Source organism: Dermacentor silvarum, chromosome 3 (genome assembly GCF_013339745.2).
Source record: "Dermacentor silvarum isolate Dsil-2018 chromosome 3, BIME_Dsil_1.4, whole genome shotgun sequence".
NCBI lineage: Eukaryota > Metazoa > Arthropoda > Arachnida > Ixodida > Ixodidae > Dermacentor > Dermacentor silvarum.
Genome location: NC_051156.1, coordinates 200,884,211 through 201,172,568, shown reverse-complemented (window position 1 = coordinate 201,172,568; position 288,358 = coordinate 200,884,211). Strand labels below are relative to the sequence as shown.

General features: G+C 46.5%; 11 protein-coding genes and 4 non-coding genes across 19 annotated transcripts in view; 8 read left to right on the top strand and 7 right to left on the bottom strand.

The window, feature by feature from the left end:
• LOC119444170 (high-affinity choline transporter 1-like) overlaps positions 1 to 8,615 on the bottom strand; it is a 78,390-nt gene extending 69,775 nt beyond the window's left edge. The window contains exons 1-3 of the mRNA XM_049664183.1: positions 8,402 to 8,615; positions 7,226 to 7,355; positions 4,840 to 5,051 (exon numbers count right to left, since the gene is read on the bottom strand). Coding sequence (XP_049520140.1) covers positions 4,840 to 5,051; positions 7,226 to 7,355; positions 8,402 to 8,560 — 501 coding nt within the window. The 5' untranslated portion in view covers positions 8,561 to 8,615. The remainder of the gene's footprint in view (positions 1 to 4,839; positions 5,052 to 7,225; positions 7,356 to 8,401) is intronic.
• Positions 8,616 to 8,794: 179 nt separating this feature from the next.
• On the bottom strand, positions 8,795 to 17,475 carry LOC119445151 (high-affinity choline transporter 1). The gene is made up of 4 exons (XM_037709475.2): positions 17,253 to 17,475; positions 14,786 to 14,893; positions 9,945 to 10,100; positions 8,795 to 8,991 (listed from the first exon to the last, which is right to left on the bottom strand). Exons 1-4 carry the CDS (start codon positions 17,473 to 17,475, stop codon positions 8,795 to 8,797), a joined length of 684 nt encoding a protein of 227 aa, XP_037565403.2.
• On the top strand, positions 10,708 to 10,779 carry Trnae-uuc (transfer RNA glutamic acid (anticodon UUC)). The gene has a single exon. It is a non-coding gene; the product is annotated as a tRNA-Glu (tRNA).
• Trnaq-uug (transfer RNA glutamine (anticodon UUG)) lies at positions 10,789 to 10,860 on the top strand. Its single transcript has one exon. It is a non-coding gene; the product is annotated as a tRNA-Gln (tRNA).
• On the top strand, positions 13,690 to 13,761 carry Trnae-uuc (transfer RNA glutamic acid (anticodon UUC)). Its single transcript has one exon. It is a non-coding gene; the product is annotated as a tRNA-Glu (tRNA).
• Positions 13,770 to 13,842, top strand: Trnaq-uug (transfer RNA glutamine (anticodon UUG)). Its single transcript has one exon. It is a non-coding gene; the product is annotated as a tRNA-Gln (tRNA).
• An 8,475-nt stretch (positions 17,476 to 25,950) lies between the features above and the next one.
• On the bottom strand, positions 25,951 to 28,644 carry LOC119446503 (uncharacterized). The gene is made up of 2 exons (XM_037710941.2): positions 28,309 to 28,644; positions 25,951 to 26,204 (listed from the first exon to the last, which is right to left on the bottom strand). The coding sequence occupies exons 1-2, from the start codon at positions 28,517 to 28,519 to the stop codon at positions 25,996 to 25,998; spliced, it is 420 nt and encodes a 139-aa protein (XP_037566869.1). The 5' UTR covers positions 28,520 to 28,644; the 3' UTR covers positions 25,951 to 25,995.
• Positions 28,645 to 36,493: 7,849 nt separating this feature from the next.
• On the bottom strand, positions 36,494 to 50,028 carry LOC119446499 (BTB/POZ domain-containing adapter for CUL3-mediated RhoA degradation protein 3-like). The gene is made up of 5 exons (XM_037710935.2): positions 49,644 to 50,028; positions 49,074 to 49,333; positions 48,804 to 48,856; positions 45,479 to 45,677; positions 36,494 to 41,355 (listed from the first exon to the last, which is right to left on the bottom strand). Exons 1-5 carry the CDS (start codon positions 49,807 to 49,809, stop codon positions 41,098 to 41,100), a joined length of 936 nt encoding a protein of 311 aa, XP_037566863.1. The 5' UTR covers positions 49,810 to 50,028; the 3' UTR covers positions 36,494 to 41,097.
• A 2,937-nt stretch (positions 50,029 to 52,965) lies between these two features.
• Positions 52,966 to 73,869, bottom strand: LOC119446500 (uncharacterized). 2 transcript variants are annotated; one of them, XM_037710936.2, is made up of 9 exons: positions 73,399 to 73,868; positions 70,697 to 70,831; positions 69,088 to 69,138; positions 67,194 to 67,233; positions 67,077 to 67,105; positions 66,500 to 66,524; positions 65,185 to 65,222; positions 60,606 to 60,656; positions 52,966 to 58,910 (listed from the first exon to the last, which is right to left on the bottom strand). In XM_037710936.2, exons 1-9 carry the CDS (start codon positions 73,676 to 73,678, stop codon positions 58,693 to 58,695), a joined length of 867 nt encoding a protein of 288 aa, XP_037566864.1. In that variant the 5' UTR covers positions 73,679 to 73,868; the 3' UTR covers positions 52,966 to 58,692. The 2 variants fall into 2 exon arrangements, with proteins under 2 accessions (XP_037566864.1, XP_037566867.1); XM_037710939.2 differs by lacking the exon at positions 70,697 to 70,831 and having other exon boundaries at positions 73,399 to 73,869.
• Positions 73,870 to 74,089: 220 nt separating this feature from the next.
• Positions 74,090 to 75,244, top strand: LOC119446504 (intraflagellar transport protein 20 homolog). The gene is made up of 4 exons (XM_037710943.2): positions 74,090 to 74,229; positions 74,301 to 74,386; positions 74,445 to 74,548; positions 75,103 to 75,244. The coding sequence occupies exons 1-4, from the start codon at positions 74,103 to 74,105 to the stop codon at positions 75,182 to 75,184; spliced, it is 399 nt and encodes a 132-aa protein (XP_037566871.1). The 5' UTR covers positions 74,090 to 74,102; the 3' UTR covers positions 75,185 to 75,244.
• Positions 75,245 to 76,256: 1,012 nt separating this feature from the next.
• On the bottom strand, positions 76,257 to 96,554 carry LOC119446498 (bleomycin hydrolase-like). Its single transcript, XM_037710934.2, has 11 exons — positions 96,243 to 96,554; positions 91,242 to 91,390; positions 89,704 to 89,856; positions 88,715 to 88,945; positions 88,085 to 88,177; positions 86,912 to 87,067; positions 85,828 to 85,986; positions 82,463 to 82,530; positions 80,321 to 80,441; positions 79,345 to 79,408; positions 76,257 to 76,449 (listed from the first exon to the last, which is right to left on the bottom strand). The coding sequence occupies exons 1-11, from the start codon at positions 96,253 to 96,255 to the stop codon at positions 76,298 to 76,300; spliced, it is 1,359 nt and encodes a 452-aa protein (XP_037566862.1). The 5' UTR covers positions 96,256 to 96,554; the 3' UTR covers positions 76,257 to 76,297.
• A 5,581-nt stretch (positions 96,555 to 102,135) lies between these two features.
• LOC119445150 (uncharacterized) lies at positions 102,136 to 109,720 on the top strand. The gene is made up of 3 exons (XM_037709474.2): positions 102,136 to 102,265; positions 103,640 to 107,898; positions 109,348 to 109,720. Exons 2-3 carry the CDS (start codon positions 103,652 to 103,654, stop codon positions 109,475 to 109,477), a joined length of 4,377 nt encoding a protein of 1,458 aa, XP_037565402.1. The 5' UTR covers positions 102,136 to 102,265; positions 103,640 to 103,651; the 3' UTR covers positions 109,478 to 109,720.
• A 4,291-nt stretch (positions 109,721 to 114,011) lies between these two features.
• On the top strand, positions 114,012 to 158,115 carry LOC119446497 (ubiquitin recognition factor in ER-associated degradation protein 1). Of its 2 annotated transcripts, XM_037710933.2 has the most exons (12): positions 114,012 to 114,109; positions 115,033 to 115,150; positions 115,371 to 115,403; positions 115,806 to 115,927; positions 116,761 to 116,891; positions 118,848 to 118,920; positions 118,993 to 119,061; positions 121,035 to 121,115; positions 122,355 to 122,396; positions 123,314 to 123,402; positions 124,677 to 124,755; positions 126,512 to 126,672. In XM_037710933.2, exons 1-12 carry the CDS (start codon positions 114,107 to 114,109, stop codon positions 126,584 to 126,586), a joined length of 915 nt encoding a protein of 304 aa, XP_037566861.1. In that variant the 5' UTR covers positions 114,012 to 114,106; the 3' UTR covers positions 126,587 to 126,672. The 2 variants fall into 2 exon arrangements, with proteins under 2 accessions (XP_037566861.1, XP_049520142.1); XM_049664185.1 differs by lacking the exons at positions 124,677 to 124,755; positions 126,512 to 126,672 and adding an exon at positions 158,077 to 158,115 and having other exon boundaries at positions 123,314 to 123,403.
• LOC119446496 (sodium- and chloride-dependent GABA transporter ine) lies at positions 128,488 to 226,631 on the bottom strand. Its single transcript, XM_037710932.2, has 13 exons — positions 225,514 to 226,631; positions 158,449 to 158,583; positions 153,078 to 153,247; positions 148,606 to 148,856; positions 143,933 to 144,200; positions 143,295 to 143,398; positions 141,522 to 141,649; positions 139,211 to 139,323; positions 134,595 to 134,735; positions 133,700 to 133,799; positions 132,361 to 132,461; positions 129,746 to 129,919; positions 128,488 to 129,325 (listed from the first exon to the last, which is right to left on the bottom strand). The coding sequence occupies exons 1-13, from the start codon at positions 226,292 to 226,294 to the stop codon at positions 129,140 to 129,142; spliced, it is 2,652 nt and encodes an 883-aa protein (XP_037566860.1). The 5' UTR covers positions 226,295 to 226,631; the 3' UTR covers positions 128,488 to 129,139.
• Positions 226,632 to 236,019: 9,388 nt separating this feature from the next.
• Positions 236,020 to 285,715, top strand: LOC119446494 (EH domain-containing protein 3-like). Of its 3 annotated transcripts, none has more exons than XM_049664180.1 (13): positions 236,020 to 236,152; positions 236,752 to 236,867; positions 260,592 to 260,703; positions 268,269 to 268,362; positions 271,207 to 271,261; positions 273,806 to 273,946; positions 275,973 to 276,133; positions 277,301 to 277,399; positions 279,525 to 279,670; positions 282,150 to 282,321; positions 283,362 to 283,474; positions 284,949 to 285,033; positions 285,529 to 285,715. In XM_049664180.1, the coding sequence occupies exons 2-13, from the start codon at positions 236,753 to 236,755 to the stop codon at positions 285,580 to 285,582; spliced, it is 1,347 nt and encodes a 448-aa protein (XP_049520137.1). In that variant the 5' UTR covers positions 236,020 to 236,152; position 236,752; the 3' UTR covers positions 285,583 to 285,715. The 3 variants fall into 3 exon arrangements, with proteins under 3 accessions (XP_049520137.1, XP_037566857.1, XP_049520136.1); XM_037710929.2 differs by having other exon boundaries at positions 279,522 to 279,670; XM_049664179.1 differs by having other exon boundaries at positions 236,049 to 236,067; positions 279,522 to 279,670.
• Positions 285,716 to 288,358: the final 2,643 nt, after the last annotated feature.

Sequence of the window (288,358 nt, the reverse complement as noted above, 5' to 3'; positions counted from 1 at the left end):
CTTTACTTCACCTCGATCCTATATTAGGGGCGAAGCACCTTAGGGCCGATCCTTGTCCCTCCTTCGTCGTCTTCCGTAGCTCTGGTTTGCATGAAGTCCGCTAGGGGCGCTGCGGTGCACAAAGGCGTTCGTTCCCGACGCGCGCTCTCTTTCTCTCTGCAGCTACGGTGTACTGCAGCCATGGATGATAACGGTCGCTTCTGATAACGGCGCGCCCGCTATGCATGAAAAGGCGAGAGTGGCGGCTCAACTGCAAGCGGAGTCGAGGGCTCGCAAAGCTGCTGCAGCACGGCGACGCAGACAACAAGCGGGCCCGGAGTCTAGGGTGCGGGAAGGTGCAGCAAAACAGAAACGCCGGCAAGCGGACCCGGAGCTGAGGGCTCGCGAACTCGCGCTTGAACCGAGCATCGGCGCCACCAACCTCAGTTAGAGAACGTTTCCGGCGTTTTGCCGCCGCTTCCCGCACTCTCGTCGCCTCTGGGTCCGCTTGCCGACGTGGGGGAATTCACGGTTAACCGAATGATCCCCCGGTGCTTCGCCCACTCATCATCATTCACTTCGAGGATATGCGGTGATTTTTTTTTTCTAAAGCCATTACTAAAATCGGAGCCACGACGACATCTGCAGCGTAAACGCCTTCTTGCTCGGCCGTCTGAAGTGTATATGACGTCGATCGCGGTGAAATACGGCAGACTCATAAGTGCAGACACGGGCCTCTGAGATCTCCGATGTGCAGCAACGCACCGCGCCGAATGTTTCGGAGGTGATGTCGCAGCTATAGCTACATCAATTTGTGTGGTGCTTTATGAAACGTTGTATTAGTTTCACTGAAGACCGAGGCAGAACCATGTTCGAGTACACATTCAATAGGGACGTACTTTAGGATCGACAACTTGCGACTAATAGAATTCACAGCCATGTTCGAAAGAAATACAGATTGCACCAGCTATTACGCGCCATAAAGAGCTAGCCGTTATCTGTAAAACGTGATTGCTTGTTACTTGCTATACGTACTGGTCTGGTCCAAAGCTTGCCGTCGCGTCGGCTTGAGCACTCTCCGGGTTGGGGCGTGCGGAAGCAGCCGAATACGTCGTAGTGCGGTGGCAGCCACTGCTTCTCGAACACCATGGCGGATACCAGTGAGCCGATGACGAGCGCGGCCATGCCTAGCACCATGCAGGCCAGCCGGAAAGGAAACTGCTGGCCTCGCTGGGGATCGTTCAGTGGCACACGTATCGACGTCGTCAGGCTCACCGACGGCTCGCCGCACAACCAACGCGAGATGGCACCCAGCACGAACGCTGCGAGAGGCCGACCCAAACGACCCTTGACGTCGAACCATGCCCTCTGAGAGTGGGACGGTGAGCGAGCGCCTTCGGATCTCGGAGGCATTGCCTTCCTTAATTTTTTTTTTTTTTTTTCGCGCTGAGGCAAGCAGTGGAGTAGATGACCGAGTGCTGCCAATCGGTGAACTGAGCAGCGATGCGGCGAGGCGATAGGAACGCTGCTTTCTCGAGTCACTGTTCCGGTACTGTCGTACTACTCCTGTCTTTGTGCCCCATGGCATCTTGTCCGCACCGCTCTCATATATATGCTGATGAAACTGTCTCGCTAAATCGTAAATCGTTCGGAGAAGATCATCATCATGATCATCATCATCATCAGCCTATATTTTATGTCCACTGCAGGACGAAGGCCTCTCCCTGCGATCTCCAATTACCCCTGTCTTGCGCTAGCGTATTCCAACTTGCGCCTGCAAATTTCCTAACTTCATCATCCCATCTGGTTTTCTGCCGACCTCGACTGCGCTTCCCTTCTCTTGGTATCCATTCTGTAACCCTAATGGTCCACCGGTTATCCATCTTACGCATTACATGGCCTGCCCAGCTCCATTTCTTCCGCTTAATGTCAACTACTACTAGTAGTTGATACTACTATGATACTACTAGTCATAGAAGATACTAGTAATTAAAGAACACGTTTGAGAACCACCAACCACAGTACAATTTTGGGACCTTCGTCCACTCCGCGTTCTACGTTTATTCTAAGATAGCTCAGTGGCAAATAGGTGTCATTTGGGCGAGTTGGTACAGATGCACGGCGTAAGACAGCACTACTTCCACATGGACGCTGAAAGAAAAGACATTCACCGGCGTTTAGCTAGCAAGTGTTAGCCACCTCATGATGATGATTTCTGTAGGCATTCCGTATCTACGGGCGGCGACAAATAGTCACCTAGCCTGCCTAAGCTCATCAGGTTTTACTGCATCTATTAAGGTCTAGTATTTTGCTTATCTATAGTTCATATTCTCTCTCTTGATTAAAACAGCTATCTCTAAAGTACAGTTACCTATGCCTGGCCCCAGCTTCATCACTTCCCAGCTTTTTTTTTTTTTTTTACGGCTACATTAAATGTCTCTTGCTTATCTCGACCGCTGGTCAGCAGTTGAGATAAGCATCAGCTTTAAATCGCAGCGCTTCTATACGGTGCTGGCTGGGTGAATATTTTGGCATTCCATGCCAATTTGCTGAGTTGTCTCGAGAGTTTTGTTGCAGCAGGCATGTGTTTCGTCCTGTTGCAGAAATGAGTGTTAGCCAGCGCCACTCACGGTCATGGCGGCATATGCGGTAAATGCAGCATGGCTTCTGAGATTTGCGCGCAATCTCGGAGGCCATGCATGCAGTTTCACAGAGGCCTCTATATAAAATTTGTTTCATAGTCTCTTACCAATGATGGAGCCGTAGGTGTTGGTGCCCTTGAGGTAGAAGATGCACACGAACTGCGGGAATAGCAACACGTACACCACGTCCGAGCAGAGTGTCCACAGCCCGAACACCGACTCCACCGACAGCGCCAGGTAGGTGGCCGAGGCAGCCCATCAAGCAGACCGCGATGCGCAGAATCACGGCCACCTCCGTCTCGGACGCCTGCGGAAAGAAGGAACGCCACATAGTTCAGAAGGCGACTTGCATGAACGCTGTGCAGTGGCCATGTGGCGCCGAGGCTGTTTCAGCTTCCTACGAATGCTGCCGACGCCAGCTGCTTGGACTTCGATGGAAATGAGACGACACTAAACAGCAACTGATGCGTGCCCGTTTCATGGCATTCTTGATCTCGGTAAGCGAAGCGTTGCCCGACCCACGGCAGCGTTAGAACGCATCTGACATGCTCCAGATACCTTATGGCATGAACGTTTCTACTAGAGTCCTTCTAGGCGAAAAGTGTTGTGGTACCCTGGGTGTACTATGTATGTGCACAACGTGGAAACTCTTGGTTCGAGATCAACGTTGGCTAGAAGGTATCATGACGCGGTAACGTCTACGTCGTCCACACGACGTAGACGCAGACAGGGCCCTGTCTGCGGCGTGAGCCTCGTCATGCTCGACCGCAGAATTCTGTCTGTCGGGTGAATCCAGCTCATTCGCAACACTCACTTAAAATTGGTTGCGTAAAATTGGCTGTGTATTAGTTGTCGCTGCGTTGATTGCTTAGCGTTATCACGCCGATTTAGTGGCGGCTGTAAGAACCTAGTTTCATCATCATCATCAGCGTATCTTTAATTACACTGCGGGACGTAGAGCGATTCCCCGACCACGATTCCCGCGGTCGGGGAATCGAACCCGCAACCTTGTGCTGCAGAACGCCATAGCTACTGAGTCACTGCGGTCAGGTAATCCAACGTATAGAATCCCTACATTATTCTGGCTCTGCTATGATTTTTTAAAGACGATAGTCTTTCTTGGGCTACCTAAACGCGAAAAATGTTGCCTGTCTGTCTGCCTGCCTATCTGTCACTCGATTTAACCCCCCGGCCAAAACCGACTCAGCCACCCGGCCAAAACCAACCAAGCTACTAGCTCTGGTGGCACGGGGTCATACACGTCAACATTATACAGCGCAAAGAAAACCTCAGGCCTATTTGAGGCAAAACATATGTACATAAGTGTCATCCGCAGCGTTCATTTAATTAAGAATACACACTGGACTGGTTTTTACGTTAGTAAATGAGAAATCAACGCGTTACAAATGGTGTCGAAGAGATGCTACGCTTTAAACACAAGCCGACTGAAGCCGCGGATCTGTAACCGGCTTTAAGCCAGCAGTAATAAAAGCTCCCAACAGATGGCGCGAGAGCAGGGCGAACGCGCCATCTGTGAAGAAATCTATCCAGCTGCCAGTCTAGGCTCCTCTGACCTCCTTGAAGCCCTTGGGTTCAGGGATAGCGGGGGGGGGAAAGTAAACATGTCCGCTATAGAGATTAGTAAGAGGCGGTTGGAGGTTTGGTGGTAGAAAAGCAGGGAGACCTCGAACAACAGAAACATACAGAAACAGAGTTCCCAGTAATGGTTCAAAAAGTTTGATGCTTTGAATTCTTTGTAGTTGTGTGTTTTCTCAAAAATAAATGTAGTACGTTAGGCAAACTAATAAAAAGAGATTTGCAGCGAAGCAAGCAGATATGCGGCCAATTTTTTCTGCTTCTTTAGATTTGCTTTATGGGGTTTGCATTTCGGCATAGCTTTGGTACGGTGCAGTGCATAACCATTGCATTACACGTTGAATAGGATGAAAATAATCACAACTGTGCGAATCGCGTTTCGGTGTGTACCATTTAATTAACCTCTTCACCTGTATTCTAACATGTGCGCTGGATCTGCAGAATATTTGTTCCGATTGTACACGTACACGCAGTTCTGTATTGAACTGGCGTCTTGCTTTCGGTTGGACAGTATCTTTTTCTATTAAATGGATTTATTTATCGATTGATCGATTGACTGATTGAAAGAAAGAAAGACACGAGCGGGTACGTGGCGCAGTGGTGTAGAATTGTAGCAACGCACGTCCGGCCGTATGAGCACGTGGTAGACGTTCTTGGTGACCATGGCTGAGGCGCTGAACATGGACGAGTCGGCGGACGACATGACGGCCGCCGTGATGCCCAGCATGCCCATGACGGAGACCACGGCCGGAGTCAGGTAGCGGATCGACTGCGGCAGCACACTGGACTTGTCGCGCAGCTGCCAAGGGCCCAGGTAGCCCGCCGCCGTGAAGTCTGCGCCATACAGTACATACATGCATGCACGCGTATAGTATACCTAACTGTGGAACTCCTCAAGCTCAATGCTGTTGAGTGGCCCCTGGGAAGCTTTCTTAATTCACCGTGTGCACGGCGGTAAAGATGATTTCTTTATTAGATTTTCTTTAAAAATAAAGAAAAAATTGCAGGACGCTTAAGCTTCGCCTTTAAGAGTAGAACGCGATAGCGTTATCGGGACCAGTTCGCATCGCATCGTTCGCATCCGGCAAGTAGGCTTCATTCACTGCAACACAGAACGTGGGAAAGCCAGCTTACAAAGACCAAACTTACACCAATCCCCTTAAAGTCGGCTTCACTTTTAAACAGAAATGCATTGCTGGGAAGATGTTTTTCCATGGGCACTATAAGTCGTCTATATTAAAATGTGAAGGCCCGAGGACCTGTTTTATTATTTTTAATTGTTTGCTATTGCCCCAACGCGCGCGCGTGTCCGAAACGCATTTGGCAGCCCAAGTCCCAATTTGACCTGCCGAGGATGCTAGCGCCATCTGTATAAGATTTTGGCAAGTAGGCTACCCGAGTGAGCCGGTGTCATAGTAGAAATGCTGTCAAAAGAGGTTTGTGTTTGAGTTTTCTCGTAACACAATGTTTTCTCGTACATTCAAATAACAGTCCGACGCCACCATGTCTGTAGGTTGTGCTTAAGTTGTACTTAACTATTTTTCTGACGCATTTCCTGTGAGAAATTACATTTTTGTTCACTAACACCTCGCACCACGACGAAGGGCCTGCGCGGTCGGGGTGGTTCGGAATGATTTTCTCCTGCTCTAACACCTTGCGCCACGCGGAGGGCCTGCGCGGTCGGCCCCGTCGGGGTGATTGCGGGATGACTTTCTCCGCCGACTGACGCCGACATCCACACCGACGCCGATGCCGGATTGTCTGCGACACGGGGCCCTTAACGCTATCGCGTTGAAACAAGAATTAAGCTCGGTAGGTGGGGAACGACGGCTCATTCCTGAGAGACTAAAGTGCCACGTCACAGACAAAGCAGTGTGAGCTAGGGAGCTTCCGTGATGGAGAAACCAATCACCCGCATTCCATAACTTTGCATGTTTCCCTCACACATTCTCTCTCAGTCGCAGCAATACCACCAAGTCAAATTGTTGATTTACAGTCTGTCCAGGAGAAACGATATTCCCGCGGCATCATTCCCCAAACGCCGCAGAAGGAATGAAAGAAACGATGGCCATCGTCTTATGCGAATGCACTTGCCGTTTTGTCTTCTTTCTTTTTGTCTTGGTGAAGAATGCGTCTTCAGTTGGACTCAAAGCTTATTTCGTTTCGGGGTCATACACATAGCAATAGCTTTCGTTGCCCTTTGACTGTTCTTCTAAAGAAGGTATGGGTCAGTCCGGATGTGATTTTTCAAACTGTGGCACAAAATCAAGCAAGTGCCCTTTATTTTATTCTTTTAGAATACCGTAGCTTGGCCAGAACGCTAAGCCGATCGGACGAACAATCGGAGCACCTCCCAATCAAACGGAACCGATCGCACAGATGCACCCAGCCGAACACATTGCGAGCGCTCTTTTTCAACCACGTCGAACATGAGGCGGCATTTCATTGAGCCCTGGACTGCTTGAAAACTACCAGCCGAAGATGTGCCTTGCAACAATTGAGCTTTCTGTATTTACGGCGATCGCTACCAAATTTATCCTTCCAACTCTAGAAATGCTTACTTAATGCGCGTGCCATATGTTTCGCTGATATTCTACAGAGCACAATCACAGCGAATTCTGGACGCCCTTTGGGTGGAATACCTATGCATGCGATAAAAATGCAGCAACCGGGCCTCATGGCAACCAAAGCCAACGCGGCCGCATGCAGACACCATGCGCGCTATAGTTATTCCCACTTCCTCGATTCAGCGTCGTGCGCAGTATCAGCGCCGCTGCATGATCACACCTCTTAGCGTAACGGACTCGCTGAATCACGGAAATGGCGACCCGTTTTCCTGTCTCGAGTCATAAACTATACGTGGCAGATCAATAAATTGCAACACTGGTTACTAACGTATACTTGCGCTATTAACTGCGCTAAATGTGGGACAAAGAACACGAAGTGTGCACGAAATAGCCACTGTGGTAACCAGCCCTCCCTCTCTGCTCCCAGGAATGACTACGTACTTGTGCTCTTAGCTGCTGCTCCGATGATCATCGGCGGGACCGCCATGACGATGCATCCTAGGGCGGCCACATACGAAAGCACCTCGGCGGCGAAGTCGCTCTTGCAGCCCAGTATGCATTGAAAATAGACCTGCACGGGCAAGACCATTATGCCGAAATTGTGCAGTTTGAAGGCGTGCCGAAGCCCTCTTCGGCACGCCTTCAAACTTCACAATAATTTCCTCCGAAGAGCGTAAAAATTATTTTTTTTTCTGTTTCAATATTGCGCAGTGAACTTCCTCGTAAAGTCGTTAGCAAATATAGGTCAGAGAAAACTAGAGAAACGGTTCGTTTTAAAAGCCGCAGTTTAGCCCGAAAGGCCAAGCATCGATTGTTATAGCAGTCTATAGCAATCGATGTTTTGCCTTTCGGCAATCACGTGGTCCTTAATGCTAACTTATTTTCTTGGAACGGGTAAAAAAATCCAAAAAATCCAAAACAAGTCAAAAAATCCTACAGAAATTCTGACTACTAATGCGTAAGCATTCTTTGGCTCGGCTGTTCACTTTTGCTTACTTGCTTTTGCTTACTTGCTTTTCCTAGCTTATGCATGTCTACCCATCGCTTTTCCAGTGCCAAAGAAACGAAATCCGTGTACTGAACAGTCTGGAGATGAGGATATTAGTTAAGGGCATACACGTAGCGTTGACTTTCAACAGATCTTTTATTAACGTATACCTCGCTACATATTGTATATAGAATATACGATCTTTTATTAACGTATACCTCGCTACATATTGTATATAGAATATACGTTCGCCGCGCATGCTCACCGCCTTCCCATCAATGCCAAAAATTCAAGTTGTTCCTGCGTCCCCGTCCCTCTATTCTTTGTTCTTGTTTATCGGCGTAGTACTCTTTGTTCATGTCGTGAAGGAAGGTAAGGCATGCAGAAATCGACACAAGAGAAGAGAACCAGAACAACAAGGAAAGAATTTACTCATTGTTCCTCGATAACCGGGACATCCCCCCCCATTCATGCCTTTTGGATCTGTAAAGTGGACTATCCATTTCTTCAGGTGAGGAGGGATGGCGGTCCAGACACATCACGCTTCTTTTTAGAGACGCCTATCCGACATTCCTGACTTGCCGCTGACTTTTTCGCAGTCACATTTCGTACTTCCCCTTTATACCCACCTGCCACGGGATGCCTCCGAGGGCGGTCATGAGAAAGCCGTCGAAGAGCTGGACGGCGTTCGCTTGCGGAGCCAGTCCGAGCCAGTCGGTCTCGGGACCCGTCACAGTTCCCACTGCGGGGCCGTTCAGAACGTACGGCACGCACACCCACTGCGGCATCAGTGGAAATAATGGCACGCATGTCAAATCGTGTCAGCGGTCATTGGAGCATTTCTTCTTTTTACATATTTACCTTAGTATAGTTTCCGTATCCTATGAGCATTAAAAATCTTCCATAACTATACACACACGATTCTAATGGCGTATTATCTGCCTTGCAATGACTTTCGCAGTACTCTTTCAAAGTTATCCCATTGATTGATTACCGCGAACGACTCGACCTCATATGGTCTACTATGCCTTTATCGTATGAACGCTCCAAGAAAAAGACAGGCTCTTTACCAGGAATACCACCGTGGTGCATAACTGGAAGACGTCGGTGTAGGCGACCGAGTATTGCCCTCCCAGCGCGGTGTAAAAGAATATGATCATCGCGGCAATGACGATGAAGAGGTCCGAGTCTACTTCCAGCATGGCGCCCGCCGTGTCACCTGCAGTGCCGCACACGTGCGGTAGCGTATACCATTAAGCAATGTCACACAGGCCATAGAATAGCGCGCACACCTCACAATAGTCAGCCACGAATTGAAGACCAAGCCTTTGATATTTGCTTTTTTGTTTTTTTCAGTTTCGCGAATACTTTCGGCGTAATCCAAGGACCGCACGCGCATGCGCTGTAGTACACTGAGTGCTGCATAAGATAGGAGCGCCAGGTCAGGTATGCATGACACTTCCAGATAAATTCATAGCTCATTGCCGCTCCCATTTGTGTTGTGCTCGTCGTCTGCGGTGACGCGCACTTAAAAAAATCGTTAGGTACATTTTTGCATTGCGGAATTGCTCTCACAGAAGGGTGCAAAAATTAAATAAAATTTATTATTGGCTAGCAATTGTTCCTGTCAACGCCTTCGTGCCCGAATATAGGTATAACATAACATGGTCGTTGCAATTGTAGACTAGTTCTGTGTTTGGCCTCCGAGATCGCAACGGCGCAACTCGGGAGAATGCGGTACTGTGCATGGCCCCCGAGCCCGGCGTCGCGCGTTCTAGTCTGGCCTATATGTCTCCAGTATCCCGGTGAGCCGTAACACGAGGTTCTTATATCGATAGCAAACCTCACTAATAATTGCCACACTTTTACTACATATATATTTTACGCACTTTACAGTGACTAACTTTTAGGCCTATTTACAGCCATAATAAGTCTACCATTAGGAACATATTTAATCATTGAAAGCTCATAACTACTTGCATGGCGCTCTTTGGTCATCCCTGGCCCATGCGCAAATAAAAACCGCACATCACCAGCGTCGTGGGTTACGTGGTGTGTGATACGCATACGGACAAGCTACAACTCTGAAATGTTGATTCGAACTGTGTTCATCATGAGTGCGTGCAGAGTCTATAGACCCTCGATAAACACGGGCTCCTAATTGCTGCTCACCCAGCGCGGCCAACATGGCGGCCGTCCAGAATATCTCGCCGCACACGGCCGGCAGGCACAGCAGCAGCCCCATCCAGCGGCCGTACAGCTCCTGAAACGGGTCCAGCATGGTGACCGCGTTCGTCATCCGCATCTTTTGCGCGAAGAAGAAGCCGCCTGCGATTCAAACCGGATAAGGCGTGCATGGCACATTGTAGATGAAAACTTGGCATCCATCTGCAATTTACACGAAGCTCACTTTCATGTACAAATAGATAAATAAATAAATAACCGCGACGCTTTGTCTCTTCGTTATTCTTTCATTTTCCTTTCTATTGTCTCGTTTTTCTTCCGCCCTTATTTTCCGAGAATCTTCTTCCAGTCCTTCAGTTCTCTCCTTTTTTTTCCCCCTTCCATTATAGCTGTTCCCTCCTTTTTTCTCTCTTTCAATATTTCTTTCTTTCTTTTATTAGGCTTGAGTACCAGGCCTTCTGATATATACAATGAACCAATTCCTTACATGTCTGTATTATTTTATGTTCTTTTTGCCTCTCGGCTGTCAACGAGAAATGCCATCAGACGGTGACACGCGAAACCTTCGCACAGCCAGCGAGCAGCGCGATGACGTCATCGCTTCGCTCCCGACTGACGCAGTCCCAACAGCTGGAAAAGACACGTCGAGTGCGTGCCTCGGCTAGTGTGACGTAGGCCTACGTCGTCGTACACGTATATGCGTGCGTAAATCTGTCGTTAGCGTGCGCTGTATGCCTTCCCCGTTCGTCGTTCCGGCGTGGTCTAGTGGCTAGGATATCTGGCTTTCACCCAGAAGGCCCGGGTTCGATTCCCGGCGTCGGAAGAAGTTTGCGGTCTCATGGTGTAATGGTCAGCACTCTGGACTTTGAATCCAGCGATCCGAGTTCGAGTCTCGGTGAGACCTGCATGTCGTTTCATTTTCTTTCTTTTTATTTTCTATTATTTTTTATTGATCTCGCGCGCGCTTTAATTGCTCGGCCGGACCAAAGCGTGTGTTTTCAATATTCACGTCTAATTAGGTTTCTTTTTCTCGTTTCCCACCCCTCGACCTACGTCAGGTTCGTTCTGTTCCTGTTTCTGCTTCTGCTTCTGTTCCTGCTTCTGTTCCTGCTTCTGTTCCTGCTTCTGTTCCTGCTTCTGTTCCTGCTTTTGTTCCTGTGCTTCTGTTCCGTGTTCCTGCTTCCGTTCTCTGTTCTGTTTCCATTTTCTGTTTTCCGTTTCTGTTCTGTCCTGTTCTGTCCTGTTCTGTCGTGTCGTGTTGTGTTGTGTTGCGGTAGCGCTACCGACACGAAGACGAAAGGTAAGATGAAATCGGACATGCGCTGGCTCGCTTAATTGCATCGGAATAGAAAACCGCACGAATCTGGCGAACGTTCGTTGCATTGCGACTGCGCTACTGAAACGAAGACGGCAGCAGGACATTCGCTGACATTCTTTATGATGTTCATATTAACATTACTATTGAGCGGATTCAGACGTAGCAAACCCTAAAAACCGTGGACCTCGCGAAGGGGGAAAAAAAAAGACGTTTCTTTTTTTTTTTTTCCTTCTTTGTTTCTAATGATGTGAGTGATGTATTCATGGATGCTATTATGCAAGCAGTCGAATTTTGCCATACTGTTGAATTCGGCCGCGTTTGCGTTCTGAGCCAAACAGAAGGCGTATCCGTCTTGTCAACCAATCGGAGCTAACAGGATGGCGAATTCGACAATATGGTGGAATTTCAAGTCCAGAATAGCATCCCCGTGAACTAATGTGTAGTTATCGGATTCGTCTATGTGGGCTTTGTTAAAGAAAAAAAAACAAACGCACCGCACGGCTCCTTTCCCTGTTCCTTAATTTCCAGCACATAAATACAAGCGTGTAAATATAAACCCAAAGAATCTCGAGAACAAGTTAAGGACCGCAGAAATTGCGATGGAACGAAAAATGTTCGGCTTAAAGTTAAGAGACAGGAAGATAGCGGTGGGGATCAGAGAGCAAACGGGGATAGCCGATATTCTCGTTGACATTAAGAGGAAAAAATGGAGCTGGACAGGCCATGTAATGCGTAGGATGGATAACCGCTGGACCATTAGAGTTACAGAACGGATACCAAGTGAAGGAAAGCCCAGTCGAGGACGGCAGAAAACTAGGTGGGGTGATGAAGTTAGGAAATTTGCAGGCGCAAGTTGGAATCAGCTAGCGCAAGACAGGGGTAATTGGAGATCGCAGGGAGAGGCCTTCGTCCTGCAGTGAACATAAATATAGGCTGGTGATGATGATGATGATGATGATGATGATGATGATGATGATGATGAAATATAAGCCTCTACACTTTTCATAAGCGTGTCGCTATATCTAGATGAGCGAAAAGAATAAGATGATATGAGGGGCTTGGTTTTAATGCGAATCGCATTCTTGGCATTGACAGGCCTGTTTTCAAAAAAAAAAAAAAGAAAGGCTGGTGAGCTAGTTGGTACAGCATAACGTGAGGTAAAGCGCTGTGTTTTCGTCTCCTTCTGTCATCGTGAGTGCTCCTTTGCGCTTTACCTCAGGACCAGTTTTCTTTCAGACTATCTATCTATCTATCTATCTATCTATCTATCTATCTATCTATCTATCTATCTATCTATCTACCTATCTATCTATCTATCTGACCAAATATATGAGCCGATCAAGAAGATAGTGCAGTCTAAAAATGTGGGCCCATCCCGTGGGTATGCAGCACTAGGTATGTGCCTCACTTCAATTGACCTCTTTGACCCCCAACTTGGGTCACTAGGTGTGCCCAGACTTCGCGGCGGCGCCGCAAGATGGCGCAGCGTGTCTTGCTGAGGGAAGCGAGAGAGAGAGAGGACACCCGGCTGCAGTACACGCCTCATTCACGACGCGTTTGGTCGTTTCACATGCGTTTGAATAAAGCAGCGAAAGTGTCCGCACGTTTTAAGCTGCTTCCGGAAATAAAGCATTCGGTTGTAGCACTGTATTCTTGCCGTTTTATTCTGTTTCCAGTGTCGTGCTGTTAAACTTCATCTGGACCAAAAACACTTTGACTGCGTGGCCACGACGAGCGGAAAAGCAACCGTGCCGTATTTTCTAACGTTCCGTTTTGCTCATTTGCTCGGACGTTTGCTTAAACGTCGCCGCGTCACCTGTACCGCTGGGATCAGCGGCTCGACACCACGCTTGATAAGATTGGTAAATCAAACCGATCTTATGCGATTTCGGACCCTGATCCGAAAAGAACCGAAAGGACAATGGTACGTAAGAAAATACAGGCCCCGATAAAAAAAGACCAATAAAAATGTAACAGGACGGCGCAAGCATGGTGTTTTGAGACCTTCCATATCATGTTATCGTTCTTATCATGCATAGCACCGAGCGGCTGATACGAACGATAACGGCGGCACGGCTGCGTTCGTTCCACGCCCGAACTCATGGACGAAGGACGAAAAGAATATAAAATGGAATGGATCATTACGAGATATGGTCCCCAAAGTTAACTACTGCTAAGTGCTCAAGGTTTTGTGACAAGCGTCGCGATCGCCTGCAGGCGCTGTATTATAACGTCACGCCGGTGGCGTCTTGTCTCGCCCACCCGGCAGCGCTTTGCGTATATGCAGTCGCAACAGCTGGAAATCCATTCACGAGCGGCATCCGCTGAAGTGACGCATAAAACAGCCTGCGCGTGTGATCCTATAGCGGCGATCGTGAGCTATATCATGTTTCTTTCGCAGCGTGCGGACCGTGTTCCGGCGTGGTCTAGTGGCTAGGATATCTGGCTTTCACCCAGAAGGCCCGGGTTCGATTCCCGGCGTCGGAAGAGTTTGCGGTCTCATGGTGTAATGGTCAGCACTCTGGACTTTGAATCCAGCGATTCCGAGTTCGAGTCTCGGTGAGACCTCTTTTTTTTTTTTTTTCAATTATTAATGCGAAAGCATTATGGCTCATGAGGCGGAAAATCCGGTGCTGCCGTGACCACGACGGTCCGAAAATCCCAAGTGAGCCCCAAATGACTTAGATGGCCCAAGTGGACCAATCGATGCTGTTGATGACTTCAAGTAAGGCAAAGTTAATTACGGCAGAGTGAATTAAGACAGGTTTAATTAAGATACGAGTTTATTACGGCACTCGAACCCACGACCATTGGTGGGAGTCGAACACACGACATTCGGTGTTAAGGCAAAGTTAACTATGGTATAGATAATTAAGATAGAGTTAATTAAGGCATTCGAATCCTCGACCTTTGGTAGTCGCAATGCTTTCACATTCATCCGCGTAAAGATAACCAAGTGCCCCTTTAATTTTTTTTATTTCTTGTATAATGGCAAACTTAAGGGACGTCACTTCAGATTAATGGATGGCGCTTCTCGAATTACCAACAGGCCAGTCTTACCTACCGTGAGGGCATGCTAATTGGAAGGCACGAAACCCGGGCGGCGACGACGCCATTTTGAGTTCCCTCACCAAAGCCGGTATTTGGTAGAGTAGTACGACGTAGCGATTCCTTCCACTTGTTTCTACGCCACTGTTATCGTTCACCGTCAACGGCCGGTTGATTCCGTCGATAAGGCGGGCGGAGCGCCACTCACGTCGCTGACAAAGCGCGAAATGTAATGGCATTGGAATAGAATCACACTATTCCATTCCATTTATCCGCGATGTCACGAATTTCGACAGCGTTCGGCTCTATATAGTTATTGTTTGTAATTCACGGTTACGGTTGCCATGGAAAGCTGACGATGCAACCAGGGAGCTTTTTTCCGCACAGGAACAGACCAGATGCACAAACGTATCATGTGATCGAATCCGAGTTTCAGAAGCCTAATGCCGTGGTTTTCACTCACCGAGTATGAGGCTGATGGCGTAACCGATCGGAGCGTGGCAGTACAGGACGCCGTATGTGTAGACAGCCTCGGCAGTACCGTTGAGGTAGCCGCCTCCGACCCACGTGGCTGTTGACAAAACCGGCATCATCAGATAAGAGCCACGCTATTAACTCTTTCGTAAGCAGGACTCGTATTCATAAAAGGAAACGTTCTTACGCGCTGCAGCTCTACGAGCGAGGAGGGAGGTGACTGGCTGGCAGCGCCTGTCTCCTCGCTCGTGCAGCTGCAGCCACTCAGCGGCGGCCGAAAGGGACAGTCGGCAGTATTTTGTATTTTGCAGCGCAATTTAAGGATGGATATCGTGTGGGGTCTCACACATGCTCTTGAGACAAAGGAACGACAACAAAGTAGTGCAAACAATCAAAAGGGCATTTATTGCACCTTTGATACTAATGCACACTAGCCGAATTACAACCAATAGAACATTCACATGGGCGCGCGACAAATCAAGTAAGTCCGACTCACCGCGACCCGATAGCGAGCGAATACGTTCGCCCCATGCAATGACACCATCGCCTAGTCGTTCACGTGTACGGTCACCCGAACGGTGGCGCGTTCGAACGATCCGTGTTCGTCCATACCGGTGCCCCGCTCCGAGCCACGCGAGACGTCTCGCGAAGCGTGGATCGGCGCACGCGCGGGACGTCCGCGTCGCTCACCGATCCCAACCCAAAGAGGAAGCGCCGTTGACCCCTTTCTCCCAAGTCACCCCGCCGCCCGGCGGCGCCAGCATCGCGACACTCGCGCCATCTCTCGCAATGCGCCGCAACCACCACGACCGCCGTCGGCACTTAGCTACGCGGTGAAGCCGGATTACAGGAGACGCGTGAGAGTCGCGCATCCCCACAATCGCAAGTGGTGCTATATAGTGTCAGGATTTATGATAAGTAGACATGACCTCACTAAAGCTTCACTTCCATTTCGCCGTTTCAACATGCGTTCTAAAGTAAATAATTCCTTAAAAGTTAGAATATACAGTTTTAATTAGCTACCTGGACATTGTTATTTGCCGTGCAAGTAATACCCGCCTCTTCAGGTAATCCACCTGAACAGGCCGAACTGCACCGTATGCTCCACGTTTTTTAACAGCGGAGCAGTTGAAGCCGGCCGTTAAGTGTACCGCCTGCCACTGCGTTGATTAGCAACCACCTCGCGGAGCGTCGCGCGCTATGCTCGGGAGAGAGAAAGAGAAAATGAGAGCGAGAGAGCGACGCGCGCACTCTCTCTCTCGCTCGCGCGCACAGGAGTGAAGGCATGTGGTAGGGGACACGTAGAGCTGCTGCCGACGCCGATCGCCTTTCCCCGCGTTCGCGCCGCGAATTACGATGCGCGCAATCTTCCTTATTGTGACGAGGATGCAAAACCGGGCGAGTTGGTATTGATTCAGGGCAAATAATTAAGCAACGCTTGTGTTGTGTCTACATCTTTCTTCGTTTTCGTTTCTATAGTGCGCTGTTGTTGCTTATTTGCCACGAATGTCCTTATTGTCATCCTATACAATGTGTAATGTCATGCAGTGTCTGTGTTGGTGCCCAGTACAGGTCACTACTTTAATGTCACGCGATATTTATGCTTATACAATACACCGTTCACAAACTATGCCGAAATGCAAAGCGCAGTTCATGCGAATGCACATTGTATAAGACGTCGACGGAGAAATATGTCGCGGTGACGAAAACGATGATTGACGTTTGTCTAGAGATTAATTGTGAAGAGAGGCGTGTGCAGGGAGAAGTACAATGCGGAAGACGGGGGTAAGCTTGTTTGTTATTCACGCGCTTCATTCCTGCGCCTTGCGGTCTCAAGGAAACTGGCACGTTCCTCACGTGTTCTCACGCGCACGTGACGCGCGCGGATATTCGGCAAGGCAGTAATCAGCAGCCACGGTCAGCCAAATTCCAGGAGGCCGGGTTCGCTAAGAAATAATTCGCATGCGAGAAACTAAGGCAATAATGTGAAGGTGCAAAATTTATCAGATACTTTGTCAAGGCATGTAAACGCTGCTACTTGTCCAATGAAATGTCATAACTCTCCTTTAGTCAAGTTAATTATGCTTGCTCACTTAAACAATTTTCTCCCTCGTTGAGCAAACATGTGCATGGTTGCAGTGGCATAGACCGGGCACGCCCCTCCCCCCCCCCCCCCTTCCCGTCCCCGGTCAGATGGGTGCCCTCCTCACCCGTCCCCCTCCCTCCGGAAAGTATTTCTGGCTATACGCCACTGCACGGTTGGTCTACATAACTATTTTCTGTATTAAACGAGGTACTATAGCCACATAGACTAGTGGACCAAGTATACTTTGTACGCGTTTCTTGAATTGTGTAACTAAACTTCATTTCTGATTGATTGATCGATCGCTCGATCGATCGTTCAACCAATGGTCTCAAATATGTCCCTGCTTTGTAGAAGAGTAGACCCGGCTCACCTGTCATGGAGCTGATGCCGAGCGCCAGCGACAGGTTCCTGTCGGCCAAGAACAGCCTGTGGAGGAAGCGGTTCTGCTGCGGCCGCCGGCGGCGCTGGTCCATCGTCGAGCCCTGGCCGTCCTCCTTGAAGACGTGCAGCTTGCGGCCCGACCACACGCCCACGCACACGACGGCGATGAAGTAGAACAGCATTGCTAGCACCGCGGTGATGTGCACCGCCATGGTGCCTCTTCTTCTTCATCTCACTTATACCACGTGTGCTCGCGGCCTCGAACTCGCTCGAGTAGACGCTTTACTCACGTGGAGCTATGGCAGCGCCATGCTCGCCGGTGATCGGAGGCTTCGCCGCCGTTAATTAACACACCCCACCTTACGGCAAATGGGATGCAGCGCTGTCCAGTTCCGACTCGATTGACCATCTCGAACTGGTTCAACTGAGCGAGAAGGGCAGCTAAGGCCGCTGGACTGCTGGTCCGAGGGGACCACCTATACTGCAAAGCAGAGGAGCGCTTACCGAAGCTCGCTTCGCTTGCGTGCTGTTCGGGATAAAGTTTATTATCTCTCTTTCTCTCTCTGACCACCAGCGGTGAAGATCTCGGTGCTTGGTTAAATTTACTGATCCAGAATTGGGGCACTCTCTAAACTGGTTGCTTTATCCTATATATAGCTGTGTATAGGCATCAAAGTTACGATTACGACACCGTACTCCGTCCTCGTCTGAATGGTGGAATGTTCTGCCTCCGTTTCTGTCCGGTTGTGGAGTGACTAACAAACACGTGCACTCCAAGAAAAATTTACACCCTTTTGAAACTTATCCTGACCCTCCATGGTTGCTTAGTGGATTTCGACGTTACACTGCTATGCACGATGTCGCGGGATTAAATCCCGGCCGCGGCAGGCTCATTTCGATGGGGGCGAAAAGCAAGAACGCCCGTGTGCACTGCAATTCATCATCATCATCAGCCTATATTTATGTCCACTGCAGGACGAAGGCCTCTCCCTGCGATCTTATGCGATCATAATCTCCCTGCGAGATTATGAAAAGGCATTTGATTCAGTAGCGATACCAGAAGTCATAGAGACATTACGTAACCAAGGAGTACAGGATGCATATATACGTGAATATATTGGCAAATATCTACAAGGATTGCACAGCAACATTGGTTCTCCACAAGAAAAGTAGAAAGTTACCTAACAAGAAAGGGGTCCAGGCAAGGAGACACAATCTCTCCAATGATATTCACTGCATGCTTAGAAGTATTCAAGCTCTTAGATTGGGAAGGCTTAGGAGTGAGGATCAACGGCACTGCAATTGGTGCACTTTAAAGAACCCCAGGTGGTCAAAATCATTCCGCAGTCTGCCACTATACGGCGCGCCTCATAACCATGTTGTGGTTTTAGCTAATAAAGCCCCATAATTTAATTTAGCTTATCTAGTGCCCAAATAATAGCCATCTGTCATGCTTGCGATAATTCCTTTCTTGAACGCTGCATTCCCTGTACTTTCAGGTCAGGAACTACGTGCCCGTATTAGCGTATACACAGCGTTCCCGACAAGAAGGCAGCGCGCGCAGAGTGAAATGCGCGATAGATAACCATCATTCTTCGGGGACAAGACAATGAATCTTAATAGGCACACCCACAGGCTATTTCTCCACGTCACGAATACTGCAGAATCAGCCCAGCTACACCCGTGTTTGGCGATGCGCGTGGTTTCGGTTTCTCAGCTCTTCTCAGTCCAACCATGACACACTCCATAATCGTCTCATCGAACTGGTTGTCGTGCCCGTCTAGCGCTTTATTCTGAACCTTTCTGAACATTTCTATTACACGGACAACAGCGTCTCCTCACTCGGTTCTGCCATAGTAGTTCTTTCGGGCAGCTATGCTATTCTCCACACAGAAGTCCTCTCGGTTGCAGATCCCACACTTGCTGCCATAGTACTGCTTGCCGCTATCTTCCCCCCGTCATCCCGCACCTGCCTATCATTTTCACAGACTCCATGGCCGCTTGTCGCTTCTTATAACGCGGGGAAGTTCCTACCCCTTTGGCACACATTCTCCAAAGTAGTCTTAGTACACCAGTCGAGATCGTGTCGGTACCTGGCCACGCGGAACTGTCAGGGGAACGAACGGGCTAATCCGCTCGCCTGTGACACTCTTCGCCAGGCTCCCGACTTCCTCGGGCCAAGCTCCCATGATTCCCGGCATCCTCGCATTTCTCTCCAGCCCTATCGACTTGCCCGCCGCGCCTTTACAGCTCGGTCTATCTCACGCACACGGCGTCCTTATCCGACAAGTCCAGACGGGCTCTCTTCTTTCCCCCACACATCTACATCTCCTTCGCGCAATCGCGGAAGAACCACCTCCGCGATGTCACAGGTGCGGTGGTCATTCCAATGGCTCTCACGTACTGTGGTCCTGCCCTCCTCTTCACCCTTCTCCCCCAACATCCACCGACCTATCCCCTACCACTACGGCTGCTTGGTTGATTCGCGCAGCATCTTTGCTGGCTCAGCGGTACCTGGCAACCTTCATCGCCGAAGCGATGAAAGACGTGCCCGGCGGGACCCTGGACTGAGGGACCCTCTCCACAACTGCTACTCTTACTTTTTATTTAATAAAGTGCATCATCATCATCCCGCGACGAATGGCCGCTCTCGTTGTTGGTGGAACGAAAGCGTGCGAAAAAAGTTGGCCGCATATCTGCTTGCTTCGCTGCAAATGACATCGAAAGACGATAGTCTTCTGCCACCCCTGATAAGTAACACCATCTCTTGTCCACCCTCCCACCCCTCACGCTCTTCCCCTCCCCTCTCACTCCTCCCATGATGGATGCAATGGAGATTTTGCTGAATTCAATTCAAATTTACCGCGTTCGCCCTGCTCTCGCGCCATCTGTTGGGACCTTTTATTACCGTTGACTTAAAGCCGGCGGCAGAGCCGCGGCTCCAGTCGGCTTCTTTTAACGCGTAGCGTTTCCTACACCATTTCTAACGCATTCGACGCCATTTCTAACGCATTGATTTTTCATTTACTAACGCAAAAACCAGTACAATATGTATTCCTAATTAAATGAACGCTACGGAAGTTATAGAGGAGGCTATGGCCAGGTGCAACGCTGTAAAAGCTGCGCAAGAAGTACGACCATTAAAATGTATTACTTCGTGCGTTCCGTCTATGCAGCGGTCTATGCTTCGCTGCGCGCCAGCGGCGTTTGCTCGCGCGTGCTTGCACGTGAGGCTGCAGCGACGGGCTGCAAATAAAACGCGCATAGCATGGCGTTTTCAGCGCAGCTTAAGAAACTAGGGTCTTTAGAGTTACGTATCTATGTATTTTCTATTAAAGGAACACACCTCCTAATACCTAGTGATGTTGCGCCTCAGATATGCGTAATATTTACTTTGTGATCGATAACGTTCACAAGTATGAACAGCCGTACCAGTTTAAGTAGTGTGGGCGGTAAGCAAGTGGTCCAATTTTGGCCGGGTGGCTGAATCGGGTGACAGACAGACAGACAGACAGACAGACAGACAGACAGACAGACAGACAGACAGACAGACAGACAGACAGACAGACAGACAGACAGACAGACAGACAGACAGACAGACAGACAGACAGACAGACAGACAGACAGACAGACAGACAGACAGACAGACAGACAGACAGACAGACAGACAGACAGACAGACAGACAGACAGACAGACAGACAGACAGACAGACAGACAGACAGACAGACAGACAGACAGACAGACAGACAGACAGACAGACAGACAGACAGACAGACAGACAGACAGACAGACAGACAGACAGACAGACAGACAGACAGACAGACAGACAGACAGACAGACAGACAGACAGACAGACAGACAGACAGACAGACAGACAGACAGACAGACAGACAGACAGACAGACAGACAGACAGACAGACAGACAGACAGACAGACAGACAGACAGACAGACAGACAGACAGACAGACAGACAGACAGACAGACAGACAGACAGACAGACAGACAGACAGACAGACAGACAGACAGACAGACAGACAGACAGACAGACAGACAGACAGACAGACAGACAGACAGACAGACAGACAGACAGACAGACAGACAGACAGACAGACAGACAGACAGACAGACAGACAGACAGACAGACAGACAGACAGACAGACAGACAGACAGACAGACAGACAGACAGACAGACAGACAGACAGACAGACAGACAGACAGACAGACAGACAGACAGACAGACAGACAGACAGACAGACAGACAGACAGACAGACAGACAGACAGACAGACAGACAGACAGACAGACAGACAGACAGACAGACAGACAGACAGACAGACAGACAGACAGACAGACAGACAGACAGACAGACAGACAGACAGACAGACAGACAGACAGACAGACAGACAGACAGACAGACAGACAGACAGACAGACAGACAGACAGACAGACAGACAGACAGACAGACAGACAGACAGACAGACAGACAGACAGACAGACAGACAGACAGACAGACAGACAGACAGACAGACAGACAGACAGACAGACAGACAGACAGACAGACAGACAGACAGACAGACAGACAGACAGACAGACAGACAGACAGACAGACAGACAGACAGACAGACAGACAGACAGACAGACAGACAGACAGACAGACAGACAGACAGACAGACAGACAGACAGACAGACAGACAGACAGACAGACAGACAGACAGACAGACAGACAGACAGACAGACAGACAGACAGACAGACAGACAGACAGACAGACAGACAGACAGACAGACAGACAGACAGACAGACAGACAGACAGACAGACAGACAGACAGACAGACAGACAGACAGACAGACAGACAGACAGACAGACAGACAGACAGACAGACAGACAGACAGACAGACAGACAGACAGACAGACAGACAGACAGACAGACAGACAGACAGACAGACAGACAGACAGACAGACAGACAGACAGACAGACAGACAGACAGACAGACAGACAGACAGACAGACAGACAGACAGACAGACAGACAGACAGACAGACAGACAGACAGACAGACAGACAGACAGACAGACAGACAGACAGACAGACAGACAGACAGACAGACAGACAGACAGACAGACAGACAGACAGACAGACAGACAGACAGACAGACAGACAGACAGACAGACAGACAGACAGACAGACAGACAGACAGACAGACAGACAGACAGACAGACAGACAGACAGACAGACAGACAGACAGACAGACAGACAGACAGACAGACAGACAGACAGACAGACAGACAGACAGACAGACAGACAGACAGACAGACAGACAGACAGACAGACAGACAGACAGACAGACAGACAGACAGACAGACAGACAGACAGACAGACAGACAGACAGACAGACAGACAGACAGACAGACAGACAGACAGACAGACAGACAGACAGACAGACAGACAGACAGACAGACAGACAGACAGACAGACAGACAGACAGACAGACAGACAGACAGACAGACAGACAGACAGACAGACAGACAGACAGACCAAATTTTCAGCGTTTAAGTTCCCCAAGAAAGACTATCGTCTTTAAAAAAAGCGTAGTGCCGCCCAAGACGGACTGTGCGGCGACGATGGTTACGATATGGCGCCAGAGTAGCGCGCGTCGACTGTATGGAAACGGAGCGCTGCATGAGCTGCACGGCGGCTGCTGTGAATCGCGCCCCCGCGGCACCCACGCGCTGCCTCTCCCGATTAGCGAGGCGGTCGCGCCACAGATCGCTCCGTTTGCAATGTGCCGCTTGAGAAAGATTGTCCTCGCCAGCTACGCTACTCACAGCGTTCTCTTCCTAATAAAAAAAAACGTGTACCTATATAATCATAATACAAAAAAAATGTCGCAGTTTCACCCGAAAGGCGAAGCATCAATTGCGATAGCAAATTAGTAGAGAGCTATACGGAGTAAGGATAGTAGTTTTATCAGCTATATAAACTTGGGCATGTAGCAGCACCAGCAACGCGCAGAACTGTTGTCGACGCCGTCGGCATTTTGCCGGCGTTCGCACCGAACGCGCGCGGCGTTGGTGACTGTTGCCGGTGCCTTTGGCGGCAGCTCGGAGGTTTTCGACGAGATCAGAACGGGACACTCGTCGAGCAGCATCGGAAGTCTTTACCACCTTCTCGACTCGCAACGTTTTTATATAACTACGCATTTGGTGCCGCAGCTAAATGTCGGCGCCCCTCCCTCCCTCTCGTCCCACCACGCGGCCTTTGGCGCAACGCAAGAAGTCGCGTTTGCTCTGAGCTGTGCGCTTGCTCCCCGTGAAAGCGCGCGTCCCTCGCGCGCTTTCACTTGCACATAAGCATACGGCGCGCGGCGACGATTTCATCGCCGTTGGACTTCATACGGAACCTCACTGCGACGTCGACGTCGACGGCAGAAATCCGCTTAGAGTGTCCATATAATTGCTATCGCAATAATATTGACACGCGAAATGAAAACACGTATAGAGCTGCGCTCAAATTTGGCATTAGGGAGCATTGCAATCGTCGGTGAATTATTTTTATTTTGTATTGTTGAGAGACGGTACATGTTTCTTTCAAGCATAAGTTAGATAAAAGGTTTATGGTATATCCACAACTGCATTGCGTCACATAAGAGGTTTTTGCAAAATGCTAAGTGAAAAAAAAATATTAGATAACAATGACCGTAAGTAGCCTGAGAATGTATGTAGGCTACACAAAACGGTATCTCGTGGCCCTGTCCTTAACTGTTCGTTCGAAGTACACCGTCCAGTAGCTGTCACCTGTCCTTAGCCGTTCGTTCCAAGTACACCGTCGAGCTGCCATAACCTCGGCGTCCCCGTGAGGATGCGTATGTATTCAGGAACATGCATGCTATATGACATGCGGTATATGCAGATTATGTAGCCATACCGTTCTATCACTAATGTTGCTTATACCAGGTCTTACATTCTTGACAAAGTTATTCCCCAGAATTTTGAGAATGACAGCGTATACAACCAAATGTCATGGAACAAAACACTGACAGAGCATGCCTTTTATGTTAAATCTTCTCGGACTGAAATATTAAAAGTGCGAAACAATAACAGAGCTCAAACCTGAAATTGATGCAAGTTTATTGGCGCGGTTGTGCACTACCTCCGAGATCGGCCCAGAAAAGAGGTTCGGAACATACCCGATACCGAAAAAGTGGTGGTAAAGTCGCTAAGAAAGAATTTGGCTTTAATTAATATACATAAATTAAATTGTCCTAAGACAGGATTAAAAGAAAAGGAGCCCTAGCACAACAGCTCGTTTTACCTATAGCTTACATTTACTTCAATTCATACCACCACTACAGCTACGAGCCTTACACTCCATATAATATTTTAACATGTGGCTATTGCATTCATTGCTTCGTCCTTATGGCGAAACTTCGATACTTCTTTCATTTTTCCTTTATTTGATCATCAGACAAGGTCTAAGAGGAGACTATGGCTAATGGCAATGATTTCATTTTATTTTCATTTCATTTCATTTATTGCCTCACTTGGTCATATGTGTATACATTCCGCCCCCATCGGGATGCAGCAGCCATTGCGGCCGGTGTCGAACCCACGATGTCAAGCTCAGCAGCGCAACGCCATAAATATATCCATTGAGCTACCGCGGCAGATTCTATTCTATTATATTCTATTCGTACTCTATTGAGGCTTATCTTGTTCCACAACAATAACTGTCATCTGCGCCCCTTGCGTTTCGTTTCTCAAACTCTGTGCTCGCTACTTTCCTGTCGAGATTGCTGTCACGCTGATGACGCGTATCTTCCGTCGTGACCTGGAAGTAGAGGACGCGCAGCGTTAGAGAAAGGAAATGTGAGCAAGGTATAGGACGATAATTGCTGTGGGACAAGATAAGCCCCAATGGGTGCAAACATTTTAAATGCGTAAGCATTTCTATGCTTACCCAACGAGAAAACCGTCCGTCCGTCATGCAAGACGATCGCTTTCAAGACAGCGCCCGCAGCAGCGAGCGACTTTCCCTTCGAGCTGCCTGTCGCTTGAATGCGAACGAAGCGGCGAGAACACAGCGCGCCAAGCTATCAGCAGTCGGCACTCTGTCGGCATCGCTTTCGTGATACGATCCGCGCGGCCGCGACATACGCAGCCGCCGGCGTAGTACGCTTGGTCGGGGCTCATAATGGTTGGACGCGGATGGACAAGGCGCTAAAGAGCGATAACGGCTTATAATGATCGGAACGTCATTAGCGCATCTGACACCGCCACCTGCAGCAGTTTTCTTGCGTTATCAATTCACCTTGCGCCGCCGTACGTATCAGTTCGTGTCGACGCAGCGCTGTCGTTTGTACTGACCAGGTCAAGTTTCAGAACGCTGATAATGACGCTGGGCTGCGTGGAGATGAGCAAGTGGCACAATGCTTACGCATACTCCAGGAGGAGTTTCTGTGTGAACTTTTGCTGCGGCAGAATTCTGAAAGGCAAAGCAGACTCAGTGATAAAGACGGCATCGTGCACTTTCGCAACGCCTTTTGGCTGGCCCCCTAAATGCCTTACCGCAAGCGAAGTAAAGACCACTTTAATGGATGCGGAGCGCGATGTCTAATGAAGGTCGTGTATCGCTACTCGTACTGCGTCTATATATAGAGAGAGGTGACAAATTCATCACGTGGCTCATTTACGCGCTTGGGCGACGATATGCGCCCGCGGCGGGCGTTTTATTATTCTCAGACGACGCGCGGGTGGTAGGCCATGACAGCGTTCGCGAGGAACATCAGGCTGTTGAGGATGCCCAGCGCGCCGGCGATGGAGCCCTGCACGTAGACGCCCATGCGCGTCTCGATGCACAAGTACGCGATGCTGGTCGGCACGTGGATGAAGGTGGCCATGAAGTAGTTCATCCGGTACACCGTCGAACCGGGAATCTCCAGGGCGCCTGCAGACAGGCGCGACGCAGCAGTTCACAGCCAGTTCAAGGTGACAAAGCATGCCCGAGCCCGCGCATGTACTCATGAAAGATGCTCAGGGAGCCCAAACTGAAGCACAACATTCTAAAAGGCTATGTCTGATTATGGATAACGGACAAAAAATGCACAAACACACTGCTTCAATAGCTCTTGCGGGGGGAAAAAAGAAAAAAAAAAAGCTTATAGCTCCTTCGCACAAGGTCGTGAGTGCTAACATAGGCTGCGGCTGCAGGATTCTGCATAGGAGGTGGAAGCAGAAGCCCGTGAATTGCGATTTCAGGCCACAATAAAATTTGGGGTTTTACGTGCCAAAACCACTATTATGAGGCACGCCGTAGTGGGGGGACTCCGGATTAACTTGGACCACCTGGAGGGTTCTATAACGTGCACCTAAATCTAATTGCACGAGTGTTTTCTGCATTTCGCCCCCAGATTTCAGGCCACATTGTAGAAGCCCAGGAAGTGAAAAATTAATCCGGAGCCTTTCACTGTGTGGTGTGCCTTAAATAGCTCAATATAAAGAACCCCACGACTTTTTCTGCCAGTCGCATACTCGTACAAACCCTGTAGAAAACACCAAAGGGCCCCATACGCCCTAGCTGTATCAATAATCCCATATATATGTTATATATATAATCCCGTATCAACCCATATGACCACATAGAATTATGGTATGGGCCATGAGTCTTTTAGTAGGGCAGGCTTTGGAAGGAAAACTGAAAGGACTTATTTTCCCTCTCCATATACTCTCTCAAGGCGACAAGGCCCAGTTCTGTAGCATTCATTCGCCACTCTCTTTTTATCCGCCGGTGCATAGAGTGCGTGACGGAGAAGACGTATATGATGTTAATAGAAAGAAAACCTCGGTTATTTTTAAGGCGGCAGGCAGCACAAGTCGTATCGGCAGAGCCGGGGGAGATGTTGGAGTCGATGTGTATATGAACATTAGAGCAACGCGCAGCATGATAACGAACGAACCGCCAATCAAATCCACCGGTAATTGCGTGTGTCGAAGTGAACTTTCCCACGCACATATATCTAACACTAGAGGGACGCGTACCCAGCAAGAAACACAAAGTGCGCAGGCCGTTACTTCCGAGTCTCTTATTCTGCACACGGACACGTGTCCAGAATAAGTGTTCCATGGATACGTGCACAAAAGAGGCGACATGCGAGTGCAACGTTTGAAATAACATGCAAATATATTTCCGCTACAGTCTATGGCTATTCGACGACCTCTGGATCGTACAGCTGGGTGGATGTTTCACAGATACAGTTCGTAAATTTCTCTTCTTAAAAAATACGGCAGACTCCATTAGCTCGCGCGCGCAGTTCTGCCTTTAATCTTCTCCGCAACCTTGACATCCTGGAATGGCAACTCACACGGCAGTCGTTTACGAATGAAGGCGTTCCTCTCGAATTAATCGAAGTAATCTTATTTTCCTTCGTTATAAAGGAACGCTAAATACGGCAAATCAGTTCGGCGGAAGCCCGCAAGGTGGCGGAAGGTTCATGAACGAAAAAAAAAAAAAAAAGAGTCATCCAGCCGACTGCAGCATGAAACTATACAAAGGAAACACGCGTACAGGTATCTCGGAAAGCTTGGTAGTTGAAGAAAAATTTTGTTCTGGTCCGGGGATCGAACCAAGGACTAACACCTTTCCGGGACAGTCGCGTCTGATCTACCACCTGTCTGAGCATGGTAGAGCGACCGCCCTGGAAAGGCGTTGGTCCCGGCTTCGATCCCTGGACCAAGGCGAATTTTGCTTCAACTATATACGATGCTTTATTACTGATAAAACCATATTGGTTCCCTTTGTAGCTTCGTGATACAGTCACGTGGAGGACAACTTATCCCCTTTATTAACGGTAAACACGCCCTGCGACACTCCGACGTTGCACGCGCGCTGTATATCTCGGAGGCTATATACACCGACTAAACCCAGAACAAGTGCTTTTCCCACTTAACCTTCGAGCGCGTGTGATGGATAGGTGAATGAGGCGTTGGTTTTAGGACCTCCGCGGACGCGTACTCTGCGAAAGTCGTTTCCGCGGACGAGGGGAGCGACTTACCGACCAGCACGCAGACGAGTATGAGTAGCGCGTTGAAGAAGAAGACGATGGACGCGATGAAGAGGATGAGTGCGTCCAGGCGCATGGTCAGGTAGCAGTTGGCGTCCAGGCGGCCTTCGCTCAGCAGGAACACGATGCCGGCGCCAACGACCATCTGGAACAGCTTCAGGATCCCGCTGGCCGTAAGTACGTACTCGCAGTAGCAACTCATGGCGACCGCTTCCCCAGAGACCAAGTGTGCCGCTTCCAAGACGACCGAAAATACCGCCCCAATGCGACCACTCGCCGGCTATGTTCTTCACAGCGCGTGGCAGCCGATTCAAGAGGCCGTCGTTGCGTGGAAGCACGGGCCGCGTGCGATGCGAGCAACGATGATGATGATGTTGTCCTCAAAACATGGCACGAACCCACTCTTGGGAATTGGCAAAGAATTGGGCACCTGAACTTTTAGATACTGTTTCTAGACATTACAGTTACTGTACGTGCAATTTAGTAATCAAAACAGACAGATTAATTTTCCTAAACAGTACAATTTATAATGTTAATGCTATGATTGAACACTCAAATATAACTAAGAGAATTGTAAAAGTAAGATTTAAAATTTTATTCGTTTTGTTGACTGCATGAAACCACGAACGACATCAAATACGTCTATGTGGCGAAAGCCCTGTACTGAGGCACCGAAAGTGATTACTGTTTCTGATGTTAAATTTACCCCTAATTTAGCCAGCGGAATTTCAAGAAGTCTTTTTCTTTGTCATTTATACCGGCGACATATTAAAAAATACTGTTCTATGGTTTCAATTTCTAGGGGCAGAATTGACACAGGGGCGATATCGCCAGACAAGCCCCGAGTAAAAAAGCCGGCAGATCCCACGCCCTGTGGGAATCGATGTTATGCGAAGCAGTGTGCGGGGAGCCTACGAAGTTAACGAAACGACCAGGAGAGCACCAAGACGTAGGCGGCTCTTTCATGACCTACATAACACGCATGTCATGACATTCATGTTATGAGTCCTCAGGAGTCCCTTTAGCTACACATAAGAGACCTTAAGGCGAAAGCCTTAGTCATGCTCATGAGTCATAACTATGAATTCGACCATCAACCTTTAGTGTTTCCTTCACTTAGTACTCACGTCGGAACCCATTTCATTGTTTTTTGAGTGTTCATCTTTTTCGCTGAGTCATTGTCAAATGCTTTCTTCTAAAAAAGCTTTCTTTGTAAGGCTTTCTTTGTCTTTCAAGTATTTCTTGGTCTTTGACTGAATAAGTGTAGTGGTTGATCTTTAGAGAGGATGTAGATCGTTTTAGCGTACGGGGATCCATGTCCATTTCATCTGAGCTTTGTGCATCATCATTGATGCCTTCACTATGACTCTGGTTGACATCAGTGGAAGGACCAGCAATTTGATCATCTTGGGACGTGAGTTTAGGAGCTACCTCTTCATTTGATGGCCGTGGAAACCTCACTAGCTTGTGAAGTTATGCTGATAGCTGTTGTTGTGCCGAATATCTGTGCCATCTGGTTAGTTAGGATTTGGGACAAGGACTCGCAAAGGTTTCCAGCTAGGCGCTCCATGGCCCTCTCTTTCGGCAGCATCAGCAATAGAAATGGAAAGAGACGCATTCGTTGCCACTGTATGACGGGCTGTGACAGCTGCATATCCTTGTGATCTAGCCTGCATTTCAGCCGTGGCTTCCCTGCTAGAACAACGTCTTCGTTCAACTATTTCTAGAATTTGTATTTCCCGTGTATTTGCCGTGGGCAGTTCGAATAATCAGCAGAGTGGCCTTCATTCAAGAGGTAGCAGTTCTCTTCCTTACTTTTGCACTCGCTAGTATGTGGTCCTAACCACAAACTCGGCACCTGGGAGTAGACCTACATCTTTTCATTGTGTGTCCGTAACGCCAACACTTGACACATTGGAGAAGACGAGGGGATAGAGGTTCCACTCGATATATTAGGGGCCATGCCTTAATTTCTGTTGGTCTATTTGTCCCAGCAAATGTTACAATGACCGATTCAGTAGCAATTCTGTTCTTGTCGACCACACGTCCACACCAATAAAGTTAAATTGCACCTGCCGGTGAAAACATCTCTAATCTCTAATATGTTCACATCGACGCCACGGACAAGCCCTTTCACACACGCCAAGTGAGGTGGGAAAAATGCGCTTACCGGATTGGAAGCGAGCACGGAACACTTACGAAGGTCTTGTACACAGGGCTGGTCTGGGGCAAAGCAGAGAATACCTCCTATGCCAAGCTGGCGGACCTCTGTGATATTCTTGAAATGGGCTGTCACCGATCATAGTTCCGCCTGAATCGCTTTTGGATTCTTCATCCGAATGATGCCATCATTGGCTGGGACAAGAGCCACGTGAACCGATGTGACGCCGTTGCGCAGAAACATATCCACAGGTAAATCCTGCGAGGGAATAGAGGCGGACCAGAGGAAAGCCCCTGGCCCTGGTGACGAAAGGGGCATCTGTCTCGTCTGATTATCAAAAAATGCACTAGCTAAATAACACAGACACTAGCAAAGCAGTTAATAATAAAAAATGAGACAACTATTCAATCCTTGGCCACAACCCTAAGAGCCAATCGAACGATGGTCGACAGCTGCTACCGCGTGTCTTCTGCGACACGATGCTCAGACCAGTGATGTCGAGAGAGCCAGGTGCGAGCGCGTTATTTGAACTATGAACTTTATCTATCTATCTATCTATCTATCTATCTATCTATCTATCTATCTATCTATCTATCTATCTATCTATCTATCTATCTATCTATCTATCTATCTATCTATCCGTCCGTCCGTCCGTCCGTCCGTCCGTCCGGTAGGATTGCGAAGGGCCGGCGTCTTCGGTCATTGTGGCCGCAGATGGCAACGTACGGCTGCGGAGCTCCAGGTCGGGGAAGACGGGAACCCAGCACCTCCACCAAATGTCACGGGATGTTCTTGTAAGTCCACAGGGCGTCTGACCGAAGTATAAGAAGACGGAGCAGCCTCAGCTGGACACCGATCGAGCGTGCACTACTAGTTCGTCGACTTCCTCTTTCACACTTCACCGTGCCGGCACCAATAATCTTCAGTACAATATATATATATATATATATATATATATATATATATATATATATATATATATATATATATATAATTGGGCTGTACCACGTTTATTCAGCCATTGCTCTGTTGTGGTTAAATTTTCTCAGATCGAATTTTCGGGTCTGCGTCGTTCAGTGCAACACTTGCTAGCATAAACGTGTGTTGTTGCCTGCCGGCAGCCTCGGAACACAGCCATTCAGGGAGGGCTGCCGCGTGTTCCAGTGGAGCGTGCAACACGCGACAAGCCTCCCTGAACGGCTGCTTTCTGCGTGAAGCATCCCAAGAATACTAGTCACAGTAATAATAATAAAGTAAGTTGATTATATCTAACAAAGAATTAGACGCTAGACTCGCACTCACGGCGACAGACACCGTGACATGGGTTCTGGAATTATGTTTTAAAGTACACCTTGCCAAGCCTCTCGAACTGTACGGCAAGCTCCCGGATTCTGTGTCGTGATTATAAAAAGAGGTGGGTAGCGATCTCTCGGGCAGGCTGCCCTAACTAATCATTTCTCCTGAGCACTCTTAGATTAGATTATTGGGTTTTACGTGCCAAAACCACAATCTGATTATGAGACACTCCGTACTGGGGGACGCCGGAATAATTTCTACCACCTGGGGTTCTTTAAAGTGCACCTAAATCTAAGTACACGGGTGTTTTCGCATTTCGCCACCATCGAAATGCGGCCACCGTGGCCGGGATTCGATCCCGCGACCTCGTGCTTAGCAGCCCAACACCTGAGCACTCTCTCGGCAGAGCATCATCTTGATACTCTTGGTTGGCTGTACTACGTACAAGTCCATGTATGGGTGATGTTATGAACACTGTCGAGATTATACCAAGCTGCCAAAACCCGCTACCTTGCTTTCTTCGGTAGGGTTCAATGGGCTACATGCTCTCCGATTGAATCAAAGGAGCGTAGGGTGTATTTCGTCTGTGTCAATTTGATTCAGTGATCGAATAGCACGTACACCTAGGCGCGGCGCAATTCATGCAGACTCTCGTGGGCACACTTCAGTGTCTAGTATAGCCTCTCGCTCTTTCGCGAAAGAACTGTTCATTTCTGTTGCTCAGCGATCATTCATTGCCGTCGCTCACATCCGCATGAACTATCATCTGATTTTTCAGGAGCTCGTGAAGTGCAAAATGGCAAAGAAGGTTGTGAAGCATAAACGAGTAAAAGTGTCGTTGGAGTTGCCGTTCAACATTCTCCCTCCGTTGGTCTCCTTCCGTATTTCGGCAGAGTTGTCAAAAAAGTTCAGGGGACAGCATTTCAGAAAGTGAGGTAATTCTGCATGGTTTTTGCAGGAGTCATTGCGAAAATGTGCACATGCATTATTCAAAGTAAGTTGCGTATATTTCACAACCTCACAGCATTCAGCATTTCCCAGTGCGCGACATATATTTAACTTTTTGTGATGCGGCCGCCCGGTATGCCTCTCCACCCTAAGGGCGATCCGTTCTGCGCATTCCTTCATTTCAAAACACCCGCGCCTTCAAATGTCACGTGGGCGTTGAATATCGTGACTATTGGTTAGTTATTCGCGTATTTTGTTTTCCTGTTTTTGTCTGGTTTCTCCTCCTTTCTTTCGAACTCGTGCGTGCGCCGAAAATACGGTATTCTAATACACTCTAGCCGACAACATTCTGTACGGAGCAGCGCACGAGAAGGACACAAGGAGGTTTCAACCCTCCTTGCAAGGACATTATGGAGGAAGGATAGTTTCCTTCCTCCATAAAGGACACCAAAGGCTCTATTCTGGACACGCATGGCGGCTGCACGGCCGCCATTGTCCGCCATCTTGGCTGTCTCATTGGCTGTCCAGAGGTCACGTGTTTCGAAATTTGTGCCGGGAAACGGAAGTTTTCCAAAATGCAATTTTGCGTTTTCGTCAGAATGACGAAACGTGACGTGGAGCTGCAAGTTTTATCGACTAATACTTTTTTGTGGTCCTTGGCACCTATATTGCGACTTTAGCGCTTTAAAAATAAAGTGGACGGTAGCGTGCAGAAGCTCGTGCAATGCATCTGCAATTTCGCGAATATGTGGTGGCGTTCCAAGATAGCCGGCATGTCAGCTTGTTCATTGGCTGAAGGAATATCCCGTGAGGAGCGTCACAGGAAGGACCGTTTCGTCAACGTCAATTTGACGTTGCGTGACGTTGAGCTGGGCCGCCATTGCAGAGATTTTCCGCCATAATTTGTGGTGCGACGAGCCGCGCGAATTATGGTAATGAGCGGCCATATGCAACGGCAGTGGAGAGGCATGCGTATCGCCGCATTTTCCCTGTCATTTCGGGCCATAAAAATATTTTGCGCATAACGCGTGTTCATAGCATTTGCATCGCTCTCGGGTGGTGTTGGCATTTGTGTTTTGCACCATCATTTTTATTAAAAACACGTTTATTTGAAATAATATTGGTTAAAACTAGCAAACTTTCTGCGACACTTCGCACTTTTCACTATTGCGTTTGTATTGTAATCAATATTAATGACTTTTCGCGTCATAAAAGGCTATGACAACGGTGACTTTTTAATTTACAAAAAGAAATGTACGCAAGACGGCGCCTTGAAGTTTCCTCTTATATTAATAGTAATGGCTAGGTGGCGTATGCCACCGCCTGGTTTAAAGGGTTCAGCCTCATCCATCCATCCATCCATCCATTCAGCGCGGTGTGAGTAAGCAGCGAAGTGCACAAGAGATGGCAGTGCCGGCGTTTGCGTCGCTCAAGCGGATACCTGTGGCGCGCGCAACGCTATCGATGATATTCGGCCGCTTCTCAGCCAGACGAGTCGGGCTGAGTCACTTGCGAATCACGAGATAGCGATAACGCGGCCTAGAGCGTGCGCTGATCATAACTGGCAGGTCGCGTATGTGTCTCAAGAGTAGAAATCAAGAGCGTGGCGCCCACTATACGTGACTCATTCGTTTCCCTAGGGACACGCATCCTATGAGGACGACAGCATGCGCGCATGCGACGACGGAAGCGAGAAACGATTTTGATGGAATAATCGTACGCTTTGAGCTAAGCTGCATTTTTACTGGAGAGGATAAACTGTTTTGCTTATCAACCACGCTAGTTTCAATGCCACATTACAGTTTCTTCGCGCGAAACGTCAAAAATTTGCGTAACGTACGAAAGCAAATCGGGGCTATCGGCGCCCATTTTGTAAGCGTCGCGCTACGTCAGCCCGAGAAAATGGCGGAAGTCCAGAATAGCGGCTCAGTCCAGGAATAGCGGCTCAAGGCACCCTAATGGGTGGATGCTATGAGCGTCGCCTTTGAAATGGGGTAGTAGGTTGCGCTATCAAGCCCTATTTTTTTTTTTTTCTAATATCTTACCAATATATCTTTTTTTTTCCAACTTTTAAGCGTCAAGCCTCCGTTTTTTATAGTCTCCATGCTTTTCTGCCACCAAACCTATAGACGTCGGGTTTTAGAAACCACTTATCATGAGTTACTATATAGAAAGTAGCGCTACCTAGGAGCGGCGCCTCCAGCGCTGAAGCGGCTTCAGTAGCCGGTCTAGTTGATGAACCGAGTGCGTTGATTTCAAATATCAATCGCGGCCGACGCGGCGTTGCCCGGCCTTTCGAAGACGTGAATTTAGTGCCTTTTACATGGCCTAGTCGCGCTACTTATATCGTTATCCTGTAACATAACGACGCGTTACGTGGCGCAAAGGGAAGCACTTCTTTTACCATTTGTGTACGTGGGTACCTCCCACCAATGGCGACAGGACCGACGTTTTCTACGAGTCGGCGGCGGAGCAGTCGGGGCATTTCCTTGCTCCCGTCGCAGGACCACTTCGTCAAAGATTTGCCAGTGGGCATTCCCAGAAGAGGACCGCCTACGCATTCTCTTTCGGCTCTGCTTCAAGCAGTCACTGTCCGTGCTATCCGAGGACTTGGATGGCTTCGAAGACCTTCATCGGAAGCTTTTAGTTCAAGGTCTATCGCTGTTCGACCGTAGCGATGACGACAGTGACCGCTTAGATATGCTCTTGAAACTGACGACTTCGAAGACCGATACCACCGATGTTGTGCCAGCAGCTGTTGGCGCCATTCATCACGAGCAGTTGAAATCACTGGTCGCAGAGTGCAAACGGTGGAACGAGCTGCTGGCGGAGGACGTCCAGTGCGAACCGGATACGCCATTGGTGGACGACGACGAGGCTAAAATGCCTGCTGCTCGACAGCGTCATTACGACATGCTTCTCGAAGGTGCCGAACGCTCAAGGCGCCGAGCTTTCGCATTATTTTCTGAACTGCAGGCTGTGGCCGATGAAGCTGACCCTTCCGTAGCCGACCAAAAACCCGGTGACAGCACCGCAAGTGAAGCTGAGCCTTCCAAAGCGGAACGAACGGTCGGTGACAGCACCGCAAGTTTGTTCGAAGTGTAAACTGCCTTTTTTTTTTTTTTTTGCGGAGTTTTTAAACTAGTTTGCGTTTCGTTGTGTACTGGCGACTATTCGTACTCGTTGGTGGCAAACTACATTAAAACATTTGGTAAAGCAGGCCTTTCGAAGGTCTTGTATATTTAACTTAACTGCTGCGTCTATTTCTATGCCACACTGCACACAACTATTGCGGGCAGTGCACAGGACGGCTGCACAGCGACATCCCATAAGCACCGACACTATGCTACGGGCAAAATTCGAGTATCTACTAGAGAATTCTGCTCGTATGTACCAGGCATGTACCAAACGGTTCATAGCCCAGCACCTGAACCCAACTGTTAAATATTTCTTTTCTGTGTGCACCCAGAATCACATGTGCCTAGAAAGGTCATTTGGACTATTTGGCTGCAGTCTCAAAAAAAAAAAAAAAAAAAAAAAAAACAGGCTGACACCGTTTTAAGGCCACGCATGGTCCTGCTGCATGATGGGTTCATGCGCTATAAGACAAACATACGTGTAACCTAACAGCCACTGTGAGGTAGCAGCTGCGGATGCTGGCGCAGTCTGCAGCCGACCACTCCAGACAAGCGATTCCGACTGCACCCAATGTCTGATGGCAAACAAGCTGAACTGTCTGTTGCAATGTGAAAGGAAAAAATAGTACAATGCTGCAAGATCAACACCATGAGGCTTTTATTTCACCAAGCTAAACTCGGCAGATACGCGTGATATACATGGCAAGTGTGATGTACAGGTGCACTTAACACCGAACACTCAAGTTGCAAGCAAGAGACATGTGATGTGAGCAACTTTACTGACGTGTTGGGAAGGCCTTTAATACTGTCTCCATGCCTTGGATTTGTGGATGCTGCAGTCCGGAGGAATTGAAACGGAAAATTAACACAAAAAATGCAGCAACAGAGCTGATACAAATAGGTGAACAGATTTTAACTAGTTGAATGCCTGTCATACACTGTTCACAGCCATTTCAAACTCTGACACTGAGTGAAGTTTCTTTTAGAAAGTAAACAATGTCAAATCACTTAAGTTTCAGTATCGAGACAGAGAAAAACATAGTTAAAATATCTACCGGTGGGCCAAACTGATGCCATATAGCCACAGGCCCAAAAAGACAGCTTCAGGGCCAGTTCAACAGCACCATTTACTTGAAGACGAGTACCGGTGGTTAACAGCAGTTAGTGGCAGTTGCAAGATAACTTCCAACTTAAAAAATGCATGCTCCTCGCCTGCTCCTGGCTGTAAATACTGAGAATGCCAGTTTCATCACATTATAGAGTATGCACGTGAACTTACAACATTCAGACAGTGCAGCAAGCCCGCACAGCTACCTTTGGCAGGAAACCTTCCTGCTTTACTGCCAGAAACGACATACCGTGGTGGCACCTGCAAGCCCTTACAGATTCAACTTTTTTTTTTATTATTATATATATAGACAGTTGACAAATAGCCATACATTGATAGGACTAGATGTTCCTTACAGCCATCAGCATAATAGTTATGCTTAAAACACATACGCATAACAGGTTACAATTTGGCTTCACACGATACACCAGGAAAATACTGTCTGTAAACTGCAAAACGTTGTGCTGTCCCTTAGGTCTGCATACAGGTAGGGCAAGCATACCTGCCAACTCTCCCAAATTCTTTGCAATGTTTTATATTTAGCTTCATTCTACGATTTCACAAATGCTGCGTCCTGTCTTGCAAAAAGTAAATTTTGTTCACAAGAAAGTTTTTTTTAAAGGTGTTCGAAGATGGAGTGGCACGAAACAGTACTTGCTTCAAGCAAGTTTATTCAGTATAGTATAGTTTGCTGTTCCAAGTTTTTCACTGATTGTGTGCTGCTTCTAAAGTTCGAACATAGTTAATAAAGTCCATATGTATGCCACAAAAGTGTGTGCTAAGGATCGAAGATTACGAAATAGCATGCCCATTCCCCATTTGCGAATGTTAAGTTCTAAGGTTGGCAGGTATGGACCAAGCACATAGCCATACGAGACTATAGTGTGCTTACCTACTTTCAGAGACTTTAAGAGCACGGCAACCTTCATTCTGTAGATCATGCATTTATCCAAGCTTATGAATTTGCATAAGAATAAAAACAAATGCACCCAAACAGATCTTAAATGAGAACCACACTTCGACAACTTTCAACCAGCCCACACAACTGCATGACAAGACAACCACCCCAACCTCCATTTTCCTTTTAACCCAGGTTGCCATTGCACATCTAGGATACAGCGTGCAAGTGGTGGAAGAATCTTTAAAATAAATGGCAACCAGACAAATAGAGCCACGCAAAAGGATGACCTCTGCGGAGCAGAGTCAACATTTCACTATACTGAAACACAGTCCATGCTTACCACACTAGTACAGCAGGCGGGGAAGGACACAAATAGTTTTAACTAGTACAACAATGTACAAGAAGAATTGCACTTCCAGAAGCAATTATGAGCATTACATTTCATTTCACGCAGCCAACAGCGCGCGTTGATCAGCCAGTTACTTCAACACACACTACACAAATCACATCACAAAACTTCTATACATCTTCTGAACAAGAGCTCCACTAGTGCCTCTGGTAGTGCCTCTGGTACAAGCATGCAAACACTTGCTCAAGAAACTCTTACAAGAGGCACAGCTTTTGCTGTAACTCTTAAACAGGTATTCGAACAGCAATGTAAACAGTAGAAAGGGTACGGTTGTGTGAAACCAAAGCCTTGATTTGAGATTACATTACCATTCAGCATACCACACACAGAAAAAAAAGTGAAGTAAAACCTTAACAGATGACCTTGAGAGCCTTCCTTGCTGCCAGTCATTGGAGAGAACAAATTGTTTAGGCTTAAATGTTGCAAGCTCAATGTGCCTGCTTCTTCGATTGAAACTTTATTAACTCAGCTGCCACACATGACAATTGCAAAGAGGCATGCATAAATTAATGGAACCATGGGCCCAATACAAGCATCTCCTATCATAGAGGAGTTACTCAAACTGCGCAAACCACAATGGTTGATTACGGTACAGGGTCATCCGCTTATGGGGGGGGGGGGGGGGGGAGAGAAAAGTGCCCCATTGGTGTTTAAGTGCTCACAGCAGCTCAATGTTTGCTTGAAGTTCTGCAGATAAATTTTTTCTTAGTATTAGATGACTGTGTTTTATGTCATATTGGGCACCTTTGCCTCAAAAAATAAGGAATAAACTTGTATCTGATCGAAGCACGATTCAAGCGGACACAATTAGGACACCTGCCTAGACAATGTGACTGGAGCACTCTGGGAGTTAGATGGACACATTTACCAGCGCTTTCTGAACTCTGCAAAGTAAGAAGTGAAACATTTTTCCAATGGCACTGTGTGCTCGTTGAAATCTTGTTTGGTGCTCAGAATCATTGCTGAGCACCAGCAATGCATGCATATACTGTTCATGTGCTCTAGACAAGTATGACGGGGCATGTACCTACATTTTGAGCACTTGTGCTTTAACAAGGAAAATCCAGCAAGAAGTGCAACCTTTCAGCAACTGTGCCATGTACATGGAATAAAGTGTCAAATTTCTCTGATGACAGGTGCATCAGTAGGGTCTTCTTATGAGGATTTGTTGCTTGAGTACAATGAATTTAGGTAATGCAAGAAGAAATAAATAGTAAATTTAAATAAAAAATCACTCTAACTTCATAAAGTAGGCTGCACGTGCCAGTTGTGCCAACACAACCAATTTGTGCACCAATCCACAAAGTGGTTTAAATAGAAACAGGAGTCAAAACAGCCTTTTCGTGTGTAACTGGTGGCTAAGATATCAAGAGACACAGCTTCAATGGTTCTTCTGATGATACCTAACATGTAAAGTGACACAGTATGACTCAACCAACACACACAGTCCTTTCTTGCAGTTGCAACTTTGTTGTCATACATCTCAGTTTATGAACAGCTATATGTTGACAACAGTATTCATTCCGACCACCTACAGGTAAACATACACACACCTGACCACATCTTTTATCGCATTACAGCTTCACCAAACCGTTGCAAATGCTCACTTAGTGAATCACGAAACATTTACAGCGCAGGCCACTGCTAAAGGGAACACGGGAATGTGAGGAATGAGCAAATTTCCCTCTTTGGCAAGTCTGAAAGTGGCCAGCTTTGGCACAGATGACTCGCAATAAGTGCCGCTGGTTCTTGTCCAAAGACCTGTGCGGCGGTTTGACAGTGCTTTTGCTGGGCACTGTTGGAAGCACTCCGGAAACTTTGACAGTGCTTCCGAAAGTGTGAGCCATGCACATCCCTTCAACAGCGGCTCACGCTGTAGATGACACATCTGCCCTCTTGTTCCTGACCACAGTTTTGTGCAGCACGAAATCCAGGTTGACGTCGAGGCATACCACCTCGCAACTCTTTCTAATCTCACTCGATTCTTGCCCACATGTTGCAAACAGATTCTAAGACCCGAAAAGAAAAGAAAAAAACATGCCAGCTCCAGAAGACAAAACTATGGCGAGAGGAATGGCAAACACCAATCTGCTCCCTAAAACCGAGATTCAACTTGTCTCCAGTCTTTAGTACGCCATAAGGTAACATATGTGGTGGTGTAGCAATTTTCACAGTGAATGTCTGGTACAAATGTTGATGGAAACTGAGCAGGTGAGCACTCAGCTCTAGGTATATAATATTGTTTCTGAACAACCTGGCTTTGGTGGTAGCTGAATAGAGGTGCAGGGTAGGAAGGGGTGTTGTTCAAGAAACTTCGAAACTTATGCAGTCCATTTACATGTACTCACTTCGTAACTCGCACAATCTTCCAACAAGAGCGCAAACCAAACAAGTGCACCCGGCACACAATACAGCTTCCACTGAGCACATGCTCGCATGGCACAAGAACTACTAGCCACTTGCATCCTTCGCTAAAGGTGGCCACAAACAACTCTTGGGGGGCAGACCTCACTCTGTAGAAACAGAGCTGACAGCACTAACCACTCAATATTGAAGGCCAGACAAAACAGGACACAGGAACGAGTGGAGATGGATGCAGGGTCACCAGTGCTCTGTTCCTACTGGCTTACAAAGGTGGGTGGTCACCCACAAACAAACACCATGTGACGCATCACATCTCTTTCTGTGCTAAGCAAGGTCCATGTAGGGACAGCAGAAAGAAGCCAAGCTCGGCTTGCAGCGACCGAATGACAGCTGCCGGTACCTTGCCCCCGCCGGCGAGATTCCGCGAAGGAGTAAGGCAGCGACATAGAGGCTACCTCAGCTACTCTGCTTGGTGCTTCGTATACGGCCCAGGTGGCACGACTCCCGGGAATCGCGTGCACTGGCGCAACCACTGCATGAGCCAACAGGCGCGCGCCGCTCGTCCTCGTCATCGCTCGTGTAGCAGGTGGTGGCGCGGGCGACGGCACCTCGAGTGCTTGTTGCCTGCATCAGTTCTGGGTCTGGGCCATTGCGGTTTTCGTAGAGAAGGATATTGAGGGTCTCCTCATATATGCGAGCTTCAGGGAACTCAACCTGGTGAGAGAAGTGCAGAAATGAATTAAATCACATTGCCAAGTTTTACGTCACGAAACTGCACAGTGGGTTATGAGGGACGCCGTAGTGGAGGGCTCTAAAATAATTTTGACCGCCTGGGGGTTCTTTAACATACGCCCAAGGCACGGTACATGAGCATTTTTTCACTCCACCTCCATCAGAATGCAGTTGCCATGGTTGGTATCGAACCCGAAACCTTGCGTCAGCAACGCAACGACATAGCCACTGAGGCAGGTAAAAAGTGCAGAAGACAATGAACCATCATACAACATGGACAGGGTGCTTCATTTGTGATTAAGTGGCACCAAGGAAGTGCCATTTGGTCTAGCTATATTCCGTTCACTGTAATAACAAGAGTTTGAAATGTAGGACACAAAGACGGGAACGACAACACAATTTTTGCACAATAAAAGTAAGCTACAAGTGAGTGCTTATGCTGTTCTCACTAGCCATGTTGCGTGCTACAGTTTGTACTATTATTATTATTATTATTCATAAAAACAGTGCAGTAGCAATCAATTGTGTTGACAGACACTAGGGATTGTGCAATGATGACTGATAAGCTCTTACTACGATTGGATCACAAACTTGTAATTACTTCAAAAAGTGTGTAACAACTGCAGAATCGAGCCAGCCAGAGCTTAATGCATGACCGCTTAGTTGCTAGTACGTGATATGTCCACATTCTTGCAGCAAGATGCATTCGTTACTTGTTAACATTTTCCAAGAAGACCTTTCTTACACATTCTATTGCGTAAAAAAATCTCACAATTTGAACTTCCTTATGTCGGCAGCATATTACAGTTGCTATAAAGAATGTGTAGCGTGCAATATCTTCTGTGTACAGCATAGAAATGACAACAAGAACACAATGTGTACACGAATCTTTGTCCACTTTCTCATGCGACACAATATGATCAACTCACAGTAAACCATTATGTTTCATATTTAATCTTAGTTGTAATCAGCAGCAATATGCCAGTTTTGTATTTCTTAATGTGCGGCACATAAGGTATTTAAAAAGCAATGAGTATTTCGCCTTATGTCCGATTAACTCACCCCTAATGATACTACCTGCCTAGTGTTAGTGAGTAAAGCAAAATAAAAAATTTGGAACTAACCTGTATAAAAAAAATGCTAGGCAGCATAGCCAGCACGAATGAGCATGCAAGCCCCCTCAAGGCTTTACTGTATAGTGCGGAATATAGGTCGAGGTTTTTTCAAAAAAATATTACTAAAAAGTCACCCCTCGACTTATATTCCGGTCCTTGGCACAATCTCAATTGTCGTCTGGCAACATGTGGGGGCCGCGGACTTTTTGGCATCCGCATCGTTATCGCCTCCATCTTGACCGAAGCCCGACGCTGTTCGACTGACGCCATCTTCTCTTTTTGGTCAGAAAGCTGCCCCCATTCATAATCTTCAAGAGGAAGACGTTGCCGAAAGAGGCATTCCCGCGGGCTGTTGCCGTTCGTGTGAACGAAAAGGAATATATGGACGAGGCCCTCATGGTCAACTGGATACAGACGGTGTGGAATCGGCGGCCCGGTGCACTCCTGCGATGTCGGAGCATGCACGTTTTGGATGCGTTTCGCGGGCACTTGACCGCAGGTGTGAAGCAGGCACTCCACGACGGGAGGACGGAGCTCGCCGTCATTCCGGGAGGCATGACCTCAACGCTTCAGCCGCTCGACGTCGTGCTCAATAAGCCCTTTAAAGACCGGGTTCGTGAATTCTATAACCAGTGGATGGCCGGCGACAACCCAATGACCCCAACCGGCCGGCTGCGCAGGCCGCCCCTTGCAACTGTGGCCACATGGGTGTCGCAGGCTTGGCGCTCGCTGCCCGACGATATGGTGGTGAGGGCATTCAAAAAATGCTGCATCAGCAACTCTTTGGACGGCACTGAGGACGACATATTGTGGGACGCAGCTAGTGACAAGCAGTCGTCTTCAGACGAGAGTGCTGACAGCTCCAACGAATGAGCAGTGACAGTACACGCTGACAGTACCACGAATAAAACGGAAGTTTTGTGCCTAATAATTTGTATGTCGACTTTTTTGCTTCAAGGTAAGGGGGTCGAACTACAGTCGACGTCCGATTTCCCGGACGCCCGAAATTCCGGACATGCCTGATTTCCCGGACTCATCTGTGGCACCGTCAAGTTCCCCATAGAGTCAATGTATTAAAAAGTCCGAAATTCCGGACGCTTATAGCCTTCGCCATCCGATTTCCCGGACTTTTTACTGTTAACCGGCGACCCAAAGTCACCACCGACGCCGCCATTTTGGTTGTTTTCATATCCTCGAACCCACCATACTCGCTTCGCAGGTGTGGCCAGCAGCACCGCCGCACCGCGCCGCGGCTGCCGTAACCTCGAAACCGCACGTGTCAATCCGTTGCCAGCCGTAGCTTAGCCAAGCCAAACCTCACTGTGTTCGTTCACGTGTTGTTTTGTCAGCTCTGCCAGCTCTGCGGTCGTGTCTGCGGTTGATCGTTTGCTGCTGCGCGCTATCTTCAGTGATCATGTTTCCCGACCTTCAGCATCCACCGAGTTCCTAGCTGTTTCGTGCTGCGCTTTTCGTCGAGCGGATTCGCCGTTTACAGCGATGACACTGACTGCTCCTTCGTCTTCGTCCGCGCCTTTGAACGAACTGCCATCTGCGAACTGCCCTCCGTGGATGAACTGACGAAGTGACGAACTGCCATCCGCGGACGTTGCCTTCGACGATCTGCGCGCTGCCGGCGTGTCGATTCCAGCCGGGATAACCTTTGAGGGCTTCGCCGACGCTGACAAAGACCTCGAGCTATGTGCGGAGTTGACCGATGACGAAATCATTCGTCAAGTTACGGAGACACCGACACCGAGAACGAAGAGCCAGCTCCTACACAGCCAACGAGCTCGGAGTTGACGCGAGCACTGATGACACTGTCATCGGTGTACAGCGGCAACATGACGTTGACTGCAATTGAGGCAGACATGATCGCGGGCAAGCGGACCGTGCAAAAGAAAATAAGCGACTTCTTTGCGCCCAAGTGCTGACCTATGAGGTAGCGCCGGCCACGTCGTATTTTTTTTTTTTATAAACGGCTCTTTTCAGAGCCACCTAAACGATGCATTGGCTGAATAGCAATGAGAATCTTGTACTCCGGCCGTGACCCTCTCCGTCAGCGAAAAATACCTACCAAAAAGGTGCGTTTTCACGTGCATTCGTTTTTCCGGACTGCCCGATTTTCCGGACGTTTTCGCGGTCCCTTGAGGGTCCGGGAAATCGGACGTCGACTGTATATTCCGCATTATACGGTAGTTAAAATTACAAAAACTGCTGCATTCTGTCAAGTCACAATAAATCAAAACTCAAGTATTTCCAAATTATGGTTAAGTCAAACCAATCTCAAGACATTTGTAGGCCTGATATGCTTCGTATGCATAGAAGCTGCTTAATTCAAAGGAGGGATTTAATTTGTTCAAATAAATCTTTTTGGTTTCGCATGGCAGAGGAAAACAGCCAACAACAGCTGATATAAAAAGACATTTGTAAAGTAGGAGTCAATGTTTGATTTTTCAGACCGCAGTGTAAGTTGATGAACACTACTAAAAGATAGCGATGCTTACCCAACCGCACATCTCTGATACTCCAGGTGTGCCCCCCCCCCCCCCACCTAGGGTCTATTCTCTCCACTGAGAGTGCCAACCAGAATTGGCCACTTGATCAATCATGTGCTTTGATATGTTTGCACATTAACTATTGTGCCCCATATTTTATTCAGCTTCACATTCTTTAAGTGAAGATCTGCAGCCTTCAGGAGATTGAATTGATGCAAGTCAAGAATGGGCACCAACAGAAAATTTTACAGGGGAAGGCAGCGGTTTTAACGTATTGAACATGGGTAGTGATTACTACTAGCAGTTAAATAGTGCTTTGCAACATGATCGCAATGTTTCACCATGTTTGTCTTCCCACCGTTCCTGATTAGAAACTTTTTGAGAATCAGTGACTGGGGCAGACAAACACCCCAAACCCCTGCGGACACCTGTGACATCAACCATATTTGAAATCGAAACAAGGTAAGGGTAAAGAAACACGGGAACAAAGCTTACTTTGGTGTGCTTCTTGTCGGTTGCGTAGACTATGGATGTACAGCAGACCTCAGCAACTTTTTTGCCGTGGCCATAGAACGTCCAGCAGCAGATCTCGTTGCTGCCTATCACATCCTTTATAAACAGGACACGGCTGCAGAACCGCAGTGAAAGCCGGTCAAACATTTCCACATTCTTGAGGAGATTGTCGTCCGACGTGCTGCAAAGACCGAGGGAAGTGCACAGCAGAAGAGCTCAGATCACGTTCGAAGCAGTGGTCATGTCAACCCATCATAGGTAAGGACACATTTGTGCATAGTTCCATAGCTGACACACTATTCAAAGCAGCTAGATTGAATCTGCCTACACTGTCTGAGCAAGAACATTTACACGTGTATTTTCAGTACAAGTTTTGGACAGTGCCCCACATTGGCACGCCAAATACTATTCACCGTGCCAACTTTGTTACGCAAACGCAACACAGGCAAAACTGTCTTATCCCGCTGTCACATGCCCACTTATGATCACAATCCAGGCCAATGAATTTCTCTATTCTGATTGGCTCCCTTCCGCAGCTTGCGCAAAGACGCCAAATACAAGTGAGAACTTTGATCCCAATTGGGCTCGATCATAATCAAAGGCGCACTGTGCGACGCCCATACTTTACAGCAGGAAAGCTTTGCAGCTGAACTGACTTAGACAAAAGCAATAACCAATGATTTTACAGAACCTTGAAATGGTAATGAGAAGTGTGAATTCTTGATACTTCTTGCTTAAAGGTCAATGAAATAAAATATTGGACTGCGTAGAAAGATCGTACAGACATAGAGCAGGGGCGCCTGTAAAATTGCTTGCTTTGAAATGCCAAAAACTCAAAACACAGCATCATTACCACTTGCCGGAAATGCCGCAGAACTCGAATAGTTGGGAAAAAGCCTAGCACCTGGGCATGACCTTCAAGATTAGGCAGTGCCTATAGTGTGCTGAAAAATGTTTGGAGGCCAAGTGTTAGGAATTGTGTCATATTTGCTGGCCACCAAGGGCTTGTATCATCTGTTTAAGTGCTATTTAAAGGCTGTTAATAAGAAAATGAAACAATCACCAGCCCTGAAGCTTCGCCAAGACTGCTCATGCATTAAAATTCACTTATCTAATAACTGATTCAACGAAAATGAACTTTTCTTGTAGTTGGCCTTTAAAATAGAGTAGCATTGGTGTTCAAGGCAGTCACTGAAACATTACTTTTCTTCATTTATCATCAATGATTAATGCCCTTTGCTAAGAGTCATGCCAGCCATAAAAGAGTCACCACTTAAAAAAGTGTATTACATATATAAATAGGGTCCTTCGTTTTGGGGTAAAACTGGATCATTCCAGATTTCTGCACCTCGGACTAAACTTTTGAAAATTGGTTAAACCCAATTTCTCTTCGAACTCCGCCCTTTCGAAAAAGGTTAATAATAAATGGGGATATTGCAAAACTAATCACTGCCCGTCTTTTGTAAGCAGGTGGCGAAGATATATCATATTATTGTTATTATTATTATCATTACCGTATTATATGAATAACGTATATGGCTTGTTCTCGCTTAACACTAAAGTGAAAACTGGCATATATAAAGGTACCGTCGACCAAAAAAGTTTACGGACCACGGGATCTCAGAAAACGTCCAATTTCCGAGCAGCCAGCAATAGTAGTCAGTAAAACCGAACATAACAATGTTATTCACATATACTAGTAGAAGCTGTAAAGGCAAATACTTGGCTGCGCTGTGAGGCTGCTGGGAAATTGGACATTTTCTGAGATCCTGTGATCCGTAAACTTGTTTGGTTGACTGTACACTATATTCAGTGCGTGCCGGTCTTCAGTGAACAAAAGCTTCTTGCCTTTTTAATAACTGCGTTTATATGAATACAACAATGGCACGCTACATTGCATTTCCCACACATTGCGTAATGTAAACAGAGGTAATGTGCTAGGAAGCAAATTAATGCAGCACTCGCATTGCTGTGCATTGCAAACGGTAGCCATGACATTGAGACAATGTTTACGCTATAGTCAAAGAAATGTGACTAACTTGTCTAGTTCATATTCCATTAATCCTGTTTGTTGTCATCCTGTTTTAGCGTACCCACTAAAACAGGATGACAGACAAGGACAAAAACTCCAAAAGGTCTAGGATGGACACAGAAATGCTCTCAATGTATATGAGATACATTTAAGTCAACAAGAGCTTGTAATATAACAAAAAACATGAGACCTCCTGCGAAGCCCACCCTTGAGCAGTATACTTTTTTTTTTCTGTGTTAATCAAAAAAGTGCAGAGAACAATGGAAAGAACAGATTACCAAACCCATGTTTATTTGTTGTTTTTGTTAATCTGGCTTCCTTAAAATGTATTAATAATTGCCTGACAACAAGGATTTATACAGATGAGCGATGAGCTCCGTCACATAATTTGCGAGCAGCTCTTTGCTATTACATGTTTGTGTGAGTGGTTTTGCTTGTTTAAATAGCATGTTTGTGTCCAAAAGAAGACCATTCCTTAGGTAAATTGTCTTTAAAACTTAACCAGAAAATACCTGAACATTGGACTGATGGGCAACAAAGGCCCAACTTCTCCCCGGTTTTCGTGCCAGACAAGAAAATCCCCAATTTCTACACTCCAAATTTCAAGAAATATATTATAAACACAAAAAATGAAGGTCCCTATATGTAATCCCGAGTGCCACTTTGTTTTACAAGTTTGGAAAACCTAATTTGACGGAACAGCTAGAAATGGATCCAATGTAGTTACATGAATTCACACGCATAATATACTGGTCCAGATTAAAGCAAAAACACACTGATCTCTCTCGATGTAAGACTACCAATGGGTACTGTTGAAGTGTGTGTCATGCTCCAAAACATCAAATGTAATAGCTTTCAGCCAACAGAAAGTCTTTAGCCACTTGCTTATTGAAACAACAAGTCATAGAACCTTAACTAGCCATCACATACTCACCAGACAAGTAAAATAAAAGATAATAATTACACAATTGCACTTTCAGTGCCAATAAATTAACATTCTAAGAATGCAAGTTTTTTACAAGGTCACCTAAACCCTGACACCATGTTAACACTGAATTACCTGTAGCAGTTGCAAAAAGCACCAAAGCTTGTACAAAGACATGTACACTTATTGCAACAGGCAATCCACTCATGAGGAGGAGTTGTTTACATGGAATACCTGACTGAGCTCACTAAACACAGGAAGTTGCGAAAGAATCCTTCATGCTGTGTTGTGTACACACAATTTTATCTTATCACTATCATTATACTGCTGACAGAAAGATAAAGCCGTACCTGGTATAGGAATACTTGTTGTTATGTCTGTTGATAAGCAGCTTGACCAAAGGCTGAAAAAGCATGTAAACAATATGTAATTCCCAACACATTTCACATCCATTTTTGAAGACTCGAGTGAAGCTTTCTAAACGTTCTCAAACGTAAACAAAGCCCCATGCTGTTAAAATGAAAGCAAGCAAGCGTGCTAACAGTAAATAATATGCATTCATACGCGATGCGCTGTAAATCATACACGTCTGGCATCTTAGTGCAAAGTTCAATGCTCACCTTAGTCGAAGTGCTTATTAGTAGGTTTCCTTCTTTTTCGTTTGTGATAAGTGGGACTCTGCAAATCGGTTCTTGCGGGCTCTCTTTCTTCTGCAGGGCGGCTTCGCAACTTTCGACGAGCGCCTGGATGAGGTAGTATTTGGCTTCGGCCAATAGCTCCGCAATCTCCCTCGTCGACTCGGGCAGCGGCACCGAACCGTCCCTCAGAAAGTTCAGGATTGTACCGAAGTGTTTCCCGCATCTGTCTATGAGGATCCAACCTACGAAAAATGACCAAGGAAAAAAATAATAAGTGCAAAGTCCATGCAGTCAGCATCGCACGGTTACATGGTAGACCACGCAATGTGGGCGTCCGTGCTGCAATTACAAGGCAGACGCGGAACAAAAGTCACAACATTCAGTGCCCCACTCACGTTTACAGTGACAAACCCTAGACTGTTTCGATCTAAAACGAAACCGGGCGCAGCAACATGACGAGCCCTCGTCGGCAATGACTCGTGATGGGAGTGGCATAAGCAACACGGCCTGACGGATCAACGAAACCGGCAGAGGCCCGCAATGATCACTAACCTTCCGAATCGGTGAGAACCTCCATCCGGCCGCTGAACATGGCCCTGAGCATGCTGTCATGTTTGGTGAGAGTCCCAATGGTTGTGTAATGGAGGGACCCGCCTACGTTTAGCTTCACATACTGGCTCGGGCTCCCGTTGATGACAGTCCGGTGATCGCCAGACATGGTCTTGGCCTCCTCGGCTGTCGGCCCTGGCGGCGGCGGCAGCGTCGAAGCGCACAGGGCGTCTATGATTGCCGCCTGTTAGCCCCTAAGAAGAATGCGTCAGTGCGACAGCCCAAGATGGGAGCCAGCGGCGCGAGGAAAATTATGCTCACGATCGCACTACCCGCAGCTCCGATTTCTGACAACGCGCGCTACATTCAGCCACAACCACTCGCGCGGAGCTCACGTGACCCAGAAATTGAGTGCCTTCTTGCTCACGACGGCCGTAGCTTCCGCTACGTAAGGTAGTGCGACAAAAGCCGAAACCGAAACTGGTTGTACATCGTGCGTCGCCGCCGTTTACACCGGTGAAGAGTGGTGGTGTGGTTAGTGAAATATATCATTAGCGTATTTTAAAAATAGCGCACTAAAACGTATTTGCTTACCCAAAGCCTTTTGTGTCTGCGAAAGTAGCTAAAGCTTCCGAGTGGTTTCACTAATTGTTTCGTTTAGCGCACAATGTAAGTGGGACGGCTGGAGTATTTCCGTGTATGGCACATTAATAATTTTTTGTTACGCAGCTTACTGAAAAGCCAGTCGAGGGATCGAGGTTGTACGCGCAGTACGTAGCGCGTACAACGCATGCTAATCTTTCGTTTTACAACAATTAAGCCACATCTTTTTATGAAAACACGCAGACAGGTAGCTCCTAAAATGGCTTGGTTACAGCGTACTAGAATTCTAGTACACTGTAGCTTGGTTCATGGAACTAGATATCTATTAATTGTACGAGGCACGCTCGGTAATGAGTTTTTAAATTGAACGGCAATTAATTATTATATGTGGCTACATATAATGGTACATTGAACATATCGCATGTTGTGATTTTTTTTTTTCAAGCGAAGAACATTAAGTTGCGATGACATTGTCACGCAAAAACTCACGTACGTGTAGCGCATACCCGCATTGCATATGCGGCTATGAGCCAGGGACAAGAAATGGGGCCATATTCTGAAACGTTCCACTTCGGCAAAATTTCTTTTTCGCTTTCAGGCGCGCGATGATTGGCTGTTTTAGCAAAATTGGATGAGCTGATTGGCTGGTTGAGCCCGACGTCACTCAATTTTGCTCAACCAGCCAATCAGCGCGCGCCTGAAAGCGAAAAAAGAAATTTCGCCGAAGTGGAACGTTTCAGAATACGGCTTATGGATGGACGGATGTAAAACTTTAATGAAAGTCCTGAGGTACGCGACTCGGCGCGCAGCGGGCCGCTCCCACGTTGGGACAGTCAGGAAAGAAAGGAAAGGAAAGAAAAAAAAAGGAAAGAAAGGAAGGAACGAAGAGCAGGTGCGGAGAAAACTGCGCCGGATCGCGTGACGCGCGCGACCAATCAGGGTCGTTTGGTGTGTGGCGGGGAGGGAAAGGAAAGGGGGTTGGCGTGCGCTCCACCTGGCTTCCCTCGCCTCAGATCAGTTTCGGCGTCCGGATGGGAAGGCTGCGCGTGGTGCATTTCGCCGAGGAGCAGGCTTCGTTGGAGCAACGGCGCCGCGAAAGCGCTCGGGAAAGGGCTCGTCGCCGACGTGCCGATTCTAACGTGAGGGCTAAACCCAAGCGAAACGTCAGCGAAGAGCCGCCGACCCCGAGTTGCGGGAGCACGATGTTGAGGCCAAACCTCAGCGTCGTCTTGCCCTACAGGAACACGACAACAATGGTGCACGCCTCGGCAACGCTAGCGCCAACTTCCCCGATGCGACGGCCAGGTTTCAACGTAAGTTTCTCAACCGGAACTTCGGAGCCAGCTGCAGTGCGCGTGACCAATTGTGGTTCGAGCACAACGTGATACTCGTCAGTGCAAATTCGTTCCGAGGAACACCGAAGAAACACATGACAAGCTCAGCGTCCCTGTCGAGGAAATTGACAGGGATGGGGCTACTGATTTTTCCTCTGACAGGGCTCATTTCACTGCTCCCGTGAAGCTATATATGTTAGTACACTACTATACCGGAGTGTATGAAAGCAACCTAAATTTTTTTTCCAGCATCACTCATATTCTGCATTAAGACCAAGACAAATACCCAGACAAGGCATTTCTGCCTTAATGAAGACAATTTCTTGCTGAAATGACTTCAGAAACATTCCTTGCTATACCACTCTTTATCACTTCAAGCATTCATGCACCTTCCTTCACTCATATTCTGCATTAAGACCAAGACAAATACCCAGACAAGGCATTTCTGCCTTAATGAAGACAATTTCTTGCTGAAATGACTTCAGAAACATTCCTTGCTATACCACTCTTTATCACTTCAAGCATTCATGCACCTTCCTATGAAGCTCTCTTTTATTGGATATTCGCATTAGTGTTTCAAGCGACATGTTGGTTAAGAGGCACTAGGTGGACCAAATAAATCAGTCTCACCTGGTGCTGTGTGCATGGTGCAAAATACGCTCGCTAACTTTACCCTGGTGTACGGCTGACCCACGAAGAAATGCTATGCATTGTTGAGTACACACGCCCACATAGTTAATTACTTTTGTGAGATGTGCTGTAGCAGAATTTATTTTTTTACAAAATACTGCATGCACACCTTTCACTCAGGCTCAAGAAGAAATACGACACATGCATATTGAGCAACACATGGTTCATTAAACATTTTGTCTATCTCCTGTACACATATTCCACGTATTTAATAAACAATTAAGCTTTAGTAAGCGCTTGTCATCTCTCAGCCTGGGTGCGAGTCTGTTTGTGCTTCAGCAGTATAAAAATCTACCAACTAGCCCAGCTGTCTATTCTTCTGCAGTTCAGTAAATGCATTACTGGAGCGCAGAGGAGGGCAGTGTGATATGCGTGGACCTGTTGTAAATGTGCTCAATGAAGATGCGATTCTCAATGGTACTACTTGTCAAATGTTACCACATTGTCTGCACAGCACCATCACACCTCAGCTACTGCCAGTTTTCACTTTCCCCAATAGAGCAAAGACCTACGGAATTTTCTGAGCTGAACTTTTGCACCGAAGCAACTTATTTAATGCTGTAACATCTAAAGACTACAATCTAACTGTTGTGCCTTGTTTGGTATGTAGAGATGGTAATTGTAAAATTGAACTTCTACAGTGGCATATACGTAACGCATGCATGCCAAATGGTTTTCTTGGAAGATCAAGGTAAATGAAAAGAGGAGAAACATTCTTTTATTTCTACATTTAAATGTGCATACATGATCTATGGACGCAACATGCATGGACGTTAAAAATGCTGCATAAATAGGTTATAATGGGATGAAAGCAAAGAATGTGCACGCAAACTATGTGCACAGCTTACATGAGGACGTCAAAGGAAAAAAAAGAAAAGATGTCTGGTACACACACACCTCTACTAACAATAAAAGTATCACAAATGCCACTGAACAAGTCAACACTGGACTAGCGAAGTTATGCAGTCACAGCCCATGCCATGGCTGCAGAAATAAAACATACATTACGAAGGTAAAATCTGGGAAAAGCAGGCACGGTTTTCAAGTTCTCGCACAAAGCTCTTTCCACAAATCTTATCACTTGTGCACATGGCGCAATAATTTGTCACATCTCATCCAACATGTCAATCACAAAGTGCATTTTGAGCATGACAGTGACAACACTTACGGTGCTTTAGCAGCTTACTAGGGGTCAACACATTTTTTAACAGCGGAGCTGTTTATGCCGAGCGTAATCTATCTGTCGTCAACAGAATATGTTGGCCGATCCTGGCGGCAGTGCAGAAAGGGTCCACGTGCAATGGCACATACCCCTGTGAACTAGCGAGGCTGAGCCTGGCTAAGTCTAGCTAAGCATGGTTGAGACTACTTAAGCTTAGTCAGTCATTGATAGCCAATCAATACCTAATCGACCATCGATCAATACTCAATAAATTCCGAAAATGCTGGGGATGACTTGGTAGTGCTTAGCCTAGCCCAAATATGTGGCCAATACCTTGCGATAGCCAATCAATAGCTAATCGATCAATAACCAATAAATTTCGGAAAATGCTGGGGATGGCTTGGTAGTGCTTAGCGTAGCCCAAAAGCCAGGACTAGCTAGGTGCCCATCAGCTCCGCTATCTCTTTAGCATTGCGCCTCCAGTGCAAGCTACGGAAATTGTTTTGTTGCTGTTGTTCATGCCGTGCATTGTGTACCACAGTATGCATGCCTTGCTTTCAAGTTTCTTAGCTGTGCTCCAAATTTCAGCCCCTTAAGTTAATGCTGGCAAAAAGCATTTATTACATAATTCTTAATACATCCTGTGAAACACTTATGTGCAAATATTGCAATGAGTAACAGTTAAGTTTCAGAGGCCTTTCAGTAAGGAATTCATACCACTAGAATGTGAAAACCTGGTGGAAGAAGTAATGATACATACTGCACCATCTTCGAACAGGTGCGGGGAAAGGCCGCGCGCAACAAATATGTGCTGCAACTTCACTGGGTTTACTTACTGGGCCCTTGAAGGGTGAAATCTCATTGGCCATGTGCTATTATGCCAATTGCAAGCTGAAATGGGTTGCTTGGAGCACCGCAAGCTGCTCCATCTCTGCCACACTGTTCCAGTATTTTTTTTTTTTTCATACTGTTTGATGTGGCTTTGTTTCGGACACACATGTGCCACTTCTGTCCTTCTAAACCTGTACATTTTAGACATTATACCATGCACTTTCTCCTAAAGGACGGGCTCTCAATTCAGAAAGTCAAGTCACACTCAAACAGCTCTGTCCAAATGTCACATTAAACCAGTGCCCACTGCCTCATTGCATTAGTGTTGCAATCTAAGCCACCATATGACTTGTCCACAGGGGATGTCTCGAATGAAAGAGGCAAGAGTTTCAAAATTGCAGCTCAGTGGTAAATGTGGTTCATAATGCAATGAGACAACAGTCATTTATCGACATACAGGGGATTGGGATCTGAATGTCTACAACTTGTGCACTGCTGAATGATACAAGAGACAAATGGAAATGTCATGCAGGTATCCTCAAGATATTGGTGGGTACACTTTGACGTTGGGTGGAATCTGCTCTGCTAATTGGACAGGTGACTTCGTATCTCTATGTGGATCTGTGGCTGCACTTTGTGACCTTGTGTTAACTAAAGTTAAGGAATTTATTTACGAGATGTAATGACTTCAGGTCACAGTGTGGGATGCTGTAGTCAGGGGCTCTTGATTAATTATGACCTCTTGGGATTTCTTAGTGCGCACCAAAACGTATGTGTTTTTGCATTTCGCCTAAACTGAATTGCAATCACCGCAGACAGGTGTCAAACCCACGACCTCATGCTTAGCAGCAGAATTCCATAGGCACTGAGTCACCATAAGTCCTGTGTGACCTGTGTATGCTCCAGAACAATACAATAATCATGCTGGCTTCCATTCCATGGTGTGTGAAATTGCCGTTGTTGCCAACCCAGATGAGAGCCAGCTAGACAGACAACAAAATTGGCAGGGGCAGGATTGAACTCGTGGGCAAAGTTGTGCTGAGTTTAGGCGCACGATTACTGAGACAAAGGCATGCTGCTTTCAACTCAAACACAAGGCATTAAAGCAGGGGTTCTCAAGCATGTTCGTTCCGGGGAACCCTGCTAAGCTCCATGAAACACCAAGAAACCTCCCCCCCCCCTCCCCGAATTAACCGAATTAAAATGTCCTAATTAAACTATAGTTGAATTATCCAGAGTATCAAGAAAACAATAAATGAATGATTACTACGTCAACACGCTTTTATTTACTGAATGTATCAGCAAATCTTGTTTCTATTTTGCACAAAAGCAGTGAGGAAGCTGAAATTCTTGTCATCTCATGACTGATTAAGGGGGCTAGCAGTGGCGAAGGCCTCGCAACATCCTTCGCAGCGCGGCCGCGGCACACGTCTTCATCTGCAGACACGCTTTTCACTACCGCGCGCACATCTGGTTATTTTTTCGCTAGGCAGCTGGTCGCCAACAAATCGTTCGTCCATCGCGATGTAGCCGGTGCTCTTAATCTTTGACAATTTTGCACTCAGTCAAAGCGCAACTACTGCTGGCCACAACCGCTGCTGACGAAACCGCAGCCGTTATCGACGCGATCATGGACGGTGACCTTGCGGTTCAGAAGGCAGGCAGCTGACGCACGCACCAAGTCAAAACGAAACTACCATTTGCTGCAACAAGTATGGACGAATCCGCAGTCGCTATCGACGCGATCAAGGATGGCGACTACGCAGTTATGAAGGCACGCAGCCGATGCGCGCACCGAGTCAAAACGAAACTACTGTTTGCCGCAACCGCTGCGGACAAAACTGGTGGCTATCGACGCAATCACAGATGGCGACTACGTACTTATGGAAGCACGCGGCTAGCCGCCAACGCGGTGTTACGCGCGGCGATTAACGCAACAATAAGGGCTTTGAGGGCACAGATAAGCACAAAGCATTCCGGCGTTGCTGTCAGTAACGTATCGCGTACGATTGCCGCTGAGGATCCCTATAGCGATGCGGATTGCGCCCATTCGTTTTTGGACGCTAGCGCCGTTTTTGCTCTTTCGTGGCGCGCATTTGTGGTGCTCCGCGCATTTATTTTTTTATTCCTTCGACGTATACGTCAGTGCGCATGCTATCGGCACCTACCCTATCTACAAACGGGAGAAATGCGCATGTTGGTATGTTACAGCCTCCGAGATTCAAGTGCGAAAGCTTAGGCACGCTGCCCGTTTTCGAAGGTTGGGTGGCTGCAAGCTGCTTGCGGATTTATTGCGCAGTTCACGCACTGCCGTTACGCGCTGTGATGTGCTTTTTGACACTCGGGCATGGGTAATGGAAGTTCTCCGGATCGAGCACACCTCTTGTTCGCCGATTTAGCCACTTAATTGGCGAGCGCGGGACCATGGAAAATTTATCAGTGACTCACGGAAATCCGAGCAGGGGCCTGCGGAACCCCACGGTTCCGCGGAACCCACTTTGAGAACCCATGCATTAAAGAAAAGAACAAAACACTTTTGAGAGGCAAGAGTACAACCAACATAGTTTGTAACCAAGCGGCACAAAATCCAACACTGATACAACACTGCAAGTCTACGGACCGGCTATGTACTCGGCGATGATCCAGACCAAAGCTGTAAGATTTGCATACTAGTTACAAGCCCACTGGTAGTGATACTGCAACAGGATATACTTCACATAATGATTAGCCTATTTAGGATAAGTAACCTTTATATTTGCTTTGCACATAAATAAACCACGCAGGCCCAAACCATGCAGCCCCCGAAAATTTGATCTTCTGCGCACATGTCCTACGGCGCTGAGTAACGCTGTTTTATTTTTATTAATGAAATCTATTGAGACGAATCGTCCGTATAAAACAATGATACTATAGGAAGATTCATCTCAAAACTAAAAATATAAAACTATTAATAAAATGGTATTTAAAAAGTCACATAATTTACTTACTGTGATTTTTACCGAACATAATTACTGAAAAATAGGTGCTTTCCTAAAATAGTCAAGGCCTTCTGCAAGAAAAAAATTCCTGGCTACAGGCCTGAAACAACGCATAATGAGGATATATTCATCTGGCACATATCACATGCAATAATCAGATGTTGGATCTTTAAATGGAAGCAGATAAGTGTGAAATCAGCCTATTTCGGTAGATTACCTTCCCAGAACTCTATCTGCATTTCTTGGCTACACTGATTGACTAATGGTATTTAATATCCAAGGCAACACACAGTATGACAGACAGAATAGTGCAAAAAGCTAGATACATGAGCATTCCTGCATTTTGACTCCATTAGAATGCACCTGGTAATCGAGCTTGCGACCTCATACTCACAGCAGATCGATTTTTCATCCAGGAAAATGACACTTATTAGCACAGAGAGCGATAGCAAAACATCTCTTTTTGAATAATACAGACGGCACCTTAACAAATTTCAATATATTTTTGGTCAGACCCACAATTATACGTTCCATTGCGAAGTTTTAAAGGCTGCACAGATGTCACACTGCATGCAGGCAGCTGTTTATGCAAGAAACTGAACTCGTATACATGAGCGTTCACTTTCAGGAAGACCTTTTAACAGCGGAGCTGTTTAAGTCGGGCGTAATGTGTCTGCTGAATCCAAGAATGTGGGCCAATCCTGGCGGTAGTGCAGAAAGGGTCCAAGCGCAATGGCACATACTTCGCTGTGAACTAGCGAAGCTGAGCATGGCTAAGTCTAGCTAAGCATGGTTGGGACTACTTAAGATTAATCAGTCATCGATAATCAATCGATAGCCAATCAATAGCTAATCCGGAAAATGCTGGGGATGACTTGGTAGTGCTTAGTCTAGACTCTAGACCAAATATGCGGCCAATACCCTGCGATAGTCAATCAATTGCTAACTGATAATCAATCAATAATCAACATATTCCGGGAAATGCTTGGGATGACTTCGTAGTGCTTAGCCAAGCCCAAATACGTGAAGAATACCTTGCGATAGCCAATCAATAGCTAATCAATACTCGATCAATAATGAATAAATTCCAGAAAATGCTGGGGCTGACTTGGTAGTGCTTAGCCTAGCCCGAAAGCCAGGACTAGCTAGGTCCCCATCAGCTCCGCTGTCTCTTTAGCATTGTGCCTCCAGTGCAAGCTAAGGCTAATTTTTTTTTCCTGACAGAGCATCCAGAGCAACACCTAACTGGAGCGACAGGCCCACTGCCCACTTGTTTAGCCGATCAGCATTTGTTAAAGGCGAAACCACTAAAATAGGCGACTATAACCCTTGCACATCGACTCTACGTGCCACAATACAACAGATGAGATCACATTACGCTATGAAGCACAGTCGAACTTTGTACCATGGGAGCCAAAAGTAAAGAAATGTTAGAATAAAACCAAGAAGGGCGGTCACAATGTTGAAGGTGGCGTTGCCCCTTGGAGACAATTTTTCCTGCTGCGTTCTGCACTCTGGTGTTCATCAGAAATACCGTCTTCAGTCAGTTTTACACCATACTTCCAGGCTTTCAGTTGAACGAGCCTTTCTTGCGCTTTAGCAAGGCGCTTGAGCATCTGAAGTATCTCCTTCTGCGTTTTCAGCAACTCACTTGTTTCTTCTTCTTCGCTACCTGTAAGGCAGACAGGCACAGACTAAAGTCAAAGTGCCACTCTGTCTAGGCATATATTAAACTACTATTACGTAACTTACAGAGCATATATGAACAGACAAATGTTAAAAAGAACACAGATCAAATCCTGTCCTACAAATGTATACATAAGCAATCATGTCAAATCAACTAGACAGCAAGCAGATCCTTGTTAAAGGGACACTAAAGGCAAATACTAAGTCGAAGTGGACTGTTTAAATACTTTTCCAGAAACCTCAAAATGCTTGTCTCGTGCAAAGAAAAGACTTAGTTTACGCAAAAATTGGATCTGAAGGGTCCAAATACCTTTATTGCAATTCAAATCACCCGCCACGCCAACTGAGGAGTGGTGACGTTGCATACGCCATTTTCTGCCGTTGGTGAGTGTAACGGCGCCCGACAGATGGCGGTACGGTGCGCCGCTGCAGCTGATTTTGGTAAAGTGGCGTAGACTGTTCGGGCATTCCGCAAAGTCCGTCGCATGGAAGTGGAATTCTCTGCTACTTGCAGTTAGTGCGAGGTTCGCGAGCCAGAAAAACAAGCGCAACACTACACGTTAACAGAAAAACTGAAACGCGAAAGTGCGGGCGGCGCAGAGTCGAGCGAACACGAAACCTTTTGACCGCCCGCGTTGTTGTCAACGGTGTAATGTCAGTTAGTTCTTTTTTGTAAAAGTGTAATAGAACTGGTGAAGTAGTATTTTCTTTCTTCTTATAATACAGTACAATGATGTTTTTATAACGAGTGGTTCAGTACTAGTGACAGAATTTAAATGAGGAGTGCCTTCGTCATCGGACGAGTACCTGAATGTCCCGGGGGAGTCGCTAATCATGTACTGCATTTACCTTAATTTCTCTATTACTAAGGCTCTGCTCGCGATAATATTGACGCTTTAGAGATACTCGTGCACTAATGCATCACTTTAGCTTGACTTAGTATTTGCCTTTAGTGTCCCTTTAAGTAGTACATCGATCGCAACAGCTGTTAAACACAGTGTCTAGCAAACTGCTGTTCACGTCTTTCCTAGGTTTCTCCAAGCTACATCTGAAAAATTTGGGTGTGACTGAAAACTAGCAAATACCAAGAAGCACCAGTTGTTGGGATACAATACCAAATTACAACATTAGCATTCGGGAAAACAAAAGGTATGATGGAATGCAATTTTGACTGAAGTTACCAGCCCAATTGCTCAGAACATCGGCATAATTCTGTATGATTCTGTTCTGTTTCATTGCTCATCTTTTTATTGTTAAGTGCAAACCTGGGTAATTAGCTTAAGCTGCTGTTTCAATGTTAGCAGATGTCAAAGATGCCAGAGCACCACTTCTTACGCACACAAATAATTTCACCCTTGAATAATTTGACATTTTACATCTCCATTCATAAGGCTGATGACATAATAGATACGTATCAAGTTCACTTTGAAGAATTAAAATGTTGTGTGTCGGCATGATTGATTTTAATTTACTAATGTCACATGCAAAAATATTTGAATAAACAAAGTTTTACAACTTCAGATCAGGATACAGTTGTGCTTCATTGCCTGTGCATTGTCTTTACATCTTGTGTGTGTTATAAATAACACATTTATCAAAAAAAAAAAGCTATCAATAACAATTATAGTTTGTAAAGAAAGAAGTTGCACAGCTAAATTCGACATCAAATTTAGATACAGACCCACTCCCATCTTCTTCACATCGGGACTTCCAGATACTTCAAATGGTTGTCCTTAAAAGAAACAACATAAGGAGGCACATCAAAACATCAGTACCGGCCCCAAAACAGAAAGGAATGTGCTAACGTTTACATATCGTGAGACGGTGCTCACAATACACAGATGACACAAGTATACTAGGCTTATGGCGTGAATGCAGCCTGAAGTGCTGGAAGACGCAGTTAGCGGAAAGATGTACAAACACAACTATACTAATCTTGTTATCACTCTGTTTTATGGCCACTTAAGTCGGCAGAGCCTGTGCAACACTGAACAAAACTTATTCCCAGTGGCACACATTCACTAACCATTCATTACGCTTCACTGACCAGGTCAAAACCATTTTGTCTATATGTCTAACACAGATTTATAAATTAGCTCCAATATTAACAGAGCTCGTCGTGTAGGCAGCTCTGCTGTGCTTTGTCATGGCTTCTTTCTCACAATGCAAAGTGAAAAAGAACAAGCTAAAGAAAGATCATAATATGGGATTTATTCTTTTAGTTACCCTTATTAAATTGTTTTTATGAATAATCAGGCGTAAACATTTTTTGCTGAGTCACCTATCTGTATTTCTAGGAGAAATCATTTTCTATTGCGGCACCTGAATTGAGTGGTTGCATGCACACATGAAGGCAGTTAAAGGGCAACTCCGGCGATTTTTTGACCATGTGGAGCTAATAAAATATTTAGCTTCCCGAGACCCTTCTGTGACACACCTGATAGGAGAATTGTTCCGCAAATTCGAAAATAATTTTTAATAAGCAGAAAAGCGCAAAAACGAAACCGAAACCTGAGCAAGCAGCCGAGCGAACCTCTGCGTGTGACGTCACGAATGTATCCCCGGCGGGGAAGGCGCGCAACGCATGCCGGTCTCGCCCGCGGGGCGAACGAAACCGGCGAAGAGCAGACGCTCAGCTTATTCGTGACCGCGCCGGACTTTCGGGGACCTTCGGGTTACATTGCAAGCTGCACCACCTATTCGGATCTGTCAAACAGTGACAGTTATGATTCAGACGAATTCAATAGCCACGAATCGCCGTCCTCCACCACTAGAGCCAGCACCCATGCGCAACATATCGCGCTGCGACATGAAGACCAAGGGATAGCCCTAACCACTGATATACGCGCTGCTTGCTATTTTAGGTGTCTTACCCCTCTCAGGGAACCGCTTCGCATGCTCACTGTAAAATGTGGAGCACGACTTTCCGCATTTGTATCCCACAACAACGCCGCTGACAGTCCAAAGCACCGACCGGTGCATTTGTTTACATCTGCAGATACAGCGACCACTCGTACGTCGTTCGCTTGAGATAGCCGCTCATCGGTGACATCAATTAATGTCAGAACATCTCAAAACACGTAGATTTCGTGCATGTAAGCACCGTTACATCACTCTGGGTCGCGCTGATACGTGCGACCACACACCTTCGGAAACAGCGAGCGGGAGACCGTAGTAGGCAAGCGTTGTGCAGCCTGCTTATCATTCTTCGTATTCTCTTCATGCACACAATTAGTGCTCCCCAAAGTAGACATAGATTAGGACATTGCACGTATGATCGTTCATTTAGAGAATGTATAGTTTTCTCGCAGAAACGCCGATGTCGTGAAGTATGACATCGTTGGCAGCTGAACGAGACGGTTGTTTACGCATGCTGTATCGAAGGGGCCTCCGCTTGCTGCCCATTTGGGATACGAGGCAAACAGTGCACCTCGTAAGCTAAATAATTAGTCAGCATAACAATAGGCAATAATACACCCATGGATTTGCGTAGTCACAATTCATTTAGGGAAGCGCCGGCGAGTGCATGCGACTGGCCGCATTCGAGAACGGCAACGTATACGGATGTTGATTGCGCGTCGTGTTGTCGCTTCTAGCTTTTTGTGTGTGCACTGTACGAAATGAGGAATGGTTTATTTCAAATCCGTATGGTCAAAACTGTGCAGAAGCAGCTTTCCTCATCCTAATAGCTTAATTAGCTTCATATCAGTGGGTCTGGTCCGCCAGCAGCAGACGCACGAACTCGGCCACTGTGATAGGCTTAACCTCGGCTGAACGCGATCGGCATCGGCTCAAACTGTGTTTGCGGATGGCGAGGGCTGAAGTTCGTGCAGCCAACAACGCAACACCGCTTGCCACCCCGCATCACTTGCCCATCCACAGGGAATGCAACTTCTCGCGACAGCAACATCTCACGCCAAGCACTAGCTCACGATCGTCGACTCCTGCACGCTCTCGTCGCTGTCGTCTGCATGATCCCGGCATGCTCTGCGTGGACTATTCCTGACGTCATACACAATGTGGCCTATAACTGAGGAGGAGGTAATGTAGGGTGCTCGAGGCAATAAATTAAATTCATTTGTAAAAAATCTGTGCAACTCACAAGCCTGCTTTTTTTAGGACATGGCGGAGGTATTCAGAGGAACAGACCCAGCGAATTTCATCGACATCCGTTGACATCGAAAAATCGCCGGAGTTGCCCTTTAACCTCAATCCAGTATAAAGGCACTAAAGAAGAACACTATCAGTTTAGTCTGGTAAAGCACTGTTTCAGCACTATGTATTCATTCACTTGGCAGCAAAAGGTATGACAGAAAAAGGATGCCAAAGATTTTTTTTTATTTACTTGACATACAGCTGGGCTTGAAAAATGGTGAAAATAAACAAATAACACTTCTTCAAAGAATAAATAACTGTAACAAATCTGAAAGCAGTATGTACGGTTAGGCACAAAAGCTTACGGCAGGAAACTGGACTTGTGAGAAAACTAAATTCCCCCTAAATTCAAAATTGCAGTCAGTAGTAGATTATGTGACCGACTTGGCAATCCATTAAATTAAAAGTGCCATGCCTTAACAAGGCAGAAATTCACATTTATCGTGGAACCTGTGTCTCGTAAACTTTTGTATACAACCGTACATCTTCTTAGTGCTAACACCTTGAAACGAGTTACAGCTTTACAGAAAAGACGGCAGATCTCACACCCTGTGGAAATCCATGTTATGCGAAGCAGTGTGCGGGGAGCCTACCAAGTTAACGAAACGACCATGGCCGGTATTTTGTAGCGATGCCTTTCCAATTCTAACGCCTTTTCGTCCTTTCGCGCTTGGTCAAGTGGTCAGAGCGATGGTCCGCTCACATTATCAACGGGATCAGCCGGCCGTGAGCAGTGGATGATAAGACTAGTACAGAATAAAGCATAACGTATCGCTACAGAATACCGGCCCAAGAGAGCACCAAGATGTAGATGGCTCTTTCATGACCTACATGACGCTCATGTCATGACATTCACGTCACGAGTCCTCAGGAGTCCCTTTAGCTACACCTAAGAAACCTTAAGGTGAAAGTCTTAATGATGCTCATGATTATGATTTCTACCATCATCCTTTAGTGTTTCCTTCACTTAGTGCCCACGTGTGTACCCATTCCAGTGGTTTCTGAGTGTTAATCTTTTTTCACCGAGTCATTGTCATTTTTGCCGAGTCATGGTCATGACTATGACTTCTACCATCATCCTTTAGTGTTTCCTTAACTTAGTACATATGCCAGAACCCATTTCAGTGGTTTTTGAGTGTTATTCCTTTTTTTGATGAGTCATTGTCATTTTTGCTTAGTCATGGTCATGACTATGACTTCTGCCATTATCCTTTAGTGTTTCCTTCACTTAGTACCCACGTCCGAACCCATTTCAGTGGTTTTTGGGTGTTAATCTTTTTCGCTGGGTCATTGTCATGACCTACATGGCATGCATGTCGATGTCATGACCTATCACTTATGTTAGTCATACACTCCTGTCATACTATGCCAATTTTGGTACCTACGAAGTTAACGAAATGGCCACGAGAGCACCAAGACGTAGGCGGCTGTTTCATGACCTACATGACACGCATGTCATGACATATCATTTATGTTCGTCAGATACTCTTGTCATAGTAGGCCAATTGCAGTACATACCGAGTTAACAAAACGACCATGAGGGCATAAAGGCGTAGGCGGCTAGATAGATAGATCATCATCATCATCATCAGCCGATATTTTATGTCCACTGCAGGACGAAGGCCTCTCCCTGCGATCTCCAATTACCCCTGTCTTGGGCTAGCGTATTCCAACTTGTGCCTGCAAATTTTCTAACTTCGTCATCCGATAGATAGATAGATACTGTCAAAGTAGCAAATGTTCGCCAAGAAATACTTCGTATTTAAAAACACACAAGCTCCCTTTGCTCCTGAGCAACTGTAATGCGCTTCACTAAGCACTACCACATCATCCCTATCATTTGATGACTGTCTGTTGTTTCACTGGACCGTCATTGCACCTCCTCCTTTTATACCCATTAATCTGCTCCACCCACTCCCGTCTTCAGCACTGACTCCACTCCCTCGCATGGCCCCTGAAGTCATTTTCTTCCTCCTCCCTAAAACTGTGGGCCCAACTCCTCATTCACTCCTCAAAACATGTTTTCATCCTGGTCACCTATTGGATGATCTGATAAATGCTAATGCGTAAAAGAAGAAAGGCATACATAAAGACTCTTGACTTACTTTCACTTGGTGAGCCCGGCTCACTTGTCTGGGTTGACCTGAAACAACAATGCAGTGCGACCGCATGAACAGCAGCGAATGTAAAGAATATTAATCCATCCTCATCAAGCATAGTGCAGACGAAGGTGAAACGTTCAACAGGATGTCAAGTTGGGTTAGTTGATCTTGAATGACAGGCACGTTTGGCACAAACTGGAGGGACGCAGCAGATGTAAAGAGTAAGGAGCTGTGTTCTTGTGTTTTTTTCCTTGGGCTCTTTCTGTCCAAAGTGTAACATGCCTGCCATTCTGTAAGCGCAAGTCACTACAGTTGCTTAAGTTACCACTTGAACCATCTCAGGATGGACTCGAGTCACTCAAGCAAGCTAATGTTTGAAGGTGAGCATGTAAACTAGGAAAAGTGGAAGCGAAACAGTGCCTGTCTGAGAGGTGGGACATATATAGCTTAGCTTGTTTCGTCAGAACAGTGAAGGGCCATGAAGGGTCATCAATTAGATCAAAATAAATAAGCCCTTTCTATGGACACGTGTGTCTGTCACAGAGCACGGGCTAGCCACAACATCAATTATGACTTCTTGATGTCTGTCATGCTCTTGTTCCGACACAACACGATATCAGCAGTGTTGTACGTGCATCTCTTCAACATGCGAAGTGGCTTTGGCGATTGACTTGTCACTGGCCTAGTTATGCAGAGCAGCAACCAGATTTTTTCAAGTTGTATTCATTATTATCTCTGACATCTAGCCTTTCACATCATCTGCCACTCTGTGTATACTGTGTCCACTTCAGCCTTGACCCTGCAGTGGACATAAATAAGCTGATGACAGTGATAATAATATGCTTCATGCCCCTCAGTAGTGCGCTACAGCTTCATACCTCGGTTAAACTTGTGTTTGTTCTCTCCAGAATAACACTGTGTTCAGCATGTACACCTCGTGTTTATGACTGAATCTGTGCAGAAAATCTGTGAGGATGCCTGATAGCAATCAATCAGTGAGACATCAATGCAAGAACATCTAATTTCACATTTTCTGCAAAGTGCAAAACCACTTACAAACACAGCTTGTTGCCCTGCTCAGCAAGCAACAAGAAATCCGAACTGTTAATCAGGTTCTAAAGTATCTGTAGCACAAAACCAAAAATTTTGCATGAAATTGACCAAGCTTTGCTGCAGCAGCTGATGCAGGAAATGTTGCTATCTTATTCTGAGAGCATGAAACTGCAAGCCACCTGTTCATGTCAAGAAACAAAAGCTGGAGGTGCTTGTTTGCATCATCAAAAGAAGAAGAAAAAAAAGTGACAGCGAGGGAGCTTACCTGCTATAGCATGGAACTTCCTCATCTGTAAGAATAAAAGTTTCAAGACTGCTCAGTATAAAAATTCAATAGAGGTCATACTAGTAATATGAAATGTTACTAATACATCCCACAAGCTTTAGACACATGTTAATAGGCAAAATAAGGAATTGATGCAAAAATAGGCACTTACTACAGCTAAAACAAACATTTAAATCAAGGTATGGAGGGGAAGGAATTTAGTAGCCAGACCGCTAACAATTTTTGTGTGGTGTCCGGAAAGCACCAACTAGCAGCAAAAGAAAATGCCAGCAGATGTGGTATTCATTCTAACATTCTCCACAGTGTACAGTGATCATGACAAAAGTTATGCTGCACTGCATCAATGGAAAGCTGCAACTTGCTTAGGAATGAAGTTGTGGATCACGGTAAAATATTTAAATTCTTCCAGCACATTAACAATCGCCCACCCCCGCTGCTACAACAGTATAAATTCTCGGCACATAGTACACAAGTAGCCATGAAATGATTCGGAGGGAAACCATCAGTCCAGTAAAAGTTTGAACAGTGGCAAAATAAAATGTAAGGAAAGCATTACCTTCGTGTTCTGGCTCTGGATCACTTGATCTGAAAAATTTCAACACTAGCTTCGACCACAAGATTGACAAAAAACCCTTTGCTTTCCAAGTGTACAATGTGCAAAATGCATGCCTACTTGTTATCACAGGACACCTCTCCTGGGGAGCTGGGAGGTTCTGGAGAAAGAAGCACAGAAAGAAAGAAGAAGCAGACAGAACTGCAGTTACCACAAAAATTTTTTTAGTCACTGAAGGACACCAAATGCATTGACTTTTTGAGTCTATGGGGAACATGTTCTTCATCAATGATCTTGAAACAACAAACTAGCACATTTGATTCATCATACCAAGATAAGGCGCCTTTATGTTAAAGGGGCCCTGAAACACTTTTCTAATTATTCATACAATGACCTCACTATTAAAGGGCACACTGGAAGCTGCACAGGCAAGGCCCCACCCGAAAGTTGGGCATCTTTCTTTTTCTTTACGATGCTACTTTCAGTTCAGGCATGAGGTCGGTGCTCAGGCACCTGTAGCTACACCACTTGCAGAGACCAATCAGAGCATGTGGTTGTCACAGCATCTCGCAAACAAGAGGACTCATCACGGCATCCCATGGCTGCCGCTGTATCTACACTATGCAGCACGCTGGTGCGATCTTGGAGACCACGCACAGCCGACGCAGCTAAGCGCAACTGGCCTGTGTAGATCCCCGGGAGCACAAAGATGAAATACTTTTTTTTATCTTTTTGTTTGTGAAACCACAGACATATGTACTTTTCATATACTTAACACAAGATTATCAATCACATATATCATTACTGAGAACGATCTCGTGATCACACAATCCGCCAATATCTGTTGGATGGCTTGGTAGCTCGCAACGTAGCTACTGATGATATTGCGAAGGGGAGAGCAAGTGATTTTTCCCTGTTTTTGACATGAGAGTGAATTCCCTGCTTCATGCAGTGCAATATTTGGCTCACATTCTCACAAGAGCTTCATCTACAGATTGGCAACATTTTATTATAATGTTCAAAAAGCGTCTCAGGACCCCTATGACAGGTGCCACTTTTCACTGATGTAAAATCACAAACACTACAACTGGGAAACAAATGCAATAGGGGATACGTAAAATTTGGCCAACATGCATTTATTTCACCCAGTAAGATTGTGTGCAGGCTATTACACTGCTCTATTAATAACAGTATCATTCTTCTCTACTCATAATAACAGATGTAATGACATATTACCATAACAATCAGCCACTTTAGCTTACACTGTGCGGGTAGAACCATGTCTAGTGATGGTATACTAGTTTCATAACATACAACACAATCAAATATGCCTTTGCAAAAGCTGTTTTATATAAAAAAAAGAGGAAAAAGACAAAGTGGGTTATAATAAACCCTGAAATAGCAAAGTTCCCAAAAGAAAACAATGCCTGTATGTGCCAGCCGCTGAGGTCAGATCGGTTCAAGTACACATTGAACTGTGACATGATTACATACAGAAGGAATTTATAGTGCTCTCAGTATTCGTGAAGCGACTGGATGTGGTTCACAACATAATCATCAAGCTCTATCTGGAGAAGAACCAAGCACAAATATGAGACTTCTTTAGTGTGCTAGTTTCCAGGACACCATTTGACTTATTTTTTACTTAAAAGCTAAAATCAAGCCTTTACTGTTCTTCCATTATGTGGTTTATTCAGTGCTAGCGAGCAGGTTCATCTATATAATGCTTGAAATAAGCCTCATTATAAGATACACTCTTATTCACAAAGTGCCCCTTGTGACATATATCAGAGAAAAAAACTACCCTTACTCAAGTGTATACACATTCATGTAGAGCAGTCATTATGACAGTTCAGATGTAACATTGCCCATGAAGGCCTGCAACTCTTGCAAGTAATGTTATAAGTGCACTGTACTGATATATGCACTATTGTTCTACATCATTTATCTGTTTACTGTAACAGTACAAGAAACAGCCATGTCTTTCGTGTAATGGTAACTTAAAAGTGCATACCTGTCTTGACATCTACATTAGTATTCAAATTATCACTCGGCTCTTCAGTTCCTGCAGGAAAACAAGAAAGAAAAAAGTGCAGCAGAATACATTAGGCAAATATAACAAAAATTAATAACTACAAACTATCAGCACAGTGCTGGCAACGACAAAAGGGCCAGTCTGAGCAACTTCGTCAGCAGCATTCATGCGTGCCACTTGAAACCAAGGTAATAATAAAGAGGCTGTCAAACCACTAATGTAAGGAGGAAAAGCTTCAACCAGCACAACTATATTGAACAAACTGTGGCAAAAGACGCACGTCTTCTCTCGCAATGCAGGCAGTTGTCCGGGGACAAAAATTAGCCCAACAAACAAAGACTGGACTTGACACATTTCACTGTACGGTGCTGCTACTCGTGAACATGTAGAGGGCAAGAGTGCGAGGCCTTTCCCATTATGCAGTGAAGGGGAGACTGACAGCTGTTCCTACGGCATGTACTTAAAATGCTGTTGTTACCACCATGTGATGATATGCTGTATGTGACTGCACACATGAGCCTTTTGGGTCCTGGTGTAATCAACTACCTTTGTCGGTACTTCCCCTCTTCCACCCCCACAAAGCTAAAAAAAATTTTCCGCTCCAGTCATCAGTGCTTGTGCTAATCCTTTCCCAGAACATTCATAAAAATGGCCTGAACATTAACAGTACCATAGCAACAGTGCCTGTGCCTTGCATGCATGAACGGGCTCTGATGATGGCTATTACGCGGCCAGGATTAGCCAGCGATCTCCATGCCGCACTAGCAGCACATTTGTTCACTTAGTTCCACGTTTTGCAGCAAAGTGTCAGTGTTTTAGTGCTTGGCAAGCTTCACTTTTGCTAGCATGACATGACAGAGAGATAGAAGCATGACCAGTCCGTGTGCATACAGGGGAGGGTGTGAGAGAAGTCGTAAGCTGAGAAAGGTGGGCAAAGTTGTCCACCAAGTTAGCACTTTTGGCTTCAGAAAAGTGACGTTACAGCTAGGCTACCCTAAGTTGCTTCCCTCAGGCTACATGCTGTCAAAACACAAAAGCAGGGGCTGCGGAAGTCTATTTTGAGTGTGGGGGCAGGAAGTTGGACTCATTTCACCTACAGAAACTTGTTGGGTTATTGTGAAGCCAAGGATTACCTTACTATATTAGAGGGGTGGTCGGCCCTCAGAGCTGGGGGGGGGGGGGGGGGGGCAGTGCCCCCCTGCAATAGAACCTGCGGGAGTGCTTGCCCCTCCCCCCTCCCCCCCCTCTGGATGCCATGAATGAAAAATTTAAAGAAAAGTGTTTGGTAAACAGACACCGAAGAGAAGTTAAGCATAGGTCATATTGGTAGGTTACATTACTGGAATTGTAAACATGCCAATCTTGACACGAGTGGGAAACCAGAACGACCACAAAAATGAAAGATGGAAATCCACCTTGAAATTCTCAAATGAGTCCGGGAGTCATGACAGTATTTCCGCAGGGCTAGTTAATTGTTCATAAGTACAAAGTCAGTGAAAATCAGCAGCAATATTGGCCACTATGTAAAAGGACAACTCTACATGTTTTTTCGAGTTAGACTAGCAACGAGATGACCAAGAAAGAGCACCTGTGCTACTTGGGGCTTCTGTGCTGCTGCCAAGCAAGCACTCTTCGATGGGCACCCCTATTACAAACTCGTTGAGATTATTGAATAATGAAGCCTCAGCAAGAAGGTTCCCAGCGGTAGCACCACAGTTGGCACCTGAAAATTCAGTAAAAGGACACCCACTTTAAATATCGAATAAAAATTTTCCACATTCGTTGAAGCTGCACATTGGGCTATGAGGATCGTTGTAATGGAAGGCTATGGATAAATACTGAAAACCTATTCTTTAAAGTGCATCAAAATCTAAATGAACTTAAATCTACATGCATTAACATCAAAATGAATTTGGAGCCTTACACTACAGCATCTCTCACAGCCCCTTTGCTGCTTTGCGACATTAAAGTCAATCAATCAATCAATCAAAAGAACTGAAAATTGGCAGCACAGGGGATGGTTCGATGCATACAGCTTTTGGCTACTTGCTGCAGCTCGGTGCTATTACACATTGATGGTGCATTAATGATTTGTGATAAAACAATCACCACATGACATACCCATATCATTTAAAAGCTGCACATGGAGTACACAATAAACTGCTCGCATAAAAGATATGCCGGTCACACACAAAGGCATGCGAGGATTCACACGGCATTCACGGGGTTGAGTTTCCTATTAAGGCAAAAAGGCACAGAGAAACACAGGGACCAGCTGAGTATGAAAAATGAACGCCTTAGACATTTTATGCCTCACACATTAAAAAAAAAAAGTTAAGAAATTGCAATTACAACTGCGAGACTTTGTATACACGCTTTCCCCAATTACCCTTGAGTGCACTGCACTTGAGATAAAAACTAATCTGTAAATGATTGCTCTTGCTCAAGACAAGAAATAATCCATCCTATAAAATTTCAACTAGCACGCAAATCAATATATGTAATCATGACTGTTCTTCTCCCTCTTCGTGCTTGAGCCTTGGCAGTGCCTGCGGAATAAACGGGTCTGCCAGCGCTGCTTGTCCTGGTTGTCTTCCAATATATGTATGTATGTATATATATATATATATGATAATCTTTCAAGTGTGGATCAGAGAACAAACGGGGATAGCCGATATTTTAGTGGACAATAAGCGGAAAAAGTGGAGCTGGGTAGGCCATGTAATGCGTAGGATGGATAACCGGTGAACCATTAGAGTTACAGAATGGATACCAAGAGAAGGGAAGCGCAGTCGAGGACGGCAGAAAACTAGGTGGAGTGATGAAGTTGGGAAATTCGGAGGCGCAAGTTGGAATCAGCTAGCGCAAGACAGGGGTAATTGGAGATCGCAGGGAGAGGCCTTCGTCCTGCAGTGGACATAAATATAGGCTGATGATGATGATATATATATATATATATATATATATATATATATATATATATATATATATATTGTAAGCACACTTAACATACTTCATCGTTCTCATTTGTATATAGCCATCATCATCCCTGTTCTTCTCCTTCGTGCTTGAGCCTCGGCAGTGCCTGCGGAATAAACGGGTCTGCTAGTGCTGCCTGTCCTGGTCTTCTTCCAATATGTGTGTATGTATATATATATATATATATATATATATATATATATATATATATATATATATATATATATAACAATCGTTTAAGTGTGACCCAGCTTAAACTCGATCATTCCCTTCGAACATTGACCATTCGCCATCGAATGTCTCTCCTATGCCCCCCCCCCCCGTTCCATAAATACGTCCACAACAATAAAATAGCCTCGTTACACCTTGAACACCACATACAACACGTCACGCAGGCTACATAATCACCTCAGCTTCATGTGCATCTTTGGCAACACGAACGCTTTTAACACGTCTGCACTTCCAGAAACCATCCGCATGTGGAATGATCTTCCCGGTGATATCGCCTCTGATAACAACCTGAATACATTTTGCCACAAACTTGACGTACATTTTCTTGAATTAGCGCTGTAACATGGTCTGGTCGTTTAAGTTCTTGCTTTGTTTATTTTCCAATGTGGTGCGTTTTTTTTTTTTTTTTTTTTTTTACTTGCACTCAAAGGCGCTTTTAGTGCTTATTTTGCAAACAAACGTATTCCATTGTGCTGTATTTTCTTTCTTTTTTTTTATTCGGTTCACCTGCGTTGGAACCTTGTTTTGTATTTTGCAATTTACTCTGTTGCCTTGTGTTTTGATGTTCACTTGCTTTGAAACCCTGTTCCATACTAGTTTGCTTGTGTTTTCATTGTAATAACTAAACCCCTCAATGCCCTTTGGGTATTTTTAAATAAATAAATAAATAAATAAATAAATAAATAAATAAATAAATAAATAAATAAATAAGCAAATAAATATAAGAGCACGTGTAAGCTGACATTGTTTGACAAATTGTTGTGCTTATTTTGTGGCAACCTTTTTTTTTTTTTTTTTTTGGTCGTGTACAAATCTTGCGTTTTGACAACCTACACATGAATGCACCTTTTAGTACGTTGCTAGTTTATATTTCTTTAGCTTAACTGAAACTATAAGTGACTGAACAACTGACGTTGTTCCTACAAAGTAGGATGAATAATTGTTTTTTTTTTTATTATTATTATGTTCGCCGACAGACAACGCGCGCGCGCGGTTTGATCATGGATCGATATGAAATGGCGCAAGCGTACTGTACCTCCCGCGCGCACGCCTCTTTGCCGAAGATCAGAAATATCTTACCTTTTTTGCTTAATGACTTCAAGTCCGCCCATTTCTTTCTGACTTCTGCCGCTGTCCGGCGAACACCAGAAACTGCAAACAGGGACTTGGTTATGAACTCCCAAGCCTGATTTCTGTCTTTGGAGCCGCCTGTACATCGTCGCTCAATCAGAGGTCTGTACGTCTTGTATCCTGTGACCAACGCGTCGATTTCGGCGCGGCTGAAGTTCGCCTTTCGCCTCCCTCGCGGATCGGTGACAACTAACAACTGCGTAACACCCAGCTGTCCTAACGCAGCCATTAACGTCTGGCCGACGGTTGTGTACTCTTCATTGATCCTATTTACAAGCACATACTAGCGCGGACAGTTGATGACCACGAGCCAGCTCGCAGAGTTTCTGGCGAACGAGGGGACTTCATCGCGAATGATCGTAAGACAAAAGTTACGAAGTTGCGAGCAACCGCCATATTTAGAAAGATCGCAAGTCCATGGCCTATTCGAAACGTCCCAAAAGTTCGCAAATCAGTTTTGTGACGTCACCACAAATAATTAGCGCAAAATTTTGAGCAAAAAAGTAAAAGATTCAGCAATTAAAAAACACGTTTTTATTGTTTGTAAGTGCTAGTATGACTACAGACACAATTTTAACAGACAACTTGCAACTAACCATGCCTAAAACCAGCGAACACACCTGTTGTTACCACGGTAACAGTACTGTTTACAAATGGCTAACGAGGTGTTCTCGCGAGCTGGTCTTTATGTTGACGAACTGAACAAAATTCGCATCGCGGATCCAGATGCTATCAGAGAAACGCAGGAGCTTAAGGATGACTGCCACAAGTTCATTGAGAGTGAGCCGTTTATCTGGTTTCGATTCTAATGGACTCGTACGTTCACACATAATCGATCTCTCTTTCTTCAGGAATGACCGAATTTCAGTCCGTTGTGGATAAGTACATTACAATATCGGATAAATTGGCAGCGGAAGTCGAACAAGAAAAACTGAAGGTGAGAGCTTGCGCTGTCGGAAAGAGTGAAGTATTATTTTGTGCCTTCCGCATTGCAGGCCATTGGGTCCCGAAACCTGCTGAAGTCTGTCGTGAAAGACCGCGAAACGCAACAGCAGCAGCTTCAAGCGCTCGTGCTGGAGAAGAAGATAGAGCTAGAAAGGTTTGAGTGTAAACTGATGTATACAATGAAGACGACGATTTAAACACGACAGAAGCCCTCTTTTATTGTGTGAAGCGGGTGCACTATACGGTCGTCTGTCGCGCGCGCTCAATCCACCTGTCGCTTGGATTCGTTGTTTGGGCTATATTATTCGCAATAGGCGGTCGTCTTAGATATGATAGAGCAAATAAATTTTGCATCCATACGAATACGCCAGCTGAAATCACGTTACCTGAATGTGCGCGCCAGTAGACGATGCCGACCACGACAGAGGTCGGGGGATCGATTCCAGGCTGTGTCCCGCTGAAGAGAACCCGGACCCTTCCATTATGGCAACTTCCATCGCCAGTCAGTCAAAATATGAGCGGAAAGTGTCAACTACAGTATCAGTACTGCGCAGTTTAATCGGCCGCGTTATGCAAACAGTGACGCGCAGCTTCGAAACACATTTAGCGTTTAAAGTCGTGCCGACTAGCTCAGGTATATTCTCGTGTTGTAACATGCCGCACATTTCTACATTTTTTTTTAAATTTTCCTTCCTTGTTTGCTTTCAGATTGAGAATACAGCTGAATGCAATGAAAAGAGAAGAAGCCGAACAGAACGAACTGATTGAGCAGTTCTCTATGCAGTCATGAAGCTACTCTAAGCCAGAGCGGGACATGGAAAACGATAATAAATCAGTGTTTACAGCTGCACTGCAGTCCATCATGAGACATCGGCTCATTCACAAATTGGCTAGATTGCATGCCCTGCTGTCCCCCTTAACACTACAGCTACACATATGTGCGACAGAAGGTCTAACATATGCAAGTGAAACGAGACTCTTGCAGTGCATCTTCACATTTTTCTTCTCTGCCTTGCGGTGCCATTCACTTAGTTTGCTCAAGTCATTCGTGGACGTCTGGTGATGCACGAGAGCGCTGGGAAACATGCAAATGCACATGAGTTGCACACAGAGCACGGGAAAGCATGCAGACAAATTAAAAGTTGTCCACGAACAGTTTGTATCTTTTGTGTAAGGCAATGAGGCAATTTAGTTGTTCTTTTTCCCAGTTCTGCTAAAAGTGAAAAAAGGTCTGTTTCGAGTTCAGAAAACTTGAGGAATGTAGCAGGAATAGAGAGAGAAAACATTAAAATCGGAGAATAGGGTGCAGTGGCTGTCCACTTGGCTCTAGCATCTGGAGGCAGAAGGCATTGGATGAGGCAATGGCTGGAAAAGAAGTCTTGCCATGTCAGGTAATCAGGGAATGGAACATGGTGCAAGTCTATAGGGAAGGAAGAGCTTCAAAGCAAAGGTCGTGAAACAAAACTTTTTTTTGGATATGTGGACTGCTAGTTTACTAGGACGTAAATTAATGTTCAATAATGTTGCAGGCAAGAGAGAAAGAGGTTGCCAGAGCACGGGATGGTTTTATGGGATTATTCAAGCCACAGGGAAGCGTCTCAGCGAGCTTAAAGAACTTGTCTTCAGTGTATTTCACAGGCGTTAATATATTCATGGTGTGACGAGGAGTCAAAAACGCAACTCGATAGTATTCAATGTAAGAGCTGAAACTTCCTCTTATTTGTGCTCTGCCTGCATTTCGTGTGAAGGCTTTAACGATTGCCACTAATGCGAATACTACTGCAAGCATACAGAGAGAAAGGTGACCAATTTCTGGAAGAAACACAGCACGTTTAAAGCATCAAATATAAACACATCAGTTTCCTTCATTTATTACGTTTCTGAACACAAAGTGGTGAAGACATTAGTGAGCAAGAGCACCCATGGGATCCCAAGCGGGCAGCACCTTGGGCTCCTTCGAGTTTGCAGCTATCACATCTGCAGGCAGGTACTTCTTGTCCACAACCACCTCGAACAAAAACTCCTTGAACCAGTCCCGGGTCATCGTGAAGAAACCTGTTAAAAAGAAAGTCCTTCACCTTAAGCAAAAAGAAATAAAGAGGGCATTGTGGAAGTCGGGGCAAAGGGGAAGTGTTTGCTGTTCACACCAAACACCTTTCCTAGTTCGCAACTAACTTCTTATACCGGTGTCACATGGCATTTTTGATTACGATCGGTACCAAATTTCTCGATCGTGATTAGCTTCTTTGCATAAGTTATGGAAAGGAGCAAATAAATAAATTCGATCCTGATCAGACTCAACTGCAATTGACAGTGCCCTCTGTGATCGGGGTGCTAAATTAAAGTGGTTCAAAGTGTGTAGTGCATGGTTAGGTTAGGTTATCAAGCCGCTAAGGTTGTGTGAAACCACTCCTACCATTTATAAATTATAAATTCAGAACTGTAAAACCTGAAGCAATGTACAAACAAAATTATGGCACACACTGTTGATTCTAACAGTTATGCCAAATTTAAGTCATTGCAATACTGTTCGACGAATGCCACCCTGGAGGCCTGTAACACATTCTAATTAAATGAATACTGTATTTTCCGGTGTACAAGTCTCTGTACTTTTCTGAATTTTTCATCGGTGCGTCTTACAGTAGCGCACCCAGGATCTCTGCCAGGGGGGGGGTTGACAATTTGCCAATACCATCTAAACAGCACTAATTTCGATTTCTTCACGGGAAATTGTCAAAAAATGCGCTTTTTGCGAGTGTGCAGACGATTGCGCATCTTACATCTTAATTGCAGTACTCAAATGCGTAAGGAAAGAAAAGGGGTTAAACAAAAGGGGGGTTAAGTCGGCCTCAGGGGGGGGGTTCCAACCCCTGAATCCCCCCCCCCCCTTGTCGGTGAGCCACTGGCGTCTTATAGAACAGTGCGATTTATATACTTTTTTTTTTGGGGGGGGGGGGGTAAACTGCCGTCAAAATTGGATTAGATGCTATGGCCATGTGAAGTGCACTGGGTTGACCTCCTCTAGCAGTTGCTACGGGTTGTGTGCACGTTATGGAGGTACCGGGTTCTTCTCGTGATCGAGTTGCCGAGCGCCGTACAAGAAAGACGGAGCAGCAATGCAAGCAGCGCAGGCCGACTGCAAGTCGATCGATCCTGAAGACGTCGCATCTGCAGATCGCTTTCAAGATACGGCTCCGAAGTCGTCGCATCTGCGTATCGCTTTCAAAATATGGTGCGCGCCGATGCGCAAACTATGCAGTTGCAACCAGAGTACAAGCTACCCTCCCGCGCTGCCTTCCCGCTTTCCTCTCCCTTGTGTGCGATTCAGCTCACCGTTGCAGGCTTTCACTCGTACATACAGCATACGGCGAGCAGGGACAATGTTATTGCCCTTGGACTTTATTTATATGGAACATCGCGGCAACCACAATGACAGAAATGCACCTGGAGTGTCTATATCATTGCTATCACAATTATATAGGAATGGCAACCATACAGTTGTGTGTGACCCACGTTCGCGAAGTGAAACGTCACTATTTTTTAAATCACTTACCAAATGGACAGGTGCATCGTATACATTGGTGTGACTTATATACATTATTTTTTCGGAAAAAGTGACATTTTGAGGGGGGGGGGGGGGGGGTGCGATTTATACAAAGGTGTGACTTATAGACCAGAAAATACGGTAAGTGTAGAACTGGTTGAAAACAAAGAAACAGTGTGAATCGATGTTCACAAGCTAAAACCAGATGCAGAAAGCCTAGGACATGAAAGTACTATATGTCGCAGATGGATTTCACAATGGTTAGCACAAAGCATGATGCTGTAATTTTGTACTTAGCAACACTTGCATCTAATAACACATGCTTTCAATTGCAACTCTTTGAAGAAAGAGTTGCAAACAATAAAGAAAATCTGCGCAATCACTGCACGCAACATCTAACTTTTCTTCAACATATAGGTAACTCTTCTGGAGAAGCAATCTTGCTTTGCGTCTTCAGTAGGTGTGTTTCAATGTTGAGGTTTCAAATTGAATACAAGTATTCGAGACACGAGCTTCAAATGTCTAATTGAAAACTGAATTTCCTTTTTTTTTTAACGTAGCATACTGCTGATCACTAATTTTCTTGTGAAGCTGGTTTGTTTAGATGGATAGAAAATGGTGGCAGACAAAAAAAAAGTTCGATTTTTTTTTTAAAGACATGCCGTGCTATTTGGAAGTCTCCCTAAAATGGACATGTTCTTAATAAGCAAAAAAGTGAAGGACCACCACATTTTTCAGTGTGCTTACACAGACCACTCGAAATATGTCCCACAGAGCTTAAGTAATTCTTTCTCTTTTGTGCAAAGGCAGGCTTGAATAACTGAATTACATCCAAATATGCTCACACTTGTCCATCCTCAAATATTTAGGAAACATCGAATATCAATTTATTCTCGAATACTTCCATTCGGAAAAGCAGTATTCAATTCATATTCAGAATCTGCCATATTTACATGCCTTTAAATCGGTACACTTCATCCCCGCTTTCACGGTTGGGCTCTGTTGAAGCACAGTGTGGCTTCACGACAATCATGGGCATGTTGTTGTGAAGACGAGCTTGAAGGGAAAAGTTCGTACATCGCTAGTCTGACTTAGTAATTTTTTTTTTTTTTTTTGCATTAGATGAATATCCAAATGGTATAAACATTAGGAACAGTACTGAAAATGTACCAGACTGCCTTAAATAATCTACTATAAACCCAACCTTCTCATGCTAAGTGTGATCCCTTCATTCGTGAGAAGAGTGTTGCGAGTTTCTACAACTTGGGAAATGTGTATCAATACTACTCTTTAAAAGGTCAAATTTTCCTTACGTGAGTTATACCCGCAAATGTGAAATAAATCTGCATGAACATGTCAACTGATGACAATGTTTGAAGGGAGAGCACGAAAATGAAATAATATACCTTTCTCTCCCGTGTCATCACCCCAGGAGTTTTCCACACGGAACTTCACTGGCTTGCCATCAGACTGAGAGAATGGGGTATAACAAAAAAAAAAATGATGACCATCAGCTGACAGTGAACACCACAGCACCACGCTACCTAATATTATTTGCATTTTAATCCGCATCATTTGTATGCTGAGGCCAACACCAATAAATCAACACACTAATGGGTGTTGAGCTGTTAGCAGGCACCAAGACATGAATGGATGGGCTATTTCATCATTAATTTATTTATGCATTCATTCATTCACAAATGGCTGGAGCAGCAAAGTTTGCACAACAGTATGTACTGAGATGACTGAACTTGGCGAGACATGCTGTGTGAACAAATATATAGTGTCAAACGTCATTGTAGCCTCATTGTAACACATGAAAAAAAAGCCTGAATTCTTCAGGAAAACAAGCCGAGGTTCACAGCCTCACTGTAACGCAAAGCTACAACCCTATCCAAAGATTTATAGCCAACAACAGCACGTGAAGTGGAGTCAATCACGCATAAAAATAGAGACATAGCTATACGTGAAGGGAAATGTAGGTGCTTAAAGACCATCGTGATATACAAACAGGTGAAAACAACCTAAGGCACAGTGTAGAAGCAGGTGCTGTGTAAAGAAAGTGACATGTACGGCGACTGCTGAAATGTGCATACTCAAAACAATCCAGTTCCCTGTGATTCAGCTTTGCAACAGTGCGACAAAGTCTACAAATGTTTGTGCTGCGAGTGCCAAGTATGGACTCGATTGCAAATTTTCAAAGTAAAGCATTCGATCAGCCTCGATCGTTTACGTTATATCTGCACCCTGATGCACTAGAATCTGAAAGTGCACTCTTTAATACAACAATGTCACAATTTGTGACCAAAGAAGATAAACCAAACACTGCAGTCAAGTGTCAGTGGCTAAACGCCGTCTGTAAAGCTCAGCTTGTTCACTCACATCGAGGGACACTCCAGTAAAGAGCATGGCATGGCCCATGCAGGATTCGCCGTAGATGAGGCGGTCTGCTTTCGACATCCCTAATGTGAAGGTGGTCCCAAAAAGTGCTTCATAGTCAAAACTGGAAGGAAAAAAAAAAAAGTGCATTTGTTGACAAGAAACGAAGGCGAACAGCTGCTGCTTACACAGGAAATTTTTTAACATCCCTGCAGAGGTGACACTTATAATTCTGTATCGACTTATGTAAGGCCCGCACTGACTTTTTACAGATTATTGGCAGGGTGCAGCTCTTAGACGAGTCGGGTGTATGACTGCCTACTAGACCAGCGACACTGCGAATGATGTGCAGAATAATTGAGACACTGGCTACACATATGCTTTTCTGCACCACTGCTCAAGTTACGCTTAATTCAGCATTGATGTAATAGTTCAGCGGAAACCCGCTAGGTGGAGAAGTAATTAAAGGGACAATGAGACATCCACCCAAATGCAGCAATTGCTACAAAGGAAACCCATACGGGTTCCTTGAAAGAAAGCCTCGCAGTTGAAGAAAAATTCGTCCTGGTGCGGGACTCGAACCCAGGACCACCGCCTTTCCGGGGCAGCCACTCTACCGTCTGAGCTAACCAGGCGGCTGGCAGATGGCAGGGCGAAGTCGAATTTGTCAACAACTCGAAGCAAAGGCAAGTGTTTGACGTAATAGTTCAGCGGAAACCCGCTAGGTGGAGAGAAGTAATTAAAGGGAATATGAGACATCCACCCAAACGCAGCATCTTGCTGCATTTGGATGGATGTGTGGCTTCAAGGCAGCGCAAATTTCGTCTTATAGTGTGGCTTCACGGCACCACGGCGTGCACTGCTGTAAAGCCACACTGTAAGGTGAAATTTGCATATAAGGCGGGGGGGGGGGGCGACTTCGAGACTAGAAATTCTGGTGAAAAGCCTCGACTTATATTCAAATACATACGGTATTTTGCAATAACAACATGGCACAATGATACTGAGAAAGCAAGTGTTCTTATTGTTGTTTACGTACAAGCCGATACGATACGATAGAAGTGCTTTATGAAAGAAGCGAGTTTTGAACCGATGGGGCTAGTAAATTAACTTCCTGTCTGTGTTTTCTTGTTCTAACTGGCCACTAGCACGTTTGGGAGCTCTGCATGCAATTGATGAACTTATTGTTGGATGACATTCTTCTTTTTGTTTACTTGTCACAAAGGCTCCAAAGTACATGCATGTGGACTTCGTTGATTGAAACTGAAAAACAAACAAAAATTGGCAGACACACTTAAGAGTGCTTATGTGTGGGAATCATTATAGTCCCTTTGGTGAAATGTTTTTTTTCCGTGCATTCCTTGTCTGCGCAAGCTCTCGCCTGCTTTATATCTGCGCCTTGGTAAGGCCAAATCAAAACGTGCCAAGCGTCTCGATGCACGCGCTTGCTCGCGAGAAGTTCGTAACTTGAAGGACCACTCAGCGGCGTTCAATTGAACATTATGTTTTTTATTTTATACACTCATGACGTGGCGCCACCTTCTCCCCATCGGCTCCCCATCGGCCCGACAACACATGCTTAGGCCACAACTTTAGTCAGCCAGATGGCTGCGACGTGATGTGCTGAATGATGCACACAGTAGGCACACCTTTAGTCAATCAGAATCGTGGAGGCGCCGTGGCGTTGGGGAATCGTGCTCGTCTCGCACACCAGAGACCCGGGTTCGATTCCTACCCAGACCGAAATTTACCAAATTTTCTTTTCAAAGGCATTAGTTTACTTTGTTTACAGGAACGTCCCTCAGAAATTTGGTGTCAATCCGAGCATTTTTTTAAACGTGTTTTTACTGTTTGAGCCGTCGGCCATTTTCGATAACAAATTTCGGTCACATTGGCTACGACGGATTTTCGCATAATGGGACATATAAATGTTTTCGCATTAAAAATTATTGGAGGAGAAAGACACACGCTGCTAGGTGAAACTAAGGTTGGAGAATAAAAAAAAAAGAAACCTTTGTTGTCTCACAGCTATTGAATATTTTCCCAGATGTGCACTTTGCATGGGTGCCTGTTGCCTTGTGTGGGTGTAAGCAGAGTCAGTGAATAGCACAACTTGTCTGTTGTTAGCACTCCGTGCATACTTACAAGTCTGTGTCGAAGATTCCTCGCTTCAACTCGCACCTCTTGACAACTTCACAGCCAAACCACACGGGCTAGAAGGCGAATGCACACAGAGAAAAAGAACTTTAGCAAAGTTGGCACTACATACAGCACTCAATAAAGCAAGCCCCTCTAAGAATGACCACATTGCTTGTTCTTATACAGCACTGAAATGCCTCTACAGCAGTGGTCTTGCATCAGGCATGGAGTCGCGTACATGATATGTGGCTCTCCCCCCGCAAGCTCTGCACTACAACCCTACTTAGCAGAGGGTGAGAGGTGCCAAAGGCTTATAGCTTTAGAGGGAAATTTACAGTTTCTAGAATGCCCACATGGGCTATGTAAGAGAGCTCTACAAGGTCTGTGTTTGAGATCACTGCTCCAACGCACATTAAAGCAGCAACCACAGAAAACCTATTTCAGTCACATTTTTGCCACAACATCAGCCAGCATCACCGAGTCCATTTCACTCTGCATGATAACCATGTTCTTAGCACATAATAATGTGCACCATGAATTAGTATGCCTGCTTTGCTTCAGTGGCTTCATGGAACACATTTTGCAGGGATCGGAGGTTATTTGTCACACAGCATAAAACAGGCAGCATAAATAGCCCAGCAACGTTGCACTGTAAATAGTAGGTGACCAATACGTTTCATGCAGCTGTTGCTTTGGAATTGATGTGGAACCATACGCAATGCGTGCTAAGAAACCATGCACTCCTTGGCAAGTAGTTGTAATTTCGCGGCTATTGAGTTCTGATGATGCGAACAGTACCAGATGGTAACAACATCACTATTCGTCGCAGTCAACTAATAGTTAGTGGTGCTGTATTTGCACATCCTGAAAAGTACATATGGTTTTATATGGCATAACTAACAGGAAAAAGAAAAGCTTGTTATTTTTAACCTAAGAATGTCGGAACACATTAACCCCATAACCGTTTTATTATTTTGACAATTTCTATGCCCGAACTGCTTAATTAAAAAAATTTTGATATTGAATATTTTCCTTCTAAAAAGCAAGTTTTCGATGTTGAAAAAAAAAGAATACAATCACATAGCAAGTCAAATTAGCATATTAAAGTTTATTATTGCTCATTATAAAGGAAGCCAGCTAGCAGCTGGTAATCAACAATAAAAAATAGAGCAAGAGCGCAGTTTGGGAAGTTTTATCAGTCATCAGGCAATGTTATATTAAACGCCTTACTGGCGACGCCCAAAAATGGAAGCCGAGGAGGCTTCGTGGGGATGTCATTCATGTCGATGCGCCGCCAATGACACGCACTCGCAATAGTATCTTCTGAGCAGTCTTATTCATCTGATGAACTGCTAATTTCGAAGTGATCGCCATTGCTCTCGCTTTCAGAAACGAAATAAACTTTGGTGTCTGAATCATTATTGTCCAAAGAGCTGGACGACGGCGAAAGACTTTTTCCGCGATGACGGACCAGCAACACATGCGTCGCCTCCACCAGACGCCATTTTTTTAAACACAAGGTTTCCCCCCAACGAAATGTGAAATGGCGGTTGAAAAAAAATTACCTGCCCAGCACTGCCATCTGCGAAGCACACACCAACTAGCCCGCGAACGAGAGTGCGTCATTCAAAACGCTCAAGAAGAGATATCTTAAGCAGACAAGTGTTCTAAAAGGTCGTTATAGTAAAAGCCTCAAAAATTAAACATTTCACCCATCAGACCATCAGTTTATCAGTTGTCACCGTGCCAGCTATCCACGAAAACGCTGCTGTTAGATCTCAGGTTGCACTGTCCCTTTTTTTTCCCCATAGATTCGGCCGCCAGGCACCACTGCAGCACCGTGTATAGAGTGGTTCGCACAAAAGAGATGCTGACACCGAGAAAACCACCGACAAAGAAGAAGGTGCATGTCGCTTATAAAGTGCAATGTTTCTTTTTGCTTATTTTTTACATACCTTGCCATGGACACCGCAACTGTCTCACTTGAGACAAACACTAACTATTCCAACGTGCAAGCGTGTGTAGATGACAACATCCGGAAAGTGCGACAGTGTGGCATTCCTGTGAGCATGGAGGTTATATTTCTCCGCGGGCATAGCTGGTACAGCCACAGAAAGAAGTGCGAAAAGAGAGAGAAAGATGGAGCAGACGTGCCTCCGTTGCTAGGCGACACAGTCACACTTGTCTGGGCATAGCATGCGCTTTCAAAACCTGATGCGTCATCGCCTCCGAAAAAAAAGAAAGAAAATTAAAAAAATTAAAAAACACTTAAAAAACACTCTCCGCGTTTTCATTTTACTCTGGCGCTGTCTCGGGTTTGGCAAACCTATGCGCAACAGCGTCCGCTTTTTGAGCCTTGTCTGCTAGCCTACTGTTCCGGCTGCCGTAAAGGATACACGGAAATCCAAGAATCCCCCAGATTTCGGAATACTATTCGTAGTACTAAGGCGTTATTTACATGACACGAAAACCGAGTAACGATTGTTATTCTGAAAATTTCAGTATTCTGAAGTTCGTAGCACTGAAATATTTTTACATTGAAGCTATAAGCAGTCAGGGTGGAATTTCTGAAAAGTTCGATAATCTTAAAGGTTCCTTGATGTGGTGTTCGTAGCAACGAGGTTTCACTGTATAAGAGTGTTCAACTGTCCTTCTTAGATGTCAGTCCCCTGTGCTTTTTTTTCTTGCAACCAAGTTACAACAATTATCAGCTATAACAATGAAATTTTCACGGCACTTGAATATTGTTATAAGTGGTTTCGACTGTATGCTCGAATACTGTGGAAACACTGTCAAACCATAAACTCTTGAACTGTTTCGAAAAAGGCAGTTTTACGTCAACATATTATATGCAACTCAACATGAAAGGACTGTCACTCGTGCTAATATAAGCTTTCTCTCACAGGTATAAAGACTGCCTACATGATTTATTTCTTTTTCGCATGAGGAACAACGGTGACTATGTGTCAAGTACAAACACATTAAAATATGCTGTACACACACACTCAAGCTCATTAAAACCAGTGTGCTGCAAAGTCTTGTTAGTTTCTGGTATCCAACCCACTTCAACCTTGACATCCTGAGTGCAAAAGAAAGTGGTTTGTTCACACAGTGTGCCATTGCAAGAAATTTATGCAGCACAACTTTCTTCCAACACTACTGTGAGGACGCCAGTTTATGAAAAATGCTTGAAAACACTTCTGGGAAAAGTTTTTATGGCTTCGAAGAATGCTGACACAAAGCTAGTCAAATGGGCTTTTGTGTCAGCCAGATCTTGGCTATTGGCTTGATGGGTTTTTGATGGCACTGTTAGATATTTGTCCTTGAGGGGATGAGCACAGCATTTTTTTGAAGCAAGATCAAGAACACACCTCATTGGCCTTGACCGAGTCAACGACTGACTGCATAAGAACTTCAATGGGCTGGTTGTTGTAGACTGTCGGAATGCCGCCAACGACATTGCCGAGGCAGTCCACTGTGTAGGTCTCTCCGAAGGGATTAGAGGGCCGGCTGTCACTCACCAGGCACACCTGCAAGGTGAAAACAAAGCAAAACAAAGAAAACCTAAAGAAAAAAAAAAGCACTAGCACCGAAAGTATTACTGTCTATTTTTCTCAAAGAAAAAGTTTCACAATTCCAGTTCCCCTTTATGCATCTACTCGCACCATCATTGCACTGTTGTCGACATAGTGCCCTTCTAGACACAGAGTGCTTGTCTCCAAGAACTCTGAATGGGCCAGGCAAATGTGTGTTCCAAGAACACAATTTTGACTAGTCGGCAGTAATACATGCTGCCAGAGCATCTGAATGCAACCAGTTGAATGTACCATTATCCATCTGTAAAGAAGGCAAGGGCCTCTCACCTCACTAGGCATTGCAGAAAAAGGGGAAGGAGAAAGTTAGACACACTGGTGGAAAGCAGAGGGGACCCTGTGTCGAGTGTAGCAAAGGCAGCTGTTCACTGCAACAGCTTGCAAGGTGATGCCACTGCTGCTAAATGGCTGTTAGTATCAAAGCTACAGCAGTCAGCCATATCATGCTCAATGAGTGTGCTGGGTCTCGTTAAGATCAGATCTCGTAAGACACTGAGCTCAATCAGTCATGTGAAAGTGGAGATTTTTTGGGGACACGAAGTGTTAAAGTACTCTTCCACCACGCAGCAGTAGTTTCAGGCATCTGTGTGCTGAATTCTGGACACCTGCAATGCCTGTGAAAGGTTATCCCCCCTTGGGAACCCACCATCCATTTGCCATTACACAGAACAGTTAGGACTAATGGCCAATCTGGTTGCTGCTGCTGCTGTTCTTCCTCCATCGTCAATCTCACAATCCATTTACGCGAACCCTAAACAGCAAAATATCACTTTCATGCAAGAGAGTGAGGTGAGATTAACATAATCACGCGTAGTTAAGCCACGGTGTTCTACCCTGCAAGAGGCAAGTGACGTCACCGCACCTTGTCGTCGAAGTTGAAGAGTGGCTTCACATGCTTCTCGTAAAACTCTAGCGGAGTGATGGGGCCCAGCCGGTTGTAGGCCTTGTTTTTGTCGTAGTACTCCCAGGTGAAAGTGGCCGGGGGCGTTCCGAGACAGATCGACGCAATCTGGTACACCTTCACAAGACATAAGTGTGAAAAAAAGAAATGAGCTGCAAGTGCCCCTGCCATGGCAGAGTAAAAGATTTCGTGCGTCACTCAGTACAACTTTCCAGTACTGGTAAAATTTATTTTTTTCGTTAACAGGAAGGTAAAGCTCTCTAGTGTAATGTTTAAGAAGGCAGTTCTTTCTGATAACAAACAAAGTATTTTAGAAATGTCCCACTTTTTATTGTTGGAAGTACTATCATTTTGAAATTTTAGAAGCACCTGCTCTTTTTATAACTCTTCAAATATTGGCATCAGCTGTTGTTTATTATCATTTGGCCTTCTTCCTAACGTCTATTTTATGCAGTTTAATTCTTAGCATTCTGCAAGTTATAAGTGCATTATATTCTGAAGTTCATGTCCTGTGTAGTGCATCAGCTCCGCACTAGTAGTAGGTTGACTACCCAGCCACGCTCATAACTAGGGGCGCGCGAATATCGAATTTCCAATTTCGAAGCAAATTCGAATATTGAAAACCAAGAGTGAATCAAATATTTTTCGAATACGAATACTATTGGTTTTGCAAAAGGTTTCCACCTGACGGCTGGGGTTGTCCAGATGCGTGAAGAGGCAGCACAGCATGGGTACTTGAGCTGATAGTGTTCGATAGACATAAGCACCTGTGACCCAGTGCTCACTTCTTACTTTCAACATGCTTCATTGCACGCGCAAATATGATTCACCGCAGTACCGTCTGTATGCTTCGCCGCATAACACGGCTATACCGCAGAGAAGCTGACCTCAAGATCCGACAACAGCAATTTTTATAGGTTCGAATATTTCCAATAGTAAAAGTGTCTTTCAAACTGAATTGCACACTAACCGATTTGAATCAAATATTCCTACACCACTAATCATAAACACCTATGTTTAAGCAGGCTGGTATTGTATTAATCAATTGTGCAAACACACAAAAAATGTTTATTGCATAAAATTGTGTTAGGAGATCCCTGAAATAAGGGATGGTGTAGTAAACACATCACTCACAGTTTCCATCATCTGCTCTATGGTGGACTGGACGTCGGCATCAGAGCAGCCTTTCGCCAACAGGGTGTACAAGTCCCGGGCAAATTCTCGCAGCTGGGAAGAAACAAAAAGATATTCATACACATATATTACATAGGCACCTTAATAACGGCCATATGAAAAAAAATGTCCGAAAATTATGATGCGAAATTTAAGCGCAGCTGTACACGTGCTTTCATTTAACTTATTTCCACATTTCAGTTAAACATACCAAATAATCTCTCCCATACTTTCTCACTTCATTGCCCGTTTCTTCGTATGCTTGTGACTATTGAAAAATCGACCCCCTCAGATTTCCTTACTCTGCTCGCTCATAGGCACAATGCACACAACACAACCTAAAAAAAAAAAAAAAGTTGGATACATGGGATGATTGACGTCTGCACAGTAAAATTTTAATTTCATGCATTGCTCATCTTTTGCACCATTCGATTACCACGAACCCATACCAACGAAGTCAACTGGCTTCCTTGAAGCACAGAGGGCCCAGACAAAAGAGTTTGTAACAAATGAGAGATACTATAGGGGAGTGTGTTTCCTGGGACCACCAAGCACTGGAGTAGATATAATGGTCAAGTAGGAGAGAATAACCTTGCTGGTGAGGATCTGGTTGAAGCGGCGTGATGACTCAGAGGTGACCGACTCCGGATAGCACTGTTTGGGCACGAGTCCGTGCTTGGCCACAAGGTTGTGCACCATGTGCCACTGGCCGCCGTCTTCTAGGGGTTCGTGGAGGAGGAAACTGAACAGACGGCCCTCGACGGTCTCTCCCCGTCGCCACATTTCGACCACGTTGTTGAGGAAGTAATTGCTGCGCTCCACCTGCGGTTGCACAAGGAAGATGTACATATTTGAGTACGGTGAAGCGCGAAAGACAGGACAAAGTCACTGACGCTTCACTGTACTCAAATATGCATCACCAACTGGCCCAAATTCCACTCTTATGAAGATGCACATATATGTGACACCAAAGTTGGAGGAAAACTTTCAACGTGTACACAACATTTTAATTGATTGTTGCAACCATACGAAGCCAACAAACAATGAAGCCAAGGAAAGCATATTTGAACAAGTTCACGATCATGTATAAATGATTTAAAAATGGGAAATTAAAGAGGACAAAAAGGCAACTTGCCACAAGTGGGAGTTGCAGTCGCATCTTCCGTATTATGCGTGCAATGCTCTACCGTTGAGCTACTGCAGCATCCAAGTTGCGGCACCAACCAACAGCCAGTTGCCTTTAGTTGCCTTTTTGTCCACTTTCCTATCCCTTTTCCTCATTATTATTTCTACACTTTCAAATAAAGAAGAACGGTTAATTTCTCCCTGTGCTTTCCTTGGCTTCACTGTTTGTTGGCTTCACGTTATTGGACCTATGAAAGTTAAGCCCCTTAACTGGTTCTCCCTGTTCTCAGTCTATTAATCGATTGGCTGATTCATTCTTTCTTCTCAAAACCACATCCGCGTAATGAAGGACGGCGCAGTGATAGGCCCCAGTAGGATTAATTTTTACTACACAACGGAGGCCCTTTGACAACAATTACTCTCAAGTACAATCAAAAGCAAAATATGGCTCTCACCTTGTCCCAGAAGAACAGGTATGCAGCGCTGAGTTCAAGCTCATCCAATTGGAAGTGCCTCATGAGTGGCACCCGAATCGCATTCAGGCAGGCAAACAGCCAGCATCGCCCGGTCACCTTCTGGTTCGAGGGTGGTCTCCCTTCGACATCCACCTGTCCAAAAAGCACACAAGATCCATGCAAGACACTATTTTAAACTGCATACTATTTACAGAGAAAACCAACTCATGGGCCCTATGCAAACTATATTCACAAATTGCAGCTGACACATTACCCACAGCGCAATGCCTACCACAATGCATGTGATGACTGAAGTCAAGTTTTATGCATCTGCATGCACTATATGTTCTTAAGGGCTACTCCCAACATTTGCTTTAGGCTAACGTGACAACTCGTTTCAGTTGCCAACACACAGCTGGACCTTGGAACAGCACCAGCAGTGTTTTTGCACGTAACAAAAGTGCTCTTAGCTTTTTGTTCAAACATTGGCCTCGACTCGGCACTATTACTGTTTTATGTTCTGTACACCTGTACTATGCATCAATGCATTTCATAGGAAGGAAGGAAGGACAATTAGAGGTGCTACCCTCTTCACCTAGGGTAGCATGCAAGGAGTAGCATGTAAGGCCAGGCAATCAACTCCAGTATTCATTCAACAATGTTTCTCTCTCTAACTTATACACAGCAGGCTCTAAAGTTGTTTCACATCCTATCCACTAAATAAAATCGGCTTCATTTTCACAGTGTGCAGAAAAAACTTTTTTTATGCTATGTAGGCACCAAAGATGCCTCCCAGGAATTTCTTTCTCGACTGCTGGTCTGTGCATTGCATTTCTTTTTTGCACATGGGCCACAGGACAATGGGTTGGCAGTGTTCTGGGTTCTCTTTCTTATCTCAATACAACAGGCGGAAAAAGAGTTAGTGTATACTATTGTGGACAATTGAAATAGGAACAAGTTAGGGCTTACTAAAATGCATTCTTTCATTTCTGCTTTGATCCGTATGTGGAATATCAAAAAGACTACGGCTTGTACGCTAAGTGTGAGGCCTATAACAGCTTGAACGAATGGATAAATGAAACTGCTCTAGAGAGAGCTACTAGTATTAACAATTGTGAAAGGTGTTCTACTTTGTTACTTCTTGTTCGCTTTTTATTTGTCTATGATGGCACAGGACCCTGTGCGTGAGGCAAGGGTGCCGCTTGTACAAAGACCTAGTACAGGTATTTCAGAGAAGCTTCACTACTAATCTTGTTTATCTCGTTTCTTGCTTCCTTCAAAGCAACCCAAGGTTCTGTTCAAGGCAAGGCTGGCATATATAAAATTAAAGATGAGCAACCTACCATTGTAGGCTTTAGTGTCTCTTTAAAGCTAATTTTACCTTCCTCTAAGCTCTACAAACTATTCCACCTCTCCCACCTGCACAGACATCATAAGGTTATTCTCAAACAAACAAACTATTATGCAGTGACCAATAAGCTAAGTGATCAGACGGCAAGCTTGCCATTAACACTCAAACATGTACAGTATTTACTTGCCTTGTGCGACACCACATGATTCAGGTGAGCCGTACGTTTCTGGCACAGGTCTTTGATGTCAACCTTGGTGCAGACATTTTGTGCAAGCCGGTTCCTGGGTTCCTTCTCAAATTCCTTCTGGAACTTTTCGAGAATTTCTCTGCGCAAAGCTGCAAACGTAAAAAGAAAAAGCACAATTAATGATCGATCCACTCATACACTTATCAATGCAACCTCGGCTAATGATGCATCTAGTGAACACACACAAGCATGTAGTCTGCACTCCGAATAAAAAAGACATGCAGGACCAGCTGACACTTGAGGACAGCGTATGCATGCATGCAAAAACACTGGCTATGTTGCGTGAGCATGTACTCATGATCGATTGTGCTTTTATACACAACTTGACTCCTCCAGTGTGACATTCAATACTGGAGCGATCTACGCCTCGTCAATGTACTTCGAGAAGTATACTGGCCCATATTTTTCAAGTAGTAGAAACTCAAGCACAACTTCTCATACGTAAAAACATGGCACTTGGCAAATATGATGGCTGGGAAACACTTAAAAGGCATTATAATTTGATGTTAAAGTTGACCTTGAAATGCCACACCTGGCGTCATCGATATTATCATGACGTAACGACACAAAGCAAAAGTTGCAGATGTGTAGCTATAAGGATAGGCAGGAGACTTTACTGCTAAAAATTAAACATGAATGCTGTGCATACTTCTGGCTGTGCTCGCATATGGCAGTCACAGTGATAGCAGTAACGAAGCAAGCGAATGTATCATGAGGTTATGACATCCAGCTTCTGTGTACAACCGGTTTGTAGAATCAAGTATTCTAACACATTATTTAGAGTATTCTGATGCTTGCCAGCATATTATCTAGGGTTTAGACTCCACAGGCTTTTGGGCTATAGTTTAGACCTTCTATTAATGCAAGAACTAAAGTCGATTATGTCAGGTCGGTAGTCTAAGAATGATACAACACAAAAATGATGCTTTACATGCAAGATGTGACATTCCTTTCTTTTTTTTTTTTTTTTTTCAAGTCCACCTCTGTTTGCTTATCGACATGCGTAGCAACATTACCCAGAAAACTGACAACATAAGGCATGCTTCCATGCACCGAAGTTGTTGAAGCTAGATTATGTGGATGCCAGCCTTTGTTGCAAAAGGGGAGTCATAGTTCTGCTCAGCATGAGATACAGATGTATTTTTGCCTTTGGGCTCGTGGTTTCTGTTATATAATGTTGATGATGAAATGCCTTTGTTATATTCTGTCAGTGCTTATGAAGACTGCTGTTCATTTTGTTTTGTACAGTGCATAAAGTGCTAAAAGTGAGCTAGTTGTGGAATACTTCATAGCAATTTTTTTTTCTCTTGTTTTGCAAATTTTAGGAGTGACGCAATGTTGTTTGGTGCTCACGTGTAACCAACTGCCTGTGCAGGCTCTTGTAAAAGGCTCACAGCATGGCTAAATAAAAAAATAATAAAGTGCATGGTCGACTGAGTATACAGCTTCCAGAGCACATCATGTGCAATTGACACACATGAGGCTCCCCCCATATTTGCACTTTCACGCATGCACCGACACACCAATTTTAGTTCTACAATATACCTTCTTTTTAGTATCATCATTGCAGACAAAGCACCACGGCTCAGTGGGTGGTGTGGAGTTGCGCGCACCACTAAAGCTTTCGGATTGTGCTATGGTGATTCTGAACTTTGTTTCCGAAAGGCAGCACAAAAAGTTGCTCATTGCAAACAACTGAAAGTGATGTTTTTTAAAGTGTTCTTAAAACCTCATAGCAACACACTGTGACCATACAGTTTAATAATCAAATAATTTGTTAAATAATAAGAACACAAAAATATTGGAGGCTTCTTGGAGGTAACAACATAAAGGTGGTCTTATCCACCCAGAAGGCTTCATTTTCTTGAACTTGCTCCATGTTAGCTATAACACTCGGTAGATGTACCACATTCCATTTGAAGCAGACGTAATCGATGGAACTTTATGTCCCAAGGCTACTCTGAACCTGTCAGAGGTACATTAGTGAAGTATTTTCTCCAAATTTATGTTTCTCCATTCAAGTTTCTTTTAACAATACTAAGCTCTACATACGCAGGTGTTTTTGCATTTCTTTCTTCTATTGGAAATGAGCTGCCATGGCTGTGAATTGAACCAACGACCTTTTGCTTTGCAGCAGAATGCCATGACTACTAAGCCACCACGGTAGTCTAACACAGCTAAGAAAAAAAAAATAAAAAAAAATAAAGGGACACAGAGCAAAGTATTAAGTCGAGCTAGACCGACTCAGTATTCATCTAGAAGTATATCATCGTTTTCTGTATGCCAAATATAAATTTTTTGCCAAGGAAATTGCCGTCGAAGGTGCCACTGCTGCTTTGAACTCAATTCAACAGCGCCAAATTTTGAACCAATTGCGCCAAAGTGGCGGCCTTGTCATTTCTACATGGCCGCCCTCTATGCCGTTGTAACGTCTTTTGTAGATTCTTTATTTAGCTCTATATACGAAGTGTACTGCTTGGCGAGTGTAGGTGTTCAGCTTGCATGAGTCACTCTGCGACTCTGCTTGGGTTCAGGTTAACAGTCACGGTCACTTGAGCCCCCCTGCCGGCTCCTGCAGAGGAGGCCGAAGTGACCGTAATTGTTAACCTGAACCCAAGCAGAGCCGCAGAGTGACTCAAGCAAGCTGAACACCTACACCCACCAAGCAGTAATCTTTCAATCTAGCTCAACTTACTTTAGTGTCCCTTTAAATGTCTTTTACCTTATCAAAGTGTGAACTTGGGCATGTTTGCAATTCATATTAAACTTGCACACACGCCCGCTATCTTTGTTTTTGCCTCGGTATAAAGTCTGCCAATCTTCTTATAGATGCCCGTTGGAAGATGCACCATGTTTCTTGTACTTCTTTGCTTGTGTCATGTTTGCAGTGCACTTTTGCAAGTTTAATAATCTCCTAGGAAGTTCAGCAACAAGTGCGCTGAATCTACAAGGAACTAAACATTTTTTAACTTCTTAATGTAATGACAGAACTTTTCTCAATAGAGGTAATCTTCAAGAAGCATACTCGAAATGTGGCACATGATGTGACGCTTGATTGTTTTGTCAATCCAGCCTACAGTGTTTGGGCTCCATTCTATAATTATTTTTTTCTGCCCTCCTCTTGTAGTTTGCTTTTGTGGCAGAATAGATTTTTTGCCTGGTGTAAAACTAAAATAGTGTGGACAATGACATGTTGGTCATGCTTCATCCTTATTCGGAGATCTGTTTGACACTGATTTCTGCACGTGACTGTACAATGCATTAAGTTTTGTCTTGCTTCTTGTTTTCAAAATACGAAATTTCTGACACATTTTTTCACATTATATATTCTCACCACTTGAAAGCTTTTTCATAGGGAGCCTGTCATTTGGAGTCTGTTTTGTTTCAAATTAATAAGAACACTTAACAGCTTCAAAGTTCGTAACTTCAATGTGCCTATGGCAAGCCACTGCAGTGCACTATAATCGCAGCTCAATCTTTTTGTGCTGACTTGAAGCTACAAATATTACACAGATGTGAACGTATCTTCAGGAAAGCGACTTTGTCAATGTTATCGGCCGTTGCGCGTACTCAGTGCACCCGTTCTCCATTGTCTCAGCAGTCTGTGCTCTTGACTGAACCACTCAGCCTGCATTGACCTTTCGTGCTACTTAAGGATATCATCATGGTGTAGAAGTTGGTTAATTACCTTCAATATAATGCTTTACTGACACACAGCTTAATAAGATGTATTGGTCTCAAGATGTTCGGGATAAACATAATAATTAGCACTTTCAGTTCAGGTGACTAGTTGTTTTCTTAAACAGAATGCTATTTAACATTTGGTTAAACTTTACTTCCTTTCGAACAAGACGATTGAACCAAGGTTAGCTAGTATCCCAGCCCCTTGCAATACATCACCACGGTAGGACTACTAAGAGCGTGATGCTCAATGAAATCTATCCTCAAAGAGGAGGAACTTTGGCAAGTGTACCAAGTGATTAATGTTCAGGTACTATATCCCAACACAAAACTTAATGCCATAATAATATATACAGTGATAGGCTCACTAGGAACATAAGCCCACAAGTGAACGCACGGTTAAACGGTCAATCCAAGTTGTCAATACATGCAAGATATAAACAGACTAAACATTTATTTAACAGAATAAGTATTTGCGAGGCTGCACATATTATATGAGTTGGGCTGGATAATAACAGGCACAGAACTATGGAAATGAGAAGAGCAATAGCAAAAAAATCTTTGCTGTGCCGCTGTTTCTTAAAAATTTTGCCTGGCCTATTGGCTGAAAAGGGCCCACTGCCCTGAAATAATGTCATATTCAGTTGAAGTTGTCAGTGTAATTTAGAGTCGCCTTGTCTGCATTGTATGCGAGATCTGCAACTTGCAATGAGAACGGAAATTACGTAAAATAACAATGCCGCACCTGGCGAAAACTGAACAGTCCTGCGTAGTTCAGCTTTATTATATGTATATATTTCTTGTGCGTGTGCTATTTGAAGGGTGTTCCAGCTGGTAATTGTCAAAGCAAGAAACAGAAGTGAAAGAAAAAAAGTGCATTTGAACCCATGTCGCCGACCGACTTTCATTCAAGGCCCTTTTTGCCAAGTAGTGCACTTTAAAATGAAAATAAAGAAATAATGCGTGCTCGCCGTGCAAAGGAACAGTTCAAAAGTACGCGAGTTTGGTTCAACTACCGCGGTTCAAAAGTCACAATAGCGTGAGTTGGGAAAATGCTGAGTGCACAGGGGAAGCCCACTTCACCGCGCGCCAGCGCGGAATTAAGAGATAAAGAACGAGTGCTCAGAGATTTTAAAGTGATAGCTCAAAAAATGAACTCTCAAAGCGCAATGCGCCGTGTAGCAAGGGCAGGATGCTCTAGTGTCGTATACACGCATATTCGCGCTGAACTAGCAAATCACCGTCGACCGTCGCGCTTACCTAGTGCCATCATGGAAAGAACGAAGCAGCAGCAGCAGTCCTTCGATATCGGGGAAACTTGTGAAGCGAAATAAAGTAAACGTTCCCTCTTTAACGAACGAGCGGTGACCACAGCGGAGATGCCAAGTGTGTACTGGAGAAAAGAAAGGAGCGAAGCGCGACCAGCCGCTACAGAGAGTGCCGGAAATGTCGAATCCGATGCCGTGCGATATGGCACGGAGCCGCCGCTATCCACAGCGCTCCCTATGCGCGGATGAAAATGCACTTTCCCCCTGCCACACGGAAGTTCTCCGATGCCACCCTGCTACCCCCTACAACGGCACGGTTTTGTTTAGGACGCTCAAGAAGTGAAGCTGAAAACGGATTACCGCTGCGCTGTTTTACATTTGTAGAGTTTTGTAGTTTCGAAGAGATGTGGAGCAGTGTTGCCAACGAGAAGTACGACTTTCGGTGCCACGGAAGTAAACGTGGGGCGGAGCAACGAGCAACGCTTGGCGCGAAATTCGTTTATGTTTTCTACGTTCCCGTAATGCAACTTCACGCGCCTCACAGTTGTGCAACTTTTCACTTTCAAAAGAGCTCGGAATTGCTCGTGCAGGACCTAGCAGTAGGCTTACCTGGAGAAAAATATTCTACTCTGTGCCGCACGATATGTTTCTAGCAGTCCGTGATGCGATTGACTCTCATGGGGTAGTTACCTTTCAAACGCCTCATTAACGAATGTGGACAAGTTTCTAGAGCTGCTGAAGCGTTATCTGTGCCCTACTATTGTGGGCTTTGACAACAAGAAATATGTGCAACAGAAATGGATATGTATTGGCCCTTGTATTGTGCCTGTGCTTTGCGAGATAGTCACATTGTACCGCCAGCTGCAACCAGAACTTGAAAAAAAAAAAAAAAAAAAAAAAAAAAAAAGATATGTTACATGCATATTTAATTGCATATTTTAAATGTGTACAAATACGTTGACGATTTTCTCTTTCTTTTTTTTTAGTTTTAAGAAGGTAACCAGAGAGGGAGGGAGAGAGAGAGAGAGAGCAAGAGAGAAAAGGCAGGGAGGTTAACCAGAAGCGAGTTTCCGCTTCTGGTTAACACATAAGCACGCAGCTAATAGCGTGTTGGAATTTTCCCGTCATTGTACACATTCTTTGTCTTTTACCCTTTACCTTCCCGCCAACGGCATATTGCAGTTTTTACACCTCACCCTAAATTGACCAAGTGTCAAGAAATGACCTGGCGTCGCCTACAGACGCATTCGTTTCCTTGCCCCCAGATCCTCTCCTACATATACCCGGAGCTAATAGACCCCCACTGTAAGCTATGTGCAGAGATCGCCACTCTCAACCACATTATCTGGGACTGCCGGAAGGACCCTCCCCCCCACTCTCTCATGGCCACTCCCTCATCCCGGGCATGGAATAATATCCTCGCCGGGACCAGCCTGGAGGATCAGCTCCGGGCCGTGGACAGAGCCGGGGAGGTGGCTGTCAGGCATGACCTGACAGACTAGTGATTTTTCGCACACAAAGCTCATTCAGCACAGAGAAAGCCTTGTTTGCACAAGAACGAGCACAGCTTTAGAATGCAGGTGTCACGTCTGGAAAGCTCGGGTTTAATTCTCTTCCAATCTATTAGTAAACGTGGGAGGTTCCCTTTTAAAGAAGCACCAAATTGCAACCGCCGCAACCGCACACGAAAAGCGGAAACCGAGAAAGGTTGTGGTGACGCCATACGTACACGCAGTATCGCACAAGCTGAAAAAAGAATCTGACGTTAGCATAGGGTGGACGTCGTTTTCACAGCCCCTCGTAAACTCTCCAGGTTGTGCTCCCTAGTACGTGATCAGAGCAAAAAGAAAAGCGCGAAACATCCATGTGGATGTACAAAGCCCTTCTTGCGCGACTGAGGTCGTTTACGAGATTACGCTAAGCTACGATAAAGTTTACGACCGACTCAGGAAGCACTAATTGTCTTTGGAGGTTGTAGCGGGTGGTATGCACCTACTTGTGCACATTAAAGATTGCGGTTGCCCTCCCGTTCTTTGACAATGCAACGATTATGAGCAAGTCTAATGAGAGTCTGGTGAGCTAGGGAGACCATTAAGGCCGGCCAGATATGCGCCCAATCAGCCACTTGCGTTAGTGTCCCGTCAGCAGCACTAAGAAATAAGTTAATTGTCTATGTGGCTGTTAGGTTCTTTTGCAACATTTGCATGTGAATCTGCATGAGCTTTGTATATATATATATATATATATATATATATATATATATATATATATATATATATATTTGAACGCACATGCGTGCCCCCTCCCCTTCCAAGGAAACTAATCATGAAACTTTATTTTAGAGAACAAGAAGAGATACGCTTTATGCTTGTGCGAACTGAGGTCACATGACACTCTCAGCAGAAACTCGGTAAACGAAAATTGCTTAAACGGAATTGCTGCCTAAACGGAACAATTATTGGTGTAGTACGTGGACAAAAAAAGAAACTATTGTTAATCGGAACAAACTTTTTCACGTTTTTCTGTAGACGCAATCACAGTTTGGAGATGGTGCTACACTTCAACAAGCAGTGCAAGCTCTAAAAGGTTTTTTAAAGCTTTCACCCAGATGGCGTCACCTTAAGCAGGGGGGGGGGGGGGGGGGGATGTAGTAGGGAGCTAGTGTGGAAGCCAAATTAACTGTGCATTAAGGGAGGCACGCAAAATAAACCAGTCATGGCAGCTTATTTAATAATGACATACCCGAGAACCGCTGTGACTTCTATCATCATCAGCCTATATTTATGTCCACTGCAGGACGAAGGCCTCTCCCTGTGATCTCCAATTACCTCTGTCTTGCGCTCGCTGATTCCAACTTGCACCTGCAAGTTTCCGAACTTCATTACCCCTCCTAGTTTTCTGCCGTCCTCGTCTGTGCTTTCCTTCTCTTGGTATCCATTCTGTATACCTGAAGGTAGTACAAGCCTACAACTCAACCTCCAGTCACGATGATGAAATAGAACAGTTTTATGAAGATGTTAAATTAGCAGTGAGAAAGGTGCAAACTCAGTATAGTGTAGTAATGGGCGACTTCAATGCAAAAGTGGGGGAAAGGCAGGCTGGTGAGCAAGCAATTGGCAACTACAGCATCGATTCTGGGAACACTAGAGGAGAGGTGTTTGTAGAATTCGCGGAAAGGAATAGGCTTCGAATAACGAATACCTTCTTCAGGAAGCGCAGCAACAGGAAGTGGACCTGGAAAATCCCTAATGGAGAAACGAGGAATGAGTGCAGGATGTAGAAGTGTTAGGTATAGGTAAAATGCAGTAACCATAGGTTAGTGAGGTCAAGGATTTCTCTCAAATTGAAGAGAGAAAGAACAAAAGTAGTCAAAGAAGAAACAGGTCAACCTAGACGCAGTAAGGGTAAAAGCAGACCAATTCAGGCTGGTGCTCGCAAACAAATATAGAGCTTTAGAACAGGAAGATGAAGACAATATAGAGGTAATGAATGAAACCGTAACTAGGCTGATCTCAGAAGCAGCAATTGAAGTGGGAGGTAAGGCACCAAGGCAACAAGTAGGTAAGCTCTCCCAAGTATATATATATATATATATATATATATATATATATATATATATATATATAACACAGGACCTAAAGAAACGGCAAAACGTGAAAGTGTCAAACTCGAAGAGATCAGATAGAATTCGCTGAACTGTCGAAACTGATCAACAAGAAGAAAGTAAGAGATATCTGAAATTATAACGGGGAAAATATTGAGGAAGCAGTAAAATATGGACGCAGCATGAAATTAGTGAGAAGAAAACTTGGCATAGGACAAGGCAATTAAAATGTATGCACTGAAAGATATGCAGAGTAATATCATCAGCGATTTCGGTGACTTCTATATACTACTTGATAAGATTTGTCCACAACAAAATACAGCCGATAAGTGGAGTTCGGTTGCCGCATGACGCGTTTCTCGGCGTTTGCACGCACCGACACACCATGCGTTTCGGAGGCCACGAGCTGGCTTCGCGGCGACGGCGCTAGGTGGCGCCGAGTGTTCATAGGGAAGCGTGAAAGAGGAGTCCTGCTGCATGCAGTACGCGCCTCATACATAACTCATTTCGATGGTGGCAATATTTTGTGTCGCTATATCGATTCAATAGTGACGCGTTACCTTCGACAGTCATCGTGAGATGACAAATTTTTTTTTTTCACTTGGGGAATAATCACTTATTTTCTATCGAACTGTTCTTCAGACTTCTGAATATGCAGACTTTTAGGCTGTCCTCACTGAGTCCGAATTATCGGTCCATGACTGAATGAGCTCCAGCGTAGTTTTTGTTAATGCTGCGCTGAAGGTCATTTTCTTTTTTTTTCTTTTTTCAAGCGAAGCTTGCATTGGCTCACAAGTTTGGGTGGCGTTGTAGTCACGGAAAAAATCACGTGTGGCGAGGCGCATACCCGCATTGCATATACGGGTATGAGCCAGAAATATGCGAGTATGAGCCAGGGACAAGAAAGAAAGAAAGAAAGGAAGGAAGAGCGGGGAAAGCTGCGCCTGATTATAGTGCCTAGAATATACTGGCAGTATATTCTAGGCACTATAGCCTAATGACAAGGGTTGAGAGCTCACATTAGGAGTTGGTGTGGATTCATTATTTACTACAGCGTGACTTAAAGACAACGGACAAGAACGAAGTGAACACACAGAGCATCGACTCTCGACTGAACTTGTTTGAAGAAACAAACAAAGGCAAAAAAAAAAAAAACACTCATGCGTATAGATTGCACAACGGTGAGGCATGCTGAGACACATGAAGAGCGAACGTAGAAGTGCAGATTTACAACTGAATTTATTTAAAAACGAAAAAAAAAAAATCCTAATAACATGCACCCAGAGTGTGACGTTATAGAAGCAAGCACTGCTTAAATATGCAAGTCAAACGAAAACAACAGCATATGATTAACTCGTGGAACATATAATATAGGCATATTCCTTTCCTGAAAGATTCAGTCAGGATATTCCTCTCCCCTCCTTTTAGCTGGTGCGAAATGCCTCGACAATCAAAGGTTTGCTCGCCTAAAAAAAAGTAAGCGTGCATAAAAATGAACTGGTAACGCTAACCGACAAATTGAAAGTTTGCTGAAAGTAGCACGTTATTCGTGTCGATGTCGTTAGTTTGCAATTTCGACAAACGACTTGGTGCTATTTGCTGGGAGCTACTCTGTGGTACTGTTATGGACATTGTCAAATTCCGCCATATCGTCAGATTCTGTAATGTCGGCATTTTGAGCCAATCAGAAGCCGTAGGAGCTCTCCAGGACAATCAGATCTGACGAGGTGGAATTTGACAACGTCCATGGGACGTTTTCTGAGAGCGATCACTTTCGGCGGTATACTATATCGCCTCGGCCATCAGACGCGCGCTGATTGACTGGTTGAGTAAAACCGGATGACCTGATTGGCTGGTTGAGCACTACGTCACGCGAAGGCGATAGTATCGCCGAAAGTGATTGTCCGAGAATACGTCGACGTACGAGACACGGCCACGGTTACGAGACACGGCCTTCCCCGTGTCTCGTAACCTTGTGGTGATGATGCGCCCAGGAACATGCAGTGGCTCATAGCCACTGTAGCGGATCGTCAAACAGAGCGGTGTGCAGCTGTAGTTGCGCACCACGCTGGTCCATACCCACTGGCCGACCTCACTGACTTCTTTTTGCAAAGGCGGAGCGTGGAGGGTAATAATTCATCAGCGTTCAGCGTCTCGATCTGGTTGGCTTCTGCCAGTTGCAGTTTTTGAATTGCACTCGCACATGTTCTTTAACAAAGCGCTCGAAATGCAGTAGAGACCACGGTTGCCAGCAGTGTGACTCGCAGTGACGAGACGACGAAAAAGCTGCGGCGGTCGCGCGTCGAAATCTCGCGCTCCGGGGTGCCGTCTCGAGCGGGGCCGCGATTGCAACTGCTCCCGTTCTGGGTTTTTGTGTTTGCGCCATGGTTCCGACGGGGTAGGCAACCACAGTAAGTCTCGCCTCGGAGGCCGAGCCGAGCGCCCTTTCTTTCTATCCGTATGCCGCGCACACTGCGAGCTGCGCGTTGGGGAGCGCCGACGTCGCACAGTGTCTTTTAGGCACGCGATAACGGCCTGGTCCCGGCGGCCTTCCTCAAAAGGGACCAGCGCTGCAGCTGCTTCTCGCTTTTAAGCTTTATAGAGGTCGAAACCTGCACGTCCTCCTATCTATTAACACTTTCCGCGAGTTCCTCTTTCGGCGGAGGTGTCTATTGGTGACACTGTGTCGCATTATGTGTTATGGGTGGCACTCGCCTTATTCCGTACGCGGGAGCCAACCGGTAATTATAGTGCCACTTCCTCAAGGACCAGTTCGGAACGCCGTGCAGCGTCTGCGACCGCCTCTGGCCGCAATCGCTTCGACCAGAGGCGCTGCGTCTCAAACAGCGCCTCAAAACCCTAGCTGTCACAAGGGAAGAATGCGAGAACGCTCCCCTTACCACTGGTACTACCACTGCACGGTGGTGCGGCGGTAGTACGAGTCGTGAAGTGGTGCTGTGTGGTTTTACCGCTGTGTTAGAGTGCAATATCTTAGGGAACGGCGGCCCACGAAAACTGTTAGACATGGAGAAATCGCGGTTAGTCCCAAATAAACCTCTAAGTCTACGCCAGTAGCTTAGTGAGGGGGACAAGTGGAACATATAGATTATCATAATGTCTCTATCTGTCGCTCCCACTTGCGTTCTGGCATATATACTCCATCCAGTGGTCCATAACGCTAATATATACTCCAGGTTTTTCTCTATTTCGGTGTCGCATATGGATAATTCTCATGTTCGGTCAGTAAAATATTTGGTCAGTATGAGCTCCACTGACAGCAGTTCCGGAAAAGGACTTCCGTTACGTTCGCAGGGGAACCTTGTACAAGGAAGTATAAAGCACTCGAAATTGCGCATACTCTTTTGTCTAAATTGCCGAGCTCGCGCAGAAACGTCTGCAGATATACGTTTCTAAGGGTTAATCATGTTCAGAACTTTTTCTCGCAATCCGCTTTTCTGAACAGAATGATATGTAGCAATAATATCTATCTCTTCAATACTCGATGTTATATGCACCGAAGCTTGAGGACATTTAGACGCGTTACTTTTTGTAAAGTCCTTCTCAGAACACTAATTTCGCAAATACGAAATGTAAAATTATAAGCTGAATCTGTTTTGCACATGTGTTAACTCACCGGGTTCATTGTACAAAAGGTGCACGCATCTGATGCTTTGGTCTGCTGCGTCCTGCATGGGGAGAAATGACTTATTAAACGGCAGTGAGCGCCTTCCTTCAGTAGGTACTAACTGCGAGCCACTCTGCGAGCGCGCTTCTCAATTTTTCAGGCGAAAGCCACCATGGCCAGCCAAGAGGGCGGGGCCAAGACGGACATGGCGGCCGGGATCACGGACAACAAGGCCGGGGTCGCAGACCGACCCACCAAAGTATCTGAAAACTTGCGCAACGAGGAGGCTGCCTACCAGCGCGACATTCTGGGCAAAAAAGATGTTGCCGCGCCAAAGACGCCCGAGGAGACCGGCGGCGACAAGCACGAAATGACCAACCTCCTACAGCGCGAGGAGGCCCGGCTGCAGAAAATCGGCGCGCACCTCGACAAGCCAGAGATGCTGGACCAGAAGCTGCGCGAGCAGACCACCGTGAAGGCCGAGTCGGAATTCGCGTCGACCGTCAACATGAAGACTGACATGAACATGCGCATGTCCGACGACGTCAGGGGACCCCCGCCGGCCGAGAACGTCGGTCCGCCAAAGCAGCTGGTGGGTAGCGGCGCCGCGCCGCTGCAGCGTCCTTCCAAGGAGAACGCCGTCGCTGGAAAGGCGACCGCCACGTCTTACGCCACGGATGGCAACTATCCAAAGACAGACATGGCGGCCAACATCACCGACCACCGGTCGCGCCTGGACGAGCTCAGCAAGACTGCGCAGAAGGAGTTGAAGCGCGAAGAAGAGAGCTACGCTCGGGACATTGGTACCCCCAAGAAGTCAGGGCGTGCGTCAATGCAGCAGGGAGGACGCGTGTCGATGCAGCAGGGAGGACGTGCGTCGATGCAGCAGGGAGGACGTGCGTCGATGCAGCAGGGAGGGCGGGCGTCGATGCAGCAGGGAGGGCGTGCGTCGATGCAGCAGGAAGCGCGTGCGTCGATGCAGAAGGAAGCTCGAGGCAGCTTGGCTTCGCCAGGCGGCCAGAAAGTCATGGCGGCTACCATCTACACTAAGGACGAAGAGTTGTCGACGACATCGGAGGAGCAGCCGCCTCGTATGACCTGCTGGCTGATGCCCGAGAGTGTTCAGCGGGTTATCGACAGCGGCATGGAAAAGATCTATGGACCGCGACCGAGGCGCCCGTACAGGCCGCCCATGTTAGATATGGAAGTGGAAGAGGACGACTACGACCCGTACTTTAAGGGAACTGAGGCGACCCAGGCTGTGTACAAGCCCGAAGAAGGCCGAGTTATGTACCCGAGTGAGAAGCGTCGCAAGCCCCGACGCCCAGTGTACCCGGCGGAGGAGGACTTCGACGTCATGTTTCAGGACGAGCTGGTAATCGGCGGCGGAAGTCGCATGATGTACGACGATGAAGGCGACGCTGGCTACGCCGACGAGGGGGACATGTACGAAGAGGAGACAGAGGACGCCTTTTACATGGATGACATGATGTACCAGGGTGGCCAAGGTAATCCCATGATGTATCGTCAGCCCATGGGACAACCAATGATGCAGCCAATGATTCAGCCCATGATGGGACAACCGATGATGCAGCCAATGATGGGGCCACCCGTGATGCAGCAGATGGGACAGCCGATGATGCAACCGATGGGACAGTCCATGATGCCACAGATGGGACCCACTATGATGCCTCAGATGGGTCAGCCCATGATGCAGCCACCCATGATGCAAGCCATGCCAGCTCAGCAGTACGGCTACGCCCAGCAGCCGCAGAACATTGTCATCAACCAGAAGGATCATATCGAAGTGAGCTCTTCTGACACTGACGTCAACGTAAAATGGACCAAGCAGTACGCAATGGGGTTGCCCTCTGACGTAGATGAACTTAACCGAACCGGTTCTAGCGTCCGAATCGATCAACGCGTGAAGATCAGGGCTCAAAAGTCATCCACGACGGACTCTGAAGACACATCGGGAAAAAAATCAGCCGCTGTCCAGACGGCGCGTAATGACCCGATATCTACGACATCGCAGACAGAAAGGCCAATGAAGGATTCAAAGAGCATCGAAGCAAAGGTCGACACAGACGACGTAGCCACGCAAAGGAACCGATATCCCGAGAGAGCGGCGGACACGCAAACATTCGGCACGTCACCGTTCGTTCCGGGCGCCGGTATGCCGTTCATGTTTCCGCCGGGAATGATGAACCCTTTCATGATGGGCGCCATGGGTATGCCTCAGCCGCAGCCGCCACCGCCGCCTCCACCCGCCCCCGAACCGCCGCCACCGCCGCCGTGCGAGGAGTGCGCGCAGCTCAAGTCCTGCTGCGAGGACGTGCCTTTTGAAGACCTGAAGAAGAACATAGAAGAGGATATCGCCAACATAGTGAACGAGAACCTGGAAGTAAAGATTAGTGACGAAGACACCAAGATACTTGTCGCGCGGCCAGACTCCCCTTACAAGCTAGTCTACCTGATACCGCAGCGACCGCAAGTCGTCAAGGAAGAAAAGAGCATCCAGACTGCCAAGCAACCCACGGACAAAAGTATTCAGACCGAAGGCAAGAAAGGCGCTAAGGGGGCCAAGTCCTTCGATACCGACGGTGGCGAAGGAGAGCGCGTGATTATGGCCTCGTACAACACTCAAGAGCGCCAGATTAACGGAAAGCGAGTACGAACGACCAAAGCTTTCCGCGTCACGCAGTCCGACGACGAGAACATCACGGAAGTCCAAGAATCGTCGAGCAGCTCGGAAAATGGCAGGTCGCGGTCGAAGCGCAGGTCGCGCTCCAAGAAACGGGCGAAGCGCGCCCGTTCGGACGGCGCCTATCCGCGCAGTCTGACCATATCGGTTGGCCGCACCAGCTCTACCACGAGCCGCAGCCGTTCGCCGGGACTCGGTCGCCGCAGCCGTAGTCCCAGTGCTGGAGCAGCACGGAGTGAGACTCCCATGCAGGGTCAACGTCATTCCAGGCATTGGAAAGAGGCCGCCAGCAGCAGCTCGTGCAGCGTCAGCAGCCATACAAACGTGTCCGTCATCTGCCCGGCTTCGAATCCCGAAGCAGTAAGCTGCACCGCGAGGGCCTACGTCGACACCTCTCCGGCGAGGACTCACTCCCGCGTTCCATCTCGCAAACACGCTGCGCAAGGTGATGACTCGACGCACGTGTCGACTCGCTGCACCGTTGTGACGTCGGACACGAACCTTACAGCCCGGACTATGCAGGGCGTCCCCGAGCTGCCGGCCGATGTCAAGCCTAAGTCGAACAGGGTGTGGGTGGAGCGAATCTACAACGAGCGTCCCGAAAGCTCCCGCTTCAGCCCGCGCGCGGAGAACCGAGCGTCCTCGCCGATCGATATGACGAGGCGCCCGAGCGGGGAGAGACCTCCATCGCCTCGCGGTGGCCGCGACAAAGGCGGCATGGTGTGCAAACCGCCCAGGTCTGCCTCGTCCATGTTCCAGACGGCCGGGGAAGCTCGCTGCTACCAGAGTCCCAACCGCAACGCTAGCTACATGGAAGCCGAACGGATCGCCAAGCAGATTGCCCAGCAGATCGCGCCGCAGATCATCGCCGCCCGCCAGAAGGAACCCATGCAGGAGAAACAGCGAAGCGGACAATCGTCCGTAGTGCAGAACATGATCTCGAACGCTCGACAGCACCACCAGCAGCTTCAGCAGCAACAACAGCAACAGCAGCAACAGCAACATCAACAGTACCAACAACAGATTCTCCAGCCCCGCCGGTCACAGCACCGACAGTCACCGTTCCGCAGGGACGAAGAGACGTCCCGCTACGAGAACAGAAACATGTACACGACCAATGGTCGCTACACCGTCAGGTCCCAGCAGTCCCTGGAGCGACTGAGCAACGCACAAGGCAGCCGCCTCCTGACAGAGAGCAAGGTGTCCCGCTACGGTACGGCAGCTGCTGGCGTCACGTCCTCGCTGAGCCAGAGCCTCCCGCAACGCTACTCGGGAGGCGGCTACCGCCAAGGCGGCGGCGGCGGCAGCGGACCACCGAGGCGGTCCGCCACGATGTCCGCCGTGAGCCGCAACTTGCAGATGTCGCCGCAGCAGCAGCAGCCGCAGCACTTGCAGTCACGCGGCAGCCCTTTGTGCGGCAGGCAGAGCCCGCCAGCTCGGTACATCCTGCCCATCCAGCTGCAGGTGACCGGTCAGCCGAGCCGAGTGGCTGCTGCTGGTGCCGGCGGGTACAACCAGTCGCCGCGCGGCGGCTCGCGTGTTTCCCCGGGGCTGTCCGGAAGCCGCTCCAAGATCACCATGATGCAGCAGCAACAGCGCCAAGAGCAGCGCTCGAGCGTCGTCATGCGCAACATCGAGCAGGACTCGTCGAGCCCGCCCCGCATGACGCCCAACAACTCCTGCCACGGGGACAAGAAGAGGGCCTTCTACAAACGGTATACACCTTCACCAGTACTATTGGCGGAAAGCAAAAAAGCAGGGAAGGGATGGAGCCAGGGTGGTTACACATGCATACATATATTTTCAATATAGAACCAGACGTCGTAATGACGAGCAATTATATAAACTAGTGATACACAAAACGTTAGACTGCAACAAATAAATCATGAGCTCAAGCAGGCTAGGGGAAAATTTTTCGCCGTGGTAGGGAGGAAAGTCGACGTGAGAAACTCGTTTGAACTTTTCCATCGCGTCGCATGTGCACAATGTCCTCAGGAGCTCCCTGGGTGTCGCCACATTAGCCTCCTGACATCTTTAATTATCCGTGACCCCCCTGAAAAGCATTGCAGAAACTGCAGCGCTTAACTTTCTACTAACGTACAAGTCCAGAGGGGACGTATAGATGGAACTGTAGAGAGGAGGGGGGAGAGGGAAAAGATGACGTGAGAAGGCAAAGGAATCCGCGGTTTCGGGCAAACTGAAGGTACGGTACGGTACGCTTCTGCTATTTATGAAAAATAAACGCCATGCAAATTTGTCTTGCGGACAAATGAAGCAGGGTGTGCAGACGCAGACACCGTATATAGGCGACACTACACACGGAAGCGGTCGCACATCAAATCAACGCTTCTGTGCCCGCCGCGGTAGCTTGATGGCTGTGACATTGCTCGAGGTCGCGGGTTCAATCTCGACCGTGGCAGCCCCATTTCGACGGGGGCGAAATACAAAAACGCTAGTACTTAGATTAGATCAGGGCGTCAAGATTAATCCGGAGTCCGCCACTATATGGCGTGCCTCATATTCCGATCGTGATTTTGGCACGGGCAGCCCAATAATTGAATTAAAGTTTAACACTTCTGCCACGATGCGATGTGCCATGTGAGGCAATGATAATGCTCCAACCTCTCAGATTATGAACAAGGGCGCTGTGTGTTCTGTGGACTACGCAGACAAACAGAAGTTGTGCACGCAAAGTAAAGTTAACATCAACTCGCCACTCTCGTATTGAACTAAACGCTGAAGAAATCGCATATTCGCCGTCAACATCACCGCTAATTATCGTCAAAGCAAACAGCATACAAAGCTTCGCTTACATCGATTCCCACAGTGCATGGGATCTGCATATTTTTGCACTGCAGTTGCGTCTTGGGTTTATCTTTCAAGTGTTCCTTCGTGCACTTTTCCAGGCTTGTTAAGTCGCCCAAACACTTTTATAGGCATGTTAAACATTATTCAAAGAACGTACGCTTTTTCACTGAGACCGTTGGTTGTACCGATGCACCGAATTCAAGAAATAAGAGTTGCCAGTACTCCATTGTCTAGTGTTGCATTGGTTACTACGTACATCGGGACATATTCTTGATTCGTTTGAATATAAATTTATACTGCTGTTTATTCCTTATGATGTTTAACGCTCTGGACGTCTCTTCGTGGCCTGGCGACAGGGCGTACCGACTACGAATCCCAGCCCAAGAGAAGCAGGTGCTGACGTACGCGCTGGTCGCGCTGGTGGCCCTCATCAGCATCATCCTTGTCATCAACACGCTCGGCAAGAAGCGCGTCGGCGTCGAGTGACCGCCGAGCGCGCAGTTCGCGGACACACCGTCCGAGACGCACGCGGTCGACTCGGCGCTCGTCTTCGAAGCGTTTCGAAGCTTTTTTTCCCCAACAGGCGGCGCTTGGCCGCACTCAACTCTCGGGCCTCGAAAGAGCATGACGTGCCCGACTACAGGAAAACGTGGAGCACTGATCGTGAAGGCTTGTCTCCCGTCTTCGCCGAGCAAAATAAAAACCAGGGAAAAACATTCGCGAAGTAAAAGCTGCCGTTGCTTGATGTTTCTCGTTTATTTAACCCGTCGGTCTACCAACAGCAACAATCGTTGCCGTCTCCTTGCGTGTTGTGTGGAACATTGTAATTCGACGCTTGGGTCAAAATTTCGATAATAGCCTCATAGCGAGCAATATCACATCCATTGTTCAGTTTCCGCGCATCCTTGCATGTGTATCGAAAGTAACCGCGCAATGATATCGGAGGCTGTGAGACAGTCCGCCAACCTCCTCGCAGACGGACGATGCGGCGTATAGGTGGTGCGCAGTAGCAGCTTTACAGGTTACGTAACAACGGGGAAGAGAAGGAAATAGAAAGTATAACAAACTGTACAAATGACCTTATGTGGAGACTGAACGAGACCACTGCTTCAGAACATAAGAGCCGAGAAAACTATTACTGCAGAATCTCCCTTTGGTGGGACTTATCAGATTATGGATATAAGTATTATTTCCATTCGCTCATTTTGCACTCATGCAACGAATGATTGAGTAGCCGAGTTACGCACACCGCGGCTCACTCTGTCAAGGATGACGCAATGTGCCGCGAGTATTGCAATGACCTTTTGCAATTACCTAATTGACGAACCTAATTAGTCGAAATAATGTATTAAGCGCAGGGAGAGACCTTCATCCGCAGTGGATATAAAATATAGGCTGATGATGATGAATGCAATTGTAATTAATATGAATTAGGGTTAAGTTATGCAGTAGGTATGAATCCGGATTAATTTTGACCACCAGAGGATCTTCAACGTGGCCCAAATTAGGGTGCCTTGATGCCCGCGCGCGGCGCTCGCATCGAGGCACTCTAGCCCCAATCGGGCGTTTTTGCCCTTCGCCCCCGTTGAAATGCGGCCGCCCCGGTCGGGATTTGAACCCGCGACCTCGTGCTTAGCAGCGTGCAACACCAAATCCGCTAAACCATTGTGGCCTGCTAAAACGTAGTGGCCTGCTTTATTTCTGCACCGACTGTATTGTATGACCGACTGTGTGGTATACTTGTTGCGGCAACTGGAGTGGCTTACTTTCTTTCTAAACTAACTGTATGATATAGTTACTTGTGGCAACTATACCGTCTGTGTTCTTTATGCGCTGACTGTTGCGGCAACTGTAGGTGTTCTATATGCTTCCCTAAGTAAAACCAAATCGAACCTTTTAATCTGTTGTCTTGCATAGGCTTTGGTTATATTGCGGAAACATGGTAGCGTCACTTGTTGCGCCGACTGTAGTGGCCTACTTTCTTTTTATGCCAACTGTAACTGTAGGTGTTATATAGTCATAATCATAAATCTCAGTGGTCGTGTCATATCTACCCCCATTCTAAGAACCCCATACATACCTACCATATATGGAGCGCATTGTGTCACGTGATAGAGACGGACGGACGGATATATTTCCGAGGAAAGTAGCCCAAGAATGCTTACGCGGCAAAAAAAAAAAAAGAAAAAAAAAAAAAAGGAACGTATCAACTAAGTGCCACTGCGTATGATCAAGCTTCTACTGCAGAGACCAGTGTCTAAATTTTTACCTTCATAGATACTGTCTTTATAACTAACCTTCATGCTTTTTTGTCACGAATCATAAACAACTATCATTTCTTTTTTCTTTCCTGCCGCCGCGTCTCGTCCCTCCGCTTAAAGTTCCTTGCATTCTGGGCAATTATAACTTTATCGACATCAAACCTATAATCGTTGGTGCGCGTCAATTGGGTACATGTGAATAAGTTCACCGCTCTTTTCTCCCTTTCACTACGCCAACGCTGAGTAGCAGACTAAAGCAGATAAAGTATAGTTGAATTATGGGGTTTTACGTGCCAAAACCAGTTCTGATTATAAGCACGCCGTAGTGGGGGACTCCGGAAATTTGGACCACCTGGGGTTCTTTAACGTGCACCTAAATCTAAGTACACGGGTGCTTTCGCATTTCGCCCCCATCGAAATGCGGCCGCCGTGGCCGGGATTCGATCCCGCGACCTCGTGCTCAGCAGCCCAACACCATAGCCACTGAGCAACCACGGCGGGTCAGATAAAGTATAGTTCAAGCCGATCTCTCAGCTTTCTTTTTTAATGAATCTCTTCGAGTGACAATCGTCGACACGCTGCCTTTTCGATAATGTTGATAAACTACAAATATTGAATCTTAGCGAAGTCTTTTTCCTATGCGATGTTTGACCAGGGGCCCCTGTCTTTCATGATGCGAAGTACGCATGATCGTGCGACACACTGGATGTTTCATTTTGTTGGGACGATTACGGTGCGAAGAGATGGCAACCACCTTGCCGAGAGGCGTGTGATTCGCCTCCTCTCCGTGTCTTGCACATGTTGCCTTGACATGGGACGTTAAGAAGAGGGAAGGAGAGCATGCGCGCGGCGCGCGCTATGCTCGGGAGAGAGAAAAAGTGTCACAGTTTCGCCCTAAGGGCGAAGCAATGAATGCGGTAGCAACACAGCAATGTCATACGAAGTAAGGTGAGCGGCTTTGGTAGCAATATGAATTGTAGTAAACATGAGTTGATTAAGTAAGCAGGTGTGCTGCGGCGTAAGTAGACCGACATGAAGAGAGACTCGATGACCACGAGAAGGCGCGTGTGAAACGGTGGTGTTGATGAGAAGCGCTTCCCGTGGGCAGCGCGTGCGAAGGGACACACCTGCAGCGCTGCACTGCCGATCCGGGCAGCATTACATGTGTAGCGTGCGTTGGAAAATGTGGCCCGACTATTACTAACTGAATGAACAAGCGTGGTGTGAGCGCGCACAAACATGAATAGATCACACTGAATGACTGCAGACAACGACTGTCAAAACGCTGGCAGCAAGCCCATACGCTGCAGCGGGCGAAGGTACGTGCGGTCTATCGCTTCAACAGAAATTGAGCGGCGAATGCACAGTGCATAAAGGTCAGAGCCGTGTGGAGATGAGCGACGGTGCGAGCGAGCGACGAGCGCGGTTGTTGGCAGAGTAGAAGTGCGCCCCCCTCCCCCCCCCCCCCCCCCCGCTCCCTCCGGCGCTGGCTTTCCGCTTCCTTGCTTGCGCGTGGGAGATTGAGTGCGTTCGCTCTCCGTGATAGCGCGCGTCCCCGCACGCTTCCGCTCGGGCACACGGCGCGCGGCGAAGATTTTATCTATACGGAACCTCACGGCGACGGCGACGCCGACGGCGGAAATCCGGTTGACGTGTCCATATAATTGCTATCGCAATAAAAGAAAGCGTAGAGAGATAGAGAGAGAAAGAATTATAGCAGCACCAACGAGGCAACGCGCAGAGCTGCTGCCGACGCCGTCCGCGTTTCCCCGCGTTCGCGCACAACGCGCGCAGTGTCCGTACAGGCACTGTAGTGTCCGTGACTGCAGCCGGCGCCTCTGGCAGCGGCTCGGCAGGTTTACTCCACCGCTGTTTACTCCACCTTTACACCACTAGTACAGTGTACTAGAAGGTACACTGTACCACTAGTACAAGCTGCCCCAACGCCTCCTGCCCCATGTTGTGCCATAGCAGCTGCCATCATCGCCACCCGTCCCTCTGGGTCCTGCCGACTAGTCGCCAACGGGAGGCGGCGACACAATACGGCGCGGGGGGACCTCGGCAACTGCCCCGTCTGTGTCCTGCCGACGTGCAAGCAGCCCCGGCCATCATCGCCACCCGTCCCTCGGGGTCCTGTCGACGAGTCGCCAGGGGGACGCGACTTACCAGCTCTTACTGCTTTGACCAGCTATCCCCAGCTAATGGCAGCTATTACCAGCTATTACCTGCTATTACTGCTATTTCTGTACATATTTGTACATATTGTATAAAGCTTTCGTCTCCTCTTCGCCTGCTTCAAGACTCAGTCTCTCGTCCCGGACCCCGAGTCGCAATACCCAGGAGGCGTTGGGGCAGCTGCCCCAGGCGCTGGCTGCCCATATTTGGGGCTTATCTTGTCCCACAGCGATAATCGTCATCTGCCTTGCTTGCGTTTCCAAAAAGGAAATGCGCGCAATGCCGATGACGATTATCGTTGCGTGACAAGCCCCAAGTAGAGTGACCTAATTCTAGGTCACTCTACCCCAAGTGCAAAAAGAGTGTAGTGTGTGTTTTGGGGCGGGATGCACAAGTTGGGGTGCACGCCAAAGGTGTTACATTTTTAGAGTGTAAGTGCAATTGCACAATAACTATTGCACATATATTTGAATATTATCACAAATTTATTAAACTTAACATAATAAGTGACCTCAAATATAAATATTAAAAATTGTGGTGCTATTAGGCTTTCAGGGTCAACAGCACGGTCAACAGCCGTGAAGGCTTGGCTTAAACTGGATCGCACTAGGCAACACTGGGCTCAGCTGTTTCGGTTTTTGTGAATGGCTGCTCCCGTGAAATTGTCATCGCCTTCAAAATGGTATGAGTCAGCGTTATTTATTGCGTTACTAGCCAATAATTAGTGAAGAAACGCGCGGAAAACTGTCACACGATCATGGTTCCACCGTGTATTGTTATTACCTTTCGTTTTGCGTGCTTGTTGCGAGAATGGATGTGTGTAAACAACGCCTGTCTGAACGAGAATGACTTGTTACCGAGTCCGCACTCCACTTAATCTGCTGCTTAAACAATATGTTATGTTTCCAGACGAAGCAGTTTTCTCGTTTCTGCTGAACAACAGGCACTCGTTTGGTCGTGCCGTTGGTAAAGCGCTGTGCGGCCGTGTGCTAGCAAGTTTGGCGTGTTGAAGCTCGCTGTCAAGCTATCGGCCTACTAAAAGGAAAACAAGAAGGGGTGCGCGCGTGTGTTTGAAGGGGGGTGGTGGGAAGAAATACATTGTCGGGATACCTGTCAGAGCACTGCCGAAGGAACTAGAGCCTCGGGTTAAGAAAATTTTAACTTATTCTCTGCATCTCAGGGTGCTTACAGTAACAATAAATGTTCATGATCTACCTCAGTGTTGTTGAATTACTAGTTCAATATATACATCCGTAGTACAAGCAGTACAAGTCCACGAAGTAACAGAAGTCGTTGAAGGTCACGTAAGGGGACATAACGTGCTTGCAAAATACTGCTACATTAGCAGCGCGAGAGACATGGAAAGGTAGAAATACGCATGCCACATCCGCGCGAATTCCTTTATGTCCACGTCTTTCGTGCTTATTTACAGTTCCTAATGTCAAGCCAACTAGCCCAAGCTTACATACTACTGTAGCATTTCAGTAGATGGACATAGCAACCACACTTCGTTATCCTAGACAGTTGGCAGCAGACGGCATACTAGCCTTTGACGACCATCGCATTCTGCATTCGTAAACATTGTTCGTCGCTTCTTGTTTTCAGTTTCCGTTCAACATGTTTCACGATCACCTCGCCCGGCCATTTAACACTCAGTACAGATCGTACTCCGTGTCAATGCTTCCTGGGAATGAGCGGCAAGACGTAGAAAGAGGAGGCAAGAGTAAGTACCATCTCAGTCCGTGCCTCCGACTAATGAGATTTCTACAGTCGTGCTTTATACATAATGAAAATGTGTCTGTTACACTGTGGATTATTATACTTCAGCGTTTTTGTGACACAGCTGTGTAAAGCTGTAAACCGACAAACCTACATAAACTTGTGTTTATGGTTGTTTTGCATTCAGAGACCTAATGCTAAGCGCTCTGTGTGTTTTATTACAGTTATAATGCCCCCATCTGCTTTGGATCATTTAAGTGAGTATATTTTGTGGTATGTTCCAATATTATGGTGTATGTCGAATTACCATTCTCAATCCTTGAAGTTCAGCTTACTAGACACTCATGCTCTTGCTTGGCTTCAATCATATCTTTTATATTTTTGGTGAAGTGTCATAATCGCTTTTAATGCTTTGCCATAATGAAGATAATTATAATGATATCCCATGCTCTAAATACATTGCTTTAAATAAATGCCATGTGTATACACCAGATGATCAAAATACTTATGTGCCTCAAGCACCATTCTTTTTATTTGCTTCTACTACAGCATGGCATGTCTGTACAAAAAGACGTTCATAACTAGCCTTCCTGTTTAACGTATGTCTGCTGTGCGTTGCAGCAAAAATTTTGACATATTTTCACTTGTTTTTCTTCCAGCACGGCTCAACATTGTATACCCAATGTTGTTCAAGCTAACTAACAAGAAGTCAAACCGAGAAACCCACTGTGGTGTTCTTGAATTCGTTGCTGATGAAGGCAAGGTGTACCTGCCATACTGGGTAAGGATGTCCTCTTTCTGTCAATAATTGGTCATTGTGTTTTCGTGCCTGATAATGTAAAACATGTCAGTTTCACTGATTCCCTTACATGCAGACAAGAAAGAAAAGAAGCAGTTGCTCTGGTGTTTTTGAAAACCTAGTGCTGAAGCTGCCATTGAATATGGTGATTCGTTAACCTAATGAGAAATTTCAGCATTTTCTGTATTGTTGTCAAACCATTAGTGCAGCCAGTGACAGACTTTGCTCCTCATTAGGCAAAATGCATTTCTCACAACAATTATTACTAGCTAAATTAATTACCTTGCTTTATTTCTACATTACATGACTTATAGGGGAATGTTTTTCTGAACCATGTCGACAATGAGAACAGCAAGGCTTGTAAAAGTGGGCGCTAGCAATGTGTGTGTGTTTCAGTGCAGAATTGTTAATGTTATCTCCTGACCAGTCCTTGGTAAATGGACCAGCCACTTTTGGTGTTTCAGAGGCCTTAGAGGGAATAGCTTTAAAACTCATGCTCCTGCAACTGTAGAAAGACAGTATAAGTACATGTGCTCCAGAAAAATGAAGCACCACAACCGAACAGATCAAGGAAAAAAACACATGGTTATATGTCTTTCTTTGTTCTCCTTTTTGGTTGCACTGTTTCTTTTCTTGGCTACATGATCACTAACCTACGCTCACACACCCTGATTATGGATTTATGTACATGCATTGTATGAGCACACATGTATGCTTACCATTACCTTATTCACCTAGTTGAAATCAACTCAACACATGGGAAAGGGAAAAGCTTGAAATGCCCTTATTGGGGCTTTTATGTTTCTTCCATGCAGATGCAGAGGAACCTGCTGCTCGATGAAGGTGATCTAGTCCAAGTAGAGAGTGCTACTCTTCCTGTAGCCACATTTTCCAAGTTCCAGCCCCTCTCAGTGGACTTCCTGGACATCACAAATCCCAAAGCTGTGTATCCTTGTGAATCAAGTATACTTGTTCATCAAGAAGCATTAACCGTAGTGTTTTGAGACGGATACAAGGTGACAGGACAAAGGCTGCACTCATGATTGGTTTATTCTGGGAAGGGATACAGCAATATAAGTTTTTGTACAAAGGGTCCTGCGCCAACTTAATGTTGAAGACATTGGGTAGAAGCAAGACTGCAATTGTGTGTAGATTGTTTGAAGCACATCTCATTAAAAAATGCAGTGTTGCTAGTATCGGTTACTCATCGATCTCGTTTTCTGCAGAGACAGATTTTTTAAATACTAAATTGTAACATTGCATGTGGGATTGATGATAGACTGCTATTAAGCTGGCGCATGAGCCTTTGTATGTGTACTTATATTGCTCAGTTGTCTTCCTTCCTGGAAAAAACCAGTTGTGAGTGTAATTCGTCTTGTCACCTTTCTTGTGTCCGTCTCGTAAATGCTTTGGTTATTGCTTTAAATATGAGCCGACTTGCCCAAAAACGACTTCTGATAAATGAACAAGAATCTTTATGTTGGGGTTACCCTTGAATCCTTTATTAATATACATGTGAAACGAGAAAGTGCTTTCCGTTGAGAAACTGATGAACCAATTTGAATGAAATCATGAGGAGGACAAAAGTTGCCCAAATGAGTGGTAGCACATTGCTTAATACAAGGAAATGGAAAGCAGAGCGAAGTGTGAGGCAAGTTTAGTGTTACCGGTGGAATAGCGCCACTTCGCAAGTTCTAGGTGCTGCTGTTATGCCAAATGAGTCCTGTGAAAATCCAACTGGTGGGGGAAATTCCATGAAACAGAAGGCTAGTGCCGACTACTTTTCTCTGATGCCTCGAAGTGCTGCAGTGGAGCGAGCATTGGGATACTCGCCACTACATATTCTGTGGTTGTAAAAGACGTGGGAGTTCAGTGATAAAGAGGGGGTCACAAAGGTTGCAGACCTAAGCTACATGGGTCACATTTTTGATACCTTTGAGCTATACAGTCAGCGTGTGTGAATTGAAACTTCCAGGGAGTGTGCAATTTTGTGTAATTACCACAAGGCTGAATTATTGCAGTGTAAGTAAACTGTAATTTTAAACTGAATTATGGCTTATTATGCGAACACATATGAAGACAATGTTTATCACATTTTTTGGTATTAATTGCTCCACCTTATGTAATGCCCCGCAGGGACCTGTAAGGGGTATAATAAATCATGCACCCACTGCGATAGCTTAGTGGCTATGGCATTGCGCTGCTGAGGTTGAGGTCGTGGGTTCGGTCCCAGCTGCAGCGACCACATTTCAATGAGGGCAAAATGCAAGAAACACTCGTGTACTTGGATTTAGGTGGACGTCAAAGAGCCCCAGGATGTCAAAATTAGTCCAGAGCCCCTCACTATGGCCTGCCTCATAATCAGTTCATTGTTTTTGCATGTAACATCCCAGAATTTAATTTTCATAAAAGATTATGATGATGACTATGCCACAGTGGTGTTTGGGCAGTGATATGACAAGGCTTCTTAGTCATACAAACGGATATGCGCACTGCACGGTTGCACACATAGCAACCAAATCCCAGCTGTAGCGGCCACATTTTGATGGGGATGAAATGCAAGAACGTCCGTGTACCGTGCATTGGGTGCACGTTAAAGAACCTCAGGCGGTCAGAATTAATCTGGAGTTCCTCACTACGGGGTGCCTCATAATCAAATCGTGGGTTTGGCACGTAAAACCCCAGAATTTAATACATAGCAACTGGCCAAAAAGTTTGAAGGAACTAAGATCAATGATTGCCTTTTGTGAATTAAGTGGCTTTAAAATGCATTGAAGACAAAGTAAACCCACGAAGATATCAGTATTTGTTTGTGACTTGGTATTTCTGAGAGCATACTGAGCAGTATACTGAGAGGCAGTTGGCGTAGCACGACTTGCTTTCCTGAGCAGAAGCCACTCAGCTTGGAAAATGCGTTGAGAAACTTTGCTTGCCTGTCCACTAATGACATCATTGCCATTGAGTACAACAACAAGGTAAGTGTTAAAACGCTGTGGTGCATAATTCTGGCTCTGACCCTTCCCTCCTTCTTTTGTCCTCTCACCTAGACTTACGAACTGTGCGTGCTTGAAACGAAGCCAGGCAAGGCGGTGTCCATCATAGAGTGTGACATGAATGTAAGTAGACTCCTCACTGCCTTGTGCTTGACGGTGTGGTGTTGGAGGTATACAGAATGCGATGATGCCCTTCATAATTTCATGAAAACATTGAATTCCTAATTGTAACTTATGCAACCCTTGTATGGCATGTGCTTCGTTTAGAGAAGAGGGCGTACTTTGATCTCATTTATTGAAAGGTCCACTGGGGGCAAGCACCAGGGATATTTGAGATCGCACCTGTGGGGCTTTCTGGATAGCAGTTAAACAGCACAAGATATGAGGATGACATATCTAATACAAATGACACTGTAAAAGAGCTTGATATCTCTCTCAATGATGAACTTAGATGGCACAAATTTTAGGTGAAGTACAGGTGCTCCTTGGAATTACTCCCTAGACTTACACTTGGCTACTATACAGCTTTGCCTTGCTTTCATTAAATGGACAACCGCATGAAGCCAACTAATGAAACTAAGGAAAGCATCCAACCCTGAGAATCTCAGCTCGCAGAATCACATCTTGTGCACATACGTAAATACTATACCGACAAAAATGTGGACAGCGGAACAGCCATCACTGCAGCTCAGTTGGTAGGGCATTGCAAGTGTAATGCAGAAGGATGAGTTCAATTCACACTGGTGGCAAGTTGTTTTCTCATCCACCTTTGCTTCCTTTTGCTCTATCTGTTCGACATTTCAATTAAAACTGCTGGTAATTTCTCCTATGCTTTGCTGCACGCAGCAAGGAGCCCGCAGTTCTGCATAAAACAATCGCTCACTTTCGAGGCCCCTTCTGCCTTGTCCCGCCTATGTCATAGATCCCCACAGGACGTAGACTGCAACCATTGGCCGATTGCTCACGACCATGAGTTACTCTTGAGCCAAAACTCGTGCATACATTCACACCCCTCCAATCTTCTAGCAAATGAGAAAGCGGGGAAGCGACGGTTGCTAACGGCAGGTGTAAAAGTGTTCCGCCCGTCCTGTTGCCACTCTTTTCTCACTCTCTGGCACCTTTGTCAGATGCCAATCTGGAAGGCAAGTGTACCAGAAAGAAGCTAAATTAAGAAAGGAGCGATGGCAAAGGCATTGCTATTAGTGCTGCCTTAATTGAGAGAAGTTATCTCCACAATTAACTTTTTCTTGGGTGAGTTGGTGCTTGCTGAACGACATGATATTGTAGTGCAAAAATGCCAAGAAGAAAGGTTAACAGCGACAGACAGAGCAGAAGGAAAGATGGCGCGACACTTGCAACTGTCTATTATGCAACAGTTTGAAAAAGGATATGAGCACGCATCTTTCTGCGCATTGCAGATCGTGCTGCTCTGAGCCACATTTTTCTGAGTTGAGGATACTAGGTAGGAGTAGAGCTAAAACTGCGCGGGAACTGCTAGAGGCATATCATAATCACATTAGTGGTCAAGCTTGTGTCAGTCAAACATCTTTTTCGTCATATGATTTATTATTTAAATTGCTAGGTTTGTCGCAAACAAGTCGTTTGCTTTTTGCCGCCCCCTGGTGTTGAGAGTGTGTGTGCAATATATATGTAGCAAGCTTTATGCCCAATAAACAGTTGTGAGTGTAGAGCCGTCTTTCTGTCTGCTCTGTCTGTTGCTGTTAACCTTTCTTTATGGGATTTTTGCGCTACATTATCATGTCGTTTAGTATATCTCCATTATTATTTGGTACATTCCAAAAAGGTTTTGCAGGAATATATTCACCGAAAGGCATTACACTTGTTCAAGTGTATTCTCAGTTTTGAAGAGTTGTTGGCAGGGCTCCTTTAATAAATTACCAAATCATCAGCAGCCTTCGATGGCTGTTTCGACATGACAGCTGTCAAGTACCAAGATTCATGCCCTGTCAGAATGAGGAAGCCCGTATGCGTTATGATGTGAAGATTTTTAACTGTGATGGTGCATTTTTTCTGGTCTTTAACTGTGATGGTGCATTTTTTTCTGGTCTTAATGCTTTAACCAATCCCTCTCACAGGTGGAGTTTGCACCCCCAGTTGGATACAAGGAGCCTGAACGGTCTATGAATGCTCCAAAGAAGCAAGAGAAAGAGGCAGAGGTAGGCTGCTTTGAAATGGACAATTCTGCCATCCCGTGCTCATTGTGGCAGTACTTATTGATCAGCAACAAGGTCGAGAGCTTGGCCAGTTGGTACATGATTGAAGGCGAAAAACCAGACAAGAGTACAACATAACACCACCAAAATGTGGCTTCATCCAGCCTCATTCCATCATCTTCTTGCATGTGTATGTTGTGGTTTTCGCTGGTTTTTCAGCTTTAATCTGGTTTATCAGGTTCCAGAGAGAAACGGAGAATATCTTGCATGATTTTTTTTGGAGAAAGTGTTCTGGACTGGCCAGTAGATGTGTGAAAGAATATCTATGGATCTCCTTGCGTGAGGGTCATTTTTGAGACATTGAGTGAATATGTGCTTCTACAAACTGTGCAGTACAGGGAACGTGAGAGGTTGGACGCGATTAAGCACCCTAATTTCCATGAGGATCATTTATAAGATGTTGAGTGCATTGCGTACTTTTAGAGAATGTTCATTACAGTACATACATAGTGAATGTGAGAGACTGGATGCGATTAAGCATCTCAGCACTTAGGAATGTGTGAAATGGGTAGTGATATGCATTAATGGGACTCTGAAGTGAATAATAAGTGGGGCTGTATTTGTAAATTACCCTTCTACAATACCAGGAAAGCTGCTCTTACCATCAGAGGAGTTTCCGTGAGCCAGAAACGACACGAAAGCAATAGATGGATGGCAATGGCCGCCTGAAGCTTGCGTACCTTCTCGCCATGACGTCGCGGATTTTGGACAGCGTCTGAGGGGGCCTAGCTTATTTTTTATCGGTAAAGAAGGACTACATTGTATTCCAAAGTCTGTTTTGACTACTTTTGTTTCGAGTACTGTTACTGCTCGACAAAAGCCCTAGTAGAAAAAAAAATACTTTGAAATCTCCAACGTCAATATGACATGGTGCGAGGGTTTCGCCGCCTAATTAAAAAAGTTCAAGTTTGGGCTTCATCTACTATTTTAGTGCTCAACCACTTACTACAAAATTTAAAAAAATAGAGTTTTCGAAGGATACTTTATCAACCTAAACTGATTACGTTAAGTCTTTCTCTGTAGTGTCTCTATAACTTCTTTACATTTGTCATGTATGAAGCTCACTTGACAGCTAAAGCTCTACACGCATTGGCTACAGCCGTGGAGATGAATTGTAACTTTCATTTGCTCTTGTGTTATCGAATTCATGTTTCCTGTTGCTACTGTGCTGCCTTTTTTCAGATGGACTATGCTGCCTTTGAGACAGAGGCTGCTGGCTTTGTGGTGAGTTTTCTCTCTCTCACGAAGTGGGGTTGCTTTTGAAAGAGGCTTGCGTACTAATGGTTCCACTCCTCATATTTGTGTGTGCGTGTGTTTGGGTGGCTGACCATCGCAGCCTATGCAGTACCAGATCAATGTCTATAACTAAATCCCCACCTTTACAACTCCAGAAACTACACAACAGGGTTCATTCTTTCAGTAATAACTGTTATATAGGGGCTTCACAGGGTCACTTGCAATGCCACCATGTGTCATTGTGGTAGGTTCTTGTTGTAGGTTGTTGTCAGAGATTGTAGCATCTTCTAGCAACAGTCCTAATCAAGTTGTTATGCTAATGATAAAATTAAGCATATTGAAGTGAAGTCTTGTAGTTTCGTTCTGGTCATATAATTTCTGATGGATCTTACTAAACCAAGTGAAGCCATTTCTTTTCTGCATTGTCCTTCTGTCGACCGATTAATATAAATTAGTATTATCAACCTACACAAAGTGCGCATCTGTCCCTAACTTTTTTCTGTTAATAAAAATATAAACACTTGAAAAAAATAAGGCCTGGAACCTTCATTTCTGAAAATTAATGCTCCAACCAAACGTGCCACCAGTAGATCGATAAAGTTCAACTGTATAGGTTGAAGAATGACTTGCGAAGCACCCATTTGTAAGAAGTTTATCTGACTTGAGGTCTTAGCTTGCACCAGTTGCCCATATGGTGACTGTGAAGAAAAAAGTGACACAAAACATTTACGCCAAGTCGAGAAACTAGCCAACCGCTCTTTACATTCAGTCTGTGATCCCTGGCCTTACCTGAACACTCCTACTTCCTCCCTGCTCTGTAGCGTTCAATATCTAGTCACTCTACCCGAGGGATTATGCTTGTTTGATCACTTTTACAAAGATAGACCGCTACTCCTTCGTTACAGGCATTCAGTGGCACTGGGAACAGGCTCGATGGCAAGGTTCGTTCTCAAGAAGGAGCCGCGAACAGTACAGTCAAGACAATTCCCAAAAGGTTTGTGGAACTCGTCTGTTGTTTTCGCTTTTCAGTTCCTTTGTTTTCGGCACTTTTAGTATTTCTGGTAATACTCTGTGCGTGTTCATTCCGCTAAGAGTACGGTAATTGTTCGCCTAGGCTTCAGTTTCCCATAGCGGGCACTAAATATGAACGAGAAGCAACCAATCGGTGTTATTGCAATTTAGTCCCATTCCAGTGAGGCTGGTAGTTTAACCTGTGGCCTCGTAGCACAATGGTTGCTGCACTAGATTTATTGCTTCCGATGTGGCAGTTGTAGTGTTTTCTTTGCTTTTCTTTTTCTTTCAGGAAAAACTTAATTATTAATAAACACAGCACAAGGCATTAACAGACAATATTTCTATGCAGCACATCACTTGCATCAATGAACTATGGGATCTACTTACTCATATGATAATCGATAGTGGGTGGGTCAGTCAGCTAAAATAGCACTTTGGGGTCACGTTGTAAATGCAGAATTGAAGCCAGTCAGTATGCAAGACATATCTACTTGCCAGCTTTGACAGATGTGCACTGCTCAATATGTGTGAAAAAAAAATGCATTGAAAATTAGCAGGCCAACCATAAATTTGAATCATCACAACTCTGCTGCATTTGTGTTTGGAAGCCTCTTGCAGTTCTGCACCATTAATTTGTGTCTGCTACTTTAACGAATGTGACCATCATTCTTGCTCCTAGTGCTACCTTCTTTGATGTTGCTTCCTCATAATGAGGTTTTAGAGTATTCCGTTTCTGTGACCAGGGGCGATATTCTTGTGCGATCACTTTTGGGGATACCATTTCTTTAGTGAAATCTCATGTGACTTAGCTTGGAACCCATCGAAGCATACGACTGACAGCATTCCTGGCACTGTGAGAACACAGTGAGCTTGATGCAGTGCCAGGAACGCTGCCGGTCATATATGTCGACAAGTCAGGTGCCGAGCCACGTGAAACCTCGTGGAAGTGATCGTTTCTTCCCTGAAAGTAATTGCACGAAAATACCGCTCCAGAACAACTGGAAAGCCTTCCGTCTCAAGAATCCGTATTAGTTCCCTTGTAGCTTTGTGCGACTTTCAGGTGGATGATGCTTCTTTGCTCTTGTAAAACTTTCTCCTGCTTGCCGATTTCTGGAGGAATTGTTTGCTCCTTCAATACTTGAAACAGTCATGAAACTGGCCTAATTTGATGCCGCCATTTTTAAAACTTTCAGTTACATAAGCTCAGCATTGATGCATCTCCTGATGTAGTCTTCTCATCCTCGCACCTTTCAGGGGCATTCCAGACTATGATTACACCATTGGCACCCTCCGCTTCATCCGGACAGCTCGGCCGACTGTAGAGGATACGGATGTGAGTTGATGACGTTTTATAGTCATGTGAAATGTTTTCTGGCAGCATCAGCGTCACTGCAGGTGTTGGTAATAGCTCACTGTCACAAAATGTGAGTATAGTAGCTCTCCTGTAATGACCGTGATCGTGTGATCAAATGTACATAAATGGCTTATGAAAAGAAACACACATCAGTCAGTTTCGAACTCTTTTGAAGACAATGTCCGAGAGTTGTATATTAATATTGTCATGCATATGTTGTCTTGCTCTTTCCCGGCAACCATTTTTCGACAGATTATCACTCTTGTCAAATTATTGTTTGGAGCAAAACACGCCTACTGTATTTGAAAATTGTTGGATGTTATCATGGCTACCATAGCAAAAAAGTTTTGTCTAATCAGATTGCGGGCGACGCGAATGGTCTTGTACATTCTCGAATGCAGACAAGCACCAGCGGCTGCTCTGGCATGTATGGTGATGAGTCGTGTAGATAGCAAATGTACTTGACCGGTTAGCTCAGATGTTGACAACTGGCGACTGTGCTTGCTACTGTCATTGTGCTTTGAGTGTTGCTCGTCTTGCTGGGTACAAGTTCAACCAGTAAAATGTTCAACTCGCACTTCTGGCAGGTCTATTTTTTTACTGTCACTGCAGAGTTACAAGACACATCGAGGTGAAGTGAGCTAATCACAACAGTTTGAAATTGATGCATGGTTTCGAAGTTTGCCCTCCTAACCAAACAGGAATTGTAGGAGTTGTGTTAAGGATTGTCTCCCTTGTTTCAATTTATAAAACTGTTTGTTTGTTTGTCCCTAGGTTTTTTTTTTTTGCTGGGGGGGGGTGTCAATATTTGCTGGCAACAAGTGCTTGTAATAGTATTATTTAGGTTGAATTGTAAAGTTCTCCACCAGAAGCGTGTGTGTGTCTTTTTAGAGACACTTAATAAAATGGCATATATGTACTATATTCCTGGTGCGCAAGGCATTTGAGGACATAATGATGACTTCATGAATAGCAACAATATTTTAAGCAAGAATCGAAATACTTGTTCTAAGTTTTGTACTTCGTTTCTTTCACTACTGTTTTCTAAGTCTGATGAATAAAATAATCTTCAGCCTCAATTATATCAACTAGGATGTCACATTTAGGTGACTTATTCACACAAGTTCACAGACAGCCACCCTTGTGTTGTGCAGGTCTTGTTGGAGCACGTGAATACATTACTTAAAAGTTACGCATAATGACATCCTGCATGGAAAGCTTGGCTGTTGACTCTGCCACTTGGAGCTGCTCCGCAATGGCAACAATTGACCTTTCAGCGTGTAACCACAATGCTTATTTTTCTTTTTCTCAGATGATAATTGGCCATAAACTTTTGTCTGACCCCGAAAGAAAGTATTTGGTGGCATTCGAGAAAATGGCAATCTCCCAATCGCTGTGATCGACGTGTAAGGCATCATATGGCTGCATCTCTTATGTCAGACTGAAAGCTGATACAAACTTAGAATAAATGTGCTATATAGGTGACAGAGATGTTGGTGAAAACAAAGTTAAGCGTCTAGACATCTAGAATAGGAATGTTTATGTTTATGGCGATTCGAAACGTGACCTCCAATGCCTTGCACACCCGGTAAGCTACCATTTTGTACATATTGAACTTCTTGTAATGTTTGTGCTAATGTAGCAATGGTGTTGTGTACTGGGCAGTGTTGGTATAGTGCATCTTTGATGAAAGCATTAATCCTGTTGTTCGTTGTGTTTGTTTCTTCCTTTTTAGGGCAAGCCTAAAGACGAGTTTTCGGCCTTTTCAGGCAAGGCACATTCTCTGAGACAGCAAAAGACTGTGAAGTGAACTAGTTATCATTTCACTTAGGCATGAAACATGATTGGGCACGACATTAAACAGCAGCTGAAATAAAGTTTACAGATTTTATATGATTGCTGTTACTAATTCTTTGTGGTGAGCAGCTGTCTTACTTAATATTATGGAAGCAAAATGATTGGGAAGGCTAATGCAGTCAATCCTTGTTATAATGAAGTCGCGTCAGACACGAAAATACCTTTGTTATATCCTATACAGCAGAACCTCATTGAAATTATCCAATTTCGTACGATTTCCCGGTGCCAACGTTCATGATCGCGAACACAAAAATTACCCAATGCATTTAAGCTCCTCTTTTCTTGATTAATATGTTCCCGAAAAATGTGATTTTTCAGCACTAACGTTGAATACATTGCCATACTGTGATTCTATGATACGTTTTCTGGCTACTAGATCTCATGTGAACAAGAAAAGGCACGAGGTGCGTGCAATCGAGAGCAGTTGGCATCCACCGCGGCAGCTTCCCCTCAGTACTCGCTCACCCCTGTTACATGAAAATGGTGGCATGGACTCTGTTTCCTCTTCTGGTACCAGCAAATATCCTCATGGGTCGTCGCATTCACAGCTATTGTTACCAACCCTATCGCAATAAGCATCTTCACCTATCTGTCTCACAGCGCATGTGACATAGTGCCACTAGCAGCGTACTTCACACTTTTAATTGGCCATAACCCAAACATGCTGCCGTTCCCTGCTACAGGTGGTGCGAAATGAGCATCATGTTTCACTCTGGTGGCACCTTATTCTGGCCAGCAGCTCGATTTCATTTCGGTTTCCGCAATAGGAAAATAAAAAGCACGTCACGGGTCGCTTGTGCCTCAGCAGCTCGACACAGTTTCAGCATCTCATGCCACAACAATTTTCGCCTAGGCATACCAAAACTTCCTGCCAAGATGCCCTGCCCGATCGGAATTTGAATCTGTTGAGCCAGGCAATTGACCTAGGCGAAGCTGTTGACCCAGGCAGAATATCAGGAGCGCAAACGTGAGCGTGTTGAAGCTGCGAGAACGACAACATAAGCCTCAGGCCGCTCAAGCCCCAACAGCTTGGTGTGCGTCAGCGCCTTGTGCTACAATGATTCACACGTTTCCCATTACATAGATGTCAATTGCAGTTAGGCCTGCCAGATTTTAAAGTGACTTTGGATTGTACATTTTTCTGGTTAATCTGCTTTTTTTTCTCGCGTTTTTCTCCCCTAAACGTACGAACTAGGTTCCACTGTATTTGTTATAAGCATATGTTTGTTACACGCTGATGCCAGCACTGCATCTTAGATTTACTTTGTTCTTGTTATATCCATGCTTGTTTCATCGAAGTTTGAGATTTGATCGCTTCACACATTGTGGTTCCTCTATTGATGCTTTGAACCACTAACGAAGTTGTTAACATGGATTCACTGCTAACTAACTCGAGATATTTGTGCATATTTCATGAATCTTTTCATATATGTAATGATGCTAGCATCACTGACATTCACAGACTTGACAATATTGTTCACAGCCATTCTGTTTATTTATTCAAATTATCATTTAAGTATACGGATATTGTGTTGCATGCATGTGGCTTCGGATTTGTGAAGCTGTGGCTACACCAAAATTCTTAACAAAATTGTGTTGTATTGATACTTACATAACCAGTTGCCAAACTTTGAACTTGAAATAGTGTACGTAACATTAATTTTTTTTAAATTTCATTTTATTCACATGAACTTTGTCGTGGTAGCACAGTATACTTGCTTTGTGCTTCTGTGCTTTTCAATGCATGCTTCTGTTTCTTACCGTATAGTCACCAATTCTCGTAGTAACCAAAGTTAACCAACCTTAGTTTGCTGAATGTCTAGAAATGCATTCATACACTCTCAACAGTAACAGCAACCCTTGGAATACTGTTTAATTTTTCACTAATAGTCCATTGACAACAGTCGCAATTTGGCAAAGTCCCAACCTGCGCTGGCATGTGACCTAGTGCACTTTGTGCAAAGTTCCATTCAGTGGCAAAGTGCCTCATAATCTGTTGGCAGCCACAGCAATGCTTTGCCTGTGGCCACAATACAGCTGAGCAAAGATGAATATGGTCGTTGACCTTTGCAGATTCGTACACGACGCACAGGGAAAGTTGAGCACTGTATGAAACGTGCACGTAAAAATAAAATATGGGTCGGGGAATGTTCCAGCCAGAAAAAAAAAAAAATACACAGGAAGCATCGATAGCGAAGTTGTGTACGAGGTCTGTGGTGCGGATCACCATCTATAGAAGTCTATGCGGCACTCTTTTTATCTCTGTCCACTAGTAGAGTTGAAGATACAGGCACTTGAACGACAAGCACTCTCACTAAAGCGCTGATAGAGTTTGGTTGCACATGCACACAAGGCTTCAAGTTCACTTTGGAGTCTGAAGTCTGTACGCCTGTAGTGCGAGGCCACTTGAGTTTTGAGGCATGGTCACTGTTGGTATTGTGCGTAACTGCCTCCGTCTGGACTGAGCGCATTTGCAGCGGTGTCGTCATGGCTGTTCCATTGTGCATCACACGCCAGTCTCGCCGTTTCTGCCGTACGTCTTGCGAGGCTTGGCTGTCTTGATGGTGGTGGACCCTCCTATTTGGCCATTGCTGCTATTGACCTTGTTGATGACCACCAGGGGCTTGGGCTCCCAGTAGTAGTCACTCGGCGTCTCCACTTCCATCTGAGGCTCCAGTGCTTCCCGCACCCGCTGCACAACAGAATGTAAGACATTTCAGATTGCACTTTAACTTAAAACTTAGGACCCATACACGCAGATGGCGACAGGACCGAAGTTATGCACTGCAATTAGAGGCATCCTGCAGAATAATGTCCCCGATGCTGTCATGGTTCGTACGATTTTCCAGTTTATGCATTCACGCAGATTCAACATCCCATTTTCTCTCTCATTCTCCACTGTGCTCTGAAATCTATCAGCGAAGTTCTGGAGCCCACACTACATTTAGTATGTTAGTTTGGTGAAAGCTGTATTTACCTACAGTCACGGGCAAAAGAAAAAAATGCAAATTCACGATCTATCATCACTGAGCTATAAAACGTGTAGGAAATTTGCACAGCTCTCGCCTGACAGCTTGATCAAGTGAGAGTTTCAGAGGCAGGAGTGACTGACCTCAATAATGCCCGACGCCTGCGTCTTGTGGAGGGCCTTTACAGCGAACACGGGCACAATGCTGGCGATGAGGCCGAACAGCACCCATCCCACGATGTCCACCCACATGGGGAAGTGCTGCTTGTTGCGGTAGCGCAGGCGTGTCAGTGACATGCCTCCGCACACCATGATGGCCTGCACGCCAGAGCGATTGGTCACACACGCGCATTTAGCTGCAGTATGTGCAGTTATGAAAACCTGCTTCACCAACACCTGAACAACTCCTGGCTACTGTACAACCATATTTTGGCTGTTGCAACTAGTATATCGAGGTTGAGAGGGTAATATAATGCATAAAATAGATAACTTGTTTCTGTACAGTTAAAATGGGCGCCACGGGGAGCGAAATGCAATCAAAGTTGACAGTAGATTAGATGGAGTAGAAAGATCATATAATTTGAAGGCAGAGATGGCGTCGGCTGATGCACGATATGGGTGAGATCCATGAGATAGCTTTTTTCTGCAGTGGACTTAGATTAGCTGATGATAGTGATGGACTATTCTGGTTAACTTTGCTTTAGCGCACAGGCCTCTGCGGCTGTATTCATGAGCTTAATTAAATGCATTATTAAAAAAAAAGAAGAGCAACTCCTATCGTGCAATGTTTTGAAATTGGGCTTCCCTGCACACCTACTATGCCAAGCGGTGAAAGGGCAAATTGTCCACCACCGAACAATTCTTCCTTTCCTGAATCTTCATCCACTTTGCAAATTTCCACAGTACAGGGGCGGGGCCGTACTGTGTAAGCATAATATTCCAACGATTCTATTCTTATTACCCATCTCAACAAGTAGCTGACACCAAGAATGACTGTAGTTGTAGCATCCTGCCAGTCGCTGACAATTAAAGGGCAAAAAGAATGGAAAATGTAAAGCATTGTTACATAATGCAGCCACTGATTTGCCATGTGCAGAGTTGTGATGCAGAGTTTGCCGGTAGCGCATTGTAGTGGGGCGAGGAATCGGCTCAAGTTTCATGTAAGGTTGTCGCACCAGAATAGTTGGAGGTCGTATTGCTGACAGTAAAAGAAAATTATTACTGTAGGTATACGGAGGATTGTAACTTTTTCCCTATAGGGTGTTTTGGGGGCTATCGTGTGCCAAACGTTAAGTAAAGCAGATGTGCACTGTGCAAATGCAACCAACTCTCTATATAGGGCACTGTCCTCTTAAGCAACAGTATTTATGACTGGAGTTGCAGTAGCGCACCCAGGATCTCTCCCAGGGGGGAGGGGGGGGGGTGTTGACAGTTTGCCAATACCATCTAAACAGCACTAATTTCAATTTCTTCACGGGAAATTGTAAAAAAATGCGCTTTTTGCGATTGTGCAGACGATTGCGCGTCTTACATCTTAGTTGCAGTACTCAAATGCGCAAGGAAAGAAAAGGGGTTAAACAAAAGGAGGGTTAAGTCGGCCTCAGGGGGGGGGGGTTACAACCCCCGAACCCTCCCCCCCGTCGATGCGCCACTGTGGAGTTGTCACTGGTGCAACGAGAAAGCAATTCTGCCAAGGCCTATGCATGCTTTTGCAGACATTGCTCATTGTACATATTTATTCTTGTATTTAATGAAGTGTGAATAGCATCACGAGTCCTTTCCACAACAAGAACAAAAAAAAAAAAAAAAAGGGAAGCGAGGGCTATATGAATCGTCAGGCAGTCTATGTATAAGGCACCTTGCGCTGAAGCTTTCCACAGTAGAAATCTGTTCCAGAACACTCAGCCTAGAGAGCGAACGAAGAAAAAAATTGGAAAGCCATGCTCCAGATTTGCAATGACCGTTCGGAACGCTTATTGCGAGGTAAAGGTTGCGCTCGAATGTGACGTTACCAAGCTTGGGCTTTGCAGAGCACAGCATTCAACCCTAAGAGAAGCACCTCTTGGCAATTAGAAGTGTTTCGTTTTTTTTTTTTTTCTTTCTTTAGTAGCTGGGGTCAGTGACTCTGGTAGGATGAATGAAAGAGTTGCAGCAGTGTCCTCTGGCCGGTGCAGAGGGCCTCCGTGTCAGTCAGTTTGTGCTGTCTGCAAACCCAAGGCACACCCAATTTCGTAATGACACAGCAGTTTTGTAGTTGGCATATCATGACTCAGCACAACGGTGCGCCTGTGTGACTGCGAAACCACTGTGTCGCTGCACGACTGGATGCTGCTTCATGTGTACACAAGTTGCAATAGTCATCCATTGCTCACACTTTTTGAAACCACATGGCATGAGCGACAGAGGGCTGCTCAGGTGTGCCTCCCATCTCGGAGGCCATGGTTCAGCCAATGCAGCTCGCCGCGTATAGCGTGTTTCACATAATGCAATTGTGCAATGTGAAACGCTCCAACGATCATCACCAGGTTTGTTTCACATGTTCTGACTTTACTGTCGCTCTTCCAGTAGCGAGCGCGTTAATCAGTTTCTGCTGACACCCCAGTGCATTCATCGCACCTTGCTGCCGCATTTCCATTGGTTGGATGCAGTGTCACTGCGAACATTTCCACTTAATACAAACTTCACTGCTGTGGATGGAATTGCAAACAATTCGCAGTATTTGAAGCAGGATTATAACTTCCTATTGGCGTTATACTTACCACAAAGACCAAAGGCGTGATGAGTCCCCAGCAGATCCTAAGATAGATGTATGGCACGTGATGCATGATTTCAGTCTGACCACTCAGTAGGTTGTGGCCACCTGTAAAAAAAAAAGGAAAAGTGTGAAAACTGTGTGCTCGCATTTTGCGACCACAGCTGGCAGCATAAAAGAGTCAGTTCGGTGTTTGATCATTCATGTCAAGCTGAGTAATATTTATTTATAAAGAATGTCGGAATTTATGGATTATATGTGCAGGCCATGAACAAAGTTGCCGCTATGTCGAATAGCACGAAGCCGTAACTTTGGTTGCCGACGAAGCGGCACTGGTTAGGCCTAGCAGCCTAAGCAGTGCGGCCAGCCAAGTGACTGGTGACAAGCAGTCGCGGAAATCTCGCCGCCAGTATATTCGCACTCGTAGACATCGGTGATCGAGCCTGAGATCACACGCACCGACTAGACTGACAGCCGTAGTAGTGGAGTATGGATCTACGTGCGGTGCTTTCCATTTTTGAAAAGTCTGTAGGCTGTGTGCTCGTTTTTCTGTTCGCACTCGTAAACCTTATTGACGATCGAGTGTGAGGTCAGACACACGGGCTTGACTGACGGCTCTCGTAGCGGAGTACGGAAATTTGTCAGCTACGTGTGTGTTTTGGCCAGTGGCTTGCCTTGGTTGGACCGCAGTCTGCAAGTCAACCTTGTGATCTAGTGCGATAGCATCGATAGCACGGTTGCGTATTCGAGGCGGTGCAGAGCGCCTGTATGGTAATTTATTATTCCCGTACCTCGTATTGGCACGCCAAGATGTCGACGGGTTATCGAAATCGGCAGTAGGCCCTTATGTTGACACGCAGGAGGCACCACGATTGCATTTCTTTCGCATTGACGTGATCGCAACTTTATTTTTTCATTGGTATCTGCGTGTATGCTTATAACGAATATCGGATATAACAAATGTATTTTTTGTTCGATGTGACTACGCTATAACAAAGTTTGCCTGTAATTGTTTATCAGCAAAGAGGGATCACGTTTATCATTAAGCAAAGAAAATACCTTGAAATATGCGATGCCACATGATGTATTAACGCTTCGGTAAAGGCACGGAATTTTAGAATAGAAACTTTGGGTTCTCTTTCCTTCTCTAAAGCAAAAGGCATTTTCTACGCCAGACAAATGCAAATAGACCCTTTTAAAGAATACGTCGCCACCACTTCAGGCTTTATAGTCTTTAGTGTCGATTTAGGAGTAGCTCCAAAGCATATGTCCACTTCAACTGTGTGCACTCGTAGTGTGTGGTGGTCTGTGCATAATGCCATATGGTTGAAGTAATGGTCGCTCACCGTAGAACCAGCCGAGCGCGCAGAGCTCGAGGAAGGCGATGAGTATGAGGGAGAGCACCGCTACGTAGTAGTCTGTCATTTGGAAGTAGTAGATGCCGCCCTGCGAGTAGTCACAGACAACAAATTTAACGCTTGCGCGTAGCTTTCATGAAGCTTCTCTCTAGACGTTCCTACTAGACCTCATACAGGGAGTCGGAACTCTCACCCTTATCCGTTAATTCTGGCCCTCTTTCTCTTCTTCGCAAAGCATAAAAAAAAGCATAAACTCCGCAAAGTAAGAGTTGATGGTGAAGGAATCAACATCGACATCAAGAAACTCCGCAAAGCAAGAGTTGATGGTGAAGGAATCAACGTCGACATCAAGTAATGTCCACCACAGCCTCGATGCATCTCTTTATATCCCTGTTCACTGGTTAGCTGTACAGTGACACGGGCGCACATACTACGGCAATTCAGCCAGTAGTTTTTGTCCAAAGCCCCGTAGCAAATTAATCTTGGGATAGAACTCTGTAAGAGATAAGTAACTGAAGACACTTGCTAATTTTGACTAAAACTTTTTCTCATGAGGCTGCCGTCATGAATGGGAGTCCCATAATGGCACTTGACCTGGAGAATCTACCAGGAAAATTACTTGCTTATTGGTATATGTCATGGGGACTCCAAACACGATACAGCAGTAGAAGGGTACTTGCAGCTCCCCTCCCCCTCTCCCCACCCCCCGGCTACGCCACTGCGATCGAGGCTTTGTTTTCACTTGAAATTGACATTTTTTTTTGCGATAAAATGCATTAGTGTGCGAGAATACGAACTGCATTGCGCAAGGGCTAATTGACACACTGGCTCGTTAAGTTATTAACACATAAATGCAATGGGAAGCACATCACGTGTCTCTTGCCTGTGTGATGTACACGATGCTGGTGATGAAGCAGGCGACGCAGATGAAGAGCAGGAAGAGGCCGTGACCCTGGAACCTCTGCTTGATGAAGCGGCCGTAGGACTCCTCCAGGGCCTGCACCACAGTGCTGGCGATGGTCACCTGCGAGCGTCAACGCGGCTCAAGACTCGAAGCTCAGCGAAAATTCGGCAGAAAACATGGGAGAATAATTGTGAAAGTCAATCGACAGCTTTCCGTGGTAGACCTGCTAAGATATATGCTGCTGGGGACACTTACAAAACTTACGTTAGAACACTTACGTTACAAAACGACACTGAAAATCATTGCAAGGATGCTTATCGTTCATTGAAATCAGGATCGGCCCATTAAGTCGTACCTTTGATTTCACAGTCTCTGCCGGATTGGCCCAGCGAGGATGCTTATCGTTTGTTGGTATCAGGATTGGCCCATTAAGTTGCTGCCTTTGTTTACACAATCTCTGCCATATTGGCCCAGTTTTAATTAAACTGTCCCTAGGATCGGCCCAGCTTTACTTGGCCAGACAGCCGTCCACGGAAAGTGGGGAAGGGGACGAGCCAAAGAAAGCTTCACTTTAAAATATTCGACTGCATGAAAAAGGAATAACACTCTGCCAGCGGATATATCGCAAATTTCTGTCTCAAGGAGAGTACCTGAACTGAAAGTGGCGCGCTCTTATTTTGACAGCGCTGGAAAAATTTTTCTTGCTTACCGCTACTTTGCCTTAGCTGACATTTCACAACAAGACTGCATTTATTTAGAACGTGAGGTGTCTTCATCGTTTAATTGTTCTTGCCTTCTAAATATCCTCGTTCTTCAAAAAAAAAAAAAAGAGACAGACCACTGTTGTATGTACTACACCTCGCCATTGCAAAAGTGAGATGCTGTATACAGAGTCTTGCTGCCGGTGGGCAGTTAAATGTCATGGAGAACCTGCAGGCAAACAGTGATAGGTGTATAACTGAAAGACATGAACGAAAAAAGAAAATTATGCGATACCATGGAAACTGATTCTCAAGGTAAATACAGCTTTGCAAATCCGCTGAATTATTTGTGAAAGTCATTTGCGCAACATTTCCTTCTCGTTCCTCGGCGGTCATGATGGCCTCCCGCGTTGTCGCAGAGCCTCGTATCGCTTTTCCAACTAGTCCTTCTTTGCCAGTCATTGCAGCAGCACCCTGGGCCGCTGCTTTGCAGACTCACAAGGTTCATTAACCTCTGGCGTGACGTCAGAGCCTCCGACCACCCAGCGAGATCCGGAAACAACGGCGCCTTTCTTTCTCCCTCGATGACCTACTTCCTGTTCACTGGCTCCGCCTCCACTGCAGCCCTCTCCTCCTCCATACGGCGGTACGTTCTGATTCTATCAGCGGAGAAATTCCGGCCGCCGACCACGAAATTGAAGGAACGAGCCAAAGAAAGATATTCGATTTTAAAGAAAAAAATACGCCATCTTCTTGCGATATTTCAGCGAGAACAAAGGGGTAAGTGCTAAATCTTTGTTTTATTCTGATATAAATTATATGGACACTCCAGGCGCATTTCTGCCGTCGGCGTCGCCGTGAGGTTCCGTATAAAGTCCAAGGGCAATAAAATCGTCGACGCGCGCCGCATGCTGTATGTGCGAGTGAAAGCATGCGAGGGTGAGCCGGCGATCACGGCTCAATCTCGCGCACGCAAAGGAGGAAAGCGGGGAGGAAGCCGTCTTCCGTCGCGCGCAAGGCACCGGGAGGAGAGAGTGAGGAGGGGGGGGGGGGGGGTTTCTACTCCGGGCGGCCGCGCGCACCCGCCCCGGGCCGCTGTATCTTGAAAGCCATCTGCGACGGGGACAGAGTCCGTCGTGCGATGTATTTTTGCGGCTTACTTCGCGTGCGTTGGTGCGAGAGGCAGCACGAAGGTCCAATTCGCTCGCTGCTGCTGCGGCGCTTTTTTTCCGCGGTCATCCAGTGAGATGTGTTCATGTTTGCTTGTGCGCGCGTGACACCATGCTTGTTAATTTAGTAAGTATGCGTATGTTTACATGTTCATACGGCCGATAAAACTACTATCCCTACTACGTATAGCTGTCGACTAATTTGCTTTCGTAATCGATGCTTTGCCTTTCGGGCGATACTGCGACTTTTATAGTTAGAATTTTTTATAGTTGTTAGAATAAACAAATAACGCAGGTAAGTGTTCTCCACGGCAGCGGGGCAGCCGTCAGCACTTGACGTGCCTCCTTTGGACAGACCGGTCATGTACAGCTTCCATTAACTTCGGTGATCTAACGGGAACCGGCGCATTCGGCATGATATGACGTGTTTGGTCTTTTTATATTTTAAGCGCCTTTAGCTTAGGGTTAGCTTAGATTTTAGCTTAGGCGCCTGTTCCTGCGCTGAGCGTCGGCGTCCCTCGGCGTAACCGAGCAAACGAGCACAGCGGGGGATGAAAGACGGCGATAGCGAATAGAGCGCAAGAAGGAAAGCGGAGGAGAGTATGGCGAAAGGGTAAGGAGAAAGGCGGAGTTCCGCACGAGACGTGCTCTACGACGGCGAGCAGGCATGCGGCGCGCGCGTCCACCGATACCATATATGGAAACAAAGCGCTGGCGTGAGCTTCGGACCCACTGTGCACGCGCTTCTTCGCCTGCGATGCCGCCGCTAGAAAATGTGCTCCGCGCGAGCGGCGTTCCCGTGTTCACGCTTTATTTCTGAGCAATAAGCGACACAACCGGTGGAAATGCTTCGTCTGTCGCTGCTGATAAACGAGGTGCCCGAGCAGAGGCTCGGCGCCGCCGCCGAGAGGACCCTGTCGTTCAGAATGAAATGCTTTGCCACAATATAGTATAGCGAATTCAAGACACCTGAACAGGTGCGCTCAAAACTCGCATTAGGGAGTATCGTAATCGGCGGTGATCTTATTTTTTTTCGTCCGATGAATACCTACAAAGTGGGCAAATCAATAAATAGTCACAGGGACGTTTCACTTCGCGAACGCGGGTTACGCGCAAGCGTATGGACGCCGCGAACATGCACATGTATAGCGAGCACTGCGGCGTTGAAGCACGAACGGAAAGGGCACGAACGCGGCGATTCTCATTAGCGCCTCCTCGGCGCTCGCTTCCCTTGCGGCTTCAAACATAATCTCGCCGATTTTACAGACGGGCTATCTACGCTTACGCGTAAAGAAACAAGTAAGCGCTTTATAGACCTAAGGCAAAAATGAAAGCGTAATGGTTCGACGGTGGTTGCTGGTAGCGGCTGGCTGACCTTTATTTTATTTCATTTTGTATTAGCAATAGACGGTACATCAGCATTTTTACAAAATAACACGATTTAAAAATATTGTAAAATAATCTACGTAAGTATCTTGAGAAACTATGTAGGTTATACAAAGCGGTATCTTGTGGCCCTGCCGTAACGATTGGCTCCCGCGGGAGCCAATGCCATCACTGCTCCCGTCGCTTAAAGTTGAAGAAAGATGTCTTTCCACTTTATGTACAACAGTTCCGAGCATTTTTGACGTGTTTTCTTACACTTCGCACCGTCGGCTATTTTTGGTACCATCTCTAGGTGACGCCGCCGACGACAACGGCAGGATCTTCGCGTAATGGGGCATATAATGCTGTCGCATAAAAAAAAATTGAAAGAAATGTGTTCCTGATTCCCTCGCTGGGAGTAGTGCGTGGCGATCGATTGCGGCGCCATTGGTGCCGTCAGTGTGTTTGTGCGTGCGTACATTTTCGAGCTCGCGTAAAAACTCCACAACACATTGAGCACAGCCGGCGCAAACGACGCTGCATTTGAGTGCGTGCTACGAGAGCAAGCGCTTCAATTTGGCCTTACTCGAAAGCATGTTTCCGGGCTTTCTCGCCTGAGCGCGAGCAAATTGAATCGAAGAAGCTACTCCTGAAAACCTCCTGATGCATTTGTTTAGAAAATGTCGTTAATGTAGAACTACTCGCACGCTTTGGAAAATAAAAAGAATCACCGACCTCGGCGACCATTACGATACTCCCTAATGCGAAGCTTGAGCGCAGCTCTATACGTCTTTTCATCTCGTTTGTCAATATTTTGTATTATGATTATATAGGTACACGATTGTATTATACAGTGCCCCCCCCCTCCCCTCGGAAGCGCAGATGAGATCGCCCACGCGGCTGCGGATGCCGTGGCCGCCGGCAACTCAGCGCATGTGCAGGCCGTCTCCCCTCCGCTCCTCCTCCGCTTTTCACATCATCCTTTCACTGTAGCCTCCTGCTTCACTTTCCTCATCGCACTCTCTTCTTTCATCTCCCGCTGCGCTCCGCGTTCGCTTTCAACTTTCGCTGTGCTCGTTCGCTCGGTTACGAGGTACTACGCCGAGGCACGCCGACGCTCAACGCAGGAACGGGCACCTAAGCGCTGCGCTCTTAAAGCTGGTGCGCCTATTGACGAGTCGAAGTTTCTTCGCGTTATTGTTTCGAAGAATGAAGAACAGTTTTATGTGTTTTGTGCCCGTTTTCAACTTTCTTCGAAAAAAAAAGAAAGAAACGGACAGAAGGTAAGACATTTGCGTACACGGATTTTTTTTTCTTTTTTCCTCCGGCCTCCTCCTCCTCCTCCTGACCGAAGTCTCACCTGCGAGTCCATGGCGACGCAGATGAAGAAGAAAAAGAAGAAGACCGCCCAGAACGTAGGCACCGGCATGTTGCGGATCACCTCCGAGTACACCACGAACACGATGCCAGGGTCTGCGTATGGTTCAGGCGTGCATTGTTCAAGGATCATCACTATGATCATCACTGCCAGCACTATATACACCAGCACCTGGAGTATATACTTGACTGTCCGCTGACAGTCAAGTAGGGAAGAGAATTTCAGCATGTAAAGTACGGTCCGACATGCAATGCAAAATGCGAGTATGCACGTGAACAAGAAACAACCTAGCGCAACGCTAGACGACAGGTACGGACAGCACGCGCACCCGCAGGAGCGCTGCTGGTGTCACCTGGAGCACGTTTGGAGCGCTCCTGTGAACTACTCCCGACAACACCCTCCGCGCTTTGCGCATGCGCCGACAGCTTGCGGCGCCGTTGGCGCCGTCAATTCTGGCATTTATCTCTGTCATAGACTATTACAACGGCTGCCCATTCGCTCCGATATGCATGGGAGTCGATGGTCCACTGCGACGGCGCCATGTCCTCGGACAATATATGCATGTTGATAGAGAATGGACAATTTTTACCATGTTTTGTGGCCGCTGCTTTTCTTCCGCACGTGGAACAAGGAAAAAGGCTAGGAGGTAGCGTCACGTGACAATCTCGAGGCTTAGCAATAAAGAATATAAAGGGAAGGCTCACGGGGTAGGCAAGCGGTAATTTGTAGTCGATGAGCACACGTATAGTATGGGGGAGAGCCACGGGAGAGTAGAGCAGATGGCGAGAGTCGATCGTGATGAGGTCGTCACTAATTACCACGAACCAAACGATGCCTTGAAAGGTCTGGCAACCAAGGAGGCCTATTTCCTAAGAGTTAAAGCGCAGGCGGGTCCGGCAGAAAAAAAGTTACAAGGTCTCTTATATGTTACCCCTGAGACGACTTGAAGGCGAAAGCGAGTGCCGATGCGTTAAATACAGACACATGACGTTTTTTTTTTCTCGTTTTCATCCACTTTAATCGCTCAGTCATCACCTTAATTCGCTGAGTCATCTCTCTAAATGCGCCGATTAAGCCACTTTTTTTTTGCTGAGTCATCCACTTGAATCGCTGATTCATCGCCTTAATTCGCTTTGCTTCCTCTTAATTAGCTTGGATGTTTGGTAATTCGATTTGATTCCTGTTAATTCGCGTTGGTTCCTCTTAATTCGCTTTGTCATCCTTCGTAATTCACGTAATCATTCATAGTAATTCGCTTCGATTACTTTTAATTCTTTTTGATTACTCTTAATTCACCTTGATTCCTTTTAATTCGCTTTGATTCCTCTCATTTCGCTTTGTCATCCTTCTTAATTGGATTAGTCGTCCACTCATGCCTAGTCACGCTTTGGTCCTCTCTAACTGCCTTTTAAGTCGCCTGTACGATTTCACATCGACGTCACGGTTTTCGCTCAAGGACGTTGAAGGTCGACCGAACAGTGAGACATAAGCCCCGTTTACATGAATGCGACAGTGTCGCATCGCATCGCATTTCTAGCGCATCGCATTCATGTAAACAGCGGTAATGCGCTAGGAAGGCGCATCGCATTAATGCGCCAGGCGAGGGTAGATTTACGAGGCGAAAGTCGACTCTCGCGGAGCGTGTAACCGCAGGATCGTCGAGAGCGGGGGCGCCTAACAAGACCTTCGATGACAACCGTGAAGCTACTCAGGGGGGGGGGGGGGGGGGGGACGGAGGCGGGGGCGTCTAACAATACCTTCGATGACAACCGCGAAGACGCTTCCGAGAAGCAAGCGAGAGCCGAGGGGGGCCTCTAACGACACCGTCGCTACATGTAAACGGCGTCGCATCGCCTTTCCCAAATGCGCTTGGAAATGCGATGCGCCACTGTCGCATTCATGTAAACGGGGCTATATAAGGCTTTTGCCTTAATAAAGGGCGGCGTCAGAGGATGTTGGCTTGCCCAGGTATACAGTGGTCCATTTCTAGTACAGTCTAGCTGAGGCTAGCTGCCTGACGTCGTGCTTCTTTGTAGCTTTTTTCCTTCCTCCATGCTTCCACACGACATACAATTGAAAAAAGTCCGTGTGTGATCACAATTGTGCCCATAAATTGTGGCCAAATACTGGGAAAGTGGCGCCCTCTGAGTTATCCCCGGTTTTGGCGTCACTGGATAGGCATTGCAAGGCGAAAAAAGTGCAGGAGGCTACGGGTTCTCCTTGGAGCTAGCTGTATTGTAAGCGTAATTGTAAGACCCCGAGCGCGTGAGCAAAGACGTGAGCACACACCCACCTTTGTGCAGAAAGGCGCTGTCAATCCTTTGGCGCCAGCGGGCGCAGATGTGGCCTATGGTGCCGAAGACGACGCATCCCACCACCAGGACTGTCAACGTGTTCACAAACACAGAAATCACCGTGTCTCTGTGTCAGTGTGCAAGCAGACGCGGCCACGTCAACGCACTTCTGCTGGCACGCACTGGGAATAATCGCTCGGCACACCACAAACAACACTACTAGGGCTGTGCGAATATAGTAACATTTAAGACATAATCGAATGAGAATCGAATATTGTCAGAATCGAATCGAATGATTTTCGAACATCCTTTTTCACCTATAATGCAAAACGGTGTTCTCATCCTATAGTATAGTGGCAACATTAGCAAAATTCTGTCATTGCACTGCACATTATTAAACACGTCTTATAGAAAGCACAGGTGCCGCATTAGAAACAAATAAGCAGTTTGCTAACACAATTAGTACTCTTCAAAGCATATGTGGTTGTGCATTATCAGAAAGTAGCTCTGAAAAGGCACTCTTGTGACCCAATTAGCGTCTGCGTATATAGCTTCGAGACTAAGTAGTAAATGCACATAGAGTGAGACCGGTGGCAGATGAAAAAAAAAAGACAGATTCATTGCGACTATAATATCAAATAAGAAGTACCGCAGATTGGGCAAGTTGGTGACTGTTCATGTTATTTAAAAAAGTCACCAGCCCTTCCGCTGTCGAGAAAATGGGGGTAAGCGAAGCTTGTGGCAAGACGATGCTATCGCAGGCATTCCGCTTCGTTTGCCCTAAACTCAGGGTCGGCGGTTCTTCGCTGACGTTCCGCCCGGGCTTCGGAAGCCCTCACACTAGAATCGGCACGTTCATGACGAGCCCTTTCGAGAGCGAGTTCGCAGGCGCCGTTGCTCAAACGCAGCCTGCTCCTCGGCGGAACGCACCACGCGGGGCCTTCACATGCGGTTGTCGAGACTGATCTGAGGCGAGGGAAGCCCGGCGGAGCGCGCGCCAACCCCCTTTCCTTTCACGCACCAAACGACCCTGATTGCTCGGGCGCGTCACGTGATCCGGCGCCGGCTCGCTTTCCCCGCACCTACTCTACACTGGGAGAAGCGGGTTTTTTAAGCGTGACACCACCACCACCACCACCACCGACGATTGTGATGCAATACAAGCTTCGCTTGGCACAGGACACAGGAAAAGAGAGCGGACACACACACACAATAATCTGAGGGCCGTGTGTGTCCACTCTCTGTTCTGTTTCGGTAGCAGTGTTTTTTTAACATGAAATATGAAGTAATGTTCTAGTCAAGTGCATTCCGATTTCATCCATACATAACGTTCATGCGCAGCATCAAAAGTAGTACGAAACAATACTCACTGCCGAATGCCACGATGGAGCCACACTTGAGCGCAAATGATCGCGGTTTAGCCGTAAAAGTATGGCTCCCTGAGCATGGCCTCCGAGATGTGCGCGCACATCGACTTATTTGGTCCGCATCATTCGATAAAACGGGTGGCATAATTTTTTTAGCCGCTCCGCAGCAGTTCGCTTCTCCGTTGGCGAGGTGCGCATACAAAAAGTGTTTTCTAATTGTGGCCGAGCTACGCAAGCAAAGATGCCAAATGTCTTATCGAACAGTGCGATCCAAACAATTCATTCATTTAGCGAAATTTCAACGGAAACAAACAAGCGGTAAGCGCGAAAATCACCTTTCGAGGATATTAGAACAAAAATATCGGTCACTGTACATTTACTGGAAAGAGGGAGCGGTGTTCTTACCTCATGAGACTTATCTGGCGTTTGTTCTTCGAACTCACGACGTAGTTCGAGCCAAGCGTCAGACCCAGCGAGTGAATGGTTTGTGCCAAGGCGAAGATCCATAGCTGCGCAGATGGCAAAAAAAAAGGAGAAATGGGGGGAGGGTGGGAAGGTTAATTATGCGTTCGCGTAGTTTAATTATGTGTTCACATATCTGCCTGGTTTGCGAGGTGGCCAAGCGATATGTAGTCAGCAAACAATGACATTCTGAGAGAGGAACAGAGGAAGATGACCGCGCTGTTTCACGTGTCCGGGGTTCGCATATGAAACCAAATTAGTTTATAGCGCTCTTTTGAGTGCTGAACTAGTTTACAAGGTGCACACACCGCGAAGTCGACGAAAACGGACACGCACTAAGAGAGAGAGAAAGCGCGTGAGAAAGGAAGATTAAGAAAAATTATGACATCAAATTAGTATTTCGTGGCTGATTACAACTGAGTTGTGATACAAAGGCCTCCGTGGTAATTTTTTATGTCTACCAACTCGTCACATCGAGCACTTTTTTTTTGCCCTCCTATAAAATTTGTAAGTTCAAGTTGCCAGGTACGGATCAAATCCTCACTGATATTTCCGGCACGACCCTGACTTGCAGCACTCACCCTGGCGCTCTTGATGGCCTTGATGTTCGGCTCGAACATGTACATGATGCCCTCGGTGGCGCCCTCCAGCGTGACGACGCGAAGCAGGAAGGCGAACAGCACCAGCATGGGCGCCAGCGACAGCACGTACTTGATGCGGCCGCTGAAGAAGGTGTTCTTGCGCAGCGACACGTACGTCAGGCACAGGCAGAGACCCACCGACGCCAGCAGCTCCCAGCGGACCTCGCCCGGCGAGTCGATGCCGCTGCTCATCTCCAACAGCTTGTGGCTGCGTCGACGAGTCGCACAGTTTGGATAAGATCGCGACTGCAGCGAGTCTTGAATGCGTTTATATGTTTTTTTTTGTTTCTTTTTTTTTATGTGTCTGCACGTATGTAGTAGGCTCTCTCCTTTACAGCTGTCTTCTCCGCAGCAAGAGACGCAATGCGGAGAAGCCTGCTTCTGTAATTTTTTTTTTTTTTTACGGGCGGTAATATTTCCTATGCGTGCGTGCAACCGTGAATGTTACCGCTGGAACAACGTACGCAGCAACTAACGAATTAAATAAATGAAATAAATATATAGTTCACGCTGATGTCGGCACGTCTGTTGATGTGTCTGTACATATGCAGTAGGCTCTCTCCTTTAGAGCTGTCTTCTCTGCAATGAGATCTATGATGCAGAGAAGCCCGCGCCTATAGTTTTGGTTTTAAGGCGGAAAGATTTGTTTAGCCGCCACGGTGGCTTAGTAGCTATGGCGTTGCGCTGCTAAGCACGAGGTCGTGGGTTCGATTCCCAACTGCGGCGGCCGCATTTAGATGGGAGAGAAATGCAGAAACGCTCGTGTAGTTCGGTTTAAGTGCACGTTAATTAACTCCAAGTGTTCAAAATCAATCCCGAGTCTCCCACTGCGGCGTGTCTCGTACTGAGATCGTGGTTATGGCACGTAAAACCACAGGATTTCATTTAATTATGATTTGCAAGTGCGTGCAACCGTGAATATTACCACTACAACAACAGGCGTAACAAAAAAAACAATAATCTGAATATATATATATATATATATATATATATATATATATATATAAACATACATTAAGTGGGATAGGTCAACCTTCTTATTATAAGACCTATTCCACATATTGCATCACTAGGATCCCCCCCCCCCCCTTCATTGCTTCAAGCACTTCGCACTGTTACATCGCGACATTGCCGACATAAGACCGCGCTGAAACCACATGAGTTTTGCGACCAGCCTGGTAGCTCGGTTTCTGCTTTGTACATGTCTCAAGTATATTGCACTTTTCAATGGAATTTCCTCTCGCTGACATGGAAATGATCTTCGCACACATTCATTCCTGGGGACCTAAAAGGCGTCCTGTAGAACATGCATCATCAGGGCATCGTGTACCTGATGTCCTTATGGTCATCTCGTCCTGTGCGCCGAGCAGTTATAGCGATGGTAGCGTCAGTACAAAGGTAATAAACAGCACTGCAGTGCTTTACACTACCAGTAACAGCAGTAGCAGTAAAGTAGTAGTGGAAAAAAAAAGGGGGGGGGGGATGACAAACATGGCGAAGTCACTGGATTCAAGGCCTCAGACAGGTTGTGCTGGCCAACCAGTGGCACAGACTGTCCGAAAAATCTTTACTCGTCTCGTCATCAACACGATCGAATGGCAACGCGCCATGTTCTTGCGAGATGGATCGCTAAAGAAAACAGTGCAGGTCGTGAGCGCTCTGCCACGCCCTCGCGCGCGTGTATTTCATTTGCCAGCAGAGGCATGCAGCTTGAGGCCACCCCAGACAAAGTCTGCGTGTATTTTTTATCCACCACCTTCTCGTGGAAGTGTAGTGATGTGATGTGATGACATCTGTACCGTGCAATGATACTGTACGGAGGTTATGCACGAACATCTTAGACATTCGTCACATTCGTGTTTGCCTCTTCTTAAGTGGCAGCACTGTGAAAAACAAACGTCTAGATTGGTCGTTGTACCGCTTAATATCACTCTTAACTTATTTTCCAAACGTCGCACTCTAGCTGAACAGACGCGAATGTTTGACTTTGTTTGACTCAAATGTTCGGTTTGCTCGCGAATGTTTGAAAGAGACGGCGACGCAAGCAACGTCCATGCAGAATACAAACAATAAAAAGAAAAATACGCAAACACTACACATTTTACGATGAAAACGTCATTTCTCAAGAGGGGCAAAGACCTTGCCGGAGTCGCTTTAATATTGCTCCGCGTCGTGTAGCACAGGTGAGGTCGTAGCCTCTCTAGACTCCCGTATCACTCGCCTCGTAGCGCGACAAAAGCGAAGCATTAAGCTGACGCCGTTAAAAGCATTCTACCCACTTCCCTTGGCTACGCGTGTTTGTCGGGGCGAAAAAAAAAATAAATGTTTAGCTCCGGCCTTTGCTTTCGTTTTGACGCCGATAAAGATAACGGGCTCGGGGAAGACGCCATCCCCGTTCTTTTATTTATCTCACTCGACGCCGCGCGACCGGGTAGAAGTGACGGAAAAGACGAACCGAGTGTTTACACGGCCGCTCTCGCACATATGGACCCGCGACAGATAGCAGTGCTCCTTCGCAGGCCCCAATCTCGGTCGGTCCGCCCTCAACTCCGGTTGCTGATGAATTGAACTTCGCGTATAGCAGCGTTCACCTGCTACGACTCGAGCCGTGCGACTCAATGGCGTTTGTCTATAATGTCCGCGCCACTACGGTATACTGGCGCTCCAAAAATCAAGCGCTGAGACGTATGTAGAGAGGTCTGTAGCCAGACGACTACGACTATATGACGACAGCAACGGCGCGGTCGTAGGTTATGCTGCAAATACTACTACAGGGAATTCTGGCGTTAGTAGCTGCGGGAGCTGCTGGTATGGTGGTTCTGCAGCCACCAAGAAAAGAATGGATAGTAACGAGACCGTCTTTCTAGAAAGTTCCCGACCCAGATGTCCTTATAGAGAAATCTGGGGAGTTCTTGCTGGGGACGCTTGCCCCGCCATCTTGCTACTCGAAAAAGTTGTCGCAGTTTCACCCGAAAGGCGAAGCATCAATTGCGATAGCAACTTAGTAGAGAGCTATACGGAGTAAGGATAGTAGTTTTATCCGCTGTACAAACTTGGACATGCAGCAGCACCGGCAACACACAGCACTGTTGTCGACGCCGTCGGCGTTTTGCCCGCGTTCGCACAAAATGCGTGCAGCGTTGGTGACTGCTGCCGGAGCCTCTGATATAAATAGGCACTTGGTGCCGCAGCTAAACGTCGCCTCCCTTCCCTGCCCCCCCCCCCCCCCCCCCCGCGGCCTTTCGTGCGTCAGAAGAAGGCGCGTTTGCTCTACATATATGGTGATTGTAAAGGAGGAAAGAGACGCCTACTTCTGCAGCCCTTAAGGGAGCACGGCACAGAACGCGCGTTTGTTCTCCGCCGTGCGTTCACTCCCCGTGAAAGCGCGCCTCCCTCGCGCCCTTTCACTCGCACATACAGCGTTCGGCAGATAGCGCCAATTGGCGCTGAGCCGTGCTCCCTCAAGGGCTGCAGAAGATAGCGCCAACCTTTCCCTTTCCCTCAAGAACCACTTATCAGATAGCGCCAACCTTTCCCTTTCCCTCAAGAACCACTTATCATCGCGCGGCGACGATTTCTTCTCCATGTGCCTTTGCCAAGGTACTACGAAGGACGACGCGCCTTGCTCCCATTTAACCACCGCTAAAACTTCCACCAAACCGTATCATAGCGGCCGCTAAAGAGTCCGTAATGACGAAAATTTTTAACCCGACAGCGTTAAGGGCCCCGTGTCGCAGAAAATCCGGCGTCGGCAACCGGCGGGTGGCGGAGAAAATCATCCCCAACTACGCAGGCCCTCCGAATATATTTAGGCATATGTATATGTTGTATCATTAATGTTGCTCATACCTTGTCTTGCATTCTTGGCAAAGCTATTCCTCGGAATTTTGAGAATGACAATCCACAAACAAATGTCATGAAACAAATCTCCCACAGCGCATGCCTTTTATGTTGAATCTTCTCAGACTGAAATATTAAAGGTACGAAACAAAAACGGAAACCTGAAAATTATGCAATTTTTTTGGCGCGGCTGTGCAATATCTCCGGGATCGCCCCACGCAAGAGGCCGCGTTTCTACCAGAAAGCTCACCTTCGTGCATATATAGCGTTCGCCACCAGTGTTTCCCGGTAACCATTGCTTAAGCTGCAGTTGTCGGGAAGCCTGATAAGCAGTCAGGGATCTTTGAATGCTATCGCGTTACACTCTTAAAAGCTTAAGCGTCCTTCAATTTCTCTCTCTATATATTTTTTGTAGTCAGTGGTTGCACGTAACATAAAGTGTGCCGCTTCGCGGTGCCGCCTTCAGCGGTCTCGTTATTTTGCCAGCGTCACTACTGCCAGTAGTGCCAGGGTCGTCGGCGACGGCCCAGCCGTGAAATTCAGCATAACCTGCAAATGGATATTTTACAATAAAACGAATTCGCAGTAACAGAGAGGGAGAGAGAGGCAGAAGAAAGGGGAAAGGCAGGGATGTTAACCAGAGGGGAAGATCCGTTTTGCTACCCTACGCAGTATCAACGTGTCATTATTCATTGGTCTGCGGCCGCTAAAGCGGCACCTACTACATAAGGCGCGAAGACTCTACAAGATGACGACGCCACGAATGAACTCACTCGAAAAACTCCTGGGCGGTGGTGGTGTGCTTGGAGAGCGTGTAGGAGACCCACGAGCTGTCGTCCTCGGCCGACGCGGAGCGTGGCCGCGGGGTCATGTCCAGCTCCAGGTCCGGGATGCGGAACCCGGGAGTCGTGGCGTTCACCACCGCGCTCCAGTTGAACGCGGGCCTCGTCACGTTGGGGAACTCGAGCGTCAGCGGAGGCGGCGGGGCGTCTGGGTTGCGGAAGCCGCCGTACTGGCTCATCACCTGCGCGTTTCTCGTTAATTTATATTTGCCTTTCTGTTTCCGTCAACCCCTTCCCCAAAACAGGCTAATGAGCGTCACTATCTATCTATCTATCTATCTATCTATCTATCTATCTATCTATCTATCTATCTATCTATCTATCTATCTATCTATCTATCTATCTATCTATCTATCTATCTATCTATCTATCTATCTATCTATCTATCTATCTATCTGTCTATCTATCTATCTATCTATCTATCTATTTTACCTTGAGGGTTCGCTTGTTACGAAGGGGACATGTACGTTACAAATTGAACATTGGAAGCGTACAGTTTAAACAAGAATAAAAACAGAAAAATGAACAGGAATGTGCAAGAACAAGAGCTGGCATTTATTTTGAAAGTCTTCATGTCGTTGTTTCTCAATTGCCACAAACACGGCCCGATGGTCGGTGAGGCGGGAGGATAAGGGGTTGTCGAGTGACTTGAACACGTTTCGGGTGCTATCCTCATCTGAATCCACTCGCCTGGCCGCTCCGTACTTATGACGCTTCTCGAGGCGTGCGGCTCGCTGCCTCCTCTTGGTTTCGTTCCGACGACGAAGCCTGGCTTCTTTCAGTCTCTCCGACTCACTTTCCATGTCTGCCGACGAATCCCACCGAGCCGCCCCATCTATATATACGATGCAACGCCGGCTCCTCCTCAGTTGCAACGCGGTTTCACCGGCTCCTCCTCTGACGTCATGCCAGATGCAAGCTGCGAACGCTTGCAACACAACTGCGGCGGCGGTATGCGGCGGCGGCGCGTCGCCGCGCCGTGGTAATTCGAGCAGACGATGCCAGATGGCGTGGCGAGAGGCGCTGCCAGCTGCGGCGGTTGCTAGGCAACGGCTCAGCTCCTGGTGCCGCCACCGGCCACAGCGAAACGGCGAGAATGCGGCCAATGTAGCTCTCGCTACAAAAGAAAATTTAAACAGGTCAGTGCGAGGATAATATGGCGTGAGCGAGTTTTGCTGCTTGTGTCGGGTGGGCCTGCTAGTTAAGGGTGATAATACGGTGATAGAGATAGGGCTAGTTTGTTATTCAAAGAGAGAGAAGAGAGAAGCGAAGAGGGAAAGGTAGGGAGGTTAACCAAGGACGTGCCCGGTTGGCTACCCTACACTTGGGGCGGGGGAAAGGGGAAGAATAGATAAGGAGAGAAAAAAAAAGAGTCAGTCACTCCCAGAGACAGTCACAGAAGACTCTCCGCTGTCACAAGCGTTCGTACAATCCAGTACTCTTCACGAACTGCAGAAGGGCTTTTCTAGCCTTTTGCATGCAAGAATGCATAGGCCATGGCCCAAGAATCTTTTCTTCCGCGAGCGTTCTGTTATCTAACAGGTTGAGTTTAGCTTGGAGAATACGTTGTTAAGTGTCAAAAGATGGACAGTGACACAGAAGGTGCTCGAGAGTCTCGTCGCACCCGCACAAATTGAACGTCGCACTGTTGGCCATCTATATTAGGAACGAATAGGCGTTGGTAAATGCGACACCCAACCACATGCGACACAATAAATTTGTTTCTCGACGGGAGAGTAGGCGAAATCGCAAGTTAGGGTCAAGAGAGTGCAAACGTGAGTTGGTGAAACCCGGTGAATTCCATCGCAGAAGAGGAATGTGGCGAGCAATCGATTGAAGCTGCCGCGCAGCATCCGTTCTTGAGAGTGGTATAGGAACTAGCTGATGTTTGTGATGAGCCGAGCGTGCTGCGCTGTACGTCGTTGCCGACAATTCCGCAATGGCTCGGCAACCACTGAAATACAATGCCGTGTCCTTCTTCGAGTGCGTGATGATGAGCGTGCCTTATTTTGCGCACTATCTGCTCGTGTAACGCATGACGTAGGGCAAACTGCAGAGTTTGTAGGGCTGCTTTGGAATCACTGAAAATGGCCCAACGAATTGGCGGCTGCTGGAGCACGTAATTGAGTGCACCTTGAAGAGCCGCAAGTTCTGAAGTTGTAGACGTGGTATTGTGCGAGTATTTAAATTGCAAAGTGACGGCGTCCGATGGAACAAAGTACTACTGCTCCGGTAGAGCTGTTGGAATGGTGGGACCGTCCGTGTAAATGTGTATGCGGTCAAAATAATACTCGTTGATAACAAGCAGAGACAATTGCTTCAGGGCTAGTGGTGAGAAGTCTGTCTTTTTTCTAATCCTAGGAACTGAGAGGCACACGTGAATTTGCCGGAGACACCACAATGCTGATGTTGGGCGTTTCGCAGGCTTGTAGCCAGATGGTATTGAGGCATGATATGTCTTGTCACAATACTACAGAATGTAGCCTCTGGTCTTCGCACTGGAATATCGGCTAATTCATGGGATGGTAGCCGTGAAATGTGTCGAATGTACGCTCTTAGCGTCTCACCGACGATATGAGTGGTGATCGGGTGCTCCTGTGCAATGACAATCGTTGCAGCTGTCGATGAACATCTCGGGAGGCCAAGACATGTCCGAAGTGCTTGGGCGTGTACGCTCTGTAGTGCAAGGATATTAGTCTTGCATGTGTTGGACAAGACAGGAAAACTGTATCGCAGGAATCCGAGAAAAAGTGCCGTGTATAGCTGTAACATGGAGCGCACGGAAGGTCCCCACGATTTTCCAGCTACGAAGTTAAACATATTCTCAATACAAATGAGTTTTTTTTTTTCTTCATGTAGGAGACATGCATGGGGACTCCAGGTGAGGTCGCGATCCACAATAACGTCTAAGAACCTGTGAGTTTTCTTGTACTCAATTGACTGACCCTCGATACACACCGGGTAGAAATACATCGGTCTTCGTGTAAATGCCACTAGCGCACATTTTTCTGTGGATATCGCCAGGTATTATCGGCGAAGGTGTGCCGCTGTCAGGTTTGCCGCTTTCTGTACTCTGGCGCGCACTTGTGGCCTTGTCACGCCGGACTCCCAGATGCAAATATCGTCTGCGTAGAGCGAGACAGCCGTATGTGGTAGCGCGGTGCTATTCCAGCGGTGTATAATAGAGAACGAAGAGCGTTCCGTGGTGCTTTCTGCCTCGTGCGCCAGCCGGCTGGAACACCGACAAATTAACGCCGAGCGATTCTCGCGCTTGGATCTCAGCGTAAGTACGTTACACGGCGATGCGCTTGCGTGCCCAGGGCAGCTGCATGCCGTTGTGATAGACGAGCAAGGAAAAATGAGCAATATTATTGTGACGGTGAAGTGAAGAAGAAAGAGAATGTCGACGGCTCCGAAGAAGACGAAGAAAGCATTGTCGTATTCATTTACTGTAATATTCAGTTATTAATCTATACTACATGTACGAGTTAACTTTAACTTCACAACTTTTCAGTTATGATTCTGTTTCAATTGGTTTTGTCAATACCTTTGTTATTTTACTTTTTTAAACCCTCACAACCCCCCGAATGTCGTCGAATGTTCTTAGGGAAGCGCGAAAGAGGAGCCCCTCTGCAGTACACGCTTTATACATAACTCGTTTCAACAGTGACAATACGCTATGTCGCTATATTGATTCAATGCTAAACGCATTGCCGTTCATAATCGTCGTGAGATGGGCTCTGCCAAACTTCTTCCGCGCCAAAGCGACCCAAATGCACTCGTCAGTGTAGCTGGATGACTATGACGTACTGCTTCCGAGTCCGAGGTCGTGGGTTCGATTCCCGACCGAGGCGTGTACGATTTAGGTGCACGTTAGAGAACTCCAGGTCGTCAAAAGTAATCCGAACCGCTTCACTATACGGCGTTTGTCATCGTATGCAGCAATGCTGCTTTGGGACGCTAAACCCCGCGATAATGAATGAATGAATGAATGAATGAATGAATGAATGAATGAATGAATGAATGAATGAATGAATGAATGAATGAATGAATGAATCAATCAATCAATCAGATCAGCCCAAACGCGAAAACATATTTTGAAATTCGTTACGTCACTATGAAGTACCCGCGCTGAGGTTTCGGCGCGAAATAAGAAGAAATAAAGTTCGACCTTCATATTCTCCACTAATCGCCAACGTTTGTTCCAAACAAATGAATGAATATGCTTACAGCGAATACTTTACCGGTGCGAGCTGATATAATGTTGGTATTTAGTGTCTATTTATTGTTTCTTCGCTTCCCTCCTGCACTTGACTTTGTGCGGCAAGTGTCACAGGCACGGGCCAACTAGTCCACCAAAATGATATCTGCCTATAAAATTAAAATGCGAGAGAAAAGCTCACCAGCGTGACGGGGTCCTCGGAGCAGCGCCCGGTGTTCCAGGAGTTCGCGCATTTCGCCCACCGAGGCACGCCGTGGAACGAATTGAAGAAGTAGAACAGGGCCCAGGAGAAGAGCACCGCGTACAGCGCCGTCATGAAGAACGAGGCCGCGACGCCCGCCAGGCCCACGCCTGTAGTGCAGCGTATTACACGCACGCACGCACGCACGCACGCACGCACGCACGCACGCACGCACGCACGCACGCACATACATACATACATACATACATACATACATACATACATACATACATACATACATACATACATACATACATACATACATACATACATACATACATACATACATACTCTTAATTTAGTTCCATTAGGTGGAACATCTTGCAAATTCCGTTTACTTAGCAGAACGTATGTGTACATATTACATACATACATGCATGCACATATGTATGTAATATGTACACCCCACAAATACATACATGCATGTATATGTTGGATGACATTTTAGGCACGGACGGAGTTCTCATATTTGGAAATTTCTTCTGCCAAAGTATCGTCATATTGATAAAGGCCGCAGTATAATGACACTTGCGACAGACGGGCTACAACATTTGGATAAAGTACGTCAAGCTTAAATGTGGCATTCTGCGTCACTTACGCATGCGAAGCTTCCATATATCGAGATAAGTATCAGGAGAACCGAGGGGCTCGATTTGTTGATACAGAGTAACATATAGTGAGCAATACTTATCTCGATCTCCCTTTCCCTCACCGGGGGTATATTCCGAACACTGGTAAATACCGCCATATATATTGTTAAAAATTCGCCGCCATGCCGGCTTTTACTACTGGACCATAGGGCGGCTACAGCATCTCCCATTGGCTCAAAATGCAAACATGGCGGCGGAATGCGACAGTATGAGGGGAATTGGGAGGTGTGTCCAGAAAAGCACTGTAGCTTCACCAGACAGGCCTCGGGCCTTCATTTACACACACTACATTCTGACTTCGTATGTGCCACTTTATTCGTATCACATGATACGGGACCGGATAATTCGGGCTACAACATTTCAAGGCAGGCGAAAGTAAAGACGCGGTGGCTGGCTACCCGGGTTCTTGTGCGTATATTACACGTTTCAAGAAAAGAAAATATTAAGAGATATATGTACATATAACAGCGCATGCACGTGCTACCAGACAGTTCCTTGTTTGCAGACTTCCTCAATACCTGCATTGACCACGCGTATATAATAGTTCCTTCCATCTTTAGCAGTCCAGCCACAACGAAATCACGCGATGCGTTCCCGCGTTGGCCAGCACGTGAAAGGAAGTCGGGACCGCGAGAGCCGAGTCTCAAGGCCAGCCGAGCCATTTACGTTCGCGCGTTTGTACAGCGTCTCGCTTTGTTCCCTGCGCGCCGTGTAATGAAGTGGCGGTTGCGACGTATGGAAGCAAAGTGCTGAGGGCTGCAGCTAAGGCGCGTAAACTACAATACAGAATGTCGCGCGAACAGGAGTGCGTGAGCCTACCGTTTTGCAAATCAGAGAGAGAAACGTCCTTTGCAAACACTACAGCGTCATCATGCTTTCGGGATAGGTATGTTCCGCAATTAGGCGTCTTTCAGCGATGACCACCCAGCTATGGAGGATCCTTGTCTCGAGCTCTGTTAACCTCACGTACCTCAGTCGAGACAAAAAATAAAATGAGTTCATTGCTCCCTCCCATCAGGTCGGTTCTCAACACTGTCATCTTGTTGTTTCTTTCTTTCTCTGTGAGGCCGCCTCGTCGTATAGCACATTAATTAGCAGAATCCTGGTGTAACCTATTATCCTCAACGTCCGCCGCTTTTCAATTGGATCCTGTTTCATTACGCCAAGAAGAAACCAGCGCGTAATTTCGTCAAGTCGCTGACTGGCCACAAAAACTCATCTGACAAGCTGAATGTCTCCTCTGACAACCCGGATACCGCTGTGCATCACGGTCGACTAAACGAAGAATAATGTCACGGGTCTATCGTAGTGTGTGCTTCTGTTGTGCTTAATTCAAGACGACAGCCAGGAAAATTTCCATGACGCAGTGGGTTTAGGAAACAAAATGTATAACCCATAAGACGAGATAGATAGATAGATAGATAGATAGATAGATAGATAGATAGATAGATAGATAGATAGATAGATAGATAGATAGATAGATAGATAGATAGATAGATAGATAGATAGATAGATAGATAGACGCCAGTGAAGGCTTTTGATAAGGGTATATATACAGAAAGTGAAAATTAAATATGCGTGAAAAGGCGCATATCTGAAGCCTGCTTTCAGTACAACTCACACGCCACGTTACACATAAAGTGATTTTTCTCCCTGGCTACAAAATAAAAAAAAGAGAAAGAAAATCGGAACGTCACTTTGACTCCGTATTCCTTTCAATCCCGTTTACCCTCAGAAAAAAAATTATGGCCACATCACTGGACGTTTCCCTGCAAATGACGCATATAAGCACGTAAGCGTAGTGCTGCTTCGTCAGCACACGTGGTGTAGACGTCAGCGGCGGCCTCACAGAAGTATACCATCGCCATTGTAGCGTGTAGTTTTGGTTTTGTACGACGGACGGATGCATTCTCATCAACAGCATGACGACTCGAGTGGATGTTCCTGAACACATTCTGCCCCAACTTACCTTTAAAAAGAAGAAGAAAAAAAAAAAAAACACAGACACACAGGTCACATTCGTAGCTTCACGCAACGTCTCTCACACATATCCTCCGCGCTCTGCTGGCGGTCCTATTCATCTCTTTGAGACTCTATTGACTCGACTCTATAGGAGAGGCGAAGGCCACTCTATGACTCTATGGGCGGAAACGAGCCACGATTGCACTGAAAGCCAGGGCACTAGATAAAAAAGAAACCTATATAAAAGAATAAAAACAGAAAGAAAGAAAGAAAGCAGCAGGGCCCCCGTCCGGCCCGTCCTCCCGTCCGTCAATGCGGAGTAGATACAGGAAGCGCGCCGCCGGTTACAAACAACCAAGTGACGGCAGAGCGACGGACGGTCCTTGAGCGTACGTCGGCAGCCTGGCCGGTTGGCTGGACGGTTGGCTGGCTTTCCTGCGTAGCGCCCACCCCCTCCGACTGGGTTTCTTCCAAACTATCATTCAGAACCAGCCGAGTTCCGGTACGTTGCGAAACGCGGCTCCGGCCCCCTTTCTACGTCAATACTTCTTGCCGTGCCGCATTCCTCGCGCTGTTGTTCAATAATATATGTGCACAAATACCATAGCCAGCCAGTGCACTATAGGACGTACGAGGTCTGAAAGACGAAATTATGGACACGGTTAGCATTGAGTATTTTGTGTGTTCGTGTGCCGACTGGCCGTGATGGATCACCGACTCACCCGAGTGTACACGCTTTATATCTAAATATTCAGTTCATGTTCCTCTCTACGCTAAACATGTATTTTCTATATGCACTATACACCATGCTTTCTTGTCCGTTTTTCCCGGTCCAACCACTAGCCACCGTTGAGGTGTCAACATAATGTTAGATGCGCGGTCAGCAGTACTACGTGTATCCTGAACTTCCTTTTGCTATATTACCGGGAGTTTTTTAAAGCGAAGCTTTGTATATCTAGGTGAAATCGTATATGGCTAGGCGAAATTGCCTGTGTGCAGGAAACTATCGTCATCAGCATTGGCTCGAGCGTAGTCGTCTTCTTCCACAGCTGGCTCGTTGGCGCCCCTCGGGTTGCGCTCGTGCTCGTGCTCGGCACGCGCTCGTGCCACTGCTCCCGCGTTCGTCGTCGTCGTCTTCTTCCACAGCTGGCTGTGTTGCCGCGAATCATTCCAGCGTAGAATTTCACTTCTCTTCTGTCGTCGTAGTGGGGAGGCCGCGTTTACGGGGGTATGAACCATTGCTTAAGGGGGTATGAGCCATTCCTTGTCTTACGTAACGGACAGATTTAATTTTGAAGCAATTTAATTTCGAAGAATCGCAAGCGGCAATGGCGGGCGAATTAATGCTGCTAACCACGCCGCCGAGCAAACTCGAGACATCGAACGCGAGCGTCAACGGCGGACATCGGGTATACCGTCAGTGAAGTCGTTATCTCCGTCGCAGCCGAACGTGTGTGTAACCTCATCATTGAGAAATACTTTAATGAACCCTCGGGATGAACCCAGTGATAAACACCGGGGCCGCACGTTTCAACTTCGCTCGTTAACCATCTTCACGGAGTGGAAGGGCAGACAAATTTTTTTGCGATAGTTATGGACCAACGAGTTTAGCTCTAGGTATGCGCGAGAGGTCTTGTAAATGCGCTTCGTTAGAGCGTTATTTAAGTGCTTACTGCTGTTAGCAAATCGCCTGCACCGCGGCTTCAGAATGGGAACACGCACGCACGCACGCACGCACGCACGCACGCACGCACGCACGCACGCACGCACACACACACACACAGCACACACCACCACACACACACCACACACACACACACACACACACACACACACACACACACACACACACACACACACACACACACACACACACACACACACACACCACACACCACACACACACACACACACACACACACACACACACACACACACACACACACACACACACACACACACACACACACACACACACACACACACACACACACACACACACACACACACACACACACACACACACACACACACACACACACACAAAGAAGAACAAAAAACAGCACATACACACAAACACAAAACAGAATGAAAAAATGTGGCTGCGACTTAGCTCAGCTAACCCTGGATATACAAAGCGAAAGCTTGGTTTAGCTTGGTTAAGCCTTGGTTTCACTTGGTTAGCCTTTGATTTAGCTGTAATTGTTATACTTAGGTATACACTCATCGATATAAGCCAGGTATAAATCATAAGCCGACAAGTCCAAGCGTTTTGCGAGCCGAACGGCTAGCTCTTCCTCAGTCTCCGACGCTAGCTTCGCGCGCTTGGCATTCCGGACCCTCTCCAGTGAAGCAGTTCGCCGGGCGAGCTGCCAGCTGCGGCGGTTGCTAGGCAACGGCTCAGCTCGCGGTGCTGCCACCGGCCACAGCGAAACGGCGAGAATGCGGCCAGTGTAGCCCTTTCGCTACAAAAACAACAACAAGCAAGCAAACAAACACACGCACACAGTGCTCGACATGTGAACCACTAAAACCTCAACTAAATCAGTCGTTCCGACTCAAAACGAAAGCACACGTGACTTGGCTTCTCCTTACGGGCGCATTGGATGCCCTTATGAACTGAAGAACACTTAATCAACAAAGGGTTTCAGGGTATGCGGAAGCTGCTTGATGTAGCGGCAAAGGAAGCGTGTGCGTACCTTTCATGAGCGGACAGAGCTTGGCGATGGCAGCGATGGGCCCAGACTGCGTCACCCGACCGGCAGCCATCTCGATGCAGATCATTGGCATGCCGCACACCACGAGAAGGGTCAGGTACGCCATCATGAAAGGGCCTGCGTCACGAAGAAGCGCATAAACGGAGCTCATTACGCCAAACGGATTGTACGACTGCCGGCATAAAAATAAAAAAGTAAATAAAGAAAGATAATTATATATGTGCTTAATTTAGAAACGTCTAACGGCTGCTATACAACTGACTCCGGCCAAGGTTTGTTTTGACGACAAGCCCGCCACTAGCGCAAACACGTGTTGCGCCACAGTTAAGGGATTCGTTGTAAGCGAGCTCGACTGTACACCCGAATCCTCGTCGTTACACACTGTATACGTGCGCGCGAAAGAAGTATTCAAATGAGGTCGAAGCGTCCTCTTCATCGTGCGCGCGTTTAGGAGCCCGTACCGCGTGCACGTGAAAGAGTTGGCAGCGCCCTGCCGACTCCTCGAACGTATTATCAATCGTCAATGTGCCCATGGGAAACCCTCCGCAGAGACGGGGATCGTGTCCATATTTTGTTTTTACACATTAGCATAACGGATGGAAACGACTGCCAAGAAGTAGCTGACGACGGAGACAAGTCGACGTCAACGTTAGATTGGACCTTTACGCAAACAACATCGGTCACCCCTTCAGCTTGTTTCTTTCTTTATTCTTTTTTCTCCTTAAGCCTACGTCGCAAGAGCTTCGAGAACACTCTGCGCGAAAGCAAACACAGTCGAGCGGGCCAACTTTCTTATATACAGACGACTAGGCGCCGCAGTTCCAGTTTGGTTAGTCGCTGACACTTTCTTAAAGCGAAGCCTTTCTATGCCTCACTGATTCGTCCGTGAGCGCCGAAAACGCACTGCAGGAAAGCCAACTTACACAATGGAACTATCTACGCATCTGCGCACCCAATAGAACAATATGCGCATCTGCGCACACAATCGTAGAACACTACAGTTTACATTCGCAGTTGTACCGATAAGAACAATAGGACTGCAACGCCACGCTACCAAGACGAAGTGTATGTATCTGCATTGCATTACGCGCGTCACGCAATGCATTCCCGGCCGTCACCATGGGTAGGCCGCGGATGCAGCGTACGGCAGAAGAGGCTGCCGTACGCGAACGTAAGCGCGAGCGCGATCGTGCCCGTAAGGCCGATCCCGTGTATCGGCAACGGCATGCAGTCCGTGAAAGTGTGAGTGTGTGCGTGTAATCAACGGCTACATGATATAAAATAAAGGCTACGCAACTTAACAAAATGTGTCTTCATTCAGTTCCAACGTTCAAAAAATACAATTCCAAACAAGCAATCAAATCACATATGCATCAGAGAGAGGGAGGGGATGGAGGGGGGGGGGCTGGGGGGGGGGGGAGGGGCTCTTTAATGACAACTGAGAAGTTTGCCTGTCGGCACGCTATACTGATACGTGCAGTACACGTCACAGACATGCCAACATACCCAAAACATGCCACAACACGAAACATGCAAAGCTAAATAAAGGAGTATCGTTGAGACCGGTCTCTCGCAGACAGTTTACTTCGTTGACTGACTTCGCCGGCACGCATAGGCGAAGTCAGTCCAACACTCCAGTGGCCACTATTAGACCGCACGCAAGACGAAGGCCCTATCATCGGCAGCGTTTACATAAGGGCGATCACTTGGCAGACCCCGTGAAAAAGAGGCAAATGTGTGCCACTATCTGAAGAGGGCGCGAAGTGGAGCTTGAGGAGAGCTCGCAGAAGGGAGAAACGGAACGCAAAGCAAACCCTTCTCCGACACCACTCGCTTGCGATTTCTCGATAGGGAAGGCTTATCGCGCGTTATCAGTACACTCGCAGACCGGAAGGGACTGTTAAATGAGGGACGGATGACTACGAGATAAGCCACTATTATGACTATTGCGGGCGCGAAAACATAAAGCGCAGGTGATGGATAGGAGCACAAAAAAAAAAAAAAAGAGGGTGAGAGGGCGGGCGGATACGCACGGTCTCCCACCAAGCAAACGTTTGGGTGCGTGTTCCATCTGACTGTGTTGAATTTTGGGACATCCTTCTGTGATCGTACCTCTTGATATCACCGGAAGGCGCACGGCGCCTTTCAGAAAAGCTGTACTTTGAAAGGCACATTAAGCCAGCCGCCCAACCGGTGCTTTCAAAACAAGCTACCGTTCTACGCCATGCGTAAACAAGGTAGTGCTAAGCCAAGCATTGTCGCATGTGGGATAACAGGAAATGCGCTTCCCTGCCTAATGGACCTCTCGCTGCCAGTGTGTCTTGTTTCTTTTCCCGTGCCGGTGCGTATGTGGCGAAGCATGCGAGGCGAAAAGGGCCTGTCTTATCGGAGACAAACACTCGATGCGAGAAGACGCGGCTGAAGTCGGCAGATGCGGCTCATATAGAGAGATTTGGAATGGACGGCAGCTATGCCAGTCCGGTGACGTACGTATAGGCGGTTCGAGGACATCGGCGAGTCGGTCCAGACGTCTCAGCTGTGCAGGAGAGACTGCATAAGCCACGCGACAAGACCTCGTGGCGAAGCGAAGGTGATTGGGTTATCGTACGAACTATATTTACGGTGGCATTCGTTTAATTAACAGTATTAAGCTTCAAATGGTTGGCTCTGTGGCGCTCAGCACGCTCTTGCAACATCTATAGTACACCTTGCTCCTTTGCAGCAGGATAGATTTGCTGTAGAGCCATGTATATGGCGATGTTCTGATTAAATGACAGCTCTGGATGGTGGACTCGAGAGCTATCGCATTTAACATCACCGTCATCACTACAGCCACTAAGACCATCATCGCCATGATCTTGCCATGATCACCGCCATGATCAAGAGGGAAGACCAGCGATCCTGTTGGTTCTGTTTAATTATATTTTAAACCTTTTTTTTAATTTGGTGGTTATGTTAAATGATTGAAAGGACACACCGCACACTTCGTTGCGTCGCCGCATGCTGTATGTGCGAGTGAAAGCGAGTTTAGACGACTAGATTCACACCCCCTTGCACCATCGGCCGAAGCACGTTGGGCCACTGCGCGTTCGGCTTCCCGTCGCTTTCGCATTCATTCGCGCTGTTGAGCGCGCCGGCGCTCCTTGAAGGCGCGCTCTTCCTCTTCGGAGCGAGCGACACGGGTCTTACCCATACCGAGTCCAAGGCGCGACTGATGACGTCGCTAGCGAAATGGCTATGTCGAGAGAGAATTAGGCACAGCTATTGGCTGGTAGAGTATTACGTTTTATCACTGACGTTTCGACACGCATCGTCATAGACTAGCGTTTGGGCAACAGCGTTCATCGCTCCGGCGCATTGTTATTGTCTCTTTGGGTCCCACGTGTCACACGGGTAGTTCAAGGGTGCGTTACACGCCCCCGAGCACACAGGGGTATGTGCCATTGAGCTTGGACCCTTTCTGTGCTATCACCAAGATCGGCCCACTTTGTTCTACGCGTCGTTTCATCCGCGGACGCGATCCGCCAGAACCTAGCGATATACAGCTTCGCTGCAAAAAGAAAAACACTACCGCGTTAGCATTCTATAAGCACGTGCCATAGTTGAGGGATCTTATTCTTCTTTACGGGGGTTCACTGAATTACAGCAGCAAACGACTGTCAAACGCTGGCAGCAAGCATCGCCGCAGCGGGCGAAGGTACGTGCGGTCTATCGCTTCAACGGAAACTGAGCGGCGAATGCGTATAAAGGTCAGAGCCGTGTGGAGATAAGAGACGGTGCGAGCGAGCGACGAGCGCGGTTGTTGGCAGAGAACGTGACGCCCCCCACCCCCCCCCCCCCCACCCCCACCCCCCCCCCCCCCCCCTTGCTCCCTCCAGGCGCTGGCTTCCTGATTGCTTGCTTGCGCGTGGGAGATTGAGTGCGTTCGCTCTCCGTGATAGCGCGCGTCTCCGCACGCTTCCTCTCGGGCATACGGCGCGCGGCGAAGATTTATCTATAGGGAACGTCACGGCGACGGCGACGACGACGCCGACGCCGACGGCAGAAATCCGGTTCAAGTGTCCATATAATTGCTATCGCAATAAAACACTACCGCGTTAGCATTCTATATATATAGGCACGCGCCATAGTTGAGGATCTTCTTCTTTCTGGGGTTTTACGTGCCAAAACCAGTTCTGATTAGGAGGCACGCCGTAGCGGAGGGCTCCGGATTAATTTTGACCACCTGGGGGTTCTTTAACGTGCACTACAACGCACGCACACCGGCGTTTTTGCATTTCGCCTCCATCGAAATGCGGCCGCCGCGGCCGGGATTCGATCCCGCGACCTCGTGCTCAGCAGCCCAACACCATAGCCAAAGAACAACCACAGCGCGTTGGCCTTGCGACTCCTCTGCGACTGACAGCGTCGCAGCTTTCACAAGTGGACTAACATCGTGGAGGCCTTCGATTACCGAACCTCACAGCCACCATGTACCCACTTTTCCGCTTACAGTCAACTTGTAGGTACAAACAGTTAGCGCACACGCGCACTCCAAGGAACGTGAAAAAAAAGAACTGTCCGGTTTCCTGTTCTAAACAGGCCTTTGATATGTCGACTGCGTGTGTCCGCCGGTATATATTTGCATTTTCGGAAGCACGAGCTGTTGAAAATGCACGATTTCGATATGAAGAAAACCAATACTGGGTCTAAATTTGTAAGGATACTTTCCCTCCAATTCTTTTTTTTTCTATTATATCCGGCCCGTTGAGTGGAAGGTCCCGGCGGTATTTAAAAAGACAAAAAGAAAGAAAAAAAAAAGGGGGGGGGGGGTCGTTTCGTGTGAGCCAATGACGAACGGCGATAATGGAAAAGAAAAATAATCGTTCTAAAATACAGCTTCTGATTATCGCATCATGAACCAGGCAGAAAGAAAGAAAGAAAGAAAGAAAGAAAGAAAGAAAGAAAGAAAGAAAGAAAGAAAGAAAGAAAGAAAGAATGAATGAATGAATGAATGAATGAATGAATGAATGAATGAATGAATGAATGAATGAATGATCTTGCAAGCTACGTTTGCATGAACCAGGTAAAATCGGATCGAGTCGGCTTGTTAGATCGAAAATCGGTCGTCGGTTCCTGTAAATGCTAATTGGTTAGGCAGTGCGAGCGTCGAGGCGAGTTGGGTGTCAACCCGCCTGCAAAAAAGGATGGGTTGAAACGCCCAAGCCCGCTTGGCAGGATTCGTGTAAACGCGGTCGGGTCAGCTCGCCTTCTGACTCGACCCACTCGCGCAGAGTTCACGTAGACAAAGCTTCAGTTCTTCGACTACGACGGCCTGACTTATCAGTAGATTCGAGACAGCCTATCTGATTAATTCGCTCGGCACTACAGCCTCCACAGGCTACACAATAGCAGCTACACGATAAGGTGGAAATGAAAAGAGGTGTTGTCGAGGCGCGCACGCTGCAGGTAAGGACTGCGCGCCAGACAGCGTCGTGTACTACGTATCTCTGCAAACCGCGTAAAGCACGACAAGCAAGCGGGCCAATCGCTTTCTTATCAGCTGCAGCGCGGGGACACGGGAGGCGATAAGAGATCGAGGAAAGCGGAGTCGACGACTCTGCCATCGGTCGGTCGAGACTGCAAACGTCAGCTGGCCCCGAAGACGCGGCACAGCACTCAGAGGAAACCCCCTACAGTGACGGGTGGGGGCAGATAAGTGATTACGTAACTGTTGTAGCCATCGCGCGGGTCGTGCAGTGTTCGAGTGCGCGCGCTGGGGGAGGGGGGGCTCGTATCCACTTCGAACTGACTCCGTGTGTCGCTTTGCTCCAGCCCACACCTGACTAGGAGGATAAGAGCCCAAAGAATGTCGCGACTGACTGACTGACTGACTGACTGACTGACTGACTGAACACTGGATTGTCTGGCTGACCACAGAACTGACTGACTGACTGAACACTGGATTGTCTGGCTGACCACTGAACCGACTGACTGAGTGACTGATTGAACACTGGATTGTCTGGCTGACCACTGAACTGACTGACTGAACACTGAATTGTCTGACTGGACCACTGACTGACTGACTGACTGACTGACTGACTGACTGACTGACTGACTGACTGACTGACTGACTGACTGACTGAACACTAGTTTGTCTGACTGACCACTGAACTGATTGGACTAACGACTGAACACTGGATTGTCCACTGAACACTGATTGTCCGACTGACCACTATGACTGACTGACTGACCTGACTGACCTGACTGACTGACCTGACTGAACTGACTGACTGACTTTCAATTTCCAGAAGCAATACGTGGTCTATGATGAACGTCGTAGTGGGAGGCTTCGAAATAATTCGACCGCGTTCTTTAACAATCACTTCATAGTCAGTACAAGAGCGTTTTTGCATTCAGCCTCAATCCTAGTGCGTTCGCAGAGGCCTGAAATTGAACCCGCGACCTCGTGCTCAGCAGCGGAGCGCCTCCGGCGTACAGCGGCGGCTGGAAGCATCGGTTCGCGCGTATAGAGTGAACGATCGACTTTCTTTCTTTTCTTTCTTTATGCCTATATTCAAGACATTCCTTCTTACAGAAATGCCTTGGGGGACGCGACAAAAAGCAGTGAACGTGCCTGACTGGGCCGCGCCACCCTTGGCAGCTGCGGTCACACAACCATATAATACAATGGCAAAAAATATAATACAGAATAGAATGCGGCACATTGAAACATGGTAATATTTAGACATGAATAAAAAGAATTTGGACATCAATAACATATGAAAACTGAATATACAGAATATTCGAAGCAGCAATCGCCCGGGTACAGAACATATTTCAGACTTTCACAATGAAAGCAAGACTCGATCGCAGAGTAAACGGAAACCAACGACGTCAGTGCGGCGCTATCTTTAATTTGCATTAAGAAGGAGGATGAGAATTCAATGATGAGAATGTGTTGTTCAAGCCTGACGAGAAGCTTGCCGGAAAAGGGGAAAAAATGTAAGTATATACAGTTCGCGCACATTTTCTCCCATTTATCGCTAAATCGCCACTGTTTCTTTTTTTTCTGGCAGGTCGTAGCATGACGTCACGAATTCTAAAATATCTTCGTGCACTAGAGCCATTTGCATGCGGGAAAGACTTCCTAAGATCTGGTCAGTTTCTACAAAGGCAATGTAATGCTTCTTTATCGACGAACTACATAGTCCAAAATAGACACTTTCAGAATGAGTGACGTCACGCGGTTCTAACGAGTAAACGTTAAGGTGGCTTCACCACCCGTCCTTTTCCCATTTATTGCGGCTTGCCCAGTTTCCGCTAATGTCAGGAGTGGCCTTTTGGTATTCCAAAGGTGCAATTTAGCTCTCCAGCTAATTTTAATGTTAGTATTTGGTGTCGATTTAGCGCATAAGAATTCTGATTTCTTTCTTTTCTTTATCTCCTTCATTTGCGAGTTTTCCGGCCGATGTTCTGTCAGAATGTATATATGACAGAACTTACCTTACCACTGACATCCATTTCTGTCAGTTGGCGGCCGGTGAAATTAATTACCAAAGGTTCCAAATTTACCGGTCCACTTGGTCGGTCGTTCTCAATAAGGAAGCACTGCCTGCCGTCCTTCAGTACTGAACAAATCAACTGGGACGCGACAGGTATTTGCCGGTTGCCCACCTGTTGCATCCGCCAACTGCTCGAAAAGCTGGGAGACAAAGGCACGCCCTCGCCCCGGTGAGGACCACTTGGTAACATGGGCGAGGTCGGAGCAGTGCCGGATCGTCTAGTGTGGTATAGCCTGCCCAGGGTGAACTTTCGACAGGGACAATGAGGAAAGCTTAATTAACTTTGACAGAGAGAGGACAGAGAGGGAGTTCGACCAGACGAACGTCCGGTTTGCTACCATACACAGCTGCAGGAATCCATACACAGACAGACAAAAAAGAAAGAAACGAATAGAAGCATGGAAGAAGTGAAATGTTAGTTTTTTTGTTTTGTTTTGTTTTTGTTTTTGTTTTTTTGCCAGACAAACATCTTTCAAGTCTCCGGAGGAATCTTGGCATTATCGCTCTAAGAAGTCTGGAAAAGGCAGCAGATAAGTGGACTTATTGTGAGGACAAAACTCATTAAAATTACAGCGAAGTTGAAAAACATGACGTAAGCGGATACCGCGCGTGTGTAAGCGTGTCCTCTTTCGAGAACTTCTGATGGAAGACTGCTTTTCCATACAAAAGATAAGCGGCTTCGTTTCAAAACGTAGTGCCGAAGACGATTCGGTGGCTGCACTTAACGCTATCGGGCACGGGCACTCCGAAGAGCAAACGCGTCTTCACAGTGTGAACGCGTGAGTGCGGTGATAAGATACAGAAATTCACGTAACCTGCCGTGCGAGCGCTTCTGTGTCAAGTGAAAAAAGAAGCGGTGTCAGCGCTTCTGCACGCATTGTACCACATTATGCTCCTGGCATGCGCGTCGCCATGCAGATAGATTCCAGATAGATCGCTAATGCAGTTTACATGTTACACCGGTGAAAATGTCCCCGAGCGTGCAAGCGCAGTAGTTATAGACGTGTAACAGTATAGAGTGATCTGATCGACACGGACCATTATGACGAGATTGTCCAAGCATGGCGTGAGTTTCCGCGATATAGCATTTCACTTTCGCGGACGCAGATGTCTGTGGCAACGTATACATGACGTATTTGCTCTATCAGCTAAGCTGTTATTTCGTAGTTGGACGAAAAATTTAACGAAATTGGTAGCTACAACGGCCATTTGCCGATAGCAGCATGTTCGTGCTGCATATAAAGAATGTTGAGGCCATATTTTCCTATGCATATATATACACGGATTCTCTTCTTTTGATTTTGTACATTTCTTATCTTATACAAACGGTATCACTCCGAGTGGTCGTTCCTAGTGAGAGCTATTGATGAAGAGAGAAATGAAAAATTGAAATAATCGCTCCATTATACGGCTTTCTTTGTTTTTTTTTTTTCAGTTAGTGTTGCTACGGCCGCCTCCCAGGATCATATTGACGTATGGAGTTGGATGGAGTCGACAACGCATGCCGAAATAAAAAGAAAATTAAGAAGTGTCCCAGCTTTGTCCTCAACGCATGATGGCGGGTTCGTCGGTTCGGAATCGTAACCAAGATCTGCAGCGCGATTATAATACATAGACGAGGGCAGACGTGTATGTCGCCTTCGCTCTCTGTCCTTGTCTATGCACTCTAAATACTGCAACTCATAACAGAAGCGCGCATTTTCACAGTTTTGTACATTTCTAAACACAAGTAACATTTTAAGGACTGTACCGTTTATCAGAAGTGCACGCTACTCTGAGGTAAGTATAATTTATAAATTACACTTCACTTCAGTACAGCGGCATGGCTCCGTCCCTGTGATCACTGCCACTGCCACACATGAGCGTAGCCATAGTAAATGCGTGGAGCATTCTTGTTTATGATTATTTTTTTTTTTTTGCGAGCAACACCATCACACGTAGTCTTATTGCTATACACGAAGTCAGCAAATATTGCTTTGTGCCATGACATCACGTTCAAGTCGATGATGCCAGATCCGACATCTCTAGGGAACTTCAAGTATCGAACTAAAACACCCTGCAAGTGTTTCACAACGTCCGTATATACTCGTCACGTGTCATCCTTTTAAGCGTGAGATGTGTGTGGTCGAGTTTCTGCAACCCCTGGTGCAGACATCACCAGGGGTTGCATCACCGACAAAGCTTTCCACGCTTGGTGAGCCGCTATTCAAATCATCGACCGTGAATATGGGGGGTGGGTACAGATGCCAGAGAATCGCGAGCTGCACTTGGACCCGCGTTGAGCCTCGTGTATCTGTGTATAGACTACCCCGGGTATATACACGGACTCTTGATGCCGGTGAACGTGGGTCCAAACAAGCGTAGGTACATTGCCATTCTGAATTTTTTTGTACCAACACAGCATAGACATCAACGCGGTGCATTAAAAAAATACAGACTGTTAAAGAAATTTCTGCGCATGCATGAGCAAAGCAATCTTGCCGCATTTAGCAAGATAAGAAATATACTAAATAAAGAACTAGCGAAAGGCTAAAGCACTTTATTACGAGAGCCTTCTTGCAGGTGTGCAGAGAAAAAAAAAAACCAGAAATTACTTGGAAAATTATCAATGATGCAACCAGACAAAGAAATGTGGACCGCAGTTATCACACTGAAAAAGTGTCGGGCGTCCCTTTAACTGAATGTTTCGATAAACACTTCGTGAACGTGACGGCGTCATCAGACAACGCGGTTAGCGGCACTGCTGTTAAGAGATGATGGGCATAGCATATTTCTCGAGCCGACTGACGATGCTGAAGTTTGTCGTACATTTTTCAACTTAAAAAAAAAAAACATCAATGCTGTTGATGCAGACGGTATTCAAATCAGATCTATAAAACGTGTAATTGACGTCATCGCAGTCCATCTAGCATTTGTGTTGAACCTAATTGTTCTGGAATCTGGCCATTTTCCAATAGCTATGAAAAAAGCAAGGAGTGTCAGTTATTTTCAAAGGTAGTAACTGAAATGACTTGGGAAACTATAGGCCTATTTCCATTTTATCTACATTTTCTAAGGATTTAGAAAAGGTGATTTCTGCTCGTTATAACGATTACTTTGCAAATAATAACATTATTTCTGACTGTCAACACGGATTCTGCCCGGGCAGGTCAACCGAAACAGCCTTGTTTTGTCAAAAGGAGCTAATAATTATGAACATTGATACGAGAAAACTAACGTTGGGTATTTTTATTGATAATAGCAAAACATTTGATCGTTTAAATCATAAAATTTTAATAAATAGACTAGACGGATATGGTATCCGTGGCGTGGCAAATGTGTTTTTTCGATCTTATCTGTCTGGGTGGACGCAGTGCGTCGCTACCGAAAAATACTGCTCTTCGTATGGGGAAATTAAATCAAGGGTGCCACGGCCCACAGGGTAGCGTTTTGGGCCCGCTTTTGTTTAATGTCTATGTAAACGATATCGCTGAAATAGTAAGTAATGCACCCATTGTAGAAATACGCTGAAGATACGAGCCTGTTTGTCACTGGCTATGATCTTGATGGTCTTTTACTGAGATCTCGCTGTATTCTTTGCAATTTGTCGGCTTGGTCTCGTAATAACGCTTTAATAATTAATAGCTCCAAATCAAAGGCCATCTTAATCAAGGCAAGAGGCAGGCAATCTTATTTAAGTCAAGTATTATTCTTGGACGGTGCGCCCGTTGAAACTTTGAGCACATAAAACGTATGGGGCGTAACATTTTCAGAAGATATGAACTGGACATATAACATTGAACTAGTTATGAAATCACTGTCATCTTCCGCAGGTGTATTATCCCGTTGCCGTCATTCTTTTTTTGCCAGAGAAAGTAAAGCTGCAAATATATTATGCCTTGTTTGTATCACATCTGAATTATTGTGCGCTTGTGTGGGCTAACACCACGAAGCGTAATCTTCGTGCACTTCTTAACTTCAGAAACGTGCACTTCGACATATAGCGAATCTACTTAATTTCCACTCTACTGCGCAACTTTTTCATAACTATAACATAATGCGAGTAACTACTCTCTATTAATACCGGCTACTTCATTATTTTTCCTCCGGCTCCGAAAATTGTGGAACCTTTTTAAAACATACGTCACGACTTGAGCACGAAAAAAAGTGACGCGCGTACCCGCAGCCAAGACAGGTGGTTATAGTATCATACAGGTGCACAAATTATCTCATTCCGTCGCTAAGACACATTCTACCTTCACTGTTAAATAAATTAGGGAAAGAAAATGTTATTGTATAAGTACCCTAACTCGAAAACAAACTAGAGCGTATTTTTCTAAACTGGAATGAATACACAATAAATAAAGAGAAACGCAATTTATATTAACACGAAAGTGTTTTATGCCGGGGTCCACCAAGACTTCACTGACGTATTTCCGTGACGGAAATACGTCAGTGAAGTCTTGGTGGACCCGTGACGTATTTCCGTGACGGAAATACTGACGTATTTCCGTCACGGAAATACGTCATAGAACATAATACAAAGAAAGAAACCAGAAGAAAAAGTTCCACAAACATGCAAAATTTCGAAATCGAACCCACGACCTCTCGGTCCGCGACGATAGATCGCCGAGCGTTTAACCCATTGCGCCACAAACGCATTTGCAGAGAGCTACACAGACGCGCCTTATATATCTAACACTCCTCCGTGTACCCGCGCTCTTGCTCGGGGCGGTGCCGCCGCCTACGAGCAGAAAAGAGAAGTACTGCATTATGACACTAACGCGCACCGACAGTGAACGCTTCGGTGGTCTCAGCACTACGACGCCTCGATGCCAGCATTCGAAGGGACGCTGGCATCAAGAAGCACTACCAACGCCACCTAGGTGGCGTTCACCGTACTCAGCACAGCGGAGCGTGGCCTCCGCAATTAGCTCTGAAAATGTTTCATGAAGTTGATCGCGGAGGCTGCAATTACATATTGTGCATCCTAGACATGTTGACTGTAGTGCTTATTTTTGAAATGTGATAGACATCATTTTGGGATGTATAATAGAATATTCATCTTAGCTTTGTTGTTCATTAAACGTAATTTATATTTTTTTAAATAAAAAAAGTTGTCGCAGTTTCACCCGAAAGGCGAAGCATCAGTTGCGATAGCAAATTAGTAGAGAGCTATACGGAGTAAGGATAGTACTTTTATCAGCTGTATAAACTTGGACATGCAGCAGCACCAGCAACGCGCAGAACTGTTGTCGACGCCGTCGACGTTTTGCCCGCGTTCGCACCAAACGCGCGCGGCGTTGGTGACTGTTGTCGGTGCCTCTGGGGGCGTTTCGGAGGTTTTCGACGAGATCAGAGTGGGACACTCGTCGAGCTGCGTCGGAAATCTTACCCAGGCTTGTCGCTTCGCAACGTTTTTATATAAATGCGCATTTGGTGCCGCAGCTAAACGTCGCCTCCCGTCCCTCCCGTCCCCCCACGACCTTTCGCGCGACGGAAAAAGTCGCGTTTGCACTCTGTATATGGTGATTGTAAAGGAGGAAAGAGACGCTTAACGTCCCCTTAGCGGAATGGTGCATTACAATGAAGGCGCTGTTAAATAGGGCTGCGCCATATGCGCTGTATGGGAAGTCATTCGTGATTATGCGGCGCGACTGGGGCGATCACGTTACCGTGAACTCGGGTTGCCACTTAATCATTCACCCGTGGCGTTTTGAGTCGATAGCATATATGACACTCAAGCAGATTCTCCGTCGGCTCGCGTGCGTCGCCGTGGTCCGTATGCGTCATTTTGAATCGATGCCGCGCGCCGAAGCTGTTTGCTGAAAGGCGGAGGGCGCGTCTTTCACGGGATGACGCCGGCGGGAACAACGCTCTGCCCGTGCTTTCTGCGAATAGGGTCTCTTCCTCCTTACAATCACCATATATGTAGAGCAAACGCGCCTTCTTCAGACGCGCGAGAGCCGTGGGGGAGGGGGGGAGGGGGGAAGGGAGGCGACGTTTAGCTGCGGCACCAAGTGCCATTTATATCAGAGGCTCCGGCAACAGTCACCAACGCCGCACGCATTTGAGCGAACGCGGGCAAAACGCCGATGGCGTCGACAGCAGTTCTGCGTGTTGCGTGCTGCTACCAGCCGTTTTACAGTGTAAAGCTAACATTGCTGTTATAGCTATCGTGCTATCGAATTGATTGCTTCGCCTTCGGGAAACTGTGACAACTTTTTTTTTATATAAATGCGCATTTGGTGCAGCAGCTAAACGTCGCCTCCCGTCCTCCTCCCGTCCCCCCACGGCCTTTCGCGCACGGAAGAAGTCGCGTTTGCATCTGTATATGGTGATTGAAAGGAGGAAAGAGACGCTTAATTCTGCAGCCCTTCAGGGAGCGCGGCGCCGAACGCGCGTTGCTCTCGACGTGCGTTCGCTCCCCGTGAAAGCGTCGTCCTCGCGCCCTTTCACTCGACATACAGCGTCCGGAGCGCGGCGACGATTCGCCGTTGAGTCATACGGAACCTCACACGCACCGACGGCGACGGCCAGAAATCCGCTTTGGAGTGTCCATATAATTGCTATCGCAATAAAAACTATGTAATTATCTGAAAAGATTAATGTTTCTTTACATGTAGCACTTTTTTCTGCTACATTGTAATTGTATATCCTAACAGATTAGTGTTTCATATGTTGTACGTATGCCGATAGGAGACTTACTGCTGCCATGTGACTTCTGTTATGATTCACTTTGAGCGGCCATGCCCAGAACAAGTGCAAACGCATGGGAATCGGCGTGCCTAACGATCTCGCTCGCCAACATGAACAGACATGTCCGTCGCGTGGGTCCGAGGAATGTGCGAAACCTGCCGTGCCGCCTTGCGACCAGCTCAGCCCCGCTTGGGGCAACTCACCCCCGCTGTGGACGTTCACCCCGCTACGACCACTATAACCTGCGCTACGGCAACCATCCCTCACTACTGTCACCCACCCTCACTACTTCGTCTGGTTTGCCCTGACGTGTCCCAACAAGGCCCTCTGCAGTGGCGGCAGGAGAGAAGGAGAATGCCTGGATGGTGGAGGGTATAAGAAAGCCAGCAAGCTGCCAGCGTGGAAAAACACTTTTGCTTTGCCCTAGCGTGCAGGAGCATGTTCGCTGAACGTTTCTTGTATGTTTCCTTTGGAGCGTACCGCTCCCCCGTAACTATGTATTAAACTTGTGTTATTTCTTTTTACGTAACCTCGTCTTCACTGCCGGACCCTGTCGGACGGTCAAGCTGGTTCGAGCTCCAAGCAGACGCTGTTGAAGGTTCACCAAACCCCGGTCCGTTACGGGGCCTTCAGGTACATTCAAGCTGTATGTCGCAGCTTTTCGCCTGGAGGACCCCCAACAAAGTTCGTCGGAAATGAAAACATTTCTGATTCCGATTCTGACTTCTGCTGTATGGCCTATGCAATCAACGCGATAAACCTACACAGCAGAGGCGCGCACCGGCACTCGCAGTGTATAATGGCCAATGCGGTCGTTATCGGTATTAATCGGTTGTGCGCACTCACTGCATTGGAGAGATTAAGGCTGATAAGCTGGAGTGGGTAATGTCTTGTTGACGCGACAGCGTGGGCGCGGTACACCGAGGCGGAGCTCTCTCTCTCTCCCTGTCGTGGGAGTGCATTCCATGACGCACGTTTATATCTGAAAGTGCCTGCGTGCGCACGTTTAGTAGCAGCACTTGGTACACCGTATCACCCACTAAAAGAGTGCAATGCTGCGAAGGGTAGAGCTTGTTTCTAGTGGTAAGCGAAACACGCATGTATAGTGCATACACTGAGTTCAATGTTCGATGTGTTCACTGCGTGCTATTTTCCTCCGCGGCGTGAAGACAAGCAGCCGATGGTGACGTCACAATGAGGTGGCGCTGCTACCACGTACCCCCATAGCAGCGACACTCTAAAAAAAAGAAAAAAAAATCTGACGCGTTATAACTGGACCGATGAACCACGCTATATCGCAATGATGTTTTTTTTTTTTTCCCCCTTTTGACTTCGGAAGAAAGACGTTTGATCTGTCGAGACCGCAACATACACGCACTGCAGCAATCAACTTACACCTAGACGTTGTTCACTGGACATAAATTAACAGGTCTACAGACTGTGTACAAGCAGACAGTTGAATGGCATGCAGTCGTCTCCAAATGGTGGGGCCCGAGCAGCAAATGGCGGCGCCGTTCTCTAATCACAAGCGTACTGCCAAATATGGGGTAGCCGAGCTGTAAAGTGAATGTTCGCAATCAATTCAGAGAGAGAGAGAGAAACACTCTTTAACTGACACTGGAGATGTTTGCCTCGCCATACGCCTATAGTATATGTTACTCTAGATGACGAGGATGCCGTGTGAAATGACGCGTATGCTCACTCATAGCACACACACGTACCCAACATTTTAATTCAGTCTCTATAAGGCAAAGCCGGAAACTGGCGCTTATTTAGCGCGCCAAACTTTGGATGCCTAAGTGGCTTGGCGCACCTTATGTGTACTACGTTCCACAACAATGCACGTATTTTTTAGAGGGGAGCGAACACACAGCTGTCGTACGAACGCGATATACCAAGTCCAGCAGAGGCTCGCCGCTCTCATCTCTCGAGTGAAGTGTCTTCGAGGTTGTTACAGCCTTGCTCACACTTCGAGTGCGATAGCGATTGGCCCGAGTATCCATATACGTGCGAAACGCTGAACCAGCGCGCGGATGGAGACAAAGGACATGTACCGCCGCGGAGTGGCCCGGTTCGAGAAAAACTACGCGCAGAGAGCGGAATGACCCACACGGGCGTTTCAGCGAACACTTTCAAGAATTTTTTAAAGGTTGCCTGGGGCAGATAGCCCAATTCTAGTTCCTGAGCTGGTCTACACGAAGAAGCGGACATTACTTGCACAAAACAGTGAAATGTACAATCGACTAATTAACAAAAAATCACTAATTACGTTTTTAAGTAATTACATTATGGTCCACATTGCAATTTACAAATTGTAGCCGTGGAGTTCGCAAGGCGGATCTACTTGGAACGAATTCTCAGGATGACACGAGTTTCGAGATATTAATTCCCAAACATTGCGGAGAAATGCATCGGCGTTCTAGTTATTTTTGTGCTTCAATGCCTAAAACGAAGTTTTGTTAAGACTGTAACTGGAACACCAATGCGCGAGCTTTGTGCGGTTCATCCCAAACCACACGTTTCTGAAGAGCGCATCAATGGGCGAGGGGGTTATGCCACACCTCGAAGGGAGAGTGAGATAGATGTGAGAACATCTCTTATTTATCATGTCGATAACAATTTCTAAAAACTGCCATGGCCCATAAACCACCAGAAACGAAGTTTCCAGAAGACTCCTGTGTATCGTGCAATGTATACTTCATAAATATACAAGCTGATAATTTTTAAGTTTTAAGGAATTTTTTTAAAATCGCCTGTGGCAGGTAGCGTAATTATTGTCCTTGACGTGGATTATTCGAAGAGGCGGACATTGCAAGCACGAGAAATTGAAACTCATATTCAACTAATTAACAAAAATTCACTAATTTAATTACATTACGGCACATATTGCAATTTGCGAATTGTAACCGGTGAGTTTGCAAGACGTATCCACTTGAAATGAATTAACAGGATGACACCAGTTTCGAGATATTATTTTGCAAAGTGTGGAACGAAATAGACGGGCATTCCAGTCACTTTTGTGCTTCAGTGCACAAAAGAACGTTTGTTAAAAAAGTAGGTGGAACAACAGTGCATTTTTACGGTAAGTTTGATGGCGCATATCTCCAAACTGGCGCGTCATCCTGGAAATTCATTCCAAGCGGATACGCCTTTCAAGCTCACCAGCTAAGATTCGTAAATTGCAATATGTGTCGTGGAGTAATTAATTCAAAAGATAATTAGTGGATGTTAGTAACTTAGTTGAATATGTGTTTCGATTTCTCGCGCGAGTAATGTCCCCCTCTCTGAATAATCCAGCTCAAGGACTATAATTGTATTATCTGCAACAGGCTATTTTTAAAAATTCCAGAAAACTTAAAAATGATCATCCTGTATAAACATTCTCTCTCTCTCTCTCTCTCTCTCTCCAAGAACGTCACGCTGGCCACGTGACCATAACTGTTTTGAGATGCAATTACGGTCGGCGCTCGCCCCGATTTGCTATTTCCCTGACTCGCATGAGCGCGGTAATTTATGTTCGACAAACAGTCCTCGCGCTTTGTCGATTCCACTCGCTGTTTTGGCTCCCTTATCTAAAGCCCCTGAGGCGTTATCGCCTCATCAGCGCACCCTAGAGGGAAGAAGACAGGCAGAAAGAAAGACAATAAAGACCAAAAGAAAGAAAGAAAAAGAAAGATGGAGGCCATTACAACCGTCATATCTCCTCTACGACGGCCCCAAACCATATTTAATAACAGGGGAGGGGGGGGGGGGGGGGGGCTACCTGGCATTCGCCCTTCTTTCCGCGTATACGCCGCTCACCGCTGTCTTGTCCAGTTAAGTAGCGCCGTAATGGACGCCTCCGTACTACGCCCAGGCGATATAGTGTGTACGGAGAAGGCCGTGGACATTCACCGAACAGAAATTCACCGAAAGTTCACCCTGCGGCTCCCGTAAACGCACAGACGCGTACTTACGCGCACATACGCGCATTTCAAAAGCACAAGCGGCGCTCGGCGGCCGACTAATGCGCTGAAAGCGATTAGGCAAATTGCCGCTCCATCGCGCCTCACGCTGTGTGTACGCTATATAACTCGGCCGCCAGAACACGTTGGCGCCGTGCCCGAGGCAGAGAGACGTTAATTACGCACTCCGCCACCCGCACAGTTACGTGCAGCGCATGCAAAGCTGTAGCTATTCCTTCTCGAGAGGGTACTAAGAAGAATACTAAGTTAATGCAAGATTCGTATAGATTACACTATCTGAGGCTCCGAGAATGCCGGTCTCGTCGCGCTCGGAGAACTTGTATAAGACAGTGAAGTCGGGGGAAAAAAAAAAAAAACGAAAAGCGAAAGCAGGAACGAAAGATTCGTGTATGTAGCGACGCTATCTCGAAGCCGCTATAGCCGGCTATCCCAAAATAATCGGTAATAAATCCGAGCGGCTGAGGAATCTCTTCGTTGCTGCAGTGCTCCTTGCGTTCTGTCGGTTTTCTGGCCCCTCTGGTTTACAGTGTTTAGAGTCTCGGGCTTTTCACAACAGTGCCAGAACTAGCGAGGCAGAGTCCCGAGCTCTCTCTTTAATTAAGCTGACCGGGGGAGAGGGGGAAAAAGGAGGGCAGGTAATTGGCGAGAGGGAGCGGAGGAACGCCGCGACCCTTGTCACACCTGCGGTTAATTACTATGCGCGTTCGCACCTACCGCCGTCGAAGGTGTTGCCTTGTAGCAACAACTCCGGCTGTCGGCCACGCCGTCGGCGGTAGGACCGGCCGACCTCCGAGACGAGCTTTCGGCTTCGCATGCGTACACGAATACATAGTGAGCGAAGCTCGCCGGTTTTTATTTGTCAAACGAATGCTTTCTATGTAACTGATGAGCGACCAGGAAAAACGATTTATGTTTTTAGTGGCGCGATTGGTCGTGATCGGTGCCGCGATCATTCGGTTGCAACGAAGCGCTGAAGCGCACAACTTCTCCGTTGAATGGTGCAATACCGTGCGATATCGTGAGGCGTCAATTGTGTCCGCGCGATATTGCGGAGTGTGCTTGCTGAGATATTAAAGCCGATCGTTTTATTGCGATAGCATTTATGTGGACACTCCATGCGCATTTCTGCCGTCGTGGTCGCCGTGATGTTCCGTATAAAGTCCAAGGGCGATAATATCTTCGCCGCGCACCATATGCTGTATGTGCGAGTGAAAGCGTGCGAGGGTGAGCCGACGATGGCGGCTCAATCTCCCGTGCACAAGGGAGGAAAGAGGGGTGGTAGCGCGCCGTCTTCCGTCGCCCGCAAGGCAATGGGGGGATGGGAGGGAGGGGGCGTTTTACCCCGGCGGCTGCTGCGTGTGGCGCGGCCGCGCGGTCCCTATCTTGAAAGCGATCTGCGATGCGGACACAGTGCGCCGAGTGCTGATAGCTTCGTGGGCGCTGTGTTTTCGCCGCTTATTTCGCGCTGAAGCGACCGGCAGCCCGAAGGTCAATTTGCGCGCTGCTACTTCCCCGCTTCCTCCCTCCAGCGTTTTGACAGCGAGTTTCCGCGGCCATCGAGTGAGATGTGTTCATGTTTGCTTGCGCACGCGTGACACCATGTTTGTTAATTTAGTTATAGTAAGCGAATGTTCACAAGTTCATACGGCCGACAAAAACTACTATCCTTACTTCGCAAAGCTGTCGACTAATTTGCTGTCGCAATCGATGCTTCGCTATTCGGGCGAAACTGCTACTTCTTTCTGTTTCGCTCCGATATTCATTCAGGAATGCATTACCAACTCGCGCAAACAACCACTTCTCTAACCTCCGCAGCGTGCCCCGCATGAACCGTCGATACTAGGGCAGCACGGTGGCAGTGGCCCCTGCGCGAATGTGCCTGAATATCCGTAAAATTGCTAATTGCTGTCGCAACTATAATAAAAAATGTTTAAAAGTATCTAAAACAGTAGTCGACAACTTAGCACCGCTAACGTTCGAAGTATGCGACCTAATACTGTCAATGTGCGTGTGCTGTTGCACCTGCCAACATCAGCACACGCGCGCGTCACCGGCGACCTTGCATTCTCCATGATCAAAGTAACGTTTCTGTACCTCGTGTATTGGGCCAACTTGCTATTTCGTGCACGATGTGACGCGCTCGCGTACGCTCACCACACCTCGAGTTGGATATCTCCAGAGTCTTTGACGTCTGCCTATTATGCTATAAAGTAATGCATGACCGATGGTGAGATGTCCCTTCCAGTACATCAGCCAAATGCTCTAACCATAAGCGCAAGATCTCAGGCACGCTTCTCTCGTGTCAAAAGTCACGCGTTGAAAAGCCTCGGGAGTGCGTCAAGTGCCAGGGTCTCGCATTTTCCCATCATGACAGCTTGTTCTCTGAGACGTTGTACGTTAGACTGCCAAGCCTACGAAGTTGGCCCACATTTTTCGTACGCTGAAGAGCTACAAAGTGGGCAAATCAATTAAAAAAGAAACAAATGAGCGCTTTATTGACCCTTTTCGCGGAGCAGTTTGTTCTAGAGAAACGAGATGGCGCTTTCGGCGGCGCGCCGCACGTGGCCTCTGCGACAGCGCACGAATACGAAACCACTACCGCTTCCACCTTGCCGACCGGGCAATAATTTGTAGGGTAAAAAACTGCGATTCTCCGGACCACTGCAGACGGCTCGGGAAAGATTTCACGTCGTTCCCGCGATGATGTTGAAGGTCTGTCCAGTTTGTTCTTAAAATCCTTACGATTCCGCAGGAAGCTTAATTTGCCTATGTCAGTGCCACAGCCTAATCATACGCAAAGGGTTGACCCGTTACCTTCGTCATGCCCTTTGCTCTAACCGCATCGGGTTTGATGGTTAAGCTGGCGTGGTACACTACGCTGCTGCAGGAAAGCAAACTTGTCCAGTGTTCGCATAGGCTCGGAGGCCAATTTATGCAGTAATTATGGATATGCAATCTCAAGTGGCTTGTCTACGGCACCCCTGCATGCACGCTCGCTTTTACAAGACCACTTCCTTACAATACAAAGCATAAGAGTAAATTGTCCGAAACAAACAAGCATTTTTCAGAGCATGTATAAACACTTTATGTACAGTAACAAATACAACATATTGATCAGGCGCATCTTGCAAGAAATGTAGCAGGATAGCATGCAGAAGCTAATCAGCATCCCAAACGACCACTCCCCCCCCTCATGTTGTATATTTAGCGTAGGTCTCATCTTTCGGAGTTTCATTGTCTGCTTGTTGCCTCGCTTCTCCTTTCACGAAGAAGTGCGGCCGAGTAAGGTATAAACTGACCACCTTCGTTGTTAGTTAATTGCGTTGTTAGTTGCAGGTGTTAGTTGCACAAGCAGGTTCGGGAGATTCGTGGGGATGGCACCTCCCGATAGCAGGGGCCTTCCGCGACGAATGCGTATTTCCTTGCCATTGATTACATGCACATAGTCTCTGATTATACGGGGTGTCCCAACTACCAGCACCAAGATTACAAGATATGCAAATACCACGTAGCTGGACAGAATCAAGGTAATGTTGCTTGCCGTCGCTTGGAGATACTCAGATTATTTTTTGCATTTCGCCTCATTACATAATTAGTCTTAATTATTCAACTTCTCAAATATTATAGTTAGATGAAAAGTGTCAATCGGAAAATTGTAGAGCAACGTGGAAAACTCCCGGTGCACCTTTCTATTGATCAATGCGTGCTACATAAAAGTGTTTTTCCAAGCGCGAAAGAAGCCCGCGAATACACCCAAATTGCCGCGCGACTGGCCGTTCGAGGCACTTTGCCTGTATTCGCAGGCTTCTTTCACGCTCGGAAAAACACTTTTATGTAGCACGCATTGAGCAACAGAAAGCTGTATCGGGAGTTTTTCATGTTGCCCTACAGTTTTGTAACACATTTCATCTAGTTATAATATTTGATAAGTTGCCGAATTAATTAATACCAATTATGTAATTAGGCGGAATGCAAGAAATAATCTGCGTATCTCCAAGCGACGGCAAACAGCACTACCTTGGTTCTGTCCAGCTACGTGGCATTCCCATATTTTAAATATTGGTGCATGATAGTTAATTGGGACACCCTGTATATCGCTGCTCGAAGTGAAGCTCGCAGACGGCGCATGTTTCATCCAATATTTTATCTGCGCGGTGAAAGTTCCGTTCCCGCTACTTTCTTCGTCTCGCGGAACATTGAATAAGGATGCCTAATTCGGTGCCTCTTTCACGCGGCTGTGCCCCGTACGGCACCCGGGCGCGAAACCTACCCGAGACACACGTCTGTAACGTGGGCGACACGCAGAGGCAGGCATTACACGGAAATGAAGCCGGCAGCAAGCAACGAAGTCGCAGCCGACCGACCGCCACTACAGCATAAAAAACAAAAGAAAGAACCACCCGCACGCGAGACAGCGAAACGGGCAGGCGGACTGACGAGTTTAGGCTAATGATGATGATGATGATGATGATGATGATGATGATGATGATGATGATGATGATTTATTGGCATAATCTTTGAAACGGGGCGGCGACAAAATAGTCACCTAGCCTACTTGATTTAATCAGGTATGCTATCCACGTTCTTTACCTAGCATTTTTGTATACCTCTCATTAATCTTTTTCTCTTTTCTTTTTCAGAATTTACCTTGTACCGCTACCTATGATTTTAGGAGATCAGGTCGTATCAATCTTTTCCCTGCTTTTTTTTCCACCAGTACTCTAATCGTCTCTTGCTGATTTATACGGCTGATATGTTGATATTTCCTTCCACTTTAAACCCAAGCGCTTCTGGAAATTGTACGTTACCTATGGTTCTCGCTGGGTGAATCCCGTCGCATTCCATTAGGATGTGCTGAGTGGTCTCTGGATCTTTACGGCAGCATACACATGCCTCATCTAGTTCCGAATATTTGCTCCGGTATGTTTTGGTCCTTAGGCAACCGGCTCGAGCGTCAAATAGCAAGGCACTGCCCTTTGTGTTATCGTACACATTTTCCCTTCTAATTTCTTTCTTCTCATTCTTGTAAATCTCCATTGTCCTTTTTGTTTCCATTCTTTGCACCCAATTCACGGTCTCTATTTCTCTCACTTTCTTTCTGACGACTCCTGGTTGTCTATTTACAGTTTCGATTATCCTGTATTTGGTTGCCAACTTCCTTGACCTCTTCCTCCATTCTGTGTCCACGCTTTTCATGTAATGATACTTGTGCACTTTAGCCGCCCATTTATTTTCATCCATGTTCCTGAGCCTTTCTTCAAAACTAATTTTGCTCTGTACTTCTCTGACTTCAAAAGAGGCCCAACCCATGTCACCCTGCACTGTCTCATTTGTGGTATTACCGTGGGCTCCCAAAGCCAACCGGCCTACTGATCTTTGGTTAACTTCCAACACCGAAAAGATATCCGATTTTAAGCATAGAATGGCATTTGCGAACGTTAGTGTCGACACCATTACTCCTTTCCAGATTCCACGCACCACCTCATACTTATTGTGGCCCCACAGTGCTCCGTGCTTCATTGTTGCATTCCGCTTCCCATTTATTTTCAGATTATCTTGGTGGTTGCTTGAGTAATTCTTTCTTTCGTTTATGTGTACGCCGAGGTACTTGCATTGCTTCACTATGGGTATTACTTGCTGTTGAATTGACACCGCGAAGTTACTCGTCTCTTCATTAAAGATCATAATTCCTGATTTCTCTGTGCTAAACTTAAGGCCTAGATTTGTCACTGCATTCCCACAGATATTCGCAAGTATCTGTAAACCTTTTTTTATTGTCCGCTAGTAGCACAATGTCGTCTGCGTACATCAGTCCAGGGACCTTCTGTTGCACCTTTTGTCCATTACGCATGTAGGATAAATCAAAACCTAATTCGCTGTTTTCCAGTCGTCTTTCTATACCCTTAACGTAAAGCGTGAACAACAATGGAGACAGAGGACATCCTTGCTTCAATCCTTGGTGAATTCCCATCATTTTATTACCTTTTCGACCTTCCCATACAACTTGTACTTGGTTGTCTCTATATATCTCCCTCAGCAGCTCCACGTAATCGTCATCTATGCCTTCGTGCTCAAGAATATCCCATACCAATTCCCTGTATGCGTTGTCATAAGCTTCTTTAATGTCTAGAAATGCTATCGATAAAGGTATTTTCTGAGCTACTGAAATCTCTATGCACTGAGTTAGTGCAACCATATTATCCTCTAAACGTCTGCCTGGCCTGAACCCATTCTGTAGTTCCCCCAATACATCGTTTTTCTCCACCCACTTCGACAGTTCTAATTTTATGGCTTGCATTGCCATTCTATATATCACCGACGTTACTGTAACTGGCCTGTACGAGCTCGTCTTATCCTTATCTCCTTTGCCTTTGTAGATGAGATTCATCTTGCTTTCACGCCATCCGACGGAAATTTTCTTTGTTCTAATCACTTGCTCGATAGCATTAGTCTTGCTCTTTGGACCTTGCAAGGAGCGAGGTTTTTGATTAGGAAGAAACTGCTGCAGCGTCTCTAGCGGGCGCATTGGCAGGCGACAGCGGCCGCTTCAGTGGAGTGCATAGGGAGGATGGGTCAGTGAGCTCCCACTAGAAAAGCTTCTAGAACACTGTAAGGGCAGCTAACGCAAAAAAATTGCCCCCACCTCCCCGAAGGGAATCGTGAGGAAATGCGAATGCATTTCTTGCGCCGAGAGTACACGACGTAGTAATTTTAATGGCGTAAATTAATGACGAGACGAGGATTTGTACCGTAACCATTTATTTACACATTCATCAGCACCTGTTTGTGTTGTCATTGTACCTGACGGCCATAATCACAGCCTTGTGGTCGCTAAAGTGTACAGTCAAAGGGTCTTTGAGAAGCATGCGCACGTCACAGTTTCGGGTAAAGGCGAGATCAATGCAACTTCCGTGAATGGTAGTCGGACACTTGTCGGACTCGGCGGAGGCACACTGCATAGAGTACTTTGTCCGCACGTTGAAGCTACTGCAGTGACGTCACCTCCAGAGAGAGGTGTAATGCTCGGGTTGGATTGTTTTACACTTCTTGCTAGGGGTACCGTTGCCGTCAGACATTCGCCTTCACCGACTTCTGCCATCGCCTTGAGAGGCGCCCAGCCAACGAACGGTCGAGAGTGAGGCGCGCGCTTCACTCCATTTATATATACGTGCGAGCGAGCGAGCGAACGGGAGAGTGGGGCGCAGGGAGGAGAGAGAGCGAACGGCGAGAGAAGGAGCGGCGAAGCACTGCACCTACCCTCTACTATACTCTGTACCTCTACTACACTCTCTCCACACACGCGGGAGCTCCGCCGAGTTCCCGCGATGCGAGCGCCCTCACACGCCAGACCGCGCTCCTCCTCTTCACTCACTCTCCGCTACTCCGCCCGCATCACTTGCTCCGGTTGCTGTGGTTGCTCCGCCCGCAGCTGTTGCTACGGGAGAGGGAGTGAGAGCGGAGAGAGAACACCTGCCGGCGCGCGGACACCGACAGACGCCTGACATGCCCCGACTAAGAAATGCATGCACATTTAAAACGAACATGTAGTGAATCGACAGTGGTAGGGTGGTGGCCCGTATTGGGTGGCTTACCTTCATTTTATTTTATTTTGTAATAGCCATAGACGGTACACGGTCTTATTTTTTTTCAAGCGTAATTTAGATAAAATGTGTATGGTAGGTGTACAGCTGCATTGCCCCACATTAGACATTTTTTCAAAATATTAATATGTAAAAAATAATAGAGAAAAATTTAATTAAGTAGCCTGAGAAACTATGTAGGTTGCACAAAATGGTATTTCGTGGCCCTGCCGTAGCTATTGGCTCCAACAACAGTAGCACTTTGTCGTAGGACTCCATCTTCGTATGAAATATATTTCCGCTCTATGTCGAAAGACTTGTCTCGTTTTGAGGGATGGATGGATGGATGTAAAACTTTAATGAACGTCCTGAGGTACGCGACTCAGCGCGCAGCGGGCGGCTCCCACGTTGGGACAGTCAGGCCATGCCCGACCGCCGCATCGTGGGCCCTCTGGACAGCCCATAGTTGGAGGGATGGATGAGAATTTTAAATGCGAATGCATTTCTTATGGCATTGGGAGAACAGGAGCAGGGCGCCGCGCAGTGCGGAGTCGGGCGACAGCGCAGTGAGAACAGGCGCACTCGACCCGCCACTGGAATACGGCGTGCATTCGGAGAGCAGGTGGGAGGGGGACATGTGAGGAGAAATGTACCATGTGACTAAAGCAAACGACGTCCCACCATTCTCTGCAGGAGAGCGGCAAAACACGCGTGATCGTCCTGTAATCTGTCCGGCGTAAGGCTGTCACCGTTTGCGGCCACGTACTACATGCGTTTGTGCAGCGCCGACGCATCCCACAAAGTGTCCGCCTGCGAAGATCATCTGAAACTGCAACTTGAATCTGAAGTTGAGCTCCAGCAGCTTTCGCTGCTGTCACCGTCGAGCGTCTCAAGCACTTCAGCAAGGCGACGACGCTTTGCTGCCGCTGTCCCCCGCGCATCCAACGAGAAGCAAGGCGGACTAGAAATGCCAGGATGTGTCGCTAAATTGCTGCGAAGCTCGCTCGTATCGCCGACGTCAAAAAACAGCGGTACCAAAACACCAACTACGCTTGGCTGCCGCCATTGCCGCCGCGTGCGCCGGCTGAAGCAAAATAAAAAGAAATGAGGAGGATATGACGGTTTAAGTCACGTGACTTCCTCCGTACTCCGCTTTTCAGGCGAGAGCAGTCCGGACTGCTCCCGGCTGCTCTCGGCGCAGCGAAACTGCTCTTGTTCTACCACTGGATGACGGCTCTCCCACTCCTGTTCGACCACTGAAACACGGCGCCTCTGGAACGAGCACTTTCAGCGTGCTTTTGAGTGCTCCTGTTCTCCCAATGGAATTCGCCATTAGTCGGGGCATGTCAGGCGTCTGTCGGTGTCCGCGCGACGGCAGGTGTTATCTCTCCGCTCTCACTCCCTCTCTCATAGCAACAGCTGCGGGCGCGCGCGCTTATCCTCGCCCCCTGTTCTCATTCGCGACAGTGTGCGACGTAGACCCCACGCGCCTGCGGCGCCTTAGATGATGCTGCTGCTGCTTCTGCTCCTGCGCCTGCGACCTCTTTCCCTTCTCTTTCCTTTCACTCCCCATCCCCCTGTGCAGCGCGGTTGAGGTGTCCTCTATTGAGAGACAGTTATCGCGCTGCACTTTAACCCAATCTTTCACCCTTTCCAACAATAATCTCTCTCTCTTATCCTCGCCCCTAGCAACCGGAGCAGGTGCTGCGGGCGGAGTAGCGGAGAGTGAGTGGAGAGGAGGAGCGCGCTCTGGCGTGTGAGGGCGCTCGCATCGCGGGAGCTCGGCGGAGCTCCCGCCGTTGCGAGCCTGGACCGTGTAAAGCCCTTTAGGACCGTGTACCTCGCGCCCAACCTCGCTCGTGATGCCGTTGCCGCGCAACTGGACGCGGCTATGGAAAGTGTGTGTGTGCGCTCCAAAGTATCTGACCCCGTCGTCTTGGTTGGCGACTTTAACGTGGACGTGAGAAAGAAGAGCGGCAGGTGGTGGGTGGAGTACATGCGGACAAAGTACTCTATGCAGTGTGCCTCCGCCGAGTCCGACAAGTGTCCGACTACCATTCACGGAAGTTGCATTGATCTCGCCTTTACCCGAAACTGTGACGTGCGCATGCTTCTCAAAGACCCTTTGACTGTACACTTTAGCGACCACAAGGCTGTGTGTGATGAGGGAAACAACGACAAACTTGCCGGTTTCCAGTTGGGCCCAGGATCCGTTTAATAATGACACGGCAGACGGGAGCTTGCTACACGAAACACAGACTTTATACAGACACGCTAAACGATACAGACTATTTACATGCACACGTACGTGGGCTATAGTTCGGGAGTTGTCCTTCCATATAACATACGTGCCTAACACTCACGCGTCAACACTCGCCCGTATTCATCGTCGTTGCGGTTCCCGTGACGGTGGTTGTGACGGTGGAGCGTCGTTGTGGCTACGTCGCTGCTGTCGCGCCGCACCTTGTCGCGACGTGGAAGCAAGAGGAAAACAGCAGGCCGGTAGAATACCAGGCCACTGCTGTAGCTGGCCAGTAACGCCTGGCCTGTCACGCCTCGGCCGCTATAACGTCGGGCTCGGTCGGCGGACAGGTAGCTCAGGCGCCCCGGTGGCCAGCAGGAAGCACTGCACCAGGCCGCTGTCACAGCAGGCCGCTGGTACACAAGAGAGCAGAGCCACGGGCGGGATCCACGACCAGGTCCGCACGGTAGCAGGACGCCCGGTCGCCAGTCCTCGGGCTCGCTCAGCAGGCTGGTAGCTGGTAGCTCAGGCGTCCCGGACCAAGCAGGAAGCACTGCACCAGGCCGCTATCACAGCAGGCCGCTGGCGCGCAGGAAGGCCCAGCCACGAACTGGATCCCCGACCAGGTCCGCACGGTAGCTGGACACCCGGTCGCCGGTACCCGAGCCTGGAGCCGCCGTTTTGCGAGCTTGCGTTCGAAGCTGCCGCTCGCTCTCACGCTCTGCGTGCTCTCGTGCCACTTCTTTTTTCATGGCACGTGGTCATCATCCATTATCACCATCATCAATCCTCTTCTTGGTGCTGCCATACAATCATCATTCCAAGCTGGTCTTCTCTCCACCACACGCCACTATCCACATCATCACACTGTGATTATGGCCGTCAGGTACAATGACAACACAAACAGGTGCTGATGAATGTGTAAATAAATGGTTACGGTACAAATCCTCGTCTCGTCATTAATTTACGCCATTAAAATTACTATGCCGTGTACTCTCGGCGCAAGAAATGCATTCGCATTTCCTCACGATTCCCTTCGGGGAGGTGGGGGCAATTTTTTTATTAGGGTCCTTTAGGGCGCGGGCCGCTCCCAAGTCGGGACAGAGAAGCCGAGCCTATCCGTCGCGTCGCGGGCCCGTAGGACAGCCCATAGCTGTTGTTTGAGGTTGGGGCTGCGTCGAACCGCATGCCAGCGTGAAGAAGTGTTGCTTCTTTCATCGCCGCGTAACAGGGGACACCGTCAGAGCATGTGATATTAGGTCGCTATCGTTTTGAGGGGACTATAAAAAAAAATGGAGCCGAAACTCGGACAAAAAAACGGTAAAAAAATATGTACAAAAACCGATAACTCAATAAGATGATTCCCATAGCAGTATTTATCAATCGATAGGTAAACACGAGGAATATGAAAAACGATAAATGATCTTGATAGTCAATTAAATTAATTTTGATAGTGAGCATGAAAAAGTGGCAAAAGAATCGAGAATTAATTATGGTAATGGGTGCAAGTACGGTTATGATAGTCATTAAATTAATTATGATAGTGAGCATGACAAAGTGGCAAAAGAATCGAGAATTAATTAGGGTAATGGGTGCAAGTATGGTTATGATTGTAACGATAATGATAGTAGAATACAATAATGACTCTATAATGACCATGACTCAGCAAAAAATGACGACTCAGCGAAAAACGATTAACATTCAAAAACCACTTGGATGGGTTCGGACGCGGGTACTAAGTGAAGGAAACACTAAAGGATGACGGTATAAGTCATAGTCATGAGCATGCCTCAGCAAAAAGTTGTCGCAATTTCACCTGAAAGGTAAAGCATCAATTGCGATAGCAAACTTGAAGAGAGCTATACGGAAGTAATGATAGCAGCTTTATCAGCTGTATAAACTTGGACATACAGCAGCACCGGCAACACGCAGAACTGTTGTCGACGCCGTCGGCGTTTTGCCCGCGTTCGCTCAAAATGCGTGCGGCGTTGGTGACTGTTGCCGGAGCCTCTGATATGAATAGGCACTTGGTGCCGCAGCTAAACGTCGCCTCCCTTCCCTCCCCCTCCCCCCCCCCCCACGGCCTTTCGTGCGTCGGAAGAAGGCACGTTTGCTCTACATATATGGTGATTGTAGAGGAAGAAAGAGACGCCTACTTCAGCAGCCCTTAAGGGAGCACAGAGCAGAACGCGCGTTTGTTCTCCGCCGTGCGTTCACTCCCCGTGAAAGCGCGCGTCCCTCGCGCCCTTTCACTCGCACATACAGCGTTCGGCGCGCGGCGACGATTTCATCTCCATTGACGTCATACGGAACCTCACGGCGACGGCGACGCCGACGGCAGAAATCTGCTTTTGAGTGTCCATATAATTGCTATCGCAATAAAATGAGAATGACTCAGCGAAAAAAGATTAATACTCAGAAACCAATGGAATGGATTGGGACGTGGTACTAAGTGAAGGAAAAGGCTAAAGTTTGACGCCGTCGAAGTCATAGTCATGAGCATGCCTAAGGCTTTCGCCTTAAGGTCTCTTAGGCGTAAAGGGACTCCCGAATGTTTTTCGCGATAACAATTATGCGGTCACGCCAAGCGAATAATTGCCGTCGGCGTCGCCATGAGGTTTCGTGTGTATTTAGATATATGTATATATGCTATATGCCATGCGATGCTATATGCCATGCTTTCTTCTTCTTCTTTCTGGGGTTTTACGTGCCAAAACCAGTTCTGATTATGAGGCACGCCGTAGTGGAGGGCTCCGGATTAATTTTGACCACCTGGGGTTCTTTAACGTGCACTACAACGCAAGCACACGGGCGTTTTTGCATTTCGCCTCCATCGAAATGCGGCCGCCGGGGCCGGGATACGATCCCGCGACTTCGTGCTCAGCAGCGCAACGCCTTAGCTGACTGAGCCACCCCGGCGGGTGCCATGCTTTATATGCAGATTACATTACCACACCGTTCTATCACTAAAGTTACTTATACCAGGTCTTACAAATTCTTGACAAAATTATTCCCCAGAATTTTAAGCATGGCAGCCAAAAAACAAATGTCATGAAACAAAACACTGACAGAGCATGCATTTTAGCTTAAATCTTCTCAGACTTAAAAAATGCGAAACAATAAAAAAAAAGTCTCACACCTGAAAATGATGCAATTTTATTGGCGCGGTTGTGCGCTATACCTCCGTGATCGGTTCTGGAAGGAGGTTTGAAACGTACCCGATACGGAAAAGTGGCACTAACGTCTCCAAGAAAGACGTTGACTTTAATTAATAAACATAAATGAAAATGTCCCATGGCAGGAATTCAAACGGACGACCCCAAACACAAGAGCTAGTTTTTAATTACCATGCGCTTAGATACTTCAATTTATAGTGCAGCTGTAGCTACGAGTCTTACACTTCGTGCAATATTCTAACACGTTGCTATTGTATTCACTGCTTCGCCCTATAATGGCGAAACAGTGATTTTCATTTATTTTTTATTTATTTTTTTATAAGTGCGCAGCTCGCCCGTTCCTGCGTCGTCGTCGGAGTCGGCGGCGTACCGAGCGAGCGAGCACAGCGAAAGATGAAAGACAGACGCGAGCCAATGAGAGCGGTGCCTTCAGTGACGTACTGCGGCAAACTGGTGTCATGCGGACCCGCCCGACCACTAGATGCGTACTCGTATCTGGTCTTGTTAGCCGGACCGCTCGTTTCGTACTATCGTCTGCTCGCGTCAGCTCTCGCTCGCGCTTGTTTGGTTGGCTAATTGGTTTGCTCTCGTTCGCGCTTGTTTTGAGCGTCATGGTTTGGGATTGATGTTTAGAATGATGAGTCTAAACCGAGACGTCCTGATGGAAAGGTTTTTGGGGACAGTGCGCCATACCCCAATTCTGTACGACAAGACGGACCCTGGATACAAGGACGCGGAGGCGACAGGTACCCAGTACCTCATTCTCTTTGGCTTAAAGGGACGCTAAAGGGAAAAACGATTTCTTCTGTACCAGTAGATTACCCTTCCAGAATACCGAAAACGTCGCTCTTACCGTGACAAGCCGCGTAGTACGCCAGAAAGCCACGAAAAACGCAGAGGCGAGTGGCGACGCCAGCTTGAAGTTCCCGCTTCGTTGCAGTGAATAGGAAGGATGGGCCAGTGAGCCCACTAGGAAAGCTTCTATAGAACACTGTAAGGGCACCTAACGCAAAAACGAACACGTAGTGGGTCGACGGTGGTAGGGTGGTGGCCCGTAGCGGTTGGCTGACCGTTATTTTATTTTATTCTGTAATAGCCATAGACGGTACACGGTCTTTTTTTTTTCAAGCGTAATTTAGATAAAATGTGTATGGTAGGTGCACAACTGCATTGGCCACATTAGACGTTCTTTCAAAGTATTAATATATAAAAGATAACAGAGAAAATTTCAATTAAGTAGCCTGAGAAACTATGTAGGTTGCACAAAATGGTATTTCGTGGCCCTGCCGTAGCTATTGGCTCCAATAGAGAGGTATGTTATTCGCATTCGTTGGACATTGCATAGAATATCTTTCCGCTCTATGCCGAAAGCCTTGTCTCGTTTTGATGGATGGATGAGAAACTTTATTATGGTTCTTTAGGGCGCGCGCCACTCCCAAGTCGTGACCGACAGGCCGAGCCTCTCCGCCGCGCCGCGGCCCCGTTGGACAGCCCATAGCTGTTCTTCGAAGTCTGGGCTGCGTCGAACCGCATTCCCGCGTGAAGAAGTGTTGCTTTCATCGCCGCGTAGCACGGGACACCCGCCAGAGCATGTGATCTAAGGTCGCTATCGTTTTGAGGGGACTATGACAACAATGGAGCTGAAACTCGGAGAAGAAAACGGTAAAACAATATGTACACAAACCGATAACTCATTAAGATCTATGGGTAACTCATTAGATCTATGGATAATTACACGAGGAATATAAATAACGATAAATGATCTTGATAGTCAATTAAATTAATTTTGATAGTGAGCATGACAAACTGGCAAAAGAATCGAGAATTAATGATGGCAATGGGTGCAAGTATGGTTATGATAGTCATTAAATTAATTATGAGAGGGTAGCAGTCGTCGTAATAAAGCTCAATAGGAGGTATAGAATGAAGGTAGTACAAGCCTACGCCCCAACCTCCAGTCACGATGATGAAGAAATAGAACAGTTTTATCAACATGCTGAATTAGCAATGAGAAAGGTGCAAACTCGATATACTGTAGTCATGGGCGACTTCAATGCAAAAGTGGGAAAAAAGCAGGCTGGCGAGCAAGCAATTGGCAACTACGGCATCTATTCTAGGAACACTAGAGGAGAGATGTTGGTAAAATCCGCGGAAAGGAATAGGCTCCGCGCATAATAAATACCTTCTTCAGGAAGCGCAACAACAGGAAGTGGACCTGGAAAAGCCCTGATAGAAAAACAAGGAATTAATTAGATTTGATACTCTCTGCCCATGCCAGCATAGTGCAGGATGTAGAAGTGTTATGTAGAGTAAAGTGCAGTGACCATAGGTTAGTGAGCTCTAGGATTTCTCTCAATTTGAAGAGAGAAAGAATAAAGTTAGTCACGAAGAAACAGGCCAACCTAGACGCAATAAGGGTAAAAGCAGACCAATTCAGGCTGGTGCTCGCAAACAAATATGCAGCTTTCGAACAGGAGGATAAAGAAAACATAGAGGTAATTAATGAAATCGTAACTACGTTGATCTCAGAAGCAGCAATTGAAGTGGGAGGCAGGGCACCAAGGCAATCAGTAGGTAAGCATTCCCAAGTAACAAAGGACCTATTAAAGAAACGACAAAACATGAAAATGTCTAGCTCGAGAGGTCAGATAGAATTCGCTGAACTGTCAAAACTGATCAACAAGAAGAAAGTAAGGGATATTCGAAATTATAACGTGGGAAAAATTGAGGAAGCCGTAAAATATGGACGCAGCATGAAATCAGTAAGAAGAAAACTAGGCATATGACAAGGCAAGATGTATGCACTAAAAGATAAGCATGGTAATATCATCAGCAATTTCGATGACATAGTAAAAGGAGCAGAAGAATTCTATACTGACCTGTACAGTAGCCAAAACAGCCAAGCTACTTTCATTCGAAATAGTGATGAACCGGATACAGAAGCTCCTTCTATAACTAGCGATGAAGTTAGAAGGGCCTTGAAAGACATGACCAGGGGGAAAGCTGCTGGTGAAAATGGATTAACAGTCGATTTAGTCAAGGATGGAGGAGATATACTGGAAAAGCTTTATACACAATGCCTCACGACTTCAAGTGTACCAGAAACCTGAAAGAACGCCAACATAAGAAGGGAGACGTTAAAGAATTGAAGAATTATAGACCCATTAGCTTGCTCTCAGTATTGTATAAAATATTCACCAAGGTAATTTCAAATAGAATCAGGGCAACAATCGACTTCAGCCAACCAAGAGAACAGGCTGGCTTCAGGAAGGGATATTCTACGATGGATCATATCCATGTCATCAACCAGGAAATAGAGAAATATGCGGAGTACAATCAACCTCTCTATATGACTTTCATAGATTATGAAACAGCATTTGACTCAGTTGAGATACCAGCAGTCATAGAGACATTACGTAACCAAGGAGTACAGGATGCATACGTGAATATATTGACAAATATCTACAAGGATTGCACAGTAACCTTGGTTCTCCACAAGAAAAGTAGAAAGTTACCTAACAAGAAAGGGGTCCAGGCAAGGAGACACAATCTCTCCAATGATATTCACTGCATGCTTAGAAGAAATATTGAAGCTCTGAGACTGGGAAGGCTTAGGAGTGAGAATAAACGGCGAATATCTCACTAATAACAATGGGTACGAATTACAGCAAATTATTGAGGACTTTAACCGAGAAAGTATAAGAGTGGGGTTGAAGATTAATATGCAGAAGACAAAGATCATGTTCAATAGCCTGGAAAGGGAACAAGAATTCAGGATCACCAGTCAGCCTCCAGAGTCTGTAAAGGGGGACGTTTATCTAGGACAATTACTCACAGGGAACCCTGATCATGAGAAAGAAATTTATAGAAGAATAAAATTGGGCAGCTATGCATACGGCAGGCATTACCAAATCCTGACTGGGAGATTACCCCTATCGTTGAAATGAAAAATGTACAATCATTGCATTCTACCGGTGCTAACATATGGGGCAGAAACTTGGAGGTTAACAAGGAAGCTCGAGAACAAGTTAAGGACCGTACAAAGAGCGATGGAACGAGAAATGTTAGGCCTAACGTTAAGAGACAGGAAGAGAGCGGTGTGGATCAGAGAACAAACGGAGATAGCCGATATTCTAGCTGACATGAAGCGGAAAAAGTGGAGCTGGGCAGGTCATGTAATGCGTAGGATGGATAACCGGTGGACCATTAGGGTTATGGAATGGATACCAAGGGAAGGGAAGCGCAGTCGAGGACGGCAGAAAACTAGGTGGAATGATGAAGTTAGGAAATACGCAGGCGCAAGTTGGAATTAGCTAGCGCAAGACTGGGGTAATTGGAGATCGCAGGGAAAGGTCTTCGTCCTTCAATGGACATAAATATTGGCTGATGATGATGATGATTATAACGATAGCGAGCATGACAAAGTGGCAAAAGAATCGAGAATCAATGATGGCATTGGGTCCAAGTATGGTTATGATTGTAACGATTATGATAGTAGAATACAGTAATGACTCTATAAAGGCCATGACTCAGCAAAAAATGACGACTGAGCGAAAAACGATTAACAGTCAAGAACCACTTGCATGGGTTCGGACGCGGCTAAGTGAAGGAAACACTAAAGGATGGTGGTATAAGTCATAGTCATGAGCATGACTCAGCAAAAATGAGAATGACTAAGCGAAAAAAGATTAACACTCAAAAACCAATGGAATGGGTTCGGATGTGGTACTAAGTGAAGGAAAAGGATAAAGTTTGACGGTCGAAGTCATACATGAGCATGTCAAAGGCTTTCGCCTTAAGGTCTCTTAGGCTTAGTTAAAGGGACTCCCGAATGTTTTTCCCGATAATAATTATATGGGCACTCCAAGCCAATAATTGCCGTCGGCGTCGCCATGAAGTTTCGGATGTATTTAGATATATGTATATATGCTATATGCCATGCGATGCTATATGACATGCTGTATATGCAGATTACATTGCCACACCGTTCTATCACTAAAGTTTCTGGTGTCATGCGGACCCGCCCGACCACTCGGTGCGTACTCGTATCTGGTCTTGTTAGCCGGACCGCTCGTTTCGTACTATCGTCTGCTCGCGTCAGCTCTCGCTCGCGCTTGTTTGGTTGGCTAATTGGTTTGCTCTCGTTCGCGCTTGTTTTGAGCGTCATGGTTTGCGATTGATGTTTACAATGATGAGTCTAAACCGAGACGTCCTGATGGAAAGGTTTTTGGAGACAGTGCGCCATACCCGATTCTGTACGACAAGACGGACCCTGGATACAAGGACGCGGAGGCGACAGGTACCCAGTACCTCATTCTCTTTGGCTTAAAGGGACGCTAAAGGGAAAAATATTTCTTCTGTACCAGTAGATTACCCTTCCAGAATACCGAAAACCCCACTCTTACCGTGAGAAGCCGCTTAATACGCCAGAAAGAAACGAAAAACACAGGCTAGTGGCGACGCCACCTTGAAGTTCCCGCCCTATAGCTCACCGTGACGTGATGGATTGCTCAGTGGCTATGGTGTTGGGCTGCTGAGCACAAGGTCGCGGGATCGTATCCCGGCCACGGCAGCCGCATTTCGATGGGGGCGAAATGCGAAAACACGCGTGTACTTAGATTTAGGTGCACGTTAAAGAACCCCAGGTGGTCCAAATTTCCGGAGTCCCCCACTACGGCGTGCCTCATAATCAGAACTAGGTTTTGGCACGTAAAACACCATACTTTAGTTAATTAATTTTTGTATTTTTACAGCGTCTTCTAGGCCTCAGTTAATTCTTTAGCGGTAAAGATTGACTACATTGTGTTCTAAAGGAGCACAAGACTGAATGTGGCAAGTTTCGCGAACTTTTACTGAGCCAACATAGCGCAAATACGAAAAATTACTTTATAAGTCGTGACGTCACACTGAAGTGCTAATGTTGGGGTTTCCGCGCGAAATTAAAAAAAATAACTTTGAGCTTCATTTTCTCTTCTAATAATTGACCTATTGCAGCGTAATTATTGACAGCAGAGTTTCGAAGAATACTTTATCAGTCTAAGTTGATTTATTGTTTTGCTTTAGTGTGCCTTTAAGAACGCGGCGACGCCGCAACAGAAGAGAGCACACCAACATGATTACGATCAGTGGCAACGACGTCATCCTCTTCAAAAGACATCATTCGCTTTAAGAACTGAGGACGAAGAACGCAAAAACAGCGCTGACCTGTCAGCAGACGAAGGAAAAAGCACGCGACGTCTCGCACCTGGAAAGAGGATGGGATAGGAATAAACTTTATTTGTCTAACGGTTATGGCTGTTGGTGCCCGGGGCTAGGCTGCCAGGGGTCCATCGGCGGAGAAAAATCTTTCAAGGTCATCGGCAATGGCCCTGGCCCGCTGGACGGCCCACTCCTGGTCCTCGGATGCCTCGCTGAGGAGGGCGGCTTGCCATCTCTCAGCGAGGCGCCCCGCTTCAGATGCTGTTGTCTTCCCCTTCCTCTTGGTTCTTCTTCCTCATGTCGTTGGCATTCCGGAAGCACAAGGACCATATCGGCTCGTTCGTGCTCGCACCACGGGCAGCCGGGCGACGGTAAAGAGGAGGCGACATTTTCATGCTGTCACGTGACTACCGCAGTGGCTCGCCGTCAGTTAATTGGTGTGGCCGCTCTGCCGCAGCTGCATTATGGGGCTTTCTGCGGCGACGATCGCGCCGAGATAGCGCCAGAGCAGCGCGCGTCATCTGTTCACCGATAACGCCATCGGTAGAGAATGCAGCGAGCGAGTCCAAACAAAGCTCTGCATGAGAGGAGGTCTGTCTGCGGCGGCTGCTCAGAATCGCGACCACGCGTCCCGTGCACTGCTTCTCGCGATTTCCCGATTAGCGAGTCAGACGCGCCACACTTCGCTCCGTTTGCAACGCGCCGCGCGAGATTTCGTATTAGGGAGTATCGGTATCGTCTGGAAATTTTTAAGGCCGTAGATCTCTGGTTCAAGGTCGCGTTGTGAGGTACAGAAAAACGGTGCGCACCGGGAAAGGGAAACAGAAGCGCTGGAGGAGGGTTCTGCGCAAAAAGCGCATTTTTTGACAATTTCCGTGAAGAAATTGAAATTAGTGCTGTTTGGATGGTATTGGCAAACTGTCAACCTCCCTCCCCCCTGGCAGAGATCCTGGGTGCGCTACTGACTAGGAGTCGCTTGCGATGTAACTGTTGTGGCCATTCGGTCTGCTAACACATTACCCTCAATGCCCCTGCGGCCAGGTATCCAGCATATAATCAGATGCTGGGTAGATATATCCACTGTACACAGAACGAAATAGAGCTCAATGAGTACAGGATTTTTCTGTGACTTGAAAGCTTTTACGGCGCTTTGGGAGTCTGCAAATATGATTGATTTTTGAAGTTTTGATTTCCTTACATGCTTCACGGCCGACAATAGTGCATATGTCTCAGCCGTAAAGATACTTCCTTCCGGGTATACAGTACACCGGATTCCGAAAAGAATGGGCCGACGGCTGCATAAGACACCCCGGCATGTGACTTAGAAGCGTCTGTGTAAAACTCTGTACACGAATAATTGGACTGGAGTTCTAGGAAACGCATTCTAATATGTGCCTCTGGCGCATGTTTAGTGACATCTAGGAACGATGTGTCACAATCTATGATCTGCCACTGCCACGGCGGCAGCAGTTTCGCTGGAGCCATAGGGCATTGTTCAAGCAGCGGAACACGCATTTCCTCACTAAGATCCTCGCAGGCAAAGAGAACGGCTTTCTCGCTGCCGGTCGTTTATGGAAGAGTGTGGCAGCGGTCGGGGAACACCGAGAAAGCACACCACGGCGGAAGAGGCTAGATCAGCTCGAAATGCCGCGCGTCGTAACCGCCGTCGGGAGGAAGCGGCTATGGATGAAGCTGCGGCAGCGGCCCGATGAGAGCAACGCGAGGCCCTAATGTTCTGGGAATGCAGAATTGGTGGAGAGAGAGGCCGCTGCCGCACGTGAAAGACGAGCTATCTTAAGGGGTGAAGGTACCGACGGGGGCGAACAGGAGGCTCCTGGCGATGGCGAGCGAGCGGAACGAGCTTCGGAGGGTGCTGTCCAGGGTACTGTCCAACTATATAGCTTTCGCCTTCACATCTTCTTGGAAAGTTCTCAGCATCCCCCATAATTTTTTTTTCATATATACCTATCTCGCAGACCTCAGGTGAATGGGTTGATTATTTCGAAGCACTATATGTGTTGTTCTTCATGGCTAATGCTCCAGCGCTGTGACCCTTACCCTTCACTGGGGAGCGTAAGAACTAAATAGAGGACGCAAGCCAATCACGCAAGCGCGAGGGACCTTACATGGCAGTCGAACAAGCAGTGTCTGCGAACTGCACATGCGCATACCTTAAGTTAATTTGCACAAGGAACCACGTACAGTGTCCACTAATTTATTCTCCATTTACAAAGCCTACTCATAGGACCGTAAGGTGACCGTTAATTTTGGGTTTGCTATTTCTAAAGATCCGTCACTGCTGCGTTTGTTTGGTGTTTGTGTTAATGTTTAGACAATGAGAGTAGCAAATCTGTCACTGTTTCGCGGAACGCGTGTTTTTACATTCGCGTTACTGCAAGTTCATATAGCTCTAACAGGTGTTGAAGAGAGCACTTTGGCTATGCCAGAAAAAGAAAAAGAAAGCTGGCTCTTCGGTAATCGAGAGTAGATGTAAGCATGAAACGGCTACCGGCATAGCAGATTGATGCCGCGACGCAGGCCGGAAAGCTTACGGAGCCGAAATCAATCTGTTTTGAACTGAACCTCCGTTGCAAGCCTCGTCTCGGCCAAACAACCATCCGCGGCGCGCCGGACACTGCCGGCCTGATCATAGGGTGCCTCAATACCCAGCGCCGCTGGCATCGAGGCGCCCTACCTGGTCACGCAGCGTGGCGCCATCTCTCGAAGGTGGCGGCGCAAAACCAGCGCCACGGAACTCACGGACCTCTGGCGTTGAAAAGAGCACAGGCATCCCTGTACTCAGTGCCAAAAGATGATAATCAAGTGTATGGTGCACTGTATCTGCCTCTTGAACGTCGCTATTGAAAATGACAAATTAAACTTCAGTATACAGCTTGAGTGATATTATGAACAAACATTAGGAAGAAATCGGAAACAACTTTTCTTTGTAACTTGTTTGGGCAGCGACTAGTGTACGTAATGCGGCGCTGTATACAAGCGGCTGCAGGAGTCAGAGACAGCATTTTGTTAACTTTTGACCAGTGGCCCGGATGATCTCGTTTTGCTTTGCATTGAATAAACTGATTCTGATTCTGAATGTGATCGAGATGCTCCTTCACGTGCTTGCTTTGAAGACTGCTGTTGGTCTTGCGCAAACAAAGCGAGGACATTGTTCAGAAATATGCAGAACCTAGCAAAATGCCACTCGAAGAGCGTCAGAATGCGGGCGGCTGTGTAAGAAAAATTACATAATGTAGTGAGAAAACCACTGCAATAAAGATCTATCGACCTGTCAATGTAGAATATTCAAATATACGTCTTCTCGTGTGTCGTTATTTATGACTGCTTAAAACAACGGGATCGTGACCTCGATAACTATGTTTTAGCACCCATTTCCTTGTGCTGCAGTCAGGGACCATTTATCTTTGTCGAAGTCGATCTGTACTAATCATTTCGAGTGCGGGTAAATCACGTAGCCACGTTAGAAAGAGACTGCATATACGATTATAAACGATGCGTCGCAGCACTTGATACCTATAGTCAGCCTAAAATATCCTTTGTGACACACGAGCAACGGATTCGTTTTGCATTTAGAACGGGGGGCGCGCAGGTGAATGCCTCACTTTCCGAGTACATGTAATTTATATCGTATCAAGATAAGCGAAACACGGTTTTGTTTCTGGATTTCACAGGGCCCATTGCGACAACCATAGTGCCGGTTTTCAATGTAGCAATCCTAGAAAACCCGGGGAAGAGCTGCTCTTGCTTTCCGCAGCGCGTTGAATAGCTACGATTTGGCTATATACGAGGGTAAAACAGTCAATGTAAACAAACCCGAGATTCACGTAGGCCTGCGACGTATGATATGCTTAAAACACGAGTAATGTTGCTTAATTATGCACGTGGTCAATCACTTTAGTATACTTCTTGGACAGCTTCCCAAGGAGCACAAAACTTATCGGGAAGGAGAACAAACGAAAGGCCGGCCGCTCGAGCGCCCGTCCTGTCGCTGGTTTCGCTGCATCTAATTTGGCGCCTCTAAAAATCTTCCGATCGTATTTATTTGTACTGCTTCGCAGGCATAGAAGATCCACCGTCTCATCTTTTATGCAAAGGGCGATGAAATCTGTCGATTGGCGATAACATAAACCGCTGAAAGCGAAGCTATAGTATACATAGCTGAGTTGCTGCCGCCCGAGAGACGCGCTGGACCAAATCTGACAACGGCGCAGTGTTGCCTGTGCGCGCTCCGGCGGTTGCGGTATACTTCTCAGGTTCCAGTGACTTTGTGGCTGCACGGAGGCGAGCGCCATCTGGATGGTGTTGTTCCAAGGAACCGAGAGGGCCGCGCCGCTTTATGAATGTTAGAAACGCTCGAAAAGAGGTTTATGTTTGAGTTTCCGCGTAACAGAATTATGTTTTCTCGTATATTCAAATTACAATGCGACGCTATCACGCCTGTATATAGGTTGTGTGTAGGTTGTACTCTACGAATTTTCTGACGCATTTTACTTTCAGAAATTAAATTAGTTCAATAACACCTCTGAGCCACACTGCGTGGTCGGAGATACGTGGTTCGGGATGATTTTTCTCGCCGGCGGCGGATTTTTCTATGACATGGGACCCATTAACGCTGTCGCGTTAAATAGCTCCGCAAGTCACGACTGACACAACGAAACTCGGCACAACAGCGCAACGCTGTCGTCCAGAGTATAGCGTAGAGCTGTAGCATCTGTAAAAGAAACGAGCACGCTTTGCATTGCTTTCTGCACGCTGAAGAAGTCCGCGCGCTGCGTGTACATGCATGCAGGTCTTCCAAGAAGGAGCAGCCGTTACGGCGCGTCCGACCGCATTCATAGTACATAGGTATATACAACCCCGACCGCGTTATTTTGATACCACCTTTTCTGGCAACGTCCCACATGCCCTCGTTCAACAAGGAGCGCCAGGATAGGCACCAGAGATAAAGACGGCGCGTTGTCTCGGCAAACAGCGTGTATACGTATACGACGGTGCCCCGGCCGGGAGGGCGCTTGCGTGTCGCGTGGACAACCGAACGGCGCCGCTGGTCGAAAGGAAATCGTCCTCGGGCGTGACTATTCTACATTCATCCATCTTTTGGCGAGGTCGCGGGTTCGATTGTCGGTGGCGGCGGCCGCATTCCAGTGATCTCGGAATGCTAAAAAATAAGAGAGAAAAAAAAAAAGCTCCTGTACTTGGATCTGTAGGCGCAGGTCAATGCAGTCCACGTAGTCAAGATTGGTTCCGGAGCCTGTTCTTTAATATTAACAATCGAACCCAGATATAACGAATCTGAAAGGGATCACAAGAAAACTCGATATATAGGTCGGCCTATAATAATAAAGGGGCTGCATGTGCGCAGTCATGAGCAATATGACGGGAAACCCCGAATTCGTTTTTCAAGCAGCGATTAATTGCGATACGTGCATACCATTCTGACGTGTGAATATGCAACAAATGTAGTTTTGCCGCTGATCTTTATTGCAGTTTTTATTGCCCCACTGACCAGGAAAGGGGGGGGGGGGGATGCGTTGATCGCGCGCGTATAGGGTTAGATGGTCTTCAGAGACGCGCAGTATACGTTTGGTTTGGCTGCGAAAATGACGAAGGGCACGGTGAGTCACGCCAACAACAACTTGTTTTCGACTTGCTTTCAACAACTCGCTTTCATAGCCTTCAGATGTACACGGTGGTATGACAAAGTTGATGCCAACTGGCTCTGTTTTGAAGAATGCGTAATTTATTTATACGCATACTGTCAGCTTTGAAGCAGTCCTCTTGCGCAGCAACGCAGCGCTCCCAGCGTTCCTTCCACTTTGCGAATGTGTATTTCCTGGACGTCCTTTTCCGGCAAAGAGTCAAACACCTTTTCTGCGATTCGAGCTTGATTAAAGCAATGGTGCCAAAATGGCCCCTTTTGAGCTGGATTTTTAATCTTTAGGAAGAGAGTGTACTAAGCGGGAGCTAAACCTGACGAGTACAGGGTTGATGCCATGTTGGCCCCGGCGAAAAACCTTGCTTGCGTGGTGTGATCCGTGACAGCATACATTGTCGTCGTGTAAAATCCAGCTACTCGTGCGACCAAGATTGGGCCGTTTTTCTCTGAATAGCCTTCTTCAGACGTCCTAAAACTTGGCATTAAAGCTCGCTATTCACAGCCTGGCTATGCGGAACGATTTCCTGATGCACAATACTGTGAATGCCCCCCCCCCCCCCAAAAAAAAAAAATGAAAACGCGATGAACGTGCACTTTGTCGACCTGGAGACAATGGCTAGCCATCGTCTCGGTCGTGGAGACGTTGGGCTTTCCCACTGCGACGACGACTGTTGCTTCGTCTCAGGGTCGTACCCGTACATCTAAATTACGCCCCCAAAAGCATGACTCTCGACGTTCGCAAGGATTCGCTCCCGCTTATGTCGCTCTCGTCCCAAAATTACAATAACCCAGCTCAAATGTCGTCATTTTAACGCCATTGCTTAAATCAAGCTCGAATCGCAGAGGGGTGTTCTGTTCCACTCGTGCAGTTAAGAAGACATTTCAAGACATGTTCGCAAATTGACAGAAACGCTGGGAGCACCATGTTTCTGTGCAAGGGGACTATTTTGAAGGTAAGAGTGTTTGCGCGTAATAACTCACTTTCTTCAAAGCACAGCCATTCTCGAAACTTTCTGATACCACCTCGCACGTATATCTTTCTTACCCTCTCCCCATAGATATGTAACTTATATTTGAATACGTGCATATGAATATGTAAATATACAAGCACACACACACACTCTCTCTCTCTTTCTCTCTCTCTCTCGCTCGCTCTCTCTGTCACCAAGCAAAACAATCACCTTTCACCCCTTCACTGCAGTCACGAGCCTTAATGAGGGCGTCGCGTACGACGTGCGCCCGACTGACGAGCCGTATAGTTCCACGAGGTTTGCATCCAAATTAACGACTTCGACGCTCGGTGCCACACTTGCAAACGAGGCCCCCGGGGGGTCGTCCCTAATAAGAAGTCATCGCGAGTACTGTCGTACAGCGAATCAATACGAGAATAAATGACGGATGATCGAGTAGTTAGGAGAGTGAATGAGTGTTATGAGACAGCGAAGTGAATGAGCATATGCATCTCTCTCTCTCTCTCTCTCCTTCTCATTCGTCGCAGCAAAAAAGTCACACAGCGCATTCCGAACACGCGAAATTCTGCGCGCGCTGTCGCCTTGACACCTCTGACAAGACGTCGCAAGCACCCGCGTTGCGGAAAGCGCCCGGAGGTCGTCGTGTTTTCATTTTGTTTTCGCAATTGGAAAAGTCCCTTTGCACAGCGTGTTCTCTTGCGTGAGTGAGCGGGAGGACCTCATCTATCATCGCGACTCATGCATCCGTCAAAGAACCGGTTCCCATTGGCCCGCGGCCACGCGACCTTTTGTTGGTCCGCTTGTGCCTCCTCTTTTCGTTTTCTTCTTCTTCTTTTTTTTTTTTCTGCACTATACTATCACGCTCGTTGTTGAGTGCGCGACCGAGCACACGCACGCTACATAATAATCTGTCACAACAAAAGCGTGCAGGGCAAAATAGAACTACGAGAAGTGCAGAAGTCTCTGGGTGCGAAGCTTATTGCACCGGAGACTTTACGCCGAAGTACACAGCGAAGGCTCTCGCCAGCGCCTCCGCTGTCCCTGAAGCGTGCGTGACTGCGCAACTTCTGGTGTCGTCTGCTTTTACTCCGGAGTGCAGACGACGACGTCGAAGATGTACGTTACTCATACAAAGGCCAACAGAAATGCGCAGTCAAGACTAACGACACAATGCTGGGGACGCGGCGAAATATGTGAATAAATACATTTGAACAACAAGACTGTGGGCGGTCATTTGCGTCGTCCACTCGATATCTAGACGGCTAACGGACGTAACCATTGACGTGGATGCTGTTGCTTCACAAACTGCTGTGACCCGCAGAATGTGAAACTTATCAGAAGTCTCTTCGGACAGTGAAGGCTTGTTCTACGAGTGCTTGATGCCTTGAACCGACGTTTCATTTTCATCCGGCTACAGACAGATGTTCGTAATATGCGAAGAATGAGGCCTATTCGATGCGGCATTCGCTACCGTAGAGTATACAGAGCTAAAAAGATTGCAAAGATGGCGGAAGTTGACAAAATGGCGGACCTTAACATTGTCCAACAAAGCGCTTTCGATGGATGGCCTGAAAGCTTTACGTGGGTACGTCTGCAGGAAGCGCGGAATTAAGAACGCTGCGCATTGGCATGGGGATTGCGTGACTCCCTCGTCTGATCAGCTGACGTCACTGTATGTCTTGCAACACTAAGGAACCTTCATGCAAGCGCCCACGCCCCCCTTTCGAGTGCGCTCGAAAGGTCGATATAGCCAACACTGCAGGGCAATCCACCGAACACAGAATCTATAGAAGCTGTATCTCTGCTGGACAGTCTTATCTGCGGAGGATCCATTACGAAAAATGACTTCTTGCGCCACCCGTTGCCCTTGGAACACACGCCCGAGATGTGGCAGCGACAAACACAGAAGGGACGCACAGGCAGCGCCTTTTAAAGAGAGAATTTTGGACCTCTGCTTGTAACCGCATGGTCGACTTGCATGGTCGACTGAACTGCGTTGTTGCTTTCCTTACAACATTGCGGGATAAAATATCATGCGATCACACGCACTGTGAGAATCGGTGAACGGGAAGCTTCCTTCATGTAGGCGCTCGTGTGTTGCGTTGACGTTATGCTAAATGCGTTGACGTTATGCGATGTCATACATTAACGCAGATAACATGTTGCGTTATGTAGATGTCGTGTTTACGTTATGTAGACGAGATTCTGATGGCGCGCCTCTGTTGAACCGATACAGGAGAATGAATTAGGTTGGCTCAGTTATTCTCTTTGTGATGTTTGTATACGTGTTCACATGATTAATGACAATTAATAATTCCTCCATTTGGACTCCATTTGTGGAAAAAACATCATTTGTGGACGTATAAACCAGCTGCGCCGCCACTCAAGTGCTTCCTCCCCAAACTCTATAAGTGCACAACAATGGGAAAGTATACAGGCTAATAAGATCCGACTTGAAAAATTAGTGTTCGAAAATCTTTATAAAGATAACAGGGCCAGAACCGAATCGAATATCGAATGCTTTTCGAATAATTTTCGAATACTTTTCGAACAGCTTTCGAATAGTGAATCGTCGTTCTCACCATCGATCTTCACATCCTAGTGTATTAGCAAGCTTATGTCACTTCATTGCAACTTCATTACGTGTTATGAAACGTTGCTCATTAAAATCAGAAGTGAGGCGTCGTAGGAGCCAACAAGCAATTTATTCGCATAGTCAGTATACTCAGTGGTGAGTGCGAATGATAGCGGTTTTGTCAGAAAGTCTAGCTGACTTCTCGTGTTTTACGTCTGCCATGGCGACCTCTATCGCGCAGTTGCCGAATTCAAGTGTTCGAAAAACAATTCGAAAAATATTTTTCTTGACAAATAGTGCAAAACCCCATAATTTAATTAATGTTTAATAAAGTTGTAAACTTGATACATCATCATCGTGTCGACGAATACTGCAAAACCCCATATTTTTTTTTCTTTAGTTTGAGTTGTAAGCTCGATACATCATCATCATCATCATCATCATCGTCAGCCTATATTTATGTCCACTGCAGGACGAAGGCCTCTCCCTGCGATCTCCAATTACCCCTGTCTTGCGCTAGCGTATTCCAACTTGCGCCTGCGAATTTCCTAACCTCATCATCCCACCTGACTTTCTGCCGTCCTCGACTGCGCTTCCCTTCTCTTGGTATCCATTCTGTAACCATTCGTCAGTCAGCCTCTAGAGTCTGTGAAGGAATATATTTATCTAGGTCAATTACTCACAGGGGACCCTGATCATGAGAAAGAAATTTACAGAAGAATAAAATTCGGTTGGAGTGCATACGGCAGGCATTGCCAAATCCTGACTGGGAGCTTACCACTGTCGTTGAAAAGAAAAGTGTACAATCATTGCATACTACCGGTGCTAACATATGGGGCAGAAACTTGGAGGTTAACAAAGAAGCTCGAGAACAAGTTAAGGATCGCACAAAGAGCGATGGAACGAAACATCTTAGGACTAACACTAAGAGACAGGAAGAGAGCGGTGTGGATCAGAGAACAAACGGGGGTAGACGATATTCTAGTTGACACTAAGCGGAAGAAATGGAGCTGGGCAGGCCATGTAATGCGTAGGATGGATAACCGGTGGACCATTAGGGTTACAGAATGGATACCAAGCTCGATACACAGGTTCTTTTTAATAAATTATACGAATCTCAACAATTTCTGTAAAGAAAGTTGACGGCCTAAATCAAATATCCGCTTCCTAAAACCACAAGATCTTCATTTTTGTTTTCTTTTTTTTTTTTTTGAAGTGCAACAAGCCTCGTCTAAATTGGTGCAGTGGTTGCCGTGAAAAGCAATTTCTCCGTTCCCACATACATATAGGAAGCTCTATATAGCCCCCGAGATATAGAGCTTCCTTTAAACCCAAAAATGTGCAACACGCCTTCGCCCGATTTCCTGACTAACAAACGACACTTCAGTCCACTGGAGATAATACGTGCAAATATGGTTTCATCGCGGCGTACTATAGGTGTCGCAACTATCGCTCGTACAGTTTCGTCTGGTTTCGGTTTGTGATCATCGCGCGCCGACGTACATCAGGGTCACTCATGACTAATTGCTGTTTTCATTCGTGCAGGCGTCCATGTTGTCGCGCGACCGCTGCCAACTTGGGCAACTGTTCGCAGAAGGCGAGAAGAAGATGTAGAGGCACGAAATGGGATGCCACGCCTTCCGTCGCGCGCGCGGTGAGGAGGAAGCCGAGGCGAAGTGTGCGCGCGGTGACCCCGTTGACCCTGACAGATGGTAAACAAGCCCCGACTGCGCGCTTTGGAAAAGCCAGAAAGCCCTTGATACATACATGTCTGCTTCCTTTTTACGGCCACTGACGGACGGAAGCCTGCTTTTCTGTGGACTTTGACTGTTTCGGGTATAAAGCGTAGAACCGAGGAACGAGGACGAGACACGAATAAAACGAGCGTGAGCACACACGGGACGCTTAAAGAAATGAGAGAGAGAGAGAGAGAGAATGAGTAAGGCTGTCCAGTGCCGGAAACCCACATTCATCTCTTGGATTCCTAGCGCAGAATTTCGGGACAACGACGAAACACACACTAAACTACATTATGTGTTCCGTGGTTGTCCCATAAAACTCAACGTTAAAAACTCTGAGAGCTATGGAGTACACCAAAGAGCCCAAACCAACGCTTTTCCCACACGCTTTGTCGTATACGTAAGCTAGACTGCTAGCCTAGAACGCATTCACTAGATTTATTTTAGAATGCGTGAATATTGTATGGGTCCTCTGGACTGTTCGACAATCCAGCGCAGGGTTGAAAGGATTGTGACATTTCCTACTAAAAAAAAAAGTGTGTGTGTGTGTGTGTGGGTGGGTGGGGGGCACATATATAGCCCTTTCAATTCTGTGCGGTCAGCGATTGTTAAGTACTGCACGCACATTATGAACGAGAGTATTACAATATAGAAGCGTGCAGTTTACTGATGATGATGCGTAAACTTGCCAAACTTGGAAACTTGCAAAAGCACAGTCTTGCAAAAGCGGTACGAACATGACAGAGACAAAGTGACTGGTACAACAAACACGGCGCCCTGTTCGTTGTATACTTGTATTTCTACCTCTTTTCTGTTGGCCGCGCTTTTGCAAGACCGATAGGAGACGTAGGCCCTGTACTTGTCCTACATTGGCTCTGCATTATGCGCGATTTGGGCGTTAGAGAAAACTTCCACAAAGACCTTAGTAGAGAGCAGTCGGTTGCCTGGAGACAACTGCAGATTAATGCATACCCCAATCTGAGTCTACTCCGCAAATTCTATCCGGCAACATACGGCAATAAATGGCGCTATGCGGGGAACACGCAACGCTTTATACCACGTTACATGGGCCTGCCAAAAAGCAAAGGTAGCGCCAGTACACAAGGCCCCCAACACCGGAGCAGTGGGAGGCTGCGCTGACCTGCTCGAAGCCTGAAGAACAGCTCAAGCTGATCGACAGAGCTCGCAAGATGGCAAAGGCCACGGGGGCCCTGGACTGAGGGCTCCGCCTTCGCCGGGATACCTCCTTCGTGAAAATAAAGTTTTTTTCATTCATTCGGACAGGCAGACGCTTCCCCTGCAGCGCGCAGTCTTCGGCGCGCCCAACGCCAGGAAACATTGGTATTACATAGCACAAAGTAGGCACATCGGTTATACGTGGCACAACGTTGGCACAACATAGGATCCACGTTGTCACAACTACCGGCATTACTTAGGTGACGTTGCAGCGAACTCACGACAGGCCGGCGCCTTTTCCCGACACGCAGTCTTCGGGCGCGTTAATATCGGTTGTCTTTCCGGGCACGACGCTTACGTAAAAGAAACGGCAGGTATGCAAAACCCTTGCCTTGCGCTTCCCGTTCCGCGTGTTTTCACCACGCGCGATGCGGTTACGGCAGCGCATGGCTTCGCGTATGCGTTGGAGCTTGCTGCACCGGCAAACCGCTCGTATAGATATGGATGTCCAGGTTTTGGGGTAAGCCCGAGACCGGCCCGCGGACCGGGCCGGGCTCGGGCATAGGAGCTTAGGTCTGGGGTAGGGCCTCAGGCCCGTTCGTAATAGGCTCGGACACGCTATCTGCAACTCCGCATTACTGTAGACGGTGCCACGTCCGCCAACTGCAGCATGTGAAGGATGCTTGTCGTAGTTGAAGACTGGTCATTGATCATATACAGCGTTTCTCGAAACTCCACGGAAATCCCACCCACATCGTAATTCGGCAGCTGCGCAATGAAATCGAACCGCGACCTAGTTATCGGCAGAAAAAAAAAGAAAAGAATAATAATAGAAAAAGAAACGATAGCCATCAAGCCCGCGCGGCGAATAGACACAACTAACATTCACGATTTCCCGAACAGAGTTACGAGCTGCATAAGTTGAAGGTTGTCACGTCATGCCAGAGAAAGAAAAAAAAAACGATATACGTAGATTAGATCTTAGAGAGCGTGTTATACGTGAAAGCGAATCATACTGTGTGCCAGCTACTGTATAACAGCTTATGGCAACCTCTCGAGCCGTGAATTCCAAGCCAACCTGCGAAACTAAAAAAAAAAAAAAAAAAATAACCCAACACAATCTGAATTAGCACAGGTGCGCTGTACGGCCGACTACATCACATGCGCTGCGCTTTTCATAACTTGGCTCGACAAGTGAAAAGGAAACCGCAGGTGCAGCGCTAACTACACGTATATGCATACCAGCAGATAAACGAGACGAAAACGGGTAAACGGAGTGTTCGGGACGCTTTTTTTTTTTTTTTTTTTTTTACTTCGTTCGATGTTTTTATCTTTCGCCGCAACTCGGAAGACTTACGCAACATAACGACGACGCGATATATGTTATACCGAGGTGTTCTCTCCAGATAAATTGCTCGTCATAAGTAGAAATGTGCAGTACGCTGACCCCCATTCTTTATGTCGTAATGCCCCCTGGAAGCCGTGTCAGCGTCTATTCCTCTCGAGATGTATCCCCCATGGAGACAGGCTGCGTGCCAAGTGTCAGATGACCCCGACACGACATACGTTCTACGAGCATTGAACCTAACCACTTGAATCTTCGAAGTTTACTTCTTCTTCTTCTTCTTCGTCTTCTTCTTCTTCTTCTTCTTCTGCTCCCTCCTCCTCCTCTTCTTCTTCTTCTTCTTATTCTTCATCATGCAGCAGCAGCAGCAGCAGCAGCAGCGCCGCCGCCGCCGCCTATATTTATGTCCACTGCAGGACCAAGGCCTCTACCTCCTATCTCCAATTACCCGCGTCTTGCGTTAGCTGATTCCAACTTGCATCTGCAAATTTCCTAACTTCATCACCCCACCTAGTTTTCTGCCGTCCTCGACTGCGCTTCCCTTCTCTGGGTATTCACTTAACAAATTATTAATACGAAATTTACTTAATTGGCGCCAAAGATGACGAAATACGTACCTCTTCAGAAATAGCTCACTTCCGTTGTTAAGCTTTACTAATACCGGTGTCACACGGTCACTTTTGACTGCGATCGGGGCCGATCCGGATTAAGTTCGATCCCGATCTGTGCGCTGTTACACGGTCACTGTCGGGTCGTGATCGCGATCCATGAATCGCGATCATGTTTCTTGATCGACATCTGCGCAGTATTCGGAAACGCCAAAGGCAAAAAGTGAAGGCAGCTCAATAAAAACACGTTTGAAAACCTTTTTAGTGGCAGTAGTAAGCTGTAAAATTAAAATATTGTCCACATTTAACCATATTTTTCAAATCTGAATTTGTAGCCAAGGCATTATGCAGCTCTGAGAATTGCATATATAGAAATATATAGATATATATTGTGCTGTTACCATTTCCCTACCACGTTTCGAAACAAAATCCTACGCCACTGCTCCGATAGCGAAACAGGTCAAAGTTAGATTCTCGTGAAATACACGTTTCATTATACGCCATTTACCATCAATGATATGTGAGCTATGTTTAACGTTTTAACCTGCCTCTTTGCTATATATCAGGACGCTGGCGCAAGATTTGCGTTAACCGGAGACACATGCACTGCCGCTGATGCGCACGGCCCGCATGCTCTGGCTGTGACACATGGCCATCCACCCAACACATGTGCATCAAACCTCGCCAATCATATCCAAAGGATGGATGCGCCATCATTAAATTTAACACTGATTATAATAACAATAGTAACAGGTCTCGCAAAAAACGAGGATTCAAGATTACGCCACAATGCAATTACTTTCCAAGAATGGGCCAGCGTTGTGGAATGCCGAATGCCCGTTAGTATATTCTAATACCTGCCTCCACCGCAGTTGATAGTGCAACGGTATGAGAATCCCGCATACTACAAGGCACCGAGGTTACCACTACAATATAGCGTACTTCCAGTACACGGCAAAGTCCAACTATATACGTAGGTTTCAGAGACAGGTTTACGACGGGTTATCGGCGCAAGTAACCACAATCATGAATAACCTGCGCCCCCTCCTGTGCGACTGGAAACCGAACGCGTGCCCTGATTGGCCAGTGTGTCGTGACAGCTGAGCCAACTCGGGCCACTAATGCCCATCGGCAGTGAGGCTGCTAGAATACGAAGCATACGCCCACCGCCTCCCACGATCGCAGGATTACCATATTACGAGTATGTTCACCCACGAGAACGGTGAATGTTACGAGCGTCGAGGCGGTAATATACAGGGTGTTTCAGCTTACGCGGAACGCTTCACATTGACGACTATAGTGTTATTAGCATTCTTAATATAATGAACGCACTTTCCGGGATGCCTCTAATAAGTTTGCCGTCAACGTGGATCACTGGGTATAGTCCATGGTCTGTTGGGCCACTAAGTATGGATATTATATGTGATACTGGTACATGCGCATTCCTGGCCAAACCTCCGCAATGGAGGTGCCAGAATGGCACAAGGATTCATCATCATCCTACTTTTATGTCCTCTGCAGGACGAAGGCCTCTTCCTGCGACCTCCAATTAACCCTGTCTTGCGCTAGCGCATACCAACTTGCGCCTGCATGAATATATATGTATATATATTGAATTTGTCTGCTTTTACCCTTACTGCCTCTAGGTTGGCCTGTTTCTTCATGAATAACTTTATTCTTTCTCTCGTCAAATTGAGAGAAATCCTAGACCTCACTAACCTATGGTCACTGCACTTTACCTTACCTAACACTTCTACATCCTGCACTATGATTGGATCGGCAGAGAGTATGAAATCTATTTCATTCCTTGTTTCTCCATTAGGGCTTTTCCAGGTGCACTTCCTGTTGCTGCGCTTCCTGAAGAAGGTTTTCATTAGTCGGAGCCGATTGCTCTCCGCGAATTGTACTAACATCTCGCAAACAACTATGCAGCTCTAAAAAAGGAAGATAAAGACAACATATAGGTAATGAATGAAATCGTTTTGAGGCAACAACAACAACAACAACAACCGTAACTAGGTTGATCTCCGAAGCAGCAATCGAAGTGAGAGGTAAGGCACCAAGGCAGCCAGTAGGTAAGCTCTCCCAAGAAACAAAGGACCTAATAAAGAAACGACAAAACATGTAAAATGTCCTACTCAAGAGGTCAGATAGAATTCGCTGAACTGTCAAAACTGATCGACAAGAAGAAAGTAAGAGATATTCGAACTTATAACGTGGGAAAGATTGAGGAAGCCGTAAAATATGGACGCAGCATTAAATCAGTAAGAGGAAAGCTTGGCATAGGACAAGGCAAGATGTACGCACTGAAATATCAGCATGGTAATATCATCAGCAATTTCGATGACATAGTAAAAGCAGCGGAAGAATTCTATACTGACCTGTACAGTGCCCAAAACAGCCAAGCTACTTTCATTTGAAATAGTGATGAACCGGATACAGAGGCTCCTACTATAACTAGCGATGAAGTTAGAAGGGCCTTGAAAGACATGACCAGGGGAAAAGCTGCTGGAGAAGATGGAATAACAGTACATTTAATCAAAGATGGAGGAGATATGCTTGAAAAGCTTGCGGCCCTTTACACACAATGCCTCACGACTTCAAGTGTGCCAGAAAGCTGGAAGAACGCCAACATTATACTCATCCATCAGAAGGGAGACGTTAAAGAACTGAAGAATTATAGACCCATTAGCTTGCTTTCAGTATTGTATAAAATATTCACCAAGATAATTTCCAATAGAATCAGGGCAACACTTGACTTCAGCCAACCAAGAGAACAGGCTGGCTTCAGGAAGGGATATTCTACGATTGATCATATGCATGTCATCAATCAGGTAATCGATAAATCTGCGGAGTACAATCAACCTCTCTATATGGCTTTCATAGATTATGAAAAGGCATTTGATTCAGTAGAAATACCAGCTGTCATAGAGGCATTGCGTAATCAAGGAGTACAGGAGGCATACGTGAATATCTTGGCAAACATCTACAAGGATTCCACAGCTACCTTGGTTCTCCACAAGAAAAGTAGAAAGTTACCTATCAAGAAAGGGGTCAGGCAAGGAGACACAATCTATCCAATGCTATTCATTTCATGCTTAGAAGAAGTATTCAAGCTCTTAGACTGGGAAGGCTTAGGTGTGAGGATCAACGGCGAATATCTCAGCAACCTTCGGTTTGCAGATGACATTGTCCAGTTCAGCAACAATGGAGACGAATTACAACAAATGATTGAGGACCTTAATCGAGAAAGTGTAAGAATTGGGTTGAAGATGATTATGCAGAAGACAAAGATAATGTTCAATACCCTGGCATGGGAGCTACTGTCACTGTCAGGAACGACCTCGTAGGTCACGTCGCTCAGGCGTCGAATCACTCTGTACGGCCCAAAGTACCGTCTTAGCAGTTTTTCAGAAAGTCCACGACGGCGTATGGGTATCCAAACCCATACTTTATAGCCGGGAGTGTAGAGAACGGACCGTTGTCGAAGATCGTACCGTTTTGCATCTTGGTTTTGCTGATAGCAGATACGTACGCGGGCAAGCTGTCTGGCTTCTTCGGCGCGCTGAGTAAATTCGACAACGTCGGTAGGTATGTCGTCACACTCGTGAGGCAGCATGGCATCCAACGTCGTCGTGGCTTCGCGACGGTGGACCAAGCTGAAGGGTGTCATTCGAGTATAGTTTCTTGTCTAGCGGTATTGTATGCGAAAGTCACATAAGGCAAAATCTGATCCCAGTTCTTGTGTTCCACGTCGACGTACATGCATAGCATGTCTGCGAGGGTCTTATTAAGCCGCTCGGTTAGTCAGTTGGTCTGGGGATGATATGCGGTTGGTTTCCGGTGGCTTGTACCACTTAGTGTGAGAACCGAGTCAAGAAGTTCTGCAGTGAAGGCAGCTCCCCTGTCTGTGATGACGACTTTTGGGGCACCATGCCGAAGGACGACGTTTTCGATGAAAAAATGAGCCGCTTCGGCTGCTGTGCCCCGCTGCGTAGCTTTAGTCTCTGCGTAGCGCGTCAGGTAATCGGTTGCGACAATGATCCATTTGTTGCCGGCTGTAGATGTTGGAAATGGGCCCAGGAAATCCATTCCAACTTGGGTGAAAGGCTGTCTTGGTACCTCGACTGGATGTAAGAGACCTGCAGGCTTGCCGGGAGGTGATTTGCGTCTTTGGCAGTCGGAACATGTTTGTGTATGATGTTTCACAGCAGCGGGTAGCTTTGGCCAATAGTACTTGCGTCGGAGTCGGGACAGCGTTCTCGTGTAGCCTAGATGACCTGAAGTGGCTTCATTGTGGCATGCTGTTAGTATTTCTTTGCGAAGTGATGCCGGTACGACAAGCAGGTACGTGCTGCCGCTGGCAGAAAAGTTCTTTTTATAGAGAACATCATTCCGCAGACAAAACGACGGCAGTCCCCTTGCATAGAGTCGCGGGACGTCTTTACTTCGGCCTTCCAAGAAATTAATGAGTGGGAGTAGCTCTGGGTCGTGGCGCTGCTCTGTGAAACGGTGACGGCGTCGACGACTCCCAAAAATGCAGCGTCCACGTCCACGTCATCGGTACCTGCGGGCTCGACGGGTGACCACGAAAGACAGTCGGCGTCGGTGTGTCTTTTCCCTGATTTGTAAATTATGGTCATGTCGAACTCTTGAAGCCTAAGACTCCAGCGCGCCAGACGGCCAGATGGATCTTTCAAGTTAGTCAGCCAACAAAGAGAATGATGATCGCTGACAACCTTGAATGAACGGCCGTACAAATACGGGCGAAATTTGGTAACCGCCCACACCACGGCGAGGCATTCCTTCTCGGTAGTCGCGTAGTTTTCCTCCGTACCAGAGAGAGTTCAGCTGGCGTAAGCGATTACCTTTTCGAAGCCGTCTTGCCACTGCACCATTACGGCCCCCAGACCAACATTGCTCGCATCGGTGTGAAGTTCTGTAGGGGCTTCCAGGTCAAAGTGAGCAAGAACTGGAGGCGTTTGCAGGCGCTGGCGTAGTTCGTCAAATGCTACTTGCTCATTTTCACCCCACAGAAAGGGAACATCGTCGCGTGTAAGGCGTGTTAACGGGGCAGCAATACGTGAGAAGTTCGCAATGAACCGCCGGTAATATGCGCACAGCCCCAAAAAGCGCCTCACTGCCTTCTTGTCGGGCGGTGTGGGGAACTTTGACACAGCGTCTATTTTATCTGGGCCAGGTCGTGCACCCTCGTAACTGACGACGTGGTCGAGGAAGCACAGTTCACTGAAACCAAAATGACATTTCTCGGGCTTTAACGTCAGGCCAGCTGAGCGTATGGCTTGAAGAACAGTGAGTAACCGGCTTAGGTGCTCCTCAAATGTAGCTGAGAACACTATGACGTCGTCTAAATAGACCAAGCAAGTTTACCACTTCAGGCCTGATAGTACGGCGCCCATTAAATGCTGAAAAGTGGCTGGCGCTGAGCACAGACCGAACGTAATTTTTTTTCTTTCATAGATTTCTGTGTAGGGTTAGTGACAGTGGTAGTAGCAGTTGTATATTTTATATTGTATTGAAATTGTACTACACAGATAAGTGTAACACTTGGATTAGACAAATAGCAGGCAATAGATAGGTCCTAACGGTACACCCTCACAAAAAAAAAGAAATTTTTTAGATGCTTTCTGTTAAGTCTGTAGATAGTACAGAAGAACCCGGATATACCGAACCCACATATAACGAATTATTGTGTATAACGAACGGGAGTGAAATCCCCTTGAAAAGTTTTGTATACAACTTTTATTTTAGTGCGAAGCTGTTAAGGGCTCAGTATCCGATGACCCTGTCCGCGTGTATTAAAAAAAAGCTGTCATTGCCTCGAACATTTTTTGTTTCGAACTTTTAATATTCCAGTGAGAAGATTTAATATAAAAGGCATGCGCTGCCGGTGTTTTGTTTCCTGACATTGGTCTATGGGCTGTCATTCTCAAAATTCTGAGGCGCTGTATAAACTTGGACATGTAGCAGCACCAGCAACGCGCAGAACCGTTGTCGACGCCGACGGCGTTTCGCCCGCGTTCGCACCGAACGCGCGCGGCGTTGGTGACGTGTTTATGAAGAACGTGCCAACCTTTGCCGTACACCCTAAAGCGGGTGTACCGTAGCGACAATAAGGCCGTGGTCCCTGTGGTCACTAAATAAATGAAAACCACCGCATCATATATATTTCTCATTCTTTAGTAGTTAAAATAACCAATTACATGATCACATGTTAATAGTCAAAATTGGAAATATACAATTCCCACCATAGTACAGCTTCGCTGGTCTTCCATCTCCACCCCAGTGGAAGGGCTGACAGTTTTTTTTTATATATATATCGAAATACCTATATATATCGAACTTTTCTGTCATCCCCTTCAGATTGGATATATCCGGGTTCGAGTGTATATAGACAGCCAGAGGACTAATGCTCTTACACCTTGTGTCGAATAAAGTCTTACAGACTAACTGCCAACAAACTTCTAGCTATCCTCGCTTTCGGCTTATTATGCCGTACGGGAGTCATCCAATATTAAATAGCACAGAAAAGAGGAGCAAAAAAAAAAAAAAGATCACATAACAACCAAACTAAAAGGCGCTCTTGTAAACGCCCGCTTTCGAGCTATATAGTTTCGCAATAACCTCGACACGAAATTCGGAGACACTTCCTTCAGGGTTCGCTGATCGCCCTCTGGCAAACCTGACTCGCTTACATAGCAGAGCACGGCAGTTTGTTTACAACGGGAGGCGTATTTCCACTTGTCGTACGATCGACGGGGGGAGAGGAGGGGGGGGGGGGGGACACGTTTTCGATGTTCTCTGAATTACATTTATAGAGCAGCGGAAAGCTTCCGCGGCCGCCGCCGTCTTTCGGAAGATACATCTATTGCCGATACGTGTCCTTCTTCCATTCACTAATGCCTGCAAGGACGGTAAGGAACGGGCAGAAGCGCACGCTCACGCGCGTTCAGACCATGTGACAAATCATGCCGAACGAACCTCGCAGGAGGCTTGTGCGAAGAAGGCGACAGGCCTGGTGACAAATTGTGGCCTTCGGTAGTCTCCTCGCTCGACCCTACAGTTGAGCTTTTTTACGCACACGTACAAAAATACGTAAGTAAGAAAAAAGATTGGAGGACGGTCAGAGCTTCGCCTTTAAGAGTGGAACGCGATAGCATTCAAAGTTACCTGGCTGCTTATCAGGCTTTTTTTTTTAACACGAAAGTGTTTTATGCCGGGGTCCACCAAGACTTCACTGACGTATTTCCGTCACGGAAATACGTCAGCTTACAATGTACACGAACATAATACAAAGAAAGAAACCAGAAGAAAAAGTTCCACAAACATGCAAAATTTGGAAATCGAACCCACGACCTCTCGGTCCGCGACGATAGATCGCCGAGCGTTTAACCCATTGCGCCACAAACGCATTTGCAGAGAGCTACACAGACGCGCCTTATATATCTAACACTCCTCCGTGTACCCGCGCTCTTGCTCGGGGCGGTGCCGCCGCCTACGAGCAGAAAAGTTGTCGCAGTTTCACCTGAAAGGTGAAGCATCAATTGCGATAGCAAATTTGTAGAGAGCTATACGGAGTAATGATATTAGCTTTATCAGCTGTATAAACTTGGACATGCAGCAGCACCGGCAACGCGCAGAACTGTTGTCGACGCCGTCGGCGTTTTGCCCGCGTTCGCTCAAAATGCGTGCGGCGTTGGTGACTGTTGCCGGAGCCTCTGATATAAATAGGCACTTGGTGCCGCAGGTAAACGTCGCCTCCCTTCCCTCCCCCTTCCTTCCCTCCCCCACGGCCTCTCGCGCATCGGAAGAAGGCGCGTTTGCTCCACATATATGGTGATTGTAAAGGAGGAAAGAGACGCCTACTTCTGCAGCCCTTAAGCAAGCACGGCGCGGAACGCGCGTTTGTTCGCCGTGCGTTCACTCCCCGTGAAAGAGCGCGTCCCTCGTGCCCTTTCACTCGCACATACAGCGTTCGGCGGCGCGCGGTCACGATTTCATCTCCATTGACGTCATACGGAACCTCACGGCGACGGCGACGCCGACGGCAGAAATCTGCTTTTGAGTGTCCATATAATTGCTATCGCAATAAAAGAGAAGTACTGCATTATGACACTAACGCGCACCGACAGTGAACGCTTCGGTGGTCTCAGCACTACGACGCCTCGATGCCAGCATTCGAAGGGACGCTGGCATCAAGAAGCACTACCAACGCCACCTAGGTGGCGTTCACGGAGCGTGGCCTCCGCAATTAGCTCTGAAAATGTTTCTGAAGTTGATCGCGGAGGCTGCAATTACGACGCGCTGTACGCGCTGATTTGACTCGGTGACGATTCAGTTACGTGCTTTGTCTTGCGCGTTGTATTAGTGTGTCAGTTACGTGCTTCGTCTTTCGCGTTGTGCTAGCGTGTGCAGCGTAGTGCAGCTTCCATATGCACGACGGTTGCTCATGGTCATCGACGTTGGTAGTCGCGATGGAGGAGACGTGCCACCAGGCGTCAGCGTGGGTGCATCAACGCCTAAGGGCGCTTTAGCCACAAAACACCAATAGACATTATATATCAATGTGCAATAAACATTACACTACTTCTGTGAAGACACGTTTCACTTTCGTGTTCTATACCGATTCCTATATAAGAGGGATCAACCACATTTTTTTTCTCGTATATTCAAATTACGATCCGGCGCTATCGCGTCTGTAGGTTGTGGTTAAGTCGTACTCCGCGATTTTTCTGACGGATTTTACTTTGAGAAATTCAATTTTTGTTCACTAACGCCTTGCGCCACGCGAAGGGCCTGCCCGGTCGGGGTTGTTCGGGATGATGTGATTTGGCATGATTTTTTGCGCCAAGACGCCGACGCTTACGTCGACGCCGACGCCGGATTGTCTGCGACACGGTGCCCTTAACGCTATCGCGTTAAAGCTCGTTTAATGAGCAATGGTCGCTGCGTAAACGGACGGAAGCTTGCTCGTAGCAGTCACACTGGGCGGCAAGTCTTAGGGCGGCAACAGCCCCCCTGCATTTGGGGGCTGTTGTAACCCCCCCCCCCCCCCCTGAATTGGACAAATAATGGCCCAGAATAGCAACCCGGGCCTATACTTCGACGGGTCGAAAGCGTGCTCGTGTAGACAATCACGGCCGCACGCCGTGGAAGTGAACGAGATCGAGAACGTGCTGCGGTCTCGCTGCCGAATGGTTTGTCTTGCACTCCTCCACCCCCCCCCTCTCCCTCTTCTTTTCGGGGGCACGCTGTGTACGCGATACGCAAGGGAGGAAGGGAGGGGGGGGGGGGGGGGCAGTGTCGCCTATCAGCGGGCCAGCCTTCCCACGGTCGCGACGTACGTACGTACGCGTTAGGTGTACATTAGCACTCGGAACGCGTATAGGCACACAAACAATATGGGAGACTCGGATCGGTTTGGTATGCGTCATCAGCCAGCGCGGCTGATGGCATTAATCTAGATGGATTGATCTGGCAATCGCATCCTACGTTTTATTTCTTTTTATTTGTCTTCCGGGAGCAGTGAGCGTTGCATCAGCTCCAGGACAGTTATTGAAACCAGTACGTGCAAACATGCATACCGATAGCATAGGCGGTTCAGACGTGCGTGATTTCAGACAAGCGGCGTCCGCTTCACAAGAATATATATATATATATATATATATATATATATATATATATATATATATATGTGTGTGTGTGTGTGTGTGTGTGTGTGTGTGTGTGTGTGTGTGTGTGTGTGTGTGTGTGTGTGTGTGTGTGTGTGTGTGTGTGTGTGTGTGTGTGTGTGTGTGTGTGTGTGTGTGTGAACAGCTGGCAACGCGTTGCAGAAGTAGACAGTGGTGTGGACGTGGACCCTTGTGTGACAGTGGCATATAACAACTCTAAGGGATGGGCCAAGAATCGGGGAGCAGATTATAAGAAATTAGAGTGCACTAAAGTAACTGAAACACAACTTGAGCATAGGTAAACTATAGTATCCAAGGAAAGCGAACTTGTGAAAGCATAGACTATTGAAAATCGAAGGAACAAATGAAGGCATTAAAAAAAAAAGCAGATCAGACTGTGCGGTACAAATTTCGCTCTATGGTCTGAATTCTTTGCTACGAAGCCCCACCAAATATAAGCGAAAGACCCGAATAATTGAGCAAGCTGATGCCCGATAGTCGAGGCACCCAATGATTACAGCAGAACAAGAACTGTTACGTCTCATTCCAAGACGACGAAGGGACGGCGATTTGAACTGCACCGTTTTCCCTCTACTTAATTGCGTTTCTCATTTTTTCAAATAAGCATTTCCTTTAACTACCTCCTGTCGCCCGATTCTTGGCCTATCATCCCCTCAGTGGGTGCGAGCCATGACAGAGGTTCATCATCATCATCATCAACTGCACCCTTTTGTTTTTTTCGACGCGGCATAAAGCGAGGCTCATCGACCCCATTCATGCTTTTGCTTGTGGTGCATTCCGGAATGCGCAACAATAAATAGGAAGCATGGCCCGCGAATCGGTGTCGTATTACCCAAGTGCGCGCTCATTCCTACACGCGTTCCTGCAGCCACTCGCGTCCGTGGTCGCGTCCCATGATGTGCATCGCAGAAGCCGGGGGAGGGGGGGGTCGAACGATCGAGGCGCTTCATCGCGGAACTCAGCCGACCGTGACGCGAATGACGGTCGGCGGCCGTGGCACTTTTGAGAGCTAACGAGCCCGAATGACGTTTTGAGCGCGAGCGCTGAACGCGAAGACGGAGTCGCACGTGGCAAGATGTTAAAACGGGGCAACGACAATACGTGCATTCGTTGTAAGAGAAAGCGTTTTCAGCTCGGAGCTCACTCGGATGTTTTGCGCACAAATGATCTTGAAGAAGAATAAAGGCGCTCTTATGAGATAGCGGCCGAATCTATTTGAATGAGATTTGCTTCATTTAGGAAAGTTTACGCTGTTGTAACCCCGCGATTGACGTAGGGCCTCAAAGTAGCTAAGAGAATTTGCCGAAAAGCAGTAAGTTTAGAAAAAAAGAAAGAATGGATAAATGTAAATTTCACATTCCAGACGTAAATTACGTAAATTTCACATTCCAGACGGTTTAACGCGGGCAAATATAACGCATTTTTACTGTTTCTGTCAAATAGCTACATTGCTAGACAGAGTTATGCGAAATTCCTATTCTCAGGGTTGTGGTATTACATTTCAGAACAATGCAGAGTATATCAATTTTGTCCGCTTTAATTGGGGCCCCAATAATTTTTTTTTTTTTTTGCTTTAGCTGCACCAATTTTTTTTTTAATTGCCTGTAGCAGATAGCCTAATTCTAACCGTTGAGTTAAATTACTCGATGAGGCGGCCGTTACTTCTACAAGAAATGAAAATGCCGAATTGAACAATAAGCATAGCTACACTAATTCATTTTTCAATTATTTACGGCACGTATTTCGAACTACAAATTGTAGCTAGCGAGTTTGTAAGGCATATTGACTTGGAACGAATTCTGAGGATGACACTGGTTTCGAGATATCATGCTATCAAATTCGCGGTGAAAATGCATTGTCGTTCCACTTACTTTTTTAAAGAAAACGCTGTTTCGTGCATTCAAGCACACAAGTAACTGGAACGCCTGACATTTCATCAAACCCTTTGAAAATTATCTTGAAACTGCACGGTGTAGTTCTGAGAACTCGTTCCAAGAGGATACGCCTTGCAAACTTCCCGGCTACAACTCGTAAATTTAAATATGTGCTGTAAAGTAATTAATAAAAAGTTATTAGTGTAATAATGTTAATTTTAAGTTAAGCATTTTGATTTCTCGTACAAGTAATGGCCGCATCATCGAGTTAAAATTTAGCTGAATGGCTAGAATTGTTCTATCTGCCATGGGCAATTTTTTAAAACTTGATGCATCAAAAGAAATAAAAAGGAACACCTGGTATATGCACTTCACATTATCGTAGTATTTGTTTTTATTGCGCAGTTACAGTTTAATTTTGTTTTTTATCTAAACCTCCGGCAATGTTCCTTAAAAATATTTTATGAATACCGAGGACTTGTAAAGTACCCTCCATACAGTCGGTATATTAAGAAACTTTCTTCTTTGATAAACAACAAACTTCATATAAAGCATCTTAGCGATGGACAAACGTGAGCATAATTTCAACATCACAGGTATTTCGGTAGAGAATTCCAAGAGCAAAATTAAGGTTATGTCGTGGATGGGAGGGCCATGATATATATATATATATATATATATATATATATATATATATATATATATATATACGATATTGCTCCTACGTATCTTGCAGACAATAAACAAAGAAAACAATGTGACACTGAAGAAATTACCACCGACATTGCGACACGGTTTGTCACGCGTGAACGCGTCTCTCAGCCTTATTCTCACTCAGAGCCGTGCAGTTTCCCTGTGATTTCATGCAGAGGTCTTTGATGCGTAGAGTTAAACGTTAAACATTATACGCATTATATTAACAGTGGTCCAGGCTCCCCCACTTGCAGACAGCGAGGGGCCTATCCATCAAATAAACACACCTTGAGGGAGTGCCAAGCCAACTCCATCTTCAGAAAGACAATACTTTCTAAACTTTCACACAACCAGCATCCCGGCCGCTGGGAGGAGTGAGTCACTCCCCCGACGAAAGTTTGAAAAGCTATGGCGGCCTCTTCTGGTGCAGCACGTCAAAAACGTGCTGGGCCAGCAGGCATGAGCCTACCAGGTGTCCCGGATTGGGGCCTTACTTCCTTTGGGACTAAGAAATGTTATTTATCTATCTCTCTCTCTCACGCACTCTCCCCTGAAAAGTTATACCAAGTTATAATATTTAGACCCATTTTATATGTTCGCACACACAGGTACAAAATGACTACAAATATATAGAACACGCCAGCTGGCACCAGCTTTGCTGTGAAGCTAGAATGCCCCAAAAATCAATTTTACGGGTAAACACAATGAGAAAGCTGCATACACGAATTCACCGCATTGGGCATTATATTTGAACACAACAAGAACATGTTCCTGTAATACACTATGGGACAAAAGACTTAATTTTACCTCGGCTAGCGTGGCTGTAAAAAAATCTATGACCAATATCTTGCTGGAGTAATGAAAACACTGCTGCCACAAAGAGGATAAAATGGTCTTTATATATACTTTGACTAGATGTTCTCCATAAACGTCGACGGCCTTGGACGCGTGTGTACAATGGACAGCGTCTGCCTCAGTAAGATTTGCAAACTAGCTGGCTACGCCGACTGACAATTCCTCCTTGTAATAGTTAAAGTGATCGCCTTGAGCCTTATAATAGGGAGTTATAGCACGGCGTCACCGTTCTACCGCTACCGATGCCGCCGGCTGCGTATAACATACACGTGCGTGGGGTTTACCGCGTATGCTGAGTTGCGGGGAAGCGGTATCGATAACGCCAGAAAGATAACGCTACGCTAAATCACCTTAATAAGAAGTTTTAGCACACCGCTATCGCTTCGGCCACCCGCCAGCTTCTCATCTGATAGCCAAGACGCCAAGACATGCACCTGCCGCGGCTTAGCTAGCAGAAGCATAAACTAGAAGCTAGAAGCAGGAGGACACGGTAGCGGTATGCTAGAACTCACTCATTACAGTGCCTGCGGCAGGATTCCAGTTTCAGCTTGTCGCTTTGTGTTACAAGAGCGAAATGTGCGTATTCTGGATAGGCTTGCAGTAAAGGAGATGGCCAAAACTGAATTACATAACACAGCACTAGCTGCAGCCATGTGCGCTTAGAAATTATCGAAAGAAGCCCGGATCATTCCGGCTGCCGCCGGCTCCGCTTCGGCACTCGACCGACTGGTACGTGCCAAAGCAAACAAGCCGGAATGAGTCAGCAAAGCCGTTTGAGTGCGCGAGCGCACAGAAAGTATCTGTCACTTTGCGCAAGGAGCATCCGCCCTGCTTTTTACCACACACCTGCATACGGGTATACACGGTGTGCTCTTTGGCCGCGAGTCGCTATAGGGCAGCCCATAAAGGAGGATGTGGGTATGGGTAACGGCTTGTTTATCAGATAAAAAAAATGTATAGCTGCTATGCGACGTACGACGCGGGGAGTTCTCCTATAACGCATTTAGCTTCAGTGAGACGTCTCAAGGAGTCCGCGGGCGAATTCGCAGAGATCGTCGTTCGTGAGAGTTGTTTGCCATTGGCCGGTATATAGCTTTAGCTAATAAGTTAATAACGTGTGCGACACCGCGTTCGTTTGACATCTATATTCTCACGAACAGTTCTGGCATGAGAACTTCTTTTGCGAGTACGGGTCAAGAACCTTTGCAACTGCAGCGTGTAACTTCAACTACGCATATATAATTCAAAATTGTACCGGAGCAGCTTAACTGGTATATACCACTATCAGTCATTACTCCTCGAAGAGTAACTGCAGCTCAGTTGAATGCGATTATGCGTACGAGAGTGATGTAAGAAATTTGCATGATGACAATAAGGCGTTAATTGTCGGTGCTTCAAAGGTAAAGAAATAATTAAAAAAACACGAGAAAAGTGGTAAAAAGATCTTGATGTCAAAACATCTTCACTCTTTACGGGTTCGTTGGCACAAGGGTACGAAGAGCATTCAGCTAGTCGCACGCTTTTTGAAGGGTTTTAATGTTTCCGTGCGGTCAGGTGCATGGTTGCAAGAAATACATGGTCCAAAACGCATCACCAGTGCGGCTGAATTGCGCTAATTCAGCTTCTAATCTTGCAAATGCGACTGAAAAGACACGTCTTGTTCAATATAACAGCTCGCCGCCGGCGCGCCATGAAGGACGCGAGAGACAGGATATACACGAGGAAGGTCAAAAAGGAGAGAACAATAATATGCTTCGAGAAGGCCCGGAACGCTGCGTCGTTGCAGCACATAGACTCGCCGCCGGTTTTATCGGTTACGTCACATGTGCACCTTTCTGCACAGCTAAGTGTTCTTTATGTTTGCACACACTTTTATATTTTCGCCATAGTTATAACAGCAGCCGTATGCCTCATGCAAAGCTGTGTTTGATAAAGCATGGTCAGGGCACTCAAGAACACTCAAGAGCGTGTCTGCATCACTTCGTTTGTATATGAGCTGCCGCGAGACCACATGTATGAGTGGGTGTTGTACAAGTCCAAATGCGTCGATGTCGAAGCCAATGGCAACTACAACAAACAAACATCCGCTGGGACGCGGATAAGCAGCATCGCAAAGAGCGAATTCAGTAGGCAAGAAAGAGAGGCATACTATATAACAGCTTAACGCCATGATAACGTCCGAGGAGAGGCTTCTTTTATAAATAGTGTTTGTCAGTATAAGTGTCAATGTGTACCGAAAGTGCCGATTTAACACGTTTTCGGAGACAGTAATAGCCTATAAACCCGACTCATGGACGCGTTCGGGGCAAGCTCCCACGAGATAATACATATCGCTCGCTAAACACACCGGCATCGAGTGCATTGAGACGACGACAACGCATCGAACAAGCAGCCGCGGCCAAAATTCTAGCGCTCCTCGCTGCTATCGCTCCACTCACCTCCTCCGTGGACGAAGCAGAAGTATGGGAACCTCCAGATGTTGCCCAGGCCGACGGCCTCTCGCGAACATCCTGCCACCAGATCCAGGTAGTGCACCCAGCGGGACTCCTTCACTTTCTTCTTGGGCTGCTCGGTGACATTCTCTTCGTCCGACGACGTCTCGTAGTCGTCCTCGAGCACCACCTTGGGGGTGTACTTGGGCGGCTCGATCGGCCTCAGTTCGGGCACCGAACGGGACAGCCGACGAGCCTTGCGGGTCGCGAGATTGCTGGGTTCCTCGCCGAACGAGAACGACCGCAGGTGGTACCGGGCCGCCTCTTCGAAACCCTTGCTCGACATGACGTCCGCGGGCGCCGGCGTCGGCGGCGCGATGGGTTGGAACACCAGTCTCGTCGGCGTGCCGGGCGGCTGGTCGGGGTCGCTGACCATGGTCGGGATGCCCGGAACGAGGCCGGCGGACGTCGGGAAGAGGATGATGGGACCCAGGCCGGCGTAGCAGTCTCCGCTGCCCGCATCACCACCTGCACCTCCGTTTGCGCCTCCCGGGCTGTTGGAAGGACTGTCCGACGAGTACATGTACTGCGAAGGCATTGTCGCGGTCTGCAGGTACGGTACTGCCACGACTTGGTCGTAGCCGCCTTCGCCCGGCACTCCGGAGACTCCGCTGAAGCTGCCGCCGGAGCTCCGGCTCGGGTAGCGAAACGCGGGGAGTCTGGCCAGCAACGGCGATGGCTGCGGGCTCGAAGAGTATAGGTGACCGACGTTGTTGTGCTGCTGCATGTTTGGGCCGCCCGCGCAGGTTGTAGTATTCGGAGCTTCCGTCCAAGTCGCGGCCACAGCACTTAGGCGTCCCTTATTTTCTTTCTTATCTACTCGGCGAAAAGGAAACCACCGACACCTCGCGACCGAGGTGCGGACATTGCCGACTCCTCCGAGAAGTCTTCGGGTCCGCGTCCCACGTCGCTGCAGCAGTCAAGGGAGCGATCTCCTCTGGACAACTTCTTATTCAATCGCCTCGGCGTAACGGCGCGCTGAACGGGACGTCGCGCTGCGCCCGCTGGTCATGCGACGAGGCCAACTGCCTTCTGAGAGGGAAATCACCGCGACGACGAATGAGAAAGGCAGCCCCCTCCACACTCTTCCTCTCGTGCTCGCACACAACAAGCGACGCACCGCTGGAGACACGCTCGACCCTCCGCTTCTCCGTCTCTCGGCGGCAATCCGCACCCTTTCCCGGCGAGCTCGCGTCGTCGCTGTGGGAGCAACAGGTAATAATAATCGCGCGCGACTTCGACTGCGCCGTGCTCGCGCGCGCGCACCTCACTCAACAGGTGCGCGTACTGCGTGCCGAAGCGATTGGTTCGCAAAGCAGCGGTAGCGCAGCAGCGATAACGGGCGCGCGGGACCCGCTAGATGGGTGATTCCGCCGACAGATGGCAGCACCCGTCAGTGTTTGCATCAGCTGTCGCCCGTTTCTCTATTAAGTGGTTCGTTTGAGAAAGGAAAGGTTGGTGGTTTCTCGTTATGGAAGATAAGTTCTCTACCCCTTTCGCTTATCCCCTCTCTCTCTCTCTCTCTCTCTCTCTCTCTATTGTCTCTCCACGGTGCCGCCTCCTTTGCTTGGTTTTCTGGTATGTCTCCTCCGCTCTTCGGGTAATCTGCGCCGGCTCTTCAGCTTAGACTGGCTGAGATCGTCTCTTACAGGGCCTCGTATGTTTACTCAAACCGGAGGCTAAATTTTTTTTTGGAGTATGCTCGTATGCAACGCACTACGAAGCGCGAACGTTATTGCAGGCAGAGTGTGTTGCATACAGTAATGCGTGGTTCTCAAAACAGTCACGGGGAGTGGCCCCTGTTACGAGAGAAGTCAGCTGGGACGTGCTTTTACATGTTACTCCGTATGGCAGAGCACGCATGGCGAATGTGAAAATCGCAAGGCGCTCTTGTAGACACGTTCCACGCCTTTTGCTCATAGTTTTGTCTACTGAAATACGTCTGTGCGCACTTCCGTGTTCCCCTGCGTTATTTACACGTGCGGAAATGACGATGTGAAGATGTGAGAGCGGCCGCGATGTGATACGTCGACGGACAGCTCGTAATACGGTGCTCGTCTGCAAACTCGACTGATTTGTTTTGGTCGGTCAGGAAAAGTAAGTGAAAACTGGACACGGACAGAAAAAAAAAAAAACAAAAAAACCATACTAACACAAAATGCTCTACTTTTAACATTGTGTTCTTGTGATACTGTGATTACCTTTCTACTCCACAGACGCATATAAACGTGATAAAAGTACATCAGCCACAGAAAAATATAATAAAAGTGAGAAACTAGGAAATTTGGGCTAACGTACCCCCCGGTGCTGGCACCCCAATAAACGCAAGTTGTGCAGTGAGCGCGATGAATATGCGTCCTACGAACATGCCACCGAACTTTTCTATGGCTTCCTTTTCCATTAATCACTTTCATAAGCTGATTACTTACTTCAGTCAACAATTCTGCAACAAAGTTTGACAGCTGCACGTGTTACAGTACATCAAAACAGACTGAAATACCACCATCAACCATTTTTACACTGTAGCAGTGTTCTCGCAAACGGCCATTTAGGCAACAGCCGGTTTGCCCAGGACAATTATTTTTTATCTAATATAATCTTCCCGGTGACTACAAATAAAGAAGTCACAAAATCGCAAGTATATTGTAAGAAGCGTATTTTCTGTGTGCATGTTCTCTGTATGTGTCATGTAGGTGTATTTTTCCCGTTTCTTTTTTTTTCTTTTTTTATTATTTTATGGAGTACCAACGTGACCAAACCGCATTTTAGTCGGACGGCTCTCTCCATTTCCCCAGTACCCGTTTCTCCACAATGTCTGTATACAACCTACCTACTCGTACTTCGAAGTTTCTGTACACATCACTCACAAAGTGGCCCTATAATTTCCTCCAAATATGAAACACCCACCCTTCTTGGTATTCCCAGAGAAGCGGCAAAACTTTGTGTTTCAATTAACCCATTTAAACCGACTGAAAAAAAAAATCTTAAAACGAAGGTTTGTCAATTTTCATTTAACCCCTAATTAGCCAACACACTTCATACTTTTTTTCCCCTTAACATTCCCTACATTTCCCCAAAATATAAACTTTGCGGCGAGGAACCTATTGTTCGTTAAAAAAAAAAAAAAAAAAAAAAAAAAAAAAAAAAAAAAAAAAACCTTCAAAGAGCCACATGACGTTTTGAGCGCTTCTATCACACTAACAGCTTCGCTGTAAAAAAATGAAAATAAAGACGATGCGCCCCAATTATCTCAGTAATAGATTTTAAAATAATGAAATATTAAACCACCCCGAACAAAAAACTTAGCATATTCTTTTGGTCAAACAACTGCGAGCATAAGGTTCTACGAAACTATACATTTGAACTAAATACGCACGTTTACTCGTCTATTTAGGCATGGGGAGCCTGAGAGGGCTCAAGTTTTTGTATGTATTTCGAATTCCACAACATAGATTACTCTACCATACTGCGTATATCACAAAGAAGATAAAGTCACAACTGATATATATATATATATATATATATATATATATATATATATATATATATATAAACAACACCTTTGACGAAGAGGTCTTTTTTGCTGACTTGATACGGGCTTTGTGTATCTGGGATCTGGCTATTTATGTATGTAACCTCTTAACAAAAGGGGCAATTTCGTTTCTTTGGAATGCCGTCGGAACCTGAAAAAAGTACCAAAATGTAGGTCGCAACGAGGTAAGAAGCGAGAATTAGTATCAGACTATATAAAATGAACAGTATACGGGTGTAATTTGCGCCCATTAATCGGAAGTTAACCGCATTACGCCACAAACTGCATTACCTCCGGAACTCGGCCCACCTGGCATCTGGTAAAAAAATAAAGGGTCAACCAAGTGTCGACGCTGAAGAAGACAAGATCGATGTAATTGCGCGTGAAATACGATACTAATAAGATACGAAATGAGCGAATAATTAACATGAAAAAGCGATTGAATAGAGGGATACAATCAACATTTAATCAACAAATTCTTTGAACCACCATGTACGTCGACCTTGCCTTCCTTAGCGGTGACACTTAGATGATCCTTACTCTTTGTTTATATCATAATACAGAATTTATATTTATCATTTAAATATTAATTTGCATATTTTTCTTTTCAATTTGTTCAATAAGATATTCTTCGACCCCCCCTCCTCCTACAACCAACAACGTTATAACCGCTGGCTTCATGTCCATTAATTTCCCAGCAGTATAGATGAGCGCAATTCATCATCATCATCAGCCTACATTTGTGTCCACTGCAGGACGAATGCCTCTCCCTGCGATCTCCAATTACCCCTGTCTTGCGCTAACTGATTACAGCTTGCGGCTGCAAATTTCCTAATTTCATCACCCCACCTGATTTTCTGCCGTCCTCGACTGCGCTCCCTTCCCCTGGCACGAATTCTGTAACTCTAATGGTCCACCGATTATCTTCCCTACGCATTATACGTGGCCTGCCCAGCTCCATTTCTTTCTCCTAATGTCAACTAGAATATCGGCTATCCCCGTTTGCCCTCTGATGGTGAGCGCAATTATCTTAGGAAAAAGTAGGCTAGCAGTAACAAGATGGGGGTCTTGACTATAGTAGAATGCAGCAGTTGAAGTAAATATAAGTTCGGAGACGAAGTAATTGCCTGAAGTCGGCCGTCTCACGAAGTTCTCTGCAACGAAATGTTTCAAAACTTCTTGTCTGCTGATTCTTTGACGCTCTGTGCGATTTCGGGGCCTTAGTGCGTGTATAGTTGAAAGCTCGAAATTAATAAATAGACTGCTACTTCTCACAATTTGCACATGCGGTATGCGACAGACGTCCTTGCCTTGCATATTGCTCCTCCACTTCCGTTTTCATTAAATCTGCCTACGGTTACCTGCGTGAATAAATGCCCAAATCCTTCACTCTAGGTGCTAGGGGTGTGCGAATAGTGGTTTTCGAGACCGAATCGAATACTTTTCGAACAATTAATATAAAACGACGTTCACATCCGAGTATTGCTAAAGTTAGCAAGTTTCTGTCATTACATGTTACGTTATGAAGCGTAGTTTATTAAAAGCACAAATGCAGCATTAGGAGCAAACAAGAAGTTTCTTCGCATGAACAGGGATCTTCAGAGAGTGCGAATGATCGCTGTACAGCCTGTAAAGTATGTGTACCTATGTGATGTAGCTTGCTCCATGTGCACTACGCAAGTTATCATGTTTTATGTCTATACTATGTCCGCGAGGATGAAAAATTTACCTTGCTCCAATTATATATTTATCTGGGCGCAGTTGACGTTTCTAAATATTCGAAAAGTATTCGAAAAAAATTGGCACTTAAGAATAGGACACTATTCGATCAATTATATATTCGAAAGTTCCGAATACTCGCGCACTCCTGCTAGGTGCCATCTAAGTTTTAACAAACCTTTGTGAAAATGATGATTCTTGTTTCGTTTCAGTATTTCAGCCCGCGCAGTTGACAAATAATTGCCGTTTCGCAGGCACCACTTGTAGCAGTCGGATGACGACTTTTCTTGGCCGAGATTTCTTTGTGTGTTTGTTTGCTTGCGTTGTCACGTGGCATAACTTCAGTAAGAAATTAAATATAAGCATGCAGGCCCGTTTCACGCAGACACTGCAACAGTGACTTATAGAATGTGTTTTCCATAAGCCATCGTTAAATGTCTTCAGGTTGGTCACTGTTCAGGTTTCGCACCTCTAAGTATACGCTTTCGCGGATTCGCCTTTGTTCCAGGGCATGTCCAAAGTAGATGACGGAAATCCGCTGCAGACCCAGGTGCGCAGCACTTAGGGTGCTGGACGCCGACGCTTTGCTCCAACCGCTATTTCCCAGATGTGTCATCTGTTCATCGGTTCCTCATCCTGGTTAACGTAGGCTCTGTTGGCTGGCATTTCTTATCTGCATCAACTTCAAGCATGACTAAACTTCTACAGATCCACATCGCCAGTGGCCAGAGTACATCAGAGAAGAAGAAGGAAGAATCAGCAGCAGCAACAACAGCAGCTACAACAACATCAACAACAACATCAACAACAACAACAATAATAATAATGTACTGAAGAAGAACGAGCAGTATGCACTGCTTCCAGAAAGACGACGACGACGAGTTGGTCGAAGCCGTGTGCCTGTGTTGCCTGCGCTGTGTAACCTCTCGTTGCAGTGCTCTACGCTCTAATTAATTAAACTAGAGTGCCTCTCTACATTCGACCAACTCGTCGTCGTCGTCTTTCTGGAAGCAGTGCATACTGCTCGTTCTTCTTCAGTACAATAATAATAATGCAATAAACCGATGAGGTCACCTTGTCTACGTAGAAACATTACAAAACTCATTTTCCATTCTCGATTATTAAATATTTTGATTGCTTCCGCCGGACGTTATCTTATGAGTAATCATTGCTTTTATTGCCGCAGAAAAGGGGTGGCTTCAGAAACATTGGGTGCATAAGCAGTGGTACGTTTATAGAGAAATTAGATCACATATGGCAATATTTTTGTAATCTTTGTTCAACATTAAAACTAAATAAAAATCACCGCCCCTTCCACTCCGTGAAGATGGGCGAACAGCGAAGCTGTGTTAGCCTGCCTGCCGCGTCAAGGCGGCTGCCATGGGAGCGAGCGTTCGAGCTGTAGTTGCATTCGCGGCCGCTTGGCTGGCCCGAACGGCGCAATTAGCAAGGGAAGGGTAGGGAGCCTACATGCAACGCTGTTTTAAAACAGCGTTGCATGTAGGCTCCCTAGGGTGGGACGCGTCGGCGTCCACGGGCGACGGCGTTCCTAGCGCGTTCCTCACGCTTCTTCTACGACGTTCCCAGACAAGAGTCCTTGACCAAAGCTCCGTATATACAACCAACGCTAACGCAAACTCCTCTCACAACCCACTTCTCCGTTGACCTACTTTTTTCCTACACCGCCATTGGTTGGCGCGCTTCGCGCTGTCCCCCTCCAATGCGAGTGTTAATTGGACGGCGCGACTTACGTCAACACCCCCTCCCCGTTCTCCAGTTCTGCGCGTTGCCATGTCCAAGTTTATACAGCTGATAAAGCTAATATCATTACTCCGTATAGCTCTCTACAAATTTGCTATCGCAATTGATGCTTCACCTTTCAGGTGAAACTGCGACAACTTTTTTCCTACACCGCCATTGGTTGGCGCGCTTCGCGCTGTCCCCCTCCAATGCGAGTGTTAATTGGACGGCGCGACTTACGTCAACACCCCCTCCCCGTTCTCCTTTTCATGTGCACCCTCTCACAGCATACTCACAGGGGAGAGGGGTCACTGCAACCCCTTTCCCCTTGTTGAACTATTCCTCTCCTCTCCCGCTAGGTGACGTGGCCCCTTTTTAGCGAAGTCCGACAACGACGGCACAGGGTCCGCATAAACAGCTTCGCTGTAAAACCACAATGGCTAGGCCTGCCGGCTACTATAGCCATCGGCGGCTGTCAGCGGAGCCGCACAGCGGACGGCCTTGCGGAAAGTTTGCCGCTCGCATGGACATGTTTTTATTGGCATCGTTTGTGTAAAACGAACAAGCTGCGCAAAGACGTTCCGTTTCACTTTCTTTGCGAAGTTACGACGTATTGCGAACATCCATGCATGGGCGCCGGTTCTGGGGGGAGCTACGCTCCGCTCGCTCGTTCGTACCTTGTGTCCCGAATCGTCGTATGCGGCAGGTCGGACTCCAACGCGTCGCACTACGGGCCGCGCGCAAATTCGCACCACGTGTCTCGCGCTTAATCTCGGAAATATCATACAAAAAAAAAAAAAAAAAAAACGCATGACGCATGACTGTCATGCGTCATTTCCGGCGAGTGGTAATGGCGGCGTTTTAATGCGATTAGCATCCTTCGCGCACTTGCTGGAGTTTATCTGTGTACCCATCTATCTATGTGTCTCAAAGAACCATTTCCCCGCTAACTTGGGTCACCGTATTGTCTATATGGTCTGAACTTTAATAATTAGAGCACCGGGCTATACTGTGATCGGGGTACGTGCCGCTCTTCAATGAACCCATTTGACGCCAACTTGAGTGTCGCTATGTGGCTCTGTTCTTCAATGATAAAAAAAATAATAATAATTTAAATTTCTTCGTTGCTGGGAGGCAGTCGAACCCACGTCATTCATGACGATCTTGTCTGAATATGTATGGTCACACACGCGCCACGCAGGAACTTCGCTGTGTCGGCGCTAGATGACGCAGCGTGCCCAGAGGGGAGCGCGAGCAATAAAGTTTATTTCCTCCTCCAGAAAGCAGCTCGGCTGCATGCACGCCTCGTACACACATGACGTGTTTCGGCGGTGCCACGGTGGCAATCACGGTGGTGGCAATACTACACGGAGTGGTGCTACATTGCTTCAGAGCTTCACACTGCTTCAATGCATCACATATAACACAGCACAAGGATCGTGAAAATGCGGCCATATTTTCAAACTTTGAAAATACAGCCATCTGTTAAAAAAAAAAAAAAATGTATGCTGTGATCACGGTGTATCGGAATAACCGCGACTTCTGAGTGAAATGGGCCGGTATTTTGTAGCGATGCCTTATGCCTTATTCTTTACTAGTCTTATCATCCACCGCTCACGGCCGGCTGATCCCGTTGATAACGTGAGCGTACCGTCGCTCTGACCACTGACCAAGCGCGAAAAGGCATTAGCATCGGAAAGGCATCGCTACAAAATACCAGCCATGCTGATGCGTTCTTAATTTTTTTCCCCTAAATTCTTATTAATGCGAAAGCATTATACAGGTCATGAGGCGGAAAATCCGCCGTTTGTCGTGACCACGCGATGGTCCAAAAAGGCATGGACCCACGACCTTTGGCGGGAGTCGAACCCTCGACCTTCGGTGGGAGTCGACCCCACGACCTTTGGTGTTAAGTAAGGCAAAGTTAACTGAGACACTCGAACCCACGACCTTGCGTTGTGCGCACCTTGTGACAAACACCGTTGGTCAAACCAGAGTCCCACCAGGAAGGACTCTGGTCAAACCCTCGAACGCTCGAACAGTCGAACCCTCGACCTTTGGTGGAAGTCGAACCCGCGACAGTTGGTGTTAATTAAAGCGAAATTAATTACAGCACAATTAGTTAAGGTGGAGTTAATTAAGGAACTCGAGGCCCGTGACCTATTTGACGCCGCCTTACACTGGGTGTGTTGTTCCACTTGGTCTGTGATGGTCTTCAATGAACATCTTTGATGCCAACTTGGGCATGGGGCACGTGCCAGTGCTGGGTGTCGCTCTTCAATGAACGCATATATATTTGACGCCAATTTGGGTAATGGGTAACTAGGCTTTACAATGACGATCATAGGCATCTGAAAGATCTGCGCTGAAAAAAGCATAGGCATCGCGCGGTGGTCGCAATGCTTTCGCATTCATCCACGTAGGAATAACTATGTGCCCCTTGAATTTTTTTTTCTCAGTATTAACATTCTCACTGAGATGAGCTTTGTAGGAATTCCTTTCTTTTTTTTTTTCGGTTTCGTTATCAAACAAGGTGTCAGACCAGGCTAGTAACTATCCATGACGTGCACAGCGTGATAACAGAGAAAGAACAGAAAGGCACGACGGAGACAAGCGCTGACTTCCAACTAAACTTTATTTTCGTGAAACACGCACATATGCATACGCTCACGTGATCACAGTACGTCGCAACTGCCGAAACCATGCTTGCCAAAACAAAAAGAGCATTTCTAATCTCGACGTAGATTAACACAGTACACCACCTCCTGCACATTTCAGGTAAACAAAACCAATTATTTTGCGAGGTTTTCGTGGCGCTTCCTCTTTTATTTCAAACGTCAAATTTTGCCCGGAGGCAACACTACTATGCCATAACATTTTTAGAGTGTACACTCTAAAAAAAAGTTTACACTCTTTGGGTCATATCTTCTCCCCGAACAATTATCATCTGCCTTGCTTGCGTTTCCTTTATTGAAAACTCTGCACTCGCTACTTTCCAGCCGAGAATGATGTGTCACGCTGATAACGCGCGAGCCTTTCGTGACCAGGAAGTAGCAAGGCAGATGACGGTTATTGTTTGGGGACAAGATACGATCCAAAGGATGTAAACTTATTTTAGAGTGCATCATTGTGGAGCAAATATTTGTTTAGAGTGTGGACAAGATAAGCTCCACAGGGTGCAATTTTTTTTTTTTTTTTTTTTTTTTAGATTGCATTTTCTTGACTTGAAAGTACTGGGAGCGCCGTGGAACTGATCGCAATGTCAATGACGATTAGTAGGATGTTCTTTCAATTTTTTTCCCAGAGTTAAACTCTGATGTGACCACGGTGCATGAGACATAACCACGGACATAACTTTACAAAATAAAAACCTTTCGAATATTATTCGCTAAATCAAGACAAATACTAGCTTTCTGTTCGGCAACAATGAAAACGCGCGCGAGGAATGATTGCAAAAGTAACGAACAGGTGGCAGCACCTGCCAATGCGTGCAAGCCGGCAAGTGAGAGGTGCGTTTGCTTACTAACAAGAACTGATGCAGCTAAAGCCGTTCCGCTGGGCAACTAATACTTTGTTTTAAAGGAAAAGCACAAAGTAAGTTCTCATGCGGCAAACTCCAGATTGCGTCACTACTCTCGTTACGCCAGTATTCTCGCAACTTTTTTTCCCCCTCGTGCAGCCTTTCGACAAGTTTCGTGTTACTTGGTGCTTAGGTGCGCCCTGCATACATTTCATTTCGTTTACCTGCTAATGATTACATCATAACTACTGCCTGCTGGTAGGCGCCCACATGTATATGTAATCGATATAGTGCACTGTCCAACGGTGCCTGTTGTAAGATTGAGCGCGTGTCTGACAATCGAATTAACAGGAAGGTTACCATGCCAGCTGGCGTAACATGTTGCTGTTGGGGTGATTGCATAAATACTTCCTTCCTGACCTAACTCGTTTGTAGTGTAGCGCGTAGTGGGGTCGTGAGATACAAGTACGCAAGTGAAGGCCGCCTCAAGGGCTGTTTTAAGAGTTCATGCAGCTCACCATTCGGTTGAACGCCGAGGAGACCTTGTTTAAAAATAGCCGCCGCGTTTGATATATCTTCGCCTCGCACCGTGCCTTGTGTTTCACAGGTGCGGAAAACCTCTTCGTGCCTCGCTAATTGGATATGGTTTTAATTTCCCTTCCCTGTACTGCAGCATGTCATCCAGAGCAAAACAGCGGAATGCCGCGAACTCTGCCGAATCGGCAACGCTGACCGTCAACGAAAGGATACTCAGGGATTGCCATGCTCTCTACGTCGACCCCGATAATGGTAAATGGTCGGCGCTCTGCTATTAGTACAATCAGTTTGCAATGTCTTACTTGCGACGCTACGAATGGTATTCCACACAAAGAAAGGTTGCCTTTGGGACAGTAACCTCAAAACAGAAACACAAATTAAAGCTAACATGTTCGAATGTGACCTGAATGTGTTTGTGTTGGAAAAGTGGTGACGATCAGAGCATGTGCTCGAAGTGGCAGTACGTGGGCCCAAACACACTGGAAAGTTGGATAGTTGAGCGAGTTGGTATGGCATTTTGTGTGCACATGTTTGTGCTGGTTTCCGCAAGGCTAATGTAACCGGTGCACCGTGTTTGTGAAAGTGAGAGCGTATTTTTTCCACAAAAATTTCGCTTACTTGGCACTAGCCAATCACGATGTCAGACATGCTATTAACTAAGGCTGGCAAAGTGGCAAGTGGCTTTTATGAGCAAAAAGCTTTGTGTATTCAGCCTCAGACAAATAATGCCAAATGGAAACAGTCAAGGAAACACAGATGTCTTATGTCACCTGACACTTTTATCTCGCAATGTTTCCATATCACAGGTGCATTGCTTTGCTTCACTTTTCCCCAAAGTTACTACTATTGAAGTAGAAGCAGAAATAATGTATGTACTGCAACATGAAAAAAAAAAAAAAGTATTTTCAGTGAAGGTAAACAAATGAGATTTGTGCTTTACATCCTTCTGAAATAGTAACTGCACTGAGGGCTGGATTCCAAGGCAAGAGGCAGTGTGGCAAGGCAAGACTACGCAGTTCAGAGACATCCCACAATTTGACACATCAAAATAGAACACAGCTAAGCATGAGGTTGTACCGATGGCAGCAGAATAGAAGAAGAGAACGAAGTGTGCCTCAGGCATCGCTTGCACCTGGCGATCTAAGGCTGTCGAAGAAGAGTTGAGGGGGCGCTAGTGATGTGCTGGACTGCGTTCTCACATCCCCCCCTCTGTCTATTTGACCAAGTCTCGTCAGCTAAAATGTGATACACACTTCACTTGCTGCACAATGTTGTCAAGGCTGCTGAGAAGCCATCAAGTGCATTGCGGCTACAGAGGCTGCACTTGCACCAGGGACGCGTGATTGTTCACATTCAGGTCGTTGGGGTTCTTTGCATTGAACATGTGTAACTGACGGGTCACTGGAGAAACTGGAGGCACGTATGGCTTTAGCTGGGACAGCTTGCACTGTCTGCATTTGGTTTAAGAAGACAAGGTGTTGAATGTGACACAAATAGAGCCTTGAATGTTTTGGAGCTAATTGCTCGTTGAGGGGGTACACAGAATTAATATCCCAGTCAGACAAGCGAATTTAGTGACACTTCAAGCAAGTGCACTTTGCCTCGCTGAGTGTCACTTCCGCAGCGTGGTGCTCAACACCAAAACAATGTGTCATTTGGAATTAATAAAAATGATGATCTATAAAGCCAAAGGGGTGGATATGACTCTTTCCATTTTTAGTTTCAGGAACGGTTACTGTTTTATTAAGAAAAAAATGCTTATTTACTAGGACCTTCACAATCAAAATAGAAATACTGTGACCCGCGTAACCCTGTTAACATGTCAATTTGTTTTGAGTCAACCCAAGCACGAAACAGATCCAAAATCCACAGGTTCAAAATGGCAGAATTCATTTGAAAAAAAAAAAAAAATGTTTCAAGTTTGTGTTTGACTTCACTGATGTCACAAATTCACTTCAGCGCAGTGAAATGAGTTCGTCGAACACACTCGCTGCCAAGTGAAATCCACAGCAAGTGTCACTAAACCTTGCTGTCTAACATCTCCGCAAATTTCATACTGGTTGCCAAATGTGAAGTGCCAGTTTTGTACTGTACCTTTGAACTTGCTTGCAGCTACGAGGCATGTGGTAGCATCGTCCCACTTAGCAAGCTGCTGCACTCGTCACGTGCCATCAAACCATTCATTAATGCTCTGATTGGACGAGCCGTCAAACTGTGTGTGGATGACAGGTCTTTCAGTGTAGCCCTGTTACTTGAGGTCGTAGTAGGTGCTGGAATAGCGAGGCAGTGGTCTGGACTGTGGCATGCTCAAGGAACAGCGTTGATATGCTGTTCGGACAAGGCACGTTGACTTCTGCAATAGGTCTTGACTCACGGCACTGCTGAATGTCAGCTCGCGATTGCTGAAACAGCTCTTTTGAACAGGAGGTGTCCAGCTCGCAGAATCCTAATTCTTGTCTATTAAGGTGCAGCGTAGTGAAGGGGTCTAGGTGCTCCAGGTGCTGTGATGCATGATGTATGTTAGTGAGGTCTGTGATGTGACATCAATGCAGAACCAGTAAGTTAATCCTCATCAGCCATACCTTTTCATGTCACTGTGAACTGTGCAAATTCACTGCATTGTTGGGATGAAGTTTGCATCAATTCTATTCAAGCCTAATAGTTTGTGCACTGCTACTTATTGCTCGGCTAGTTAGTTGGTCCATACTTTATTATGGCATTATAGATGCACAGCAAAATGAAGGGACAGGCAGGAAACTGTGAATATGTTTAATCAAAGCAGACCTTCCTTTAAAAAGTGAACTGGGGGGCTCCCTCTGAATAAATGTAGTTGCAAGCAATATTCTTCATTGTCCGGTATTTCATGGGTGAATGAATCAATAAACTTTTATTTCCCTTTTTAAGAAAGGGGAGGGGCCGGGGGCGAGAGAGGGAGGCCTGTGTGCTCCAGTCTCAGGACCTTATGAACTTTATGCACCTGATACAGGGACATCTTGCATAATTATAAAAGTTAACTTGTGATGAGACTATATATAACTGCAAGCCATTGTACTGCTGAAGTCATAGTAGAAATTTTTCTTCCCATAAAGGAAGTTATAAAATCTGTTTGTCAATGGAATTGCAAGTATTATTGCATTGCATATCCCAGAAACCAGCACATCAGTGCTCTAAAGAGGGAACACAGTAAGCAGGCTTTTTGAAAAAAGTGATGTAGTAACATGAAAACAATATGTACTGTGTTCATTATTGTACGTTTTAATAATAATTATAAATATCAAGAAAATCATGAACACTCTGACTTTAATATTAAAGTCGGGAAGCGTGATACATGCACCAAATTCTACAAAGTTTTGTTAGAGCTTTGCATTCACAACAATCCACAAATACCTTCGGTAATGATGACATTCTTGCCAATTGCTGTTAATAGACGTGCAAATTACTGAATACAATCCCAGTTAATAACAAAGCATAAGCATTTTGCTTTGCTAGAATGTTGCATAGGAAGGCCATGCATGGAACCTTTGCTTTTACTCATAATGTTTAGTCAACATTTCAGCATAGATTGGAAAGGCAATCCATACAAATTGCAGTAAATTTGATGAATTGGACCGGAAAGGAGGAAGTCTTTTTCTTTCTTTTTTTTTTTCCACTTCTGGCAAGCAATACAGGGCATGAAATATGAAATTCTTTTGCTTGACGACTAAGTTCCTCAACGTAGTATAGACGGATCACTGCCTTGCATTGAAAAGAACAAAAAAGAAAAGAAAGTCTTATCCAGGGGTATTAGGTTGTTCCCGAAGAAATCTTGTTAAATTCCAGTTTCAGAAACTGCATTTCACCTCAAAGCTCATAACATTTTACACACTCTTCTGTGAAACTAGGTACGTTCGCGAAAATCAGCTTCAGCAGTCCGGCGCGTCAAGTCATTCATTTGTGCAACGCGTGTTCACAACTGCACGAGAAATTCCATCGGGCTAGCGCTCGCGCGTCATAGCGCTCGTGTTTTGGATTCATGACTGCGCCAGTCCGACGCGGCGTTCCTTCCCTGCGGCGTTGGCGCGAGACATCTATGCCTTGGCACTTCCGTGGGGGCTACCAACTCTAGGCTGGCTACAGGACGTGCCTCTGCGTCGACGCCAAGCGAGAAACGTCACCAGCGACAGGCAGCACACGATAGGGCACGCCTCTATGTGCATTGGTACGCGTGCGCGAACATTCGCTGTGGCATAATGACATAAACCGCGCCTTTTCAGCACTCTGTTTCAGGAGTTGCGTGCACCATTGCCACTGGCGCCGGCTGCGTCTGGTGCGCTCGGGAAATGAAACGCGTCCCGAACCCCGTGTGCGCTTGTAGAGCTATTTGCGTCTTTATCGGGGGCATAAACGTTCCGAGGCATCTTTTTTCAAGTTTGCTCGCCAGATATGCCGTGGGAGTCTTTGGGGCGCCTTCGCATGGCTGTTGCAGTTGAAAAGGCGGTCTTGAGGAAAATTAATTGGAGGAAATTTAGTTGGCTCGAGTTACCGTTCTACCGTTACCGCTTTACCCTTACCGCGCATGCGCGGTCGACGGCAGGTGGTAATGGTATGCTGAAATACAGCTTCCGCGAGAAGCTTTGCGTCGTCTGTTCTTCTGACCCCTTTAGCGGATAATGAGCCACTACACAGCGGTCCCTTATTATTATTTATTTTGAGATCAGTGTATTGGTCAGTTCACGGTGACCAGTTTATGGCAGGAACTATATTTCGTCGCGCACTCGTGGTGGCACGTGTGGCGTCTGTGCAACTATATACGCGCTTCGACTGCATTGCTAGCTGCGCGGAACTGTCGCGTGGTGTGGCTGTCAGGTGAGGCGGAGTGTTACGTACGGCATTCGCGATCTCCGCGGACTGCGTTGCCGCCCGAGGGCCTTGCTTTTCCCGGACGCGGTTGTGACGAAATGGCCGGGGTTTTCTTGTTTGTCCCTCGCCGCACCACGCTGTCGCCGGGGGCGCGCGTCGTGTGTACCTGTGGCGCGAAGCGCGCAAGGACACAGCGCGAGGGATCGAGCTCCGTCGGCATCGAGATTGGCCGGCGGTGCGGGGCCAATCAATCTCTGACCGATGCGTTTCTGAAAGGAGGGAAAAAAATGTTGCAGGAACCATCGACGATGATTGTCACTGTAAGCGTGTAGCCCAACGCTTCAACAAAGCTATTGACGGCGCTTGATGGCGTATATTTGTTGCAGTGAGGATACTTGGTGAGTATAGATAGAAAGGCAGCGCGCCTCAAAGAGGACCTCGCGTGCGTCCTTTGCGTCGGTGGTCAAAGTTCGACACAATAATTAGACAGGAAGCAGTCGTGGTATCCTGGCGGTAGCCACAAACAATTTCATATCAATGTCTACTTATTTACAGTACGATACACCCAACCGTACACAGCAGAGACACTTGACGCTGGTGTGGTGAGGAACCCACAGTATACAATACAACCAACATAGGGATGCCCCAATATAAAGGCAGTACCCATCATACACAATGCCGTGCCGGAGCAGTGGGAGGCAGCTGTTCAGCTGGGAACCGGACGACCAGATATGGCTGGTTGAACGCGCCAGACGGGCAGCTAAGGCCGCGGGAGTTCTGGACTGAGGACCCACCACAGGTGCTCTGCAGAAACCCACCTTGGTAGCAAATAACGTTTGTTCTCTCTCTCTCAACTACGACCACGAAAACGCGCGAAAGAGTCAAAGAAAGCCATTCGTTCAAAGAGAGAAACAGAAAAAAAAAAATCTTGTTTGTCTCCATTAATTTAACAGAAAGCTATACACAGACACTATAACGCGCTGAGGTGAACTGCCTATGAGTACGAACTTTGTATGATGACATATCTTTGAAAGCCGTTATGCCAAATATGGTACACGTTTAAAAATAAAAGCTTTTTTAAAAGACCGGAGTGTAAAACCCACGGATTCATGAGAAACAAGTACTTAAAGGGAAACTGAGACATCCACCCTAATGTAGCAATTTGCTACAATGGAAACCCAACCGGGTTCCTCGAAAGAAAGCCTCGCAGTTGAAGAAAAATTCGTCCTGGTCCGGGACTCGAACCCGGGACCACCGCCTTTCCGGGGCAGCCGCTCTACCATCTGAGCTAACCAGGCGGCTAGCAGATGGCAGGGCGAAGTCGAATTTGTCGACAACTCGAAGCAAAGGCAAATGTATGACGTAATAGTTCAGCGGAAATCCGCTAGGTGGAGATAAGTAATTAAAGGGAAACTGAGACATCCACCCTAATGTAGCAATTTGCTACAATGGAAACCCAACCGGGTTCCTCGAAAGAAAGCCTCGCAGTTGAAGAAAAATTCGTCCTGGTCCGGGACTCGAACCTGGGACCACCGCCTTTCCGGGGCAGCCGCTCTACCATCTGAGCTAACCAGGCGGCTAGCAGATGGCAGGGCGAAGTCGAATTTGTCGACAACTCGAAGCAAAGGCAAATGTATGACGTAATAGTTCAGCGGAAATCCGCTAGGTGGAGATAAGTAATTAAAGGGAAACTGAGACATCCACCCTAATGTAGCAATTTGCTACAATGGAAACCCAACCGGATTCCTCGAAAGAAAGCCTCGCAGTTGAAGAAAAATTCGTCCTGGTCCGGGACTCGAACCCGGGACCACCGCCTTTCCGGGGCAGCCGCTGTACCATCTGAGCTAACCAGGCGGCTAGCAGATGGCAGGGCGAAGTCGAATTTGTCGACAACTCGAAGCAAAGGCAAATGTATGACGTAATAGTTCAGCGGAAATCCGCTAGGTGGAGATAAGTAATTAAAGGGAAACTGAGACATCCACCCTAATGTAGCAATTTGCTACAATGGAAACCCAACCGGGTTCCATCTGGTTAGCTCAGATGGTAGAGCGGCTGCCCCGGAAAGGCGGTGGTCCCGGGTTCGAGTCCCGGACCAGGACGAATTTTTCTTCAACTGCGAGGCTTTTTGTTAGCGAATAGCCCGAACGGACGAACGTTTTCTTGCTCCGAGTGCTGCCGCGGCGTTCGAGCACTGTCGTGGCTAGTGACGGCTCCCACACTGTAAAATAATTTACACCCTTAAAAGTGAACAACGGTGTAAATTTGTCTCTAACTTACACCACGAAGGGTTTAACGGTCTAAGTTAGACCAGTTTACACCCTTATTCGCTTTTTAGGGATGTAAAAGGGTGTGAGGGTCTAAGTTATAGACCAATTTACACCCTTGTTCATAACTCACACCTTTACACCCAGAAAAGGTGTAAGTGTGTGAGTTATGGACCAATTTACACCCTTTATTCAATTTTAAGGTTGTAAGCTATTTTACAGTGCATGCAGGATGCAGTACAGCAGCCGTACAAACTCTTAACTGACCTCCGAGGTTGGAGCAGGTGCAACGCGACGTGAGAAACGAAAATGCAACTGGCTATAGAATAAAGAGCGCGACCAACCTCTCTATTCCAACGAGATATACGCAAGGTAACGTTAATTTTATAATCACTACGCGTTTCGAAACGAATTCGGGGCTCCGACACATTTACATTTTGTTCGTTGTAAAGCAAAACAATCAAAAAGGCGAGAATGAAATTCCTCGCGATGAAATGGCGTAACGCGTCGGTAGAAAGCGACGCGGGCGCGTTCTTATTAACCACGTCTTTCGCAAGCGGCGTATAGAGGGCGCGTTGCTAGCGAACCTGCTGCGAAGTCAGTCACGACGATCACGGCCGCGGCGCGAGTCCCACCGCATTCATCGGTTGCTGACGGTTTACGCGAGACCATGCACGATCGCGCAAGAAGCGAGAAGTCACGCCTGAGATTCCACCGTGTCGGCGAGCGGAATCGGCTGCCACGTACACTATACTATGCAACCTCTTGCAAATTGCGCACGTCACGGAGATGTCGCGAGGGAAGGGACTTTTGTTTGAACATGTTTCCCAATCTTCCCACGCTTATTCGCGTAGTTTTAATACAAGGGGTATATATACTCTGTTTCAGTAGTTCCGTGCATCAGCGCCAAGGCTACGTGACCATCGAGCGCAGATTCCTGCGAAGCGAGATGTGCCAGTGTTCGGAACCCGTTGCTTGTTTTACTGGCCTTAACAAGTGGTCTAGTTGGAACATGTGTACTTGAAGGCCTCTATGCATGTTAGAGATGCGATTTTTTAGGCGATTTTGCTTCGTTTTATAGCGAAAGCTCTACTACGCCATGTCTCGCAAGGTCATTCATCGCGTCGCATTGAGCTTGAGCCGCCGGAGCGCGAGCCGCCGGAGAGCAAGTGTTGCATGTAGCGCGCTGCGATTCTGCACGCCCAGCGAGAACACTGCGTCCGTAACTTATAAAATATTAATAAAGGCTAATAATTTCACTTGGACGCGATGAGTCGCCAAATACGACTCACGTAGCGTTGCACCACGTCGAGAGATATGGGTAAGGGGAACAGTCTTCGGAGATGCTTCCCCGCTGCAGCGCTCGCGGCTAGCTATAGCAGACGACAGGGAGCGGAAGGACACATTTAAGATGTGTTCGCGCTACTGATTGGTCGAAGAGGCTTTTACCTTTCACAGTGCTGCACGGAACTACTGAAACAGAGTTTTGTGCGCGTGGCGTGCTGCGCGCGCGCCTTCGAGGAGTAGCCGTCTTTGTTAGAGCGCTAAAGAAAATAAATAACGGGGTTTTAGTTGCCAAAACCACGATCTGATTATGAGGCACGCCGTAGCGGGGGACTCCGGAATAATTTAGACCACCTTCTTTAAAGATCACGTAAATCTAAGTACACGGATGTTGTCGCATTTCTTTCTTTTTTTTTAAATACATTTACCACTATTATTACCAATAGGACACTCATCACACTCGAGAGGCTTCAGACAAGATTACGCGAACCGGCACAGACACTAAGTATAACTTGCTATAGCGCGTAAAATTACTCCGTACACGGCTTCAAATCTAAGCAGCATTGATCAGTTGTGGGCGAACAACGGGAGGAGTCCCGGTCTACAGTCCATGTTTCGACGAAGCGACGTGCCACCGAGCTAGATGTAGTCAACTGGGATGTGAGCGTGAGCGAGGGGATTACGTTGGCTCCGCGTTGATGGATTATGCTGTTCGCCAGCAGTTGACCGCATATGTGGCGTGGTATGTCGAAACGACCGCTTATATATACGGCGACAAGTTTACTCACGCGCTGACGCATTATTCAGCTGGATGCGAACGCACTCGAAAATTACGCGACACGAAAGGGAACCCGGCCGGAGTCTTGCCCGTTGACGAATATATCTCCTCACGTCCGCTTCCGCCGGCTTAAAGGAAAACAGAAACGAAAAAGAGAAAAAGAAGGAATGGAACAGTCGGACCGCGGTCGATGCGCGCTGCTATATCACCGGAAATTTTCGTTCGGAGATACGCCAACGGGGCTCTTGGATACACTTGCGAAGAAAAATAAAGAAAGAACAGTTTAGAGAGTTGCGTATAGCGTTCTGACGATGACGAAACGTTGAGCCACGCACCAACGCCAACTTGAGCGATAAGCCGAGATGGATGCGTGGGGCGACATCCTTGCAAAAATCGTGCATGATATTCTATCGAGTGCCAAATCAAAGTCAATTCAAATGAGCATAACGTCAATAGATACAAAACAGAATCTCTGCAGCGATTGTAACCACATTGTTCGGGCAGCAGTTGCAGCGGTTAGAGTTGGTGAGGCTGCAGGGGACGGCTTGGCCACGTAGTGAAAGAGAGAGATACGAAAGTAGGGAAGCAGGTGATAACGTCCGATACTATATAGTGGAGCGGTGGAAGGAGACGGAATTAAATAGCAGGTGACAGCAAAATAGTGAAAGAGATTGCAAAAAGTGATGCAACACCCAGGTGTGCTGCCTGCAACCACAAGTGCAATGCAGTGGTGAAAATCTACAGTGGTGTGCTGCCTGCTTCTTCATGCGAGAATAGCTGTTCGTACCATTTTATTTTGAAGTGTGGCCATGACGTTTTCTACATGTCATTTTTATGCGGTAAATAAAGGTCCGAATTTTCTATATCCTAGAAAAAATACTTGCAAGCGCGAGAACGTTTACTAATGTAATACTTCTTTCTACGAATTAGTTTCTGTTTCGATACCCTGGAGGTGGACGTGTCATGACGTCACATTACATGGGTTCTCTCACTTTCTGCGATCGTGCGGCAGAATGTGCGCCTCAACAAACGCTCGTACCACCCTTGTCTATTTTTTAAATATATATTTTTTCTTTTTTATTGAGCAACGTCATCATACCTACCCGTATACTGTTACACGTCGGCAGCAATTTTCATGACGCCACGATAATGTCGATGACGCCAGGTCCCGCATTCAGATACCAGCTTTAGTGTTAAATTACGTGTTTCCCAGCGTTCAAGTTGCTGAGTGTAATTCTTTGACGTACGAGAAGCGCGCGGTACAGTGTTTCTACAAAATCGAAAGTATGTTTCAGTGCACGTTTGTCTCCGCATTCAAGCGATCCCTTATGCTCCCTGGTGGCGTAGACGTTCGTTCATTGCTTGTGTCCAGTCATAGTAAATTTACTCCATCGGGAAGTTCTAGAACTCTCGAAATGGAGTACTCTCTGGAATAAGACTAACAGTTGCTCCTTTACTCCTGCGAAAGGAGTTACCGGCACTCCATTTTGTTTTTAGATTGAAGGAACGGATCCATCTCGGACGAGACGAGATAAAGCTGATATATAGATTGTAGGGTTCTGTCGTGGTTCCGCGCATACGGTTCTGGGTAGCCAGCCCGTACGTTGCCACACCCTTGAGGTCATCAACCTCAAAACGTGACGTCAGAAAGCACACCTAAGCGAGTCTCCTCTTCCAGAGAGAGAGAGCGGCGAATATGTGCTCTTGGTTGTGAACTTCTTGTGGGCGTCAGCGTCTGAGCCCATTCTCAGAGAATTTAGTTTTGGGCCCTTATTAGCCCCCCTCTCCCAACCCATTCGCGTTTCACACATACTAAATTTGTGCATAAAAAGAAAAAAAAAAAGAAAGAACAAGCCCACAATCGGCGTTACTTTCCAACACTGTCTGGTTTCCCTTTCGTCTTTCTCCGGTGCGCAGTCTATAGATCAAATTAGCGCAGGCCCGCACCGTGGCTCAGGCCAATCTCTGCCTTTCTCTATAAGTGAATTGTCTTTCTCTATCTCTCACAAGGCATCCACTGATGGTTGAGATTCACGCGAATGTTTACGAACGCCTTTCTCCGTGAAGCTTAAGGAGCGGAAAGCGACGGATATGCATCGCAAGTCGTCACCCCAATGTGACTTCTATGCGCGGTATGCCTTTCGGCGATGGTGAATCACTCGGGCCGCGCACCAGGAACAGTCGGGGGACCGGACGCGTCGTTTCGCGATAAGGCGCCGCCATTCGGTGTATCGGCGTGACCTGTTTGCAGCATATCTGCACGGAGTATGCAGCGTCGTGTGAGAGCGGTCGCATGGAGTATGCATCTGCGTCTCCGAATCCCGTGGTCCCTCTTTGTTTCTCCTTCTTTCTTTCACACCAACCTCACCGTTTCTCCTCGAGGAACGTATGACGTCGTCCTTCTGCACGGAGTTATGCATCTGCCTTCAAATCTCGTAGCGGTCTCGTTTTGCTTTCTGTCTCTCTCACTCTCTCTCTTATGTCATCCTCACAGTCTCTCTCTCTTTTACAGCATCCTCACCGCCTCTCTCTCTCTTATACCATCTTCACCGTTTCTCCTCAAGGAAGGTATGACGTCGTCCTTCTGCACGGAGTTATGCATCTGCCTTCTTCAAATCTCGTAGCGGTCTCGTTTCGCTTTCTGTCTCTCTCTCTCTTATGCCATCCTCACCGTATCTCTCTCTCTCTCTTTTACGGCATCCTCACCGCCTCTCTCTCTCTCTTATACCATCTTCACCGTTTCTCCTCAAGGAAGGTATGACGTCGTCCTTCTGCACGGAGTTATGCATCTGCCTTCTTCAAATCTCGTAGCGGTCTCGTTTCGCTTTCTGTCTCTCTCTCTCTCTCTTATGCCATCCTCATCGTCTCTCTCTCTCTTTTATGGCATCCTCACCGTCTCTCTCTCTCTCTCTCTTATACCATCTTCACCGTTTCTCCTCAAGGAAGGTATGACGTCGTCCTTCTGCATGGAGTTAAGCATCTGCCTTCTTCAAATCCCGTAGCTGTCTCGTTTCTCTTTTCTTTCTCTCCCTTGTACCACCCTCACCATTTCTCCTCAAAGAACGTCCGACGTCGTCCTTCTGCAGAGCTCGAGGCGACCGCTGTCGCAGCCTTTGGCTGCGGCTTCGCCGTATCGGCTCTGGCCAGCAGTCGGATCTCCCGTCGCTGGCTTCCGGCGTTCGCGCCCCTCTGGTTCCGGAAGCCGTCGGCGGCGCCGGGCGCTGGCTGCTCCCTTTTGTTTTGTTTGTTTCTTTTCCCGCGCTTCGCTTATCGGCGGCTTCCACGCGCGCGGCCATGAAGACTTCCGATGGCGGGCGGTTCGTGTGATGAACCACGGTGGCTTGGCGTAGACGAGCTGCGCGCGCATTACTCTTCGATATGTATATAGTCGCCTGGCTCTCGCCGAAAGAAAGAACGAGGGATTTCGGCATGCCTGATGATAACATGCACGTGATGTGCTTGAAACAATAAATGGAGCGCGCGGTGCGTAGGTGCTTGAGACCGCTTGCCCGCAACCTGCGCGGACCTTTAGTGCTCCTGTATAGCTTGAATGTTTGGGTGGGCGATACATAAAACAAGGTAAAATGAATTGACTTCAGTGGTGCGAGTTTCATTGGATCTCTGTAAGCAACGGGTGACAACTACTCATGCTTCCCCTTCTCGTTGTTCCTTACCTTTGAGAAACCCGCCGTGGTGGCGTAGTGGCTATGGCGTTGCGCTACTAAGAACGAGGTCGCGGGATCGAATCCCGGCCGCGGCGGCCGCGTCTCGACGGGGGTGAAATGCCAAAACGCCCGCGTGTACCGTGCGTTGGGTGCACGTTAAAGAACCCCAGGTGGTCAAAATTAACCCGGAGTCGCTCACTACGGCGTGTTTCGTTATCAGATCTTGGTTTTGGCGCGTAAAACCCAGAAGTTATTTTTTTTTAAGCTTTGAGAAGTGATAGCCGAGGCTCGCGTCATTGAAAACGTGTTGCTGATGTGAAAGTATAATGACAGGTTGATGGAGGCCGTGGGGGGTAACGGTGGCGCAGCAGTAGCAGCAGCAGTAGCAGCGCCATGCACAGTTACCTCCCACGGCCTCCGTCAACCTGTCATTACTTTCACATCAGCAACACGTTTTGAATGGCGCGAACCTCGGTCGTCGATCTATCGACTTCATTCCTCGTTCGTCATTCTATGATAATCATGCTGTTGTGATTCAATCATGATAATGTCGTCGTTGCCATAAAATCGTCCCCATTGCGTCGTCGTCATACAGACGCCATCATGCGTTTGTTATACCGTCGACCCCATACCGTCGTCGTACAGTCGTCGTCATCTCATTGTTCTCATGTGGTCGTCGTCGTGTTGTCGATCATCGTTATGCCGTCGTCGTAATTTAAATAAGCACATCTCATTGTCTTCAAGCTGTCATCGTTATACGCATTTGTCGTTCGATCGATATCATTCTATCTTAGTCGTAACACCGTCGGCGTCATATACAGTGGTCGTCATGCCTCCATGCTTATGGGCCACCTTGGCTAGCGAGTGCGCCAGCGTGAAGTGGGACGATATCGGAGTATGTGACATATACGCGAAGCAACGAGAGTCTCATAATTACCACTACATGTGTTAAGTAAGCGTGACTTCTGTAATATTATCTGTCGCCACATTGTTCGATTGCTACTGGCATCACCATCGGTAGTCATCGTAAGATTAGGTTTTCTATTTAGCGCCCCTTTAAAAGCCGTTAATTAGTGTTCAGACTCGTTGTGTATTGCGGCCTTTCTCATCTACAACGCGGCGTTTAGAGCTGGAAGGAAAGAAAGCAATACAGAAAAACTAAAGGATCACGGAATGGGCCGCACCTATAGCCATATCCACAAGCCTTTCTCGGCGTCGATTACGTCAGCAGGAACATACGGCTTGTGGCAACGACTCTGGTCGGGCATCCTTCTCTTCCTCCTCCGTCGTGCCCGTCAGGAAGGCGACAAGTCGCGTTCGTTTCCTATATGCGCATTGCACGCGCCTTGCACATGCACGTACACACGCGATTTCGTTCGCGCTTGTTCGTGCGTGTGTGTGTGTGTGCGTATACGAGACTGCGCGTGCGACCCGTTGTCGTCGTCGGTCGACTTCCTCCGCTGGAAGCCCGCGGCCCTGGCTGGGCGCGAGCCCGGGGCTTCCGGCGCGAGCGCCGCGCGTTTCCTTCCGGTGCCCAACCCGCGCTGTATCTCTCCGCTGTACCCTCCGCCTTTCCTCCTCAGCCCCCTTCTGCGTGCGACGTGGACATCCCCGTCTTAAAGACGGGACACCGCGCCTGGCGAGGCTTTAGTCCGCCCGCTGGAAGCTGTCCGTCGAACATCGATCGCGACGCCCGAGTCGTCGTCGCAGGGTTGTCCGCAAGTCCAGCGCCGGCGGGGAAACGCATCTGGCTGTTTTGTCTCCCTAGGTACGTCGCTATATACGTCTGCCTGTTTCATAGACAGCGCCGCGCACGTGCGGATTCTAAGTATATCTTTGCAAAGACAATGCGAACCTCCGTGTGGACATCGGCCCGTTCTTCAACGTCACCGTGGCTCGATCATCGAAGTATATTTGCATTGGCTCATGTGAATATAACATATCTCCCTCATCATTTCCTCTTTGGTCCCATTAGCAGCCGACGAGAGGTACCGTGGTGAAGCGGATATTCAGTTTTTTTTTTTTTTTTTCCTTCTTTTTAATCCTTTTATGGCTTGTATGAAAAGGCACTATGCTTTTCTCGGAGTCTCCTAAGCGGACGCTGTGACGATTTATTCTCGCGTTTGATAGGGGCTATGGGGAGCGGGGTGGGTGGCGCTGCGTGCATCCTTGGGAGCCAGGCAGAACGGTAGGGAAGGTCCACCTTCTAGACGCGCTGGGATTCGAAGTTGATGTCGTCTCTGTTAACGGGTAACACGATTGGAATATGTGAGGGAAAAAAAGCAGAGAAGAGGTGGAGATGGGATTATAAATACACAAGGTATTTACACAAATACACAAGATAGGCGCTCCATTTAACACGTTCATATCACCCGGCCACGTCAGCCTTGCCGCTTCCGGGACCCCGTCGACGCCATGGCGTGCCGGTCTGAGAGATCTCCTCCCTCCCGGAGTTCCACCTCCACTGCTCGCTGACATGGACGTGATTAGAACACGCAACCTTCAGCGGGATGATTTATTGGTTCCTACGGCCATACGGGACACCTCTTTCCGAGGGCACCACGACAACGTCTCGCTTATGCGCCGAGGACGCCACCATCTATCTCGCTTATTAAGCACTCTATAAGCTATTCCGCGGCATTAGAATAACCGGCAGCGTTCCTAGCTTTAGTGTCTCCCTCCCCCAAATTTCACCGAGCCAAAATGCTGCTTAGCTTCAGTGGTGGGGCGAGAACCACCGTCTTCAGCGCTTGACAGCCTTCCGAAGATGCAGCCACGCCACAGGCCGCTTTCGCGGTGTATACTCGTATACCGAGATTTCGAACACTGTGGCGGGGTTCGCATGTACGCGCCATAGCGTTTTGCAGGTCACGTTTCAGCTGAAGGGCTCACTGCCTGCTTATGCAAGAAAGCGATGGAGAGGTTGACCATCGTCCGTATACAGTTTCGTGTGTCCTGCCTCCTGGCTTTGCTATAGGCATCTCGTCCTTCACCCTCCCGATTGACTTGTTGATTGTAAAGAGTGGACTTTGGAAGCGCTTCCGAAACACTGGGCTTGCGTAACAGCACCTTGGAAGAGTTCGGGAGACTTTCCTGCCTGTATACGTGCGCTGAAAACCTGCGTAGAAAAAGTGTTCGTTGTGGATTTGTCGTTTCCGTTTCGCATCGTCGGCGGTTGGCGACGTGACTTGGGTATCGATTCTGCGCGGCCTTCGAATGCTGCGGGCGTAACACTCGGGCGTTCCAAGTTCAAGAACACGAGGCAGCTTTATGGTCGCTGCTGTGTATATCCAAACAGGAGGCGTTGTATGGCAGCGTCGTTAAACGCGGTGAGAGTTTTCGAATCTTTAGATTTCCAGCTTTCCCGGAAGCTGCACATTTCGGCCATTATACATAGTTGGCGTTTCGGTGCTTCTACTGACGTGGATAATTGTAAACGACAGCTGGGAGATTGGTTGCTTAAACGTAGGGAAGTTGTTTGTAGGGCATTAAATGACTTCAAAGATTCGATGGTTTTCAACGCGAACGAGTGATCTCTTGAGGATCGGAGAATAAATGCGGTAGAAAGGTAAAAATAATGACCCTGGTGACTCCCCCGTTTCAAAAGGAGATGCTCGTAATATGCATCCGTATCCATTTACTCAGATATACGTGTCGGTTTACTTGGCTTGGCTGATGACGTAACTCGATCGGAGCGCGCTTTGCAGTATATAAGCGTGCCAACATGAAAGCTCTTTCCCGTGATTTAACGAAGAATGTAAAAAGGTGTTAACGCCAGCGATTAACATGTTTATCGGGCGTTGATCGGTCTGTTTGCGCAACATAATAAACAATTAACATGTTGTGTTAATCGTATGCTGCAGCCAAATAAGGCTGGCCGTACTGCCTTTTCGTCAGGAGAAAGTGCGTCGCTGATTGGACCTTTCGGCGATGCCTTAGACCTCGTATATCGGTTGCTTCGACTCTAATTAGCCGCCCAACTTTATACTGAGGTGCTAATCCACGCGGCCTTTTCATCTTTTCCGCATTAGCACTTGAAACCACGTACGCCGTTCTTAAATAACGGATGCTTTGGGATATTTAATCATTTCTAAGTAGTAAGTTGTGTTTGAGGTTATACGACAGGTACAATCACTATATACTATATCCTGACCATTAATAATTGCTCCGCCTGGGCGTCTCACTTTAACTTGTGTGGGGTGAATGTGCCTGAGAGTTGCATGTGGCGCAAGCATGTCGCTTATCGCGCTAACACTGTCAAGAGGAAACGAATAAGGCGGTCAAACGTAACAAAGGTAGAAGGATATGTCTACGCTCCACGAAGTTCAGCCTTGCTATTGCTGGCTATTAGCAAGTAGTGCTAAAGGTCACCAACTCGCTGGACAAATCGGTCTCTCTAAGCAACTTCAACAGGAGGCGAAACAAATTCATTTCCTGAAGAATACAGCGTCCTCCATATGGTCGCGCACGGAGCCGCTCCATATAAGTTTAAACCTTTTGAAGAAGAGTCTTCGGCGAAGACTGCACAGTTTAATAAATAATGCTTCACGTCCGCACGATCGTGGCAAAACGAACAACACATAAGTGGTGTTGACAGCCCTATATCTCGTGTGTCGCCACGCGCCGGCGTTCACGCTGTGACCACGTGTGAGTACGGTGCAGTACATTGACACTCAAGCTGTCCTCCAAGCACCTTTTTCTGGTGCTTACTGAGTTGCTCCTGGTATTATAGCCACAGTATTAACTACTCGAATTATCCGGCACCCCTCATCACGTCGTCGTCCGTATGCGCTCTGGGCAACATGCGCGAACTTTGCTTATTGGGCAACAGCACCGCGTTGCAAAATGAGTTCTCGTCGTCTCGCATGTCTGTTTCTCAGAGTCTGGCGGAAACGCGCCGCCGACCTGTTCGCTTCGACACGGTCGAGCGAGCGAGCGACGAGCTCCGCGCATGATTCGACAACGTGTGTGAAGTGTCTTTGTGACTAACGGTCCGCTCCAACTCAGGGCCGCGGCGCACGTGTTATTGTTGTTTTTATTTTTAATTTCGAATTTGCCTCTCGCTGCAGCTGCCGCTGGACGAAAGTATGAGAGGGCACGCGGTCCCGCACTCGCCCCTGTGCTTGTTTGCGTGCCGGTAATTCCGTGCAGTGGAGTGAAAGAAAAAGCACTCGAACGATGTAAAGGCGCGCATGTATTCCTCCGCGTGACGGTGTAGTCCGTCGTTCCGGCAAGGCTATATGATGACGCCGCCTTCGATATTCTGGTATTATTTCTTTCCAATCTTAAATATGGTAAAGCCGATTAGCAGATCAGTCGGATTTACACGCGCTAAACGTTTCTTCGAGGCGGAGATGTTTTAGAGTTGGCTCTTTCCGTCAAGAGCTCGTGGGTCATACTGTATGTATCTGTATGTTACGCTGACACTGTGTGTGGCTATGTGGCGCCTTAATAGACTGTGTGATAGCGGCTACACAGATTCTGATATAAATTATCTTTCTTTTTATCTTATTTTACTCGTTTCCGGCCTTTTCTAACCCTGTAATGCGCAATGTATCATATATGCTGTACGCTCAGTTTGGTGCCTCAAGATGCTGATTGAATCGCGGAAACATAGCCCATAGCTGCGTTATCGATATGCTAAAGTAAAGGTTCAGCTATATATAGTTTAACAGGCCAATTAATAATTATTAATTAGTAGAATAATAAGTTATAACTGAAATAAAGATGTTTCTTTTTCTACAAATGTACGCATTTTCCTCCGTGGCCAGAAATGAATAGTCTGCAATTTGTTCCAATTTTCCTCGATGTGGAAGTGTGTTTGGGCATTGCAGGATAGTTAACACAGGTAATACAGGATAATAATCCGGATATAACTTCTCGTTATAACCTCTCTATCATTCATTTTACCTCTTTAATTCATCCTGCACATTTAGAATAGCATATATGCCAACCTATAGCTCAGCTAACCTCTCCTACATGCTGTTTTCATTAAGCATTCTCTCGCTTTGTCTACGTTTGGATAAAAACTACAGAACCGCCATTATGCCTGGGCAAACGGGTGTCGTGCAAAAGCGAGCTTCCGTTGCAGAGCTTTGAATGATTTATAATCGTCACCATTTGGTTACGTATTTCGAATGTTATACGCTGTTCTGAGGATTACCCATTCACAATGGCGCTGGCTCACTTATGCTCACTGTCGCGAATTCCCTGGAGCGCATCAAAATAATCTAGTGCACATGGGACGCTCTATAAAGTCCCTCCACGCGAATAGTCCATTCGCTCTTTTGACACGCCGGCAGAAACCTTTACTTTATTTGTTTCAGTAAAGAGTCTCTCTTTCTATCCTTGGGGCGGCGTTAAGAATCGGGTCTCTTCGATATGTGCCATATTGGAGACATTAGAAGGGCTTCCACGTCTTCGATCTGGCCTAAAATATATAGGCAGGAACTCTTGGAGCAAAGTGCTTTGTAGGATGAGCTGGTAACCTTTGAAAGTTGAAACAAATTCACGGGCACCTGTCCTGAGCAACTCTCAAAGTGCCTATCTGGACAGCTCTATCTCTAGAAGACCTGTAAATGACATGTGTAACGATGTGTTTTTTCTCGTGTGAATGTTTTGCTCGTTTTGACTTCGAAAAGGGCCTATTTAGTATCGCCTCTGGCGTTTTTCCTTTAAGCCTTTCGTCGTACATCGTACATAGGTATCTTGCTATGTTGGAAGATATAGGGGTGCGAGCACCAAATACACGAAATGTTGAAAATCGGTGACCACCTGTATATGTAGTATTGCGCACGTTGAACTTTGAATAAAAGGTGCACCGGGAATCTGCCTAAGAAGCAGAACGCTGCAGCGAACTTAGAGACGCTGTAACCAGTTGTCGAGTAGGTTGTGCAGAAATCTTGTTGGTGGTTGCGCGGCTCCAGTTTCGGCAATGCTGCCTGGAACTAATGAGACAGAACGCCTGGCGGGAGGCAACGCGCGCCTGTCCTGCCTCATAGTTCGCGACGCGCCTAGGCTTACTCACACTGTCACGCCAACGCGTGTGCCTTTTTTCTTGCAAATGGGTGACTAAGAAGGGACCTCGCCCGCAACCTGTAGCCAACAACGCCTATATGCTTTAAAACGGCGAGCGGAGAGGAGTGTAAGTTGTTAACGTATTGCTGGAATTGGAAAATTTCGGTTTTCCTGTGGAAGCGAAGGACACTGCTGCGCAGCGTCGAAAGAGCCGTCGCAGTTCGTCATCGAAGCCGACGACCTTAACGTATATATAGAAAATTATATATTGCCGGTCTGGACGAACGTGCTGACCAGCTGGAAAGGCCAAGGCCTCGATGTTCTTTCTGAAACGAGCACTTTGTAAATGGCCGTAACACTGCGAGTGTGTCTGGTAGCTTTGAGACTTCCCGGCTGCTGTTGTTGACTCGTGCATCACGAACCGTGTATTCTGTGGAACGCTTATCAGACCGTGTCAGGTGCACGGCATATTTTTAAAGATACAGACGCGCATGGTTTTTATGCACTACTGTCGTGTTGCGTGACTGTTGTGTATGAAGTCTAATACAAAGAACATTGGTTGACGTGGAAGTGAACGATTTATTCACACTCTTCCTCTCTTGTTTTAAACTTTCTTGCCTACTTTTGTAAGCGACATTACACAACTAACTATGCGGCAGACATGTGCCGTAACCGACAGCTGGTTGTAGAAAATGCCGTCCTTCCACCGAAATCGAATTGCGCGTGCCTGTTCGTCCACTCTTCTGCCTTTTATTGCAATTATACGGACACTCCAGACGCATTTCTGTCGGCGTCGTCGTGACGTTCCGTGTAAAGTACAAGCACGATAACATCGTCGCCGCGCGCCGTATATGCTGTATGTGCGAGTAAAAGCTTGCGAGGGTCGGCCGACGATCGCGGCTCCATCTCGCGCGCGCAAAGGAGGGAAGTGCGCCGTCTTCCGTCGCGCGCGAGGCACCGGCGGGTGGGGAGGGATGGGGGTGGGGCATTCTTCTCGGCGGCTGCTGCGTACGGCGCGGCCGCGCGGGCGACGTATCTAGAAAGCGATCTGCGATGTGGACAAAGTGCGCCGCGTGCTGGTAGCTTCGTATGCGCTGCGCTTTCGACACTTAGTTCACGTTAAAGCGAGAGGTAGCCCGAAGGTCGATTCCCTCACTGCTGCGGCCACATTTCCTCACTCCGGCGTTTTGACAGCGAGTTGCCGCGGTCATCGAGTGAGATGTGTTCATTTTTACCTGTGCGTGCCTGACACCGTGCTTGTTTGTTAATTTAGTGAGTAAGCGAATGTTTGTAAGTTTATACGTACGGCCTATGGAACTAATATCCTTACTTCGTATAGCTGCCTGCTAATTTACTATCGCATTCGATGCTTTGCCTTTGGGGCGAAACTGCTACTTTATATTTTCGCAGCACACGGCACACTTTTTTTTGCGTCGTCTTTCCTATAGCGTTATGCAGTTGCACCAAATATGACTCTGGTATTCACTTCGCAGCGCAGCGAATGTACCTTACATTTTGGCGACCGCCTAGTTTCGTCTGTTCTGCTATAGTTCCGATTTGCGACGTGTGTTTATACACCTCCCTCAGCGTTGATACTGCATTTTGTTGGGAAGAAATAGTAAAGAAAACAGACGGCGGCGAGCCGGTGGAAATGAGAAGAAACTAAAGGTTCTTTATGCATAAGTGCGAATGAAAGGACTTCCCATAGGGAGTGAGACATGGTGCGGAACAGCTCTGCAATAGTACAAACTACTTGGTCGCTTGCTGCAGAGCGTGGTTTCGCAGAGCAGTAGTAGGTCATTCTTCCGGCATCTCTCGCACGCGATGCGGTGCCACTGACGTACCACGTGCTTGTACCCTCCAGTCGCCGCTTCTTGTACATACATTGACGAACTTTGTGCTTGCAAGGCTGCAGATATATGCTGCAGATACTACGAGTCTTATAGAAAGCCCGCTATAAGTTTGCTGCTGCGCAGTATTGCGACGCTATAGATCGTGTAGCGTTCACTCGGCGAATGACGGCTGTTGGTTTCGAGACTTCGGTGCGCACCTTTGCGCCCTTTTCAGCTTGCTTGCTTTTTTTTGCAGATTAACCACATGACACAGTAGAGGCTTCAGACAGGATGACACGGGCCAACGCAAACACATAGCTTGATTTCGCAAGTAAAAGAAGTCTAGATCTGCATGGTGTCGCGCTGCTGAAGTTCGCGGGTGTGGTTACGTTTGGTTCGAATAATTAGCGCTGTCAAGCTTCGTGCAAGGCTTTGTATACGCGTGTTCCTCTTCAATCCCGTGGACGTGGACAATTCAGTGAAACCGATAAACGATTTAACCGATAAGTGATGATAACCGGCAAATGATTTTCGCGTACTAACACGCCGGGTTGGGGTGTCGGTTCCACGTAATCGCAGAAGAGAGATAAAGAAATGGAAATGGAGGAACGCATGGTCCTCGGTTTGTTGACTGTTCGTTGATTTGGGACAATCATATCGAAGTGCTTATCGGCACGCTGTATATCAAGGAATACTGTTGGCTCTATACAGAAGCGAGACGGCTGCAACGTTGATAATGCGCTTCTAAGCCCAGTCCATCATGGCAGAGGGAGAACAGTCGATTAGATTACTCCACAAGTACGTGCCCGGACCTTACTCGTCGAAAATTCTCATTTACTTTAAGTCGTTCAGCTGCGCATACGATGGCACACAAAAGAAATTAAGAGGGACACGAGGCGCTCATTCGCGACTGGAGTGTTCATCGGAAAACGCGGGAAACATACGTGCACTTGGAAGGTTTATAATTGTAAAGATACACTTGGTACTAATTAAGACTAAACAGAACGTTCACCAACAGCTCAGCTTCCCAGCACCTCGTTTCTTATTTTGCCTTTGAAATAAGGATGCTGCTTCTGGTAGCTCTTCAAGGCTTGGCTTGGCTTGGACGCTGGATCTCTATCGTTTTTCGATGCCGCGAAGCGGCGCTGGGAAGAGTTTCGGCGGGATTTGCTTGCTCCGTAGGGACTTGAGAAGGGCGGGAATGCGACCTTGTTGATACGACATACTGAGAGTGAAGAGCAAGAAACAAGGATAGAACGAGGGTGCAACACATGCGAAAACTTCGTCAAATCATTCAACAAATCTGTTAGAGGCTTCAGACAGGATGACTCAATCGAAGTTAGCTCAATCGAAGTTAGCTCTGTTATCGTTGATTTCGAGGCAAGAGATTCTTTACTGGAAGAGAAACATGATCAGCTAGACTTCCTTTATTTCATTTTTCTTTGTTAAATTTCGCGCTGGTACGTTAGCGTGACGTCACGTATTTAGTATTTCTTTTTGTTTTTGTATTTGGGTCGTTGTGGTTCAGTAAAATCTTTTGAAACTCGCCAAGTTCAGTCTTTAGCTCTTTAAGAACGAAATGCAATCTATTGTTGTCGATTTAAAAAGAAAAAAGAAAGAGAGAGAACAGAAGAACATTAACGAGGCCAGTGCAGACGCCGCCAAAATCCATGACGTCACGTCACGGCGAGCTCGTGTGGGAACGTGGACGTCCGGCTTACCAAGCCTCCACTCGCGGTAAAAGTGATATTTTCTTTTTTTTTTCTTTGTATTGCAGGGGGTAATAATAGATACATCTAAAAGAAAAGTTGGAAGGCGATTCAACCTCTAGTTAAGCTCAATCGAACACAATGTCTTCCTAAGCAAGTTGTGTGGGGGGAAGAGGAGAATGGGGCGGAGTCACTGCGCACGGCATTCTATATGGCTATGGTGTCACCTCTCGCGTGAGGAGAGTATAGAAGCGTCGGACTGCTTCATTTAGTTTCTTTTTTCTTTCTTTTTTTAGCTGCACTACCTTCGGGATCGGCCCGCATTTTGTAGACCGCTACCTTCTGAATCGGTAGACATTTAGCCTGCACGATCTTCGAGATCGGCCAACGAAACAGGCTAGAAACATATACTCGATGCGAAATAGTGGGGGTAACTCGCTAAGAAAGCTCAATAAATTCTTCTCTATAGAGAGTGTTCCTTTGTTCCGTGCCGTGTTGCGTTTGATCGCGCGCGCTGCACCTTGAGCAGCAGCACGGCCGCGTTGGTGACTGATGACACGACGCGCGCATTTCTCATTATTCACGCAGGGCTGGTGAAGATCGCAGAGTCGCTGGGCCAGACGCTACTCCCGCCGCGCAAGAAGATCGTCGTCCTACTCATCGGGAACCACTCGGCTGGCAAGAGCACCTTCATCAACTGGTGCGTACTTACGTGCTGCGCCTTTCACGTAATTGTTTGGCAAATCTCGCGTGGGCCAAAAAAATTTTTTTTACGATCTAATCACGCTTTTAATTAAGTACATCCTTGGGGCCAGAAGGGGAACGTGACGGCCAAATAAACACCGAGCGTATACAGGGTGTTCTTTTTTTTTTTTAACTGTACCAAATTAAAAAAAAAAATTCCTGTAGCAGATAGCACTGTTCGAACACTTGATCTAAATTACTCGATGAGGTGGCCGTTAACGTGTACGAGAAATGAAATTGCTTAATTGAATCAGTAACGTAATTACGCTAATTAACTTTCTAATTAATTACCTTACAGCACATATTTCATTTTACGAATTGCAGTTAGTGAGTATATGTATGCTAGGCAGGCCACTTAGAACGAATTCTCAGGACTACGCCAGTTTTGACATATAGTTTTTCAATGTGTCCGACGGTATCCATTTGCGTTTCAGTTACGTTTGTGCTTTATTGCATGAAACAGCGTTTTCTCGCAAAACTAAGTGGCACAACAGTGCATTTTTACCGCCAGTTTGGCGGCGCATATATTGAAACCTATATATATCCTATCCTCAGAATTCGTTCTAAGCCGTTATGCCTTGCTGCCTCACTAGCTATACCATTCGTATATTGAAAATACTGCCGTTAAGTAATTAATTTATAAAGTTAATAAGCGTAATAATGTTAATTATTCAATTAAGCATTTTGATTTCTCATAGACGCAATGGCCGCCCGAATCGCGCAATTTAGATCAAGGGTTAATATCGTGCTATTTGCCACGGGCAATGTTTAAAAATTTAGTGCTGCTAACAAAAAAATAAAAGAAAAAAGACCCACCCTGTATATGTAGACAGCAAGCAGATAGCGAGACGTTGTGACGTCATGAAATTGCGGTGTTCGTACCACAAATAATAATAACAATAATAAATTAATAAGAAAGTAATGATAGTAGTAATAATAATAGACAATATAAATGTGAAGAAAAATCTACAAGCAAGTATGCCCGCTCGAAATTTCTTGGAAAAGTAACGTATGGCGAAGGCGATTGTTCAAAGCGTCGAACTAGTAGTCGAACAGAAAAGAACAGAAGCGTCAGTTTTGTCGTCTACTTTTCCGTCGCAGTAAAATGAGTCTGGGGAAGCAGTCTGCCTGTTTTAACATTCCGCCGTCATCGGAATGCAACTGCCGCGACCGGAAGTCAAAACCCGCGTCCTCACGCTCTGGGGCTCTATATACCTGGGCTGTTTACAACAACCCTATCAAATTTAGCTAACGAGGAGCAATATAAGCTGCTGACGTATTACAACTACCGCACCGCTGGCGTTCGGGGTTTCCTCTTCGGAGCGCGTACACGTAAGTACATACATATGCGAGCTCGGAGGATGAGTCAGGGGCTTTGGGCCGCACGTAACGACGACAACCGAGTCGGGAGCTCATGTCCTCGGCGTCAGTTGGCCTTCCGGGAGGTCTGTGCACGCAGCCAAAAAAAAGAAGAGAAGCCGGCGCTGAAACGTTACGTTGGTGCACGTGTGTGTGTGTATGCGAGTGTACGGAAGAGGCTCAGCACACTCGACTGTGACAGCTGCGAAGGTTGATGGATCGAGCGAATGCGAAAGCCGGGAGAGAGAGGAGAGCGTGCATCTCGTGTCGGGTGTGTGCGTGTTTGTGCGTGTGTGCGTGCGTAGTTCACCTCCCTGGAAGCACTTGCGACCGGGAGTCTCGCTTTGTGTGACCGTACGGGAACGGTGACCGTTGCCTGTTGTGTTGTCGCCCGCGCGACGTTGTGTTTGGACGTGGCAAAAGGTCAGTCGCCCGCACGCTCGCATACCGGCGCCACACAAACCGCGTCGTCACTTTGTTGCTAATAGAAAAGCAGCGGGGCGTGCGGACGGTTTCTGGAAGCCGAATCACGCGAAAGGGCGTTGTACGAATCGATTTGGTTTTGATTTCGCTATTAATTGGCGTAGATTACACGTATTAACTTTTTTTTCTTTAACTGACTGTAATAGTTGTCTTTTGCATCGACCGTTATCACTGGCCAGCGATATTGATTCACGATATTGACTAACACCACCAGCTTCGACCGTATGTATTGGCCTGCGAGATAAGTTATAGCTATTGAACATGGGTATTCAGTTCGGGTCAACTGGTATTGACATTGGGTATGACCTACGATCTTCGTTATCGATCCGAAGCATTGAAGCTTCGGATCCTGTGGCTTAATATAATATATGGCCAGAAAAAAGCAGGGTACCGACGTTCGTGCGTCTATCCCATGACTTTGAGTTGAACTTCGGTGTATGCCAGAATCGAGCACCTCCGACAAATTTGTGCCTGTCTTTCGGAATTTATGTGCTGGTTGCTCACCTATGTCAGTTGTCGCGTTTTGTAAACAATGCATCGTTTGCTGCGACCTGATCGCCGCAATAAGACTTAAAAGTTGCATGCGTGTTTATTTAAGTCATATGTCCAGTTCACTGTTCAAATTTTATGAGTTCCTACAGCCACACGTTGGCACAGAAATGCATTGTTAATTGGCAGTGCCCAGGAGGGTAGTGAGACAACGATAGACGATACCGAATGCGCTGGATGTTTCATACACCTTGACAGCGCTTTGAATCGCATTTCTCATTCGAGGAATGTGCTTAATTGTGGCACCCTAACGCAGTTTACTTATCCATATACGTGGTTTTTTTTATATTTAAATTTCTGGTGGTAGTTGGGCGAACACGGTATAGTAATGGGTTTGCCGTTCGATCGGAGCAGTTCGGCAAGTGGGATACTACACTGTTACGACCCCTGGTTAAATATTCACGCAGGGCACGTGGCACCGCGTCGCGCAACCTTGGATATCGTAGAAGCACGCGGACTAGCTTCGCGATGTTTATTACACGCAACGCGCGGGCTCTCATTGTGACGTGGCTGATCGTGACCCTCCGCGTTTGCATCGACGGCCGACCTCCAAGGCGAACTGTGAAATAGCCGCTCATCGCAGAGCGCAGCAGCTGTATGTATATAGGCAACGCTCCGATTGGTCGCGCCGTTCCAGGCAGCCTCCATCACCTGGTCCGACCGGCCAGTGAACCGGAGTTCTCAAATGACACTAGTCGCAAGGCTCCGCTACGAAATGCGGTCATCGACGAGTGACCAGCCTTCAGGAAGAGCTAACCGACTTAGGCGCCTACCTTAGGCGATTCGTTATTCATTATACGCACCCGCGTTGCCTGCTGTACCTTGCCTCAAGAAGAGCATCTTTCAGTCCGTCTGTTTGTCCACAGGTGGCGCGAAAGTTAGTAAGCCGCGAAGTTCGGCGTCCGTTTCTATACGTCGTCTTTCGAAACGCGAGGTCCGCCTTCAAGTTTTCCCAGCTGGCGTCATTCAAAAGGCGCTCGCAGTGAAACGGCGGCCGCACCGTTGCAAACGGCGTCCGTCGCCAGGGTTTTCGTGACCTACATCCGCGATCACCGCCTGCCCCGCTGCCTTCCTGCCCGCCTGCCTGCACCGCGGAGGGGTTTTTTGTTGCGTGTCCGCAAGGCGAGTTTGTGTTTGTGCGTATGTATATGTGCCCCGCAGGAGGGAGGTCTGGAGGAGGAGATGGCGCGCGCGGCTTCTTACGTTTCTTATCTCGCAGCAGCCTGACATTTCCCGGTGCGAGCGAGAGCGAAACCGCGGCAGAGGCAGGGTTGCAAGCAGTCACGCTGGTGCGACAACGACAACAACGCCTACCGAAGGAAAAATAATACCACACCGCGCTCCGGCCCTCACATATGCACGCGCTCACGTCGTCGTCGTCGTCTGCATCGGCTAAACGGGTGTCTTCGCAGCTGTGCTAGGGACAGTTTCGCTCGCATTTCTTCGTTCGACCTCGATCGTTCGGTTTCGCCGCTTCGCCGAACTTTACAAAACAGGTGGACATCCCCATCTTGAGCGTAGCTGCCAGCAGCCCCGAATTTTTGCGTAATGTCTACGAATTTCGGCCAGTTCTATGATTTTACGAGTGCTACGTCACGCTCTAGGAAAAATACTGCCTGCGGAAAAAAAAAAAAAAAGTTTCGCTCGTCAGAATCCGCACCTTCTGTTGGAAGCCTTCAGATGGCGAAAGGAGGGTTACTTGCTTCGGGCAAGTTTATGCGGGCCAGTTCCTGAAGCAGGCGAAATCGGCAAATGCAACGTCGCTGAAATCGGAACAGGTTGGTTGCTTTTCGGTCTCTGCTGTTCCAAGTCTGTTAATGCTAGTCTGCTGCATCTGAAGTTAAATAGTCGTTAATAACGCGAGTATGTATCCTACAAAAAAAGGTGGGCCCAGCACAGGCAATCATCAAAGGAACTGCGTGCTAACCCCCCCCCCCCCCCCCTCCGATCCCTTCCACTTCCTCCTCAGTGTTGTATTCACGGGATTTTTACAAAATTAAAGTTCACAGGTTGGAAGATATGCTTGAGGAACTTTGCGCGAATATATATATATATATATATATATATATATATATATATATATATATATATATATATATATATATATATATATACGTCTCGGTTCTGGTCATCGGCCGGACATAATACAATGCGCGTCACACGTCGGTGGAACGGCTAATAAGGGTTTCCAACTCTAATTGCAGCTCAGACTAGTCTTGAAGGCCTACTAAAAGAGTGTCTTTAGTGCGCAGCTGGGGCTTACGTCACGACATCCGCTCCTTTTTTTTTTTTTTTTTTTCTAATTCGTTAGAGCAAGGCAAACGCAGAATCCGGAGATTGCGTTATCGATCGGCCAGTCACTGGACGTACTTTCCACTTTGCACAGCGTGGCTCCTCGTGGTAACGACGGAAAAAAAATCTGTTTGATGGCTTATAGCCATTAAAGCACCGTGAAAACGATATGTCGCCAAATATGGCCAGTGATCTTTCGAACACTGTCAACAGTGCTAGCGCGCGTTTTCCCCCTTATGCGGCAGCCCAACGGTTGGGACACCTGAGTGGGCATGGCACATAACACACGAGCTGGTTATGTTATGTTATAAGAAGAGCTCGCGCGTGAAGTTGTGCGGACGACTTGAGACTGCTTCCGCTTCACGAAGGCTTTAAAGGCGCGGGTTCTTAATGCGTGAGCATTAGGAGTGTCAAAGTGGGAAAAAGTGTACGTGTGTGAAGTCTGGGAAGCCGGTAACGTATATATATATATATATATATATATATATATATATATATATATATAAGAACTTGAGTGATGCTACAAGGTAAGCAGAACAAGTGTTTAACTTCAAAAGCTTTGACCGGTCTTTATCAGGGTTTACATTACATAACATCGAAGGGTTTTACCTGCTTCAGTATTTTTCTTAGCGAACGTCCGAGTCCGTGGAAGCGCCGAAAACAGCTGACACAAACGGCACGCGCGTCTAGGGAAAGCTCGCTGCCGTCCTAGGTACTTCTGGGGAACGGACGTTTTTTTTTTTTTTTTTTTTTTTTTTTTTTTTTTTTTTTTTTGCGCATCTCCCGAGCGATTGACACCGAAGGCAGCACACGCGGCGCGAGCGCTCGCCGGATCTTCGCGTGCGCTGCCAGTGGGCGATTTTTTTTTTTTTTTTTTCTACCTGTCGAAACGGTCTCGTGCGCGGGTAAGCAAAAGCAGGAAGAGAATCGGTGGTGCTCTTCCCCCTGAGAGCTTGTCCATCTTTTCTTTCTCTCTCTCACTCTTTGCGGTCTCGTCGGTGTCTACGTTGCTGTGCTGTCCATCTCGCGAAGACAGCGGAGCGAAGAGGAGGGACCAAGCGCACAGTTTTTCTTGCGCCGGTGTCCAGGGGACTGCGCGGCGTCACGGACGATGTGCATTTGTTTGTTTCCTTTTGCTCGGGCACCCAGTCGCCTCGTGGCCGTCGCTCATCTTCACTGCAGTACTGCTTTCTCGCTTCGCGAGGAGAGACGAAAAACCCGGCTGCGGTCGCCTTTTCGCGAAAGTGTGCTGCGCGCGGCCGGCCAGCGTATTGCCGACACGCGCCAGGTAACGGTGTAATTTCGTTTTTCGTGCGGTTTTGTTTCGTCGGACCGACAACGCGCGGCGTGTGAAATGTGAGCGCTGCCCTTCCTGTGTATGCGTACTGCCCGCTCTCCGCTCTTCCCCGCTCCGTTCCGCCCCTCTCCTCCGGCTGTTGCAAGCAAGCGCACTAGCTGGGTCTCCTCCGGCGGGCGGTGTTACCACTGCTGCGGCACTCGTCGATCCGGTGAGAGTGACATTGTTCCATTCCGCGAGATGTGTTAATTCTCTTCCTATGGCGGGTTGTGTTTGCCGCGGTTGTCATACGCTAGTTCGTCCACTGCTAGATCGAGTTACTTTTGCGGTATTCAGATAGCTCGAGGCGCCAGCGGATGGATCAGCTCGCATTTCGCGGAAGTTCTATTTTAGTTAGTCTGCGTTCTGGCGTCCGGCAACAAGTGGTTATTTCCTCGTGACGAGCGTGAGGGCCGGAATATTACTATCGCGATGCAGGGAACAGTAGTCGAGACCCCTTGGACAGCAGACGGATGAGACGATTTCGAGCGCTGGATGAGCGCGTTTAGCAGACGACGCATTCGGCAGATCGTGCTGCGATGTCGCATCACTGAGCTGTCACCGAACTCTAGTAAAGTTGTTGCGCTAGATTTTACTTTTGATGAGGCGCGTCAGCGTTACTCATCGGGCGCCCGCGAATGCATTGTGCGACGCACTCGATCCCGCGAGACTGACGGGGCGCTGACGTTTGTTGGTGGGAGGAGAGAGGAACTTCCGTGCGCAACGCAGGGCACTGAAGCTAGGCGGCGCGGATCCGTTACAACGTCCGCGCATGAAAGCCGCCTGCCGCCCGACGAACCTGCCCGCTCGCGCAAGTAGAGCGCTAAGACAGCAGGCAGCAGCAGCTAGCGCGAGCTCTCCCCGTGCATTGCATGCGTGCGCCTAACCTAGAAACGGGAATGCCCTCTCTTTCTTCGTCCCCACCACCACCTTCTTCCTTTCTTAATTTTTCTTGCCCTGCTGCGCGCAGGAGCACAGCCCTTGTTTGCGCTGCTGCGCTCAGTCGTCTGCACTCCGTTGTCGTCTGCTAGGCGCTCCTGCGCGCGCGCCTCCGGCGTTCTCGTCGTTTTGTGGACAGCGGTGGCAGTGGACGCGTGAATCTCGTGATATTCCTGTCCTTGCGCTGCGTAGCGAAGCAGCAGCCCAGAGGCAAGTACACGTCGTGCCTGCCGTCGCTGCAACCTGTAATCGCATTGTGCCGTTCGAAGGACCTTGCGAGCGAACGGACGAGCGAGCGTGTTCCGAAGCGAAGCCGCGCCGTACGTAGCCCTGACTTTTCTCTCTCTCTGTTCTCTTCGCCTTCTTCTTCTTCTTTCTTTCGTCAGCCGACGACGACGAGTGGCCGGGATTTTGTGCGCGAGCGGGAGCGAACGGCTGTTGCGCGGCGTCCCCGCAGCTACCGCTGCTGTGATTGTGCGCGTGGTACCGCCGCGGTACCCCTTTGACGCTCGCGCTCTACTTTTCGGTGCGGCATCGCGCTCACCTGGCACGCTCTTGTGCAGGTACATCGAGGAACATGTGCAGAAGACCGGGGTCGCCATCGAAACCCAGGGCTTCGCGCTCGTTACGAGCGGGAAGAAGCGGGAGTCGCTCACGGTAAGTGCGCATCGATTCATTTCTTCTTCTTCCTTCCTTCCTTCTTATTTTCTTTTTTTCGTCTCAGTGGTGCGTGATAGAACTTCCTTCGCCTAGAGGTGCTGTGTTCTTGTAGTGAAGCTTTGGGTGTAAGGGAGTTAAGTAAGATTTGTATTTGAGATTCGCTCTCAAAGAACTCGCGAAGAACCCGTGAAGCCTGCCTGCTTAGGCTGCGTTGGTCACTGGTGCATAGCTCAGTTAACAGCGTGGCGCTCGTCGGCACGTTATTGCGCACAAGCGCGCACATGCTTGGATCACGTGATTGCGAACTAATTGCGCGCGCTTTTTGTGCGACCATCTGTGCAACCGGCATTTGGCTGCTCGTACGAGCTGTAAGATAACCCTACGAAAGAGCCAGCAGTGAGCGAAACCTGAGCCCCTCGCCATCCCCCTTCCTGCCTTTCTGGTAAATATACTCTCTCTTCTTAGTCAGCTGTGAGCGATTGCAGATATATTGGTTTGATAGCTGTGTGCCAGAATGCTGCGCAGATTACTGGCGTGGCATTGTCAGCTAGACCCTATCTTGTTGGGTAACAATTGAATGGCTATTTATCATTGGCTGGATGGAATATTCAAGATAAGGCTTACTAATGAAAGAGTCATATTTAGCAGCATTATAATGTAGGACAATGCACAGCAGAGGTTTCATCCAATGATCTCCGATTACCCCTGTCCTTTCGTCACATGAGCTCACACTGTAGACTGCGAATATGGTTATCTTATCAGTCCATGTGATTTCCCGTAATGAAGTATTGTGACACAACTTGTGTACATTTCTATCTACAGATGAAACCTTTATGCATAGCTGCCTGTAATATATATGTTTATTACATTAGGAACAATCCACTTTTCTATCTGTTGGTCACTAATAAAATAGACAACAAAGCATGATAGGAATGTCGCATTGAGGCACACATTGCTTTTATCCAGGTGCTGTGTGAATAAGCAGCGCTGATAAGAATATGTACACCCAATCGCAAAATGTCAAGGCCAGCCACCCATAGCCAGTGACAACTGACTGGCCTTTGGGTCTTTACAATTGGCTGTAGTTGTGTTGCATAGTGATGATAGCGGTAATTCCCACTAGTTTCACTCTGATACCTCGTCATTTTTCTGTTGAAGCAGTCCTTGTTAAGTTGGGCAACCTCTCAAATACTTGGTTTTAATGTTAACATGGCATCATCAAGGTGTGCATATCTACAGATATCAGATATCTACAGGGTTTTTAAAATTAAGCTTTACAGAATTTTCAGAAATCGCCTGTGGCAGGTAGCATAATTGTTATTGTTGAGCTTGGTTATTCGAAGAGGTGGACATTAGTAGCACGAGAAATCGAAACACTTATTCAACTAATTAACAAAAATCACTAATTAACTTCTTAGTCAGTTACTTTACGATGCATATTGCAATTTACTAATTGTAACCGGTGAGCTTGTCAGGCGTATCCACTTGGAATGAATTTCCAGAATGACACCTGTTTGGTGGTATGCACCATCAACTCGCCGTAAAAATGCGCTGTTGTTACACTTACTTTTTTTTACCAAAATGCTGTTTTATACATTGAAGCACAAATGTAACTGGAACGCCCGTGTATTTCGTCTCACACTTTGGGAAATAATATCTCGAAACTGGTGTCATCCTGGAAATTCATTTCAAGTGGATGCGTCTTGCAAACTCACCGGCTACAATTTGTAAATTGCGATATGTGTCATAAAGTAATTAACTAAAAAGTTCATTAGTCAATTTTTGTTAATTAGTTTAATATGTGTTTTAATTTCTCATGCCACTAATGTCCGCCTCTTGGAATAACCCAGCTCAACGATAAGAATTATGCTACCTGCCACAGGCGATTAAAAAACTTCCGTAAAACTTAAAAATAAACACCCGGTAGTTACAAGAAAGTGAAAAAAAAAATTGTTGCAATTATATTGAGGTCACATAAATAATTAGTGATGAAAGTTCAAGACGCCCATGAATATAAGCATGTCATGTTAATGATTAAGTTGAGAAACGTTCAAGATATATGCATCAAAGAATATTAAAGTTAGCTTTTGTTTTCTTTGTTTGACATGGCAACATATTTAACAGTGCATGTTCTGTTCGATCTTGACATTGTCAAACATGCAGCCATTGAGAGACAGATATTGTTGCATTTATTTGTCAAAGCTTGGCTTGCTCTGCATCACATCGCCTATTGAGCAAAATTGCTGTATGGAAAGTAGCGATTGAGGTTCGTTCGTGACATGGTTTTAACGTCCACCATGCAGCACCTATAAATGATATTGCCGCCTTCGGGATGGGATAGTATCAAATAACAGGCACACGCTGCCTGGGAAATTGTTTCCCAAAATGGGGTGCAACTCCCTAAGCTACTTACAAGTATTGGAAATATGATTTGACAAAGGCAGGCAGGAAGGCAAATATGCAATTGCGCTTCTATATGTTGTATCACACTGAAGCACTGTGCCTTTATTTCCCCATAACCTGCCGCAGTAGCTGATTGGCTATTGCATTGCACTTGTACATATGTTTAAGTGCATGTTTAAGAACCCCAGGTGGTCAAAATTAATGCGGAGTCCTCCACTACAGTGTGCATCATTATCATATTGTGGTTCTGGCACATAAAACTCCAGAATTCAATATTTCTTTAATTTTACCATACTTGATTGAAGAGAAGGTAACACAGCTCTGTTTCGCTCTGTATACAATGATATCTTCAGATATGTGATGTTCTTATTGTTTAGCTTCATAATTATATAAATGATTAGTGCCATTAATGCTTCCTTGTGTCGTTATTGATTTCAGGGTAATGCCACCCTACACCTCTACCCACACTTCAAGCCGCTACAGAAGATTAAAGGTGAGATTATGTTTTTGGGCATCAGGGGCCTTTCTACTTCATTGTGTTGCTGTATGTTTGTTCCTGCAACGTGTCGTTAAAAAACATGAAACAGTTAAGCCTGGTGATGATCATTATCTGGCTCTCGTCTTTTTTAGTCTGGGAATTTCAGAAAAGGTTCTGTCATGATAAAAAAGAAAGCAACTCTTGAATGAAAAAAAGGCATAAATTGCTGGTTGGGAAGTCAAATGAAGTGCTAGTCCGAATGCTTGTCAAAGCATTGCTCTGGTTACTTGTTGTTTATTCTTTAACTGTGGTGTTACGCTCTTGTTATTGTAAACTTCAAGCTTTCTTTCTTTTGTTTTTTAATTCAGACATTGTGTTACAAACTGTCATGGAGATTCCGGGAGAGTCCTATAATAAATTAAAATCGGCTGAGCTTGCATTGTTGTAACATAGTGTAGAAATAGGTGTTAGTGTAAACATATACTGGAAGTTCATGATAAGTATATCAGTGCCAGTGTATTCATACTATCAGATAAGTGAAACATAGTTGTTCATTGCAGTAAGATTTAAAAAAGAATTATGGAGTTTTACGTGCCAAAACCACCACATGATTATGAGGCATGCATTGCAGTAAGATTAAAACACGTATTGTTAGAATGCAGCCTCAGAAGGTGTCAATCAGTCGCACTTATGTTCCGTCGAACATTGCTTTTTTTTGGATACATCTATGCTGGCATGTTTGTGTTGCACTCACACTGTTGTCTGTGGGCCCTTAATCCTGTGCGTGTGCCTGAAGCTGTTCCTATTCGTTCCTGGATGCAAGTACGTTCGCATGGGGATTAGCCCATCTTTGGGCTGCTGGCTTGTTGTTTAAATGGGGCAAGCTGCCCAATGAAGGGCTGGTTCCCTGCTGAACTCCCGTCGAGAGCTCCCCCTCTGCAAGACCCGCCCACGTTTGGTTTTTATTTGTTTTGTTTTGTTTCAAGGTAGGAGATTCCATGGACTATGTATTGCATTTGCAACATTGTTTGGCACATTTGATTTTGTTTTGTTCCCCAAGACCGCATGCATTGTTGCATTTGTCTGTCATTTACATGTGGCCATTCTTGGTTCGGCAATAGGAAGCAATCTTACTCTCAGCATTGTTCTAACAATACTACATTTCCTTGATGAGAAACCAAATTTTTATGCTGCCTAGTTGTACAGTCCAGTTGTGTGGGCATGGTGAACAAAAATTCAGTTAGTTGCCTGACTGAACAAAACAGTACCATGAGATGATATTGTGCTTCCCCTGAGTGTTCTTTTACCTGCTTTAGTGAGCGTTGAGGTGCATGGGTGCAGCAATTCACCGTGCGAGCTTACAATGAGCGCTTAACACAGAGACAGTGCTCGGCTAACCTAAGTGGGAAATGACAAATGTTTCAAAGACACAATCTATGCTTTTTTTTTTGGCAAGTCACGAAGAGAAGAATTGTTTTGTTTGTAAAGTCTCACCTTTGAACTTCCTGTGCACTTGCACTCATACTTGCACTTGCACTCACCACTTGCATTTAGTAAAAAAAAAAATTAAATTCTCGGGTTTTACATGTCTTAATCTGATTATGAGGCACACCAAAGTGGGAGACTGCAGATTAATTTGGCCACCTGGGGATCATTAATGTGCACTCAATGCATTATATGCCCCCATCGGAATGTGGCCACTCTGGCCAGAATGGCTCGAATGACTTCGAGCTTAATAGTACAATGCCATAGTCACAGAGCTACCGTGGCAGGTTTGCATTTAGTAGTGGACAAAGATAAAATGGACACGTGGCTTCTAGTTGAGTGAGTTTGTGAATTGCTTGGCTAAACTGTTGAATTTGCAGTTTTCTTTTAAGCCCAAACCGCATGAGAGCGATTTTGTGCGCGACGGCGACGAGCGACGAAACGGGCCGTCGCGCGAACAGATCGCTCGATCGCTCGGTTCTGGAAATCTAGAATTCATCGCTCGTCGCCCGGAAGTGCTATGAGTGACTAGCCAATAGCGCGAAGCTGGAACAGGATGTACATCTGTCGAGTACTACCGATTGTCGCACGGAACGAGCAAACGAATTAATTTTGATACGTGCAAGAATAAGAACCTAGTGCAAGACCTTTAGAAATATTTGTGCTGCTCTTTACACTAAAACACATCAACTTAAATTAATAAAGCATGCGTCACGCCAGTTTCAGTGCGTATTTGCTGCCCTCATACCGGCAACACCGGGGAGATGTCGCTCAAAGTCGTCGCTAGCATGGGGTATGACTTGCAGGCGACGAGCGAACATGACAGCCATCTCCATCGCGTCGCTTGTCGCTGTCACCCCAAGATCGCATGCATGCGATTTGTACTTTACCGTTGTTTTGTACAAGGCAAGTTAAAGCTCCCACAAATATTGGCGTTCAAAATCTTGCTTTATACTGTAGTCGATTGAGCACTTAGAGGTCTAGTGGCTTGGCTGAACTTCTGAATGATCAGTTCAAGTTTCTTTCCTCTTTTTTCTTCTTCCATTTCTCCAATCTCGTGATACCTCATTTTAGGTGTGGTGGATTACCTGACCACGGAGATCTCCACCTCGAGGCAGAAGAGGTTTAGCCTGGTAACATTCATTGACACGCCGGGATTAGTCGATGGTGACATGAAGTATCCGTACGACGTCAACCGCACAATTCTTTGGCTAGGTGAGTGTGCGAGCATTCTTTCTGTTTTAACTTTTGATGAACAGCACTTTAAGTACAGTACTTAAAGTTCAGAGTGGGAAAAAAATTCTGACTTTCTGGAGTGACTCTCAAGATGGAGCTTGCTTATTTAAGCCCTCAAAGCTTTTACAAGATTGCCAGAGATTAGTAGATTGCAGAAAAAAAGAAGTGTGAAGTTTCAGTTCTTGCATCGGAGACAGGCATTTCAGTTTTGTCGACAATATCTATTACACTGTTTAGAGGAGAAAAAATAATAATAGCTTGCAGTTTACATGAAATCACTTCATTTATGCCACTTTTGCAAATGCTCTATTCGCAATAATTGGCACACTTCGGGGCAGTCTATAAATAATATTTTTGTCTGCTTTAGACGCCTGATATGTGCAGCCTAGTGAATCCTGATGTCTGTTCTTGTTGTGGAATGAAAGAGCCGTTGACCTGATGCTTCATTTTCTTTTATGAAAGATTTACAATTGCTTGCAATTAAGGGGCCCTGAAACACTTTTCAAACTAATCATAGAATGCCATCGCTATCTAAGTTTAACTACATTGCCTCACAAATCTCCTGCAGGAAAAATTTTTCGAATCCTTCAAGCACAGGCAAAGTAAGATGTAGTTAGGACTAGTCAGCAGCTTTCTCTCTCCTTTCATTTACACTGGTGCACTGGAAGCTACACAGGGGAGACAGCAAGGTGGCACAAGGGAGCAATGTCTTGCTGGCCCCGCTCATAGGTTGAACACGAGATGACTTGTGGCGCACCCCACGGTGGCCGCTGTATCTACACTACGCTTTTCATCTTGGAGGCCACGCGCAGCAGACGCAGCAAGGCGCAGCTGTCGTGTTTAGACGGGCAGTGCAAAGATTAAATGATCTTTCTGTCTTTTTGAGATTGCGGACGCATATATGTTTGATTTGTTTAGCTCAAATGAGCAATAATTGTATGACCGAGAATGTTCTTGCGATCCCGAAATCAGCCAATAGCTGTTTGGGTTCAGCTGCTTGTGATGACGCTGCATGGCGACATTGCGGAGGCGAGAGCAAGCGATTTTTCGCTGCTTTTGACACGAGATTGTAATTCCGTGCTGTATACAGTGCAATAATACTTGGCCTCGCATGTTCACAGGGAGCCACGTTAGCAGATGTTTTCTTACTATGTCCAAAAAAGTGTTTCAGGACCTCATTAAAAAAATAAAGGCTTAAAGGAAAAATTTTCTCCTTGCAGTAAGTAGGATTTTACTTTCTCTTTCACATGCAACCAATTTCATTCAAACCAGTTTAGCTGTTGCATAAAGAGGTCAATTCTGCACTTCACATGTACTGACAGTATGAAGGAACAGGTTTACCTTAAAAAATGTACCCTATAGATTGAAGCACTTTTCTGCTCCAGTGATAGGGTGAATGAAATTTTATAGATTGCACTATGGACTTCTCCACATCATAATGAAAGCTGGTTTGATGTCCAACATGCCAAAAGTTGCAAGAACTCCTTGCAGGCCCCCTAAGCTAGACACTACTCTGGCAGTTTTTTAAAAGCGAAGCTTTTCTTTGCGAACGTCGCCGGGTTTCGTGACCGTGGGCGCTGCGGCCTGGCTGTTCCCTTGCCGAATTGCCGAATAGGCCAACCAATAACAGCGGAGCACGCACGCTGCTGGGTTCCTTGCAGCACCACCAGATGACACTCGCCTCCGCGCATCTGCGGCTGCACGGTAATGAGGAAGTGAACACTTCTTGCGGATAGAATGGATTCGAACTTGCGCTACGCACGTATGCGCATGCTGCCTCTGAAACCATGATGCGTTCAAGGTGTCCGTCGTACTCGATAGTAGTCAGCAACTCCGCTTGACAAAAGGCTAGGTATAAGTGTGTGTGTGTGTGCGTGCGTGACTGCGTGCACTCGTGTTTTGACTCTTTATGCACTCAAACAAAGCTTCGCTGTATATAGATTCCAACTCGTTGGATCTGCTGCATTTTTATTCTCTGCAACTCGAGTTTTGTTTCCTTCTGCAGGTCAGATGGCCGATCTCATCTTTGTGTTCTTTGACCCGATTGGTCAAGCCCTGTGCAAACGCACCCTCAACATTGTCGAAGAACTTAATGACAAATTCGTTGACAAGATGCGGTTCTACTTAAGCAAAGCCGACGAGGCGGGCCACGAAGCCGACAGGCAGGTGAGTACGTGGCCTTTCATTTGGGGCCCTCTTCTTGCACCAGTTGTTGGCAAGACACTAAATTACGGTTGTACAATGTATATATAATGAACATATAATGGCATCTATAGAGCGCACTCATAGAAGGGCAAGGACGTGACAGGAGGAAATGGAATCCAAAATCAATTACATAGTAGTTTGATAACACTGTCGCTGAGTCAGCACTTGACATTGCATTGTCACTGTACACTTCCTGAATTGTACGGGGTGTTCCAGCTAGCACGGAGAAAGTTTAGAAAAACAAAGCGGAGCCTTCTATGTAGATGAAATCTGCTGTATGTTTTTGGCAACCTCCTGAGCCTCCAGTGTTTTCTGTGTCCTTTTAACAGAGCAATTAAGTTTGTATAGGTTAACCCTTTAAATGTTGTGGATGACTCTTACTTGGACTTGCTTACAATTTTTTTTGCAAAAACGGCCAAGGACGAGTCTCTCCTTCGTCCACATGTTTGGGGAGTTCCAGTTACGAGTTGGGCTTGTCCAATACATTTTGACGTTCTGGAAAGTTCCCTCGTTGGCTGCGAAGGCGCCTATGGACTGCGTTCGTTTGGCAGAGATACTAAAAGTGGTGTCTGCCAGTCACTGTGTTGCTGCCCCCTCAAGCGGGCACATTCTTCAGAAGCAGGCCTTACTTGTTTGATGCCATGACACTTTGTGGACCTTATCCCATCCACAGCAGGCAAAGAACGTCCAGCAAAGGTGTTGCGTTGTCTGTTGTAAAGGTCGAAGCAACACTGACAATAAAGTCTGCAAAAAGTAACATGCTTCTGGTGTAAGGAGTGTGGTGCAGGGACTTTGCCTTGTACGACGTTTACGAGATCTATCGTGCGAAAGCATTGCTCTAATCCTCAACAGCCATTCTTCGAGAACCTTGACTTTTCGCATTTGAAACTCTTTCTCAGCAAATGCTTCCTCTAAAATGTACCTGTAGCATCGAGCGGTTGCGACAGAACTGAACCGCTATCAACTCTGACATTTCTAATCAATGTATATGGTTCTTGTTGTTTTGCATCTTTAGACACAAGTTAGGCATGCTATCTCAGTGTTTAGCCTGTCATTAGTCGCGCCACTATCCCTTGCGTGTAAGCTTTAGATCTGATAGAGATCATTCTGTCTCTCCTATTTTTCTAGAAAGTCATGATGCAGATTGTCCAGGAGCTCTGCAAGCGTCCAGGGCTGAACCGCTGTGGGTTTGACATGCCGGCCATCTACATTCCAGATGCAAGCAAGGTCAGTTGATAGATACAAATACTACGTTCGCTTTGCTTCAATTCAAATTGCAACCGCAGATTATGTGCGTGTCATGTTTCAGTTATATGGAGATGTGAATAGATGAAGATCTGAGAGAAAATTATGATTTGAATTACATATGCCAGTGGATGCATGCAAGGCCTGTTTCCATGCTTTCTCTTATTCTGTGGAACCGTTAGTAGAATTGTAACATTGTAAAATGGGTTTGTTGTTTGGCGTGCATTTTGTGTTCTCAGGATAGCGATGTTTTGGTGAGCGGTTTATCTCGGCATGAGAGATTTGAAGACGGCTTTCTCTGTGAGCCACATTTTGGTTAGGCACTGGATTATCTTTGACTCATTGTCTGAGGAGCACTGTATTGGTTCGTAATTCGATCTTGTGATGTGTCCAGAAATCAGTGTTCACTAGTTTGCCTTTCATAACTATGTGTGTGTTGTGGAGCTTCTTTAAAATATAACCAGTCTTTAGACTAATGTCTGTGCATGTGTGTGTTTGTAGGGCGGGAGCCTTCAAAAATAATGTTCAGACAACTTGCTGTCCCAGAAGGCATGTTACAAAAGATCCAGGACAGGCCTTAAGAGCGACAAAATGCTGTTATGTCCTCACCTTATCACATTGTATGCGATTTGGTTTGGAAAGTCCCAGAACTTAAAAGGACGCTTGTAGAAGTCTTTATTGCCAGGGTGAGCTGTGAACATTGTGCATCTGAATGGAAGCAACCACTCAACTTTTTTTTTTTTTCATTGTTCAGCCTAATTGGAAACTCTACTAGTAGAACTTAGGCTAATAAATGACAGTTGATGCACCAATGTGTATGTTGCTCTCAGATTGCTGAACATGATATTTAAATGCAGTTTCCTTTAACCATGTATGTTTATTGTCAATTTAAGAGCGTTCATTTGGATTGTCATGAAAATGTCACAGCTGGCCAGGTGGTATGGGTAATGTCTCCCACCGACTTTTATGCCAGCCAGCATAGTTTTTACATGTATGAATGCTGCGTTAACAATGTATTAAATCAATGGCATGATGGAATACTATGTGGCCGATGTAGATAATTAATACTGGTCACTGAAAATAATAGTACATAACAGGCACAGTGTCCTTTCTTAAATAAATTTTACCTCCATTAGCTATGTGTTTTTCTTGTACCACATATTTATAATTTTTTTAATTAGTGCTTTTACTAGTGCAATCTGTATACATTGTAGTTAATTCCTACCATTGCATTTGGCACTGGCTATGTTGGCTCAACCTTTTGCTCAAAGCTAACTTATCATCTGTGCAGCAGAAATCAACACTATATTGCGCAATATTGTTTTTTTTTTGGTAGATTTGTATTGTGAGAATTTCCGAAATAATTTGGGGCACATCACCGTCATGACACTTAACCCCACAAATCCTGAACACCGTTCCACATCAAAGGAAATTAAAAGAACTTGTTCACAGTTTACTACTGGCAAAGGAGAGTATATTGGTATGAAGAAAGCAGTGAAATGATAATGGAGTAAAATTTAATTATGATGGTAATTACTTCACTAGTAATTGATTTGCTGAACTATCCACAACTGAAAACTCCCTCCAGCATATCAAAAACGCTATTATGGGCTCTATCTACATTGGGTTTGCAGCACCTAAATCAGAGCTTTTAGGAATCAAATTTAGCGTAAGAAAAATGATACATTGGGCTTTGTGGCGTTTATGACATCAAATTTATGTGTATAGCACCAACCCAAAAATAATGTCAGTAAGCAGCTCAAAACATTAAACACCTAATGTCATTTATTGTGCCTGTGTGTCAAGGGTACTATTTGCTTAGCTGTTTCATACTGTATGATCAATATATTTTTTGCCTCCTACTGTTCGTTGTTTTATGGAGGAGAAGTTGCCACATCAAGATACAAGAACCAACTAACTTTTATTTTGCGCTTACATCCTTCGTCGTCATTGGCACATCGGCGCTGCACAGTTTTATCGACTGCTCGTCCGCTTAGCATGCTAATTTGGATTTTAGACTGGAAAAAGCCAGGTGTGTCGTAAATGTGTGTCAGCTCGTAGCTAATCGTTGACCATTTTTCTTTTTTTTTTTGCAACCAACCAGCAGGCAGTGCGCTGCGTCAACCAGATTGAAGAGGTGTGCAAGGAAATCGAGAAGACCATCAATCAGACCGTGCAGAATGCACTCAACTCTCTCGAGCACGACTGCGAACAACTCTGCAATGAAGTGTCGCTCAGAATTAGCCAGGACAAGTAAGTTCAAGATCGTATGAAGAAAGTGCTCTGTGTAAATGCTTTAAAATGTAATGGCATTGGTGGACGTGGTCTCTGCATAAAGAATAATAATTGCCTAAGACTGTATAGGTCACCGAAAATTTATGTAGTCACTTTATAAATGCATAACTTGGTAGACGACTTTGTCGCCAGATGTAATGTGTTTCAAAGTGATGTAGAAGATAAATACAGCCACGAAGCCAGTAAGGTGCGTAACTGTAGGCCCATTCCTGAAAAGTCTAGGCAGCTATCTTGTAAAGCAGTCTGTGAACATGAAATCACGCGACGAAAATCACAGCCTCAGTGACTCGGTGGTCATGGTGTTTGCTGCCGAGTGTGATGTTCTGGGTTCGATTCCCTGCCATGGTGACTGCATTCTGATGAGAGCAAGGATGCAAAAATAAGATCTCTTGTACTTAGATTTAGGTGTACATTAAACACTTTTTTATTGAATGTGAAATGTACTGAACGTATTGTACTGAACTGTGAAATGAGCGAAAGATTGTGGTTCGTTTCTTGCAAGCAACGATGAAAGGCTGTGGCCTAGACAAGTAGGACTTGTCCTTGGTGGCATCGGTCCAAGGTAATCAGCTTATGTACTCTAACGACATTTGTGTGCTTAAAGTACAGAGAAAGAAATTAATCCTTCAATTCCTCCACTGACTAACTGGTGCCAAGCTAGCCGTCGACCCTTCGCCATATGTTGCGCCACTTGTAACCAGGCTTTTCTCTACACCATCATCGGTTAGCGTTGGTACCTTAGTGATAAACTTGGCAAGTTTTCTGTTACATTACCAATAAGCTTGCCATTTTGGAGTCTTAGTGACTTTCTGAGTGATACAAAGTTCCTTAAGGGAGTTGAGTGCCTCACCCTCATTTTATCGCAAGAGCCACACATGTGCCAGTGCTTGTCACTACTTCTAATTACATAATGAAAAGCTTATTAGTGGGCCATCTGGGTACATCAAAGCTGCATTTGTAGGCAAAGCACAATCTTAAGATATGATATTGTTTTTTCTTATTGCGGTTAAGACTTGCCTTAGTGTAATGTTGTGTATGTATTTGCATGTGCTGTAGGGCCTGTGTTGTGTATGAATTCAAGCAGCGTTTTGTGGGGTCTGTTGTCATGTATACAGCGATCGTTTTAGATAATTAGTAGTTGTTTTGTCCTCTATCGGATTGCAAACGTTGACTTGTCACTAGGGGAAGTAAATTAAAGCTGTAGTTTAAAAGTTATTACAGAAGACATCTAGGGACAATTAAAATGTAAAAAAGACAGAATTTCATGCAAGTTATCATCATCATCCCTTAGCAACTTTACGTTAACAAAATTTTTTTAGGGCCGTGACCATGGTGATATCGTCTGGAAAAGAAAAAGTTAGCACCACCACTGTTGGCATATCCTAACTCCATATTTTGCCAGAAAGGCCACATTCAAATACAATTTTTTTTAACACGCAATTAATGATTGTAAGTGCTTAGATCACTCGTTATCACACACTGCTTTGGTTGCACTGCATTTCTAACATTTTCCAAATCTCTTCTTGTTAGTGTGTTTTTATAGCCTTATGCCATTCCTGCTTCAACATCAAGTTCTGCAGTATAATAAATAAATAAATAAATAAACGAGCCATAATGTTTGTTTGTTTGAATTTCAGAATCAATACCATCCATTTTTATGAGCTTCCGCATCTATTTGTATTTAAAGTGCGAAATTTTTCAGGGAGTTGTTCTACATCCCTCTATCTAAAACTAGGTTTATGGAGTCCAAGAAATAGTTGAAGTTATGCTGGGTCATTCCCATTGCTTGTCCTTTGCGTCGTTGAAGCTGCTGGCAGCTCTCAAAATACCGGAATAGCAAAAAGAGTGTGCAATATTTTACTACTAAGCTGGTTTGCCGGCTATGCACTCACATACATGCCCCCATGTAGAGTTTGCCCTCTGCTCATTTTTTTTCGAAGTTTTCTTGGCTTGTGTTGAGGTTTAGCTCTTTCATTTTTTGCATTAATTTGTCCCTCGCAATGTGGTACTTATGCTTGATGTGACACTTGTTGTACAGAACCTGATAACTTCTCTCAGCCCCTGTTAACATCTCTGATATTGTGGTCATTGTCTGCGAGATGCTGGGCTTCGAATGCACTTGGTTTCACTTGCACAGTGCTGTGCGAGGGAGGGCTCACTAGCTGGCTTGTGTTCTAAATGGTGTGCGGTGAGGGATTTCGGCGGCAGTGGCACAAGAAATAAGTCTGGTACTGATCAGCGTAGAAAAGGCTTTTTTCGGCAGAATTTGCCGCCGCCGAATTGGTTTCCATGCCCCTCCAGACACTGAATGTCTCAGTGAGAATGAGCCTTTTATTGCCCTCGTTCCGAAGATTGCATCATCATGTTTTTTTTTTTTTTATGTTCTGATTCTCCCGCGAGTGTTTGTACCTCATGTGCACTTTCCACTTTGCTGCAGCAAGACAAGATCAGATAATTTCAGCACGGGGGGCAGGGGCCTGTGCCTCGGACTGTTTGGCCTTGCGTTGCCATCCCTGCTTCTGCTCAACCTGGCCCTCCGCAATGCACCAGAGGAGCTTCTCTTCTCGTACCTAGGGACAGGCACCGTTGAGTTCCTCTACCTCTTCACTGTGAGTGATGGCATCACCTCGACTGATTGATCGATCGCTAGACCGATTTCACGGCGAGTTTCAGTACACCACCGCTGCCACAAAGCATGCTGCTAGTATTAGTTTAGTGGCCTCAGGGCAAATATGGTCAGAGAATGTGTTGTGTCATTTTGTGCCATGACAAAAACTCGCATAGGGCTCAAGATCAAAAGACAGGCAGGTCCGAATATGATGTTTCTATGATAGAAGTGGAATTGAGGATATGCACCTCCCCCACAGCTTTTCCCTAAGATTCACAGGGAAAAAAATCCACAATGGTTTTGTCTTCAGTATTCCCTTCAATGTTGCCTTGAGCCCAAGTTTCACTTGGAAGGTAGTGCGGACAACTGCCTTATGTTGCCGGCAGTGCCAGTGCAGATGTTCGGAGCACGTTCGTCTGCTATGCTGCTACAACGGCCCTCATAATGAGTAGCAGCATACGAGGTGACCGAGTGAGCCGGAGAAAGTGTCAAAATGTCGCAATGTCCTGCTCTTACGTGACCACATACTGCGTCTTAACGTCATAACACAGTAGAAACGTAACTGAAACTCGCTGTAGAAAAGCTATTAGCATATTAAATTACTTATGGTGATCTTATGCTTGAAAGTATTCTTTTCTGGGGTTTAGAGTTCTAGGAATTTCATTTAATGCAAAAAGAAACGAATCGTCGGAGATATGTCAGTACCCCTTTAACAAAGACAAGCTGGGCTAGCTGGTGCATTGTTTCAGAATACATTGTAGATTCAGCACTAAGACACAACAAGTGCTGGCTAAATGCCAGTACCTGTTGTACCTATTCTTCTTGTTCCTTTATGGACAATATAATTATCACTTATGCATCAATTTTCCGTGGATGAGTCCCTTGTGGATTGAGTCCCTTGTGGATAAATTCGTTGCTAAGGCACAACAATTGCTGGCTAACGCCAGCAGTTCCATTCTACTAGCATACATCTACATGTCATGAGCTTGAGCACATGTGATGATCGTCAATTTTTCATTGTATTCTTTTTCTGGCGTGCAGCTTCCCCTGCAGATATTGTCGGGCCTGCTACCGGACTCGATTCGGCTGGGCGTGATGGTTGCCCTTTTCGCCGTGTCCATCATCCTTTTAGTTGTCGCCAAGTGGCAGTCAAGGTGAGCCTCTAGCGCGTCTTTACTTGCAGAGTTTAGCTGTTGTTGCACACAAGTGTTTTGATAGCTGCCGTGTACACTGGTGCAGTTGTGAGGTGCACGCAGCTTGCGCTCCTGTGAGGGAAAAAAAGGGAAGACTCCCTTATTGGTGTTCTAGACTGCACTGGCAGATCATTTGGCCGTGCTGTTCTCCAGAGATTTAGCTGCTGTGGACTCTTTCAGTGGTAGATTGGTATGGTGTGCGTGACCACAGAAACAGGAAAGAGTAAAAGGAAGCTGTGCTTTTTCGGCAGCAGTGGGAATCAAACCCATGCTACGGGTGCAACTGGGAGCCTGACGTGCTAACTGCTGCACTGCCATGCAGTTGCGCAGAACGAGAAATTAAGCATGGCATGAGATGTGACCAAAGCAAATAGAGATGAAAAAGAATGAAAGGAGAGAACAAAAAAAAAAAATTGACTGGCGGCAGCAGTGTTAATCGAATCCACGCCTAGAATGAAGGTGAAACTGGAGGCTCTGCCCGTCAACCACTGCGCTTCTGCATACTGCACCTTTATTTCCATTCGCATCCTTAGTAAGTGCTATTTGGGAATTCCCAGGAATAACCTTCAAACAAAGATGATAATGGCTCATGAGATTTAAGGTCTCAAAGCACGATGGGGCTATGTGTCACACCGCGTGAAGAGCTCCGAATTAATCTTGGCCACCTGGGGTCCTTAATAAAGCTGATGTGCTGACGCCACTAAAAAAATGTTGATTTTGCTGATGGTGATGTGTGGCTTTGACCTTTAGAATGGGCAGGCGCTGATACACCATTAGAAAAAGAAAGGAAATAAAACAAAAGTTTGCCATCTGTCACCACTGTGGTGGAACATGCCTTTCACCAAAGTTAGTGGCGATAGATGGTGTCGTGTTTCATTGCACCAAAATCAACAATTTTTGTGAATGGCGATGCCACAGACAATGTGCACTTTGCCCATATTGGAACAAAACAGACAAGTAGTGCTCTCAAATGCGGTGTTAAACAGAACCCACTGCAACAGGCTGTTGCTGTGCGACACCTGAGCAGTAATAAGCCACTGGTTCTACTGATAGAGTAATATGTACCTGGCTATCCTGTTTAATGCAACAACCAGTATATAGATGAATACCAAAGCACTGTTCTCGCATTAAGCTTCTGACTGCTAGGCCTGATTTCACAGTGCACATTAATACTGGCTGCTGTTTTCCCTTATGATTAGCATGGCTGAGTCAAGATGGAACATGTGGTTTTGTGCTTTTGTTATGTTTGTTGGACCAGTTCAGTTGTTCATCTGCTGGTTTACACAGTGGTCGAAGAGCTGTAGTCCAAGAAGGAGAGGGTATTGCATGGGCCATTAGGCAGGCATTTTTGTTCGAATGAATATGCAAAAATGCTTGATAAAACATTTTTGTGGCAGTAGCAGAAGTTATATTGCTACTCATAATTTTTTTTCAGGCTCAAGCCTATACTGACGAGGCAGCAGAAACGTACGCTCTCGGAAGCCCAAAGCTACCTCACAAATTTCGTGAAGCCTAAGAAGGTGAGATCATTAACTCATGCTACAGGCTGCTAAAATAATGCAGAATATAAGTTCCACTCTCAAGCCATCAAGTGTTGTAAGGCTTCAGTTGTTCAAACTTATGTGCTCACTGGAACGGCACATCAATGTGGCATTTCAAAGTTTGAAGACAAGCAAAATAATAAACATTATTGTGTGTAAAGCCTTGTTGCGCAGTGTCATGATTTGTTGTTGTGTGGTTGCAAATTTGTTTAAAGTTATTTGCTTCATTTTCTGTGGTTTATGGTGCGAACCTCGGGGGGGCTCCTGTGAAGCATGAAGAAATTTTTTTGCAGAGATAGCACAACAGCAGGATGTGAAAATTTATGGCATATAACTATCCTTTTTCCATGCTTATTTTTCTTGCAGTAGTCATGTGCTTTATGGTTGTAAGGTGTTAAAAAAAAAAAAAAACTATCAACAGCTCATGTTATTACAGTGTTGGGGATGAAAAAAAATTTGTTGGTCTCTTTTCAGCAACGACTGTATGAAGAGTACCTCAGACAAAGCGTGGCAGACTATGACTTGTGATACAGCCTCTGTGGCTGTTGTCCAACATCGTCACCATCATAGAAGACATCTGTTTCCTTCATTCAAAATGTGTGACATGTTTGTCAGAACATGTACGCTTCATCTTAATAAATTAACAGGAATGTTACTGGCACCAGTTGTTGGAATTGATTTTGAAATTATATGTATTGCTCAAATAAAGGCATAGTACACTTTGAGAAATAAAGAAAAAAAAAGACACACCAAGAAATAAAAGAAAGTGTGATAGCTTGGAGCATCTGCAGAAGGACAGCAGATGTGATTTTATTAAATATATAATACAGGCCTTGTTAAGCGAAATTATAAGAAAAGTTACTTGTACTTATCAGAATCTGTTTTATAACAACATAAGATGCTAAAGCAGAATAAATGTTCAATTGTGGGAAAAAAATTATTTGCAGAAAAGGCCAGAGTGAGTGCCATAATTGTGTTAGCATGAATTTGTTTTACCTCCAATTATATACAAATAAAGAAATGCCACAAGGTAAACAATGCTAAAAAAGAGCAACCATAACCTGAATCACAACTCAAAGTTCGTGAGTCTGCTGAAAAGCTACTCGCTGTGTAAATTGTCCATAGACATCACAACTAGTATTAACCACAACACACATTGCTTGGAGATAGAGGCTTCATAAAGCTGTAGAAATTCTGTGAAAAACTGACATGGAAAAGGTTGACATGTAGCGAGCGTGAAGATTGAGAAACATAACTTCATACTAAACTTGGTCTCTAAACGCCATCATCAACGTTACTGCAATGTATTGACAGAGCAGTATTTGCTGATGTCATTTGGCAATAAGGCTAGATATGATGACACTGCTTATAAAAAAAAAAATGAGAGCTGCGTGTTTCTTAATGCTGCAATGGAGCAAGCCAGCATGTCATGACAAAACACATCCACTTTCTGGGTACCAAAGCCGAAAATGGTTCGTATCGACTAGTATTTTAGGTTATTTAGAGCAGTCTTACATTTGCCAGTATATTTTGCTATGGTTTAGAGTGTTGGAACCATAATTTAACATATACAAAAATAAGATTACAAGTGTAAAGTGTCATGCCTGCATGCATTTAACCCATTGGCTGCCAAAGCCAATTGCCAGGTGCAAGAATGCAGGCCATATTGGCAAAGCTGGTGATTTGCCAGGTGGGAGGTATTGTTTAAAAAATTACGACAGAAACTGTATTGGTGTTGTCTAAGTATGTGTAAGCATTATGCCACTTGCTCATCTACACGAAGCCCGGTGTCATTATCAATCTCGATCAAACATGATCCAACCAGTATAAACCTTTATCAAGCCTTATCGGTTATCAACCTTATTGGACTAGATCCAACCCTTTTCAACCCTTATTGGCTGACCCTTATCAACCCTTGTCGGTTATCAACATTATCGCAATTTATCCAATCCTTATCAACTCTTATTGGTCCTTAACCTTAACGAACTTGATCTGACCCTTGTCAAATTTATCAAAATTGCTTCGACCATTATAAGCCCTTATCACTCTTTTGCACCTTATCCATCCACGTCGAACCATTATCAACCATGAGACTCTTATAACCCCTTACCACTCCTTATCAATTCATTGACTGCTTATCTATGTCGTGCAATGCAAAGTGCATGAGTCCTTGGAGATCGGTGGCATTTCGGTCTGTGAAGGAACGTCCTCAACGGAAGGCACATCCCGCGACCATCGAAACGCATCGGGGACGTGGCGTGTTTGGCATTAAATTTTTGCAAAATCGAAATTTTCTTAATGTCTACAATACTCCAATCGGTTCTCCATGTGGTCCTAGAGATGGCTTTTATTCCACCATCACTAAATCTTTCAAGAAAGCCTTCATAGAAACTGTGCTCATTTTGACATTTGTTTTGTACCACGAGTACAACACATTCATTCAGTTCAGATATATTCACCTTCTGCAAACGTGGGTAAGACACTCGGCTTCTGAGCGTGGGGTCGTAGGTTCAAAATTCACCACTGCCAATGTTTTTCCTTTCGAATTTATTGTTTTCTTATACATTAATTTCTTTATGGTGATTCACCTTACGTGACAGACGGGTTTCCTCGTTGGGCAGGCATAGAAATGCTTATGCATTTAAAAAGCTATTTGTAGATGGTGCGATAAGCTAGATACACTGATCAACTTTAGAAATGTCAACTGTTCCATTAGGGGGTTGTAAGATTGTTTCTTAGTTGCTGTTTTCATTCGCAGAATTTTTGCCTCTTTTGAACTCTAATAAACGAAATACTTCATGGTAGTGGAAAGAGTGCTTTGCAGAAAAGAAAATGAAAAGGTGGAAACAGGTGGGAATGGGAAAAGTACGGTGCTGCTCTCCACGTAGGGGCTCCGAATGTTTTCAAGTTTTTTCACACAATAATGAATATGCGACTGGCAGTTAGGGTTCTGAACTGAAAAGTAGTACTTCATATTGTAAATAAAACTAATTTGTTTGCTTTTTGGCAGTGCTTATTCTCAAACAGAACTATGTAATGAATGCGACCGTGGACGTTTGTGCAGTGTGCGCACAGGGCAAAAATAATTTGAACAGAAAACTATACAGTGCACGTAATATTCAGTAGCCAATGGCTTAAGTTACTAATACCAGTTGTAGAAAATGCACTTGAAGTAATGGAATATGTTTCAGTAAATGTTTGTAAAGAAAAAAAAAGTCGCAGGCCTGCGCGGCACATGCAGCACAGTCAGAGCGTAAGCTGGTGGAGCGGCTTAAGAGTAGCAATTTCGGCACCACGCACAACA

What these genes read in the sequence shown, in the direction of transcription:
- LOC119446499 (XM_037710935.2), bottom strand. Translation starts at nt 49,809, where the DNA reads ATGTCTGGCGATCACCGGACTGTCATCAACGGGAGCCCGAGCCAGTAT. An exon ending in TAATAAGCACTTCGACTAAG is followed by an intron (nt 48,857 to 49,073) that starts GTGAGCATTGAA and finishes ATGCTTTTTCAG; the next exon opens with CCTTTGGTCAAGCTGCTTAT. An exon ending in AACAAGTATTCCTATACCAG is followed by an intron (nt 45,678 to 48,803) that starts GTACGGCTTTAT and finishes CGGTCTTTGCAG; the next exon opens with CACGTCGGACGACAATCTCC.
- LOC119445151 (XM_037709475.2), bottom strand. Translation starts at nt 17,475, where the DNA reads ATGGCGGTGCACATCACCGCGGTGCTAGCAATGCTGTTCTACTTCATC. An exon ending in CGCCATCAGCCTCATACTCG is followed by an intron (nt 10,101 to 14,785) that starts GTGAGTGAAAAC and finishes TTTGAATCGCAG; the next exon opens with GCGGCTTCTTCTTCGCGCAA. An exon ending in CGCCATGTTGGCCGCGCTGG is followed by an intron (nt 8,992 to 9,944) that starts GTGAGCAGCAAT and finishes GCGGCACTGCAG; the next exon opens with GTGACACGGCGGGCGCCATG.
- LOC119446497 (XM_037710933.2), top strand. An exon ending in ATCTGCTTTGGATCATTTAA is followed by an intron (nt 115,404 to 115,805) that starts GTGAGTATATTT and finishes TTTTTCTTCCAG; the next exon opens with CACGGCTCAACATTGTATAC. An exon ending in AGGTGTACCTGCCATACTGG is followed by an intron (nt 115,928 to 116,760) that starts GTAAGGATGTCC and finishes TCTTCCATGCAG; the next exon opens with ATGCAGAGGAACCTGCTGCT.
- LOC119446503 (XM_037710941.2), bottom strand. Translation starts at nt 28,519, where the DNA reads ATGAGTTGCTACTGCGAGTACGTACTTACGGCCAGCGGGATCCTGAAG. An exon ending in ACTCGTCTGCGTGCTGGTCG is followed by an intron (nt 26,205 to 28,308) that starts GTAAGTCGCTCC and finishes GCCTGTCTGCAG; the next exon opens with GCGCCCTGGAGATTCCCGGT.
- LOC119446498 (XM_037710934.2), bottom strand. An exon ending in ATCATGTGGTGTCGCACAAG is followed by an intron (nt 89,857 to 91,241) that starts GCAAGTAAATAC and finishes CTTTTTGGACAG; the next exon opens with GTGGATGTCGAAGGGAGACC. An exon ending in ACCAGATCCTCACCAGCAAG is followed by an intron (nt 88,178 to 88,714) that starts GTTATTCTCTCC and finishes GTTTCTTCCCAG; the next exon opens with CTGCGAGAATTTGCCCGGGA.
- LOC119446504 (XM_037710943.2), top strand. Translation starts at nt 74,103, where the DNA reads ATGGCTAACGAGGTGTTCTCGCGAGCTGGTCTTTATGTTGACGAACTG. An exon ending in CTGCCACAAGTTCATTGAGA is followed by an intron (nt 74,230 to 74,300) that starts GTGAGCCGTTTA and finishes CTCTTTCTTCAG; the next exon opens with GAATGACCGAATTTCAGTCC. An exon ending in AAGAAGATAGAGCTAGAAAG is followed by an intron (nt 74,549 to 75,102) that starts GTTTGAGTGTAA and finishes GTTTGCTTTCAG; the next exon opens with ATTGAGAATACAGCTGAATG.
- LOC119445150 (XM_037709474.2), top strand. Translation starts at nt 103,652, where the DNA reads ATGGCCAGCCAAGAGGGCGGGGCCAAGACGGACATGGCGGCCGGGATC. An exon ending in AAGAGGGCCTTCTACAAACG is followed by an intron (nt 107,899 to 109,347) that starts GTATACACCTTC and finishes GCCTGGCGACAG; the next exon opens with GGCGTACCGACTACGAATCC.
- LOC119446496 (XM_037710932.2), bottom strand. Translation starts at nt 226,294, where the DNA reads ATGCAGCAGCACAACAACGTCGGTCACCTATACTCTTCGAGCCCGCAG. An exon ending in ACCGCCCAGGAGTTTTTCGA is followed by an intron (nt 144,201 to 148,605) that starts GTGAGTTCATTC and finishes TCGTCGACGCAG; the next exon opens with CCACAAGCTGTTGGAGATGA. An exon ending in GCGTCGCCATGGACTCGCAG is followed by an intron (nt 134,736 to 139,210) that starts GTGAGACTTCGG and finishes TGACGCTCGCAG; the next exon opens with GTGACCATCGCCAGCACTGT.
- LOC119446494 (XM_037710929.2), top strand. Translation starts at nt 236,753, where the DNA reads ATGTCATCCAGAGCAAAACAGCGGAATGCCGCGAACTCTGCCGAATCG. An exon ending in ACATTCCAGATGCAAGCAAG is followed by an intron (nt 277,400 to 279,521) that starts GTCAGTTGATAG and finishes GCAACCAACCAG; the next exon opens with CAGGCAGTGCGCTGCGTCAA. An exon ending in ATTTCGTGAAGCCTAAGAAG is followed by an intron (nt 285,034 to 285,528) that starts GTGAGATCATTA and finishes GTCTCTTTTCAG; the next exon opens with CAACGACTGTATGAAGAGTA.
- LOC119446500 (XM_037710936.2), bottom strand. Translation starts at nt 73,678, where the DNA reads ATGGCTGCGTTAGGACAGCTGGGTGTTACGCAGTTGTTAGTTGTCACC. An exon ending in TCCAGAGCCAGAACACGAAG is followed by an intron (nt 66,525 to 67,076) that starts GTAATGCTTTCC and finishes TTATTCTTACAG; the next exon opens with ATGAGGAAGTTCCATGCTAT. An exon ending in GCCGGGCTCACCAAGTGAAA is followed by an intron (nt 60,657 to 65,184) that starts GTAAGTCAAGAG and finishes GTTTCTTTTAAG; the next exon opens with GACAACCATTTGAAGTATCT.